Genomic DNA, 287,170 nt, shown 5'->3' with positions numbered 1-287,170 from the left:
GAGGTCCACGGACTACTTGAAGGCCGAACAATTCCCAGCCTCTCCAAGTTCAAGAACTCCTCTCGAGCCATGGCCAGCTTTTCAGGTGGGAGGCGCCGTGCCCAGGCAAAAACCGGCGGCCCCTCGGTCGGAATGAAATGCACCACTCCATGCTTCTCGGAAGGTGCATCGAACCGCTGAACGAGGAGCTGCGGGAAATCCGCTAGGACCGCATCGAACTGACCGGGGGCCGTGGTGATGGCCTGGATCGCTGAACTGGGTGGGGCGGCGCTTGGAGGGGCCGCAGGCCCCGTACTTCGGGGCCGTACGCCGGCCGAGGGCTGCAGGCCGCTACCGCGGATGTCCACGACCAACGAAAACGCCCATAGAACATCCGCACCCAAAATGGCCTGGCCCACATCCGCCACGATGAAATCCCAACGGTAGGTCCTGGACTCGAAGGAGAGGGACGTAGTCCTTTTACCGTAAGTGCGGATGGCGCTACCGTTCACTGCAATGAGGGGCGGCCCCTTCCCCCTCGCTTGAACTTCACAGCCGTTGGGAGGCACAATACTCACAACCGCTCCCGTATCCACTAGAAAAACGATCCCGGTACCTTGGTCCGTCGCGTAGAGGCGGCAATTACGGCCAATCGAAACTGCCTCTACATTCGATCAGCCCAGGCATTTCCCGGAAACGCACACGGGGCTCTGCAGCTTCGGGCTTCACCGCCCCACCGCCGATGGAAGAAACACCAGCCGCGCCTATTCTGCCGTGTTGCTTGTGCCCGCAACCAATAAACATGTTCCGCAGCTCCCTCTTGGCTGGCTGACTGCGAAATAGCGGCCGATCCGTCGCTCTCTCGGCCGCTCCACCGACTGCCGCTGGGCCTCGAGACACGATTAACCAAGTCGTCTCGGGTGTGCCGCTCCCTGACGAGCGCGTCGGCTTTCTCGGCGAACGCTACTGGATCTTCAAACGAGACGTCGGCCAACACTAGCCTGACGTCCCGGGGTAGCTTCTCCCGAAACGCCGCTTCAAAAACCATACACGGCTGATGGTCGCCCACCAAGGTCAGCATCTCAGTCATCAACTCCGACGGCAGCCGCTGCCCCAGCTCTGGTAAATGGAGTAGCTTCATAGGCCGCTGGTTCTGGCTCCAGCCGAAAGTCCTCAGTAGGAGCCTCTTGAGCCCCACGTACTGCTCCGTTTGGGGTGGACTGGTCAGATATTGACTGACCCGCGCAGCCACCTCCGCCTGCAGACAGCTCACCAGGTGGTGGAACTTCTCCTGGTCGCTCTCCACCTTCTTGATATGGAACTGTGATTCCGCCTGCACAAACCACAGGTGCGGCTGATGGGCCCAGAACGGCGGTAGGTGAACCTCACCCGCGCTCGCTCCCACCTGTGACATTCTGCGTGTTCGCTTCAGATTTTACGTTCGGGTCACCAATGTAGTGAGTCCAAAAACGAGCGTTATTATCAAAAGACTTTATTCTTTGTAAAAACCGTGACAAGGCGCAACGCACTTACTTTGGACACACACTACTTAACTACTAATATAATCTAATCTCATCTCCCCCGTTTGGCGCCAGACACAACTATACCTCGCGCTCCCGCACCACGTGACCTGTTAGCCCAACCGAGGGTTCGAGACCCCCCCGCTAATCCGTATGTCCCTACAAACTGTCAATTTATCCAGGAGTTGAACAAAAATAATTGTTTGCAAATATTTTATATACGAAGAAATTGCAGAGACTTGCGAACACTGCCCAGTCTAGCACACAGAATCTGCTTACTAAAATGCCGCTGAAATTTACCCATGACCTACATTTGGTTTTTAGAGTGGAGTGGTCTATCTTGCTCAAAGATAATAGAGTCTTTGATCTTTATTCACAAAATGCTGGAGTAACTCAGCAGGACCGACAAACACCAGACCTTTATCATCAGCACCATCACGGACCTCACCATTTCCGGCAATCTACCCTCCAATGCCTCCAAACATAGTTCCCCAGCCCCGCACGGCCCGATTCTACCTCCTACCTAAAATCCATAAACAGAACTGTCCCGGCAGACCCATTGACTCTGCCTGCTCATGTATTTTATTTTTTATTCGACGCGAGTCTTTGATCTTGCTCCTCTAGTAGTCTCGTCCCGAAACGTTACCCATTCCTTCTCTCCTGAGATGTTGCCTGTCCTGCTGAGTTACTCCAGCATTTTGTGAATAAATACCTTCGATTTGTACCAGCATCTGCAGTTATTTTCCTACTCGTCTAGTATCTTTGGTCAGAGACCCGGGTTCGAAACTGCTCACTGCTGCCCCCAGTGGCCGTCACTGCTCACTGCCGCCCCCCGGTGGCCGTCACTACTCACTGCTGCCCTCTGCCCCCCGTGGCCGTCACTACTCACTACCGCCCCCGGTGGCCGTCACTGCTCACTGCCGCCCCCGGTGGCCGTCACTGCTCACTGCCGCCCCCGGTGGCCGTCACTGCTCACTGCCGCCCCCCGGTGGCCGTCACTGCTCACTGCCGCCCCCGGTGACCGTCACTGCTCACTGCCGCCCCCCGCTGGCCGTCACTACTCACTGCTGCCCCCCCGTGGCCGTCACTACTCACTGCTGCCCCCGGTGGCCGTCACTGATCACTGCTGCCCCCCGGTGGCCGTCACTACTCACTGCTGCCCCCCGTGGCCGTCACTACTTTGTTTCTATGTTAATTGTATTTGTAAAGCGCTTTATGCATGTGTTAAGGCGCTATATAAAATAAATATATTATTATTATTATTATTACTACTCACTGCTGCCCTCTGGCGCCCGGAGGCCGTCACTACTCTCTGCTGCCCTCTGGCGCCCGGTGGCCGTCACTACTCTCTGCTGCCCTCTGGCGCCCGGAGGCCGTCACTACTCTCTGCTGCCCTCTGGCGCCCGGAGGCCGTCACTACTCTCTGCTGCCCTCTGGCGCCCGGAGGCCGCGGGGCGGCGGCGGGAGTGAGGGCGACGGAAGCCGCCATCGGGCCCCGGGCCGCACGGTAAGGCCCCGCCCCGACCCGGAGACCCCGCACCCGCCCCCGCCCCCGCCTGACCGCGGGGTTACCCCAGGGAGGGAGAGGGAGAGAGAGGGAGAGAGAGAGGGAGGGAGAGAGAGAGAGAGAGAGAGGGAGGGAGGGAGAGAGAGAGAGAGAGAGAGAGAGGGAGGGAGGGAGGGAGAGAGAGAGAGAGAGAGAGAGAGGGAGGGAGGGAGAGAGAGAGAGAGAGAGAGAGAGAGTGTGTGAGGAGAGAGAGAGAGGGAGAGAGGGAGAGTGTGTGAGGAGAGAGTGTGAGAGAGAGAGGAGAGAAAGAGGAGAGAAAGAGAGAGGGAAGAGAGAGTGTGAGAGGAGAGAGTGGGAGGAAGGGAGAGAGAGAAGGGAAGAGAGAGAGTGAGAGAGAGGAGAGGGAGGAGACAGAGAGAGGTAGAGTGCGTGAGAGAGAGGAGAGAAGGAGAGAGAGAGAGAGACAGAGGAGGGAGGGAGAGGAGAGAGAAGGGGAGAGAAAGAGTGAGAGAGAGAGAAGAGTGAGAGAGTGAGAGAGAGGATAGTTTTTTGCAGCAATACGTAGAGGTGCCTACCAGAGAAGGGGCAGTGTTGGACCTCCTGTTAGGAAATGAGACGGGTCAGGTGACGGAGGTATGTGTTGAGGAGCACTTTGGGTCTAGTGATCACAATGCCATTAGTTTTAATATCATTATGGAGAAGGTCAAATCTGGACCAAGGGTTGAGATTTTGGATTGGAGAAAGGCTAATTTTGAGGAGATGAGAAAGGATTTAAAAGGAGTGAAATGGGACTTTTTGTTTTATGAAAAGGATATAATAGAGAAATGGAGGATATTTAAAGGTGAAATTTTGAGAGTACAGAGTCTTTATGTCCCTGTTCGGTGGAAAGGAAAGAATAATAATTTGAAAGAGCCGTGGTTTTCCAGTGAAATTGGACACTTGGTTCGGAAAAAGAGGGAGATATACAATAAATATAAGCGGCAGGGAGTAAATGAGGTTCTTGAGGAATATAAAGAATGTAAAAGGAATCTTAAGAAGGAAATTAGAAAAGCGGAAAAAAGATATGAGGCTGCTTTGGCAAGTAATGTAAAAGTAAACCCCAAGGGGTTCTACAGATATGTCAATAGCAAAAGGATAGCGAGGGATAAAATTGGTCCATTAGAGAGTCAGAGTGGTCAGCTATGTGCTGAGCCAGAAGAAATGGGGGAGATATTAAACAATTTCTTTTCTTCAGTATTCACCGAGGAGAAGGATATTGAATTATGTGAGGTAAGCGAAACAAGTAGAGTAGTGATGGAAATTATGAGGATTAAAGAAGAGGAGGTACGGACACTTTTGAAAAATATAAAAGTGGATAAGTCTCCAGGTCCTGATAGGATATTCCCTAGGACATTGAGGGAAGTTAGTGCAGAAATAGCAGGGGCTATGACGGAAATATTTCAAACATCATTAGAAACGGGGATGGTGCCGGAAGATTGGCGCATTGCGCATGTTGTGCCTTTGTTTAAAAAAGGTTCTAAAAGTAAACCTAGCAATTATAGACCTGTTAGTTTGACGTCTGTGGTGGGAAAATTAATGGAAAAGATACTTAGGGACAATATATATAATTATATGGATAAACAAGGCCTGATTAGAAACAGTCAACATGGATTTGTGCCTGGAAGGTCATGTTTGACTAATCTTCTTGAATTTTTTGAAGAGGTTACCAGGGAAATTGATAAGGGCAAGGCTGTGGATGTTGTCTATATGGACTTCAGTAAGGCATTTGACAAGGTTCCACATGGAAGGTTGATTAAGAAGGTTAAATCGTTGGGTATTAATAGTGAGGTTGCAAGATGGATTCAACAATGGCTGAATGGGAGATACCAGAGGGTAATGGTTGACAACTGTATGTCAGGTTGGAGGCCAGTGTCTAGTGGAGTACCCCAAGGATCTGTGTTGGGTCCACTGTTGTTTGTCATTTACATTAATGATCTGGATGATGGTGTGGCAAATTGGATTAGTAAATATGCAGATGATACTAAGATAGGTGGAGTAGTTAATAATGAAGTAGAGTTTCAAAGTCTACAGAGAGACTTGGGCCTTTTGGAAGGGTGGGCTGAAAGATGGCAGATGGAGTTTAATGCTGATAAGTGTGAGGACATTTTGGTAGGACAAATCAAAATAGGACGTACAGGGTAAATGGTAGGGAATTGAGCAATGCAGTGGAACAGAGGGATCTGGGAATAACTGTGCATTGTTCCCTGAAGGTGGAATCTCACGTGGATAGGGTGGTGAAGAAAGCGTTTGGTATGCTTGCCTTTATAAATCAGAGCATCGAATATAGAAGTTGGGATGTAATGTTAAAATTGTACAGGGCATTGGTGAGGCCGAATCTGGAGTATGGTGTGCAGTTCTGGTCGCCAAATTATAGGAAGGATGTCGACAAAATGGAGAGGGTACAGAGGAGATTTACTAGAATGTTGCCTGGGTTTCAGCACTTAAGCTACAGAGAGAGGTTGAACAGGTTGGGTCTTTATTCTTTGGAGCGTAGAAGGTTGAGGGGGGACTTGATAGAGGTTTTTAAAATTTTAAGAGGGACGGACAGAGTTGACGTGGGTAGGCTTTTTCCCTTGAGAGTGGGGAAGATTCCAACAAGGGGCATAACTTTAGAATTGAGGGACAAAAGTTTAGGGGTAACATGAGGGGTAACTTCTTTACTCAGAGGGTGGTGGCTGTATGGAATGGGCTTCCGGTGGAAGTGGTGGAGGCAGGCTCGATTTTATTATTTAAGAGTAAATTGGATAGGTATATGGATGAGAGGGGATTGGAGGGTTATGGTCTGAGAGCAGGTAGATGAGACGAGGTCAGAGAGAGTGGTCGGCGTGGACTGGTAGGGCCGAACGGGCCTGTTTCCGTGCTGTAGTTGTTATATGGTTATATGAGGTGAGAGAGAAGAGAGACAGAGAGAGGAGAGAGGGCGAGAGAGGAGAGAGAGGAAAGAGAGAGGAGAGGAGAGAGCGAGAGAGAGGAGAGGAAAGAGATTGTGAGAGAGGGGAGAGAGAGAGGAGAGAGGGAGAGAGAGAAGATAGAGGGACAGAGAGCCCCTGCAGAGAGAGGGACCAGGGATGGATGGAGGGGGAGGGAGAGTGCACAGGGATAGGTAGAGAGATTACAGTCACAGAGAGCGAGAGAGAGAGGAATGGGATAGAGAGAGACCATGGGTAGAGAAAGAGAGAGACACCTGGGATAGAGAGTCTGAGATAAGGCAGGGTAGAGAGAGAGAGAAAGAGAGAGAGAGGCTGGGATAGAGAGAGTGACCAGGGATAGAGAGAGACCATGAATAGTGAGAGAGGGCATCATGTTGTGCACGGACATTGTTGTTTGAAGGACCTCTCCTTCTGCTGTACTGTTCAATGATCTTGTTCTTTGTTCATTCAAGCGCCTATCCAGATATCTGTTAAAACGTTATTGCTGTTCCTGCCTCCAGCACCTCCACTGACAGCTCTCTCCACATACCCACTACTCTTTGTATGAAGAATCTGCTCCTCAGATCCACTTTCAACCCACTCCCTCTCAACTTAAACTTCTCTCCTTTAGTTTCAGACACCCCCATCACCATGGGAAGCAAACGCTGACTCTGTCCTGTCTATGCCTCTCATAATTGAATGTGCCTCCATCGTGTGTCCTCCCAGCCTTCATCGCTCCAAGGGAAACGATCTCTCCTGCTAACTCAAGCCCTCTTGTATCTGGACTGTATCTTGGCCTTAGTTTATGTATTCCTTTCTCGTTGTGAACCTACGTTGTCTGTGTCCCACACTCCATCTCAACAACTCAACAACGACCCGGCACGTCACCCATTCCTTCTCTCCAGAGATGCTGCCTGACCCGCTGAGTTACTCCAGCAGTTTGTGTCTATCATGTACCTATCCAAATGTTGTTTAAATGTTGTTATAGCACCTGCCTCGACTACCTCCTCTGGCACTTTGTACCTTCGATGCATCCTGATAACATGCTTTCTACGTTAACCCCATTGACGGTGCCATTTACAGATGATTATCTGATTTCTTTTTCAGGAATGCCACGTGTATTTGACTAATTATCAGCACGATGGCTGCCACATTGCCCGATGGCCGTCCCTCTTCCCTTGTCATCCAGTCTAAGACTCATAAAGACACCGTCCTGACAAACTTGGAGGAGCAGAGGAGGCGCGACTTTCTGTGCGACATCACTCTGATTGCCGAGGACGTCCACTTCAAGGCCCACAAGGCGCTGCTGGCCGCCAGCAGCGAGTACTTCTCCCTGATGTTTGCCAGCGAGAGGCAGCGAGGAGAAGGCGTGTACGTGCTGGACGGGATGGGCGCGGACACCTTCGGCGCCGTGCTGGGGTTCATGTACACCGGGCGGCTGAGCGTGCCGGAGAGGTGCGTCCAGCACGTGGTGAGCACCGCCGAGGTCCTGAAGGTGACGGACTTGATCGAAGCCTACGCCGACTATCGGGACTCCCGGTCGCACGAGGCTCCCGACGGGGCCACGGTCACGGCGGCGGAGGATGAGCGGAGAGCGAAGCCGAAACGCAAGAGAGGGCGGCCTCGCAAGTGCGAGCAGGCGCTGGCGCTGGCGGGCAGGAGCGACGCGGGCCGGGAGACGGGGAACGGCGAGCCGGAGCTCGGAGTGGAGCCGGGCCGGCCCACGGAGGGAGCGGGCGGGGGAGCGAGGGGCGAGGGGGACGACGGCGGAGGGCGGCAGAGCGGCGGCGAGGGGGACGCCGGGCCGGCCGGACGCGGTGACGCCGAGGAGGAGCGGCGGCGGCCGCAGGGAGGTGCCGACGGCGTGACGGCCGGGCGCAGCCGCCATAGCAGCCGCAGGGTCCAGAGGCCCATGAAGCTGCTGGGCTACAAGCTGGGCACGGCCGAGGAGGAGGGCGGGGACAAAGCAAGGAGGCGCGGGAGCAAGAACAAGCGTCCAAACCCTGAGGCCAGGTGCCAAGACTGTGACAAAGTGTTTAAGAACCTCTACTTCCTCACCATACATCGAAGGACACACACAGGTGGGCAGCAACCATGCTGTTGTGTGCTTGGGCTGGCTCGGGAACTGCTGTGAGGCTGTGTCTTTTAGTTTAGTTTAGAGATAGAAACAGAGAAAATTTTAGATTTTGTTTTAGATTTAGAGATACAGCGCGGAAACAGACCCACCAGCGATCCCCGCACATTAACACTATCCTACACACACTAGGGACAATTTTTTACATTTACCCAGTCAATTAACCTACATACCTGTACGTCTTTGGAGTGTGGGAGGAAACCGAAGATCTCGGAGAAAACCCGCGCAGGTCACGGGGAGAACGTACAAATTCCGTACAGACGGCGCCCGTGGTCAGGATCGAACCTGAGTCTCCGGCGCCGCATTCGCTGCAAGGCAGCAACTCTACCGCTGCGCCACCGTGCCTCCCAAATAGGTGCAGGAGGAGGCCATTCGGCCCTTCGAGCCAGCACCGCCATTCATTGTGATCATGGCTGATCATCCACAATCAGTAACCCGTGCCTGCCTTCTCCCCATATCCCTTGGTCCCGCTAGCCCCTGGAGCTCTAAGATACAGCACAGAAATAGGCCCTTCGGCCACCAAGTCCGCACTAATCAGCGATTCCCGCACGCTAACACTATCCCACGCCCACTAGGGACAAAAGTTACATTTGTACCAAGCCAATTAATCCGTGGCACAGCGGTAGAGTTGCTGCCTCACAGCGCCAGAGACCCGGGTTCAATCCTGACTACGAGTGTTGTCTGTATGAAGTTTGTACGTTCTCCTTGTGACCGCGTGGGTTTTCTCCAGGTGCGCCGGTTTCCTCCAAAGACGGACAGGTTTGTAGGTTAATTGGCTTCGGTAAAATTGTCAATTGTCATTCGTGTGTAGGGTAGTGCTCGTGTACGGGGTGATCGCTGGCCGGTGCGGTCTTGAAGGGCCAGTTTCAAAACAGTATCTTTAAAGTCTAAAGTCTAAAAGATTGAATATATATGTGATCATTTTAACTCGGCATTAAGTTCGGCACAAACATTGGCCGAAGGGCCCATTCCTGTGCTATAATGTTCTATGTCGGAAAGAACTGCAGATGCTGTTTAAGCCGAAGATAGACACAAAGTGCTGGAGTAACTCAGCAGGGACAGGCAGCATCTTTGTGGAGAGAAGGAATGGGTGATGTTTCGGGTCGAGACCCTTCTTCAGACCTGAAGAAAGGTCTCGACCCAAAACATCAACCATTCTTTCTATCCAGAGATGCTGCCTGTCCCGCTGAGTTACTCCAGCACTTTGTGTCTATCTGCACTGTTCTATGTTCTACGCTATACTTAAAAAGAAACCCACTACCATCTATTTATTTACTATGTTGTACACTAACATACAGCCTCTGAGGAGATTGTTCATCACCTTTCAAATCAGTGGCATTTAATAGAGTCTGGATAGGCGTATGGATATGCAGGGAATTGAATAGGCTCACCTTAAACATAGAAACAGAAACATGGAAAATAGGTGCATGAGGAGGCCATTTGGCCCTTCGAGCCAGCACTGCCATTCATTGTGATCACGGGTCATCGTGATTACTGATGATCCACAATCAGTAACCTGTGATTCTCCCCATATCCCTTGATTCCGCTAGCCCCTAGAGCTCTATCTAACTCTCTTTTAAATTCAACCAGTGAATTGGCCTCCACTGCCTTCTGTGGCAGAGAATTCCACCAAATCACAACTCTCTGGGTGAAAAAGTTCCTTCTCACCTCAGTTTTAAATGGCCTACCCTTTATTCTTAGACTGTGGCCCCTAGTTCTGGACTTCCCCAACATTGGGCACATTTTTCCTGCATCTAGCTTGTCCAGTCCTTTCATAATTTTATACGTCTTGATAAGATCCCCTCTCATCCTTCTAAACTCCAGTGAATACAAGCCCAATCTTTCCTCATATGACAGTCCCTCCATCCCAAGGATTAACCTCGTGAACCTACTCTGCACTGCCTCAATAGCAAGGATGTCCTTCCTCAAATTAGGAGACTAAAACTGCACTCAATTCTCCATCAGAAACACGGGTTACTGATTGTGTCTCACCAGGGCCCTATACAACTGCAGAAGGACTTCTTTGCTCCTGTATTCAAATCCTCTCGTTATGAAGGCCAACATTCCATTAGCTTTCTTCACTGCCTGTTGTACCTGCACTCTTACTTTCAGTGACTGGTGTATAAGGACACCCAGGTCTCGCTGCACTTCCCCTTTACCTAGTCTGACACCATTGAGATAATAATCTGCCTCCTTGTTTTTGCCGCCAAAGTGGATAACCTCACATTTATCTACATTATACTGCATCTGCCAAGCATCTGCCCACTCACTCAACCTGTCCAAGTCACCGTGCAACCTCCTAACATCCTCTTCACAGTTCACACTGCCACCCAGCTTTGTGTTATCCGCAAACTTGCTAGTGTTACTTCTAATTCCATCATCCAAATCATTAATATATATTGTAAATAGTTGTGGGCCCAGTACCGAGCCTTAAACCTATACCTGTAGGAAAGAACTGCAGATGCTGGTTTAAATCGAAGGTTGACACATTTTGTGTCTACCTTCACCTTAAACCTATGTTTCTTAATTTCACTCTCATCTGGATAAAAGAATCATTTACCCTTTCTATTCCACTCATGATTTTATACACGTCTATTAAATGCAGGGAATTGAACAGATCGGGTAGATGCACAGAGTCTCTTGCCCAGAATGGGTGAATCGAGGACCAGAGGACACAGGTTTAAGGTGAAGGGGAAAAGATTTAATAGGAATTCTGAGGGGTAACATTTTCACACAGAGGGTGGTGAGTGTATGGAATGAGCTGCTGGAGGGGGTTGTTGAGGCTGGGACTATCCCAATGTTTAAGAAACATTTAGACAGGTACATGGATAGGACAGGTTTGGAGGGATATTGGCCAAACGCAGGCAGGTGGAACTGGTGTAGCTGGGACATGTTGGGCCGAAGGGGCTGTTTCCGCACTACGCTCTATGACACTCTGAATGACACCAGAAAGCAGGGAATATATGTGTACAATACTTCCACAACTAGGATTGAATGTTCGTTTTGACGTGGAGGCATTAATTCTCCAGTGTTTTGTCTTGTGGCAGGTGAACGGCCTTTCAAGTGTTTTGAATGCGGTAAGAGCTTTTCACAGAAGCACACGCTGCAGGTTCACGAGCGCATGCACACGGGGGTGCATCCTTATCAGTGCACGGTCTGTCAGAAGTCCTTGACCACCAAGCATTCTCTTCTGGAGCACATGAGCCTGCACACAGGTAAGTCCCAACACACCATGTCTGCTTTCGGTTTCACAATTTGAATCCTCGAAATTGGGAGGAGAAAAACCAGATGTGGGTTAAAATCGAAGGTCGACACAAAATGCTGGAGTAACTCAGCGGGTCAGGCAGCATCTCTGGAGAGAAGGAATGGGTGACGTTTCGGGTCGAGACCCTTCTTCAGACTGATGTCAGGGGAGGGGGCAGGACAAAGATAGAATGTGGTCGGAGACAGGAAGACGAGTGGGAGAACTGGGAAGGGGGAGGGGATGGAGAGGGAAAGCAGGGACTATCTGAAGTGTCGTAGACACGAAGACTAGAAAGACTGCTTTCCCTCTCTGCCGGAATGGCGGGACTGTCATATGTTGAAAGACTAGAGCGACTAGGCTTGTATACACTGGAATTTAGAAGGATGAGAGGAGATCTTATCGAAACGTATAAGATTATTAAGGGGTTGGACACGTTAGAGGCAGGAAACATGTTCCCAATGTTGGGGAGTCCAGAACCAGGGGCCACAGTTTAAGAATAAGGGGTAGGCCATTTAGAACGGAGATGAGGAAAAACTTTTTCAGTCAGAGAGTTGTGAATCTGTGGAATTCTTTGCCTCAGAAGGCAGTGGAGGCCAATTCTCTGAATGCATTCAAGAGAGAGCTAGATAGAGCTCTTCAGGATAGCGGAGTCAGTGGGTATGGGGAGAAGGCAGGAACGGGGTACTGATTGAGAATGATCAGCCATGATCACATTGAATGGCGGTGCTGGCTCGAAGGGCCGAATGGCCTCCTCCTGCACCTACTGTCTATTGCCAACTCAGGCAGCATTGTCAGGCAGCATCTCCGGAGAAAATGGAATAGGTGACATTTCTGGTCGAGACCCTTCTTCAGACTTCAGACCCGAAACGTCACCCATTCCCCCTCTGGTTCACCTCCTCCGCAACGGAGCCCTCCGTCCTCGTGTCATTCTGCCCCATCGTTCACAGTCAGAGAGCTGAGCCGCCGAGAAACAAGCGCTTCGGCCCATCTTGTCCATGCCAACCATGCTTCCCACATTGGGCCAGTCCCATTTCCCCATTGCCCACTAAACTGGCCAGCTCAGCGGCACAGAGATAGAGTTGCTGTCTTACACCGCCAGAGACCCAGGTTCGATGCTGACCTCGGGTGCTGTCTGTAGGGAGTTTGTAGATTCTGTGACTGCGTGGGTTTTCTCCGGGTGCTCTGGTTTCCTCCCACACTCCAAAGACGTACAGGTTTGGAGGTTAATTGGCTTCTGTAAATTGTCCCCACGTGTGTGGGTGATCGCTGGTCACGAGTGTGCAGGTGATCGCTGGTCGGCACGGAGATTAAAGGGTGATCTCATAGAGGTGTAAAAAACTATGAGGGGAATAGACAGGGTGAATGCACAGTCTTTTATCCAGAGGAAGGAATCGAGAACCAGAGGACACAGGTTTAAGGTGAGGGGGGGAAGGATTTAATAGGAACCTGAGGGGAAACTTTTTCACACAGAGGGTGGTGGGAGAATGGAACGAGCTGCCGGAGGAGATGGTTGGGGCAAGTGCAATAACAACATTTAAAAGACTCTTGGACAGGTACATGGTTTAGTTCAGTTTATTTTACTTTATTGTCACATGTACCGAGGTACAGTGAAAAGCGTTTAGTTTAGAGATACAGAGTGGAAACAGGCCCTTCGGCCCACCGGGTCCGCGCCGACCAGTGATCCCCGCACACTAACACTATCCTGGGGACAATTTTTACATTTTACCAAACCAATTAACCTACAAACCTGGACTTCTTTGGAGTGTGGGAGGAAACCGAAGATCTCGGAGAAAACCCACGCAGTTCACGGGGAGAAGGTACAAACTCCGTACAGACGGCACCTTTTGTTGCGTGCTATCCAGTCAGCGGAAAGTCTGAAGATGATTACAATCAAGCCGTGTACAGATACATGATAATGGGAATAACGTGAATAACGTGTTTAGTGCAAAATAAAGTCCAGTAAAGTCTAATCAAAGATAGTCCAAGGGTCTCCAATGAGGTGGATATTAGTTCAGGAAGGATATGGGCCAAATGCAGGCAGAAGAATCCGAGATCATGGAGTTTTTACTGTGAACACAAAATTAAATTTGAATGGGTCAGGCAGCATCTCGGGAGAGAAGGAATGGGTGACGTTTCGGGTTGAGATCCTTCATCAGACTGATGTCAGGGGAGGGGGCGGGACAATGATAGGATGTAGTCGGAGACAGTAAGACCAGTGGGAGAACTGGGAAGGGGGAGGGGATGGAGAGAGAAAGCAGGGACGGTCTGAAGTTAGAGAAGTCAATGTTCATACCGCTGGGGTGCAAACTACCCAAATGAAATATGAGGTGCTGTTCCTCCAATTTGCGCTGGGCCTCACTGACAATGGAGGAGGCCCAGGACAGAAAGGTCAGATTGGGAATGGGAGGGGGAGTTGAAGTGCTGAGCCACCGGGAGATCAGGTTGGTTAAGACGGACTGAGCGGAGGTGTTGAGCGAAACGATCGTTTCACTGAACACCTCCGCTCAGTCCGTCTTAACCAACCTGATCTTGTTGAGGAGTGAATGAAGAAGCAGGATGTAATGGCCTGACATCTCAGCGAGCATTAACAGGCAAGGGTTAGATAGTCCGGTCACTCAGGCACACTGCAAACACACAGTTGTCAGTGAATATTTAAACCTTTTGAAATTAGTTTTATTTATTGGAATATGTACAAAGGGTGGTGGGTGCAGATGGAGTCAGTGGAAGGGAGGTTGGTTTGTGTGATGGTCTGGGCTGCTGGCCTTGACGAGGCAGCGTGAGGTGTAGATGGAGTCAGTGGAAGGGAGGTTGGTTTGTGTGACGGTCTGGGCTGCTGGCCTTGCCGAGGCAGCGTGAGGTGTAGATGGAGCCAATGGAAGGGAGGTTGGTTTGTGCGATGGTCTGGGCTGCGTCCACAATCCTCTGCAATTTCTTGCGGTCGTGGATGGAGCTGTTCCCAAGCCGTGCTGGGATGCATCCTGATCAGATGCTTTCTACGGCAGGTGTGTAGACGTTGGTGAGGGTTGTTGGTGTGATGGAGCATTCTCCACGTGACTGGATGAGGCCAGCGTCAACCATAATGAGGGAGATCAACACCACGCGGGACAAAGCCGCCTGCTTGTGGCGTAGCCCACCACGACCACTCACTCACTCACACTGCCACCAAAGCACAGAAGGGTCCTGATCCAAAACATCACCTATCCACGTTCCCCAGAGAGGCTATCTCATCCCATTACTTACTCCCTCCCGTACACTTTGTGTCTCACAGTAACAACAGTTTTACTCATCTACACAATGCACTGCAGCAACTTGGTGGCAACTTGGCCACGGTGGTGCAGGGGTAGAGTTGCTGCCTCACAGCACCAGAGACCCGGGTTCCATCCCGACTACGGGTGCCGTCTGTACAGAGTTTGTACCTTCTCCCCGTGACCTGCGTGGGTTTTCTCCGGGATCTCCGGTTTCCTCCCACACTCCAAAGACGTACAGGTCTATAGGTTAATTGGCTTGGTATATGTGTAAATTGTCCCTAGTGCGTATAGGATAGTGTTAGTGTGCGGGGATCGCTGGTCGGTGCGGACTCGGTGGGCTGAAGGGCCTGTTTCCTCACTGTATCTCTCAACTAAACTGTACTAAAATCCAAATTTCCTTCATTTTAAGGAAAGAAGGCCTTTAACTGTGACCAGTGTGGAAGGCTGTTTACTCAGAAGAGGCAACTGAAGAGCCATTATCGGGTGCACACAGGTAGAGTGGATGCTGATTTATTTGAATTTTCTGCCTCACAAAATTCAGCAGCTGCGTTGGATTCTTAGAGTTTTAATCCAAGGTTCCGGAACTGTCTGCCGTCACAGGCCCACCTCCGATTTTCCGGCACCCTTTGTCTCCAGAGCCTTTCCGGATTATCCACGTTGCCGGACCAGCAGAGGTCACGGCCTCCGAGAGGAGTCCGACGTTACTGGAACGTTCCGCCGAGGGGCCGAGATACCGGCCCGCAAAGTCGGCCTCCAGAGTCGGCCATGGGAACAGATCTGCCAGCTCCGGCCGGGCTGCAGTTCCAGAGCCCCGGCAGCAGGGGGCAGATTCCACCCGCCGAGAGGCCGCGGAAGTCCCGATGAGGTGGAGATCGGCCGCCTCACCCGGCCCGGGCGTCACGTTTATGAGGGGACTTCCAAGGGGGATTTCATGTGCGCTCTCGTGATTTGGTCCGGATTAAAGGAGGTGCCGGACCCAACAGTTGCCGGGAAATCGGTAATGGACCTGTATTATAGTTTGGAAAGTCACAATAAGGCGGCACGGTGGCGCAGCGAATTCAGCGCCGGAGACTCAGGTTCGATCCTGACTACGGGCGCCGTCTGTACGGAGTTTGTACGTTCTCCCCGTGACCTGCGTGGGTTTTCTCCGAGATCTTCGGTTTCCTCCCACACTCAAAAGACGTGCAGGTTTGTAGGTTAATTGGCTGGGCAAATGTAAAAATTGTCCCGAGGATGTAGGATAGTGTTAATGTGCGGGGATCGCTGGGCGGCGCGGACCCGGTGGGCCGAAGGGCCTGTTTCCGCGCTGTATCTCTAAATCTAAATCTAAATCTAAAAAATAACAGCATCGTATAGAGTCCAAACTACACTGTCCCTATTTCCTATTGTGCTTTTGATATTCTCTGTGAGGTAATTATTTTGCTTGGATCCCAAGTAGTTCTCATCAACAACAGATTGTATTTACGCAACATGTTTAATGGCGGTGGCGGAGTTGATAGAATACTCTTCTCTGAGACCACTCCAGAGACCTGTACTGGAGTGGACAATTCTGTCCAACCTTGAAGGAGTGCTAGAAACAAAGAAATGCAGATGCAGATTTACAAAAAAGAACACAGAGTGCTGGAGTAACTCAGCGGGTCAGGCAGCATCTGGGGAGAACATGGATGGGTGACGTTTCACAGAGTGCTGGAGTAACTCAGCGGGTCAGGCAGCATCTGTGGAGAACATGGATACGTGACGTTTCGGGCCTGGAACCCTGGTATGACACAGCCAGGAAATTCCCGTTCAGATGAATGTGCTCGCAGGTCCTCTGAAGCAGATTCCCCATCTTACATGTTGCAGAGCTCTGCCAAGCTCAGTGACAGATTGTCCAGCAAGATAACATGTGATGAGCGTTTCATGGCACTGGGCCTGTACTCGCTGGAGCTTAGGTGGATGAGGGGGGGGACCTTATTGAAACATACCGAAAAGTGAAAGGCCTGGATAGAGTGGATGTGGAGAGGATGTTTCCACTAGTGGGAGAGTCTAGGACCAGAGGCCACAGCCTCAGAATTAAAGGACGTCACAATGGGAAGGAGATGAGGAGGAATTTCTTTGGTCAGAGGGTGGTGAATCTGTGGAATTCATTGCCACAGATGGCTGCGGAGGCCAAGTCAGTGGACATGATTGAATGGCGGAGTAGACTTGATGGGCCGAATGGCCTGAATCTGCTCCTATCACTTATGAACTTATGAAGATACTTGTCAGCAATCTTGGAAACTCCTGCATAAGTGTGCGTTGAAACACCAAATTGGCAGCAAGTACCAGGTAATATCACCGCAGGATTTGGCCAAAGAAAGTTACGGTGAAGCTGCTGGTGGAGCCGATGCCTCACAGTGATGCCAGAGCCCCGGGTTCCATCCTGACCTCGTGCTGTCTCAGTGGAGTTTGCCCGTTCTCTATGAGCTTTCCTCAGGGTGCTCCAGGTTCCTCCCACACCCTAAAGACATGAGGATTTGTAGGTCGATTGGCCTCTGTAAATTTTCCCTAGTGTTTACAGTGCATTCAGAAAGTATTCGGACCGCTTCACTTTTTCCACATTTTGTTACGTTACAGCCTTATTTTAAAATGGATTAAAAAAAAAAAATTTAAATCATCAATCTACACACAAGATCCCATAATAAAATGGCGAAAACAGGTGTTTAGAACTTTTTGCAAAGTAAATAAAAAGAAATAACTGAAATATCACATTTACATAAGTATTCAGACCCTTTTGCTGTGACACTCAAAATTGAGCTTATGTTCATCCTGTTTCCATTGATTATCCTTGAGATGTTTCTACAACTTGATTGGAGTCCACCAGTGGTAAATTAAATTGATTGGACATGATTTGGAAAAGCACACACCTGTCTATATAAGGTCCCACAGTTGACAGTGCATGTCAGAGCAAAAACCAAGCCATGAAGACAAAGGAATTGTCCGTAGACCTCCTTGACAGGATTGTGCCGAGACACAGATCTGGGGAAGGGTAGAAAACATTTTTTGCAGCATTGCAGGTCCCGAAGAGCACAGTGGCCTCCGTCATTATTAAATGGAAGAACTCTGGAACCACCAGGACTCTTCATAGAGCTGGCCGCCCGGCCAAACTGAGCAATCGGGGGAGAAGGGCCTTGGTCAGGGAGGTGACCAAGAACCCGATGGTCACTCTGGCAGAGCTCCAGAGTTCCTCTGTGAAGATGGGAGAACCTTCCAGAAGGACAACTATAACTGCAGCATTCCACCAATCAGGCCTTTATGGTAGAGTGGCCAGAGGAAAGCCACTCCTCAGTAAAAGGCTCATAACAGCCTGCTTGGAGTTTGCCAAAAGGCACCTAAAGGACTCTCAGACCATGAGAAACAAGATTCTCTGGTCTGATGAAACCAAGATTGAACTCTTTGGCCTGAATGCCAAGTGGCACCGCTCATCACCTGGCCTATACCATACCTACGGTGAAGCATGGAGGTGGCAGCATCATGCTGTGGGGATGTTTTTCAGCGGCAGGAACTGGGAGACTAGTCAGGATTGAGGGAAAGATGAACGGAGCAAAGTACAGAGAGATCCTTGATGAAAACTTGCTCCAGATCGTTCTGGACCTCAGACTGGGGCGGAGGTTCACGTTCCAACAGGACAACAACCCTCAGCACACAGCCAAGATAACGCAGGAGTGGCTTCGTGACAAGTCTGTGAATGTCCTTGAGTGTCCCAGCCGGAGCCTGGAATTGAACCCGATCGAACATCTCTGGAGGGACCTGAAAATAGCTGTGCATCGATGCTCCCCATCCAACCTGACAGAGCTTGAGAGGATCTGCAGAGAAGAATGGAAATGACCCAAATACAGGTATGCTAACTTGTAGCGTCATACCCAAGAACACTTGAGGCTGTAATCGCTGCCAAAGGTGCCTCAACAAAGTACTAAGAGTAAAAGGTCTGAATACTTATGTAAATGTGAAATTTCAGTTATTTCTTTTTGATTATTTTCCAAACATTTCTAAACACCTGTTTTCACTTTTTTATTATGGGTTATTGTGTGTAGGTTGATGATTAAAAAAATGAATTTAATCCATTTTAAAGTAAGGCTGTAACGTAACAAAATGTGGAAAAAGTGAAGGGGTCTGAATACTTTCTGAATGCACTGTAGTATAGTTTAGAGATACAGGGCGGAAACAGGCCCTTTCGTCCCACCGCATCAGTGCCGCCCAGCGATCCCCGCACACTAACACCATCCTATACACACTAGGGACAATTTTTTCATTTTACCAAGCCAATTAACCCACATACCTGCACGTCTTTGGAATGTGGGAGGAAACCGAAGATCTCGGAGAAAACCCACGCAGGTCACGGGGAGAACGTACAAACTCCGCACGGACAGCACCCATAGTCGGGATGGAACCCGGGTCTCCGGCGCTGCATTCGCTGTAAGGCAGCAACTCTACTGCTGCGCCACCGTGCATAGGGAGTGAATGGGGATAACAGAACTAAGTGTGAATGGGTGATAGATGGTCATGTTCATAACTGATAGGAGCAGAATTACACCATTCGGCCCATCAAGTCCACACCGCCATTCAATCGTGGCTGATCTATCTCTCCCTCCTAACCTCATTCTCCTGCCTTCTCCCCATAACCTCTGACACCCGTACAAGTGAAGAATCTATCTATCTCTGCCTTAAAAATACCCACTGACTTGGCCTCCACAGCCTTCTGTGGCAATGATTTCCACAGATTCACCACCCTCTGACTAAAGAAATTCCTCCTCATCTCCTTTCTAAAAGAACGTCCTTTAATTCTGAGGTTATGCCCTCTGGTCCTAGACTATCCCACTAGTGGAAACATCCTCTCCACATCCACTCTATCCAGGCTTTTCACTGTTCGCTGGAGCTGTTGCCTCGTGGTGCCAGCGCCCCGGGTTCGATCCTGACCTCGGGTGCTGTCCGTGTGGAGTTTGCCCGTTCTCCCCGTGACCCGTGTGGGTTTCCTCCGGGTGCTCCCATTTCCTCCATCATCCGAAAGGCACGAGGGTATGTACTGTAGGTTAATTGGCCTCTGTAAATTGCCCCTGGTGTGCAGGGAGTGGATGAGAAAGTGGGATGACAGAGAATTAAGTGTGAACGGCCGATGGATGGTCGCAGTGGACTTGGTGGGCCGAAGGGCCTGTTTCTGTGCTGTATCTTCCAATCAATCGAGTATTGCCAATAAAACCTAGTAAAATGCCGCCAGTACTGCATTCCTTGCTCCAATGTACACGGTGGGATTTACATTCATTGAACTGCTGCATGAATACTTGTTAAAATATAGTAGTGAAAATTGTTTTATTTAGACATGATGCTGGACAGAGCAGAATTATGCTTGCATGATACCTGAGGGGTAACTCTGTTACGCAAAGGCTGGTGGGTGTATGGAACAAGTTGTCGGAGGAGGAGGTAGTTGAGACAGATACAATCATAATGTTTAAGAGACATTTAGACAGGTACTAGACAACCCGTTGGGTCCCCGTTGTGGGGCCCGGGGGCGGGCAAGGGAGGAGAGGAAAGGGGAGAGGGAGCCACTTACCCCGGCCCCGGGAGGCCATCGCGGCGGCCAGCAGCAGGAGAGCGGCCGCATGGCGCTGCCCCACGCTCGTCCTCCTGGCGGCCATCTTCTTTGACCTCTCTGCCGTCGCACTGCACCATGGGAGGAAGGTCAGGCGCGGGGCACGCCGGGATGGGCGCCGGCCTTTCCATCATACATACAAGACGAGAGTTTTAGTTATATACGAGACCAAATGGACCCGTTGGGGCCAAACCTCTCCTGCATTGGTGCAGCATCCTCTCCTCCCCCGCACTCCCCCCTTCCCTCCTCCTCCCTCCCTCCTCCTCCCTCCCTCCTCCTCCCCCTCCCCATCCCCCCTCCCTCCTCCTCCCTCCCTCCCCCCTCCTCTCCCTCCCCTCTCTCCCCCCTACTCCATCCCCCTCAACCCCCCTTATCCTCTCTCCTGCCCTCCTCCCTCCCTCCCTAGGAGATAGATGTAAACTTTAAAATGTGAATAACTTTTAAGATATAACACTGATTTCAATGAAACTCCTTCCATTAGCACCAAAGGGACGACGGTGACTAAGGTGGGCCTAAAAATGTTGTGCTATCATGTACCGTTTTGGCTGTAGTTCAGGAACAAACAAACAAACAAACAAGAGTTTTAGTATAGAGATGTGCGGGGCAGGTCTTTTACACGGGAGGGCGGGTGGCTGCAATGGGCTGCTGGCAGTGGGGGTCCAACACATATATTATTGGCATTTAAAAGACTTTTGGATATCATAATCATCGGCGGTCACTGGAAGCGAGCCTGATTGTCCTCATAGATGGTGCCTGTGCGTGACTTTGTTTAACGTGGGGAGACTGGTGCACAGACAGCCACCACGCGGTCCTTGACAGATCTGGGACAGGATCCAGTGGCGTGGAGTCCAAGACGACCGGGGACCCTTTACCGCTGCAGCCTTCATCCATCCGCCTTCCCAGCCGTTGTGACGCTCCACTAAAGTCAGCCGTCACCCTCCGCCTGTTCCACCGTTGAGGTCTTGGTTGGATTGCTCTTTGTCAGGGACCTCCCCCTCGACCTTACCGCCATGGGTGACCCTACCAGGAGCGTAGCTCCAGACGGCATCGCTCTCAGGATCTCAGGACCACACAAGCTTGTCCACCACGACAAGGCGACAATCCACGGAGAAGAGTATGGATATGCAGGGAACGGAAGGATATGGGTTATGTGCAGGTAGCTACATGATGGTCTTGGCATTATGTTCAGCACAGGCATTGTGGACTGAAGGACGTGTTGTGCTATATTGTTCTATGTTCTGGACCAAAGAGTCCCAAGTCTTTAGTACAACCAAAGTAGTTCATAGTTTAGTTGGTGTTTACAGTGTTCAAGAGCCTGATGGTTGCTGTGAAGATGTTCTTGTGCCACAGTAGTTTGATTACATTATGGACTTTGGCTTTGCACTATTATTAGTACTATGGTTATTAATTTATTGTATTTTCTAACAATTTTTTTTATCTGTATGTATTGCGGTTATTATGTTATTGTTATGCTGCTGCAAGTAAGAATTTCATGGTTCTGCATTTGGTACATACAGCAATTGAATTGAACCCTTGATTATTTTAGTGTAACGCATTAGACTAAAGTTCATGAGTTCTAGGAGTAGAATTAGGCCATCCGACCCCTCAGGTCTACTCCATTCATCATGGCTGATCTATCTTTCCCTCTCAACCCCATTAGAAACATAGAAACATAGAAAATAGGTGCAGGAGTAGGCCATTCGGCCCTTCGAGCCTGCACCGCCATTCAGTATGATCATGGCTGATCATCCAACTCAGTATCCCGTACCTGCCTTCTCTCCATACCCCCTGATCCCTTTAGCCACAAGGGCCACATCTAACTCCCTCTTAAATATAGCCAATGAACTGGCCTCAACTACCTTCTGTGGCAGAGAATTCCACAGATTCACCACTCTCTGTGTGAAAAGAAACTTTCTCATCTCGGTCCTGAAAGACTTCCCCCTTCAGTCTGAAGAAGGGTCTCGACCCGAAACGTCACCCATTCCTTCTCTCCCGAGATGCTGCCTGACCTGCTGAGTTACTCCAGCATTTTGTGAATAAATCCCCTTATCCTTAAACTGTGACCCCTTGTTCTGGACTTCCCCAACATCGGGAACAATCTTCCTGCATCTAGCCTGTCCAACCCCTTAAGAATTTTGTAAGTTTCTATAAGATCCCCCCCTCAATCTTCTAAATTCCAGCGAGTACAAGCCGAGTCTATCCAGTCTTTCTTCATATGAAAGTCCTGCTATCCCCGGAATTAATCTGGTGAACCTTCTCTGCACTCCCTCTCCCCGTAACCTTTGACACCCTTTCCAATCAAGAATATTGTCTATCTCCGCTTTAAAAAATATTCATTGACTTGGCCTCCATGGCCATCTCTGGCCATCTAAATGTCTAATGTATCTAATACTGGAGACCCATCTCATTTTATGCCCAGTGTGTGTTCTTTTATTCATTCAAGGATTCCAAAGGTGATGCAGCATTTAATTGCCCATCTCTAATTACCCTTGGCTGTTGGAGTTTGTGGGTTGTTGCCTTTTCTAGTTAGTCGAGGTTGTGGGTTTGGAAAGTGCTGGCCAGGAACTCGTGCTGAGTTTAGTTTACATTAGAGATACAGCATGGAAACAGGCCCTTCGGCCCACCGAGTCCACACCAACCAGCGATCCCCGCACACTAACGCTAACTACACACGCCAGGGACAATTTACACTTATACCAAGCCAATTAGCCTACAGACCTGCACGTCTTTAGAGTGTGGGAGGAAACCGGAGATCCCGGAGAAAGCCCACGCAGGTCACGGGGAGAATGCACAAACTCCGTACAGACAGCACCCGTAGTCGGGATGGAACCCGGGTCTCTGGCGCTGTGACTATACCGCTGCTCCACCGTGCCGACCAAGTTGCTGCAGTGCATTGTGTAGATGAGTAAAACTGTTGTTACTGTGAGACACAAAGTGTACGGGAGGGAGTAAGTCATGGGATGAGATAGCCTCTCTGGGGAACGTGGATAGGTGATGTTTTGGATCAGGACCCTTCTGTGCTTTGGTGGCAGTGTGAGTGAGTGAGTGAGTGGTCGTGGTGGGCTACGCCACAAGCAGGCGGCTTTGTCCCGCATGGTGTTGATCTCCCTCATTATGGTTGACGCTGGCCTCATCCAGGCAAGTGGAGAATGCTCCATCACACCAACAACCCTCACCAACGTCTACACACCTGCCGTAGAAAGCATCTGATCAGGATGCATCCCAGCACGGCTTGGGAACAGCTCCATCCACGACCGCAGGAAATTGCAGAGGATTGTGGACGCAGCCCAGACCATCACACAAACCAACCTCCCTTCCACTGACTCCATCTACACCTCACGCTGCTTCGGCAAGGCCAGCAGCCCAGACCATCACACAAACCAACCTCCCTTCCACTGACTCCATCTACACCTCACGCTGCTTCGGCAAGGCCAGCAGCATAATCAAGGACCAGTCTCACCCCGCTTCTCCCCTCTCCCATCGGGCAAGAGGTACAGAAGTGTGAAAACGCACACCTCCAGATTCAGGGACAGTTTCTTCCCGGCTGTTATCAGGCAACTGAACCATCCTATTAATAACTAGAGAGCGGTCCTGAGCTACTATCTATCTATCTCATTGGAGACCTTCGGACTACCTTTAATCAGACTCTACTGGACTGTTATCTTGCACTAAATGTTATTCCCTTTATCGTTCATATATGGATGGTTCAATTGTAATCATGTACAGTCTTTCCACTGATTGGTTAGCATTCAACAAAAAGCTTTTCACTGTACCTCGCTCGGTACACGTGACAATAAACTGAATGTGAGATGTGTAGATGGTGGACAGGGTTTCGGGGCTCCTGAGGTGAGCTATCCACCAGAGGAATCCTGGCCTCTGACCTACTCGGACACGATGAAGGGGTTGTGAAGTTAGACCCTTCACCTGTATCAACCTATTGCACCTCCATTCCTTCCTCTAGCTTCACAGTTCGCAACCTTTCAATAATAGAGTCGTAGAGTCATAGATTGATACAGTGTGGAAACAGGCCCTTTGGCCCAACTCGCCCACACCGGCCAACAGTGTCCCAGCTACACTAGTCCCACTTGCCAGCGCATGGTCCATAACCCTCCAAACATGTCCTATCCATGTACCTGTCCAACTGTTTCTTAATCGATGGGATAGTCCCAGCCTGAACTACCTCCTCTGGCAGCTTGTTCCATACAACCACCATCCTCTGAGTGAAAAAAGTTATCCCTCAGATTCCTATTAAATCTTTTCCCCTTCACCTTGAACCTATGTCCTCTAGTCCTCAATTCCACTACTCTGGGTAAAAGACTCTGTGCATCTACCGATCTATTCCTCTCATGATTTTGTATACCTCTATAAGATCTCCCCTCATGCACCAGCGCTCCAAGGAATAGAGACCCAGCCTGCTCAACCTCTCCCTGTAGCTCACAACCTCTAGTCCTGGCAACATCCTCGTAAATCTTTTCTGAACCCTTTCAAGCTTTTGTCTCACACCTTCTGTCTTTTCATCCTTGGCCTCTGTCCATCATGTCAAAGCGCTAGAGACCCGGCTTTTTAAGAATTTCTGTATATGGACACCAATTTTTCTCAATTTTTCTCAACTTTTCTCATTCTCAAAATAAAAGACACAGATAAGGTAGGAACTGGAGATGATGGAATCTTAAGCAAAACGCAAGATGCTGGAGGAACTCAGCGGACCCTTCTTCAGGAGGGTCCCGACCCAAAACAATAGACAATAGACAATAGGTGCAGGAGTAGGCCATTCGGCCCTTCGAGCCAGCACCGCCATTCAATGTGATCATGGCTGATCATTCTCAATCAGTACCCCGTTCCTGCCTTCTCCCCATACCCCCTGACTCCGCTATCCTTAAGAGCTCTATCTAGCTCTCTCTTGAATGTATTCAGAGAATTGGCCTCCACTGCCCTCTGAGGCAGAGAATTCCACAGATTCACAACTCTCTGACTAAAAAAGTTTTTCCTCATCTCTATTCTAAATGGCCTACCCCTTATTCTTAAACTGTGGCCCCTGGTTCTGGACTCCCCCAACATTGGGAACATGTTTCCTGCCTCTAACATGTCCAACCCCTTAATAATCTTATACATTTCGATAAGATCCCCTCTCATCATTCTAAATTCCAGTGTATACAAACCTAGTCGCTCCAGTCTTTCAACATAGGACAGTCCCGCCATTCCGGGAATTAACCTAGTAAACCTACGCTGCACGCCCTCAATAGCAAGAATATCCTTCCTCAAATTTGGAGACCAAAACTGCACACAGTACTCCAGGTGCAGTCTCACTAGGGCCCTGTACAACTGCAGAAGGACCTCTTTGCTCCTATACTCAACTCCTCTTGTTATGAAGGCCAACATTCCATTGGCTTTCTTCACTGCCTGCTGTACCTGCATGCTTCCTTTCAGTGACTGATGCACTAAGACACCCAGATCACGTTGTACGTCCCCTTTTCCTAACTTGACACCATTCAAATAATAATCTGCCTTCCTATTCTTACCACCAAAGTGGATAACCTCACACTTATCCACATTAAACTGCATCTGCCATGCATCCGCCCACTCACACAACCTGTCCAAGTCACCCTGCAACCTCATAGCATCTTCCTCACAGTTCACACTGCCACCTAGCTTTGTATTATCGGCAAATTTGCTAAAAACGTCACCTATACCTTTTTTCCAGACCCGCTGAGTTACTCCAGCACTCTGTGAAACGTCACCTATCCACGTTTTCCAGAGATGCTGCCTGACCCGCTGAGTTACTCCAGCACTCTGTGAAACGTCACCTATCCACGTTTTCCAGAGATGTTGCCTGACCCGCTGAGTTACCCCAGCACTCTGTGTCCTTTGTTTTGTGTACAAGGCTACTCCAGTTCTCTTTCTTTCTAGCCACAAAGAGAGGGAAGTTGTTTTTAGCTAGACTAAGATGATTAAAAATAGACATATGATTTTACAGAAAGGATCTCTTTCAAAAAACATTAAATATTTTCTCGTGCTATGTTTTACCAGGTCAGTCCTTGCCTGAATGTGCACAATGTCATCGTAACTTCATGGATGCTGCACAGCTCAAGAAGCATGTGAGAACCCACACAGGTAGCGTGAGCTTTCAAACGCAATTTCATGGAAAGGACACCTCCATTGATTTTACCCACTGTCTTTACGTGCTCCATCTTACGCTACGGCGTGGATCTTAAATATAAACCAGACTCTCCACTGAAGAAATGGGAACCTGCCTGGGTCTCTTGACATGCGTAAACCACAAAGTGCTGGTGGAACTCAGTGGGTCAGGCAGCGTGAACAGAGAGTCGACGTTTCGGGTCGTGACCCTTCTGAAGGGTCAGGCAGCATCTCGGGAGAGAAGGAATGGGTGACGTTTCGGGTCGAGATCCTTCTTCGACCCGAAACGTCACCCATTCCTTCTCTCCCGAGATGCTGCCTGACCCGCTGAGTTACTCCAGCATTTTGTGCCTACCTTCGATTTTAACCAGCATCTACAGTTTTATTCCTGCACCCTTCTGTGAAGGGCCCGCTGGCTTATAGTCATAGAGTCACACGGGAGGAAACAGGCCCTTTGGCTCAACTTGCCACACCAACCAACATGCCCCATCTACACTAGTCCCACCTGCCTGCGTTTGGCCCATATCCCTCTACACCTGTCCCATTCATGTACCTGTATAGCTGTTTCTTAAACGTTGCGATAGCCCCTGCCTCAACTAGCTCCTCTGCCAGCTCGTTCCATACACCCACCGCCCTTTGTGTGAAAAAGGTACCGCTCAGATTCCGATTAAATCTTTAAATTCCTATTGAATCTTTTCCCCTTCACCTTAAAGTTCATCCAACTCTGTGTGTGTTGCTCAAGATTCCAGCATCTGCTGTTCCTTGTGGCTCCATGTGTCTTATTTTGAGAATGAGTAAAGTTGATATTGTGTGCTAACACTGTTGAGTAAAATTGGTATCCATATGCACAAATTATGAAAGATAATAGTTTGGTTTAGACATACAGCGCAGCAAGATGCCCTTCGGCCCACTGGGTCTGCACCAACCAGCGATCCCCACACATTAGCACTATCCTACACACACTAGGGACAATTTTTACATTTATAGCAAGCCAATTAACCTACAAACCAATATGTCTTTGGAATGGCAATTGATGTGCTTTATCAGTGTAAGAACAAGTGGGTTACACGTTTGTAAGTGGAAGAATATGGGGTTTATATAAAAAAACTATCTTAAAATGTTTCAAAACTCTTTTCACACAAAGGGCGGTGGGTATATGGAATGAGCTGCCAGAGGGGGTAGTTGAGGCAGTACTATAACAAAATTTAAAAGACATTTGGACAGATACATGGATAGGTAAGGTTTAGAGGGATATGGGCCAAATGCGGGAAGGTGGGACTAATGGAGATGGGGCAGGTTGGGCCGAAAGGGCTGTTTCCTCGCTGTATGGCTCTATATATGATTACAAACAAGCCGTACGTGTTAACAGACAAATCACAGTTGGTGATTATCAATATACCTCCGTTAAAATTCTCAAAGACTCTGACTGAAAAGTTCTTTACAGTGCTGCACATTAGTAACCTTGACGCCAATTTCATCCTTCACTGGAGAGCTCATATGGAAAGAAAAATATTCCCAATACTTCAAAGGTGAAACTGGGTGTCAAGGCTGAGCTGAGGGGCAATGATCAATAATTCATCATATGTTTAAGACCCAAGGTTAGTAGTTTAGTTTCGGGAAACGGCGCGGGAACAGGCCCTTCAGCCCACCGAGTCCGTGCCGAGCTCAACAATTCTGAGAAAGCGTCCGTCAGAAGCAACGATGTCATTAACTGAGCTTTTATTTTTTTTTTAGGTGAGAAACCATTTACATGTGAGATTTGTGGTAAATGTTTCACTGCTAAGAATACCCTGCAGACCCACATAAGAATCCACAGGTAAATGCCTCACCTTGCGGTCACTGCTTGTGTTCATTTCACTGTTTGTGTTCATTTCACTGTTGGCGATTGCAAACGATTAAAACGTAACCACACGTGTGTCTATACCATCAGGATGGTCATGTTCATAAGTGATAGCAACAGAATTAGGCCATTTGGCCCATCACGTGTACTCCGCCGTTCAATCATGGCTGATCCATCTCTCCCTCCTAACCCCATTCTCCTGCCTTCTCCCCATAACCCCTGACACCCGCACTAATCAAGAAAGGTGTATAAACATCTTGAGAGGCATAGATATGGTGGATTAAAGTCGTTACCCGAGGGTAGGAGAATCCAAAATCAGAGTTTTATTTATTACTAGACGACCCATTGGGTCCCGTTGTTACTAAAGGTTCTTTAGTAATTTGGCAGAAGAAAGGGGAGAGGGAGCCACTCACCCCGGCCCTGGGCGGCCATTGTGGCGGCCAGCAGTAGGAAAGCGGCCGCAAGGCGCTGCCCCATGTTCGTCCTGCTGGCGGCCATTTTGTTGGACCTCTCTGCCGCCGCACTGCACCATGGGAGGAAGGTCAGGCGCGGGGCACGCCAGGACGGGCGCCGGTCCTCCCGGCGCTGCTGCGCAGGCGTGATGCAGACGGACCCGGCAACCCTCCCGGTTGTGATGCCGTATTAGATCAAAATGGCGATCTCAAAATGGCGATCTCATGTATGACCCTTTGGGTTCCCATTGTGGTGCCGAACACAGAAGTATTAGATCAAAATGGCGATCTCATCTTGTATTTATTCACAAAATGCTGGAGTAACTCAGCAGGTCAGGCAGCAGCTCAGGAGAGAAGGAATGGGTGACGTTTCGGGTCGAGACCCTTCTTCAGACTGATCTCATCTTGTATATATGTATGTATGTTCCCGAAATACAGACAAAAAGGTACACGAGAGCACAACAATTTGAACAAAACTTGATACTGCACACCGCAGGCGAATGGTAAGTAAGGTGGGCCTAACATTGGTGCGCTATCGGGTACCGTTTTGGCTGTATTTCGGGAATGTACATACAAGCAAGATGAGAGTTTTAGTAATATAAAGATTGTCACGTGTACTGAGGTACAGTGAAAAGCTTTTTGTGGCGTGCTGTCCAGTCAGCAGAAAGACTCTACATGATTACAATCGAGCCGTCCACAGTGTCAGGGTACAGGGTAAAGGGGACAACATTCAGTGCAAGATAGAGTTCAGTAAAGTCCGATTAAAGATGTCCGAGGGTCTGCAATGAAGCAGACAGTGGCTCAGAATCACTCACTCACTACTCACATGTTGGTAGGATGATTCAGTTGTCTGATAACAGCTGGGATGAAACTGCCCTGAATCTGGAGGTGTGCGTTTTCACTTTTCTCATGTCATAAGTGATAGACAATAGACAATAGGTGCAGGAGTAGGCCATTCGGCCCTTCGAGCCAGCACCGCCATTCAATGTGATCATGGCTGATCATTCTCAATCAGTACCCCGTTCCTGCCTTCTCCCCATACCCCCTGACTCCGCTATCCTTAAGAGCTCTATCTAGCTCTCTCTTGAAAGCATTCAGAGAATTGGCCTCCACTGCCTTCTGAGGCAGAGAATTCCACAAATTTACAACTCTCTCGGACTGAAAAAGATTTTCCTCATCTCCGTTCTAGGTGCAGAATTAGGCCATTCGGCCCATCAAGTCTACTCCGTCATTCACTCCTGGCTGATCTATCTTTCCCGCTCAACCCCATTCTCCTGCCTTCTCCCCATAACCCCTGACACCCATTCTAATCACTTTCTGTACCTATTTCCTGATGGGAGAGGGGAGAAGAGGGAGAGACCGGGGTGAGACTGGTCCTTGATTAAGCTGCTGGCCTTGCCGAGGCAGAGTGAAGTGAAGATGGAGTCAATGGAAGGAATGAAGGTTGATTGGTGTGATGGGCTGGGTTGCATCCACAATTCTCTGCAATTTCTTGCGGTCTTGGATGAAGCTTTATATTTTAAAGATATGCTGGAGGTTAAAGTCTTTAACCTTAAAGTCTTTAACCTAGATTATTGAGTATAGAAGTAGGGAGGTCATGTCTCATTTCATGTTGGCGAGGCCACATTTAGAGTATTGTGTTCAGTTTCGGTCACCATGTTATAGAAAAGATGATGTCAAGCAGGAAAGGGTGCAGAGAAGATATATGAGGATGATGCCTGGACTTGAGGGCCTGAGTTATAGGGGGAGGTTGAGCAGGCTGGGAATCTCGGAGCGCAGGAGGATGAGGGGTGATCTTATAGTGTATGAAATCATGAGAGGAATAGATCGGGTAAACACACAATCGATTGTCCAGAATAGGGGAATCGAGAACCAGAGGGCATAGCTTTGAGGTGAGGGGGGAAAGATTTAATAGGAACCTGAAGGGCAACTTCTTTACCCAAGGGGTGATGGGTGTATGGAACGAACTGCTGGAGGAGGTAGTTGAGGCAGGTAGTATCGCAACGTTTAAGAAACATTCAGACAGGTACATGGATAGGACATGTTTAAGTGGGATACGGGCCAAACGCAAGCAGGTGGGATTAGTGCAGATGAGGCATGTTGGCAGGTGTGGGCAAGTTGGGCTGAAGTTGTGTGCTTTGTGACTCTGTGACCCTATGTATCTCAGCAGCCTCAGATTTCCAGCTGGGTTTCTCTGGGTTCCAGCACGATGTATTGTTGCTTCCCTCCCCACTGCTCTTGCTCGATTTACACCTCCTCTGGACTTTCACAACACTCTCCAAGTCAGCTTCACAGACATCCTTCAGTCTGAAGAAGGGTCCCGACCTGAAACGTCACCTGTCCATGTTCTCCAGAGATGCTGCCTGACCCGCTGAGTTACTCCAGCACTTTTTTTCTTTTCTTGGTCAACCAGCATCTGCAGTTCTTTGTTTCTTTGCTGTCATTCCGTATGTCCTGTCCAGCTTTCCCCCTTTGTAACTTAAAATATCCCTGTTTTCAACATTTTTCCAGTTCTGTAAAGTTATAGTCGTTCAGTGTGGAAACAGGCCCTTCGGCCCAACTTGCCCACACTGACCAACATGTCCCATCTACACTAGTCCCACCTGTCTGTGTTTGGCCCATATCCCTCTAAACCTAAACTATCTAAACAGCTAAATGCTTTTTAAACGTTGGGATAGTCCCTGCCTCAACTACCTCCTCCGGCAGCTCGTTCCATACACCCACCACCCTTTGTGTAAAAAAAGATACCCCTTGGTTTACTAGTAAATCTTTTCCCCCTCACCTTATGCTTTCCCCTTCAACTTAAATCAAGCTCATCAGGTTAGTTTAGTTTAGAGATACAGCACGAAAACAGGCCCCTCGGCGCACCGAGTCTGCACCGACCGGCGATCCCCGCTCATTAACTACTCTACCCTACACACACCAGGGACAATTTTACCTTTATACCAAGTCAATTAACCTACAAATCGGTACGTCTTTGGAGTGTGGGAGGAAACCGAAGATCGTGGAGAAAATCCGCGCAGGTCACGGGGAGAACGTACAAACTCCGTACAGACAGCGCCTAAAGTCAGGATGGAACCCGGGTCTCTGGCGCTGTGAGGCAGTAGATCACCACCTTGCCCCCCCCCCCCCCCCCCCCGAAACAATACAGGAACACAATATCTAGGCCAAAATTGTAACTTTTCTTTCTCTTCACAATTGTCACGTCACCTGCTGAATGTACACTGTTTTGATTTGAGATCCAGTGTGTGTTCATTGTTCCTAATTAAATGCCTAACCCTATCTGACGCCTAACCAGTGATATATATTTATTTTAGCATGTTCCTTTGACCACACTGCAAAGAATCCTGCATGTTTTTTCCCAACAGTGTTACCAGCTAGTCCTGCCAATTTCCAACTTGCCTGATGCCAAGTGGTTTATTAGAATGCATCTCTTTAAACTTCCCTGCGTTGAATTTCATCAGTTTTATGTCAACCCATTGCAAATTATAAAAGGACTGGACAGGCTAGATGCAGGAAAGATGTTCCCAATGTTGGGGAAGTCCAGAACCAGGGGCCACAGTCGTAAGAATAAAGGGGAAACCATTTAAAACTGAGATGAGAAAAGACTTTTTCACTCAGAGAGTTGCGAATTTGTGGAATTCTCTGCCACAGAGGGCAGTGGAGGCCAATTCACTCGATTAATTTAAAAGAGAGTTGGATAGAGCTTTAGGGGCTAGTGGAATCAAGGGATATGAGGAGAAGGCAGGCACAGGTTACTGATTGTGGATGATCAGCCATGATCACAATGAATGGTGGTGCTGGCTCGAAGGGCCAGATGGCTCCTCCTACACCTATTTTCTATGTTTCTGTGTAACAATCTGTATCCTAGAATCTGCCAGAGCTACTTCAATGCTTAATGGTATCGGCCCATCAAGTCTACTCCACCATTCTATCATGGCTAATCTATTTTTCCCTCTCAACCCATTCTCCTGCCTTCTGAAAGGAAGCATACATCTATCTCTGCCATACAAATATCCATTGACTTGACCTCCACAGCCACAATTCTGTTGCAATGAATTCCTCAGATTCACTTTTAATTATGCCAAGTGTGCACATGTGTAGATGATTAATTATATATCAAATGGAGCAACATTTCTCACACTGAGCAAAAAAACAACGTGCTGGTGGAGATACAAGGAGCTGCAGATGCTGGTATCTTGAGCAAATCACGAAGTGGTGGAGGAACTCAACGCATCAAGCACCATCTTTAGGTTCGATTAGATTAGCGATATAGCTAATTAGATTAGCGATATAGCGAAACAGGCCCTTTGGCCCACCGAGTTCAGTGTAGGTTTACTAGGTTAATTCCCGGAATGGCGGGACTGTCATATGTTGAAAGACTGGAGCGACTAGGCTTGTATACACTGGAATTTAGAAGGATGAGAGGAGATCTTATCGAAACGTATAAGATTATTAAGGGATTGGACACGTTAGACGCAGAAAACATGTTCCCAATGTTGGGGGAGTCCAGAACCAGCGGCCACAGTTTAAGAATAAGGGGTAGGCCATTTAGAACTGAGATGAGGAAAAACCTTTTCAGCCAGAGAGTTGTGAATCTGTGGAATTCTCTGCCTCAGAAGGCAGTGGAGGCCGATTCTCTGAATGCATTCAAGAGAGAGCTAGATAGAGCTCTTAAGGATAGCGGAGTCAGGGGGTATGGGGAGAAGGCAGCAACGGGGTACTGATTGAGAATGATCAGCCATGATCACATTGAATGGCGGTGCTGGCTCGAAGGGCCGAATGGCCTCCTCCTGCACCTATTGTCTATTGTCTTAACACCCACTGCAGAATGAAATAGTATAATTAACAGGGCAAGAATAGAAACATAGAAAATAGGTGCAGGAGTAGGCCATTCGGCCCTTCGAGCCTGCACCGCCATTCAATATGATCATGGCTGATCATCCAGCTCAGTAACCTGTACCTGCCTTCTCTCCATACCCCCTGATCCCTTTAGCCATAAGAATGATGCGCTGCAAGTTTTATTCTCGTGTGCAAACGTACAATCTTCCCTGTGATTGTAGGGGGGAGAAGCCGTTTTCCTGCACCGTCTGCGGAAAGTGCTTTGCCGATCCGAGCGCCAAACGCCGGCACGACGCCATGCACACTGGGCACAAGCCGTTCACCTGCCCGATGTGCAACCAGCGGTTCACCCGTGCCGACAACCTGCGGTCACACATGAAGATTCACGGCAAGGAGAGGCGGACGCACGGGCCCGTGAGCGGCGGCGGCCTTGGCGGCGCCACAGAGGAGGTGAAGACCATACTGCAGCTTCAGCAGTATCTCCCCGCGCCGGGGGAACAGCAGATACAACTGGTGGTGACCAACGACGTCCACAACATCGACTTCATGCCGCCCCACGGGGAGCGCATCAGCATCATATCAGCGGGAGACTCGCCCAGCCTGCCCGGGGACCAGGCCTCAGACCTGGCCCTCATCGCCCAGCCGGCCCAGCACATGCACAACCTCACCCTGGTGTCCCAGGCTGGCCAGACGGCAGTGGGCCTGGCGGACAGCCAGCCGGGCAGCGGACAGACGCAGCCGGTGCACGTCATCACCCTGACCAAGGAGGAGGTGCAGCGACTCCACCACCAGGCCCAGCAGCTGCACGACGTCGCACACGGGAGGCCGCAGCCTCTCGGCCTGGGGCAGGAGCAAGCCCACTTGGCCCCCCTGCCCCAGGAGCAAGCCCCGCGCCTCCAGCACCTCCGGCCCGCACCGGCACGCACCTCAGAGCCGCCCCGACAGAAAACGGCCGTCAACCAATGTTCGCAGCCAGCGCAGGGACAACACATTGCAGAGCACACCTTCCACCTGCAGGCCGGTACTGTCTCCTACCTCTACACTGCCAACCTGGTCTCACAGAACTAGGGAAACAACACTGGCAACTGTGTACCACTCTGTCCCTCACCTCTGCACCGCCAACCTGGTCTAGGGAAACGACACTGGGAACTGTGTACCACTCTGTCCCTCACCTCTGCACCGCCAACCTGGTCTAGGGAAACGACACTGGGAACTGTATACCACTCTGTCCCTCACCTCTGCACCGCCAACCTGGTCTAGGGAAACGACACTGGGAACTGTGTACCACTCTGTCCCTCACCTCTGCACCGCCAACCTGGTCTACGGAAACGACACTGGGAACTGTGTACCACTCTGTCCCTCACCTCTGCACCGCCAACCTGGTCTAGGGAAACGACACTGGGAACTGTGTACCACTCTGTCTCTCACCTATCTGTTGCCAACTTAGTCACACAGAACTAGGGAAACAATACTGGGGACTGTGTACCACTCTGTCTCTTACCTACCTGCCGCCAACTAAATCACACAGAACTAGGGAAACAATACTGGGAACTGTGTACCACTCTGTCTCTTACCTCTGCACCACCAACTTAGTCACACAGAACTAGGGAAACGACACTGTGAACTGTATACCACTCTGTCTCTTACCTACCTGCTACCAACTTAGTCACACAGAACTAGGGAAACAATACTGGGAACTGTGTACCACTCTGTCTCTTACCTCTGTACCACCAACTAAATCACACAGAACTAGGGAAACCACACTGCAATTTCAACTGTGTATCACACAGTCTCTCACCTATCTGCCACCAACTTAGTCACACAGAACTAGGGCATTCAGACTGCATTTGAACCAGTGTACCACTCTGTTTCTTACCTCTATGCTGCCAAGTTTAGTCTCACAAAGCTGGGGCAATCACACCGCATTTGAACTGTGTACCCCACGGGTCTCGACCCGAAACGTCACCCATACCTTCTCTCCAGTGGTGCTGTCTGACCCGCTGAGTTACTCCAGCATTTTGTGTCCACACTGTTTCTTACCTCTGTACCACCGACTAAACCACACAGAACTAGGGAAATCACACACACCGTGTACCACACTGTTTCTGATCGCTATGCTGCCAACTTAGTCTCCCAGAACCAGGGCAATCACACTGCATCTGATTCATTTACCAAAAGCAGAAACATTTCTGAACGACTATTTAAAATGGAAGTTAATGCAATTAATTTGATTTTGCTCAGATGCTTTAAGAGTCCCCAGTAAAGAGGATATATAAAACAGCCCCATCATTTGGTAATTTACTAAATACGTTTGTTAATATGTTCTAGATTTTTTCCTGCTTTGCTTTTACTTATTTGAATCTTTACAGGTGTTGCAAACCCTTTACAGTCGTAGAGCCACTGAAAGAGGCCCTTCGGCCCAACTCGCCCATGCCGTCCCACGATGCCCCATCCACGCGAGTCCCATTTGGCTCATATCCCTCTAAACCTCTCTTAATGGTGTCAAGTTAGGAAAAGGGGACGTACAACGAGATCTGGGTGTCCTAGTGCATCAGTCACTGAAAGGAAGCATGCAGATACAGCAGGCAGTGAAGAAAGCCAATGGAATGTTGGCCTTCATAACAAGAGAGTTGAGTATAGGAGCAAAGAGGTCCTTCTGCAGTTGTACAGGGCCCTAGTGAGACCGCACCTGGAGTACTGTGTGCAGTTTTGGTCTCCAAATTTGAGGAAGGATATTCTTGTTATTGAGGGCGTGCAGCGTAGGTTCACCAGGTTAATTCCCGGAATGGCTGGACTGTCCTATGTTGAAAGACTGGAGCGACTGGGCTTGTATACACAGGAATTTAGAAAGATGAGAGGGGATCTTATCGAAACATATAAGATTATTAAGGGGTTGGACACGTTAGAGGCAGGAAACATGTTCCCAATGTTGGGGGAGTCCAGAACCAGGGCCCACAGTTTAAGAATGAGGGGTAGGCCATTTAGAACGGAGATGAGGAAAACCTTTTTCAGTCAGAGAGTTGTAAATCTGTGGAATTCTCTACCTCAGAAGGCAGTGGAGGCCAATTCTCTGAATGCATTCAAGAGAGAGCTAGATAGAGCTCTTAAGGATAGCGAAGTCAGGGGGTATGGGGAGAAGGCAGGAACGGGGTACTGATTGGGAATGATCAGCCATGATCACATTGAATGGTGGTGCTGGCTCGAAGGGCCGAATGGCCTCCTCCTGCACCTATTGTCCAACCATGCACCTGTCCAAGTTTCTTTTAAATACTGTTGTAGTACCTGCTTCAGCTACCTCTGGCAGCTCGTTCCGTATACCCACCATCCTCTGAGTGAAAAGTTGTTATTAAATCTTGTCCCCCTCACCTTAAACATATGTCCCCTTTTTTCCTGGTTGCCCGATCCTTGGGTGCTGTCCGTGCGGAGTTTGTACGATCTCCCTGTGACCGCGTGGGTTTCCTCTGGTTTTCGGTTTCCTCCCACACTCTAAAGACATGCAGGTTTGTAGGTTAATTGGCCTCTAATAAAAATTGCAAATTGTCCCCAGTTTGTCGGGTAGTGTTAGTAAACAGGGTGATCGCTGGTCGGCGCGGACTCGGTGGGCCGACGAGCCTGTTTCAACTCTGTATCTTTAAAGTCTAACAAGTACACAAATTTCATATCGAACCATCATCAGTTAGCGCCGCACGTAACACTTCCTTTAGCAAGTCACTTTGTTAAAAGCAATCAGCCTTTCAGTTGATTTTTGTCAGGTCACCACAATGTAGGGTTGCCAACTCGGGACAAGGTGACGTCACCGCCCCGCGTCCCACGTGACCTCACCCAGCCAGCGGTCACGTGCTCCCGCTCCACCAATGGCGGCCGCCCGGGCCGGGAGGTGGGATGCTTGGCAACCTCCTTTAGGCGAACACACTCCGTTAGCCTAAGGGCCGCTGTAGGACGGGACAGTGTAGGCTAACGGAGTGTGTTCGGGGAGCGGGGCTAAGTGCAAAGCAACCTCCGTTAGGCCCGCGGGGCGAATACGGGACAAATCAATTTAGCCCAAAATACGGGATGTCCCGGCTAATACGGGACAGTTAGCAACCCTAAGACAATGATGTGGTAGAATATCAACTATACAGCCTGGTATAAATATTTTGAGTGTTCTATTGTGCCTTTTCTTAACCAGTCTACTTGAAACCTTTACAACAAGATCCTTGCTAACTTGATCGTCATCGCTGCTTTCCTTGGAATATTTTGAATTAAAATATCAAATACGTTCTTTTTCAAATACTAGAATTCTAATGTGTGCATGTTGAACAAACTTGTATTATATCTAACGGATTCGCATATCACATGTTGCAAAGTACCTTTGTAAATACCAGTTATGAGCCTAACTTCTCTTTCGGGAGATGACCATTTTAAAACAACTCACGATTAGGAAGAGTACAGACCCCACCACGGATGTTCCCGGCAACTGGTGAATCCTTTAAATCCGGCCAAAATTACGAGGAAGCACTTGAAATGCACCCCCGCCCCACCGGAAGTCCCCCCGAAAAAGTGGCGCCCGGGCCGGGTGAAGCGGCCGATCTCGACCTCATCGGGACTTCCGTGTCCGATCGACGGGTGGAATTTGCCCGCTAAGGCCGGGACTCTGGAACTCCGGCCCGGCCAAAGCCGTTCCCACAGCCAACCTCCAAGGCCGACTTTGCGGGCCGGTATCTCGGAGGCCTAGGCGGAACGTTCCGGTACCGTTGGACTCCTCTCAGAGGCCCTGACCTCTGTTGGCCCGGCAACACAGATAATCCTGAAAGGGTCTGGAACCAAAGGTGCCGGAAAATCAATGATGGACCTGTAATTGTGGACGATCAGCCAAATGGCCTCCTCCTGCACCTATTGTCTATGTTTATTTACTTTGTGTATCCCATAGCCCCTTCCTCTCTTTTTGTTTACTTTATGAGTTAAATAGGTCAGGTAATCAATGTTAAGAGTTTTTTTTAACGAAAAGCTTATATTTCACAAAGTAATGTTTGGCTTTTAAGTTGAAGAATACCATGGCAGCAGATGGACACAAAATGCTGGAGTAACTCAGCGGGACAGGCAACATCTCTGGAGAGAAGGAAAAAAGCTTTTCACTGTACCTCAGCACACGAGACCGTAATAAAACCTCAACCTAAACTCTCTTGACCAGAAAAATTAGTTTACAGCACTTACATATGCAGCAAGCTTTTTTTCCTTCTCTCTAGAGATGCTGCCTGTCCCGCCTAGTTACTCTAGCATTTTGTGTCTATCTCTGGTGTGTAAACAAGCAGCATTTTATTGCCTTATTTTCCTGGAGTTTAGGCAGCTGGAGGATGAAAATGAGCAAAGTCTGTTCTCTCCAAAGGCACAAATTATTTATTGATATACACAAACAGCTGGAGTAACTCAGCGGGACAGGCAACTTCTCTGGAGAAAAAGGAATAGGTGACGTTTCAGGTAGATACCCTCCTTCAGACCCGAAACGTCACCCATTCCTTCTCTCCCCAGATGCTGCCTGACCTGCTGAGTTACTCCAGCTTTTTGTGTCTATCATCAGTTTAAACCAGCAACTGCAGTTCCTTCCTACACAATACAATGGCAGCAAATTGTCAATGCTTGTCAGTTCTGAATGGCACATAACAAGAGTGTAAAATATATATTTGATATGAATACAAAGTTTGCAGATTATTTCATGTAATATTTACCACAATGGGCCGAAGGGCCTTTTTCTGCACTGCATCTCTAAAGTCTAATTGACCGTCCCACCCTCTAAGCTCTCCATTCCATTCTTACAGTTTATAGACAATAGACAATAGGTGCAGGAGGAGGCCATTCGGCCCTTCGAGTCAGCACCGTGATCATGCACCATTCACCGTGTTCATGGCTAATCATCCACAATCAGTACCCCGTTCCTGCCTTCCCCCATATCCCTTGACTCCGCTATCTTTAAGAGCTCTATCTAACTCTCTTGAAAGGCAGAGAATTCCACAGATTCACAACTCCCTGGGTGAAAAAGGTTTTCCTCATCTCCGATCTAAATGGAGAATGAGGAAAGTTTTTCCAATGTTGACCTATTGTTCCGAAGATGGTAAGATGTTCCCTCTGAAATGTCGTTGTTTTTATTTCTGAATCCTGCCTCCCCTCTACCAGTGTTACCGACTCCCTTGATCACAACCCACATGTTTCCCACACCTGTGTTCTTGCTCACCCCTTCTCTTCCAGAACAGAACATGGGTAGAGTTCCTCCGGTCCTCACCTTCCACTAGGGGTTGCCAACTTCCTCACTCCAAAATAAGGGACAAGGTGACGTCACCACACTCTGCCCCACGTGACCTCACCCAGCCAGTGGCCACGTGCTCCCGCTCCACCAATGGCGGCCGCCCGGGCCAGGAGGCGGGTTGCTAAGCAACCTCCGTTCGGCGGCCTCCGGGCCTACACTGTCCGGACCTACAGTGTCCGGGCCTATAGTGCCCGATCCTACAATGTCCGGACCTACAGTGTCCGGGCCTACAGTGTCCGGGCTTACAGTGTCCGGGCCTATAGTGCCCGGACCTACAATGTCTGGGCCTACAGTGTCCGGGCCAACAGTGTCCGGGCCTACACTGTCCGGGCCTACACTGTCCAGGCCTACACTGTCCGGGCCCCCCGGGCCTAATAAGGGACAAGGGCGGTCCCGTATGGGACAAACCAATTAAGCCCAAAGTACAGGATGTCCCGACTAATACGGGACGGTTGGCGACCCTACCTTCCACTCCACCAGCCTCCGGATTTAACTGATCATTCACCACAATCTCCATCACTTCCAATGAGATTCCACCACCATGTTCTCCTCCTTATCGTGTATGTTATGAGAGGCATAGAGAGGGTGAATGCACTGAGTACTCTTGCCTAGAGTAGGGGAAATCAGGAACCAGAGGACATAGGTTTAAAGGTGAGGGGGGAAAAGATTTAATAGGAATCAGAGGGGCAACTATTTTATACAAAGGGTGGTGGGTATACGGAACGAACTGCCGGAGGACGTGGTTGAGGCTGGGTCGAGCACAACGTTTAAGAAACATCTGGACATGTACGTGGATAGGATAGGTTTAAAGGGATATGGGCCAAATGCAGGCAGGTGGGCCTAGTGTAGATTGGGCACGTTGGTTGACATGGACAGGTTGGGCCTGTTTCCACGCTGTATCCAGGGACCCAAATAGTCCTGGCAAGAAACTCGTAAGTATTCTCTGCACGCTTTCAACCAAATGGACATCCTCCTACAGCAGGGCGACCAAGATTGAACACTCCAAATACAGCCTTGCCATCTCATACAACTGTAACATAACATCCTAACTTCTATTTTCTAAAAGTATGCATCTTTTATAGATTTGTAAGATCCTTTACATACCCAGTCTGAAGAAGGGTCTCTACCTACCCAGCACCTACCCATGTTCTCCAGAGATACTGCCTGACCCGCTGAGTTACTCCAGCACTCTGTGAAACGTCACCTATCCATGTTCTCCACAGATGCTGCCTGACCCGCTGAGTTACTCCAGCACTCTGAAACTTCACCTATCCATGTTCTCCAGAGGTGCTGCTTTGATTTGTTTGTTAGCTGTGATCTATCCGATCATAACTAATTTAATCTAGATTGAGATTTTGAAACTCCCCTGCAACATGAGACCTGTTTTAAAAGACCTGGTCATAGAAACATAGAAAATAGGTGCAGGATGAGGCCATTCGGCCCTTCGAGCCATCACCGCCATTCATTGTGATCATGGCTGATCATCCACAATCAGTAACCCGTACCCAACTTCTCCCCATATCCCTTGATTCCACTCACCCCCAGAGCTCTATCTAACTCTCTCTTAAATTCATCCAGTGATTTGGCCTCTACTGCCCTCTGTGGCAGAGAATTCCACAAATTCACAACTCTCTGGGTGGAAAAGTTCCTTCTCACCTCAGCTTTAAATGGCCGCCCCTTTATTCTAAGACTGTGGCCCCTGGTTCTGGATTCCCCCAACATTGGGAACATTTTTCCTGCATCTAGCTTCTCCAGTCCTTTTATAATTTTATATGTCTCTATAAGATCCCCTCTCATCCTTCTAAACTCCAGTGGATACAAGCCCAGTCTTTTCAATCTTTCCTCATATGACAGTCCCGCCATCCCAGGGACCAATCTCGTGAACCTATGCTGCACTGCCTCAATTACAAGGATATCCTTTCTCAAATTATGAGACCAAAACTGTACACAATACTCCAGATGTGGTCTTACCAGGCCCCGAAACAACTGCACAAGAACCTCTTTACTCCTATACTGAAATCCTCTTGTTATGAAGGCCAACATGCCATTAGCTTTCTTCACTGCCTGCTGTACCTGCACGCCAACGTTCAGTGACATAAGTGGTCATAAGTGATCGGATCAGAATTAAGCCATTCGGCCCAAGAAGTCTACGCCATTCAATCATAGCTGATCTATCCCTCCTAACCCTATTCTCCTGCCTTTTCCCCATATCCTCTGACACCCGTATTAATCAAGAATCTTTCTCTGCCTTAAAAATATCCATTGACTTGGCCTCCACAGCCTTCTGTGGCAATGAGTTCCTGAAACATTGGCCCTCCTGTAGGTAGTGTGAGTCTGGCTTGCCCTATTTTAGTGGCTGGGGTTGGGTTTAGTAGTAGGGTTGCCAACTGTCCCATATTGGCCAGGAGATCCTGTATTTTGGGCTAAATTTGTTTGTCCTGTACGAGACCGCCCTTGCCCCCTATTAGGCCCGGGGGGTGCTGTGGGCCCGGACATTGTAGACCCAGGGGCCGCTGTAGGCCCGGACACTAGGCCCGGGAGATGCTGTGGGCCCGGACACTGTAGACCCTGGGGCCGCTGTAGGCCCGGACAGTGTAGGCCCGGACAGTGTAGGCTAACGGAGTGTGTTCAGGGAGCAGGGCCGAATGTGTTCGCCTAACGGAGGTTGCGTAGCAACCCACCTCCCGGCCCGGGCGGCCGCCATTGGTGGAGCGGGAGCACGTGGCCACTGACTGGTTGAGATCACGTGAGGCGCGGGGCGGTGACGTCACCTTGTCCCTTATTTGGGAGTTAGAAAGTTGGCAACCCTACTGGGGAGTAACTGCAGAACCTTGACCTTCTCCATGGAAACTCCTTGTCTGTTTACAGTTTCGCCTTTCAGCATGGCTCCGTCCTTGCAGCTAGAAGTCATCGGCTGCCTCACCAATCCCGCCTCCTGCCAGGCAAAGTGTACAGGAGATTAAAACGTTTTGCTGCCTTGGTTAGAGGTTGTTTTAATCGAGGCATAAGTTATGAATACTGAGATCTCAGTATTTATGGCAGTGGCAGTGTTTATACTAAATCTAAAATCTACTGGACTAGTATTAACACTTGGATTAATGGGGTGGGTAAGTTTAGTTCATGAATGAAATAAATTCAGAGTGTAACGCTGATGACCATAAAAACCCATTAAATTCACTGAGGTAGGAAATCCGCCTTGCTACTGGGGGTGGCACGCCGGCGCAGCGGTAGAGTTGCTGCCTCCCAGCGCTGGAGACCCGGGTTCGATCCTGCCTCCGGGTGCTGTCTGTACGGAGTTTTACATTCTCACCTTGACTGCGTGGGTTTTCTTCGGGTCCTCCGGTTTCCTCCCACAGTCCAAAGACTTACAGGTTTGTAGGTTAATTGGCTTCTGTAAAAATTGTAAATTGGCCCTAGTGTGTGTGGGATAGTGGGTTAGAGTGCGGGGATCGCTGGTCGGCGCGGACTCGGTGGGCCAAAGGGTCTGTTTCCGCGCTGTACCCGCCAAAATGTCTTTAAACTTTAAACTTTAATCTCCTTTAAACTTTGCACCTCGCACCACTAACCCTAGATTGGTCGAACATGATCTTTCTCTCATAAATCCAAGATGAAGCTGCTTAATATTATTTATTTTCCAGCTGTGTCAGGATTACATCGTTTATTCCAAATTCCAGCATTAGCTCGGTTACTGAGGTCAGGCGAATGGGTCTGTTTTCCCTCTCTCTAAATTCTGAAATAGTTGTGTCACATTTCCTATCTCTCAGGACCCAGTCCAGAATATTCTTTTTTTTTTTAATCAAAAAACATTATTCAATTATTAAAAATAATATTTACGGTACAATAAAACAAAACTGAACCCGCCACCATAATACAAGGCAAACAAATATACTAAATGAATTACAATACAGCTGTGTTACAATCCCTATCCAGGATACATTCCACCGCCCTGCAGTGCCCAGCGGTCCTGGAAATCCCCCAGGATGCCCGTGGACAGCGCGTAGTCCCTCTCTAACACCACCCGGGCGCGGACGTAACCACAGAAAAGGGGCAGGCAGCCGTATGGCCAGCTTGGCCAGAATATTCTTTAGTGATGGCAAACTTCTCCCCAAATTTGCAGCGGTAAAAAAAAAAAATGTTGGAATTTAGAAGGATGAGAGGAGATCTTATCGAAACGTATAAGATTATTAAGGGGTTGGACACGTTAGAGGCAGGAAACATGTTCCCAATGTTGGGGGAGTCCAGAACAAGGGGCCACAGTTTAAGAATAAGGGGTAGGCCATTTAGAACTGAGATGAGGAAAAACTTTTTCAGTCAGAGAGTTGTGAATCAGTGGAATTCTCTGCCTCAGAAGGCAGTGGAGGCCAATTCTCTGAACGCATTCAAGAGAGAGCTAGATAGAGCTCTTAAGGATAGCGGAGTCAGGGGGTATGGGGAGAAGGCAGGAACGGGGTACTGATTGAGAATGATCAGCCATGATCACATTGAATGGCAGTGCTGGCTCGAAGGGCCGAATGGCCTCCTCCTGCACCTATTGTCTATTGTCTATCAAATATCATACCACAAAAAGATGCTAAGGTCATTGGTATGTACTCAACACATACTATACATAAGAGTTACACAGTTGAAGGGGGAGGCGAGAGGTACCTTTTCAGTTTAGTTCAGGGATACAGCGCAGAACTAGGCCTTTCGGCCCACTGAGTCCGCACCGACCAGCGATCCCCGCACATTAACACTATCCTACACACTAGGGCCAATTTACTATTTTACAGAAACCAATTTACCTACAAACCTTTTAGTTTAGTTTAATGTCACGTGTCACAGTGAAAAGCTTTTTGTTGCGTGCTAACCGGTTAGCGGTAGGACAATATAATTACAATCGAGCCATTCACAGTGTACAAATACAAAATAAGGGGATAACGTTTAGAACAAGGTAAAGCCAGTAAAGTCCGATCAAGGATAGTCTGAGGGTCACCCATGAGGTAGATAGTAGTTCAGCACTGCTCTCTGGTTGTGGTAGGATGGTTCAGTTGCCTGATAACAGCTGGGAAGAAACTGTCCCTGAATCTGGAGGTGTGCGTTTTCACACTTCTGTACCTCTTGCCCGATGGGAGAGGGGAGAAGAGGGAGTGGCCGGGGTGAGCCTGGTCCTTGATTATGCTGCTGGCCTTGCCGAGGCAGCGTGAGGTAGAAATGGTGTCAGTGGAAGGGAGGTTGGTGTGTGTGATGGTCAGGGCTGGGTCCACAATTTGCTGCAATTTCTTGCAGTCTTGGATGGAGCTGTTCCCAAACCAAACTGTGCACGTCTTTGGAGTGTGGGAGGAAACGGGAGCAGCTGGAGAAAACCCACGCAGGTCACGGGGAGAAAGTCCGAACTCCGTACAGAGAGCAGCCGAGGTCAGGATGGAACCCAGGTCTGTGGCGCTGTGAGGCAGCAACTCTACTGCCATGCCGGCCGTGCCGGTCTTGAAAGGAGGAAATTGATGCTGGAGGTGAATTAGCGGTGACATCACAAATGATTAATTGTGAATGTCTCTTGATGGTGACGTGATCGCTCTGAGTGGCTTCATCCGAGCTGAGGAGCTGCCTCCCTCTGCGAAATGCTGAGCCACCAGCCTGTGGACATCTATCTGCCCAAGTGTCTCCGCGCTGTTGGTGAACCGTCCCATGAAGCTGTGAACGGACTATAGCACAAGATGAATCCGTCTTTCAAGTTAGAGGTGGTGGGACGTCTGCAAGATACAAGGTTCCACACAGTCAGAGTGACTGCCCAGGTGATTTACACAGCACAGAAACAGGCCCCTCAGCCCAACACGTCCCACTTGCCCACGTTTGGCCCACATCCCTTTGAACCTTTCCTCTCCATGTACCTAGGGTTGCCTACTTCCTCACTCCCAAATAAGGGATAAGGTGACGTCACCGCCCCGCGCCCCACGTGACCTCACCCAGCCAGCGGCCATGTGCTCCCGGCTCCACAATGGCGGCCAACCGGGCCGGGAGGCGGGTTGATACACAACCTCCATTGGGCAGCGCCCGGACCTACACTGTCTGGGACTACAGCGGTCCCCGGGCTACAGTGTCGGCCTACAGTGTCCAGGCCTACAGTGTCAGGGCCTACAGTGTCCGGGCATACAGTGTCCAGGCCTACAGTGTCAGGGCCTACAGTGTCCGGGCATACAGTGTCCGGGCCTACAGTGACTGGGCCTACAGTGACCGGGCCTACAGTGTCCGGGCCTACAGTGTCCTGGCCTACAGTGTCCTGGCCTACAGTGACCAGGCCTACAGTGTCCGGGCCTACAGTGTCCGGGCCTACAGTGTCCGGGCATACAGTGTCCGGGCATACAGTGTCCGGGCCTACAGTGTCCGGGCCTACAGTGTCCGGGCCTACAGTGCCGACCGGGCCTAATATGGGACAAGGGCGGTCCCGTACGGGACAAACCACTTTAGCCCAAAATACAGGATGTCCCGGCTAATACGGGACAGCTGGCAACCTGACCTGGTGTCTCTTAAATGTTGTTGTGGAGATACAGCACGGAAACAGGCCCTTTGGCCCAACTTATCCAAACCAACCAAGATGCCCACTACAATCACTATGCCTCATCTACACTCGTCCTACCTGCCCGCATTTTCCCCATATTCCCCTAAACCTTTTCCATCCATGTACCTGACCAAGTGTCTTTTAAATGTTGTTGTAGTCCCTGCCTCAACTCCCTCCCCTGGCAGCTCATTCCGTACACCACTACTACGGTTGCCAACTTTCTAATTCCCAAATAAGGGACAAAAGGTGACGTCACCGCCCGCTTCCCACGTGACCTCACCCAGCCAGCGGCCATGTGCTCACGCTCCACCAATTACGGTCACCCGGGCCTGGAGGCGGGTTGCTATGCAACCTCCATTAGGCGAACACACTCGGCCCCGCTACCCGAACACACTCCCTTAGCCTACACTGTCCAGGCCGACAGTGGTGTCCGGGCCGACAGTGGTGTCCGGGCCTACAGTGGCCCCCGGGCCTACAGTGTCCGGGCCTACATGGTCCGGGCCTACAGCGGCCCCCAGGCCTACAGTGTCTGGGCCTACAGTGCCCCCCGGGCCTAATACGGGACAAGGGCAGTCCCATAAGGGACAAACCAATTTAGCCCAAAATACAGGATGTCCCTGCTAATACGGGACAGTTGGCAACCCTACCCACTACCTTCTGAGTGAAAAAGTTGCCCCTCAGGTTGTTATTAAATCTTGCCCCTCTCACCTACATTGCTTCCTTGCTTTGTTTAATTAACGTTCAACAACAATCCATAAATACTAAATGCATAGAGACCCGAAACGTCACCCATGCCTTCTCTCCGGAGATGCTGCCTGGTCCGCTGAGTTCCTCCAGCTTTCTGTGTCTATCTTCGGGCTAAAAGTTAAAAAGGAATTAAAATCGAAGTGCTTCTTTTCTCAAAGATCCTAAAGCTGGACTTTCCTTCTTCGATCACCGAGCTGGTGATACACCCACTGCTGGACTTTGCCTGGGACAATTACTTGGCTCAAAGGAAGAAGGTATTTGCACCATTTCATACAGTATGTCATTTAAAAGAAGCTTCACGTACCAGGTCAACATAGGATAGTGTGGACGTGGGAGAGTCTAGGACTAGAAGCCACAGCCTCAGAATTGAAGGACGTTCTTGTAGGAAGGAGATGAGGAGAAATTTCTTTAGTCAGAGGGTGGTGAATCTGTGGAACTCTTTGCCACAGAAGGCTGTGGAGGCCAAGTCAGTGGTTATTTTTAAGGCAGAGATAGATAGATTCTTGATTAGTACGGGTGTCAGGGGTTATGGGGAGAAGGCAGGAAAATGGGGTTGGGAGGGAGAGACAGATCAGCCATGATTGAATGGCGGAGTAGACTTGATGGGCCGAATGGCCTAATTCTACACCTATCACTTATGAGGTTTTAGTTTTATAGTTTTAGAGATACAGCGCGCAAACAGGCCCTTCGGCCCACCGGATCCGTGCCGACCAGCGATCCCCGGACATTAACACTATCCTACACCCACTCGGGACAATTTTTACATTAACCAAGCCAATTAACCCACAAACCTGCACGTCTTTGGAGTGTGGGAGGAAACCGAAGATCTCGGAGAAAACCCATGTGGGTCACGGGGAGAACGTACAAACTCCGTACAGACGGCGCCCGTGGTCGGGATCGAACCCGGGTGTCCGGCGCTGCATTCGCTGTGAGGCAGCAACTCTACCGCCGTGCCACCGTGCCGCCTTATGAAAGTTTGTTTCCGGCACCCTCGGTTCCAGAGCCTTGTCGGATTATCCATTTTGCCGGTCCAACAGAGGTCACGTAATAAACATTCAACAGTACAGGGCTGCACGGTGGCGCAGCGGTAGAGTTGCTGCCTTACAGCGCCAGAGACCCGGGTTCCATCCCGACTACGGGTGCTGTCTGTACGGAGTTTGTACGTTCTCCCCATGACCCGCGTGGGTTTTCTCCGAGATCTCCGGTTTCCTCCCACACTCCAAAGACGTGCAGGTTTGTAGGTTAATTGGCTTGGTATAAGGGTAAATTGTCCCTGGTGGGTGTAGTTATCATCATATCATATATATACAGCCGGAAACAGGCCTTTTCGGCCCACCAAGTCCGTGCCGCCCAGCGATCCCCGCACACTAACATATCCTAGTACACACACTAGGGACAATTTTTACATTCACCCAGTCAGTGTGGGAGGAAACCGAAGATCTCGGAGAAAACCCACGCAGGTCACGGGGAGAACGTACAAACTCCGTACAGACAGCACCCGTAGTCAGGATCCAACCAGAGTCACCGGCGCTGCATTCGCTGTAAAGCAGCAACTCTACCGCTGCGCTACCGTGCCGCCCTATAAGTTAGCGTTAGTGTGCGGGGATCACTGGTCGGTGCGGACTTGATGGGCCAAAAGACCTGTTTCCATGCTGTAGAACTAAACTAAACTAAACTCAACTAAAGTACACCTCTGACCCACTAATTATATCCCTCCCACTTCTCTAAAGCACACGTGGACTGCTAGAAACCTAAATAAAACAAACAAACAAAGGTCCCGAAGGATCGTCACTACATGCCATGCAGGGATTTCAAGACGCCCTCCTAATTTTGTAGGTGGAGCCTGTTGGTCAGCATTGGCAAGTTGGGCCGAAGGGCCAGTTTCCAGCTGTATCACTCTATGACTATGACACAATACAGGCCCTGGCTCTACCTGAGAAGCAGGGACTCTGTGGCTCTATGAGTTACAAAGGAGGGGAGCTTCTAGAGTTGGGGGCTTGCAAAGTTACTAGTTTTAGACAGCATAGTATCAAAGTGCACTACGGCTAATAGGTTCAGTACATCACACTGTGAAATAACCCTGCGACTGAAGGCAGAATCTAGGGCCAATTAGTGACTGCAAGCCTGAAACGGGAGCAGTTATTTTGAGTTACTCCAGCTTTTGGTGTCTACCTGCAGTCATTTCCTTCCCGTTTGTAGTCAGGATCGAGCCCGATTCTGTGGCGCTGTGAGGCAGCAGCTCTATCACTCCGGCATCGTTAGATTGATGTGGATCACGTGCTGTGCAAGGCAGAGGAGATTAGTTGTTCGTTGGCACGGACACTGTAGGCCGAAAGCTCTGTTGCTGCATTGTACTGTTCTATATTCTGTGTGTGTGTGTCTATGTGTATGTGTATGTGTGTGTATGTGTGTCTATGTGTATGTGTGTATGTGTGTGTGTGTGTTTGTGTATGTGTGTGTGTGTGTGTGTGTGTTTGTGTGTGTGTGTATGTGTATGTGTGTGTGTGTGTGTGTGTTTGTGTATGTGTGTGTGTGTGTGTGTGTGTTTGTGTGTGTGTGTGTGTGTGTGTGTGTGTGTGTTTGTGTGTGTGTGTGTGTGTGTGTTTGTGTATGTGTGTGTGTGTGTTTGTGTGTAAGTTGTGATTGTTTTTAGACACAAAAACCTAGAGTAACTCAGCGGGACAGGCAGCATCGCTGGATGAAGTCTGAAGTGTGGTCTCGACCTGAAACGTCAACCAATCCTTCTCTCCAGAGATGCTGCCTGTTAGGGGTGCCAACTATCTCACTCCCAAATAAGGGACAAGGTGATGTCACTGCCCCGCGCCCGATGTGACCTCTCCCAGCCAGCGGCCACGTGCTCCCGCTCCACCAAAGGCGGTCACCCGGGCTGGGAGGCGGGTTGCTATGCAACCTCCGTTAGGCGGCGCCCGGGCCTCCAGGCCTACACTGTCCATACCTACACTGTCCGGGCCTACACTGTCCGGACCTACAGTGGCCTCTGGGCCTACACTGTCCGAACTTACACCGTCCGGGTCTACACTGTCCATACCTACACTGTCTGGGCCTACACTGTCCGGACCTACAGTGGCCTCCGGGCCTACACTGTACGGAGCTACACTGTCAGGACCTACACTGTCCGGACCTACACTGTCCGGACCTACAGCGTCCAGGCCTACAACATCCGGGCCCACAGCGCCCCCCGGCCCTAATACGGGACAAGAGCGGTCCCGTACGGGACAAGCCAATTTAGCGCAAAATACGGGATGTCCTGGCTAATACGGAACAGTTGGCAACCCTACTTACTGCCTGTCCCGCTGAGTTACTCCAGCATTATGTATCTTATCTTCACCTGTAGTCCCTTCCTACGCACTGTGATTGATTTTGGCAGGTAGGAGATAGTGATATATGGGGTTTCAGCTCCTGCGTGATGTGCTTCCTCGATGGCCAGTTGCTGGGTGACGAGAAGGATTTCCTGGAGTGGGCCAAGATGGAGTTTGCTTACATTGACTACAGACCGCCAGCGCTGTATTATGCACTCACAGCCGACTTTTATTCAGCGTTCCTGAAGAACACTAAGGTGAGTCCCAACAACGTGCACTACTAAGGACTAACACAGCCACAGGCCTCTGTCCTTTATCAAATAAGATAGCTTCAGAATCAGCACAGAGGACCCTGAAAACATGGAGAAGAAGTAAGACTTTTACCTATTATTGGTGGTGTGCCTTTTCAAGCTTTTGAACCTTCTGCCACCAGGCCGGGGAAGTCAACTCACCTGCATTCCTGCCCCAATTCCCAGTCCGAGAAACTGAAGAAGGGTCTTGACCCAAAATGTCACCTATCCATGTTCTCCACAGATGCTGCCTGACCCGCTGAGTTACTCCAGCACTCTGTGAAACGTCACCTATCCATGTCCTCCAGAGATGCTGCCTGAACAATAGACAATAGACAATAGGTGCAGGAGGAGGCCATTCGGCCCTTCGAGCCAGCACCGCCATTCAATGTGATCATGGCTGATCATTCTCAATCAGTACCCCGTTCCTGCCTTCTCCCCATACCCCCTGACTCCGCTATCCCTAAGAGCTCTATCCAGCTCTCTCTTGAATGCATCCACTGAATTGACCTCAAGTGCCTTCTGAGGCAGAGAATTCCACAGATTCACAACTCTCTGACTGAAAAAGTTTTTCCTCATCTCAGTTCTAAATGGACTACCCATTATTCTTAAACGGAGTTATAAGTTCATGATGGGAGCAAAATCAGGCCATTCAGTCCATCAAATCTACTCTGCCATTCAATCATGGCTCATCTATCTCTCCCTCCTAACCCCATTCTCCTGCCTTCTCCCATATCCCCTGACACCCGTACTAATCAAGAATCTATCTCTGCCTTGAAAATATCCACTGACTGGACCTCCACAGCCTTCTGTGCCAAATAAATCCACAGATTCACCTACCTCTCTCTGACTGAGGAAACTGTATGTTTTTAATATTTAATGTTTTATGTCTATGTTTCCTTGCAGCACACATTTGTCTACATGTTGATTGCCATAAATGAACAGCCTGTCGGGAGATTGTTATTTGAGGTAAGGGATGTGGTGACAAGTTATTTTCTGCCCTCCTATCTTCAGAATTAGAGTGTGTTCAGTGTATAAAATCATGAGAGGAATAGATCGGGAGACGCATAATCTCTTGCCCAGAGTAGGGGAATCGAGGACCAGGTTTAAGATGGAGGGGAAAAGATTTATTAGGAATCTGAGGGGTAACTTTTTCACACAAAGGGCAGTGGGTGTATGGAACGAGCTGCCAGAGGAGGTGGTTGAGGCAGGGACTATCGCAATGTTTAAGAAACACTTAGACAGGTACATGGACAGGACAGGGGCATTTTGGTCAGCGTGGGCAAGTTAAGCCGAAGGGCCTGTTTCCACGCTGAATGACTCTTTGACTAATTAACAAGTGAATAATTGATCTTAAATGTAATGATAAATGTATGATTGATTGATTGAAAGATACAGCACAGAACCAAGGTCCTTCGGCCCACCGAGTCCAAGCCGGCCATCGACCACCCGCTCACAATAGTTCTGTGTTATCCCACTTTCCCATCCACTCCCTACACACAATTTACAGAGGCTGATTGACTGGCACACAGGGAGAACGGGCAAACTCCACACAGACAGCACCTGAGGTCAGGAACGGACACAGATCTCCAGCACAGTGGCACAGCGGTAGAGTTGCTGCCTCACTGCGTCACAGGTTGAGAGTCAGCTAATAAGGAATTATTAGTAATCTGTCTGAAGAAGGGTCTCGACCTGAAACATCACCAAGCCATGTTCTCCAGAGATGCTGCCTGACCCGCTGAGTTACTCCAGCACTCTGTGAAACGTCACCTATCCATGTTCTCCAGAGATGCTGCCTGACCCGCTGAGTTACTCCAGCATTTTGTGCCTGTCTCCGGTGTAAACCAGCATCTGCAGTTCCTTCTTACACAGGTTACTAATCAATGACGTTTCAAAGCTTTTTACAGATACGTGTCCGAAAACGTGTAAGAACTTTGAGACGTTGTGTACTGCAGAGACGGGGTCCACGTCTACAGACTCACAGCTGTGCTACAAAGGAACTATATTCCACAGACTGGTGAAGAATGGCTGGATTCAAGGAGGAGGTGAAACAGAAAAACTATTTATTTGAAGAAATGTCCTGAAGCAAAACGTCACCTATCCATGTTCTCCACAGATGCTGCCTGACCCGCTGAGTTACTCCAGCACTCTGTGAAACGTCATCTATCGATGTCTCCACAGATGCTGCCTGACCCGCTGAGTTACTGCAGCACTCTGTGAAACGTCACCTGTCCATGTTCTCCACAGATGCTGCCTGACCCGCTGAGTTACTGCAGCACTCTGTGAAACGTCACCAATCCATGTTTGGATGTTGAAAGACTGGAGCGATTAGGCTTGTATACGCTGGAATTTAGAAGGATGAGAGGGATTCATGAAACATATAGGATTATTAAGGGATTGGACAAGTTAGAGGCAGGAAAAATGTTCCCAATGTTGGGGGAGTCCAGAACCAGGGGCCACAGTTTAAGAAGAAGGGGTAGGCTATTTAGAACAGAGATGAGGAAGAACTTTTTCACTCAGGGAGTAGTGAATCTGTGGAATTCTCTGCCGCATTCTCTGGATGCTTTCAAGAGAGAGTTAGGGTTAGTGGAGTCAGGGGTTATGGGGAGAAGGCAGGAACGGGGTACTGATTGAGAATGACCAGCCATGATCACATTGAATGGTGGTGCTGGCTCGAAGGGCCGAATGGCCTCCTCCTGCACCTATTGTCTATTGTCACCTATCCATGTTCTCCACAGATGCTGCCTGACCCGCTGAGTTACTCCTGCACTCTGTGCCATTACATGAGAGTTTAGAGATACAGAGCGGAAACAGGTCCTTCGGCCCACCGAGTCCACGCCGACCAGCGATCACCCTGCACACTAACACTATCCTACACACACTGTGGACAATTTACGGAAGTCAATGAGTCTGCCGTGACCCTCGATCCCCCCAGCACACGACCACTATCCCACACACTACAGTCATAGAACAGTTGAAACATTCTTTTTTCTTGATATATACGATACGATACGATAGAACTTTATTTATCCCAGGAGGGAAATTGATCTGCCAACAGTCACAAAACACGTGTACCATGAAATTAAAGTGTCGAGTGGAAGGTGATTGTGGAAGAGCAAAGATTGGGGCGTGGGGTGGGAGGGGAGTCAGTCTCGGTCAAAGATACTGGAGGAACAAGATGGACCACTCCGTTGAAATCTCCTATACTGAAGTGTGGTACGCAAAGGAGCGTAACGTCCGCCATTTTAGTAGGCAAAACCCGCCGTTCGCTCTGCCTCTCGCAGTGTGATCAGTGTTGTGGGAGAACAGTGTGTGTGATGACACCATTAAAATGCAGAATATATCTCATCTATCAATTCACAGCTTTTTGTTATTTTTCTTTTAAAATGTTTCTGCGAGTTTCTGCCTACTAAAATGGCGCCGTGACGTACTACGGTTTTTAGGGTCGAGCGGTCTATCTTGCTCTGCTCTGTTTATCTTTGGTCTCAGTCTACCCCACGACAGAAAAGGGGGGAAACTCATACAGCTGTCTTTCTTTTGTGAAATCATAGATGTTCTGTCAAACCGAGGAGACGGTGGGAAGTCTATCTACGGAAAAACATTTAACGGTAAAAAAGATCGGAATGAGACGGTCACGAGGTAACGGGAAAGCCTGACCACCGTGTGCATGGCGTTACTATAATCGGTGAAGGTTGTGTCACCAAACCTGGAACTTGGCTTAGCAGGAGTCTAATGGCCCAAGGATGTATCCACTGGTGGGAGAGTCTAGGACCAGAGGGTACAGCCTCACAATTAAAGGACGCACCTTTAGAAAGGAGAAGGGGAGGAATTTCTTTAGTCAGAGGGCGGTGAATCTGTGGAATTAATTGCCACAGAAGGCTGTGGAGGCCAAGTCAGTGGATATTTTGAAGGCGGAGATAGATAGATTCCCGATTAGTACGGGTGTCAGGGGTTGTGGGGAGAAGGCAGGAGAATGGGGTTAGGAGGGAGAGATAGATCAGCCATGATTGAATGGCGGAGTAGACTTGATGGGCCGAATGGACTAATTCAGCTCCTATCACTTCAGGCCATGGCCTACCTGGACCAAACGTGTATGAATGTCCCCCTCTGGCCATTTCTCTTGCTCGGAGTCCTTGCCTCCCAGTGATCACCCCTTCCCCCATCTCCAACATTCCCCCTTCTCAAGGACTCCCCGGGCGGCCTTCTTCCCTCTCTGGACCTCTTTATTTCCAACTGCAAGCACATCATCAACCGTCCACTCCCCTTCCCCACCCCTATCTCCCCCACACTCCAAATTCCCCCCACAAACCACTCCCCCCACCCCCTCCAATCCCACCCCCTCCACCCCTCCACTCAACCCCTCCAATCCCAGCCCTTCCAATCCCACCCCTCCCCTCACCCTCTCCACTCAACCCCTCCCCTCCCCTCACCCCTCCCATCCCACCCCTCCACCCCTCCCTTCCACCCCTCCACTCAACCCCTCCAATCTCACCCCCTCCACCCCTCCCCTCATCCCCTCCAATCTCACCCCTTCTGTTTCACCTCCCAAACCCCTCAGTTACCCCCTCAAATCCCACCCCCCTCACCCCCTCCAATCCCACCCCCTCACCCCCTCCAATCCCACCCCCCTCACCCCATCCAATCCCACCCCTCGCCTCACCCCCCCAATCCCACCCCTCCACCCCTCCCCTCACCCCCTCCAATCACACCCCCCCACCCCAATCCCACCCCTCCACCCCTCCCCTCACCCCCTCCAATCCCACCCCCTCTACCCCTCCCCCTCCAATCCCACACCCCCACCCCTCCCCTCACCCCCTCCAATCCCACCTCCACCCCTCCCCTCACCCCCTCCAATCCCACCCCCCTCCACCCCTCCACACTGTAGGCCCGGACACTGTAGCCTGGGGGCCGCTGTAGTCCCGGACAGTGCAGGCCCGGGCGCCGTCTAACGGAGGTTGCATAGCAACCCGGACCGGGCGGCCGCCGATGGTGGAGCGGGAGCACGTGGCCACTGGCTGGGTGAGGTGACGTGGGGCGCGGGACGATGACGTCACCCTTTGTCCCTTATTTGGGAGTTAGAAGTTGGCAACCCTACGTGTAACAATAAAGAATCATTGATATGAAATGCTTGATATTCCTGGGCTCCAAAAGGAAAATAGTTGGATCGCTGCCAACAATAGCTAAAGTGGATGATGTACATTTTCTGTCACCAGATGAGAACTTTGCAATCTCACACTGCAAGAGAGGAGTCCTGGGAATGGCTAACATGGGGCCACACACCAATGGAAGTCAGTTCTACATCACCCTTCAGCCCGCACTTTGGATGAACACCAAATTTGTTTCATTTGGGTGAGTCTCTGTAATCCCATCTCAATACTGCTGGTTTCATGCAGAAAGTTGCTAAATGGTATAACTAAATTATATAATACAAAATGGACCTGTTGGGCCCAAACTTCTCCTGCATTGGTGCAGTACTTTCTCCTTCCCCTTCCCCCCACTCCCCCCGTCCCCTCCCCCCTTCTCCCCCCCTCCCTCCCTCCCTCTTCACCCTCCCTCGCCCCCTTCCCCTCCCCTCCCCCCCACTCCAACCCCCTCAACCCCCCTTATCTTTCCTCCTCCTTCCCTCCTCCCTTCCTCCCTCCCCCCCTCCTTAGATTTAGATTTAGAGATACAACGCAGAAACAGGCCCTTCGGCCCACCGGGTCCGCGCTGCCCAGCAATCCTCGCACATTAACACTAGGGACAATTTAAAAAAAAACATTTGCCCAGCCAATTAACCTACAAACCCGCACGTGTTTGGAGTGTGGGAGGAAACCGAAGATCTCGGAGAAAACCCACGCAGGTCACGGGGAGAACGTATAAACTCCGTACAGACAGCACCCGTAGTCAGGATTGAACCTGAGTCTCCGGCACTGCATTCGCTGTAAGGCAGCAACTCTACCGCTGCGCCACCGGGCCGCCCACCCCCCTCCCTCCCTAGGAGATAGATTTAAACTTTAAAATGTGAATAACTTAAAAAATATAACACTGATTTCAGTGAAACTTCTTCCATTAGCACCAAAGGGACGACGGTGAATAAGGTGGGCCTGAAATTGTCGCGCTGTCATGTACCGTTTTGGCTGTAGTTCAGGAACAAACAAACGAGCGTTTTAGTATATAGATGGAAGCATATAAAATGATGTGAGACATAGGTAGCCAGACGGAACCTTTTTCTAGGGGAATAAAGAACCAGAGGACATAGGTATAAGATGAGAGGGGAAAGATTTATCAGGAACCTGAGGGGGTAACCTTGTCACACAGAGGGTGATGGGTGCATGGAATAAACTGCCAGAGGAGGTAGTTGAGGCAGGTACGATAACAACATTTAACGGACATTTAGACAGGTACATGGATAGGAAAGGTTTAGAGGGATATGGGCAGGGTTGCCAACTGTCCCATATTAGCCGGGACTTCCCGTATATTGGGCTAAATTGGTTTGTCCCGTACGGGACCGCCCTTGTCCCGTGTTAGGCCCGGACACTGTAGGCCCGGACACTGTAGGCCCGGGGCTGCTGTAGGCCTGGACAGTGTAGGCCCGGATACTGTAGGCCCGGACACTGTAGGCCCGGATACTGTAGCCCGGGTGCCCCTGAAGGCCTGGTGGCCTGGACACCGCCTACCAGAAGTTGCGCAGCAACCCGCCTCCTGGCCCAGGCGGCTGCCATTAGTGGAGCGGGAGCACATGGCCTCTGGCTGGGTGAGGTCACGTGGGGCACGGGGCGGTGACGTCACCTCTTGTCCCTTATTTGGGAGTGAGAAAGTTGGCAACCCTAGATATGGGCCAAATGGACTACCTTAGATGATCGGCATGAACCATTTGGGCCGAAGGACCTGTTTCCGTGCTCCACGACTCAATTAAAGCAGAATTCAAATATTGCTTAAAATAATGTTTCCACTAGCGGGAAAGTTAAGGACCAGAGGCCACAGCGTCAGAATAACAGGATGTACCTTTACAAAGGAGATGAGGAGGAATTTCTTTAGTCAGGGGGTGGTGAATCTGTGGAATTCATTGCCACAGACGGCTGTGGATATTTCAATGTCAAGTCAGTGGATATATTTAAGGCAGAGATAGATAGATTCTTGATTAAAACGGGTGTCAGGGGTCACGGGGGAGAAGGCAGGAGAATGGGGTTGGGAGTGAGAGACAGATCAGCCATGATTGAATGGCGGGGTAGACTTGATGGGCCGAATGGCCTAATTCTGCTCCTACGACTAATGAATGCACTGTTAATCAGAGTTGATTTATTTTCCTTCAACGTGTATTCGTGCCTGACTTGACTTTTTGTTTTTTTTCCTTTTTCTTGGACAGACACGTGATAGCAGGCACAGAAGTTCTTAATCAAATGGAAGGGATACCAACATTTAACGAGAGACCGACACTGGAATGCAAGATTACCGATTGTGGCTACTATGTTCCATAAACATTAGTGCTTTGAATAAAGTAACATCCTGTTCACGCTTCCATCAGATGCCCTTGAGGTGAAACATTTCTTACACCATATAACCATTCAATCATTGTATTATAATACATTATAATTAGTATTATACTAGACTAAGTGGACCCGTTGGGCCCAAACCTCTCCTGCATTGGTGCAGCCCCCTCTCCTTCCCCCCTCCCACTCCCCTCTCCCCCCTCCCCCCCTTCCATCTCCCCCCTTCCCCCTCCCTCCCTCCTCCCCTCTCCCCTCCCCACTTCCCTCCCCCTCCACTCCATCCCCCTCAACCTCCCTCCTCCCCCTCCCTCCCTCCCTCCCTCCCCAGGAGATAGATTTGAACATTAAAATGTGAATAACTTTAAAAACATAACACCGATTTCAATGAAACTTCTTCCATTAGCACCAAAGGGACGACAGTGAGTAAGGTGGGGCCTAAAATTGTTGCGCTATCGTGTACCGTTTTGGCTCTAGTTCAGGAACAAACAAACAAACAAACGAGAATTTTAGTATTATAGATGCTAATGCCAAAGATATTGAGAATTGAAGATAGACACAAGCTGGAGTAACTCAGCGGGTCAGACAGCATCTCAGGAGAGAAGCTTCAAAGTCTCATTATCTGTAACTCTTTCTCACCTAGCACACAGCTAACAATGTCTTGTTTCCTTCATCGTCCTTACTTTTTTGCGTATCTTTCATTCAATTGTTCTACATCTCTTCAGTTTAGTTTCAGTTTAGAGATACAGCGCGGAAACAGGCCCTTCGGCCGACCGAGTCCACGCCGACCAGCGATCCCCGCACACTAACACTATCTTACACACACGAGGGACAATTTACACTTATACCAAGCCAGTTAACCTACAAACCTGCACGTCTTTGGAGTGTGGGAGGAAACCGGAGATCTCGGAGAAAACCCACGCAGGTCACGGGGAGAACGTACAAACTCCGCACAGACAGCGTCCATAGTCGGGATGGAACCCGGGTCTCTGGCGCTGTAACGCAGCAACTCCAGCACTGTGCCACTGTTCCTCGAGAGAGAGAGATATATATCTCTCCACATCACCGTCTATATCTCTCCTTTCCCTTGACTCTCAGTCTGAAGAAGGGACTCGACCCGAAACGTTACCTATTCCATTTCTCCATAGATGCTGCCTGTCCCGCTGAGTTACTCCAGCTTTTTGTGTCCATCTTCGGTGTAAACCAGCATCTGCAGTTCCTTCCATTGAGAATTGATACTGTTAACAAACAAAGGATATCTACTACAATCATAGACAGCAACTCCTCTTCTTACCCCTCCTCGGTTTGCTCATCTTCCATCACCGAGTCCCATGGTTTCCATGCTGCATCACTCTCTGACTTTTAATCCACCATGAGATTTTGGAGTGCAAGGCTCCCAGTGTAGTAAAAGGCTTGGATAGAGTGGATGTGGAGAGGATGTTTCCACTAGTGGGAGAGTCTAGGACTAGAGGTCAAAGCCTCAGAATAAAAGACTTCCTTTAGGAAGGAGATGAGGAGGAATTTCTTTAAGGGCCTGTCCCACTTAGGCGATTTTTTAGGCGACTGCCGGCGACTGTCAAAGTCGTAGCAGATCGCCAAAATTTTCTTTTACCCTAAGACAATGACCACAACAATGCCCCTGGCTAAGAAATTACACCATCTTCGGAAACATCACAAAATTCCCACGCTTATCAATGCTTCTCCGGCGTCCTGATTTTCGCTGAAATCACTGACAAGTCTGTAATTACTTGAGAGTTTTGAAATATAACATCTTGCCCGGGTTACTTGAAAACCAAGCTTCACGGTAAAAGGCATAAACTGGATTGACTTCCAGTTTACTAATAGCAGTAGTGGGGAAGAGAGTGGAAGTTTTATTGCCTCCATCACAGTGAGGGGGTGTTTGGAGTCACTGTGATGGACGTTTGTGTTGGGGTCATGTGTCTTGTGTTCTTTTTTTCTATGACTGCTATGTAGTTTCGGTCGGTACTTCGGTACCGAACGACAAATAAAGCTCTGTTATACCTGTTATACCTGTTATACCTGTTATACCTGTTATTAAGAAATTTAATTTTAAACGTGGTTAAATGGATTTTTGTGCGGAGTGTGGGCATTCTTTGAATATGTATGGGAGATGCATATCTGGTTTCTGGGTTGCATATCTGGGTTGGGAGCCCACTTTAAAAGTAATCGCGGATGGCCATAAACATCGCAAAATTCCCACGCTTACCTGACCGTCAAACTGTCGCCTCCAATCTACCTGTCAAATGTCATGACGGTAAATAAATTGGTTAAACACAAGTATTTTATGGTTTCTTCATAAAAGATATGAAGATACTCTTCATACTTAATTTAATATTACATGCTTCTAAATGCATCTGCGACAACCTAGCAAACCTGGGGACAGCATGCGACAGACAGCGCCCATAATAAGCAACGATACCTGGCCACAAGCCAGCTGTCGCAGAGAAATTTCTATCCGGAAAATTTCTCAGCGACGCGCCGAGATCCACTACGATTCTTTGAAGACTCCTCACGATCATGCCCGCGACACCCCGGCGAACTGTCGGCGACAGCCTAGTCACCGGCAGTCGCCTTAAAATCGCCTAAGTGGGACAGGCCCTTTAGTCAGATGATGGTGAATCTGTGGAATTAATTGCCACAGACGGCTGTGGAGGCCAAGTCAATAGGTATTTTTAAGGCAGAGATAGATTCTTGATTAGTACGGGTGTCAGGGGTTATGGGGAGAAGGCAGGGGAATAAGGGATAGGAGGGAGAGATAGATCAACCATGATTGAATGGCGGGGTAGACTTGATGGGCCGAATGGCCTAATTTTTCTCCTATCACTTATGAGTGTAAGTCTATTCTCTTCTTGGATGGAAGTCTGATTAGCCTTAATACAATACTTGAAGGCAAATTGACCATTATTTTCCAATATTTGTTTGATGCAATTAATGCTGATAACACAAGCAATTTTTGTCCACCTTTCAGATGTTGGTCAGAGAATCAGACAGCGTAGAAACAGGAACTTCGGCCCAACTTGCCCATGCCAAATAACATGCCCCATCTACACTAGTCCCACCTGCCTTCGTTTGATCCATAACCCACTAAACCTGACCTATCCATGAACCTGTCCAAATGTTTCCGAAACGTAGCAATAGTCTCTGCCTCAACTACCTCCTCTGGCAGCTCGTTCCATAGACCCACCACCCTTTGTGTGAAATAGGTGCCCCTCAGGTTGCCATTAAATCTTTCCCCTCTCACCTTAAAACTATGTCAATAGACAATAGAAAATAGGTGCAGGAGTAGGCCATTCGGCCCTTTGAGCCAGCACCACCATTCAATGTAATCATGGCTGATCATTCTCAATCAGTACCCCGTTCCTGCCTTCTCCCCATACCCCCTGGTTCTTGATTCCCCTACCCTGGGTAAAAGACTCATCCAGGCAAATGGAAGGTTTACATGACAGTCCTGATGGATGAAAACATTTGAGAAATCGGGCTGTTCACTTGGCACGGTGGCGCAGCGGTAGAGTTACTGCCTCACAGCGCCAGAGATCCAGGTTCGATCCCGTCTACGGGTGCTGTCTGTACGGAGTTTGTACGTTTTCCCCGTGACCTGCGTGGGTTTTCACCGAGATCTTCAGTTTCCTCCCACACTCCAAAGACGTACAGGTTGTGTAATGGCAGTTTCTATACATTCTCAAAGTCCAACTTTGATAGCCATTACTGTTCAGGGATGGAATGGACCGCACTCTGAGATAACAAAAACGAATCTTCCAAACGCTGTTTCTTGATTAATTGGTCTTTATTAAAGTAGCACAAATCAAAAGAGTAATTCGTAACTTTTCGTTCCTATAAAGTGTTTCTTCTTCAAACAATACAGTAAAGATCGTGTAGTCGTTACTGTGAGGTTGTGGTCGGCGTGGTTGTGGTTGTGTGGCTGACGTGGTTGTGGTCGGCTTGGTTGTGGTAAAAAACTGTATTCTCCCCATCCTCCGAGACTAAACTGACCGCCAATCTCTGTGGCCACGCTAGCCTCCTCAGATGTAGACACTCCCCATTACGTGTCAAATCACACCCACAAGCATGCAAAAAAGACAGAAACTAGAAATATTAAACATAGCCGTAATACAATGACAGTAACTAATTTAAGCATAAATGGCTCCTACAGGTTGGTAGGTTAACCGGCTTGGTATAAGTGTAAATTGTCCCTGGTGTGTGTCGTGTGCAAGGTGATCGCTGGTCGGCCTAGACTCAGTGGGCCGAAGGGCCTTGCTTCTAAACTAAAACAAAAAAAATGCAATCCATGACCTGTGATTCACGTTTATCATTCCCGGGGCATTGGCAGTAGAGGATTCAGGATGGAGAAATAATAATAAGATGATCACCTTGTAGGGAGTGTACTAGCCCTTCCCACAATAGTCAACACAAACCTTTTTTGTGCCTGTCCCGCTGAGTTACTCCAGCATTTTGTGTCACCCTGAGAGTTGTGAATCTGTGGAATTCTCTGCAGCAGAAGGCAGTAGTGGTCAATTCACTGGATGCATTCAAGAGAGAGTTAGATAGAGCTCTTAAGGATAGCGGAGTCAGTGGGTATGGGGAGAAGGCAGGAACGGGGTACTGATTGTGGAGGATCAGCCATGCATCTGTGTATCTGTGGAATTCTCTGCCTCAGAAGGCAGTGGTGGCCAATTCTCCGAATGCATTCAAGAGAGAGCTAGACAGAGCTCTTAAAGATAGCGGAGTCAGGGGGTATGGGGAGAAGGCAGGAACGGGGTACTGATTGAGAATGATCAGCCATGATCACATTGAATGGCGGTGCTGGCTCGAACGGCCGAATGACCTACTCCTGCACCTATAGTCTATTGTCTATGTCTATCATATTGAATGGCGGTGCTGGCTCGAAGGGCTGAATGGCCTCTTCCTGCACCTATTTTTTATGTATCTGTGTAAAACCTACGCAATCACAGGGAGAACATACAAACTCCGCGCAGACAGCACTCATAGTCATTTTCAAAGTTCGGTGTAAACCTGCATCTGCAGTTCCTTCCTACACCAAGAATTAGAAGAGGCTACGCAATGTAAACACAGTAGTTTTCCTTGCAATCACATTGGGACTTTATTTTCAATGGTTTACTGCAGTTTTTGTTTTGCATCGTAATTGAACTTTTTCAGCCAGAGAGTTGTGAATCTGTGGAATTCTCTGCCTCAGAAGGCAGTGGAGGCCAATTCTCTGAATGCATTCAAGAGAGAGCTAGATAGAGCTCTTAAGGTTAGCGGAGTCAGGGGGTATGGGGAGAAGGCAGGAACGGGGTACTGATTGAGAATGATCAGCCATGATCACATTGAATGGCGGTGCTGGCACGAAGAGCCGAATGGCCTACTCCTGCACCTATTGTCTATTGAAGGGTTAAATATGTCATGCATGTGGACAAAATCGTAAAGAATTCAGCAGGAAATTACCACCAGGTAATTTCGCAACGCATTGACGTTTTCAATCATTGCAATGTTTGCAACTTTTAATTAAAAAAAGACTTTGCAGCTTAAATAAAATTGTTTTGGAACTTGGGCTATAAGTGTAAGATAACAATATGTTGTGACGTCAGCGCGGCGCCGGTGAGACGTGAGCACTGACCTCCGCCCGACCCCATTGGCTGCAGCCGCTCAGCAACAGGCTCTCCATTGGCCGCTCATTAAAGCAGGCTCCCCATTGGCCGCTCAGCAACAGACATCCCATTGGCCGCTCAGCAACATGCATCCCATTGGCCGCTCAGCAACACAGGCACCTCATTGGCCGTTCAGTAACACAGGCATCCCATTGGCCGCTCAGCAACAGGCTCCCCATTGGCTGCTCAGTAACACAGGCATTCCATTGGCCGCTCAGCAACAGGCTCCCCATTGGCTGCTCAGTAACCCAGGCATCCCATTGGCCCGCTCAGCAACAGGCTCCCCATTGGCTGCTCAGTAAAACAGGCTCCCCATTGGCCGCTCAGCAACATGCATCCCATTGGCTGCCCAGTAACACAGGCATCCCATTGGCCGCTCAGTAACACAGGCATCCCATTGGCCGCAGCGTTCAGCAACAGGCTTCCCATTGGCCTCTCAGCATCAGGCATCCCATTGGCTTGCGAGTTACAGGCAGTCTATTGGCTTGATCTGGAGATGGGCCGATATCCTATTGGTTGGGGTTGCAGAGCGGCTGGGAGACCATTGGTTGGAGCTGCTGAGCAACAGGCATACGATTGGTTCTAGTGGGAAAAGGTCTCAACCCGAAACGTCCTCCACATACGCTGCCCATCCCACTGAGTCATTCCGGCATCTTGAGGCAAAGATAATAGAGCGGAGCAAGATGGACAACTCCGTCAAAATCACCCGTACTGAAGTGTAGTACGCAAAGGAGCCAGTTTAGTAGGCAAAACCCACCGATCGTTATGCCTCTCGCAGTGTAATCAGTGTTTTAGGGGAACAGTATGTGTGACGATACGATAAAAATGCAGAATATATCTCATTTATCAATTCACAGATTTTTGTTATTTTTTTGCCTACTAAAATGGCGTCGTGACGTACTACGGTTTTTAGGGTCGAGTGGTCTATCTTGCTCTGCTCTATTATCTTTGGTCTGAGGCATCCTGTTGGCTGGAGCTGCAGACGGGCTCGCATCCCACGGGCGCCTTCCCCCCCCCTCATGACGGCACTGCCCCCTCACTTCACGGCCCCTCCCCCCACACGCCCTGATCAAAGATCACCCTGGAGAAAGTACAACGCCCAGCAGCCCACTTTGTATGTCATGACTACAAGCGCAAATCAAGCGTGAATAATATGCTGACTTCTCTCGGATGGGATACCCTAGAGCTCCGCAGAATCAGGCTAGGACTAATTGCAATTTACAAGGAGATTCACAAAATCACGCCATCAAATCTTCCGTCATCCCAGAGCACCAACTGCCATGAAACGAGACAAAACACCGGTCCCTACATCATCAACTCGCTACATTTCAATAAACTTTGCTACCAATATTCCCTTTACCCAAGGACGATATGGGAATGGAATATGTTACCACCCAACACATGGGCTGCTCCTGATGGTAAGTCATTTAAAAAGGGGATTGAGCAACTTGATCTCTTCAACTTGGTCAAAAAGGCCCGCTTCAAAATTTAATCACTACTCTACTCACTCCGACCTGCGCGAGATAAACACTTATGAGGTGTTTGTGCAGTAATCAACCAGAACTCGAACCAGAACCAGAACCCCTCACCCCTCACGTCACTGGCCCCCTACTGATGTCACTGCCCCTCTCCTGACAGCAAACAGAACTTTGGGCCTTCCCCGGCGAAATTTATCCGGTTGTGACAAGCCAACAAAGGAGGTAGCGTACAAAACACTTGTCCGCCCACTATTGGAATATTGCCAGACAATATGGGACCCTCACCAGAAAATTAACAGCTCTGCCCAGGACAGGAAGGCCCTGCAGAGAGTAGTGCGTTCGGCTGAACACACCATGGGAACTACACTCGCCCCCCTACAGGACCTATACATCAGGTGGTGCAGATCAAGAGCAAGCAAGATTATAGGGGACCACCACAGCAACGGACTGTTCCAGCTTCTACGGTCAGGCAAACGCCTCCGCTGTCACGCTGTGAAAACAGAGAGGATGAGACGGAGTTTCTTCCCACAGGCTATCAGGACTGTTATATCTCCAGGGACTAATTTTTTTTTCTGTATTAATTTTAATTTTTATGCTGTAATTGTAATTTTTTTGCACAATCCGCAGGCATTGCCACTTTCATTTCACTGCACATCTTGTATGTGTATGTTGTAGGGACATAGGGATTGGCTAGGAGTTCGAACCCTCGGATTGGCTAACGATGTCACGAGGTGTGCCAGCGCGGGAGAGACAAGTTAGTCTAGTGTTGAACTCTGTCCAGTAAGGACGTATTCGTTGGTTGTCTACAGTTGTGAGTATTGCGTTTGTTACGGGGTTTTTGCCCATGCAAATAAACTCCGTCTTCAACACTCACCCGCTTCTGGACTCGCCACATTGGTGACCCCGACGTGATCGATGATCACAAGAAGATGTCTCAGGAGGGAGCGAACAGTGGGCAGCCCAACGCGACCGGCGTTCACCTGCCCCCGTTCTGGGCCCGAGGTGGCCGCGCGGGTGGGACGGTACTTGACCAGTCCCCGCCAAACTGAGAGGTACGAGGGGCTCAAGAGGCTCCTCCTGAGGGTTTGTGGCTTTAGCCAGAACCAGCGGGCTCTGAAGCTCCTACATCTACCGGAGCTGGGGGATCGACTACCGTCCGCCCTAATGACCGAGATGCTTACCTTGATCGGTGACCACTAGCCGTGCATGATGTTTGAAGCGGCATTCCGGGAGAAATTGCTCCGGGATGTCAGGTTAGTTTTGGCGTACATCTCCTTTGCAGACCCGGTGGCATTCGCGGAGAAGGCGGACGCCCTCGTAACGGAGGCCCCGACGGGAGACGAATAAACCGGGTTTCCAGGCCTAGGAGTGACCGGCCGCGCGGCAAAGATGGCGGCGCATCAGCCGCCATTTTACAGAAAACCCGCCAAGACGGAGCTGCAGCGCCCACGCAACAGAGCGGCACAGGCGCGGCTGGTGTTTCTTCCACCAGTGGTGGGGCGGGGAAGCCCGAAATTGCAGGGCCCCGTGCACCTTTTCGGGAAATGCCTCGGCCGATCGAACATAGAGGCAGTCTCGATCGGCCACAATCGCCGCCTCTACATCACGGATCGAGGTACCAGCACCGTGTTCCTGGTCGATACGGGAGCGGTCGTGAGCATCGTGCCTCCCTACGGCTGCGAAGTTCGAGCAGGTAGGAAAGGTCCGCCCCTCATTGCGGTCAACGGCAGTCCCATCCGCACCTACGCCAAGAGGGCCATGTCCCTGTCCTTCGGGCCCGCGACCTACCATTGGGAGTTCATCGTTGCCGACGTGGGCCAGGCCATCCTGGGCGCGGATTTCCTTTGGGCTTTTTCGCTGGTCGCAGACGTCTGTGGGAAGGGCCTGCAACCCTCGGCTAACAGCATGGAGCCTGCTACTCCTCCACCTGCCACCCTACCCTGCCCATCGATCCGGGCCGTCACCGCGGCCCCCGATCAGTTCGCTGCGGTCCTCGCCGATTTTGACTTGACATGACTTGATATCCTTGACAAGGTTCAGAGGCACGCAGCACTGTTTGTTTGTGATGACTACTGAAGCCAGGCAAGCGTCTCCGATATGTTAAATTGCCTTGGCTGGGAGTCGCTGGAGTCAAGACCCACCAAAGCCCACTTATGTACTGACTACAAAGAGACTCATGGCATTATCCCCAGTAACATATCTCACTTTATTCAATCCAATACCCAGAAAGTTACAAGACAGTCGTCAGGTCACTTCATTTGTACTAGAATTAGAGCAAACAAAAATAGTTACCTACGGTCACTGTATCCATGGACTAACCCAGAGTGGAACATCCTTCCCGACACCACCCGATGTGCACCAACCGTGTCACTCTTCAAGTCACAGCTCGGACATGGATCATCTCACCAAACTTGCCCACATAAAAATCTAAATAATCTTTTTGCAACCAGTATCCACGCGAGCGAAACCTGCACAAGATAGCCCAGCTGTTGGTGTTGTAGGATATCACCGCCCCTCCTCCTCCCTCCTGACCTCATGCCCCACCCCGACCCCACCTGACATCACCACCCCTCTCCTCACCCCTCCCGTCAACGCCCTTCCTCCCCCTCCTGACCTCATACCCCTCCGCCCAACCCCCCCCTCCTGATGTCACTGCCCCTCTCCCTCCTGATGTCATGCCCCTCCCCAACCCCTCCTGACCTCATGCCCCACCCCAACCCCTCCTGACATCACCACCCCTCCTAACGGCACCGCCCCTCCCCTCACCCCTCCCGTCAATGCCCTTCCTCCCCCTCCTGAACTCATGACCCTCCGCCCAACCCCCCACCCCTCCTCCCCCTCCTGACATCACTCCCCCACCTCCCCTCACCCCCCCTATCACCGCCCCTCCTCCCCCCCTGATGTCATGCCCCTTCCCCCAACCCCTCCTGATGTCATGCCCCTTCCCCAAACCCCTCCTGATGTCATGCCCCTTCCCCAAACCCCTCCTGATGTCATGCCCCTTCCCCAAACCCCTCCTGATGTCATGCCCCTCCCCCAACACCTCCTGATGTCATGCCCCTCCCCCAACCCCTCCTGATGTCATTGCCCCTCTCCCTCCTGATGTCATGCCCCTCCCCAACCCCCAAACCCCTCCTGATGTCACTGCCCCTCTCCCCTCCTGATGTCATGCCCTCCCCAAACCCTCTACCCCCCCGTCAGCACTCCTCCTCCCCTCCTGACGTCACTGCCCTATCTCCCGTCACCGCCCCTCCTTCCCCTCCTGACGTCACTGCTCCTTCCCCGTCACCGCCCCTCCTCCCCCTCCTGACGTCACCGCCGCTCTTCCCCCCATCACGATGTCACCGCTTCTCCTCCCCCTCCTGACGTCACCGCCGCTCCTCCTCCCCCTCCTGACGGCCCCGCCCCTCCCCCCATACGTCGGCGCCAGCCCGGCACCGCAGTCACGTGAGCGGCGGCGGCGGGAGCAGCGGACGGACGGAGCGGCGGCGATGCATTGGTCCGTGTGGTGCGGCGTCGCGCTGCTCTGTGGCGGCGTCTTCTGCGCTGGTGAGTCCCGGGGTCCCGCCCGGGCCCAACACCCCGCTCCCCGGGCCCAACACCCCCGCTCCAGGCCGCCGTTTAACTCCCGGCCCTTCATAGCGCTGAGGCCTTCACTCGCTGGTCGGACATTCCCTCCTCTCCTCACCTCGCCCCCGGGCTCCACCCCGCCGGCGCCAACATGGTGGGGAGGCCGGAGTGTTCACCGCGTCCTCTCCTCAATCTCCCCCAACTCCCCCACACACCCACCCTCTGTGCCCCCACCCGTCTCCCCTTTACCCCCCGTCTCCCCTTTACCCCCCCCATTAACCCTGACACCGACCCTCTCCTCATACCCCTCTTCACTCCTCCTCCCCTCATTCCACCTTTCACCATCTCACCTCTACCCCCAAACCCCTCTCCCTCCCCCGCCAACACCCTCCCTCCCCTCCCCCCAACACCCTCCCTCCCCTCCCCCCAACACCCTCCCTCCCCTCCCCCAACACCCTCCCTCCCCCCAACACCCTCCCTCCCCCCAACACCCTCCCCCCCAACACCCTCCCCCCCTCAACACCCTCCCCCCCCCTCCCCCCCAACACCCTCCCCCCCCCCCCCAACACCCTCCCTCCCCTCCCCCCCAACACCCTCCCTCCCCTCCCCCCCAACACCCTCCCTCCCCCTCCCCCCCAACACCCTCCCCCCCTCCCCCCCAACACCCTCCCCCCCTCCCCCCCAACACCCTCCCCCCTCCCCCCCAACACCCTCCCCCCCCCCCCCCAACACCCCCCCTCCCCCCCCCCCCAACACCCCCCCTCCCCTCCCCCCCAACCCCCCCTCCCCTCCCCCCAACACCCCCCCTCCCCTCCCCCCAACACCCCCCCCCCCTCCCCCCAACACCCCCCCCCCCCCTCCCCCCAACACCCCCCCCCCCTCCCCCCAACACCCCCCCTCCCCCCCCCCAACACCCCCCCTCCCCCCCCCCAACACCCCCCCCCCCCCCCCCAACACCCCCCCTCCCCTCCCCCCCAACACCCCCCCTCCCCTCCCCCCCCCAACACCCCCCCCCCCCCCCCCAACACCCCCCCCTCCCTTCCCCCACCCCCCCCCCTCCCTCCCCCTCCCCCCCCCCCTCCCTTCCCCCTCCCCCCCCCTCCCTTCCCCCTCCCCCCGCCTCCCTTCCCCCTCCCCCCCTTCCCCCACCTCCCCCCCCCCTCCCTTCCCCCTCCCCCCCTTCCCCCTCCCCCCCCATCCCCCTCCCCCCCCTCCCCCTCCCCCCCTTCCCCCTCCCCCCCCTTCCCCCTCCCCCCCCTTCCCCCTCCCCCCCTTCCCCCTCCCCCCCTTCCCCCTCCCCCCCTTCCCCCTCCCCCCCCTTCCCCCTCCCCCCCCTTCCCCCTCCCCCCCTTCCCCCTCCCCCCCTTCCCCTTCCCCCTCCCCTCCCTTCCCCCTCCCCTCCCTTCCCCCTCCCCCCCCCCTCCCCCTCCCCCCCCCCCCTCCCCTCCCCCCTCCCTTCCCCCTCCCTTCCCCCTCCCCCCCCTCCCTTCCCCCTCCCCCCCCCCTCCCTTCCCCCTCCCTTCCCCCTCCCCCCTCCCTTCCCCCTCCCCCCCCCTCCCTTCCCCCTCCCCCCCCTCCCTTCCCCCTCCCCCCCCCTCCCTTCCCCCTCCCTTCCCCCTCCCCCCCCCTCCCTTCCCCCTCCCCCCCCCCTCCCTTCCCCCTCCCCCCCCCCTCCCTTCCCCCTCCCCCCCCTCCCTTCCCCCTCCCCCCCTCCCTTCCCCCTCCCCCCCCTCCCTTCCCCCTCCCCCCCCTCCCTTCCCCCTCCCCCCCCCCTCCCTTCCCCCTCCCCCCCCCCTCCCTTCCCCCTCCCCCCCCCCTCCCTTCCCCCTCCCCCCCCCTCCCTTCCCCCTCCCCCCCCTCCCTTCCCCCTCCCCCCCCCCCCCTCCCTTCCCTCCCCCCCCCCTCCCTTCCCCCTCCCCCCCCTCCCTTCCCCCTCCCCCCCCCTCCCTTCCCCCTCCCCCCCCCTCCCTTCCCCCTCCCCTCCCTTCCCCCTCCCCTCCCTTCCCCCTCCCCTCCCTTCCCTTCCCCCTCCCCCCTCCCTTCCCCCTCCTTCCCCCTCCCCCCCCCTCCCTTCCCCCTCCCCCCCCCCTCCCCCCCCTCCCCCCCCCCCCCCTCCCTTCCCCCTCCCTTCCCCCTCCCCCCCTCCCTTCCCCCTCCCTTCCCCCCCCCCCCTCCCTTCCCCCCCCCCCCCCTCCCTTCCCCCTCCCCCCTCCCTTCCCCCTCCCCCCCCTCCCTTCCCCCTCCCCCCCCTCCCTTCCCCCTCCCCCCCCTCCCTTCCCCCTCCCCCCCCCTCCCTTCCCCCTCCCCCCCCCCTCCCTTCCCCCTCCCCCCCCTCCCTTCCCCCTCCCCCCCCTCCCTTCCCCCTCCCCCCCCCTCCCTTCCCCCTCCCCCCCCCTCCCTTCCCCCTCCCCCCCCCTCCCTTCCCCCTCCCCCCCCCTCCCTTCCCCCTCCCCCCCCCTCCCTTCCCCCTCCCTTCCCCCTCCCCCCCCCTCCCTTCCCCCTCCCCCCCCCTCCCTTCCCCCTCCCCCCCCCTCCCTTCCCCCTCCCCCCCCCCTCCCTTCCCCCTCCCCCCCCTCCCTTCCCCCTCCCCCCCCCTCCCTTCCCCCTCCCCCCCCCCCCCTTCCCCTTCCCCTTCCCCCCCCCTCCCTTCCCCCTTCCCCCCCCCTCCCTTCCCCCTCCCCCCCCCTCCCTTCCCCCTCCCCCCCCCTCCCTTCCCCCTCCCCCCCCTCCCTTCCCCCTCCCCCCCCCTCCCTTCCCCCTCCCCCCCTCCCTTCCCCCTCCCCCCCTCCCTTCCCCCTCCCCCCTCCCCTTCCCCTTCCCCCTCCCCCTCCCCTTCCCCTTCCCCCTCCCCCTCCCCCTTCCCCCCTCTCTCCCCCCCCCCCCCAACACCCTACCCCCCTCTCCCCCCCAACACCCTACCCCCCAACCTCCCCAAACACCCTACCCCCCAACCTCCCCAAACACCCTACCCCCCAACCTCCATCCGGCAACACCCTCCCCCCCCCAACCCCTGGCTTTACTTTACCTTACTCTCTCTACCCCGACTCTTCTCCACATCCTCCTCTGCTGCCCCTCTCCCAGTCTCTCTCTCCCCCCGTCCCCTTTCTCCATTCCCCGGCCTGCGAGTGAGTTGGGACCGGGGTTGTCGCGGTGTGTGTGAGAGGCGCAGCGTTGTGTAAACACTTCTTTTCTCGTCGTTCAGGAAGGTGATTGCGACAGTCACATTAAAAAAACGCCACCCTTTGTAAAGGACTTAGGGCGATCTGGAAGAGACACACAGCGCATCGTTTATATCGACTAACTTCTACCGGCGATTTATTATGAATTGAAACCTTGAATACTGTACTCGAGTAGCAAATTGGGGATGTGGCTTTGTTATACATTAGTTTGTTGGGTCAAAGTCCATTGCATAATACTGCAAAGGCTGCGTATCATGGCCAATTAGAACTGACAAGTGCCAGTCTAATGCAATGTTCACAATTTTAATCTTGGCGTATTATACAAGAATGCACAGATTTTCAAATTTTATTTTTGAAAATCCTGAAGGGGACATCACTGAGATTTTGAGTTAGTTCAAGATATTAATAGCGCATTAAAAAAAAATCAAAAGCTTTCAAGTCAAATAGAAAATGACTGTCTATGATGTGGCATTTTTAAACCTTGATTTTGATGCTTTGTATGGTTTAGGTCAGTGGAGCATGCTACCCAAGTGCATAAGGGTAGCTGGAGTCATAGAGTGATAACAGTGTGGAAACAGGCCCTTCGGCCCAATAATGTCCCAGCTGCCTGCGTTTGGCCCATATCCCTCTAAACCTATCCAATCCATGTACCTGTCAAAATATTTCTTAAACGTTTGCGATTGTACCTGCCTCAACTACCTCCTCTGGCCGCTTGCCCCATACACCACTGCCCCTTGTGTGATAAAGAATGATTTTATACACCTCTAGAAGACCACACCCCTAGAAGATCACCCTCTTACTCCTGTGATCCAAGAAATAGAGTCCTAGCCTGCTCAACCTCTCACTATAGCTCAGACCCTCTAGTCTTTTATTCACAAAATGCTGGGGTAACTCAGCGGGTCAGGCAGCATCTCAGGAGATGCTGTTCCTGCATCTGCAGTTATTTTCTTATAGCATCTCAGGAGAGAAGGAATGGGTGACGTTTCGGGTCGAGACCCTTCTTCAGACCTGAAACGTCATCTATTCCTTCTCTCCTGAGATGCTGCCTGACCTGCTGAGTTACATAGAAAATAGGTGCAGGAGTAGGCCATTCGGCCCTTCGAGCCTGCACCGCCATTCAATATGATCATGGCTGATCATCCAGCTCAGTAGCCTGTACCTGCCTTCTCTCCATACCCCCTGATCCCTTTAGCAATAAATACCTTCGATTTGTATGAGCATCTGCAGTTATTGTCTTATATAGACCCTCTAGTCTAGTCCTGGCAACATTCTTGTAAATCTTCTCTGTACCCTTTCCAGCTTTACAACATATTTTCTATAACATGGTGCCCAGAACTGAACACAATACTCTGAATGCAGCCTCATCAACATCTTATACTGCAACATGACCTCCCAACTTCTATACTCCATGCTCTGACTGATGAAGGCCAATGTGCCAAAAGCCCTTTTGACCACCCGATCTACCTACGGTGCCACTTTCAACAAACTATGTACCTGCATTTTGTATCTACCTGTATTCCGAGATCCCTCTGCTCCACAAGACTCCCCAGAGTCCTATCATTCACTGTGGAGGTCCTGCCCATGTTAGTCTTCCTAAAATGCAACACTTCACATTTCTCTGTATTAAATTCCATTGTTCTTTCTGCAGAAGTGGATGGGATTGATTAATATGGGTGTCAGGGGTTATGCGGAGAAGGCAGGAGAATGGAGTTCGGAAGGAGAGATAGATCAGCCATGATTGAATGGCAGCGTAGACTTGATGTGCCTAATTCTGCTCCTAACACTTATGACCTCTGACAGGTGTAGAGGGATATGGGCCAAATGTAGGCAGCTGGGACTAGTGTGGATGTGGCATGTTGGTCGGCATGGGCAAGTTGGGCTGAAGGGTCTGTTTCCACACTGTCTGACTGACCACAGGCTGGACACATTTCGTGAGAAAGTTATGGTTAAATGTCGGCAGGTGGAACTAGTGTAGATAGACAATAGGTGCAGGAGGAGGCCATTCGGCCCTTCGAGTCAGCACCGCCATTCAATGTGATCATGGCTGATCATTCTCAATCAGTACCCCGTTCCTGCCTTCTCCCCATACCCCCTGACTCTGCTATCCTTAAGAGTTCTATCTAGCTCTCTCTTGAATGCATTCAGAGAATTGGCCTCCACTGCCTTCTGAGGCAGAGAATTCCACAGATTCACAACTCTGACTGAAAAAGTTTTTCCTCATCTCAGTTCTAAATGGCCTACCCCTTATTCTTAAACTGTGGCCCCTTGTTCTGGACTCCCCCAACATTGGGAACATGTTTCCTGCCTCTAACGTGTCCAACCCCTTAATAATCTTATACGTTTTGATAAGATCTCCTCTCATCCTTCTAAATTCCAGTGTATACAAGCCTAGTCGCTCCAGTCTTTCAACATATGATAGTCCCGCCATTCTGGGAATTAACCTAGTAAACCTACGCTGCACGCCCTCAATAGCAAGAATATCCTTCCTCAAATTTGGAGACCAAAACTGCACACAGTACTCCAGGTGTGGTCTCACTAGGGCAGCATGATGGGGCAGCATGGTCAATTTGGGCTGAAAATTCAGTACATGGAAAACTTAATTTTTTTAAGATTTAGCTACTGAATTTATTTCTCTTTCACCACCGATCTGACTGCAATTCTGCTCCCGAGCTGAATGATTCTTTAAATTCAATTGTGTTAAACCTCCCACAGTTATCAATTTCTGGAAGTTGAGCACAAGTGTGTTATTCTGTGCAAAGCACATTTCAATAATGAGCTGCACAGTTCCAGATCCATTGAATATTTTAGCAGATATTGGCTCTGTTTTGAGATATGGTTATGTTGCTGTGGGGAAGTGCCCGAGTGCATGTTGTGTGTTCTCTTTGGATCCAGTTTCAGAGTTGAGTTGTTTCTGCACCAGCTTGTAACTTCCTTAAAAAACAAAAAAAATCTGAATGCCAGAAATCTAATGTTAAAAGGGAGCTATAATACTGAAATAGCAGGCTGGCCACATGTGAAGAGAGGAGCTAATGTTTCCCTTCGATCTTGCCTAAGTTCATATTTCTCATAATTGATCCTGTAGAGGGTAGCAGCAGCTTTTTGCCTGTTTCCCTATACAGGCCCCCTGCGGTCTGATCTTTAGGTTTCTGGAAACTTGCCTGTGCTGAATTTGCAAATCATGATCCAAAAATATGAACTAGAGTCTTGCAGCGTGGAAATTGGTCCAACTTGCCCACATTGACCAATTTGTCCCATCTACACCAGTTCCATCTGCCAGCATTTGGCTCATATCCCTCTTAACCTGTCCTATCCGTGCACCTGTCTAAATGTCTAGATGATCAGCCTTGATCACATTGAATGGCGGTGCTGGCTAGAAGGCCCGAATGGCCTACTGCTGCACCTATTTTCTATGTTTCTTAAACGTTGTGATTGTACCTGCTCCAACTATCTCCTCCGTCAGTTCGTTCCATACACCCACCCCCCCTTTGTGTGCAAAAGTTGCCCCTCGGGGTCCTATTAAATCTCTCTTTCCCCCCCTCACCTTAAACCTATGTCCACTGGTTCTCGATTCCCCTACTTTGGGCTTGAGACTGCATCTACTCGATCTATTCCTCTCATGATTCTGTACACGGCACAGAATATAATTCACTATTTGAATGTGTGTGTGTGGCGAAGAGTACAGAAATACAAAATTAATTTTATTTCAACTCGTGGCCTAACGTAGCAAAAAAAATCATAGTCCAATTATTTTCTTAGATTATGATTTCACTTCTCGTTCCCCCCACCCCCCTTCTGCTGTAACACAGGACTCACCTTTAATCAATTCGACCCGTCACGCCCATTAACTCCCCCTTTTGATTCCCGTGTCACTTACTTGCAAGGTAATTTCCGCAGGGTAGGTGCAGAGGCACTGGTGGCCTTGGAGAAAAAATGGAAAAGATGTTCAGATACTGAAAAGGCCCAAAACAGAACTTATTTAGAAAACACCAGAGGGAAGTGATTTCTAGGCAAGAGAGGAAGTGGATTATTTGAAAAACAGAAGACGTTTTGGCTATGTTTTTTTAAAAATGCTTCCTTGTAATAATATCACACTGGTGAAAATCACTTGCACTTGGTGCAGGGAACGGTTGGCTCAAGTTACATTTCAAGGGTCAAAGTAGTCATTAATGGAGTAATAGATTTTATGGTTCGAAGAGTGACGCTTGTTCAACAGTTCAACAGAGCTTTATTTGTCATTCGGTACCAAGGTACCGAACGAAACTACATAGCAGTCACACACAAAAAAGAACACAAGACACATGACCCCAACACAAACGTCCATCACAGTGACTCCAAACACCCCTCACTGTGATGGAGGCAACAAAACTTCCACTCTCTTCCCCACGCCCACGGACAGACAGCTCGTCCCCGCCCGACCCGCACAGTCCCCGCAAGGGGATGGAAGTCCTCGCGGCCGAGTCGCACCGGGCGCTGAAATGTCCTGCGGCCGAGCCGGGCGATGGAAGGCCCCGCGGCCGAGCCGTGCGCAGCTAAGTCCCGCGGCCGAGCCGCACCGGGCGATGTTAGGTCCCGCGGCCGAGCCGCACCAGCGATGAAAAGTCCCTCGGCCAAGCCGAGCCGGGCGATGTTAGGCCCCGCGGCCGAGCCGCACCGGGCACTGTTAAGTCCAGCGGCCGAGCCGCGCCGGGCGATGTTATGTCCAGCGGCCGAGCCGCACCAGCGATGTTAGGCCCCGCGGCCGAGCCGCACCGGGCACTGTTAAGTCCAGCGGCCGAGCCGCACCGGGCACTGTTAAGTCCAGCGGCCGAGCCGCGCCGGGCGATGTTAAGTCCAGCGGCCGAGCCGCACCGGGCGATGTTAGGTCCCGCGGCCGAGCCGCACCAGCGATGGAAGGCCCCGCGGCCGAGCCGCATCCCGCGCCGTGAGGAAGAGACCTGAAAGAGAAAGGTTTCCCCCGTCCCTCCACCCACACCACCACCCCCCCCACACATACACAACCAAAAAAAAAAAAAAAACCCATCCCAATACCGACACACAACAAAAAAAAAAGGAAAAAAGACGAACAGACTGCTAGCGAGCCGCAGCCGTTAGGTGCCGCCACTTGTTACTGTAACGAACACAGTGTTACTGCCTGTTCACTGTGCATGTTTGATATTAAATTACAGCATTTACCGAGCTTTGGGAGCAAAGAGATTGTACCGTGTAGAAAGGAACTGCAGATGCTGTTAGATAGACACATAATTCTGGAGTAACTCAGCGAGACAGGCAGCATCTCTGGAGATGATTTTACTCCAGCTTTCAGTCAGAAAAAGAATTTAGGAATTAAACAAATGTTGGAAATAATTAGTAGGATAAGTAGAATTAATGTTTTGGGTTGATTTCGTCAACTTGAAATGTTAACATGAGTCAGCTATTTAATTGCCTCACATACCAGGAAGGGAACAAGGAACAAGGAAATCCTTGCTGCAAGCTCATGGCACAATAAAGTAACACCACAAATAATTTATTGCATTATGTAGGAAGGAACTGCAGATACTGGTTTAAACCGAAGAGAGAGAGAGACAAAAAGCTGGAGTCACTCAGCGGGACAGGCAGCATCTCAGGAGAAAAGGAATAGGTGACGTCGCCTATTCTTTTTCTCCAGAGATATTGTCTGACCCGATAAGTTACTCCAGCTTTTTGTGTCTCTCTTAATTTATTGCATTGTTTATTTATATTTATCTGTTTTAGGTGGTAACCAGACGATGATGGTACTTAACCGGACAAATTGTTTAGTGCAACTTATAGAAAGTCCTTTGTAGTTTGATGTTGAGGTAGGGTTGTGGTTAAGGTTGTACCGTGTAGGTTGATGGTCCATGGGAAGAAGTTGTTCTTGTACTTGAATGTAAGTTGCTATGGATGCAGCCCGACTTGTTGAGTAATTGCAGTGTTTACTTTTTTTCACATTGCAGCATCTGCAGTATTTTGTTCTTGGAATCATATCATATCATATCATCATATCATATCATATATATACAGCCGGAAACAGGCCTTTTCGGCCCTCCAAGTCCGTGCCGCCCAGTGATCCCCGTACATTAACACTATCCTACACCCACTAGGGACAATTTTTACATTTACCCAGCCAATTAACCTACATACCTGAAAGCAGAACCAAGTTTTTAGCTTAGCTGAGAGACACAGTGTGGAAACGGGCCCTTCAGCCCGCCGAGCAGCGATCCCCACACACCAACACCATCCAAAGGTCAACTTTTTACGAAAGCCAATTAACCTCCAAACCTGTATGTCTTTGGAGTGTGGGAGGAAACCGGAGCACTCGGAGAAAACGCACGCAGGACATAGAAAATAGGTGCAGGAAGAGGCCATTTGGCCCTTAGAGCCAGCACCGCCATTCATTGTGATCATGGCTGATCATCTACAATCTGTAGTAACCTGTATCTGCCTTCTCCCCATATCCCTTGATTCCACTAACCCCAAGAGCTCGATCTAACTCTCTTTTAAATTCATCCAGTGAATTGGCCTCCACTGCCCTCTGTGGCAGAGAATTCCACAAATTCACAACTCTGGGTGAAAAAGTTTCTTCTCACCTCAGTTTTAAATGGCCCCTTTATTCATAGACTGTGTCCCCTGGTTCTGGTTACAAGGAGAACATACAAACTCCGTACAGGCAGCACCTAGATCGAACTCAGGTCTCTGGTGCTGAGAGGGAGTAACTACTGCTGCACCACCATGCTGCAAGTTGTTATTGCAATAATTTTAACTTTTAATTGTACTCAGCAGTTTCTCTATCACTAGTCTTGTTGCAAGGATGGCAGCTTTGCCATATGAGGAGAGAGAGTGTAGACCATCACTGATTCTCTTAAATTTAGAAGAATGAGAGGAGAAATCATAAAACTTAGTCATACAGAGGTTGACAGGCTGGATGTATGTTGTTCCTCCTGCCGCGTGCATCTAGACTGTTGAGTCTAGAACCAGGCATTGTGGATTGGAGAGGAAAACATTTAGGACTGAGATGTGGACAAATGTCTTTGCCTTGAAGCTGGTGAATCTGGATTTCTCTAGCCTAGAGAACTACACGCTTCTTTCAGAAACAGACATATTTCTGGAAGGGCAAATAGAGTCAATTAATGGATGTGGTGAAAGTGGAAGCTTATTGAATGATGGAGAAAGGTCAATAGTGTAGACACAACATGTGGGAGTAACTCAGCGGGTCAGGCAGCATCTCGGGAGAGAAGGAATGGGTGACGTTTCGGGTCGAAACCCTTTAGGCTGAAGAAGGGTCTCGACCCGAAACGTCACCCATTCCTTCTCTCTCGAGATGCTGCCTGACCCGCTGAGTTACTCCCACATGTTGTGTCTACCTTCGATTTAAACCAGCATCTGCAGTTCTTTCCTACACAAGGTCAATTGTGTACTCCTGTCCTTATTCCTCCTTACTTTTCTTACTCCTGTTCAGGAGCACTGGAGTATCCTTACTCCTGTTTGTATATATTACTGCAACCATGTATCATCCCAGAACAAAAGGGAATTTTCAATTATTTAATATGCTTTAAACTGGAACCTATATAATAGTATTCCAGACACGAGGGCCAATAGATGGGAGAGTTTCCAGTTTTGATGTGTAGCAGTCCTTGCCTCAGTGTAAGAGCGATCAGGGATTCAGTAACATGTCAATGGGAGAAGAGCAAACATGGACCCATCATTAGATTGTAAGCCTAGCATACTAAAGAACCCTTGGTTACCATGCCTTTGCCAATCATCACGTCCCACAATGCCTACCTCTGGATTTCCCAATGTATTTTTTTTTACTGCTACTTATTCTTTTGAAGTGTAGACATTAGCTACCATGTCCCCTATATTACACTCATTTTGAAAGATCTAGCAATACCTGGGTTCCATCCTGACTACCCGTTGTTAGATCTTACTACAGGTGCTGTCTGTGCGGAGTTTGTACGTTTTTCCCATGACTGCATGGGTTCTTTCCAAGATCTTCGGTTTCCTCCCACACTCCAAAGACGTACAGGTTTGTCGGTTATTTGGCTTGGTTTAAATGTAAATTGTCCCTCGTGTGTGTAGGATAGTGCTAATGTGCGGGGATGGCTGGTCGGTGTGGACTCGGTGGGCTGAAGGGCCTGTTTCGGCTCTGTATCTCTAAACTAATCTGAACAGTTGCTGTGATGATGGATTATATATGCGTTGATGCTGGCTAAAAAGTCATGGCACAAATAGCGCTGTGGGATCATTCGCATTAATTTTAGAGGGCAGACAAGCTCTTAAGGATAGCGGAGTCAGGGGGTATGGGGAGAAGGCAAGAACGGGGTACTGAATGAGAATGATCAGCCACGATCACATTGAATGGTGCTGCTGGCTCGAAGGGCCGAATGGCCTACTCCTGCACCTATATCTTTTTTAAAAATTACTCTATTTGAAATGGTATTTCTAATAAAATGAAGCGCTTCCTGCAATGAAGTATATTTTTGTAAAAATCATCCAAATCCTCTTTATACTGTCCCATATTCTTTTATACTCCCCTGCTCTGTAGCTTGTTTGGAGTTTTTAAGCATCTGAAAGTTTTCTTGTGGCCATCATCAGCAAGGAATTATATCAAGTGTATATATCTTCAGCTTTCATAATATACAGAGGCTCAAAGTCACGTATATTTATTCATGCGACAAAAATAAATTTATACCTGCTCATACAGATATCTAAGAATAGAGGTTGCAGCTGCCCGGCTATGTCATTTAAGCTTGGTTGTCACAAGGAAAGGCTAATTCCTATTATCGGGTAGGAGCAGCCATTTTGATTGTTAGAACCTCTCATATTAAACTAGGTTATCATCGCACTCTTCCTGAGTAGTTTGGAGACTTTTAAACCCGTATTTATGAAGCCCAACAAGCGGTTGGGAAAATTTTGACATTTATTTTTGGGGATTGTAGCCTGGCAGATGGCAGGAGTGTTACTGGGTGGTTATTTCTCTGTGTGTCGGTGATTGTAATTGTGACATTGTGTGTGATTATGCAATAGGGCAAAGGTAAAAGTGGTCTGAGGCCATTTTATTAGGCTGTGAAATGGCTTTAAAAAAGTCCTGAGGAAATACATTTGAGAGTAAATTAGTCTTGGAACATTGGTAAGTACGTAAGAGATTTGACGTTCAGGGTTGTTTGTGATATATATAAATGACTTGCAAGTAAATGTAGATGGGTTAGTTAGTAAGTTTGCAGACAAAACCAAGAATGCTGGAAAGATAAAGGGTGGCACGGGTCGGCAGCGCAGAACTGCTGCCTTATAGTGCCAGAGGTGTGGGTTTGATTCAGGCTACAGGTGCTGTCAGTACCGCATGGGTTGTCTCCGGGATTTCCAGATTCCTCCCACACTCCAAAGACGTACAAGATTATAGGTTAATTGGCTTGGTATAATTGTAAATTGTCCCCAGTTTGTGTAGGATAGTGTTAGTGTGCGAGGATCGCTGATTGGCATGGACTCGGGCCAGGAAGGTTATCAATGTACACAGCAGGATATAGATCAACTGCAGAAATGAGCGCGGGTGGATGGAGGTCTGCACTGTGGAGGTCTGAAGGAGAAATTTAATTGAGAGGCCCAGACAGAATAAACAAGAAAAACTATTTCTCATGGCAAATGAGTCAAACTAAGGGATAGATTTAACGGTTTAGGGGGAGATGCACCTGAAGGCAGTGAAGGCCAGGCATTTACTGCTGAAAAGGTGATTTGTAAGTTCTAGGAGCAGAACTAAGCCATTCGGCCTGTCAAGTCTACTCCACCGTTCAATCATGGCTGATCTATCTTTCCCTATTCTCTGCCTACTCCCCATAACCCCTGACACCTGTACTAATCAAGAATCTGTCAATCTCCGTCTTAAAAATATTAATTGACCTGGCCTCCACAGCCTTCTGTGGCAATGAATTCCACAGATTCACCACCCTCTGACTAAAGAAATTCCGCCTCATCTCCTTTCTAAAGGTACATCCTTTTAATCTGAGGTTATGGCCTCTGGTCCTAGATTCTCCCACTAGTGGAAACATCCTCTCCACATCCGCTCTATCCAAGCCTTTCAATATTTGCTAAGTTTCAATGAGGTCCCCCCCTCATTCTTCTAAACTCCAGCGAGTGCAGGCCCAGTGCCGCCAAACGCTCATCAGACATTAACCCACTCGTTCCTGGGATCGTTCTTGTAAACCTCCTCTGGATCCTCTCCAATGCCAGCACATCCTTTCTCAGATATTGGGCCCAAAACTACTCAGAATTGGGAAAGACGATCTCTCTCATCACTCTTGTGTGTAAGAGATAATTAGTAAAATGTGGATTTGAAGAGCCATTGCACGTGTAGTTAAAATCCACATTTTACTCATTATTTACAAGAGTGACGAGAGATCATCTTTGATCATCGTGTTCGATGTACTAGAGCATTTCCTGTGAACCGACGTCCCACTCCTCGCCCGGCCGTCATTGTGTCCTGGGGGCGCCTCCTGCAGCTGACCTGGAAGGCTCTGGAGTCGTTACCCCGGTTCACCCTCCTACTGGCCCTTGCTCCTCCTGGCCAATTTCTCCAGCTTCCTCTCGGTTGTGCCGTTAGCCGAGCCTTCAGGCGGGTTCCCGATCCCGTCGACCGAAGAATCTTCGTGGTTGGACAACAGCATGAATTTACAGTGTCCTCCATAATGTTTGGGACAAAGACCCATCATTTATTTATTTGCCTCTGTACTTCGCAATTTGAGATTTGTAATAGAAAACAATCGCATGTGGTTAAAGTGCACATTGTCAGATTTTAATAAAGGCCATTTTTATACATTTTGGTTTCGCCATGTGGAAATTGCCCCAAACATTATGGAGGGCACTTTAGGTACTCGTTATCTAAAGCTCAACAAAGTGAAGTATCAGGCCAGGTGAATGGGATCCTTTCGACAATGTAGGCAGATTCATGATGGATTTTTGGAAACTAGTTGTTTGCGTTGTTACCGCCAGGCAGACGATACAGGAGTATGGCTGCGCGTACCACCAGACTTAAGAACAGTTTCTACCATCAGGCCATCAGGCTTCTGAACTCATAAACACATTTCAAATCATATATGTTGATTATTTTTAATATTGTCTTTTTAACTATTTTTGATATTGTCTTTTTACCTTACTAATGTCATTTTTGATCTTATTTATCCTTGGAATATTACTGCTGAGGTGACCCTTTGTCTTGTCAAATACATTTCATTGTACCGTTGACCCTGTGCCAACCTGCATGTGGCAAATAAAATGTTAAAAATAAATTAAATAAAATAAATTATATCGATCGTGATTTTTTAAATGTTGCTCTGTCATGCTGGATATATTTCCATTGCACAGCACATCCAGGGATCCTGATGGAAGTTGCTGCCAGTAATATAATCCACGAGTGTGTTTTTAAAAAAAAATGCTGGGGTTTTTCTCCTCAATTATATTTAAAGCTGTTTTCTGCATTAATATTGCCGGTGAGTGTTTGACGACACTGGGCCTGTACTGGCTGGATTTTAGAAGAATGAGTGGGGGGACCTCATTGAATAATAACAAAATGCTTGGATAGTGTGGATATGGAGAGGATGTTTCCACCAGTGAGAGAGTCTAGGACTAGAGGTCGTAGCCTCAGAATTAAAGGACGTTCCTTTAGGAAGGTGATGAGGAATTTCTTTAGTCAGAGGGTGGTGAATCTGTGGAATTCTTTGCCACAGAAGGCTGTGGAGGCCGTCAATGGATATTTTTAAGGCTGAAATCGATGGATTCTTGATTAGTATGGTTGTGGGGAGAAGGCAGGAGAATGGGGTTAGGAGGGAGCGATAGATCAGCCATGAGTGAATGGCGGAGTAGACTTGATTGGCTGAATGGCCTAATTCTACACCTATCACTTATGACCATATTCATTTTTTTACTGACATGGTATTTTTAAAGCGCATATTGGCAGATTCTTGATTAGTACGGGTGTCGAGGGTTACGGGGAGATGGCAGGAGAATGGGGTTGAGAGGGAAAGATAGATCAGTTATGACTGAATGACGGAGTAGACACGATGGGGCGAATGGCCTAATTCTGTGCCTATGACATGAATGTTTGTGCAAAATGAAGGTTTGTCCTGTGGTTTGAGTAATTTTATGTCATATTTTCAGATAGTGTTACTGATTAAACTATCTTTTTGTTGTTTTTAATTATCTCCAGACGATTGCGGGGATTTTCATGACTGCTCCATCTGCCATGTCAAAAGCGCAGAAGCCAACTTCACTTGCCATTGGCAAAGCTGCATCGGTAAGGATTCACCATTTATTCCAGCTTGAGAACCACTGCTATGTTCTGTAGTCCTGCGAGACATTTAACTGATGAACTTGCATATCATGTGTTGCATTAGGAGTCTTTTGCCTTTGTAAATTGCTTGCCAGCAGATTTTGTGTTTGCATTAGTAGGCAATATCTTTGTATAGAAGTACAAAATTGCAAAAATTACAAGATTGGATATGGCCCTTGGCCCTTTGAGGATAAATGCTCTTAAAACTTTTTACCAGATAAAGTTGAGACGTTCTGAGATTTATTGAAATGATTTAATTGATATTACATTAAACATGGATTACCACTAGAATTTTAATATCTAAACTGTAGTTGATGCAGCCATAGAGCGCCAGAAAGGACATCCTTGCTATTGAGGGAGTGCAGTGTAGATTCACGCGGTTAATTCCTGGGATGGCGGCTCTGTCATTTGAGGAAAGATTGGAAAGACTGGGCTTGCATTCACTGGAATTTAGAAGGATGAGAGGGGATCTTGTAGAAACATATAATAAAATTATAAAAGGACTGGACAAGCTAGATGCAGGAAAAATGTTCCCAATGATGGGAGAGTCCAGAACCAGGGGACACAGTCTAAGAATCAAGGGGAGCCTGTTTAAAACTGACATGAGAAAAAAAAATCACCCAGAGAGTTGTGAATTTGTGGAATTCTCTGCCACAGAAGGCAGTGGAGGCCAATTCACTGGATGAATTTAAAAGAGAGTTCGATAGAACTCTAAGGGCTAGCGGAATCAAGGGATATGGGGAGAAGGCAGGCACGGGTTACTGATTGTGGATGATCAGCCATGATGACAATGAATGGCAGTGCTGGATCAAAGGGCCCAGTGGCCTCCTCCTGCACCTATTTTCTATGTTTGTAAAACTGGGTTCAGTCCTCAACTCTGGTACTGTCTGTTTGGAATTTGCACCTTCTTATGAGTGCTTGGGTTTCCGGGTGCTCCAATTTCTGGTTCTTCCCAGACCCAGATGTGTATCAGGCAACAGAACCATTCTATCAGCAACTAGAGAGCAGTCCTGAGCTACTATCTACTGCATTGGAGATTTAAATGCAATTCCTCTCATGATTTTGTATACAAGATCTCCTCTCATCCACCTGTGCTCCATGGAATAGAGACCCAGCCCACTCAACGTCTCCCTATAGCTAACACCCTCTAGCCCTGGCAACATCCTCGTAAATCTTTTCTAAACCCTTTCAAGCTTGACAATATCTTTCCTATAACATGGTGCCCAGAACTGAACACAATATTCTAAATGTGGACTCGCCAACGTCTTATACAACTGCAACATGACCTCCCAACTTCTATGCTCAATACTCTGACTGATGAAGGTCAAAGTGCCAAAAGCCTTTTTGACCACCATATCGACCTGCAATTCGACCTTCAAGGAACCATGCACCTGTACTCCTAGATCCCTCTGCTCTACAACACTACCCAGAGGCCTACCATTCAATATGTGGGTCCTGCCCTTGTTCGACGTCCCAAAATGCAACACCTCACACTTCTCTGTATTAAATTCCATCAACCATTCCTCCGCCCACCTGGCCAATCGATCCAGATCCTGCTGCAATCATTCACAACCATCTTCGCTGTCTGTAAAACCACTCACTTTTGTATCATTAGCAAACTTGCTAATCTTGCCCTGTATGTTCCCATCCAAATTATTGATGTGGATGACAAACAGTAACGAGCCCAGCACTGAACCCTGAGGCACACCACTAGTCACAGGCCTCCAGTCCAATAAGCAACCTCCCACCATCACCCTCTGCTTCCTTCCATGGAGCCAATTTGCTAATCTGTGGAATGTATGGACAAAAATATTTAGAAATGTTCAAAATGATTTTGAATGTTTTTTTGGGAATCTGAATAAAAGAGGGATGATATTTAAACATTAGTCTTTGTTCTATTTGTCGATGGAAATTGAGTATTTTCAAATTCTATTTATTTAATCCCCATTTCTCTTGCGTAGTAAAAATCAAATGTTTATCCTAGTATGGCCCTACTAGTGGTTTAGCATGAACATGACCTGTGTGAAGTAACCTTTGCTGTTTGGAATTTGCTGCAAAATGTAGCCTTAAAATTGTAGTTAATTAGTAAGGCCTGGTTGTGAAAGTTGTTGCATTTATGTTAAAATATCTGCTTATTTTAGCTGAGTTGTCTACACTCTGCATCTCATTTCCCCGTGTCGAACTAGTGCAGGCACATGTGCCAACTGTCCTCCATCTATGTCAGATAGTCTGTTTTTGTGGACTTGATTGGGGGATAGAAATGACAACATTTCTGACAATGATTTCCTTAAAATCAGGCATCTGAAAATAACGGTTTTAATTTAGATTTAGAGATACAACATGGAAACAGGCCCTTCGGCCCACCGAGTCCGCGCCTCCCAGCGATCCCCGCACATTAACACTATCCTACACACACTAGGGACAATTTTTACATTTTACCCAGTCAATTAACCTACATTCCTGTACGTCTTTGGAGTGTGGGAGGAAACCGAAGATCTCGGAGAAAACCCACGCAGGTCATGGGGAGAACATACAAACTCCTTTCAGACGGCGCCCGTAGTCAAGATCGAACCTGAGTCTCCGGCGCTGCATTCGCTGTAAGGCAGCAACTCTACCGCTGCGCCACCGTGCCGCCCTTTACAGGGGTGGACTCTTACAACTGAGTGACTTGATAGGTAGACACAACTGAGTCACTTGATAGGTAGACACCAAATGCTGGAGTAACTCAGCGAGTCAGGCAGCATCTCGGGAGAGAAGGAATGAGTGACGTTTCGGGTCGAGACCCTTCTTCAGACTTGGTCTGCAGTCTTTTTCCTACACATGAGTGACTTGTTAAGTCATTTCAATTAATAGTCCACCACATAGGGCCTAGTTTTGCACGTGGCCTGATGAATTAAGGACACAAGTTTTCTATCCCCGAAGGGGATTAGTGCTCTATTGGAATCAGATAGTTTCGTAATTGCCAATATTGATGACACATCCTCAATTATTCAATGAACTGATTTAGTTCTGGTCATTAACCTCCGAAACCACGGGAAATAGAGGAACAGACATCCAGGCAAATTGTAGAAAGAAATAAAAGCAGCAGGGTAGTTGCCATGGCTGACTTTCACTTCCCCAATATTAACAAGGGCTTGCTAAGTGCCAGGGACTTAGAACTGCAGAGCCAGAAACAAACCCTATGGCCCAACTCATCCATGCCGACCCATCTATGCTTGTCCCATTTACCTGTGTGTGGCCCACGTTCCGATAAACCGTTCCTATCTGTGTACCTGTCCAAATGTCTTTTATGGGGTTAGTTCGGGCAGGATTTGTTGGGTGCAACATGGAGGGTTTCTTGACATAATGTACAAATAATCCAACCAGGGATGGGGCCATAACGGACCCTGTTTTGTTAAATGAGCCTGGCTGGATTTTTGGAATTTCAGTGGGAGAACATTCGGGGAACAGTGATTACAACTACCTGAAAACGTATGGAGTTTAGTTTAGAGATACAGCGTGGAAAGTGGCCCTTCGGCCCACCGAGCCCATACCGACCCACGATCACCCCTACACTAGTTGCATCCAACTTTGGAAGGTGGAAGGAAACCAGAGCACCCGGAGGAAAACCCACACGGTCTTAGGGAGAATGTACAAATTGTGTACAGACAGCACCCGAGGTCAGGATCGAACTCTGTTCGATGGCTCTGTAAAGCAGCAGTTCTACTGCTGTGCCACTGTGCCGTTCCTACTGTGTTATGGATAAGATAAGGACTGGACCTGAGAGGAAATTCTAAATTGAGGAAAGGCTAATTACAGTGATATTATAGAGGAAGACTAGATTGGAAGCAGCTATTGGTCAAGCCCACATCTGACAAAGTTGTTTAATGTCCAGCTAGTCAGAATTCAGGACCAGCATGTTCCTGTTTGGAAGTAAGACGCAGAAGGTGAGGTTTAGTGTTCCTGGATGATGCTAGATGTTGCAATCTAGTCAAAAAGAAAAAGGTTTACGAATCTAAAATCAGACACAGCATCTGAGTTCCCATTTTCATTTATCAAGGATGAAAATGGAACCTTTTGCCCAACCCATCAGAGGGAATCTTAAGTATTTATTTAAAAAAATGCTGGAGTAACTCAGCAGGTCAGGCAGCATCTCAGGAGAGAAGGAATGGGTAATGTTTCAGGTTGAGACCCTTCTTCAGACTGATGTCAGGGGGGCGGGACAAAGGAAGGGTATAGGTGGAGACACCCTGAGAAGCATCCAGAGAATTTGCCTCCACTGCCTTCTGAGGCAGAGAATTCCACAAATTTACAACTCTCTTGACTGAAAACGTTTTTCCTCATCTCCGTTCTAAATGGCCTACCCCTTATTCTTAAACTGTGGCCCCTGGTTCTGGACTCCCCAAAGGCCTTGTTAGGCCTTGTATCAGTGGTAGGGAAATTATTGGAGAAAATTCTTCAGGATACAGTCCACTCGCATCTGGAAAAGCAGGGACTTCTTGGGGTGTTCTGCATGGATTTGTGTCGGGGAGGTCATGTCATCCAAACTTGAGTTATTTGAGGAGATGTTTGAAGGTAAGGAGGAAATGTTGCATACATGGAGTTTGGTAAAGCTTTTGACAAGAACTTTTTAAGATTAAGGCTATGCCCCTCATGATTTTTCACACCTCTAAAATTCACCTGCAATCACCTCTGCTCCAATTCGCTGCTTATAACGCAAATACTCTAGACCTGGTGAATCTTTTCCACACCCTTTCTTGCTTAATGTCCAGTTTTTCACAGATTACTCCCAAGTGTGCTCTCACCAATGTTTTGTACGGCTGTAAAATGGCGTCCAGTCTCAGTGACCTGATCGATGATGGTGATCGTGTCGAATGCCGCCTTCATCAGTTATCTGCGATTCTGGTTGCCACGTTACAGGCTGGATGTGGAGCATTTGGAAAGGGTGCAGAAGAGGTGCACCGGGATGCTGCCTAGAGGGGGATTAGAGGGGATTATCTGCAAGGAGACATTGGACGGGTCTGGATTGATTTCTCTGGAACGTTGACGGGCAGCTGATAAAAGGATAAATATTTATGTGGTAGAGGTAGGGCAAACCGTGTCTACCTCAGGGCTAAAATATCGCATACTAGATGACACAGCTTCACGGTCAGCTGGAGAAATTTTTAAAAAGAGATTTGCAAGTCAAATTGTTTGCACGAGAGTGGTGGGAGTCTGAACGCACTGCCATGCGAGGTGGAGGCAGATTTACGAGCAACCTTTAAGAGGCATGTAGACAGATACATGAACTGCCCGGGGAAGAAGGAATATGGACCATTTGGACAAAAATTCTATACATTTCGCCTTTTGCAATGCCATGCAGAATGAGCTTCCATGAAACTTGCTCCAGTTTGCAATGTCAAATGAATACAAATCAGAAGAGGTGAAGGACTGCACATGTTACTGCTTTTGCATGCGAACATTAGAAGCTTATTCCTTCAGAAATGGATTGGCTTGACCTGCCCGCACCTACTGTACCCCACCCCACTCCAACCATCAAGTTCCCTTTTATTTGTAAAAAGTATAACCTACCGCTTGCTTCCTAATAACTTGGCCACCTTGAATTACAAAGTACATAGCAACTCAGTGTATGGTCAACAAAAGCCATTGATTACAAAGTGTGAATCCAGAATTGAGCTCATCTAAGAATTACAATACAATACAATACAATATATCTTTATTGTCATTGTACCCAGGGGTACAACGAGATTGGGAATGCGCCTCCCATACGATGCAATAATTTATGTAATTAACATCAACCCCATGAAACGATACAATTGTAACAGTTTTTAGACAGGGTAAAGTGCAAGTTGATCTATGCGTTGTGGCCATCCGGCTCAGCAGGACCGGTTCATAGCAGCTATGGCCCTGGGGATGAAGCTGTTCCTGAGTCTGGAGGTGCGGGCGTAGAAGGCCTTGTATCGTCTGCCCGATGGAAGGAGTTCGAACAGACTGTTGCAGGGGTGTGAAGAGTCTTTGTGGATGCTGGTGGCTTTTCTGAGGCATCGTGTGTTGTAGATGCCCTCCAAGTCTGGTAGCTGTGTTCCGATGGCCCTCTGAGCTCTATGGACTACCCGCTGTAGAGGTTTCCTTTCTGCCTCCGTGCAGCTGAGGTACCACACAGGGATGCCATGCGTTAGGATGCTCTCTGTGGTGCAGCGGTAGAAGGTCGTCAGCAGCTGTTGGGGTAGACCAGACTTTTTCAGTGTTCTTAAGTAGAACAGTCTTTGTTGTGCCTTCTTGACCAGCGCAGCAGTGTTATTGGACCATGTTAGGTCCTCCGAAATGTGAGTGCCCAGAAACTTGAAGCTGGACACTCTCTCCACACTGTCCCCGTTGATAGAGATCGGGGCATATTCCGCGTTATGTGACCTACGGAAGTTGATGATCAGCTCCTTGGTCTTGGTGGTATTTAGGGACAGGTTGTTATCCGAGCACCAGTCCGCCAGGTTCTGCACCTCTGCTCTATAGTTTGTTTCATCCCCGTTGGTGATAAGCCCGATCACCGTTGTGTCGTCTGCAAACTTGACAATGGTGTTGGTGTCGAATGCAGGAACACAGTCGTGTGTGAAGAGGGAGTAGAGCATGGGGCTCAGAACACAGCCCTGTGATGTGCCGGTACTCAGGGTGATAGTGGAGGACAGGTGCGGGCCCATTCTCACTGCCTGCGGTCGTTCCAGCAGGAAGTCCAGGATCCAGTCACATAATGACGAGCTGAGGCCTAGCTGGTGGAGTTTGGTGATGAGCTTGGTGGGGATGACCGTTGAAGGCGGAGCTATAGTCTATGAATAGCATCCTCATGTACGTGCCCTGTCTCTCTAGGTGAGTCAGGACAGTGTGAAGAGCCAGAGAGATGGCGTCCTCTGTGGATCTATTTGCCCTGTATGCAAATTGATGTGAGTCCAGTGAGTCAGGGATGCTGGATTTGATGTGTGAGAGGACCAGCCTCTCACAGCACTTCATGACTATCGGCGTTAGGGCAACCGGGCGGTAGTCGTTCAGGTTGGAGATCTTTGCTTTTTTCGGCACCGGAACTATGATAGCCGACTTCAGGCACTTGGGGACCGTAGCTAGAGATAATGACAGGTTAAAGATCCTGGTGAATACCTCAGCCAGCTGTTCAGCACAGTCCTTCAGTACCCTTCCTTGAACTCCATCCGATCCTGCAGCCTTGCGTGGGTTGACCCTTTGCAGAGCGTGTTGTACCTCCTATGTGTTCAGTTAGGCACCTTTGTAGAAACACTGCATTTTACCTAGGGTTGCCAACTGTCCCATATTAGCCGGGACATCCCGTATTTTGGGCTAAGTTGGTTTGTCCTGTACGGGACCGCCCTTATCCCGTATTAGGCCCGGGGGACGCTGTGGGCCCGGACGCTGTAGGGAAAAAACTGCAGATGCTGGTTTAAATCGAAGGTAGACACAAAACGCTGGAGTAACTCAGCGGGACAGGCAGCATCTCGGAAGAGAAGGAATGGGCGACGTTTCAGGTTGAGACCCTTCTTCGGACTGAAGACTTAAAATAAAAACTAAAATGCTTTATTTCTGAGTGTTGTTTTGCACAAGCCAACCTTACCCTTCCCTCCCAACCCTCCCCCCAGTCCCACGACAGTCCCGACTGAGATTAAACGGCCCCTGTAACGCACGTCGCGGTTTGGGCACGGCGATCTGCGGGTTGCTCCGCATTCCGTCCCGGCTCAGTGACGCTTCCGGTCCGGGCTCCGGCTTCTCCTCTTCTCCTCCGCCTCTTGCTCCTAGGGGGGCCCTGACGAAGCCCCAGTCCACGCTGATGGGCTGCCCGGCCAGCTCCGACCCGTTCAAACCCTCCATGACCGCCTGTGCCTCCTTGTAGGTCTCGTACCCCACCAGAGCGTAGCCCTTGAGGTAGCCGGTGCCCCGGTGCAGGTTGAGGTGCAGGTTCTTGATCTCACCTTACTCGGCAAACCTGTCGTGGATGTCCTTCCTCCTCGGTGGCTTCCTCGTGGACCCCGGTCACAAACAGGATCCACCCCTCCACAGAGCGTTGAGGACGTGGCTCATCACCGTCTTGCTCCACAGAGTCGTCGTCTTCTCGCAGCCTGGATCGAGAGCCTTCCTCGGCGCTAAATCCTCGCTCCTTCCTCTTCTTCGCTTTCTCCTTCAGTTTGTGGATGCTTTTGTCACCCTCATCGCCCATGGAGAAGTCCTCGTCGCCCGCCTCATGGAGGTCCAGCAGAAGATGGTTGATGTTTCGGGTCAAGACCCTTCAGACTGAGGAAGGGTCTCGATCCGAAACGTCACCCATTCCTTCTCTCCCGAGATGCTGCCTGACCCTCTGAGTTACTCCAGCATTTTGTGTCTAGGTCCGGACACTGTAGGTCCGGAGGCCCGGGCGCCACCCAATGGAGGTTGCCTAGCAACCCGCCTCCCAGCCTGGGCGCCCGCCATTGGTGGAGCGAGAGCACGTGGCTGCTGGCTGGGTGAGGTGGCACGGGACGGTGACGTCACCTTGTCCCGTATTTGGGAGTGAGGAAGTTGGCAACCCTATTTTTACCCCATCACGGAATTTTAGAAAAGGAACAGTGCAGCACAGGAAGAGGCCCACCATGTCTGTGCCAACAATTATGCACATTTAAATTGCACAAGTTGTCTGCACACAACCGGGAAATATGCAAATACTTCACTCCCTCTAATTTGCATCACTCAACTTTGCAAATTGCTGCAACTTCCATGATCGAACTCTTCCTGCACCAAGACAGAAATTGCACTTCACCTGAATGGCGGCGCTGCCCTAGCAGCTGCGGCTCACCTGCGGTCCATTTGTCTTTGTGTTTTTGTTGTTTTTTTTGTCTTAATTGTAGTTGTGATGTCGTGTTTTTGTGTTTGTGTACTGTGTGTGTATGTGGGGGGGAGGGGGGGAACTGTAACATTGTAAATAGATGTCCCTTCCGAACGGAGACCCGACCTTTGTTTTCTGGGCCGTGTCTCCGTTCCTGCTGCGGCCTACCATCGGCCCAACTCCTGGAGGTGGCGGCCTCCAGGGCTCTGGTTCGCAGAGCCCGCGGATCGGACTTACCATCACCGGAGCCGGCCGTCTTCGGAGGCTGCGGGAGCGGCTGCGACTCGCCTTAGGCTCGGGCCGCGTGGATGCCGACATCGGGAGCTCCGGCAGCGGCAGCGGGTTCGCCCGCCCCGGATCGCGGGGCTTGGGGCGCGGACATTTCACCGTCCGGCGCGGCCTAAGATGGCCGCGGGATATTTCTCTGCTGGGCGGGGGCTTCAATGTCGGGAGCCACGACCGCCCCGACGTGCAACAACAGCGGCAGCAGCAGCGTGTTCGCCCGCCCCGGATCGGACTTATCATCAGCGGAGCCGGCCGTCTTCGGAGGCTGCGGGAGCGGCTGCGACGCGACGCGCCTTGGGCTTGGCCCGCTGTGGACCGTCCGGCGCGGCCTACAACCACAACAACCTGACTGCGGGCGAGGACAGCAGGAGAAGGGAAAGACATTGTGGCCTTCCATCACAGTGAGGAGAGGACTGGAGGAGACTCACTGTGATGGATGTTTCTTTGATGGATGTTTCTTTTTTTGTGTGTTTTTGGGGTTGGGTAATTTGAATGCCTATTTAATGCTTTTATTGTTGGACTGTGTTTTTGGGGGTTTTGGGGTTGTGTAATTTGAATGCATATTTAATGCTTTTATTGTTGGGCTGTGTTTTGGGGGTTTTTGGGGTTGTGTAATTTGAATGCCTATTTAATGCTTTTATTGTTGGACTGTGTTTTGGGGTTTTTTTGGGGTTGTGTAATTTTAATGCTTATTTAATGCTTTTATTGTTGGACTGTGGGTGACTGAATTTCGTCCAATATTGGATGACAAATAAAGCTATCTTGAATCTTGAATCTCTTGAATGGATCCCTGTCCAAGTGGGGAACAAAGTGATGTTTGTATTTTTAAAAAAAGAGTTAATAAGCAATAAGGAAATAATTTGTTTTAAAGAGGAAATAAGTATAACCTCACAGGAAGATAATAATGTGATTTCATCTATAAAATTATTTGGACTCCCAATTTTTCAATCGATTGTAATTAAATTATAGCTATCTGGAAACAAAATTATTAACTGGACTAAATTATAAAAATTATAAATAGACGTGTGAAGAACTTAATTGGTATTGATAGTTGAATTATGCGAGCTGTAGCAGGGCACCTGGTGTGTTGTGGCTCTGGGCAGCTGGTTACGTCCATTGATCCACAACATCTGCATTGGTAGTAACTACAGCTTGTAAAGCCTCTAGAGGCTACACTTTTGTCACTGATGCAGTGGGGCAGAGTAATATTGAGGCGGTCACTCCCTCGGGGTAAATACTGTAGTTGAAAGACTGGAGCGACTAGGCTTGTATACACTGGAATTTAGAAGGACGAGAGGGGATCTTATCGAAACATATAAGATTATTAAGGGATTGGACACGCTAGAGGCAGGTAACATGTTCCCAATGTTGGGGGAGTCCAGAACCAGCAGCCACAGTTTAAGAATAAGGGGTAGGCCATTTAGAACGGAGATGAGGAAAAACTTTTTCACTCGAGAGTTGTGAATCTGTGGAATTCTCTGCCTCAGAAGGCAGTGGAGGCCAGTTCTCTAGATGCTTTCAAGAGAGAGTTAGATAGAGCTCTTAAGGGTAGCAGAGTCGGGGGGTATGGGGAGAAGGCAGGAACGGGGTACTGATTGTGAATGATCAGCCATGATCACATTGAATGGTGGTGCTGGCTCGAAGGGCCGATTGGCCTACTCCTGCACCTATTGACTATTTAGACGTTAGAGGTATAGCACGGAAACAGGCCCTTTCGCCCACCGAGTCCACGCTGACCAGCAATCGCTGTACACTAACACTATCCTACACACGAGGGACAATTTACAATCTTTTAACAAAGCGAATTAACCTACAAACATGTACGTGTTTAGAGTGTGGGAGGAAAAGTTAATCTGCAAGTTGAGTCAGTAAAGAAAGCAAACTCAATGCTAGCGTTTATTTCAAGAGGGATTGTATTCAAAAACAGGGATGTAATGCTGAGGCTCTATAAGGCGCATGTAAGGCCACATTTGGAATATTGTGAGCAATTTTGGGCACCCTATCTGAGGAAGGATGTGCTGGCTCTGGAGAGGGTCCAGAGGAGGTTTACAAGAATGATCCCAGGAATGAGCAGGTTGACCTATGATGAGCGTTTATTGTCACTGGCCTGTACTCGGAGTTTAGAAGAATGAGGGGGGACCTCATTGAAACATACAGAATAGTGAAAGGCTTAGATAGAGTGGATGTGGGGATGATGTTTTCACTAGTGGGAGAGTCTAGGACTAGAGGTCATAGCCTCAGAATTAAAGGACGTTCTTTTAGGAAGTAAATGAGAAATTTATTTAGTCCGTGGGTGGCGAATCTGTGGAATTAATTGCTCCAGAAGTCTGCAGAGGCCATGTCAGTGGATATTTTTACGGCAGAGATAGCTAGATTGTTGATTAGCACTGGTGTCGGGTTATGGGGAGAACGCAGGTGAATGGGGTTAGGAGGGACAGATAGATCAGCCATGGTTGAATGTTGGAGTAAACTTGATGAGTTGAATGGTCTAATTCTACTCCTATCACTTATGACGTTATAAACCGGGAAAACCCACATGGTTTCGGGGAGAACGTGCAAACTCCGTACGGACAGCAACCGTAGTCAGGATGGAACCCGGGTCTCTACTGCTGCGCCACCGTGCTGCCCTGTAAGTGGTCAGTGACAGGATGGCGCGGGTAAAAGGCATGATATTTGAGGATTGATATCAGGGCGGCACGGTAGCGCAGCGGTAGAGTTGCTGCTTTACAGCGAATGCAGCGCCGGAGACTCAGGTTCGATCCTGACTACGGGTGCTGCACTGTAAGGAGTTTGTACGTTCTCCCCGTGACCTGCGTGGGTTTTCTCCGAGATCTTCGGTTTCCTCCCACACTCCAAAGACGTACAGGTATGTAGGTTAATTGGCTGGGTAAATGTAAAATGTAAAAATTGTCCCTAGTGGGTGTAGGATAGTGTTAATGTACGGGGATCGCTGGGCGGCATGGACTAGGAGGGCTGAAAAAGGCCTGTTTCCGGCTGTATATATATGATATGATATGATATGGAATCATTTGGAGGCCCCTTGCTTGAATCCAAACTGGTGTAATTTCTTGCAAACTATGTGGACAAAAAACAGACTGACTGCAACATTCTGAAATGGGAAGTCATTCGAGGTGGGAGTTAAAAGGAATTTAGTAGTGATAAGGAACCGGATACTGTGTTCTGCAGCTACAACCCTGAACATCCAAGATTGTATCGCTCGTTCAATATCGCCTTTTTGGAACTTGACAGGAATATGAAGAGAGCGAAATGAACCAATATGGTTGTATGTAAATAGCAATGTTATACAGTGCCCCCCATAATGTTTGGGACAAAGACCCATCATTTATTTATTTGCCTCTGTACCCCACAATTTGAGATTTGTAATAGAAAAAAATAATTTGTCAGATTTTATTAAAGGGCATTTTTTGTTAGATTGTGCACATTGTCAGATTTTATTAAAGGGTATTTTTATACATTTTGGTTTCACCATGTAGAAATGACAGCTGTGTTTATACATAGTTTCCCCCCCATGCTTCATCTGCTGAGTTCTTCAAGCAGTTTTGTTTGCTCTAGCTTCGACCATCTGCAGTCTCTTGTGTCTCTACATATTTCACTTTTAACCCGTGCCAAAAATATTCACATAACTCAGATTATAATCTCCCTAGGTTACATAACAATTCCCTTCCTAAGAACCGCCTATAACTACATACACATAATACAATTCTTTCATTTCATTGAATAATCAACCTTGCGTTACCCTAAATTAAGCTCATTAAATATTTACTGTATTTAGCGAGTAATGAATATGAATGGCAGGTGTGGTAGGTTGGTAGGAATGGTAGGTTTTGGTGGTGGGTGCATGGAACAAGCTGCCAAAGGAGGTAGTTGAGGCAAGGACTATCCCAACATTTTGGAAACATTTAGACAGGTACATGGATAGGACGGGTTTAGAGGGATATGGGCCAAGTGCAGGCAGGTGGGACTGGTATAGTTGGGACATGTTGGCCGGTGTGGGCAAGTTGGGCTGAAGGGCTTGTTTAGGCACTGTATCACTCTTTGACTCTATGATTGGACAGGCTAGATGCAGGAAAAACATTCCCGATGTTGGGGGAGTCCAGAACTAGGGGTCACAGTTTAAGAATAAGGGGTAGGCCATTTAGGACTGAGGGGGAAAAACATTTTCACCCAAAGAGTTGTGAATCTGGAATTCTCTGCCACAGAAGGCAGTGGTGGCCAATTCACTGGATGTTTTCAAGAGAGAGTTAGATTTAGCTCTTAGTGCTAACGGAATCAAGGGGTATGGGGTGAAGGCTGGAATGGGGTACTGATTTTGGATGATCAGCCATGGTCATATTGAATGGCGGTGCTGGCTCGAAGGGCCAAATGGCGTACTCCTGCACCTATTTTTTTCTATGCAGGGATCTCTGGTCGGCGTGGACTCAGGCTGCAGGGCCTGTTTTTGAGCTGTATGTCAAAACTAAACTAAAGGTAGTGCTCATTGTGCACATGCACATGGATAAGCAGAGAATTAAGGGACATGGCAGATGAGATTAAATCATCTTGGCATCATGTTTGGCTTAGACATTGAGCTGTGTAGGCATGTTCTCTGTTGTATTAGTCGATGTTCTTTGCATTGTCCTGCAGATACAGTTTTATTTATTTATTCGTGTTATCATTCAGCTGTTTGCCAATAGCGCGCAAATTTTAGTGCCACGTGGTTGGCCTCTGCAAGATCCTTTACAATGCTTGTGTCATGCAGTATGTCACAGCTCAGGAGATGTTCCATAGTCTGGAGGCCCCGTCCACACTCGCAGTCTGCCGCATCTTCAGTATATCCCCACTTCAGCATGTTCGATTTGCTCCTCCCCACGCCTGTCCACAGTCTGTTGAGACGGCGCCAGGTTATCCACGGTTGGTCGGAACCTGGTGGGAGTTTCTCAGAGGGATCGATTGCCATGTGGATGACTTCCGGAGATTTCTCTAGTCTCTCTTCCCAGAGTTTGAGCCTTCTGGACGATGCACTGCAGTCCAGGGGATGGACAGAAGAGAGGAAACTTCTGCCTGATTTCAAACGCTGAGGTAGCAAAGGGTGGTCATGTAGAGCATTTCGTCCTCTGATTGTCTGAGGCGTTAGCAGGAGTGTTCTCGTCGCGGTCCCTGTCAGATTCTACAAGTATCTGCGAATCCTGCTACCACACTGTATCCAACGCTGCAGATACAGTTGCCTTGGGGAGGAGAAGAAATTGGGATGGATGGGAATGATGGGAGTACAAGAGGCTCTAACACTACTTTAAATTATCGATGTTATGTAAATTCATTTTTCTACTGCATTTCAGGTGGTTCGAACGGATGTGTCGCAAATGTATCAACAAATTGCACAGCAGTGAATGAGACCATGTGCGCAGGTGAGTCAAAAAAATAATGCCTCAAGTAGTGCTGTTTTCTGAGTGCGATAACTGATGAAATTGTTTGAATTGTTTTTAAAAATTGAGGTAAAATAGACAATGATGCGATATTCAAATTAAACACAGTTGCAAATTATGCCTTTCTTTTGCCTAATAACAATTGAGATTTGTACCATGCTGATTTATTAATAGTTTTGAATCATTTGCCAGATTAGTAACCTGATTTAAAGTCTGGTTAAGATTAAAACTAAAGGTTCAGCAGTTAAAATTCTGAAGATGCTGTAATCTGATCATAGTTCGAGTGCAGTTTGATACTTGAATTTACTTTTTGTAAGAAACCAACGTTACACAACACATGCAATGAAGAATATGAAGCCTTGTGGCAATTGTTTTAAGTTTGAAGGCTGCATTCTTATGAGATAAGTGTGTGTGCATATAGTCAAGTTTATTTGTCACATACACATACACGATGTGCAGTGAAATGAAAGTGGCAATGCCTGCGGATTGTGCAAAAAAAAAAAAATTACAGTTACAGCATATAAATTAAAGTTAATACAGAGAAGACAAAATTTAGTCCCTGGAGTTATAAAAGTTAACAGTCCTGATGGCCTGTGGAAAGAAACTCCGTCTCATCCTCTCCGTTTTCACAGCGTGACAGCGGAGGCATTTGCCTGACCATAGCAGCTGGAACAGTCCGTTGCTGGGGTGGCAGGGGTCCCTCATAATCTTGCTTGCTCTGGATCTGCACCACCTGATGTATAGGTCCTGCAAGGGGGGCGAGTGTAGTTCCCATGGTGCGTTCTGCCGAACGCACTACACTCTGCAGGGCCTTCCTATCCTGGGCCGAGCTGTTCCCAAACCAGACTGTGATGTTGCCGGACAGGATGCTCTCTACAGCCCCAGAGTAGAAGCATTGAAGGATCCTCAGAGACACTCTGAATTTCCTCAGCTGTCTAAGGTGGTAAAGGCGCTGTTCGGCAATGTGCGTTGCCCATGTCAGATCCTCTGTGATGTGGACTCCCAGGTATTTAAAACTGCTCACCCTATCCACAGTAGACCCATTTATTTCCAGTGGCGTGTACGTCCTTGGATGTTGAGCCCTTCTAAAGTCCACAATCAGCTCCTTAGTTTTTTTGACATTCAAGAGGAGGCTATTGTCCTGACACCAGAGTGCCAGATCAGCCACCTCCTCCCGGTAGGCCTTCTCATCGTTGTCGGAGATCCGGCCCACCACCACAGTATCATCAGCAAACTTGATGATGGTGTTTGAGCTGAACCTGGCCACACAGTCATGTGTGTACAGGGAGTTCAGTAGGGGGCCAAGGACGCAACCCTGGGGGATCCTGTATTCAGGGTGAGGGGGCTAGATGTGTGTTCTCCCATCCTGACCACTTGGGGCCTGGATGTGAGAAAGTCCAGGACCCAGGCACACGGAGGGGTGCTAAGCCCCAGTTCCAGCAGCTTCTTGGCCAGTCTGGTGGGGACTATGGTATTGAAAGCTGAACTAAAGTCAATGAACAGCATCCTCACATAGCCCCCCTTCTGGCTGGCCAGATGAGAGAGCGGTGTGCAGAACCTGGGAGACCGCATCATCCGTGGACCTGTTCGGACGGTATGCGAACTGTAATGGGTCCATGTTGCGAGGAAGGAGGGCACAGATGTGCTTCTTGATTAGCATTTCATGACAACTGAGGTGAGGGCCACCGGTCGGTACCCGTACAATAATGGATCTTTTGAAGCATGCAGGGACCACGGACTTTGCCAAGGAGAGGTTAAATATTGTGGTGAGCACTGGAGCAAGCTGAGTAGCACAAGACAAGATAATTACCAAGTGCAGTGCTTTTCAAGGCAGAGATAGATAGATTCTTGATTAATAAGGGTATCGGAGGTTATAGAATTTAGAAGGATGAGAGGGGATCTTATTGAACCATAAAAGATTATTATGGGGTTGGACATTAACGTGTTCCCAATGTTGGGGGAGTCCAGAACCAGGGACCACAGTTTAAGAATAAGGGGTAGGCCATTTAGAACTGAGATGAGGAAAAACCTTTTCAGTCAGAGAGTTGTAAATCTGTGGAATTCTCTGCCTCAGAAGGCAGTGGAGGCCAATTCTCTGGATGCTTTCAAACGAGAATTAGATAGAGCTCTTAATGATAGTGGAGTCAGGGGTGTATGGGGAGAGGGCAGGAACGGGGTACTGATAGTGGATGATCAGCCATGATCACATTGAATGGTGGTGCTGGCTCGAATGGCCTATTCCTGCACCTATTGTCTATTGGGAGAAGGCAGGGGAATGGGGCTCACAAGAGCTCGGAGCAGAATCAGACCATTTGGCCCATCAAGTCTACCCCGCCATTCAATCATGGCTGATCTTTCTTTCCCTCTCATCTCCATTCTCCTGCATCTTCCCCCTAGGAGGGAAAGATAGATCAGCCATGATTGAATGGCTGAGTGGACAGTGGGCTGACTGGCCTAATCCTGCTCCTGTCACTGATGAACTTTCAGAGTCGCGTCCTACATAGTGAATTGGTTTATATTGTAACATATATGGATATATTGTTAAAAATAATTTTGTGTGCTATCCTGGCAAGCTATGCCACACATGAGGTGAAGCAGATGGGAAAATAGAGTGCAGAATATGGTGTTATAACCACAGGGAAAGAGTTGCAATAAGGTAAAATTGGATGATTTGGAATTCATTCCTAGCACATGAGACGTCTGATAACAACAGGGAAGAGGCTATCCTTGAATCTGTTGGTAGACACTTTGTAGCTTTTCTAACCACTGCCCGAAGGGATAGTGGAGAAGAGAGGATGATGGGTGTGAATGGTCTTGACAATGGTGGCTGCTTTCTTGAGGCAGCGTGAAGTATAGATTCAGTTGATTTTCGGGAGGTAAGGGGGATAGATTGGTTTGCACGATGAACTGGGCTGCTTTGCAACGGCCAAACGGAAAAAGACTAAAGGGCGGCACGGTGGCGCAGCGGTAGAGTTGCTGCCTTGCAGCGCCAGAAACCTGGGTTCCATCCCTTCTACGGGTGCTGTCTGTACGGAGTTTGTACGTTCTACCCATGACCTGCATGGGTTTTTTCCGGGATCTTCGGTTTCCTCCCACACTCCAAAGACGTACAGGTATGTAGGTAAATTGGCTTGGTCCCTAGTGTGTGTAGGATTGTGTTAATGTGCGGGGATCGCTGGTCGGTGTGGACTCGGCGGGCCAAAGGGCCTGTTTCCGCACTGTATCTCTAATCTAAACTAAACTAAAAGGTGCAAGATAGCATAGAGGTGTAAATTGTGAAGTCAGAGGAAGGAATATAGGTGGAAGGGGGGATTGGGTATGAGCTCAGGTGAGACATAGGGAGGGGGTGGGGGGGAAAGAAGGGCTGTTTGTTGCTTAGTTACTTAAAATTGGAGAATTCAATGTTAGAGCTTCACTTAATTTTCAAGCGTTCAATATTCAATTTGGGGGAAAAATGGTTATATGGTCTTAAATTGAATACTTTTTAATTTCTCTAAAGTTTCTCTGAAGTTTTGGGTGCAAAAGTGTTTCCACGGTGCTATGTATGGGAAAGTGTGGTTACTAATGTTGATGCAAAGATGTGATAAGGTGGCTATAAAGGGATATTGATGGGATAAGCGTGTAGACAAATATCTAATGAATGGGATATAGAGTCATAGAGTGATACAGTGTGGAAACAGGCCCTTTGGCCCAACTTGCCCACACCGGCCAACAATGTCCCAGCTACACTAATCCCACCTACCCCTGCATTTGGCCCATATCCTTCCAATCCAGCGTTTCGCAACCTTTGTACCCTTGCGGAACCCTTGAAATAATTTTCATGTCTCAGGGAACCCCTACAAAAAAATTATTATATATCTTTATTAATCTCTTTCTTTCTCTTTCATAAACTTAAAGTTCGTAAGGCAAACAACACATACAAACCTTTCATTGACAAATGAAATTGACAAAAACTAACAAAAACATACATGAACACAAACTTTTCATAAACTAACAAAAATAAACATAAAAATGACAAAAAATCATGTACATGTAATTAGCTTATTTATCACTATTTCTCTTGGAACCCCCAGCGACCTCTCGCGGAAGCCTAGGGTTCCTGGGACCCCCGGTTGAGAAACGCTGCTCCAATCTATCCATGTACCTTGTGATAGTCCCTGCCTCAACTACCTCCTCTGGCAGCTTGTTCCATACACCCACCACCCTTTGTGTGCAAAAGTTACCCCTCAGATTCCTATTAAATCATTCCCCCTTCACCTTAAGGGTTCTGGGCTCTGGTTCTCGATTCACCTACTCTGGGCAAGAGACTCTGCGCGTCTACCAGATCTATTCCTCTCACTATTGTACACCTCTATAATATGTTAAATTGCCCACTGTGATGGGAACGTTTTCTTTTAAAAATCCATATTGTGAGAGATGTCTCCAAATCTAATCCTGTTGACCTCTCGGGTTCTACTAGCATTTTCATTTATTCCCAGATACTAGTCTTTTGTTATGTGCCCGTATGGGTGAGATTGACAATCCTGTACCAGCCTCTTTGTGTCTTTTAATCGATCTTTGTAGCCTGCCTATTGCAGATTTATTTTCTCCGCCCTGCCCTTCTGAGTTTAATCTCTAACATTTCCTCATTCTAACGACAGGTAATTGACCTGAAATGTTAACACTTGTTCTCCTGTCACGGATGCTGCCTGGCCTAACTGTTTCTAGCATTTCCTATTCTTATTTCAGATTTCTAGAATCTGCACTTTTGCTTTCTCATTTTAGATCGAGGCACAATAAAGTACAATTGTTATACTTGATTTTCATCTCAAATTCTTTAAATGCATGCCTATCATTCCATTCTGCTTTGCAGCTGCAACAAAGGCAATGTTTTCAATTATTTTTCTCCACTCTGTCACTTCCGGTTTTGTTTGCTTCCTGACCTCCCTATCTCCAACCTGTTTAGTTGAGACTCGGTGGGCCGAAGGGCCTGTTTCTGTGCTGTATCTCTGACAAGATGGCGCTCAGCCAGGCGACTATGTGCTCGTCATAGAAGCTAGGATTTATGAAAGGCAAATCATGCCTGACGAATCTTATAGAATTTTTCGAGGATGTAACTAGTAGAGTGGATCAGTAGTAGAGAACCAGTCGATATGTTATATCTGGACTTTCAGAAGGCCTTCGACAAGGTCCCACATAGGAGATTGGGGTACAAACTTAAAGCACACGGTATTGGGGGTTCAGTGTTGAGGTGGATAGAGAATTGGTTGGCGGACAGGAAGCAAAGAGTAGGAATAAACGGGTCCTTTTCGGAATGGCAGGCAGTGACTAGTGGAGTACCGCAAGGCTCAGTGCTGGGACCCCAGTCATTTACAATATATATTAATGATTTGGACGAGGGAATTGAATGCAATATCTCTAAGTTTGCGGATGACACGAAGCTGGGTGGCAGTGTTAGCTGCGAGGAGGATGCTAGGAGGCTGCAGAGTGACTTGGATAGATTAGGAGAGTGGGCAAATGCATGGCAGATGCAATATAATGTGGATAAATGTGAGGTTATCCACTTTGGCGGCAAGAACAGGAAAGCAGAGTATTACCTGAATGTTGGCCAATTAGGAAAAGGGGAGATGCAACGTGACCTGGGTGTCATGGTGCACCAGTCATTGAAAGCAAGCGTGCAGGTGCAGCAGGCAGTGAAGAAAGCGAATGGTATGTTAGCATTCATAGCAAGAGGATTTGAGTATAGGAGCAGGGAGGTTCTGCTGCAGTTGTACAGGGCCTTGGTGAGACCGCACCTGGAGTATTGTGTACAGTTTTGGTCTCCTAATCTGAGGAAAGACATTCTAGCCTTAGAGGGAGTACAGAGAAGGTTCACCAGATTGATCCCTGGGATGGCAGGACTTTCATATGAAGAAAGACTGGATAGACTAGGCTTATACTCGCTGGAATTTAGAAGACTGAGGGGGGATCTTCTTGAAACATATAAAATTCTTAAGGGGTTGGAGAGGCTAGATGCGGGAAGATTGTTCCCGATGTTGGGGAAGTCCAGAACCAGGGGTCACAGCTTAAGGATAAGGGGGAAGTCTTTTAGGACCGAGATGAGAAAACATTTCTTCACACAGAGTGGTGAGTCTGTAGAATTCTCTGCCACAGAAGGTAGCCGAGGCCAGTTCATTGGCTATATTTAAGAGGGAGTTAGATGTGGCCCTTGTAGCTAAAGGGATCAGGGGGTATGGAGAGAAGGCAGGTACAGGTTACTGAGCTGGATGATCAGCCATGATCATATTGAATGGCGGTGCAGGCTCGAAGGGCCGAATGGCCTACTCCTGCACCTATTTTCTATGTTTCTAAGCAGATCGACAATCACATATTAATATCACTCCATGCTTTAGATTTTAGATTTAGAGATACAGCGCAGAAACAGGCCCTTCGGCCCACCGGGTCCGTGCCGCCCAGCGATCCACGCACATTAACACTATCCTAGGGACAATTTTTACATTTGTCCAGCCAATTAACCTACAAACCTGTACGTCTTTGGAGTGTGGGAGGAAACCGAAGATCTCGGAGAAAACCCATAGTCAGGATCGAACCTGAGTCTCCGGCGCATTATTCGTTGTAAGGCAGCAACTCTACCGCTGCGCCACCGTGCCATCTCTACTCCTACCTACACACTGTAAGTGGCTCGATTGGACAGAACACCTCAGGAGATCCTTCTTCCCTGTGGCTATCAAACTTTACAACTCCTCCCCCTTCTATCGTGGAGTAGATAATCTCCTCAACTAACCTCCCCAATCTTTGCCCACCCCCAATCCTTTCCACTCGTCACTTTAATTTCATGTTTCATGTATTTTGTGTTTTTATGACTGTTGTCAGATCAATTTCCCTCTTGGAATAAAGTTTTATGGTATCGTATTGTAATCATGTATAGTCTTTTCGCTGACTGGTTAGCACGCAACAAAAGCTTTTCATTGTACCTGACATGGCAATAAACTGAACTAAACTAAACTAAAAAGGTAAATCTTCACACATTCACATCTTTCTTTCTTATTTTCTGAATGATGTTGTTTAACAGCAGCTAGAGCTTTACATAAGGAAAGCAACTAAATATTCCCTGTCTGAAGAAGGGCCTCGACCCAAAACGTCACCCATTCCTTCTCTCCCGAGAAGCTGCCTTAAATATATTCCCTGTGTGCTTTTCCTGTCATGCTAACATGCTTTAAAAAAAATTGTATGTTGATCAAGATGCCATTTTTGCTCCTGTGAAACATTTTAATATGTTGAGGATACCATATAAATGCACAATTTTCTTGTAACTTCCATGCTTCATAAAACTATCTGTGAGTGAATTGAAAGTAGCTTGCGTTTTAGTTGGGAGTTCCATGTATTCTTTCGGGCATCTCTCAACATAACTTGGTTCAGTACAAACTACATAATCAAAATCCCTTCCGTTCCCCAAAGCTTCCTATTTGTCAGAGTTGAATTGCTTTTATAAAGTGCAATGGATGTTGTCTTGCCTCTTTATTTCCAGTTCTGCTGTATCCCAAATTAGACTTGCATTTGCTCCTCCTCTTGTTTTTTAATTATTCTCTCCCACTCTAGCATGCAACATTTAGTTTCGTTTAGTTTTTAATTAGTTTAGAGATACAGCGCCGAAACAGGCCCTTTTGGCCCACCGGGTCTGCGCCAACCAGCGATCCCCGCACATTAACACCATCCCACGCATACAAGGGACAATTTTTACATTTACCAAGCCAATTAACCTACTAACCTGTACATCTTTGGAGTGTGGGAGGAATCTGAAGATCTTGGAGAAAACCCACACGGGTCACGGGGGGAACGTTCAAACTCCGTACAGACAGTACCCGTAGTCGGGATCGAACCTGAGTCTCCGGCGCTGCATTCGCTGTGAGGCAGCAACTCTACCGCTGCGCCACCGCGACTGCCCGATCGTGAACTTTATTCTTATCCAGCCGAGATCTTGCACGGTAAACTCTTGTTTTAACAGACCTCTTTATAACCTGCCAAGCTACCCACAGCAGGCACCGTCTCCCTGCTTCTGAGCCCACCCCCCCCCCCCCCCCCCCAAGGTGCACCAGTGAGCCCTTCACCAACCGCATGGTCCCGTGACACAGCTGGTGTGGCGGCTCACGTTGTAGCCCCTGGGGGACAGTGCTTCTTTCAAGCCGCTGCCACCGATGGGATGTGCTCGTTCACTGTGGGGCACTCATTCACTGTCGGGCACCCTCCCTCCCCTGTCACCTGCTGCTGATGCTTGCCGGCGGTAGTGGCGTTGTCCGCTCCCCACTCGACCACAGCCGCACTCTGCCCCTCCCCCACCACCTCCACCTTGGAAGAGGCAGCCGGTGAGAGGGGCGGGAGTCCCATGGTGACCGAGACCATCTTGTCGTTGGGAGTGGCCTGAAAATTTTGCAGTCCCCGTGGGCAAAAAACGTGAGCCGCAATAGCCACCGTGTGAAGTGGTGGCGAGGGGCTCGCTGGTGAAGACCACCAGCATCGACGCCTAGCTGAGAGAGACAGAGCTGGAGTAACTCAGCAGACTGAGTTTCTACTGAACCATCCAACCACAACCAGAGAGCAGTGCTGAACTACTATCTACCTCTTTGGTGACCCTCGGACTATCCTTGATCGGACCTTGCTGGCTTTGCCTTGCATTAAACGTTATCCCCTTATTGTGTATCTGGGCATCGTAAATGGCTTGATTGTAATCATGTATTGTCATTCTGCTGACTGGATAGCACGCAACAAAAGCTTTTAACTGCACCTGGGGACAGGTGACAATAAACTAAACTAAAAGGTTTGCAGGAAAGAACTGCAGATGCTGGTTTAAATCGAAGGTAGACCCAAAATGCTGGAGTAACTAAGTGGGACAGGCAGCATCTCTGGAGAGAAGGAATGGGTGACGTTTCGGGTCGAGACCCTCTACATAAAGGTTTGTAGGTTGATTGGCTCCTGTAAAATTGTAAATTGTCCCCCGTGAGTGTAGCGTAGTGTTAGTGTACGGTGATCGCTGGTCGGTGCGGGCTCTGGGCCCTAGGGCCTGTTTCTGCGCTGTATCTCTAAACTAAAAAGGTATCCGACGTCTACCCTTTCAACTGTGTTACTCTTATGTACTGAACTGAAATAGTCTGAAGAAGGGTCCCGACGTCACGTATCCATGTCCTCCAGAGATGCTGCCTGACCCGCTGAGTTACTCCAGCACTCATCGAAACGCCACCTATCCATGTTCTCCAGAGATGCTGCCTGACCCGCTGAGTTACTCCAGCACTCTTTGAAACATCTCTATCCATGTTCTCCAGAGATGTTGCCTGACCCGCTGAGTTACTCCAGCACTCTGAAACATCACCTATCCATGTTCTCCAGAAATGCTGCCTGACCCGCTGTGCTTCTCCAAGACTATATGTCTCTTTTGTGTATTAACTATCAGTTGCAGTTTTGTTTCAACTACATACAATGTTAATACCTTGGATGCAGTGGACAATCGTCAATGACGGACACCATTCACCGTTATAATGAGGGTTTATTGTAATTTAAAAATATATCTTGAAGAAAACCTTTGGCGACAATACAAATGCAGGCATCGGGAGCAAGAAGCTATCAGCTGTGGAATTCAGTTGGTCTGGTAGAAACCATCTGGTGGAATACTGAATCAGAAATATGTTCACTTTTTATTAGCTGTAGATCCAATGCGTGTAAAACAATATAATATCGCTACAGGTTTGTCTTTGAAGTGAAATTTTGATTTAATATACGTTGATAGTATAAATTTAAATTCTGCAGGTTTATATACTGTGGTGTTGTATCCAAATTTACTTGGTACCAATTGAAATTTTAATGTACTTTTTGCTATTTTCTTTAGCCACTACACCGTCTGCACCTGTGCCAACCAATTCCACTTCAGGTAATGGGCAAATATGGAGCTTCTGTAGCACCACATTTGTTTTTTATGCTCTTAAGATCCATAAATACCATTGCTTAAAAGTTCTGCTTCAATGGGATTTGTACTGTGCTATCTGGGTGAACAATCTGCTGGTTGCTTTAAAAACCTTTCTTATTCTCGCCCTTTAGCCCCTGCACATACAACTGCAGTTTCAACCTCCACTTCACCCACCAATTCTACAAGCTCTACTTCAGGTAATGGGCGATCTCTTTGGGTTTCCGTGGAGAAAGAATCTTTTCAGTTTCTCTGCTTAACTAATATTCTTTAACTATGTAAAAGAGATGCCGACATGATTCATTGAAACTTACCAAACTGCGAGAGGCCTGGACAGAGTGGATGTGGAGAGGATGTTTCCACTAGTCTGGGACCAGAGGACACAGCCTCCGAATAAAAGGACGTACCTTTAGAAAGGAGATGAGGAGGAATTTCTTTAGCCAGAGGGTGGTGAATCTGTGGAATTCATTGCCACAGAAGGCTGTGGAGGCCAAGTCATTGGGTATTTTTAAAGCGGAGATTGACAGGTTCTTGACTAGTAAGGATGTCAAAAGGTTATTGGGAGAAGGCAGGAGAATGGGGTCGAGAAGGAAAGGGAGATCAGCCATGATTGATTTTAGATTTTTAGATTTAGAAATACTGCGCGGAAACAAGCCCTTCAGCCCACCGAGTCCGTGCAGCCCAGCGATCCCCGCACACTAACACTATCCTACACACACTAGGGACAATTTTTACATTTTACCCAGTCAATTAACCTACATACCTGTACGTCTTTGGAGTGTGGGAGGAAACCGAAGATCTTGGAGAAAACCCACGCAGGTCACGGGGAGAACGTACAAACTTCGTACAGACGGCGCCCGTAGTCAGGATCGAACTTGAGTCTCAGGCGCTGCATTCGCTGTAAGGCAGCAACTCTACCGCTGTGCCGTCATTGAATGGCGGAGTAGACTGGATGGGCTGAATGGCCTAATTTTGCTCCTATGACCTGTGGTCTTATGAATTGAGGAGCAAAGGGGGATAAAATGACCTGCGGTATAATCCAATTCCTAGAATTTCCCAGGATCTTAACGTAGCCAAGTTAATTGCCTTATTGACATGGGGGTTGGCGGGAGGGGAAGACCACCAACAGCACTTGGTATTCTCCCTGGCTGAGTTCACACATTGAAAGTCAGTATTGTAGTAATATGCCGGAGAAAACCGACATGTTGCATTGAACAAAATTGTTTCCCGAAATGGAGGTGGCATGGTGGCGCAGCGGTAGAGTTGCTGCCTCACAGCGCCAGAGAACCAAGTTACATCCTGACTACGGGTGCTTATTCACAAAATGCTGGAGTAACTCAGCAGGTCAGGCAGCATCTCAGGAGAGAAGGAATGGGTGACGTTTCAGTCTGACGAAGGGTTTCGACCCGAAACGTCACCCATTCCTTCTCTCCTGAGATGCTGCCTGACCTGCTGAGTTACTCCAGCATTTTGTGAATAAATACCTTCGATTTGTACCAGCATCTGCAGTTATTTTCTTATACAGACTACGGGTGCTGTCTTTACGGAGTTTGTACCTTCTCCCCGTGACCGCATGGATTTGCTCCGGTTTGCTCCCACACTCCAAAGACGTACAGGTTTGTTTGTTAATTGGATTTGGTGAATTGTCCCGAGTGTGTAGACTGTGCTCGTGTACAGGGTGATCAATGGTTGGTGTAGAATCGGTGGGCTGAAGGGCCTGTTTCTACATTGTATCTCTAAAGTATAATGTAAATTCTCAGCCAAGATGTAACAAATGGAACACTAACTTAGATTGTGATAGACCAAGCTGCAGATTCCTGCTTGCCAGAAAACCCACTGGAGATTTAAAGTGATAATGCCGTCGAGATAAACAGTCACACTGTTGTAAAGTTACACTGATGTCTGCATGTACCCAATATCTAGATCTTTCAATCCTCGGTTGAGGAACCCTTATTTTGAGAATAGACACAAAATGCTGGAGTAACTCAGCGGGAAACTCAGGCAGCATCTCTGGAGAGAAGCAATGGGACCATTAGTTATCTATAGGCCCCCAAACAGTAGCCTCGACATAGGGTGCAAGTTAAATCAGGAGATAAAATTGGCGTGTCAAAAATGTAATGCTACGGTGGTTGTGGGAGATTTCAACATGCAGGTAGACTGGGAAAATCAGGTTGGAAATGGACCCCACGAAAGAGAGTTTGTAGAGTGCCTTCGAGATGGATTCTTAGAACAGCTTGTACTGGAGCCTACCAGGGAGAAGGCAATTCTGGATTTAGTGTTGTGTAATGATCCTGATCTGATAAGGGGACTAGAGGTAAAAGAGCCATTAGGAGGCAGTGATCACAACATGATAAGTTTTACTCTGCAAATGGAAAGGCAGAAGGGAAAATCGGAAGTGTCGGTATTACAGTATAGCAAAGGGGATTACAGAGGCATGAGGCAGGAGCTGGCCAAAATTGACTGGAAGGCGGCCCTAGCAGGGAAGACGGTAGATCAGCAATGGCAGGTGTTCCTGGGAATAATGCAGAGGTTGAAGGATCAATTTATTCCAAAGAGGTGGAAAGACTCTAAGGGGAGTAAGAGACACCTGTGGCTGACAAGGGAAGTCAGGGACAGCATAAAAATTAAGGAGAGGAAGTATAACATAGCAAAGAAGAGTGGGAAGACAGAGGATTGGGACTCTTTTAAAGAGCAACAAAAGTTAACTAAAAAGGCAATACGGGGAGAAAAGATGAGGTACGAGGGTAAACTAGCCAATAATATAAAGGAGGATAGCAAAAGTTTTTTTAGGTACGTGAAGAGGAAAAAAATAGTCAAGGCAAATGTGGGTCCCTTGAAGACAGAAGCAGGGGAATTTATTATGGGGAACAAAGAAATGGCAGACGAGTTAAACCGTTACTTTGGATCTGTCTTCACTGAGGAAGATACACACAATCTCCCAAATGTTCTAGGGGCCGGAGAACCTAGGGTGATGGAGGAACTGAAGGAAATCCACATTAGGCAGGAAATGGTTTTGGGTAGACTGATGGGACTGAAGGCTGATAAATCCCCAGGGCCTGATGGTCTGCATCCCAGGGTACTTAAGGAGGTGGCTCTAGAAATAGTGGAAGCATTGGAGATCATTTTTCAATGTTCTATAGATTCAGGATCAGTTCCTGTGGATTGGAGGATAGCAAATGTTATCCCACTTTTTAAGAAAGGAGGGAGAGAGAAAACGGGTAATTATAGACCAGTTAGTCTGACATCAGTGGTGGGGAAGATGCTGGAGTCAATTATAAAAGACGAAATTGCTGAGCATTTGGATCGCAGTAACGGGATCATTCCGAGTCAGCATGGATTTACGAAGGGGAAATCATGCTTGACAAATCTACTGGAATTTTTTGAGGATGTAACTAGGAAAATTGACAGGGGAGAGTCAGTGGATGTGGTGTACCTCGACTTTCAGAAAGCCTTCGACAAGGACATAGGAGATTAGTGGGCAAAATTAGGGCACATGGTATTGGGGGTAGGGTACTGACATGGATAGAAAATTGGTTGACAGACAGAAAGCAAAGAGTGGGGATAAATGGGTCCCTTTCGGAATGGCAGGCAGTGACCAGTGGGGTACCGCAAGGTTCGGTGCTGGAACCCCAGCTATTTACGATATACATTAATGACTTGGATGAAGGGATTAAAAGTACCATTAGCAAATTTGCAGATGATACTAAGCTGGGGGGTAGTGTGAATTGTGAGGAAGATGCAATAAGGCTGCAGGGTGACTTGGACAGGTTGTGTGAGTGGGCGGATACATGGCAGATGCAGTTTAATGTAGATAAGTGTGAGGTTATTCACTTTGGAAGTAAGAATAGAAAGGCAGATTATTATCTGAATTGTGTCAAGTTAGGAGGAGGGGGAGTTCAACGAGATCTGGGTGTCCTAGTGCATCAGTCAATGAAAGGAAGCATGCCGGTACAGCAGGCAGTGAAGAAAGCCAATGGAATGTTGGCCTTCATAACAAGAGGAGTTGAGTATAGGAGCAAAGAGGTCCTTCTACAGTTGTACCGGGCCCTGGTGAGACCGCACCTGGAGTACTGTGTGCAGTTTTGGTCTCCAAATTTGAGGAAGGATATTCTTGCTATGGAGGGCGTGCAGCGTAGGTTCACTAGGTTAATTCCCGGAATGGCGGGACTGTCGTATGTTGAAAGGCTGGAGCGATTGGGCTTGTACACACTGGAATTTAGAAGGATGAGGGGGGATCTTATTGAAACATATAAGATAATTAGGGGATTGGACACATTAGAGGCAGGAAACATGTTCCCAATGTTGGGGGAGTCCAGAACAAGGGGCCACAGTTTAAGAATAAGGGGTAGGCCATTTAGAACGGAGATGAGGAAGAACTTTTTCAGTCAGAGAGTGGTGAAGGTGTGGAATTCTCTGCCTCAGAAGGCAGTGGAGGCCAGTTCGTTGGATGCTTTCAAGAGAGAGCTGGATAGAGCTCTTAAGGATAGCGGAGTGAGGGGGTTATGGGGAGAAGGCAGGAACGGGGTACTGATTGAGAGTGATCAGCCATGATCGCATTGAATGGCGGTGCTGGCTCGAAGGGCTGAATGGCCTACTCCTGCACCTATTGTCTATTGTCTATTGACCCTCCTTCAGACTGAGTCATGGGGGAGGGAAACTGGAGATATGGAAGGGTACAGAGAGAATGTAAGACATGAGGTAGACCGAAGAAGGGTCTTGACCCGAAACGTCACCCATTCCTTCTCTCCCAAGATGCTGCCTGACCCACTGAGTTACTCCAGCATTGTGTGATCCCTTCGATTTTAACCAGCATCTGCAGTTTTGTTCCTACACATGTAAGACATGAGCCATGGCGCAAACAAGCTTGGATTTACCCCAGAAACCTCCAGAGGCATTTTTGTATGTTTCATTGAGATTGCTACCTATTCTTAAATCCTGGATAGAATGAACCTCGTCTGTTGCTCAAGCCAATCTACAGTGTATCTGTGCATTGTAAATGGCTCGATTGTAATCGTGTGTTGTCTTTCCGCTGACTGGTTAGCACGCAACAAAAAGCTTTTCCCTGTACCTCGGTACACGTGACAATAAACTGAACTGCTCACCTCCCCCTCACCCCCCACCTCAAGAATCAATAATGGACACAAAGTGTGTAGAAAGGAACTGCAGATAGTGGTTTCAATGGCTGCTTGTTCATGTAGGAGACCAGACCTGTACGCACTGTTCCAGGCGCTGTCTGACAGCTTCTTGTAATTAAAGTAATACATTAACTTGGACTCAACCCTTCTTTCAGTCCACAGTCAGCACCCTCTGTATGAAAACTTGCCCCTCAGCCATCCTTTAAATTTCTCCCCTCTCACTTTAGACGTGCGCCCTCTAATTTTATAACGTGAATAATGTTCAATGCAAGATGAAGTCCAATCAAGGATAGAGGTTCTGAAAAAGAAGTAGATAGTAGGAAAAAAAACGGCAGATGCTGGTAAAATGGAAGATAGACACAATGCTGGAGCAACTCAGCGGGTCATGCAGCATCTCGGGAGAGAAGGAATGGGTGACGTTTCGGGTCGAGACCCTTCTTCAGTCTGAAGAAGGATCTCGGCCCGAAACGTCACCCATTCCTTCTCTCCCGAGATGCTGCCTGACCCGCTGAGTTGCTCCAACTTTGTGTGTCTACTCTAGGTAGATAGTAGTTCAGGACTGCTCTCTAGTTGGTGATAGAATAAACTCCACCATTGTATGACTACAATCTCCCGTTCCAGGAAACATTCCGGTGAATCTCCTTTGCTTCCACGTCCTTCCTGTAGTGTAGCAACCAGAAGTGTACGCAATACTGAAACATGATTGTAACCATTGTCTTGTCTCTGTGATGAGTCGCTAATGGTGAGACAAAGTCGTGCCCAGCAGACCACATTCTATGCAACTATGAAGCAAAACTGAGCCACGTTAATGTGTGTGGTTCATGCTGTGGCTTCCTGTACTGTTAAATATATTCTGCTTAATCTTTTGGAAGTAGATCAATAGTCAATAGTCAATAGTCGTTTATTTGTCACATACACATAAATGTGTAGTGAAATGAAACATTACCCGCAGTTGAAACACTAAGACCAATAAGAATAATCAATAAAAATGCAATAACAAATACAATCATACACTAACACCAAACAAAAGAAACATCCATCACAGTGAGTCTCCTCCAGTCCCTCCTCACTGTGATGGAAGGCCACAATGTCTTTTCTCTTCCCCTGCCGTCTTCTCCCGCGGTTAGGCTGTTGAACTTGCCACGTCGGGGCTCCCGACATTGGAGCGCCCGCTGGGCGGTGAAAGGTCCACGGCCTACTCCAGGCCACGCCAGACGGTGAAAGGTCTACGGCGGGCCGACCCAAGCCCCGCGATTCGGGGCGGGCGAACACGCTGCCTCTGCCACTGCCGGTGCTCCCGATGTCGGCCCCCACCCAGGGGCCTGCGGGCTTCCGACATCCACGCAGCCCGCGCCGGAGCCTCCGGAGACTTGTCGCAGCCGCTCCCGCAGCATCAGCCAGCGCCGCAGGTGGTGAGTCCGGGCTGTGGGCCCCAGGTGGTCCCAGGTGCATGGCCGGTGGTAGGTGGAGCCCGCCGGTCCCAGGTGCATGGCCGGTGGTAGGTGGAGCCCGCCGGTCCCAGGTGCATGGCCGGTGGTAGGTGGAGCCCGCCGGTCCCAGGTGCATGGCCGGTGGTAGGTGGAGCCCGCCGGTCCCAGGTGCATGGCCGGTGGTAGGTGGAGCCCGCCGGTCCCAGGTGCATGGCCGGTGGAGCCCGCCGGTCCCAGGTGCATGGCCGGTGGTAGGTGGAGCCCGCCGGTCCCAGGTGCATGGCCGGTGGTAGGTGGAGCCCGCCGGTCCCAGGTGCATGGCCGGTGGTAGGTGGAGCCCGCCGGTCCCAGGTGCATGGCCGGTGGTAGGTGGAGCCCGCCGGTCCCAGGTGCATGGCCGGTGGTAGGTGGAGCCCGCCGGTCCCAGGTGCATGGCCGGTGGAGCCCGCCGGTCCCAGGTGCATGGCCGGTGGTAGGTGGAGCCCGCCGGTCCCAGGTGCATGGCCGGTGGTAGGCCGCATTGGGAACGGAGACACGACACAGAAACAAAGTTCGTGTCTCCGTTCGGGAGAGAGAATTTTTTATAGTTCCCGTTCCCTCCCACCCCCTCCCCCACACATAACATACAAACACTACACCATATTAAAACTACAATTCATACAAATTCATACAAAAACAACAAAAAACACAAAAGACAGACGGACTGCAGGCAAGCCGCAGCTGCGACGGCAGCGCTGGCTCCCACCAGGGTGCTAGATGCAGAAAAAATGTTCCCAATGTTGGGGGAGTCCAGAACCAAGGACCACAGTCTTAAGAATAAAGGGGAGGCCATTTAAAACTGAGGTGAGAAGAAACCTTTTCACCCAGAGAGCTGTGAATTTGTGGCAATTCTCTGCCACGGAGGGCAGTGGAGGCCAATTCACTGGATGAATTTAAAAGAGAGCTCGATAGAGCCCTAGGGGCTAGCGGAATCAGGGGATATGGGGAGAAGGCAGGCATGGGTTATTGATTGGGGATGATCAGCCATGATCACAATGAAAGGCCAAATGGCCTCCTCCTGCACCTATTTTTAATGTTTCTATGTCCTTCTGTGAACTATGGACTAGGGACTTCTTGGCTCGAAGGGCCAAATGGCCTCCTGCACCTATTTTCTATGTTTCTATAAGTTGCTGATATTAGTATATCAAAGCAGTAATGTAAAGTTTGCATGGTTTTGATTCGGGATATATTCCATTAGCCAGATTTTTTAAGTGTTGCCACTAGCATGCTGTCTCTGTAAGCTGATGTCTGAGCTGTTCTGCACTGCCTTGTTACAATACGTGTGGTATTGTTCAAACTTGTGATTTTGACAAGCTGTATAATTTGTTTTCTTCTCTACCCTTCTGCCTGGCTTGTCTGCACATCCATCCATTCCTTCCGCAGGGATCACTGTAGTTACCACAAGTCTTACTACTATACCAGGTAAATGCAAAAGTAAACTTTGGAGCGTGTTATAGTAGTGAATTACAGTGGCCTCCGTGTAATTCATGCTAGGGTGACATGTTCGAGTTTGTGCATGTTAACACTCTGTCAAAACTATAGTGTAAGAGTTCATGTAAGAGACTATGATTTTATAATCAAAAAAACAAATTAAATGACAACTTCTCTGGTGCAATTGGGTTCCTAATAAATTTGCAATTTACTGTTCTCATGGACGATTAACTAGTATAAGTGATATTATTGCCTTCTATTTTCTTTCTTGCTGAGCAGCGCCCTTTTTCTTCCTATCATTAATATCTGCCCTCAGCTAGCAAGATCCTCTGCTCTCAAATGCTTTCAAAGTAAAATATTATTTGGCGGCATTAATGTAATACTTTGGTGGAATCTTATGCGACTGTATACTTTGAGGAAACACATTGGCCAAGGAGTCATACAGCAAGCAAAACCGTCTTGCTGACCAAGATGCCCCATCTAAGCTAATCCCATATCCCTCCAAACCTTTCCTATCCATGTACCTGTCCAGGTGTCTTTTAACCTGTGATTGTACCTGCTGTGATTGTACCTGCCTCAACTACTTCCTCTAGCAACTCGTTCCATGTAGACGCACGCAGCATGCAAACTGGCCCTTCGGTCCAACTTGCCCCGTCTACACTAGTCCCACCTGCCTGCATTTGGCCCAAATCCTTCGAAACCTGTCCTATCCATGTACCTGTCCAGGTGTCTTTTAAATGTTATTGTATCTGCCTCAACTATTTCCTTTGACAGCTCTTTCCACCGCCCACTGAGTGAACAGGGAGTAGCTGAAGATAGACACACAATGTTGGAGTAACTCAGCGGGTCAGGCAGCATCTCTGGAGGAAAGGAATAGGTGACGTATCGGGTCGAGGCTCTTCAGACTGGTCTCTTAAATGATTAACTGCTTCTGCAACATTGCTATTTAAAGCAAACTCCATTACTGAATGCATTCAGAAACTGGAAGCCACTAAGTATTTCTGCAAAATTATAGATTTTATGGATCCAAGGAATGAGTGGGTTAACATAGGTTGAGCGTTTGTAGGCACTGGGCCTGTACTGATTAGAGTTTAGAAGGATGAGGGGGAACCTCATTGAAACTTAACGAATAGTGAGAGGCCTGGATAGAGTGGATGTGGAGAGGATGTTTCCACTATTGGGAGAGTCTTGAACCAGAGGTCACAGTCTCAGAATTAAAGGATGTTCCTTTGGGAAGGAGATGAGGAGGAATTTCTTTAATCAGAGGGCGGTGAATCTGTGGAATTCATTGCCACAGAAGGCTGTGGAGGCCAAGTCAATGGATATTTGTACGGTAGAGATAGATAGATTCTTGATTAGTACGGGTGTCGGGTTATGGGGAGCAGGCAGGAGAACGGGGTTAGGAGGGAGAGATAGATCAGCCATGATTGAATGGTGGAGCAGACATGATGGGCCGAATGGCCTAATTCTCCTCCTATCATGGATAGGACAGGCTTGGAGGGATACGTGCCAAACGCAGGTAGGTGGGACTAGTGTAGCTGGGACAGCTGTAGTTGGCTGGTGTGGGGAAGTTGGTGGCGATGGTCTGTTTCCATGCTGTATCAGTCGATATCACTCATGACCTTTGCTGTAATGAATGTTTTGCTTTTGCTGCAGGTACAACGAACGGAACTACCACCACACCGCCCGCACCACATAAGAATTCAACGTTTGACGCTGCAAGCTTCATTGGGGGGATCGTCCTAGTGCTCGGACTGCAAGCTGTAATCTTTTTCGCTGTCAAGTTCTGCAAAAGCAAGGATAGGAATTACCACACGCTCTAAGCACGCCACTGTTGGACTGTGATGTCCCTGCTATTTGCTTATATCGATCGGTCTGCTGTGTAAGGATAATTTTTTTTGGGGGCGGGGGAGAAATGACACACCACTCTTTAGAATTAGCCATATCTTAATGAGTGTACATTGGTTAACTTTGATTTGATTCTTTGACTTGCTATTTGTTAAACAGGGATGTATCTAGAATATACCCACACTTCCATTATTATTGGGCACTTGGATATATTTGGGGGGGGGAGGAGGAAAAGTACCATGCCTTAAATAAATGTGGCCTTATTCCTACTAAATATTTGTTCTTTGAAAATGGGCCTTCTTGAAATCAAACATTCAAAATTCATGAAGTATATTCTGTTTAGATTTTTCAGTGTTAAAATGGTTGATTTGCGTTCTAGAGCTACCAACGGGGATAACAGCTTGGATATGTCGGTGTAAATGCTTTTATTTGACGGAGTAACGGTGTTTGGGTTTGTTTTTTTTTGCCCTTGTGTCCATCGGACTCGATTTATTAGCCTCGTGAACGTGGAAGTTCCAGATTAACTTTAATTTCGGACTGTTTGCACTAGATCTCGACTTAACTGACCACTTCAATTTACATCCTTCGAGTAAACGCGCTCCACTTTCAGCACGGTGTATGTGATCATTGTATGCCCTGCATGAACGGATTGACAATATGAAAAGTATGTTATTCATTTAATGTGATGTTCACTGGAGATTTAGCAACTTCTTGTAGCTTCAGTGACGACTTTGCCATTGCCCATGTGAAATACTGCATATTATGGTACTTTCAATAACCTCTGCTTTATGAATGGCATCTGCCTTTGATTTACCTGTTTTTGTATAAAGTGGTAGGAATGGGGAGATAAGACGGTTTGATTTTCAGTCTGGGCTGTTGTCGTTGATGTTGGTAGCTCTTGGAATATTTAATGTGAATAATTCAGTAGCGTAGCTTTAAATATGTTCTGGTTCACATGAAGATCGGAAGACAATCATTTTAGGTTAAATTTTAAGATCTTGAAATGTGGTATAATATTGCTGTTAATCCTGAGGTTAGTCATGTTTAATCTTCTAAATGATTTCAGTTGTGTGAAATGACTTCAGTTCTTGCTTTCAGGTTGGGACGGTTTGTTACTGTGTAAGGGATTGAATTAACTTCATTGTTACCCTGGAGCGATACTGCACTCGGGAGGTCAAAGTCTGATTTGAGTATCGGCAAACAGATTGCAGATATTTTCCTATTTGGTAACCGGTGGAGAATATTTTCTTTTGACTAGTGGAAGATGCTCTAGTCTAAGTGCAGCCTCTCAGCCATCACGCTCCAAAAACCCTCTGCTATTCATAACTTTGCAAAATAGCGCCAAAGGTTAGAAGGGTTGTTCAGCCCACGTGGTACACATTTTGAAGTCGGGTGGATTGTGACTAATCAGTTCCTTGGAGTTAAATTAGCAAAGCTTGACGGTCTGAAAATACACACTCCAGCTGCCACCCCTCCCGCGAGCTGGTGAAGTAATGGTCGACCATTATGGGTGACGTTGCATCTTTTAACAGAGCAGAGGTGCCGACCTGTTAGCTGCCATTAGCTTGACGTTGCAACATCCAGGCTAATGCCCCCTCCTAGTAAGTTGGTCCCATTGCTGCACTTGGAGTGTTTTTTTTGTTTGTTTGTGTGTTACTTGAGACCAAAGGGACTGTCCATTTTTTTCTTTTATGCAGCTTTGTACATCTTTTAACAACTCTTGTCGGGTTAAGTTATGAGCGCAGCCGACTTGAGTATACCGAGAGACTGGAGATTGCAATCGGCTATTGGGGGTCTGATCATCCATATTGTTTTTTCACCCGCTTTAATGTATGGCACTGAAAAGTTCACTGCACAGTACCCTGTAGATGTATCTGCAGATTATATCGCTGTCATCTGGATATGGGTGATCAGGATTTGCACTATATTGAGGCTTGAATTAGATTGGGGTTAAAGTGCCTTAAAGGATAACTTGCAAGCCATTGACTTTAAGTTTGGCCAAAAATATAATTGAAGGATTGGGGGGGGAGGACAAATGAAGAAAAAGTGTGATTTTATAAAGTGTTTTGGAAGTGCTTTGTTCAGACCCCTAAGCTCTTCACTTGCCAAAGTGTGACGTAACGTGTAGAACCCGGAGCATTGTTTTGGATGCCTGCTTTACCCTGATATCGTGGGGTGTATAAACACCTCACCATCTTAAGAACAGAATGCCTAACCATACCAACCAATAAATTTCATGTTTTAATTATGTGTTTCTGGTGTTATTTAACGCTTGGTGCCTTGCAAGTATCACTGCAATCAGTCTAGATTTTTTTTAGATTTAGAGATACAGCGAGGAAACAGGCCCTTCGGCCCACCGAGTCCGCGCCGCCCAGCCGTCCAGTCTAAACTGATTGGTCACGGTAGAGGCAGGAAACATGTTCCCGATGTTGGCGGAGTCCAGAACCAGGGGGTCACAGTTTAAGAATAAGGGGTAGGCCATTTAGAATGGAGATGAGGAAAAACTTTCACCCAGAGAATTGTGAATCTGTGGAATTCTCTGCCTCAGAAGGCAGTGGAGGCCAATTCCCTGGATGCTTTCAAGAGAGAGCTAGATAGAGCTCTTAAAGATGGCGGAGTCAAGGGGTATGGGAAAAGGGCAGGAACGGGGTGCTGATTGAGAATGATCAGCCATGATCACAGTGAAGGGCGGTGCTGGCTCGAGGGGCCTCCTCCTGCACCTATTGTTTATTGTCTATAAAATGTCCTGACCCGAAACATCACCCATCTTTTTTCTCCAGGGATGCTGGCTGGCCCGTCCGAGTTACTTCAGCACTTTGCATTTACAATTTATTGTTGCTGATTTATTATTTCACATATATCACAATACACTGGAAAGGCTTTGGTATCAAAGATAATTTTTTTAACTGGTTATCATATCATATCATATATATACAGCCGGAAACAGGCCTTTTCGGCCCTCCAAGTCCGTGCCGCCCAGTGATCCCCGTACATTAACACTATCCTACACCCACTAGGGACAATTTTTTTTTAACATTTACCCAGCCAATTAACCTACATACCTGTACGTCTTTGGAGTGTGGGAGGAAACCGAAGATCTCGGAGTAAACCCACGCAGGTCACGGGGAGAACGTACAAACTCCTTACAGTGCAGCACCCGTAGTCAGGATCGAACCTGAGTCTCCGGCGCTGCATTCGCTGTAAAGCAGCAACTCTACCGCTGCGCTACCGTGCTGACAAAGCTGATAACCCCCCCCCCCACTCCATGGGGAATAACCATGGATCAGTTCCAATGGTGAATTTCATCACAGAGACATTGTCTGAAATCTTGACTTCAAAAATTCAACATTCAAATAAAATGACACAGTGACCACTCTGCAGTGAATGGAGAAACAAGGAACTGCAGATGCTGATTTAACAAAAAAAAAAACAAAAAAAAAACTGCCAGAGTAACTCGGTTTGAAGAAGAGTCCTGACCCAAAACGTCACCTATCCATGTTCTCCAGAGATGCTGCCTGACCCGCTGAGTTACTCCAGCACTTGATTTCAAAAGTTAAAACATTCCATAAAAGTACTCAAAAGTGACCACTCTGCAGTGAATGGGAAAATGAAGAACTGCAGATGCTCGTTTACAAAAAAAAGGGCTACCGTAACTCTGTCTGATGAAGGGTCGTGGCCTACACATGTCCTTCGGAGGTATGAATATTGACTTCTCCCTTGCTTTCCCGCTCTCTCCATCCCTCCCCCAGCCTAGTTCTCCGACCAGTCTGACTGTCCTGAGTAAATTTTATCTTTGTGTGCTGCATTGCCAACTTCCCCGAGCTCACAAAGATGTAATCTACACTTTTGCTGATCTGCGTTCCCTTTGATGTCTCGTTCTCACACCTTATACCTTCCCATATCTCTGCGCTGACTCTCAGTCTGAAGAAAGGTCTCGACCCGAAACGACACCCATTCCTTCTCTCCAGAGATGCTGCCTGTCCCGCTGAGTTACTCCAGCATTTTGAGTCTACAGTGTAAACCAGCATCTGCAGTTCCTACACATCCTTCAGGGATGCTGTCTGTCCCACTGAGAACCTCCAGCACCTTATTGTTTTTTTTAAACTTTGCAGTGAATAATGTTTTTTTTCCCCCTCTTCCAGCTCCCCTGCTTTTATCTTTGATTGTCTATGCCGTTTTCCTGCCTTACATCCCTTGCAATTATTTCTGATTTAATCTGTAATCTTTCAGCTCCAGAATGAGACTGTGATGTCTTGCGTCCTCAGTGTCTGGCAATAATGCTTCCATCACCTTATTGTGAAGTCTGGTTGGGACCTGTTTGAACAGAAATAATTACACTGAGAACATGCAGAACATACCACATTATAACCATTTGCATGTTTCTCATGGCATACCACCCCACCTCCTCTTCCTTTCTGTCTATCCTTCTTGAATATCGAATACCCCTTTCTGTCATGGGCCTCCTCCAGTGCCATAGTGAGGCCCACCGGAAATTGGAGGAACAGCACCTCATATTTCGCCTGGGCAGTTTGCAGCCCAGTGGTATGAACATTGACTTCTCCAACTTTAGATAGTTCCTCTGTCCCTCTCTTCCCTTCCTCCCTCTATCTTCCTGTCTCCACCTATATCCTTCCTTTGTCCCGCCCCCCCTGACATCAGTCTGAAGAAGGGTCTCGACCCGAAACGTCACCCATTCCTTCTCTCCCGAGATGCTGCCTGACCCGCTGAGTTACTCCAGCATTTTGTGAATAAATACCTTCGATTTGTACCAGCATCTGCAGTTATTTTCTTATATTATATATTAGAATACCCCTGCATGTTTAGTTCCCAGCCTTGGTCACCCTGGAGCCATGTCTCCGTAATTCAATCTGTATCATATTCCTTAACTACCAACTGCGCATTCAATTCATCCACCTTATTACGAATGCTCCTCGCATTGAGGCACGGAGCTCTCAGGTTAGTTTTTCTTTTCTCCCTTCCACCTTTTGCTTCTGTCCTCCTTTTATGTCCCTCTGTCTCCTTGCATTGGGTCCCATCTCCCTGCCCTGTTAGTTTAAACGTGACCTCTCCTACACTTTCCAGTTAGCTGCACGCATACACTTCCACTGTTTAGTTTAAGCCCACCCGTGTAGCACTAGCAAACCTGCCTGCCCGGATGTCGATCCCCCTCCAATTAAGGTGTAAAGTGTCCCTTTTGTACAGGTCACCCATGCCCCAGAAGAGATCCCAGTGATCTAGAAATCTAAATCCCTGCCCCCTGCACCAATTCCTCAGCCACATATTCAGATCCCCTATCTCCCTGTTCCTGCCCTCAGCAGCACGAGGTACTGGAAGCAACCCAGAGATAACCACCCGAGAGGTCCTGCCTTTTCAGCCTCCTGCCTAGTTCTCAATACACACGTTGCAGAACCTCCTTCCTCTTCTTACGCACGTCGTTTGTGCCCACGTGCACAACTACTTCCGGCTGATCATCTTCCTTCACGAGGATGCTCTGAAGCCGCTCCGTGTCGTCTTGAACCCTGGCACCAGGGAGGCAACACACCATCCTCGAGTCTCGCCTGCCGCCACAGAATCTCCTGTCCGCACCTCGGACAATGGAGTCACCCGCTGCAACGGCTCTGCCCGACGTCAGTCTCGCCGGTCAAGCCTCGGCGCTAGGATTTGAGTTGCAGACCTGTCCGCCGCTCGGACTGGAAGCGTCGACTGCCGACAGTTCCCAAGAGGGTGTACCTGTTTTCAAGAGGTACTTCCACAGAGGTCTTCCACACTAGTTTCATCCCTTTCCTTTCCCTCTACCCGTCTCACCTCCTGCACTCTAGGAGTGACGACCTGACTCTAGCGAGGAAGCTTTCGCAGTCCCAGATGGACGTTTAGTTTACAGATACAGCGCGGAAACAGGCCCTTTCGGCCCCCTGGGTCCGCGCTGACCAGCGAACCCCGCACATTAACACTATCCTATATCCACTAGGGACAATTTTTACATTTACCAAGCCAATTAAGCTACAAACCAGCATGTCTTTGGAGTGGGAGGAAACCGAAGATCTGGGAAAAAACCCACGGGGAGAACGTACAAACTCCGCACAGACAGCGCCCACAGTCGGGATGGAACCCGGGTCTCCGGCGTGCATTCGCTGGAAGGCAGCAACTCTACCGCCGCGCCACCGTGACCGCCCGGGTAGAGGCGGAAAGGAAGGGGATGAAATGAGTGCATCCAGCTGCTGCTCCAGTTCCCGAACTCAGTCCTTAAGGAGCTGTGGCTGGATACAGTTCCCACAGGTGTCATAACAAGAGGAGTTGAGTATAGGAGCAAAGAGGTCCTTCTGCAGTTGTACAGGGCCCTAGTGAGACCGCACATGGAGTACTGTGTGCAGTTTTGGTCTCCAAATTTGAGTAAGGATATTCTTGCTATTGAGGGCGTGCAGCGTAGGTTTACTAGGTTAATTCCCGTAATGGCGGGACTGTCATATGTTGAAAGACTGGAGCGACTAGGCTTGTATACACTGGAATTTAGAAGGATGAGAGGAGATCTTATCGAAACGTATAAGATTATTAAGGGGTTGGACACGTTAGAGGCAGGAAACATGTTCCCAATGTTGGGGAAAGTCCAGAACAAGGGGCCACAGTTTAAGAATAAGGGGTAGGCCATTTAGAACTGAGATGAGGAAAAACGTTTTCAGTCAGAGAGTTGTGAATCTGTGGAATTCTCTGCCTCAGAAGGCAGTGGAGGCCAATTCTCTGAATGCATTCAAGAGAGAGCTAGATAGAGCTCTTAAGGATAGCGGAGTCAGGGGGTATGGGGAGAAGGCAGGAACGGGGTACTGATTGAGAATGATCAGCCATGATCACATCGAAGGGCCGAATGGCCTCCTCCTCCTGCACCTATTGTCGTGGTCAGTGACACCAGCAGTGCCCCGACCTCCCACATCCTGCAGCAACTGCACTGCAATAACACTCCTGCCAGCACAAGTTTAAATATTTAAATTAAATTAAACACACAACCGATTGCGGTGTAACCTCCTCGCCGAAGACTCGTGAGCCAACGCCTCGCACTTCACCTCGCCAAAGGCCGCTCCCCGAAACCTGGACTTAATTGTGTTTGATCAAGTCAACTGTCCACACAACTAATTAGGATGTCTCAGCCAATCCACCCACCCACTTGCTGGTCTGGCTGCTGCTCCTCTGTGACCTTCAAGGTAATTCTGTACAAACTCCGTACAGACAGCACCCGTAGTCAGGGTCGAACCCAGGGCTCCGGCGTTGAGGCAGCAACTCTACCGCTGCACCACCGTGACGCCCTGAACTGCTTGGGTTGCGAACGGTTCGGGGTGGCGCAGCGGTAGAGTTGCTGCCTCACAGCGCCGGAGACCCGGGTTCAATCCCGACTACGGGTGCTGTCTGTACGGAGTTTGTACGTTCTGCCAGTGACCTTGTGGGCTTTCTCTGGGACCTTCGGTTTCCTCCCACATTCCAAAGACGTACAGGTTTGTAGTTTAATTGGCTTTGGCATAATTGTAAATTGTCCCTAGTGCGTGTAGGATAGTGTTAGTGTGCGGGGATCGCTGGTCGGCGCGGACTCGGTGGGCCGAAGGACCAGTTTCCGCGCTGCATCTCAAAACTAAACTAGTTCACAGGAACTGTAATCATTTTGTAATATCAGTTTTCAAGTAAATCAGGGTGATATTTCGAAATGTACCTTATTAATTTCATTACCGCTGACTAGGGTTGCCAACTTCCTCACTCCCAAATAAGGGACAAGGTGACGTCACCGCCCCACGTCACCTCACCCAGCCAGCGGCCATGTGTTCCCGCTCCACCAATGGCGGCTGCCCGGGGCGGGTTGCTACGCAAACTCCGTTAGGCGGCGCCACGGCCTCTGGACTAAGGTGTCCGGGCCTACAGCGGCCCCCGGGCCTACGGTGTCCGGGCCTACAGCGCCGTCCGGGCCTAATATGGGACAAGGGCAGTCCCATAAGGGACAAACAAATTTAGCCCAAAATACGGGATGTCCCGGCTAATACGGGACAGTTGGCAACCCTACTGCTGACACAGTTCATCATAACAACCTCAATGATGACAGGCAGGTCAGACACAGACCTTGAATGCAGAATAAATATTGATTGCAAGGCTTTGATGACACGTCTGTTGCTCACCGTTTTCGGCCTCTGTATTCTCTTTCCTCCACTGCCGACGGTCCCACTGGCATCAGTGGTCTGTGGGTCAGTGGTTAAACAGCGTTGGAAGTGGTCTCTGGCGAACGTAAGTGACTGAGTTCGAAAGTGAGTCTGCCTTCCAGTACCTAGGTAAGGGATACATAAGTACCGACAAGTTTACATCCAAGGTCTCCTTTGAATTAAACCAAGGTGTCCATGCTGTTCACGGCCACACTCCCTGCACTTCTAACATGATGGCAATAAGTTAGAAGCGGCACGGAGACGCAGCGGTAGAGTTTCTGCCTCGCGGCGCCAGAGACCCGGGTTTGATCCCGACTACGGGCGCTGTCTGCACGGAGTTTGTACGTTCTCCCCGTGACCTGCGTGGGTTTTCTTTGGGATCTCCGGTTTCCTCCCACACTCCAAAGGCGTACGGGTTTGTAGGTTAATTGGCTTTGGTAAAATTGTCATTTGTCCCCAGTGTGTGTAGGATAGTGCTAGTGTACGGGGTGATCGCTGGTCGGCGCGGGCTGAAGGGCCTGTTTCCGCGGTACCTTTAGATATCTTTTAAAGTTTACAGACCGCGTGGGCTCCGGTTTCCTCTCACATCCCAAAGACATGCGGGTTTCACAAGTTCTAGGAATAGAATTAGGCCGTTCGGCCCATCGTGTCTACTCCGCCATTCAATCATGGCTGATCTCTGCCTCCTAATCCCATCCTCCCGCCTTCCCCGTAACCCTTGACACCCGTTCTGATCAAGAAATTGTCCATCTCTGCCTTAAAAATATCCACTGACTTGGCCTCCACAGCCCTCTGTGGCAATGAGTTCCACAGATTAACTACCCTCTGACTAAAGAAGTTCCTCCTCACCTCCTTTCTAAAAGAGCGCCCTTTAATTCTCAGGCTGTGACCTCTCATCTCCCACCACTCCATCTATGTCTTTCATTATTCTGCAAGTTTCAATGAGGTCCCCCTTCATCCTTCTAAACTCCAGCGAGTACAGGCCCAGTGCCGACAAACGCTCATATGTTAACCCACTCATTCCTGGGATCATTCTCGTAAACCTCCTCTGGACCCTCTCCAGAGCCAGCACATCCTTCCTCAGATATGGAACCCCAATTTGCTCTCAGTCCTCCAAATGTGGCCTGACCAGCTCCTTATAGAGCCTCAGCATTACATCCCTGTTTTTGTATTCCAGTCCTCTTGATATAAATGCTAGCATTGAACTTGCCTTGGTTTGTAGGTTAACCAACCTCTAGTGTAAAGAGTGGATGAGAAAGTGGGATATCAGCGCTGGTGTGAACAGGTGATCGATGGGCTGAAGGGCCTGTTTCCATTGCTGTATACACCGATCAGCCAAAACATTATGCCCACCTGCCTAATATGCTGTTGGTCCTCCGTGTGCAGCCCCATACGCAGCAGGGTGCGATGCACTGTGTATTGTGACACATTCCTCCCGTGACCACCATTAACATTTTCTGTGACTTGTGCCACAGTCGACCTTCTGTCGGTTCGGACCAGACGGGATAGCCTTCGTTGCCCTCGCGCATCGATGAGCCTTGGGCGCCCAACACCCTGTCTGTCGCCGGTTTGTGGTTTGTCCCTCCTCGGACCACTGTCGGTAGGTACTCACCACTGCTGACCGGGAGCACCCCACAAGCCTTGCCGTTTCAGAGATGCTCTGACCCAGTCGTCTGGCCATAACAATTTGGCCCTTGTCAAAGTCGCTCTGGTCTTTACTCCTGCCCATTTCTCCTGCATCCAGCACATCAACTTCAAGAACTGACTGTTCACTTGCTGCCTAATATATCCCACCCCTTGACAGGTGCCATTGTAACAAGATAACCAATGTTATTCACTTCGCCTGTCATAACGTTGAGGCTGATCGAAACTGAGGTGTCTAAACTGCACTAAAATTATCCACAAGCTTTCGTGATAAAGGCTTCAGAATAAAATGGGTGGAGAATTCTCATGCCTTTGCGAATGTTTTCAAGTCCAGATGCAGCCTCTCTGAGGCTGTGACCATCAGCCACAAACTGTTCAAAGCACTGCCTTTGTCTCAAGCAACAACACAGCCAAAGCTGAAGGTTTTTTGTTCTCGTCTCTTCAATCCTTTTTCAAGCCTAGTTATAAAATATTGAGTTCCTTCCCTGGCAAGGAAATGTCAGTCACTACATGTAATTTTTTTCTTAAAAGATTGAATATAAGAATCTTAGAAAAATATAGTTGTTCTTTTTTAAGAAAATAACTGCAGATGCTGGTACAAATCGAAGGTATTTCTTCACAAAATGCTGGAGTAACTCAGCAGGTCAGGCAGCATCTCAGGTGAGAAGGAATGGGCGACGTTTTGGGTCGAGACCCTTCTTCAGACTGATGTCCAACTATAGTTGGTCTTTTTTAAGCTCACTTTTGGTTTGGAGCCCATTTTCATTGACAAAAGTAGACTTGGATGGCATTTCTAAATGCAAGGTCTGAAAACTCGCCTCCTGTCTCCTGCATTCCAACTAATCATTACATTTATTTTGTCACCTTAATTCCACAGGCCACATCTGTTTTGTTTATTAATGAATAAATACTCGGCTAACGTAACGATTCCTGGTTCGTATTTGTGAAGCTGCCCCACATATGTGCAGAGTAAAAGACACAGAGTGCTGGAGTAACTCAGCGGGTCAGGCAGCATCTGTGGAGAACTCTCTGCCACAGAGGGGAGTGGAAACCAAATCATTGAATGGATTTAAGAGAGAGTTAGATAGTGCTCTAGGGGCTAGTGGAATCGAGGGATATGGGGAGAAGGCAGGCATGGCTTATTGAGTGGGGACGATCAGCCATGATCACAATGAATAGCGGTGCTGGCTCGAAGGGCCGAATGGCCTCCTCCTGCACCTATTTTCTATGTTTCTATGGTGCCTGACCCGCTGAGTTACTCCAGCACTCTGTGAAACATCACCTATCCGTGTTCTCCAGAGATGCTGCCTCCAGCACTCTGAGTCTTTTGTTAAAGATTCCATGTGTTTCTATAAACATTGTATGCAATTATCAACCAAATGGGTGCGTGTTGAGTAAATTTTTATATCAAACTAGACCAAGTAGACCTGTTGGGCCCAAACCTACCCCCCCCCCCCCCCCCCCCCCCTCCCTCGGAGATAGATTTAAACTTTAAATGTGAATAAATAAAAATATAACACCGATTTCAAGGAAACTTCTTCCATTAGCACCAAAGGGACGAAGAGTAAGGTGGGCCTAAAATTGTTGCGCTATCGTGTATTGTTTGGGCTGTAGTTCAGGAACAAACAGACAAACGAGAGTTTTAGTGTACAGATAAGATATGCTATCAGGACAGGTCAGGGTGCAGGTAAGGCTGGGTGCATGGAATGGCTCCGCTAGAGAGTCACACAGGAAATTGTGCAGGATATTAAGGTTGAAGGAGGTCCAGAGTCCAACGGATGCAGGGCTGGGTGTGTCAGAAGGAACTGCAGACGCTGGTTTAAGCTGAAGATAGACACAAAAAGCTGGAGTAACTTAGCGGGACAGGCAGCATCTCTGGAGAGAAGGAAATAGGTGACGTTTCGACCCGAATCGTCATCCATTCCTTCTCTCCAGAAACGCTGCCTGTCCCGCTGAGTGACTCCAGCTTTTTTGTCCAGTTACAGAGCTGGGGCTGGGTTACTGAGATAGGTTGCAGGTGAGTGTAGGGAATGTTTCAAATGATCACACTGGCAATACGTTCACTTACTGAGTGAAGTAATAAAAAGAACATATATATGTACTAGTGCAGACTAGGAGCAGAATTAGGCCATTCGGCCCATCAAGTCTACTCTGCCATTCAATCATGGCTGATCTATCTCTCCCTCCTAACCCCATTCTCCTGCCTTCTCCCCATAACCCCTGACACCCGTACTAATCAAGAATCTATCTATCTCTACCTTAAAAATATCCATTCCATTGGCCTCCACAGCCTTCTGTGGCAATGAATTCCACAGGTTCAACACCCTCTGACTACAGAAATTCCTCCTCTTCTCCTTCCTGTAGGAATGTCCTTTAATTCTGAGGCTGTGGCCTCTGGTCCTAGACTCTCCCACTAGTGGAAACATCCTCTCCACATCCACTCTATTCAGGCCGCTCACTATTCGGTAAGTAACGCTGTACCAAGGATCAGCTAATTCTCATTGGTAATTCTCTTTGTTTTTTAAAGCCACGAGTTGATTTAGTTTAGTTTACTGTCACGTGTACCGAGGTACAGTGAAAAGCTTTTGTTGCGTGCTAACCAGTCAACGGAAAGACGATATGTGATTACAATCGAGCCATTCACAGCGTTCAGTTGCAGGATAAAGGGAACAAAATGTATAGAGCAAGATAAAGTCCTGTAAAGTCTGATTAATGATAGTCCGAGGGTCTCCAATGAGGTAGTTCAGCACTGCTCTCTGGTTGTGGTAGAATGGTTCAGTTGCCTGATAACAGCTGGGAAGAAACTGTCCCTGAATCTGGAGGTGTGCGTTTTCACACTTCTGTACCTCTTGCCAGATGGGAGAGGGGAGAAGAGGGAGTGGCCGGGGTGAGACTGGTCCTTGATTATGCTGCTGGCCTTGCCGAGGCAGCGTGAGGTGTAGAAGGAGCCAATGGAAGGGAGGTCGGTTTGTGTGATGTTCTGGGCTGGGTCCACGATTCTCTGCAATTTCTTGCGGTCTTGGATGGAGCTGTTCCCAAACCAAGCTGTGATGCATCCTGACGAAATGCTTTCTACGGCGCATCTGTAGAAGTTGGTGAGAGTTGTTGGGGAAATGCTGAACTCCCTAAACCTTCTGAGGAAGTGGAGGCGTTGGTGTGGTTTCTTGGTGGTTGCTTCAATACAGGTGGTCCAGGATAGGTTGTTGGTGACATTGACTCCTGGGAATTTGAAGCTTCAACTGAGCCAGAAAGAACATCCAACATCTCCATGCCAGACGGCTCCTTCAGTGCCTTGAGATGTTTTACAATGTTTCATTCATTTAATTTGGTTTAGAGTTACAGCATAGAAACAGGCACTTCAGCCCACCGAGTCCACGCTGACCATCGACCACCTATTCACACTAGTTCTGTGTTATCCCACTTCCTCATCCACTCCCTGCACACTGGGGGACAATTTGCCGGAGCCAATGAACCCAATTAAGAATAAGGGGTCGGCCATTTAGAACGGAGATGAGGAAGAACTTTTTCACCCAGAGAGTTGTGAATCTGTGGAATTCTCTCCCTCAGAAGGCAGTGGAGGCCAATTCTCTGAATGCATTCAAGAGAGAGTTAGATAGAGCTCTTAAGGATAGCGGAGTCAGGGGGGTATGGGGAGAAGGCAGGAACGGGGTACTGATTGTGGATGATCAGCCATGATCACAGTGAATGGCGGCGCTGGCTCGAAGGGCCGAATGGCATCCTCCTACACCGATTGTCTACTGAAACTCACGCTGTGACAGGGGAAACGTGCAAACTCCACTCAGACGACTCCCGCGGTCAGGATGGAACCCGGGTCTCCGGTGCCGTGAGGCAGCGGCTCTACCCGCTGCACCACCGTGCTGGCTCAATGTTGAATGTAAGTCACCACCTTGGAGATTGTCTCTGGCACGGTGCCCATCACTTGCACAGAAACAAAATGCCTTTGTAACCGTCACGTGCGAGGACAAGGGAGAGGGTGGGCTTGCAAAGAAACGTATAAAGGTTAAAGACTGAATGGCCATTCCTCCTGAGGGAACACACTTAACTCCAGCATTCCAAGTAAGGATTTTAAACGTCATTACCTGGCAAAGTGCTTCTGAAACTGCTGGCACTCGACTGCAATGATGCTGATTTCTTCAAGGCACCGGGTGTAGTTTCTTGTAAAAGAAGAAACCAGTATTAATCCAATAAAAAAAACTGTCCCTAAACCTCTATTCCCTGCACTTAACATAGAAACATAGAAACATAGACATAGGTGCAGGTGGAGGCCATTTGGCCCTTCGAGCCAGCACCGCCATTCATTGTGATCATGGCTGATCATTCTCAATCAGTAACCCGTGCCTGCCTTCTCCCCATATCCCTTGATTCCACTAGCCCCTAGAGCTCTATCTAACTCTCTCTTAAATTCATCCAGTGAATTGGCATCCACTGCCCTTTGTGGCAGAGAATTCCACAAATTCACAACTCTCTGGGTGAAAAGGTTTTTTCTCACCTCAGGTTTAAATGGCCTCCCCTTTATTCTAAGACAGTGGCCCCTGGTTCTGGACTCGCCCAATATTGGGAACATTTGTCCTGCATCTAGCTTGTACAGTCCTTTTATAATTTTATACGTCTCTATACGATCCCCTCTCATCCTTCTAAACTCCAGTGAATACAAGCCCAGTCTTTCCAATCTTTCCTCATATGACATCTCCTTTAAACTTCCCCCCTCTGACCTTATAGCTATGCCCTCTATTGTGGGACATTTCCACGCTGGGGAAAAGGCTCCGACTGTCTACCCTATCTATGCCTCTACTCATTTTATAAACCTTTGTCAGGCCTCTCCTCAACCTCTGACGTTCCAGAGAAAACAATCCCAGTTTATCCAACCTCTCCCTGCAGCTGAACCTCTCCTGTGCACGCAGCCTCCTGGAGACCCGGACAGTGTAGGCCCAGACGGTGTCAGCCCTGCACAGTGTAGGCCCGGACAGTGTAGGCGCGGACAGTGTAGGCCCGGACACTGTAGGTCCCCGGACAGTCTAGGTCCATAGGCCCGGGCCCCGCCTCCCGGCCCGGGCAGCCGCCATTAGAGCGGGAGCACGTGGCCACTGGTTGGGTGAGGTCACGTGGGGCGCGGGGCGGTGACGTCACCTTGTCCCTTATTTGGGAGTGAGAAAGTTGGCAACCCCTAGCAGGATCTCTGAACTGAACTAAACAGTTTGTAAATAACGGAGTAGAGAGTTGCATTACCTGCATTGTTGCTGAGGGATAATGCAGCCTCAAAGTCATGCAGCTGGGTTTGCAATTCATCGACCCTCTGGAAAGCATCGAGCTTCAGGCTGCGCTCGTGTGACAGCTGGCAGCGGAGCTGAGGAGGACAGCAAACTGGTTACTCTGCACAGCAGGCCCGAGGAACGGCACAGTGGCGCAGCGGTAGAGTTGCTGCCTCACAGCACCAGAGACCCGGGTTCAATCCTGACTACGGGTGCCGTCTGTACGGAGTTTGTACGTTCTCCCCGTGACCTGCGTGGGTTTTCTCCGGGTGCTCCGGTTTCCTCCCACACTCCAAAGACGTGCAGGTATGGAGGTTAATTGGCTCGGTATAAATGTAAATTGTCCGGAATGTGTGTAGGATGAGCGGGGATCACTGGTGGGCTCGGGCTCGGGCCACAATTAAACTAAACATATTCACATAATGCTAAATTCCCCCGGCAGTCTGTGTTTTGCTACATATTTCAGCATCGTAAGGCATGAAAACAGGCCCTTTAGCCCACCGAGTCCACACCAACCAGCGATCACCCATTCATAGAGTCACAGAGTGGAAACAGACCCTTCGGCCCAACTCACTCACACCGGCCAACAATGTCCCAGCTACCCTAGTCCCACCTGCCTGCGTTTGGTCCATATCCCTCCAAACCTGTCCTATCCATGTACCTGCCCAACTGTTTCTTAAACAATGGGATAGTCCCAGCCTCAACTACCTCCTCTAGCAGCTTGTTCCATACACCCACCACCCTTTGTGTGAAAACGTTACCCCTCAGATTCCTATTAAATCTTTTCCCCTTCACCTTGAACCTATGTCCTCTGTAGGCCCGGACACTGTAGGCCCGGACACTCTAGGCCCGGACACTCTAGGCCCGGACACTCTAGGCCCGGACACTCTAGGCCCGGACACTCTAGGCCCGGGGGCAGTTGTAGACCCGGACAGTGTAGGCCTGGACACTGTAGGACCGGACACTGTAGGTCCAGACACTGTAGGCCCGGACAGTGTAGGCCCGGGGGCAACTGTAGGCCCGGACAGTGTAGGCTAACAGAGTGTGTTCGGAGAACGGGGCCGAGTGTGTTCGACTAACGGAGGTTGCGAAGCAACCCGCCACCCGGCCCGGGCGGCCGCCATTGGTGGAGTGGGAGCACGTGGGCCGCTGGCTGAGTGAGGTCAGGCGGGGCGCGGGGCGGTGAGGTCACTTTTAGTCCCTTATTTGTGGAGTGGGATAGTTGGCAACCCCTGTCTCTCAAGTGAAGAATCGTCCGTACCTGTTTGACCTCCTTGCTGATTTTGTTATACTGAGTCTGAGCGTGTTTGCAGGTGGCTTCCAGCTGGGCATTCAGCGTGTGGAGTGTGTGCTCGTTGAGCTGCACCTCCTGCAGGCACTGTTCCACGCTGGACGTTCTCACACGCTCCAGCTGCTGCTGGCTCTTCCACTCCTCTGCTGCACGATGCCGGTACTCCCTCAGTAGCTGCTTCTACCCTCAATGAAACCAGCACAACCACAAGGACGCTCGGTTAGTTCAAAGATACACACAAAGGTCTTTTAGCAGCCCACTGGAGCCCAATTTCATTGTTAAAAGTAGATTGGAGTTTAGGAGGAGGAGAGGGATCTTACAATACAATACAATACAATATCTTTATTGTCATTGAACAAGTACAACGAGATTAAGAATGCCACTTCCATATCGATGTTATAAAATAAATAAATCACGGCTAAAACAAAGACAACGAAGGGAGGGGGAAAAAAAGGAAAGAAGGTAAAGTTCATGCAGGGACAGTTGTGCGAGATATAGTTATATATATATATATACAGTTATAGAGACGTATAAAATTATAAAAAGGACTGGACAAGCTCGATGCAGGAAAAATGTTCCCAATGTTGGGGGAGTCCAGAACCAGGGGCCACAGTCTAAGAATAAAGGGGAGGCCATTTAAAACTGAGGTGAGAAGAAACTTTTTCACCCAGAGAGTTGTGAATCTGTGGAATTCTCTGCCACAGAAGGCAGTGGAGGCCAATTCACTGGATGGATTTAAAAGAGAGTTAGATAGAGCTCTAGGGGCTAGTGAAATCAAGGGATATGGGGAGAAGGCAGGCACGGGTTACTGATTGTGGATGATCAGCCATGATCACATTGAATGGCGGTGCTGCTCGAAGGGCTGAATGGCCTCCTCCTGCACCTATCGTCTATGTTTCTATTTCTAAATGCAAGGTCTGAACACTCGCCTCCTGTCTCCTGCATTCCGACTAATCATTACATTTATTTTGTCACCTTAATTCCACAGGCCACATCTGTTTTGTTTATTAATGAATAAATACTCGGCTGATGTAACGATTCCTGGTTCGTATTTGTGAAGCTGCCCCACATATGTGCAGAGTAAAAGACACAGCGTGCTGGAGTAACTCAGCGGGTCAGGCAGCATCTCTGGAGAACATGTATAGGTGACGTTTTGGCTCGAGACCCTTCTTAAGACTCTCAACCCAAAACGAACCATAGGCATGTTCTCCAGAGATGCTGCCTGACCCAATGCGTTCCTCCAGCACTTTGTGTTCTACGAAAGATTCCTGCATCTGCAGTTCCTTGTGGCTGTCGGGGCTGTCTTTAATCTGCTGCGTGGATTTTGAAATGAAACTCGGTGTATCAGATAATAAGAGTATCTGATTTCCCAGTTAGTTCAGTTTAGTTTAGTTTAAGTTTAAGTTTAGTTTAGAGATAGGGCGCAGAAGCCGACCCTTCGGCCCACCGAGTCCATGCCAACCACCGATCACCCCTTCACACTAGTTCTGTGTTATCTCACTTTCTCATCCACTCCCTACACACAGGGGGCAATTTACAGAGGCCAATTGACCTACAAAACCCACACGGTACTTTTGACGAGGGAGGAAACTGGAGCACGCGGGGGAAATCCACGCGGTCGCAGTGAGAACGTACAACTTCCACACAGGTAGCAACCGAGGTCAGCATCGAACCCGGTCTCTCTGGCACTGTGAACAAAAAGCTTTTCACTGTACCTCAGTGCACGTGACAATAAACTGAACTAAACTAAACTGGATGGTTGCAGTAAGTGACAAAGTACTGGAGGAACACAGAGGGTGGGGGGTGTACGGAACAAGCTGCCAGAGGAGGTAGTTGAGGAACGGGTGACGTTTCGGGTCGAGACCCTTCTTCAGACTGTAGTAGTGGTGCTCCCTGTTTGGGTGTTGGGCCCACACAGAGGTGGGGATGGAGTACCTCCTTGTCCAGTTCGTTCTTGATCCTGTCGTTCTCTGACTGGGACCTGGCCAGAGCTGTCCTCAGGGTCACCAGCTGCTGCTGCAGGCCGACCTTCTCCTCCTCCGCCAGCATCTTCACGTTCAGGTAGTCCTTCTTGGTCCGAATAACCTCCTGCGCACACAAAATGGCCGACAAAGCGTCAACTCCACTCATCACAGTCACAATCATACCTTATTAGCCAAGTATGTTTTGCAACATACGAGGAATTTCATTTGCCGTACAGTCATAACAATAAAAAGCAACAGGACACACAAGATACATTTTAACATGAAGATCCACCACAGTGACTCCTCCACATTCCCCACTGTGATGGAAGACGAAAAAAAGTTCAATATCTTCCCTTCTTTGTCCTCCAGCTGTCGGGGACTCTAACCTTCCGTTGCCGGGACGATATTGACTCCCGTAGCCGGCGGTGGGCCTTCCTCGTCTGGGCGATCAAGCTCCTACATCGGGGGGGGGGGGGGGGGATCTCAGCTCCCCCACGCTGGGTGATCTACCCCGGGTCGGGGCTTGTCGAACCTCGTGCGGCTTTTGGAGCTTCCCGACATCAGTCTCAACCCGAGACTGCGAGCTCCGCGATGTTAAAGTCCGCAGGCCGCGGTTGGAGCGTCGATCCCAGGCACGGGGTCGCACGCTCAGATGGTAAGTCCAAGCCCCGCGGTGGGGTTCAAAGTCAGTCTCGAGCAAGGCCGCCAGCTCCACGATGTTAGGCTGCAGAGCGACCGGAGATACCATCCGGAAAACAATCGCATCTCCGGCAAGGTAAGAGATTGAAAAAAAGTTTCCCCCGACTCCCCACCCCCCACATAAAACAAACTGGGGAACATTAACACAGACTTTTAAGACAGACAGAGAGAGAGTAAAAGAGAGAGGAAATTAAGGGAAGAGAGAGAGTGAGAAAGAAAGAGAGAGAGAGAGAGAGAGAGAGAGAATGAGAGAATGAGAGAGGGGGAGAGCTAGAGGGTGAAATTCATATGTTCAAAAGTGATAGGAGCAGAATGAGGCCATTCGGCCCACCGTTCACTCCGCCATTCAATCATGGCTGATCTATCTCTCCCTCCTCACCCCATTCTCCTGCCTTCTCCCCACAACCCCTGACACCCGCACTAATCAAGAATCTATCTATCTCTGCCTTAAAAATGTCCACTGACTTGGCCTCCACAGCCGTCTGAGACGAGTTCCACAGATTCACCACCCTCTGACTGTAGAAATTCCTCCTCATCTCCTTCCTAAAGGGACGTCCTTTAATTCTGAGGCTGCGACCTCTGGTCCTCGACTCTCCCACTAGTGGAAGGAGAGAAAGGGAGAGAATCTGAGAGGGGGAGGGGAAAAGAGGAGGGGGAGGGAAAGAGGGAGGGTGGAGTAGACTTGATGGGCTGAATGGCCTGATTCTGCTCCTATCACTTATGACCTCTTGTCCACTCTGCCTCACCTGCTCCAGGGCAGTGCTGGACCTGTGAAACTGCCCCTGTCTCGTAGTCAGTCTCCAGCAGGTGAGAGTCCTCAGCTTACACACCAATCCCTGCAGTTGGCTGTTCTCTTCCCGTAAGGACTGGAGTTGATCTTGCTGAGAAAAGAGAAAGAAAATAGAGGTTGAGGTTTATTTTGGAGATGCAACTTTTTCAGAGTAAGGGAATATCAGAGTCATAGAGTGATATAGTGTGGAAAAGGGGCCTTCAGCCCAACTTGTCCACACTGTCCGACAATGCCCCATCTGTTCCCATGGTTCCATTCACCTGGACTGACAAAGGCATGCCACAAGATTGACTGCTGTGTGCAGTTTTGGTCTCCATATTTGTGGAAGGACATTCTTGCTATTGAGGCAGTGCAGCGTAGGTTCACCAGGTTAATTCCCGGGATGGCGGGACTGTCATAAGTTGAAAGACTGGAGCGACTGGGCTTGTATTCACTGGAATTTAGAAGGATGAGAGGGGATCTTATCGAAACATATAAGATTATTAAGGGGTTGGACACGCTAGAGGCAGGAAACATGTTCCCAATGTTGGGGGAGTCCCGAACCAGGGGCCACAGTTTAAGAATAAGGGGTAGGCCAATTAGAACGGAGAAGAGGAAAAACATTTTCACCCAGAGAGTTGTGAATTTGTGGAATTCTCTGCCTCAGAAGGCAGTGGAGGCCAATTCTCTGAATGCATTCAAGAAAAGAGTAAGAGCTCTTAATGATAGCGGAGTCAAGGGGTATGGGGAGAGGGCAGGAACGGGGTACTGATTGTGGATGATCAGCCAAGATCACAGTGAATGGCGGTGCTGGCTCGAAGGCAGAGAATTCCACAGATTCACAACTCTGACTGAAAAAGTTTTTCCTCCTGCACCTATGGCCTCCTCCTGCACCTATTTTCTGTATTTCTATAAGAAAATAACTGCAGATGCTGGTACAAATCGAAGGTATTTATTCACAAAATGCTGGAGTAACTCAGCAGGTCAGGCAGCATCTCAGGAGAGAAGGAATGGGTGACGTTTCGGGTCGAGACCCTTCTGTGTTTCTATGGTTCTATGAAGGGCGGCGCTGGCTCGAAGGGCCGAAGGGCCTCCTCCTGCACCTGTTGCCTGTTGCAAAGATCAGAGAGTGAACACGCTCGCTTACCCGCTCCAGGTTCTCCTTCAAAGCATCGTCACTCTTTGTGGAGCCGACCTTCCTCTTGAGGGCGATGATGCTGTCCACCGCGTTTCTCCTCACCTCGCTGATCAGCTTGCAGGCCACTCTGTTCATGCTGACGTGGTACTCGTCCAGCTTTTGCTGTCGTGGTGACAAGACGTTGCGGTGAGAGCGGGTCGGGCGGCCTCTCCACGCCCCCGCGGCCCCTTCCCGACGTGCCGCGGCCCGGAGACGAGGAAGAAAACGGCCTCTGGAGGCAGTGGAGCCCAATTCTCTGAATACATTCAAGAGAGAGCTAGATAGAGCTCTTAAGGATAGCGGAGTCAGGGGGTATGGGGAGAAGGCAGGAACGGGGTACTGATTGAGAATGATCAGCCATGATCACATTGAATGGCGGTGCTGGCTCGAAGAGAGCTGTGAATCTGTGCGATTCTCTGCCACAGAGGGCAGTGGAGGCCGATTCGCTGGATGTTTTCAAGAGAGCGTTAGATTTAGCTCTTAGGGCTAAAGGAATCAACGGATATGGGGAGAAAGCAGGCACGGGTTAGACATAGAAACATAGAAAATAGGTGCAGGAGGAGGCCATTTGGCCCTTCGAGCCAGCACCGCCATTCATTGTGATCATGGCTGATCATCCACAATCAATAACCCGTGCCTGCCTTCTTCCCATATCCCTTGATTCCACTAGCCCCTAGAGCTCTATCTAACTCTCTCTTAAATCCATCCAGTGATTTGTCCTCCACTGCCCTCTGTGGCAGAGAATTCCACAAATTCACAACTCTGGGTGAAACAGTTTCTTCTCACCTCAGTTTTAAACGGCCTCCCCTTTATTCTAAGACTGTGGCCCCTGGTTCTGGACTCACCCACATTGGGAACATTTTTCCTGCATCTAGCCTGTCCAAGCTTGGGTTACTGATTGTGGATGTTCAGCCATGATCATATTGAATGGCGGTGCTGGCTCGAAGGGCCGAATGGTCCCCTCCTGCACCTATTGTCTATGTTTTTCTATGGAGGAAACTGGAAATCTCTGAGAAACACACAGATACACACAAAGTCACACAGTCACACACACACACACACACACACACACACACACACACAGTCTCTCACACACCGTCACAAACACACTCTCACACAGTCTCACACACACAGAGTCACAAGCACAGACAGCCACAAACACACTCTCTCACAGTCTCACACACACACAATCACACACACACACACAATCACACACACACACACACACACACAATCACACACACACACACAGTCACACACACACAGTCACACACACAGACACACACACAGTCACACTCACACACAGACACACTCACACAGTCACACACACAGTCACAGACATACACAGTCACACACACACAGTCAGACACACACACACACACACACACAGTCACACATACACACCGTCACACACACACACACATACCCACCCACACACACACAGTCACACACACACAGTCACACACACAGACACACACACAGTCACACACACAGTCACACACACACACACAGATGCTTTGCCGCTGCTACACAGTGACATACCTTCAATGCAAAGCTGGATGCAAACATGTTCCTGACCAGGGCATCGAACTCCTGCCTCACCTCCCTCCTCACCTCCGCCTTCAGCCTGGAGTTCTCCTCTTGGAGGTTGGCCAGCTTTGTGTGGAGGGCTGTGATCTCTATAATGATCTGATGATTGAAGTCGGCCAGCTGGGGAGGAAAGGGAACAAGACTAACACGGAAACCTGGCAGCCCTGATATTTCCCAGCACGTAATCCCATCGGGAGCAAGAATATCAGCGGTGAGACCGCGATCACTGTCCTTCCTGCTCCACACTCTGACCTTCAGCAGTATTCATTATAGAAGGGTCTCGACCCGAAACGTCACCCATTCCTTCTCTCCAGAGATGCTGCCTGACCTGCTGAGTTACTCTAGCATGTTGTATTCATCTTCTATTGAGTATAAAAGTTGGGAGGTCATGTTACAGTTGTATACTGTATACACTGGAATTTAGAAGGATGAGAGGAGATCTTATCGAAACATATAAGATTATTAAGGGGTTGGACACGTTAGAGGCAGGAAACATGTTCCCAATGTTGGGGGAGTCCAGAACAAGGGGCCACAGTTTAAGAATAAGGGGTAGGCCATTTAGAACTGAGATGAGGAAAAACTTTTTCAGTCAGAGAGTTGTGAATCTGTGGAATTCTCTGCCTCAGAAGGCAGTGGAGGCCAATTCTCTGAATGCATTCAAGAGAGAGCTAGATAGAGCTCTTAAGGATAGCGGAGTCAGGGGGTATGGGGAGAAGGCAGGAACGGGGTACTGATTGAGAATGATCAGCCATGATCACATTGAATGGCGGTGCTGGCTCGAAGGGCCGAATGGCCTCCTCCTGCACCTATTGTCTATTGTCTATAAGGCATTGGTGAGGCCCCATTTAAAACATTCTGGGCACCAAAGAGGAAAGATATCGTCAAACTGGAAAGGGTGCAGAGTTGATTTACGAGGATGTTGCCAGGACTAGAGGGTGTGAGCTACAGGGATAGGTTGAGCAGGCTGAGACGCTATTCCTTGGAGCGCAGGAGGATGAGGGGTGATCTTAGAGAGCTGTGTAAAATCATGAGCGAAATAGTTTGGATAAATGCACAGAGAAGGGGAATCAAGTAACAGAGGATATAGGTTTAAGGTAAGGGGTGAAAGATTCAACAGGAACCTGAGTGGCTGAAGGGCCTGTTTCCATGATGTATGGATCTATGACACTCTATCCCACCAGTGACTCCATCTACACTTCACGCTGCCTCGGGAAAGCAGCCAACATCATCAAAGGCTTGTCCCAACCCGGTCATTCCTTCTCCCAGCTCCCGTCCAGCAGAATGTACAGAAGCTTGAAAGCGCGCACCACCAGACTCAGGAACAGCTTCCTCCCCACTGTTATCAGGCTTCTGAATTGTCTTTCCATAAGCTAGGGTACTGTCCGATTCACCTCTGCCCCATTGTGGACATTGGACTTTGTCTCTGGAACTGATACACTAGGGTTGCCAACTTTCTCACTCCCAAATAAGGGACAAAAGGTGACCTCACCCAGCTATTGGCCATGTGCTCCCGCTCCACCAATGGCGGTCGCCCGGGCTGGGAGGCGGGTTTTACACAACCTCCGTTAGGCGGCACCTGCAGACCTACAGCGGCTCCCAAGCCTACAGTGTCGGTTCAGACCTACAGTGTCCGGGCCTACAGCGTCAGGGCCAACTTTGTCCGGGCGGGTTTACAGTGCCGGGCCTACAGCGTCCGGGCCTACAGCGTCTAGGCCAACATTGTCCGGGCGGGCCTACAGCGTCCGGGCCTACAGCGTCCGGGCCTACAGCACCCCCCGGGCCTAATACGGGACAAGGGCCGTCCCATACGGGACAAACCAATTTAGCCCAATATACGGGATATCCCAGCTAATACGGGACAGTTGGCAATCTTAGGTACGCTACAGATTATAAGGGGCATGGTTAAGGTGAATGCTCACAGTCTTTTTCCCAGGGGAGAGGATTCTAAAACCAGGAAATAGATGGTGGATTGGGAGTGGTAGTAGAGAGGATGAATGCACCAATGAGAGAGCCTAGGACTAGAGGCCGGAGCCTCAGAATAAAATAACGTACCTTTAGAAAGGAAATGAGGAAAAATGTATTTTGCCAGAGGGTGATGAATCTGTGGAACTCATTGCCACAGAAGGTTGTGGCGGCCAAGTCAATGGAGATTTTTAAGGCAATGATAGATAGATTCTTGATTAGGGCGGGTGTCCGGGGTTAAGAGGGGAAAAAGCAGGAGAATGGGGTGAGGAGGGAGAGATAGATCAGCCATGATTGAATGGCAGAGTCGACTTGATGGGCCGAATGGCCTAATTCTCCAGAGATGCTGCCTAACCTGGAGTTTAGAACGATGAGTGGGGATCTTTTCGGGATGTATAAAATTATAAAAGGACTGGACAAGCTAGATGCAGGAAAAATGTTCCCAATGTTTGGGGAGTCCAGAACTAGGGGCCTCAGTCTTACAATAAAGGGGAGGCCATTTAAAACTGAGGTGAGAAAAAACTTTTTCATCCAGAGAGTTGTGAATTTGTGGAATTCTCTGCCACAGAGGGCAGTGGAGGCCAAATCACTGGATGAATTTAAAAGAGTTAGATAGAGCTCTAGGGGCTAGCGGAATCACGGGATATGGGGAGAAGGCAGGCACGGGTTACTGATTGTGGATGGTCAGTCATGATGCACCTATTTTCTATGTTTCTATGTAACCCGTTGAGTTGCTCCAGATTTTTGTGACTGTCTTTGGTTCAAACCAGCATCTGCAGCTACATCCTACACATTAGTTTCAGTCTGAAGAAGGGTCTCGACCCGAAACGTCACCCATTCTTTCTCTCCAGAGATGCAGCCCGACCCGCTGAGTTACTCCAGCATTTTGTGTCTACCTTAGCTTCAGACACAATGGCTATGAAGGCAGTTATCGAGGTGCTGAGGTTACCTGGGATTCTGCTCCTGCAGATGATGCTTGAGATTGCTGCAGTCCCTTCAGCTCCTAAGAAATAAAACACACCGTGCAAAATATTACCAAATTAACTCCCCCAGGTTTAAAATTCCGTACGACACGATACGATAGAACTTTATTCATCCCCAGAGGGAAATTGGTCTAAATGGTGAAAGTGAAAGTGAACCGTGAAAGGCCTGGACAGGGTGGATGTGGAGAGGATGTTTCCACTAGTGGGAGAGTCTAGGACCAGAGGTCACAGCCTCAGAATTAAAGGACCTACCTTTGGAGAGGAGATGAGGAGGAATTTCTTCAGTCAGACGGTGGTGAATCTGTGGAATTCACTGCCACAGAAGGCTGTGGAGGCCAAGTCAGTGGATATTTTTAAGGCGGAGATAGATCGATTCTTGATCAGTACGGGTGTCAGGGGTTGTGGGGAGAAGGCAGGAGAATGGGGTTAGGAGGGAGAGATAGATCGGCCATGATTGAATGGTGGTGTAGACTCGATGGGCCGAGTGGCCTACTTCTGCGCCAGTGACATGAACTTTTGCCACAACCACTTTTTCTGGCAGGTGGTTCCATACACCCACCACCCTCTTGTGCGAAGACGTTGTTCCTCGGGTTCCTATTAAATATTTCCCCTCTCAACGTAAATCTGTGCCCTCTGCTTCTTGATTCCCCCATCAAATCCACGCCCAACACCGATCAGCTGCTATATTTAAGAGGGAGTTAGATGTGGCCCTTTTTGCTAAAGGGATCAGGGGTATGGAGAGAAGGCAGGTACAGGCTACTGAGCTGGATGATCAGCCATGATCATATTGAATGGCGGTGCAGGCTCGAAGGGCCGAATGGCCTACTCCTGCACCTATTTTCTATGTTTCTATGTTTCTAACACCAGTGTTATGTTATCCCACTTTCCCATCCACTTCCTGCACACTAGGGGCAATATACAGAGGCCAATTGCCACAGATGGCTGTGGAGACCAAGTCATTGGGTATTTTTAAGGTGAAGATTGGCAGATCCTTGATTAGACAATAGATGCAGGAGGAGGCCATTCGTTTCTGCCTTCTCCCCATACCCCCTGACTCCGCTATCCTTAAGAGCTCTATCCAGCTCTCTCTTGAATGCATTTAGATAATTGGCCTCCACTGCCTTCTGAGGCAGAGAATTCCACAGATTCGCAACTCTCTGACTTAGTACGGGTGATCAGGGGTATGGAGAGAAGGCAGGTACAGGCTATTCTCCCCCCCCTGACGTCAGTCTGAAGAAGGGTCTCGACCAGAAACGTCACCCGATCCTTCTCTCCCGAGATGCTGCCTGACCCGCTGAGTTACTCCAGCGTCTTGTGTCTACCTTCCATTTGGACCAGCATCTGCGGTTTTTACCCAAAATAAAGAGCCACTTGGCCACTGAATGATGTCCGTGGCTCCTTACCTGCTCCTTCTGGTAGAGTAGCTGATGCTCCCTGCGGAGAATGTTCTCGTAACACATGGAGTACGTCTCGAAGTTACTGCGTTCCCTTCCCATCACATCGCACGCCAGCCTCAGGAGGCAGTCACTCAAGTGATCTTTGCCGAACGTAATCTGGCAAAGATACCAAAAAACATTTGCAAGACGTTATAAGGACGAGACACACCCTGGTCACTCCCTCTTCCCCCCCCTCTCCCATCGGGCAAACCAACCAACCATCACACAAACCAACCTCCCTTCTACTGACTCCATCTACACCTCACGCTGCCTCGGCAAGGCCAGCAGCATAATCAAGGACCAGTCGCACCCTGGCCACTCCCTCTTCTCCCCTCTCCCATCAGGCAAAAGGTACAGAAGTGTGAAAACGCACACCTCCAGATTCAGGGACAGTTTCTTCCCAGCTGTTATAGAAACATAGAAACATTGAAAATAGGTGCAGGAGTAGGCCATTCCAATGAACTGGCCTCAACTACCTTCTGTGGCAGAGAATTCCACAGATTCATCATTCTCTGTGTGAAAAAAAACGTTCTCATCTCGGTCCTAAAAGACTTCCCCCTTATCCTTAAACTGTGACCCCCTTGTTCTGGACTTCCCCAACATCGGGAACAATCTTCCTGCATCTAGCCTGTCCAACCCCTTAAGAATTTTGTAGGTTTCTATAAGATCCCCCCTCAATCTTCTAAATTCCAGCGAGTACAAGCCGAGTCTATCCAGTCTTTCTTCATATGAAAGTCCTGCCATCCCAGGAATCAATCTGGTGAACCTTCTCTGTACTCCCTCTATGGCAAGAATGTCTTTCCTCAGATTAGGAGACCAAAACTGTACGCAAACTGTCGCGTACAGTTATCAGGCAACTGAACCATCCTACCACAACCAGAGAGCAGTGCTGAACTACTATCTACCTCTTTGGTGATTATCTTTGATCAGACTTTACTGGCTTTATCTTGCACTAAACGTTATTCCCTTATCTATCTATCTTTACACTGTAAATGGCTCGATTGTAATCGTGTGTTGTCTTTTCGCTGACTGGTCAGCACGCAACAAAAGCTTTTCACTGTACCTCAGCACACGTGACTATAAACTAAACTGAGCTGAATTGAACTAATAAGTATTCTGATCTCTGTTCATCTACAGCCATCAGCCAAAACATTATGACCTGATGAGCCAAAACATTATGCCCACCTGCCTAATTTGCTGTTGGTCCTCCGTGTGCAGCCCCATACGCAGCAGGGTGCGATGCACTGTGTATTGTGACACATTCCTCCCGTGACTACCATTAACATTTTCTGTGACTTGTGCCACAGTCGACCTTCTGTCGGTTCGGACCAGACGGGATAGCCTTCGTTGCCCTCGAGCATCGATGAGCCTTGGGCGCCCAACACCCTGTCTGTCGCCGGTTTGTGGTTTGTCCCTCCTCGGACCACTGTCGGTAGGTACTCACCACTGCTGACCGGGAGCACCCCACAAGCCTTGCCGTTTCAGAGATGCTCTGACCTAGTTGTCTGGCCATAACAATTTGGCCCTTGTCAAAGTCGATCAGGTCTTTACTCCTGCCCATTTCTTCTGCATCCAACACATCAACTTCAAGAACTGACTGTTCACTTGCTGCCTAATATATCCCACCCCTTGACAGGTGCCATTGTAAGATAACCAATGTTTGTTCACTTCGCCTGTCACTGGTGATGTTTTGGCTGATCGGTGTATATCGGTAACATTGTAAACATTGTTTTCCAGAATTGCTTTCCCCCAGTCCACTAAAAGAAAATATGATCCCAATTCTATCAACATTCTTCTGTTCTTTTGTTGGCAATAACTAAACTCCAGTCAATAGTTTTAGTTTAGTTTTAGAGATACAGCGCAGAAACAAGTCCTTCGGCCCACCGAGTCCGCGCCGACCAGCGATCCCCGCACACTAACACTATCCTACACACACTAGGGACAATTTACATGTGTGCCAAACCAATTATCCTGCAAACCTGCACGTCTTTGGAGTGTGGGAGGAAACTGAAAATCTCGGTGAAATCCCACGCAGGTCACGGGGAGAACGTGCAAACTCCGCACAGACGGCGCCCGTAGTCAGGATCGAACACGAACAATAGAACAGAGATACAGCGCGGAAACAGACCCTCCGGCCCACCAAATCCATACTGACCAGCGCTCACCCCGCACACTTGCACTATCCTACACACTAGGGACGATTTACAATGAACAGAAGCCCATCAACCTACAAACCTGCATGTCTTTGGAGTGTGGGAGGAAACCGGAGCACCCGGAGAAAACCCACACGGTCACGGGGAGAGGGTACAAACTCCGTACAGACAGCACCCGCGGTCAGGATGGAACCCGGGTCTCTGGCGCTGTGAGGCAGCAACTCTACCGCTGCGCCACCGTGCTGCCCTGAACTCTTGACTAATTCTTGACTCCAGAAACAAGCCTAGCAACTAGGGTTGCCAACTTCCTCACTCCCAAATAAGGGACAAAGGGTGACGTCACCGCCCCGCTCCCCACGTGATCTCACCCAGCCAGCGGCCATGTGCTCCCGCTCCACCAATGGCGGTTGCCCGGGTCGGGAGGCGGGTGGCTACGTAACCTCCATTAGGCGGCGCCCAGGCCTCCGGACCTACACTGTCCGGGCCTACACCGTCAGGGACTACAGCGGACCCGGGCTACAGTGTCTGGGCCTACAGTGAATGGACCTACAGTGTCCGGGCCTACAGTGTCCGGGCCTACATTGTCCGGGCCTACAGTGTCCGGGCCTACAGTGACCGGGCCGACAGTGACCGGGCCGACAGTGTCCGGGCCGACAGTGTCCGGGCCGACAGTGTCCGGGCCGACAGTGTCCGGGCCGACAGTGCATGGGTTTACAGTGTCCGGGCCTACAGTGTCCAGGCCTACAGCGCCGTCTGGGCCTAATACGGGACAAGGGTGGTCCCATACTAGCAACTGTGACCCATTACTAACAGGGCACAAAATAGACCATTATCTTGAGATTTTTACCATCTAGGAAGTTAGGTTAGTTTCTTACCTCATTCTCAGACTCGCACGAATGTTCCTTCAGCCTCTGAACAAATGTTTCCACGATCTGAGGCCTTGCGATGGGGAAGTTTTCCGTCATGACCGAATGTTTCCAATCGTCTGCAGGATAGAGGAAATGCAAGTGCAAGCTGCAGTCTTTACCCTTTTTAATCATTGTATTCATAGCAGGGGTGGCGCAGCGGTGGAGTTGCTGCCTCACAGCGCCAGAGACCCCGTGGGGCGGCACGGTGGCGCAGCGGTGGAGTTGCCGCCTTACAGCGAATGCAGCGCCGGAGACCCGGGTTCAATCTCCACTACGGGTGCTGTCTGTACGGAGTTTGTACGTTCTCCCCGTGACCTGCGAGAGTTGTGAATCTGTGGAATTCTCTGCCTCAGAAGTGCAGGCTAGTTCTCTGAATGCATTCAAGAGAGAGCTAGATAGAGCTCTTAAGGATAGCGGAGTCAGGGGGTATAGGGAGAAGGTAGGAACGGGTTACTGATTGTGGGTGATCAGCCATGATCACATTGAATGGCGGTGCTGGCTCGAAGGGCCGAATGGCCTCCTCCTGCACCTATTGTCTATTGTCATCCTTGGTGTAAAAAGTTACCCTTCAGATTCCTACTAAATATATCCTCCACCACCCCAAACCTGTGTCCTCTGGTCCTCGATTCCCCTACTCTGGGTAAAAGACTGAGCATCTACCCGATCTATTCCTCTCATGATTTTGTACACCTCTATAAGATCACCCCTCATCCTCCTGCGCTCCAAGGAATAGAGTCCCAACCTGCTGAACCTCTCCCTATAGCTCACACCCTCTAGTCCTGGCAACATCCTGGTAAATCTTCCCTGAACCCTCTCCAGCTTGACAACATCTTTCCTATAACATGGGGCCCAGAACTGAACACAATATTCTTAATGTGGCCTCACCAACGTCTTATACAACTGCAACATGACCTCCCGACATCTACACTCAACACTCTGACTGATGAAGGCCAATGTGCCAAAAGCCTTTTTGACCACCTTATCTACCTGTGATACCACTTTCAACGAACAATATACCTGCGCTCCTAGATCCCTTTGCAGCTTGACAACATAAGGTGCAAAGGAATAGGAGCAGAATTAGGGCATTCGGACATGCCATTAGCTTTCTTCACTGCCTGCTGTACCTGCATGCCAACGTTCAGTGACTGGTGTACAAGGACACCAAGGTCACTTCCCCTTTACCTAACCTGACACCATTGGCACCGGTACTAATCTAGAATCGTTCCCATAACATGGTGGCCAGAGATGAACACAACAGGTCGGATTCTTTACCCGTTGGCAGTGTGGCCTCTCCTCTGGCTCTCTCCGACACAACAAGAGTCAACTCCCTGGCGATCTTTTTCTGCAGTTCACGGATCATGTAACACTCCATACTCTCCAGGAGTTTGTGCAGCTGCAACATGCAATAAAGACATATGTTTCATTCAGTTATGTTCGTAAGTTCATAAGTGATGGGAGCAGAATTAGGCCATTCAGCCCATTTCAAGAGAGAGTTAGATTTAGCTCTTACGGGCTAAAGGAATCAAGGGATACGGGGAGAGAGCAGGAACGGGGTACTGATTGTGGATGATCAGTCATGATCATATTGAATAGGCTTGTATACACTGGAATTTAGAAGGATGAGAGGGTATCTTATTGAAACATAATATACGGGCGGCACGGTGGCGCAGCGGAAGAGTTGCTGCCTTACAGCGAATGCAGCGCCGGAGACTCAGGTTCGATCCCAACTACTGGCGCCGTCTGTACGGAGTTTGTACGTTCTCCCCGTGACCTGCGTGGGTTTTCTCCGAGATCTTCGGTTTCCTCCCACACTCCAAAGACGTACAGGTATGTAGGTTAATTGGCTGGGCAAATGTAAAAAAAATTGTCCCTAGTGTGTGTAGGATAGTGTTAGAGTGCGGGGATCGCTGGGCGGCGCGGACCCGGTGGGCCGAAGGGCCTGTTTCCGCGCTGTGTCTCTAAATCTAAATCTAAAATCTAAAAAATCGAAATCTATAAGATTATTAAGGGGTTGGACACGTTAGAGGCAGGAAACATGTTCCCAATGTTGGGGGAGTCCAGAACAAGGGGCCACAGTTTAAGAATAAGGGGTAGGCCATTTAGAACGGAGATGAGGAAAAACTTTTTCAGTCAGAGAGTTGTGAATCTGTGGAATTCTCTGCCTCAGAAGGCAGTGGAGGCCAATTCTCTGAATGCATTCAAGAGAGAGCTAGATAGAGCTCTTAAGGATAGCGGAGTCAGGGGGTATGGGGAGAGGGCAGGAACGGGGTACTGATTGAGAATGATCAGCCATGATCACATAGAATGGCGGTGCTGGCTCGAAGGGCCTCCTCCTGCACCTACTGCCTATTGTCTACTCTACTACTAACCTACTGACTCCCACAGGACTATCTGGACTCCACTTCTTCCCTCCCTGTCTCCTGCCCTTCCCTCCTGACCCAAAGTGACCGGTCCGTGTGGTAGTCCTTCATGCCCACACGCGCAACCCACCTGCCGACTCTTTGTTTCCATCTCTGACGTGCCCTCGGGTGGCAGCAGTGGCCGATTGTCCATCATCATCCTCTCGGTCTCGGCCTCCATGCCTGCGCGGCAGACCAGCGGCATCAGGGCCGGGTACAGGATTTCCACCCTGCAACGCGCAATCACGTCTTCAATTGCATTGATCTTCCGTCAGAGCCATCAGTAGCTCTTGACCTTCGCCATCAGCAAAGACTTTGGTGCCCACTGTTTAGTTTGCTCTCGTGGGCTGGGGCTGGGGTTGGGTTGTGATTTACTGGACAGTGCCCTCTGGTGATGATCTCCCCCTGGAGATTCCCTTTCACCGCGTACTGCCCCTTCAGTCTGGCCTGCGGTCCCATCTCCCTCGTCCAAATCTATTCGCCTTCACACCTGCCCTTCTGTAGATTCGTCAAAGTCAGTCAGGGTCCACCCGAGGTTGGGGTTTATGCTCGGTTCAGGCCACTGGGCTCTTGCGTCTGTAACTCTTCAATCCTTGCCCTCTCTGCCGTCTCTGCCCTCTTCCTGCGCCCAGTTAGGGCGAAGGTTAGGTTGTGATTTATTGGACAGTGGGATAAAATGGTTGGGGTGGGGATGGGGGTGGGGTTGGGGTATGGGGGTAGGGGTAGGGGTAGGGGTGGGGGTAGGGGTTGGGGTGGGGTGCGGGTTGGGGTGGGGGTGGGGTGGGGGTGGGGGTAGGGGTGGGGGTTGGGTATGGGTGGCGTGGGGGTGGGGGGTTGGGGGGTGGTGGTGCGGGGTGGGGGTTGGGTTGGGGTTGGGGTGGTGTGCGGGTTGAGGTGGGGGGTTGGGGTTGGGGGGTTGGGGGTTGGGGGTGGGGATGGGGGTTGGGGGTGGGGGTTGGGGGTTGGGGGTGGGGGTTGGGGGTGGGGGTGGGGGGTGGGGGTTGGGGGTGGGGGTTGGGGTGGGGGTTGGGGGTTGGGGGTGGGGGTTGGGGTTGGGGGTTGGGGGTGGGGGGTGGGGATGGGGGTAGGGGGTGGGGTTGGGGATGGGGGTGGGAGTGGGGGGTGGGGGGGATGGGGGTGGGGTTGGATTGGGTTTGGTTACATTTGGTTTAGTCTCGTCCTGGTTTAGATTAGTTTGTTGTCAGTACTAGTGTAGATGGAGTCACCACTATTATCACTGACCAGATAATTTCAACCATAGGGCCGGCACGGTGGTGCAGCGGTAGAGTTGCTGCCTCACAGCGCCAGAGACCCGGGTTCCATCCCGACTACGGGTGCTGTCTGTACAGAGTTTGTACCTTCTCCCTGTGACCCGCGTGGGTTTTCTCCGGGTTCTCCGGTTTCCTCCCATACTCCAAAGACGTGCAGGTTTGTAGGTTAATTGGCTTGGTTTAATTGTAAATTGTCCCTAGTGTGTGCAGGATAGTGTTAGTGTGCGGGGATCGCTGGTCGGCGTGGACTCGGTGGGCCGAAGGGCCTGTTTCCACGCTGTATCTCTGAACTACATTAAATCTGCAGGTTTGAATCTCACCTGTATAATTTGCAGAACTGTTTGTAGAGGGCAGCAGAGTTGATCTCTTCCACCCCGAGCTTCAGCCTGCCCCACTCCTCCTTCAACACCTCCAGCTGTTTCCACACTATCAGGAAGGACTTCAGCGCCTTGTACATCCCTATGGGCTCAGCTGCTTTTGAGGTGGTCGCGATGTTGTTGGTGGGTGACTGCACTCCATCTGTTTCTTCTTCAATGGCAGAGTCCTGGCGTAAACAGCGAGGATCAGAAATTGGAGCAGAATTAGGCCATTCGGCCCATCGAGTCTACTCTGTCATTCAATCATGGCTGATCTATCTCTCCCTCCAAACCCCATTCTCCTGCCTTCTCCCCACAACCCCTGACACCCGTACTAATCAAAAATCTATCTATCTCTGCCTTAACAATATCCACTGACTTGTGGCCTCCACAGCCGTCTGTGGCAATGAATTCCACAGATTCACCACCCTCTGACTAAAGACATTCCTCCTCATCTCCTTCCTCCTTTAATTCTAAGGCTATGACCTCTAGTCCTAGACTCGGCCACCTGTGGAAACATCCACCCCCTCCCCTGACATCAGTCTGAAGAAGGGTCTTGACCCGAAACGTCGCCCATTCCTTCTCTCCAGAGATGCTGCCTGACCTGCTGAGTTACTCCAGCATTTTGTGTCAGTCTTGGATGACGTCAGATCCTAACATTGTCATCCTGCTCGTTCTAACGCAGCGTCCACTGAGGGCAATTGCCGAATGCTTTTACCTCGTCCGTTTTGGCTTCCCGCGCATCCGCCTCGGCCCCATCCTTCCCGGGAAAGGGAGACGCGTCCGTCCCACTCTGCAACGCATCTTCCATCAGCAGAGACAACCCCAGAAGCTCGGCATTAGCCACGATCCGGTCACGGTCGTTCAGCCCGCTCAAACACATCTGCATCCCAGAGAGTGGCGAGCAACACCAGCAAACAAGCCGTTAGCTTAACAATCATAATCATACTTTATCAGTCAAGTACGTTCTGCAACGTTTACCATCGAAACGTATAAGATTATTGGAGATCTTATCGAAACGTATAAGATTATTAAGGGGTTGGACACGTTAGAGGCAGGAAACATGTTCTCAATGTTGGGGGAGTCCAGAACAAGGGGCCACAGTTTAAGAATAAGGGGTAGGCCATTTAGAACGGAGATGAGGAAAAACTTTTTCAGTCAGAGAGTTGTGAATCTGTGGAATTCTCTGCCTCAGAAGGCAGTGGAGGCCAATTCTCTGGATGCATTCAAGAGAGAGCTGGATAGAGCTCTTAAGGATAGCGGAGTCAGGGGGTATGGGGAGAAGGCATGAACGGGGTACTGATTGTGAATGATCAGCCATGATCATATTGAATGGCGGTGCTGGCTCGAAGGGCCGAATGGCCTCCTCCTGCACCTATTGTCTATTACAGTCGTACCAATTAAAAGCAACAGGACACCCAAAATACATTATAACATGAACATCCTTGTTATTGGCCAAGTATGTACACATACGAGGAATGTGCCTTGGTGCTCCGCTCACAAGTAACAACACGACATACGGTAAACAATTAAGAATAAAGCATAAAACACTAAGAATACAACGTTATAGTTTAAACACGTGAGTGAAATAAAATACCAGAGCAAAAAGAGACTACAGACTTTGGTTATTGATTAGAACTATCACTCGTGGAAAAAAAGCTGTTTTTATGTCCGGCTGTGGCTGCTTTGACAGTCCGGTCCAGAGGGAAGTGCTTCAAAGAGATTGTGGCCAGGGTGAGAGGGGTCAGAGATGATCTTGCCCGCTCGCTTCCTGGCCCTTGCAGTGTACAGTTCGTCAATGGGGGGAAGGTTGCAGCCAACAACCTTCTCAGCTGTGTGAACGATCCGTTGCAGCCTCCGGATGTCGTGCTTGGTGGCTGTGCCATGATGGACGGACTCAATGATGGCAGTAAAGCACTGGACCATCATTGCCTGTGGCAGATTGTGTTTCCTCAGCTGCCGCAGGAAGTACGTCCTCTGTTGGGCCTTTTTGAATGTGGAGTCGATGGTGGCCCCCCATTTAAGGTCCCTGGAGATGATGGTTCCAAGGAACTTGAATGACTCCACAGATGTGACTATGGTGTTGTTGATGGTGAGTGGGGGGAGGGGAGGGGGAGCTTCTCCTAAAGTCTACAATCAGTTCTATTGCCTTGAGAGCATTGAGCTCCAGGTTGTTGCGATGGCACCAGGACGCCAGCTGTGTCACTTCCCCTCTGTAGGCAGATTCCTCCCCATCCTGGATCAGTCCAATCAGGGTAGTGTCATCCGCAAACTTGGAAATGACACAACAATGGTATATGAACGGAAAGCACCTGCGAAGGTGCACTGGGTTGAAGAGGAGGTGACCCTACCTGTACACTGTACTCGATGCTCTGCAGGTTACTGATCATTCCTGGTACAAGCCCTTCCCTCGCTAGGAACGATCGCCAGGGAAACAGCATGAGAGCCTGGAACAGAAGATACCTTGGGATCAAGAATAGAACCTACGCTGCACTGGCTCAGTCTTTCAACACACGACAGTCCCGCCATTCCGGGAATTAACCTAGTGAACCTACGCTGCACGCCCTCCATAGCAAGAATATCCTTCCTCAAATTTGGAGACCAAAACTGCACACAGTACACCAGGTGCGGTCTCACCAGGGCCCGGTACAACTGTAGAAGGACCTCTTTGCTCCTATACTCAACTCCTCTTGTTATGAAGGCCAACATTCCATTGGCTTTCTTCACTGCCTGCTGTACCTGCATGCTTCCTTTCAGTGACTGATGCACTGGGACACCCAGATCTCGTTGTACGTCCCCTTTTCCTACCTTAGGTTCAAGAATAGAAGCAATCATAGAAACATAGAAAATAGGTGCAGGAGGAGGCCGTTCGGCCCGTCAAGCCAACACCGCCATTCATTGTGATCATGGCTGATCATCCACAATCAGTAACCTGTGCCTGCCTTCTCCCCATATCCCTTGTTTCCACTAGCCCCCAAGAGCTCTATCTAACTCTCTCTTAAATTCATCCAGTGAATTGGCCTCCACTGCCCTCTGTGGCAGAGAATTCCACAAATTCACAACTCTCTGAGTGAAAAAGTTCCTTCTCACCTCAGTTTTAAATGGCCTCCCTTTTATTCTTAGACTGTGTGGCCCCTGGTTCTGGACTCGCCCAACATTGGGAACATTTTTCCTACATCTAGCTTGTCCAGTCCTTTTACAATTTTATATGTCTCTATAAGATCCCCTCTCATCCTTCTACATTCCAGTGAATACAAGCCTAGTCTTTTCAATCTTTCCTCATATGACAGTCCCGCCATCCCAGGGATCAATCTCGTGAACCTACGCTGCACTGCCTCAATTACAAGGATGTCCTTCCTCCAATTAGGAGACCAAAGCTGTACACTATACTCCAGATGTGGTCTTACCAGGGCCCTATACAACTGCAGAAGAACCTCTTTACTCCTATACTGAAATCCTCTCGTTATGAAGGCCAACATGCCATTAGCTTTCTTCACTGCCTGCTGTACCTGCACGCTTACTTTCAGCGACTTGTGTACAAGGACACCCAGGTCTCGCTGCACTTCTCCATTACCTAACCTGACACCATTGAGATAATAATCTGCCTCCTAGTTTTTGCCTTTAAAATATCCATTGACTTGGCCTCCACAGCCGTCTGTGGCAAAGAATTCCACAGGTTCACCACCCTCTGACTAAAGAAATTCCTCCTCATCTCCTTCCTAAAGGAACATCCTTTAATTCTGAGGCTACGGCCTCTGGCCCTAGACTGTCCCACTGGTGGAAACATCCTCTCTACATCCACTCTATCCAGGCCTTTCTCTATTCGGTAAAACTTTTGTTCTATCCAGTCAAGTTAGGCAATACTATTTGAGGATAGGTGGCAAAATCTCTTCCATAATAACTCCCAACACTGGTACCAAAGCAATTTTAAAAGACACTAACTAGCCCGAGTGGACCCGTTGGGTCCAAGCCCCTCCTGATTGCCATTCCGCCACCTTCCGGTCCCGCCTCTTCAGCTCTCCTCACCCCCCCCCCCCTCATTGGCCGCCACTCCCGTAACTCGTGTGGGTCCCATCACCTCCCCCTCCTTCTGGTCCCGCCTCTTCTGCTCTCTTGACCCCTCCCCCCTCATTGGCTGCCACTCCCATCACTCGGGCGGGTCCTGCCCCCGGCGGCCATCTTGGGCACGGCAAGTGAAAAAGGCATTTATTAAAGTTGAAAACTTCATTTTTAAACTTTAAAAAGTGAATAACATTTAAAATATAACAACCATTTGAACTGCAGACCAATGGTGAGTAAGGTGGGCCTAAAACTGTTGCGTTATCATGTACCGCTTTGGCTGTATTTCGGGAACAAATCTATCCACAAACCCACAAACCAACAAATCAACAAACCCACAAATATACAAGATGAGAGTTTTAGTAATACATAGGTTAGGGCAGGTACATGGATAGGAAGGTTTAGAGGGATATGGGCCAAACGCAGGCAGGTGGGACTAGCTTAGAATTTAAACTTTACTTTCAAGAGACAGTGCGGAAACAGGCCCTTCGGCCCAACGAGTCCGGACCAACCAGTGACCACCCCATACACTGGCACGATCCTACACACACTAGGGACAATTTTCCAAGAAAACAGAAGCCAATTAACCTACAAACCTGCAGTGTGGGAGGAAACCGGAGCACCTGTAGGAAACCCACACAGTTCATGGGGGAGAAGGTACAAACTCCGTACAGACAGCACCGGTAGTCAGGATTGTACGCGGGTCTCCGGCACTGCGAGGCAGCAACTCTACCGCTGCGCCATAAGTGTGGTTGGGCAGGTTTGGCCAGCGTCCATCACTGACCTTGTGACTCCAGGCATCTAAAGGCTCAGGCAGGGGAAGTGAGGACGAGTAGAGGCTGCTGATCACAGAGCTACTCATGGGGGGCAGTGCTCCATACATGCCATCTGTCACTGCCTGGAACCCTGCCACGCTGCCAGTGGAAAGGAACACCTCCCTGTAGAAACATAGATACATAGAAACGTAGACAACAGGTGCAGGAGGAGGCCATTCGGCCCTTCAATAGACAATAGACAACAGGTGCAGGAGGAGGCCGTTCGGCCCTTCAATAGACAATAGACAACAGGTGCAGGAGGAGGCCATTCGGCCCTTCGAGCCAGCAAAGCCATTCATTGTGATCACGGCTGATCATCCACAATCAGTAACCCGTGCCTGCCTTCTCCCCATATCCCTTGATTCCGCTAGCCCCTAGAGCTCTGTCTAACTCTCTTTTAAATTCATCCAGTGAATTGGCCTCCACTGCCCTCTGTGGCAGAGAATTCCACAAATTCACAACTTCTCTGGTTAGAAAATGTTTTTTCCTCACCTCAATTTTAAATGGCCTCCCCTTTATTCTTGGACTGTGTGGCCCCTGGTTCTGGACTCCCCCAACATTGGGAACATTTTTCCTGCATCTAGCTTGTCCAGTCCTTTTATAATTTTACACGTTTCTATAAGATCCCCTCTCATCCTTCTAAACGCCAGTCAACGGAAAGACAATACATGATTACAATCGAGCTGTCCACAGTTTACAGACACAAGGTAAAGGGAATAAACGCTGCTGTTGGAGTAGAGATTTAAAAGAGTGGAGCTATTATGATGCGTGATTGCAGATACATTTCTGTGACCAGCACACAAAGAGTTGCCTGGGTTGGACGCCATCTTGGATCACTTGGACAGGTTGGAAGTCAGAGATTATGGGGCAAAGGCAGGAGAATGGAGTTGAGAGAGAGAGATAGATCAGCCACGATTGAATGGCAGAGTAGACTTGATGGGCCGAATGGCCTAATTCTGGTCCCAGAACATGAACTTTTGTGTGTTTCATATAGGTTTGCCAACTGTCCCGTATTAGCCAGGACATCTCATATTTTGGGCTAAATTGGTTTGTCCCGTATGGAACCACCCTTGTCTCGTATTAGGCCTGGGGGGGCGCTGTCGGCCCGGACACTGTAGGCCCGGACGCTGTAGGCCCGGACGCTGTAGGTGCGGACAGTGATGGCTCGAACAGTGATGGCCCAGACAGTGATGGCCCGGACGCTGTAGGCCCGGATGCCGTAGGCCCGGACGCCGTAGGCCCGGACGCCGTAGGCCTGGACGCCGTAGGCCCAGACGCTGTAGGCCCGGACGCTGTAGGCCCGGACAGTGTAGGCCCGAGTACCGCCTAACGGCCCGGGCGGCCACCATTGGTGGAGCAGGAGCACGTGGCCGCTGGCTGGGTGAGGTCACGAAGGGCGCGGGGCGGTGACGTCACCTTGTCCCTTATTTGGGAGTGAGGAAGTTGGCAACCCCTAGTTTCATAGCAGACCATCCCAGACAATGAAGACAATGAAGCTGTTACCTGATTAGGTGGCGAACGGCAGCATCAAACTGCAGGAACATCACGTCCCTCCTGAGGGACAGGAGCGTGGCGATGGCCGCTGGGTCGCGGGGGTTCTGTAGCTTATCCACCTGACCCTGAATCTCCTGTAGCTCCCAGCCTGCCCCGGGGGTGGGTCGGTGCAGCAAACAGAGACAAGATGTGAGAACCAACACACGGAAACATAGACAATAGGTGCAGGAGGAGGCCAGCACCGCCATTCAATGTGATCATGGCTGATCATTCTCAATCAGTACCCCGTTCCTGCCTTCTCCCCATACCCCCTGACTCCGCTATCCTTAAGAGCTCTATCTAGCTCTCTCTTGAAGGCATTCAGAGAATTGGCCTCCACTGCCTTCTGAGGCAGAGAATTCCACAGATTCACAACTCTCTGACTGAAAATGTTTTTCCTCATCTCAATTCTAAATGGCCTACCCCTTATTCTTAAACTGTGGCCCCTTGTTCTGGACTCCCCCAACATTGGGAACATGTTTCCTGCCTCTAACGTGTCCAACCCCTTAATAATCTTATATGTTTCGATAAGATCTCCTCTCATCCTTCTAAATTCCAGTGTATACAAGCCTAGTCGCTCCAGTCTTTCAACATACGACAGTCCCGCCATTCCGGGAATTAACCTAGTAAACCGACGCTGCACGCCCTCAATAGCAAGAATATCCTTCCTCAAATTTGGAGACCGAAACTGCACACAGTACTTCTTCTCCCCATATCCCTTAATTCCACTAGCCCCTAGAGCTCTATCCAACTCTCTCTTAAATCGGCCTCCACTGCCCTCTGTGGCACAGAATTCCACAAACTCACAACTCTCTGAGTGAAAAAGTTTCTTCTCACCTCAGTTTTAAATGGCCTCCCCTTTATCTGGCTGCCCATGAGCTGTGGAGATATTCACAAAATGCTGGAGTAACTCAGCAGGTCAGGCAGCATCTCGGGAGAGAAGGAATGGGTGACGTTTCGGGTCGAGACCCTTCTTCAGACTGATGTCGGGGGTGGGACAAAGGAAGGATATAGGTGGAGACAGGAAGATAGAGGGAGATCTGGGAAGGAGGAGGGGAAGGGAGGGACAGAGGAGCTATCTGAAGTTGGAGAAGTCAACGTTCATACCACCGGGCCGCAAACTGCCCAGGCGAAATATGAGGTGCTGCTCCTCCAATTTCCGGCGGGCCTCACTATGGCACTGGAGGAGGCCCATGACAGAGAGGTCAGACTGGGAATGGGAGGGGGAGTTGAAGTGCTGGGCCACCGGGAGATCAGTGGCGTTAATGCGGACCGAGCGCAGGTGTTCAGCGAAGCGATCGCCGAGCCTGCGCTTGGTTTCGCCGATATAGATGAGTTGACATCTAGAGCAGCGGATGCAATAGATGAGGTTGGAGGAGGTGCAGGTGAACCTCTGTCTCACCTGGAAAGAATGTTTGGGTCCTTTGATGGAGTTGAGGGGGGAGGTAAAGGGACAGGTGTTGCATCTCGTGCGGTTGCAAGGGAAAGTGCCCGGGGTTAGGGTGGTTTGGGTAGGAAGGGACGAGTGGACCAGGGAGTTGCGGAGGGAACGGTCTCTGCGGAATGCAGAGAGGGGAGGGGATGGGAAGATATGGCCAGTGGTGGGGTCCTGTTGTAGGTGACGGAAATGTTGGTGGATGATATGTTGGATCCGCTGGCTGGTGGGGTGGAAGGTGAGAACGAGGGGGATCCTGTCCTTGTTGCGAGTGGGGGGATGGGGAGCAAGAGCGGAGCTGCGGGATGTAGAAGAGACCCTAGTGAGAGCCTCATCTATAATGGAGGAGGGGAAGCCCCGTTTTCTGAAAAACGAGGACATCTCGGAAGCCCTAGTCTGAAACACCTCATCCCGGGCACAGATGCGGCGTAGACGGAGGAATTGGGAGTAGGGGATAGACTTTTTGCAGGGGACCGGGTGGGAAGAAGTGTAGTCCAGATAGCTGTGCGAGTCGGTGGGCTTGTAATAAATGTCCGTCACTAATTTTTCTCCTGTGATGGAGATGGTGAGGTCCAGAAACGGGAGGGAGATGTCAGAGATAGTCCAGGTATATTTAAGGGCAGGATGGAAATTGGAGGTGAAGTGTATAAAGTCAGTGAGTTCTGCATGGGTGCAAGAGGTAGCACCAATGCAGTCGTCGATGTAGCGGAGGTAGAGTTCGGGGATGGGGCCAGTGTACGTCTGGAACAGGGATTGTTCGACGTACCCGACAAAGAGGCAGGCGTAGCTAGGGCCCATGCGAGTGCCCATAGCTACGCCTCTGGTTTGGAGGAAGTGGGAGGAGTCAAAGGAGAAGTTGTTGAGGGTAAGAACCAGCTCTGCTAGGCGGAGGAGAGTGTTGGTCGATGGGGATTGGCTGGTTCTACGGTCGAGGAAGAAACGGAGGGCTTCGAGACCATCCTTGTGGGGGATGGAAGTGTAGAGTGACTGGACATCCATGGTGAAAATGAGGGAGTGGGGGCCTGGGAACCGGAAGTTATCCAGGAGATGGAGAGCGTGTGAGGTGTCTTGGACGTAGGTGGGGAGGGATTTGACCAGGGGGGATAGGATGGAGTCGAGGTAGGTAGAGATAAGTTCGGTGGGGCATGAGCAGGCAGAGACAATGGGTCTGCCGGGACAATTGTGTTTGTGGATTTTGGGTAGGAGGTAGAATCGGGCCGTGCGGGGCTGGGGAACTATGAGATTGGAGGCACTGAGGGGTAGTTCGCCGGAGTTGGTGAGGTCGGTGATGGTGCTGCTGATGAAGGTCTGGTGTTCATCGGTGGGGTCATGGTCCAGGGATAGGTAGGAAGAGGTGTCTGATAGTTGTCGTCTGGCCTCGGTGCGGTAGAGGTCAGCACGCCAGACTACCACAGCCCCTCCCTTGTCAGCGGGTTTAATTATTAAGTCCGGGTTGTTACGGAGTGAGTTGAGGGCTGCACGTTCAGGAGGGGAGAGGTTAGAGTTAGTCAGAGACCGTTCCCTCCGCAACTCCCTGGTCCACTCGTCCCTTCCTACCCAAACCACCCTAACCCCGGGCACTTTCCCTTGCAACCGCACGAGATGCAACACCTGTCCCTTTACCTCCCCCCTCAACTCCATCAAAGGACCCAAACATTCTTTCCAGGTGAGACAGAGGTTCACCTGCACCTCCTCCAACCTCATCTATTGCATCCGCTGCTCTAGATGTCAACTCATCTATATCGGCGAAACCAAGCGCAGGCTCGGCGATCGCTTCGCTGAACACCTGCGCTCGGTCCGCATTAACGCCACTGATCTCCCGGTGGCCCAGCACTTCAACTCCCCCTCCCATTCCCAGTCTGACCTCTCTGTCATGGGCCTCCTCCAGTGCCATAGTGAGGCCCGCCGGAAATTGGAGGAGCAGCACCTCATATTTCGCCTGGGCAGTTTGCGGCCCGGTGGTATGAACGTTGACTTCTCCAACTTCAGATAGCTCCTCTGTCCCTCCCTTCCCCTCCTCCTTCCCAGATCTCCCTCTATCTTCCTGTCTCCACCTATATCCTTCCTTTGTCCCACCCCCGACATCAGTCTGAAGAAGGGTCTCGACCCGAAACGTCACCCATTCCTTCTCTCCCGAGATGCTGCCTGACCTGCTGAGTTACTCCAGCATTTTGTGAATAAATCGATTTGTACCAGCATCTGCAGTTATTTTCTTATATAGCTGTGGAGATATCGTGGGCAGCCGCGGGCAGGAGGCCGAGGGCCCACCCGCCCGGGTGGGTGGCCCAGCCCGCTCTCCCCGTGACCCGCGTGGGTTTCCTCCGGGCGCTCCGGTTTCCTCCCACTTTCCACTGAGGTACAGGTTTGTAGGTTAATTGGCTTTTGCAAATTGCCCCTAGTGTGTAGAATAAAACTAGTGCTCAACTGATCAAACCTGTACGTCTTTGGAGCGTGGGAGGAAACCAGAGCACCCGGAGAAAACCCACGCAGGCACTGTGAGAACGTACACACTCAGTTTCAGTTTCGTTTATTGTCACGTGTACCGAGGTACAGTGAAAAGCTTTTGTTGCGTGCTGTCCCGTCAGAAGACAGACAATACACGATTACAATCGAGCCCATTCATAAGTTCATAAGTGATAAGCGCAGAATTAGGCCATTCGGCCCATCAAGTCTACTCTGCCATTCAATCATGGCTGATCTATCTCTCCCTCCAAACCCCATTCTCCTGCCTTCTCCCCATAACCTCTGACACCCGCACTAATCAAGAATCTATCTATCGCTGCCTTAGAAATATCCATTGACTTGGCCTCCACAGCCGTCTGTGGCAATGAGTTCCACAGATTCACCACCCTTTGAGGGGGGAGAGGGGGAGGGGAAAGGGGAGAGGGGAGAGAGGGAGAGGGGGAGAGGCGGATGGGGGGGAGGGAGAGGGGGAGGGGCGGATGGGGGGGAGGGAGAGGGGGAGAGGGGGAGGGGGGAGAGGGGGAGAGGGGGAGGGGCGGATGGGGGAGGGAGAGGGGAGAGGGGGAGAGTGGGGGAGAGTGGGGGAGAGTGGGGGAGGGGGAGAGGGGAGAGGGGGAGGAGGGGGAGGAGGGGAGAGGGGGGAGGGGGAGGAGGGGGAGAAGGGGAGAGGGGGAACTCACCAATGCCTTCCAGACCTCCCCAGTCGGCGGCCAGCGGCTGCATCTTCCGGGAGCCACCAGTGGGGGAGCCGCCGAGCTGCGCAAAGCAGCAGAGGTAGGAGACAATGTCGTGAAGAGCCGCGGCGATCTCCAGCGCCCGAGTCAAGGCGGAGCGACACACCTGCAGGGCAGCGGAGGGGAGCAAGGTGGAGATGGCATCACACTCTCCGACCCACACACACACACCATCTCCACCGCACAGACGGTCAGTGGGCAAACATTGCAGAGAAACGTGGAAACATAGACGATAGGTGCAGGAGGAGGCCATTCGGCCCTTCGAGCCACCACCGCCATTCACGGTGATCGTGGCTGATCGTCCATGATCAGTAACCCGTGCCCAAAGATACTAGAGGAGCAAGATGGACCACTCCATCGAAAACGCCTATACTGAAGTGTAGTACGCAAAGGAGCGTGACGTCCGCCATTTTAGTAGGCAAAACCCACCATTGGCTATGCCTCTCGCAGTGTGATCAGTGTTGTGGAGGAACAGTGTGTGTGATGATACCATTAAAATGCTGAATATATCTCATCGATCAATTCACAGATTTTTGTTATTTTTCTTTTTAAATGTTTCTGCAAGTTTCTGCCTACTAAAATGGCGCCGTGACGTACTACGGTTTTTAAGGTCAAGTGGTCTATCTTGTTCTGCTCTATTATCTTTGGTCCCGTGCCTGCCTTCTCCCCATATCCCCTGATTCCGCTAGCCCCTAGGGCTCTATCGAACTCTCTTTTAAATTCATCCAGTGAATTGGCCTCCACTGCCTTCTGTGGCAGAGAATTCCACAGATTCACAACTCTCTGGGGGAAAAAGTTTCTTCTCACCTCAGTTTCAAGTGGTCTCCCCTTTATTCTTGGCAGCGCAAAGCTCAGATTAGTTTAGTGACACAGCATGGGATCAAGGATCAAGGATTGCCAAAATGCCCCAAAACACAACAATGATATTCTTATAGACAGTAGACAATAGGTGCAGGAGGAGGCCATTCGGCCCTTCGAGCCAGCACCGCCATTCAATGTGATCATGGCTGATCATTCTCAATCAGTACCCCGTTCCTGCCTTCTCCCCATACCCCCGGACTCTTCTATCAAGAGCTCTATCTAGCTCTCTCTTGAATGCATTCAGAGAATTGTCCTCCACTGCCCTCTGCGGCAGAGAATTCCACAGATTCACAAGTCTCTGACTGAAAAAGGTTTTTTCTCATCTCCATTCTAAATGGCCGACCCCTTGTAAAAGGACAATAGATGTGTAAAGATAGTAACTCTGTAAAATACCATAAACAACAATGAAAAAAAGGGCAGGTTTTGGAGGGATGTGAGCCAAATGTGGGCAGGTGGGACTAGTGTGGATGGGACATTGTTGGCCGGTGTGGGCAAGTTGGGCCGAAGAGCCTGTTTCCACGCTGTATCACTATGACTCTAGGTACAGGATAAGCGTTCTGTACTCTATGATGGTACAAAGACAAGAGCGGAAAAGATGGAGATTTAAAACAATAGTTCAATGGTTCTTTTCTTGTCACGTGTACCAAAGGTACAGTGAAACACATTTTATAATGCAACTACTGCCTAATATTATATATATATCTCCATGTGTTAAATATATGTGTGTGTACATATATATATTTTATTTTATAATACGCCTACTGCCTAATATTATACGTATATATTATATATATTTAAAATAAATATGCACAACACACATATATATCTCCTTGTGTTAAAACTGGTAGGCACGGTGGCGCAGTGGTAGAGTTGCTGCCTTACAGCGCTTGCAGCGCCGGAGACCCGGGTTCGATCCCGACCACGGGCGCTGTCTGTACGGAGTTTGTACGTTCTCCCCGTGACCGCGTTGGCTTTCTCCAGGATCTTAAGTTTCCTCCCACACTCCAAAGACGTGCAGGTTTGTAAGTTAATTGGTTTGGGTTTTGTGTACTCGGTGTAACAGTGAATTGCCCCTAGTTTGTGAAGGGTAGCGTTGATGTGCGGGGATCGCTGTTCGGCGCGGTCGAAGGGCCTGTTTGCACGCTGTATCCCCCCATGACCCCGTGTGTTTCCTCCCACACTCCAAAGACGTACAGGTCTGTAGGTTGATTGGCTTGGTATAAATCGTCCCTCGCGCGTGTAGGGTCGTGCAAGTGTGCGGGGATTACTGGTCAGTGCGGACTCGATGGGTCGAAGGGCCTGTTTTCATGCTGTAGCTCTAATCTAAACTATAATAGACAATAGACGATAGGTGCCGGAGGAGGCCATTCGGCCCTTCGAGCCAGCACCGCCATTCAATGTGATCATGGCTGATCATTCTCAATCAGTACCCCGTTCCTGCCTTCTCCCCATACCCCCTGACTCCGCCATCCTTAAGAGCTCTATCTAGCTCTCTCTTGAATGCATTCAGAGAATTGGCCTCCACGGCCTTCTGAAGCAGAGAATTCCACAGATTCACAACTCTCTGACTGAAAACGTTTTTCCTCATCTCCGTTCTAAATGGCCTACCCCTTATTCTTAAACTGTGGCCCCTTGTTCTGGACTCCCCCAACATTGGGAACATGTTTCCTGCCTCTAACGTGTCCAACCCCTTAATAATCTTATACGTTTCGATAAGATCTCCTCTCATCCTTCTAAATTCCAGTGTATACAAGCCTAGTCGCTCCAGTCTTTTAACATATGACAGTCCCGCCATTCCGGGAATTAACCTAGTAAACCTACGCTGCATGCCCTCAATAGCAAGAAGGGGGAGAGGGGAGGGGAGGGGGTGGTGGGGGTGGAGAGGGTGCTGAACCAATGCAGGAGAAGTTTGGGCCCAACGGGTGCACTTGGTCTAGTACATATAGTCGGGGTCACCAATGTAGTGAGTCCACAACGAGCGTCTTTGTTCAAAGTCTTTATTCGAAGGTATTTGCAAACAGACTGCAGCTTTTGGACACACACTACATAACTAGGTATAATAATCTAATCTCATCTTTCCAGCTGGTCGCCAGACACAACTATATCCCGTGCTCCCGCATCTCGTGCATCGTTAGCCCAACCGAGGGTTCGAGACCCCCCCGCTAATCCGTATGTCCCTACAATATCTCCTTGTGTTAAAACTGGGTGGCACGGTGGCGCAGAAGCAGAGTTGCTGCCACACAGAGCTTGCATAATATATGCATAATATAAGATAAATAACATACTGCCACTTCTGCTCTTTGTCAAAAATGCATCATCACAAATCAAACAAGGTTGGTAAAGATTTGCAGCGTTGATTCGATACAAAAAAAAACCCCTAAAACAAACCTTTTCCTCCAGGGTCTTAAACATAACAAGTACTTCAGAGTGATGAGGAATGTACCAGAGATTCAGAAACGTTTCCCCATCTGGTGACAATAAATTACGTGGGCGCTGAAGAAGTTTCCTGAATTAAAAATAAACAGTCGTTAATGCTGGAGTCTTGAACCATTCGTTGTAACTTCGAGACTTAAGTGTTGGTATAATTCTCTGGAGTGCAGAAGGATGAGAGGGGATCTTACAGAGACCTATAAAATTATAAAAGGACTGGACAAAAGCTAGATGCTGGAAAAATGTTCCCAGTGTTGGGGGAGTCCAGAACCAGGGGCCACACAGTCTAAGAATAAAGGGGAGGCCATTTAAAACTGAGGTGAGAAAAAACATTTTGCAACCAGAGGGTTGTGAATTTGTAGAATTCTCTGCCACAGAGGGCAGTGGAGGCCAATTTACTGGATGAATTTAAAAGAGAGTTAGATAGAGCTCTAGGGGCTAGAGGAATCAAGGGGTATGGGGAGAAGGCAGGCACGGGTTACTGATTGTGGATGATCAGCCATTATCACAATGAATGATAGGCTCAAAGGGCCAAATGGCCTCCTCCTGCACCTATTTTCTATATAACACAACCTCAGTCCATAAACAATGTTGGGTTCAGGTTTACGTTTCTTATCAATACCTGTACTGAGGTAGAAACATAGAAACATAGAAAATAGGTGCAGGAAGGGTGACGTTTCGGGTCGAAACCCTTTTTCAGACTTTTGGTTTAGAGGGATATGGGCCAAACGCAGGCAGGTGGGACTGGTGTAGATGGGACATGTTGGTCAGCGTGGGCAAGTTGGGCCGATGCGATGTTTCCATGCTGTATGACTATGAGAATAACACTAGAAGAACTGGAAATGGTGATCGATGTTTAGTTTTAGCTTAGATTAATTTATTGCCACATATACCATGATACAGTGAAAAGCTATTTTATTGCCTGCTATCCATTTATATTGCAAGCCGCAGAGAAGATTAGTTTAGTTTAGAGTAGGGTAGCCAACTTCCTCACTCCCAAATACGGGACAAGGAGACGTTACCGCCCCTTGCCACCTCACCCAGCCAGCGGCCACGTGCTCCCGCTCCACCAATGGTGGCAATCCAGGCTGGGAGGTGGGTTGCTACGCAACCTCCGTTAGGCGGCGCACGGGCCTCCGGACCTACCCTGTCCGGGCCTACAGCGTCCGGGCCTACAGTGTCCGGGCCTACAGCGTCCGGGCCTACAGCGTCCGGGCCTACAGTGTCCGGGCCTGCAGCGTCCGGGCCTACAGCGTCCGGGCCTGCAGCGTCCGGGCCTACAGTGTCCGGGCCTACAGTGTCCGGGCCTACGGCGTCCGGGCCTACAGTGTCCAGGCCTACAGCGCCCCCCCCCTAATACGGGACAAGGGCGGTCCCGTAGGGGACAAACCAATTTAGCCCAAAATATAGGATGTCCCGGCTAATACGGGACAGCTGGCAACCCTAGTTTAGAGATACATTTGGCCCACCGAGTCCTCGCCGACCATCGATCAACCCATATACTGACACTCCCCTACACACCAGGGGATCATTTACAATTCATACCGAAGCCAATTAACCTACAAACCTGTATGTCTTTGGAGTGGTGGGGGGGATCCAGAGCACCAGGAGAAAACCCACATGGTCACGGGGAGAAGGTACAAACTCCGTACAGACAGCACCCGTGGTCAGGATTGAACCCGGGTCTTCGGCGCTGTGAGGCAGCAGAACTATCGCTGCGCCACCGTGCCGCTCTCTTTAAGATGGCTAAAAGAGTAGGGTGATTTATCGGATGGCATTAGATCCTTCTCTGAAAGAGTTCATAAGTTCATAAGTCATAGGAGCAGAATTAGACCATTCGGCCCATTAAGTCTACACCATTCTATCATGGCTGATCTATCGTTCCCTCTCAACCCCCTTCTCTCAGGGGGTTATGGGGAGAAGGCAGGAACGGGGTACTGATTGAGAATGATCAGCCATGATCACATTGAATGGCGGTGCTGGCTCGAAGGGCCGAATGGCCTCCTCCTGCACCTATTGTCTATTGTATCTTTAAACTAAACTAAGCTAAAAGCATGCAAATGGACCACAAACCTGGGATTGGAAATCAGACCCAACTCAGAGTCTCGATCTCCTTTCTTCTCTTGAGGTTGGCCTAACACAAAATAGGTTTGGCAGATGGTGGGAAAGTCCTGCAGTAGACCCAGCAGGCTGTTGTAGTAGGCGATGATCTGCCCACGCAGCGAACACTGGGACATACGCTCGCTGACTCTGCAAGAAGAAAATCAAAGCAACATCCATTTGGTCCTGTGTGGAAAGAAGCTTCAGATGCTGGTTTACAGGGTCAGGCAGCATCTCTGAAGAACATGGATAGGTGACGTTTCACAGAGTGCTGGAGTAACTCAGCGGGTCAGGCAGCATCTCTGAAGAACATGGATAGGTGACGTTTCACAGAGTGCTGGAGTAACTCAGCGGGTCAGGCAGCATCTCTGAAGAACATGGATAGGTGACGTTTCACAGAGTGCTGGAGTAACTCAGCGGGTCAGGCAGCATCTCTGGAGAACATGGATTGGTGACGTTTCGGGTTGGGACCCTTCTTCAGACTGATGTCAGGGGAGGGGCGGGACAAAGATAGGATGTTATCGGAGACAGGAAGACTAGTGGGAGAACTGGGAAGGGGGAGGGGAAAGAGAGGGACAGAGGAACTATCTGAAGTTAGAGTAGTCAATGTTCATACCGCTGGAGTGTAAGCTGCCCAAGTGAAATATGAGGCGCTGTTCCTCCAATTTGCGCTGGGCCTCACTCTGACAATGGAGGAGGCCCAGGACAGAAAGGTCAGACTGGGAGTGGGAGGGGGAGTTGAAGTGCTGAGCCACCGGGAGATCAGGTTGGTTAAGGCGGACTGAGCGAAGGTGTTGAGCGAAACGATCTCCGAGCCTGCATTTGGTCTCGCCGATGTAGAGAAGTTGACACCTGGAACAGCAGATACAGTAGATGAGGTTGGAGGAGGTGCAGGTGAACCTCTGCCTCACCTGGACAGACTGTTTGGGTCCTTGGATGGAGTTGAGGGGGGATGTAAAGGGACAGGTGTTGCATCTCCTGCGGTTGCAGGGGAAAGTACTTGGGGGGGGTGGGGGGGGGGGGGGGGAGGGTGGAGTAAGATATAAATGACTAGGACGTAAACATAGGCAGATTGGTTATTAAGTTTGCAGACGACACCAAGATTGCTGGGGCCACAGATTGTGAGGAAGGCGGTCAAAGTAAACATCGGGATTATAGATCAGTTACAGGGATGGGCGGAGAAATGGCAGATGGAGTTTAATACGCGTGGCGATACATGGGAATGTCAAAAGTAACAGGAAAATATACAATTCATGGCGTGACTCTTAACAGCATTGATGTATGAGGGGATGTTGGAGTCCGAGTCCTAACTCTCTGACCGTGCCAACGCAGGCAGGCAAAATGGCAAAGAAGGCACATGGTGTGCTGGCTTTCATACGTCGGATAACACTATCACGGTGGCGCAGCGGTAGAGTTGCTGCCTTGCAGCGAAAGCAGCGCCGGAGATCCGGGTTCCATCCCGATTATGGGCGCCGTCTGTACGGAGTTTGTACGTTCTCCCCGTGACCTGCGTGGGTTTTCTCCGAGATCTTCGGTTTCCTCCCACACTCCAAAGACGTGCAGGTTTGTGGGTTAATTGGCTGGGCAAATGTAAAAATTGTCCCTAGTGGGTGTAGGATAATGTTAATGTGCGGGGATCGCTGGGCGGCGCGGACCCGGTGGGCCGAAGGGCCTGTTTCCACGCTGTTTCTCTAAACTAAACTAAACTGAACTAAACTAAACTATCCAACACAACTAGGGACAATTTACAATTCCAAAAGTCAATTAATCTACGAACCTGCACGACTCGAGGCTGGGAAGAATCCCAAGCACCCGGAGAAAACCCACGCAGGTCACGGGGAGAACGTACAAACCCCGTGCAGACAGCGCCCGCAGTCAGGATGGAACCCGGGTCTCTGGCGCTGTGAGGCAGCAACTCTACCGCTGCACCACCATGCCACCTCTACTTCTACAGATGCACCATTCAAAGCACACTGTCAGATTGCATCACAGAGTTTGGGAACAGCTCTGCCCAAGGCCGCAAGAAACTGCAGAGAGTTGTGGATGTAACCCAGTCCATCGCACAGACCAGACTGCCCACCATCGACTCCATCTACACTTCACGCTGCCTCGGGAAAGCAGCCAACATCGTCATTGACGTGTCCCACCCCTAGGGTTGCCAACTATCTCACTCCCAAATAAGGGACAATGTGACGTCACTGCCCCGCACCCCACGTGACCTCACCCAGCCAGCGGCCACGTGCTCCCGCTCCACCAATGGCGGCCGCCCGGGCCGGGAGGTGGGTTGCTACGTAACCTCCGTTAGGCGGCCGGGCCTCCTGGTTTACACTGTCCGGGCCTACACTGTCCGGGCCTACACTGTCCGGGCCTACAGCGCCGTCTGGGCCTACAGTGCCGTCTGGGCCTACAGTGCCGTCTGGGCCTACAGTGCCGTCTGGGCCTACAGCGTCCGGGCCTACAGCGCCCCCCCGGGCCTAATACGAGACAAGGGTGGTCCCGTACGGGACAAATCAGTTTAGCCCAAAATACGGGATGTCCTGGCTAATACAGGACAGTTGGCAACCCCACCCTCCCCAGTCATTCCTCCTGCTCCCCACTGTCACTGTAACTGAGAAGAGGTTGCTTGGGAGACTGGAAGGTCTGAAGGTTGATGTGGCCACTGAGCTGCCCTTATACACGTACAACTAAAACAAGATATCCTCACCTGTGGCAGTAGTCACAAATTAATTCTCTTTTGATTTTCTCCATTTCCACCTGTAAAAACAAACGACCAATATGAACAACAGATGCTTCATTTAAGCAATGCATGAAGACCACCAAAATTACCGCAGATGAGTGAAAATTGAAAGAATGTTGCCAGGACTCGAGGGAGAGGTTGAGCAGGCTGGGTCTCTATTCCATGGAGCGCAGGAGGATGAGGGGCGATCTTATAGAGGTGTACAAAATCATGAGAGGAATAGATCGGGTAGATGCACAGAGTCTCTTGCACAGAGTAGGGGAATCGAGGACCAGAGGACATAGGTTTAAGGTGAAGGGGAAAAGAGTGTTTGACGTCACTGGGCCTGTACTCGCTGGAGTTTAGAAAGAAGAGGGGGGGACCTCATTGAAACGTACCGAATAGTGAAAGGCCTGGATAGAGTGGATGCGGAGAGGATGTTTCCACTAGTGGGAGACACTTGGACCAGAGGTCACAGCCTCAGAATTAAAGGACGTTCCTTTAGGAAGGAGATGAGGAGGAATTTCTTTAGTCAGAGGGTGGCGAATCTGTGGAATTCATTGCCACAGAAGGCTGTGGAGGTCAAGTCAATGGATATTTTTACGGCAGAGATAGACAGATTCTTGATTAGTGCGGGTGTCAGGGGGGAGAAGGCAGGAGAACGGGGTTAGGAGGGAGAGATAGATCAGCCATGATTAAATAGCGGAGACTAGCAGATGATACTAAGCAGATGATACTAAGATGAAATAGCAGATGATACTAAGCTGGGGGGTAGTGTGAATTGTGAGGAAGATGCAATAAGGCTGCAGGGTGACTTGGACAGGTTGTGTGAGTGGGCGGATAGATGGCAGATGCAGTTTAATGTAGATAAGTGTGAGGTTATTCACTTTGGAAGTAAGAATAGAAAGGCAGATTATTATCTGAATGGTGTCAAGTTAGGAGGAGGGGGAGTTCAACGAGATCTGGGTGTCCTAGTGCATCAGTCAATGAAAGGAAGCATGCAGGTACAGCAGGCAGTGAAGAAAGCCAATGGAATGTTGGCCTTCATAACAAGAGGAGTTGAGTATAGGAGCAAAGAGGTCCTTCTACAGTTGTACCGGGCCCTGGTGAGACCGCACCTGGAGTACTGTGTGCAGTTTTGGTCTCCAAATTTGAGGAAGGATATTCTTGCTATGGAGGGCGTGCAGCGTAGGTTCACTAGGTTAATTCCCGGAATGGCGGGACTGTCGTATGTTGAAAGGCTGGAGCGATTGGACTTGTATACACTGGAATTTAGAAGGATGAGGGGGGATCTTATTGAAACATATAAGATAATTAGGAGATTGGACACATTAGAGGCAGGAAACATGTTCCCAATGTTGGGGGAGTCCAGAACAAGGGGCCACAGTTTAAGAATAAGGGGTAGGCCATTTAGAACTGAGATGAGGAAGAACTTTTTCAGTCAGAGAGTGGTGAAGGTGTGGAATTCTCTGCCTCAGAAGGCAGTGGAGGCCAGTTCGTTGGATGCTTTCAAGAGAGAGCTGGATAGAGCTCTTAAGGATAGCGGAGTGAGGGGGTATGGGGAGAAGGCAGGAACGGGGTACTGATTGAGAGTGATCAGCCATGATCGCATTGAATGGCGGTGCTGGCTCGAAGGGCTGAATGGCCTACTCCTGCACCTATTGTCTATTGTCCATTGATATGCCAAATGGCCTAATTCTGCTCCTATCACTTATGACCTTATGATTTACCAGTAATCTGAGGGGTAACTTTTTCACACAAAGGGTGGTGGGTGTATGGAACAAGCTGCCAGAGGAGGAAGTTGAGGCAGTGACTATCGCAACAATTAAGAAACAGTTAGACAGGTACATGGATAGGACAAGGTTTGGAGGGATATGGACCAAACGCAGGCAGGTGGTACTGGTGTAGCTGGGACATGTTGACCGGTGTGGGCAAGTTGGGCCGAAGGGCCTGATTCCATGATGGATCACTCTAGGACTAAAAGCACCATTGAACTATTGAAGGTAGCAGAGCAGGGCACTGAGCACACAAATCTGAGGCCACCTGAAGATAGATACAAAATGCTGGAGTAACTCAGGGGGTCAGGCAGCATCTCTGTAGAGAAGGAATGGCTGACGTTTCGGGTCGAGACCCTTCTTCAGGTCTGAAGTCTGAAGAAGTTCCTTAGTCTGAAGAAGGGTCTCGACCCGAAACGTCACCCATTCCTTCTCTCCAGAGATTCTGTCTGACCTGCTGAGTTACTCCAGCATTTTGTGTCTCTTGCAATTGAACTGGATACTCTGGCAAGATAAAGCAGCAGGGCGTTTCTCTTCACAAGATGCTTGACTCTATATTTTTATGACATACTGACTGGAAACTCCCAGCCAGTAAACAACAGGTGATTCCCACAGCCTCCAGATCTCCATCTGTCATAGAGTCATGGTCATACGGCATTATGGTTGCCAACCTTCTGACTCCCAAATAAGGGACAAAAGGTGACGTCACCGCCCCCTCGCCCCAAGTGACCTCACCCAGCCAGTGGTCACGTGCTCCCGCTCCACCAATGGCAGCCTCCAGGCCTACAGTGTCCGGGCCTACAGTGGCCCCCGGGCCTACAGTGCAGGCCTACAGTGGCCCCCAGGCCTAATACGGGACAAGGGCGGTCCCGTACGGGACAAACCAATTTAGCCCAAAATATGGGATGTCCCGGCTAATACGGGGCAGTTGGCAATGCTATACAGCATGGAAGCAGGCCCTTCGGCCCAACTTGCCCACTTTAAAAGACATTTTAGACAGGTACATTTTAGACAGGTTTGGAGGGATATGGACCAAGCGCAGGCAGGTGGGACTCGTGTAGCTGGGGCATGTTGGCCGGTGTGGGCGAGTTGGGCTGAAGGGCCTGTTTCCACGCTGCGTGACACAACCTCAACAACATTAGGAAACATGTTGGATTTCCCCAATGGTTTCATGGTGACTGCGATTTCTTTTCTTTTTTTAAATAAATTATTCTTATTGAAAGGGAATTCAATTTAGATTTCCAGGAAGACTGGTGTAATAGAAACCCATGGTGGAGGGGCTACAGTTCAGCTACAACTCCAGGGGTGGCCACACGGTGGCGCAGCGGTAGAGTTGCTGCCTAACAGCACCAGAGACCCGGGCTCCATCCCGACTACGGGCGCTGCCTGTACGGAGTTTGTACGTTCTTCCGCGTGGGTTTTCTCCGGGTGCTCTGGTTTTCTCCCACATTTCAGAGACATGCAGGTTTGTAGGTTAATTGGCTTGGTGTAAATTGTCCCTAGTGTGCAGGATAGAAAACTGTCCACAGTGTGTATTAGGGTTGCCAACTTTCTCACTCCAAAATAAGGGGCAAAAGGTGACATCACTGCCCCGCGCACCATGTGACCTCACCCTCCGTTACCTAACCTCCGTTAGGTGGTGCCCGGGCCTCCGGGCCTACACTGATCGGGCCTACACTGATCGGGCCTACAGTGTCCGGGCCTACAGTGTCCGGGCCTACAGTGTCCGGGCCTACAGTGTCCGGGCCTACAGTGTCCGGGCCTACAGTGTCCGGGCCTACAGTGTCCGGGCCTACAGTGTCCGGGCCTACAGTGTCCGGGCCAACAGTGTCCGGGCCTACAGTGTCCGGGCCTACAGTGTCCGGGCCTAAAGCCCCCCCCCCCCGGGCCTAATACGGGACAAGGGCGGTCCCGTACGGGACAAACCAATTTAGCCCAACATATGGGATGTCCCGGCTAACACGGGATAGTTGGCAACCCTAGTGTGTATGGATGATCGCTGTTTGGTGCGGACTCGGAGGACTGAAGGGCCTGTTTCCACGCTGTATCTCCAACCTAAACTGAACCACCTTGCCCGTGGCTCTGTTCGGCTTGAACCCATGGCCATGACGGTGAATACTCACCGGGTTCTTCATGATGGAACCCGCGGCATTCTTCTTCTGCAGGAAGAGGTTGAGCATCAGGTCCCGAGGAGCCACCTTCTCCAACTGGATCGAGACAAATGCCTCTCGATGCCTGCAGAGACAGTGCGGGAAGGCTGAACCATCCCACCACAACCAGAGAGCAGTGCTCAACTACTATCTAAGGTATCACAAAATGTTGGAGTAACTCAGTGGGTCAGGCAGCATCTCGGGAGTGAAGGAATGGGTGATGTTTTGGGTCGAGACCCTTCCTTCAGGCCTGTTTCCCTGCTGCAAGAGTCTATGACACTGACTAGTGTGAACGGGGTGATCGCTGGTCGGCACCAACTCAGTGGGCTGAAGGGCCTGTTTCCACGCTGTAGAGTCATAGATTGATACAGTGCGGAAACAGGCCCTTCGGTCCAACTTGCCCGCACCGGCCAACAATGTCCCAGCTACCCTAGTCCCACCTGCCTGCGCTTGGTCCATATCCCTCCAAACCCTGTCCTATCCATGTACCCGTCCAACTGTTTCTTCAACGATGGGATTAGTCCCAGCCTCAACTACCTCCTCTGGCAGCTTGTTCCATACACCCACCACCCTCTGTGTGAAAAGGTTACCCCTCAGATTCCTACTAAATCTTTCCCCTTCACCTTGAACCTATGTCTGCTGGTCCTCGATTCCCCTACTCTGGGTAAAAGACTCTGTGCGTCTACCCGATCTATTCCTCTCATGATTTTGTACACCCCCATAAGATCTCCCCTCATCCTCCTGCGCTCCATGGAATAGAGTCCCAGCCTGCTCAACCTCTCCCTGTAGCTCACACCCTCTAGTCCCGGCAACATCCTCGTAGATCTTTTCTGAACCCTTTCAAGCTTGACAATATCTTTCCAATAACACGGTGCCCAGAGCTGAACACAATATTCGAGATGCGGTCTCACCAACGTCTTACACAACTGTGCCTTTGAACTTAGATTTAACTGGAACATTCCGGTCACACCTTTTTCTGGCGGTTGAACGTTGCCGTTGGTTTGCGAGGAGTGGTTCGGTGCCCAGCGTGGCGTGGGGCTGCTGGCTCTCGCTCTCTCTGGCAGTGCTGCCACCTCTTGTACCACTGGGGTGCTCTGGACCCCTGTAACCCAGCCCTCCGTCCTGAAGAACAGACCCAAACAAAAATACACGTCAACAAACCGAACCGCGAAAGGATTCACCATTCACAATCCAATTCACAATTCACAATCATACTTTATTTCAGCCAAGTATGTTTTGCAACGTACGAGGAACTGCATTTGCCGTACAGTCACAACAATAAAAAGCAACAGGACACACAAAATACATTTTAACATGAACATCCACCACAGTGACTCCTCCACATTCCTCACTGTGATGGAAGGTGAGAAAAAGTTCAATCTCTCCCTTCTTTGTCCTCTCGGGGGCCTCGAACCTTCCTTTGCCGGGACGATCTTGTCTCTCGGGCCTTCCTCGTCGGGGCGATCCAGCTCCTGCATCCGGAGAGGGGGGGGGGGGAATCTCAGCTCCCCCACGCCGGCCGATCTACCCCGGGTTGGGACCAGTCGAACCTCGTGCGGCTTTTGGAGCTTCCCGACATCAGTCTCAACCCGAGACTGCGAGCTCCTGGATGTTAAAATCCGCAGGCCGCGGTTGGAGCGTCGATCCCAGGCACCGGATCGCACGCTCAGATGGTACGTCCACGCCCCGCGGTGGGGCTCAAAGTCAGTCTCGAGCAAGGCCACCAGCTCCACGATGTAGGCCGCAGAGTGACCGGAGATACCATCCGCAAAACAATCGCACCTCCGGCAAGGTAAGAGATTGAAAAGGATCACGGCATTTTCCCAAACAGCCTGCCGCGGCCTTGTCCAACGAGCTAAGTGAATAGTGAAAGGCCTGATTGAATGTAGTAAACACTACAACCTCCACATACGCTCTGAACTACACGGACTATCACTGTTATTATTGCACTATTATTGGGGGTTTTTCTATAGAAATATAGAAAATAGGTGCAGGAGGAGGCCATTTGGCCCTTCGAGCCAGCACCGCCATTCATTGTGATCATGGCTGATCATCTACAATCAGTAACCTGGGCCCAACTTCTCCCCATATCCCTTGATTCCACTAGCCCCTAGAGCTCTATCTAACTCTCTTTTAAATCCATCCAGTGATTTGGCCTGCACTGCCCTCTGTGGCAGAGAATTCCACAAATTCACAACTCTCTGGGTGTAAAAGTTTATTCTCACCTCAGTTACTGATTGTGGATGATCAGCCATGATCACAATGAATGGCGGTGCTGGCTCGAAGGGCCAAATGGCCTCCACCTGCACCTATTTTCTATGTTTCTACGTTTGTATAAAGGTCCTATCCAAAGTATGCAGTGTAACTTCTTTGACAGGACCCATAGAAGCCAGTGCCGATGTAGGAGGTACTAGTGGCCACACGGTGGCGCAGCGGTAGAGTTGCTGCCTCACAGCACAAGAGACCCAGGTTCCATCCCGACCTCAGTTGCCGTCTGTACGGAGTTTGTACCTTCTCCCCGTGACCTGCGCGGGTTTTCTCCGGGTGCTCTGGTTTCCTCCCAGAGACGTAAAGGTTTATAGATGAATTGGCTTTGGTAAAATTATAAATTGTCCCTAGACTGTGCTAGTATACGGGGACCGCTGGGCGGCACGGACTCAGTGGGCCGAAGGGCCTGTTTTCATGCTGTATCTCTAAAGTTGAAAGTCTAAAAACTTCGTTAAAATGAGTGATCTGCAATAGTGGGTCCAGTCCTGGCAGGTTTAGTTTAGAGATACAGCGCAGAAACAGGCCCTTCGGCCCACCAGGTCCGCGCAGACCAGCGATCCCCGCACATTAACACTATCCTACACACACCAGGGACATCTTTTACATTTGCCAAGCCAATTAACCTACAAACCTGCACGTCTTTGGAGTGTGGGAGGAAACCTGGGATACTGGTGAAAACCCACGCAGGTCACGGGGAGAACGTACAAACTCCGTACAGACAGCACCCGTAGTCTGGATGGAACCCGAGTCTCCGGCCCTGCATTCGCTGTGAGGCGGCAACTCCACCGCTGCGCTGCCGTGACGCGCCGCCCTGGAACGGGCACAGTGGAAACCACCCGGCTGGTCACCAGGACCTGCCCTACCTTGGTCTCCATGGAGATTGCGGCCTTGTCCACGGAACACAACAGGGCCTGTTGCACGGCGACCATCAGCGCGTTCTTCTGCACTGTCTGGCAAGCCAGCGCCACCTGCAGGTTATCCAAGCCACGCCGCGCCATCAGCTGCAAGAAGCAGAGAAGGAACATTACAAGAATGTCACACCTCCACATTCAGGGACAGTTTCTTCCCAGCTGTTATCAGGCAACTGAACCATCCTATCACAACCATTCGAGAGCGGTCACTCTGACTGAAGAAATTCCTCCTCATCTCCCTTTGTAAAGGTGTGTTGTTTTAGATTTAGATTTAGAGATACAGCGCGGAAACAGGCCCATCTGCCCACCAGGTCCGCGCCGCCCAGCGATCCCCGCACACTAACATTATCCTACACACACTAGGGACAATTTTTACATTTGCCCAGCCAATTAACCTACATACCTGTACGTCTTTGGAGTGTGGGAGGAAACCGAAGATCTCAGAGAAACCCCACGCAGGTCACGGGAAGAACGTACAAACTCCGTACAGGCGCCCGTAGTCAGGATCCAACCCGAGTTTCCGGCGCTGCGTCTGCTGTAAGGCAGCAACTCTACCGCTGCGCCACCATGCCACCGTTTTGTTCTAAGGCCGGGCCCTCAGGTACGTTTAGGGTTGCCAACTGTCCCGTATTAGCCGGGACATCCCGTATTTTGGGCTAAATTAGTTTGTCGCTTACGGGACCGCCCTTGTCCCGTATTAGTAGGGTTGCCAACTTCCTCACTCCCAAATAAGGGACAAAGGGTGACGTCGCCGCCCTGCGCGCCACGTGACCTCACCCAGCCAGCGGCCGCGCGCTCCCGCTCCACCAATGGTGGCTGCTCGGGCCGGGAAGCAGCTTGCTACGCAACCTCCGTTCAGCGCCGCCCGGACCTCTGGACCTAGACTTTCCAGAGCTAAAATGTCAGAAACCTAGAGTGTCGGGACCTGAACTGTCTGGGCCTACTGCGTCGGGTCCTACGGTGTCGGGGCCTACGGCGTCGGGGCCTACGGCGTCGGGGCCTACTGCGTCGGGGCCTACAGCGTCGGGGCCTACAGCGTCGGGGCCTACCGCGTCGGGGCCTACAGCGTCGGGGCCTACAGCGTCGGGGCCTACAGCGTCGGGGCCTACTGCGTCGGGGACTACAGCGTCGGGGCCTACTGCGTCGGGGCCTATGGTGTCGGGTCCTACGGTGTCGGGGCCTACCGTGTCGGGACCTACCGTGTCGGGGCCCACTGTGTCGGGGCCTACTGTGTCGGGGGCTACTGTGTCGGGGCCTACAGTGTCGGGGCCTACTGTGTCGGGGCCTATAGTTTCGGGGCCTACTGTGTTGGGGCCTACTGCGCCCCCCGGGCCTAATACTGTATTGTGGCCGGAGGGCGCTGTAGGCCCCGATGCTCTAGGTCGCATCAGTTTAGGTCCCGTGACTAGGTACGTGCTACTCACCTGAAGAACCGCTTCCTTTGTGCGGAAACTGAACTTGCCGATATGGTTCTCATCAACCTCCTGAATTGCTAACGGCAGACTGGAGGGTGCGTATCTGTGGACAGATAAACAGCACCACTGCTTAGTTTAGTTTAGAGATACAGCGAGGAAACAGGCCCTCCGGCCCACAGAGATAGAAACATAGACAATAGGTGCAGGGGGAGGCCATTCGGCCCTTCGAGCCAGCACTGCCATTCATTGTGATCATGGCTGATCATCCACAATCAGTAACCCGTGCCTGCCTTCTCCCCATATCCCTTGATTCCGCTAGCCCCGAGAGCTCTGCCTAACTCTCTTTGAAATTCATCCAGTGAATTGGCCTCCACTGCCCTCTGTGGCAGAGAATTCCACAAATTCACAACTCTCTGGGTGATAACGTTTTTTCTCACTAACATTATCCGACACTGTGGACGATTTACAATGAAACCAAGTCAAGGAACCTACAAACCTGTGCATCTTTGGAGTGTGGGAGGAAAAGTTTAAAGGAGATGTACCGGGCTGGTGATGGGGCCAGGAACACGCTGCCAAGGGGGGGGGGGGGGGGGGGGGGGGGGGGGGGTTAGTGGAGGCAGATGTGATAGTAGTCCTAGACTCTCCCACTAGTGGAAACATCCTCTCCACATCCACTCTATCCAAGCCTTTGGTAAGTTTCAATGAGGTCAATTGTATAAGTCGTTGGTGTGACCGCATTTAGAATATTGTGTTCAGTTCTGGGCACCGTGTTTATAGGAAAGGTATTGTCAAGCTTGAAAGGGTTCAGAAAAGATTTACGAGCATGTTGCCAGGACTAGAGGGTGTGAGCTAAAGGGAGAGGTTGAGCAGGCTGGGTCTCTATTCCATGGAGCGCAGGAGGATGAGGGGAGATCTTACAGAGGTGTACAAAATCATGAAAGGAATAGATCGGGTAGATGCACAGAGTCTCTTGCCCAGAGTAGGTGAATCGAGGACCAAAGGACAAAGGTTCAAGGTGAAGGGGAAAAGATTTAATAGGAATCCGAGGGGTAACTTTTCCACACAGAGGGTGGTGGGTGTATGGAACAAGCTTCCAGAGGAGGTACTTGAGGCTGTGGGACTATCCCATCGTTTAAGAAACAGTTGGACAGGTACATGGATAGGACAGGTTTGGAGGGATATGGACCAAGCGCAGGCAGGTGGGACTAGGGTAGCTGGGACATTGTTGGCCGGTGTGGGCGAGTTGGGCCGAAGGGCTGTTTCCACACTATGTCACTCTATGACTCTAAAAGGTCCTACAATGCTGCCTGACCCACTGACTTCCTCCAGCACTTTGTGTGTTGCTCAAGGTTCCAGCAACTGCCGGTGTTTGTCTCACCGAGCGTTTGTCAGCACTGGGCCTGTACTCGCTGGAGTTTAGAAGAATGAGGGGGGACCTCATTGAAACTTACAGAATAATGAAAGGCTTGGAAAAAGTGGATGTGGAGAGGATGTTTCCACTGGTGGGAGAGTCTAGGACCAGAGGTCACAGCCTCAGAATGAAAGGATGTTTCTTTAGGATGGAGATGAGGGGGAATTTCTTTAGTCAGAGGGCAGTGAATCTGTGGGAACACTCTGCCACAGAAGGCTGTGGAGGCCAAGTCAGTGGATATTTTTTAAGACATAGAAACATAGAAACATAGACAATAGGTGCAGGAGGAGGCCATTTGACCCTTCAAGCCAGCACCGCCATTCATTGTGATCATGGCTGATCATCCACAATCAGTAACCTGTGCCTGCCTTCTCCTCATATCCCTAGATTCCAGTAGCCCCTAGAGCTCTATCTAAAGGGCCAGTCCCACTTTGGCGATTTTAAGGCGACTGCTGGCGACTAGAAATATAGAAAACAGGTGCAGGAGTAGGCCATTCGGCCCTTCAAGCCTGCACCGCCATTCAATATGATCATGGCTGATCATCCAACTCAGTATCCCGTACCTGCCTTCTCTCCATACCCCCTGATCCCTTTAGCCACAAGGGCCACATCTAACTCCCTCTTAAATATAGCCAATGAACTGGCCTCAACTACCTTCTGTGGCAGAGAATTCCACAGATTCACCACTCTCTGTGTGAAAAAAAACGTTCTCATCTCGGTCCTAAAAGACTTCCCCCTTATCCTTAAACTGTGACCCCTTGTTCTGGTCTTCCCCAACATCGGGAACAATCTTCCTGCATCTAGCCTGTCCAACCCCTTAAGAATTTTGAAGGTTTCTATAAGATCCCCCATCAATCTTCTAAATTCCAGCGAGTACAAGCTGAGTCTATCCAGTCTTTCTTCATATGAAAGTCCTGCCATCCCAGGAATCAATCTGGTGAACCTTCTCTGTACTCCCTCTATGGCAAGAATGTCTTTCCTCAGATTAGGAGACCAAAACTGTTGCCAAAACTGAGACTAGGCTGTCGCCGACAGTTCGCCGGGATGTCGCGGGCATGATCGTGAGGAGTCTTCAATGAATCGTAGCGGATCTCGGCACGTCGAGGAAACATTTTCCAGATAGAAATCTCTCGGCGACAGCTGGCTTGTCGCCAGGTATCGTTGCTTATTGCGGGCGCTGTCTGTCGCACGCTGTCCCCAGGTTTGCTAGGTTGTCGCAGATGCGTTTAGAAGCACGTAATATTAAATTGAGAAAAGGCATTTGAAGATACCAGAAGATAGTTTTGTTTAACCAATTTATTTACCGTCAGGAAACATTTGACAGGTAGATTGGAGGTGACAGTTTGACGGTCAGGTAAGCGTGGGAATTTTGCGATGTTTCCGAAGACGGTGTAATCTCTTAGTCAGGTGCTAGTTTCACAAAAAAGGTAACTGGTATCGACCTGACTCGGCATTGTCGTGGTCGTTGTCGGGGTCACTGTCGTGGTCACTGTCGTGGTCACTGTCGGGGTCACTGTTGGGGTCACTGTCGTGGTCACTGTCGTGGTCATTGTCGGGGTCACTGTCGTGGTCATTGTCATGGTCACTGTCGTGGTCATTGTCGTGGTCACTGTCGGGGTCACTGTCGTGGTCACTGTCGTGGTCATTGTCGTTGGGTAAAAGAAAATTTCGGCGATCTGCTACGACTTCGACAGTCGCCGGCAGTCGTCTTAAAAATCGCGTAACTGGGTCAGGCCCTTAACTCTCTCTTAAATCCATCCAGTGAATTGGCCTCCACTGCCCTCTGTGGCAGAGAATTCCACAAATTCACAACTGTCTGGGTGAAAACGTTTCTTCTCACCTCAGTTTTAAATGACCTCCCCTTTATTCTTAGACTGTGTGTCCCCTGGTTCTGGATTCCCCCAACATTGGGAAAAAATTTCCTGCATCTAGCTTGCCCAGTCCTTTCCCAATTTTATACATTTCTATAAGATCCCCTCTCATCCTTCTAAACTCCAGTGAACACAAGCCCGGTCTTTCCAATCTTTCCTCATACGTCAGTCCCACCATCCCGGGGATTAACCTGGTGAACCTACGCTGCACTGCCTCAATAGCAAGGACGTCAATGAAAGGAAGCATGCAGGTACAGCAGGCAGTGAAGAAAGCCAATGGAATGTTGGCCTTCGTAACAAGAGGAGTTGAGTATAGGAGCAAAGAGGTCCTTCTACAGTTGTACCGGGCCCTGGTGAGACCGCACCTGGAGTACTGTGTGCAGTTTTGGTCTCCAAATTTGAGGAAGGATATTCTTGCTATGGAGGGCGTGCAGCGTAGGTTCACTAGGTTAATTCCCGGAATGGCGGGACTGTCGTATGTTGAAAGGCTGGAGCGATTGGGCTTGTATACACTGGAATTTAGAAGGATGAGGGGGGATCTTATTGAAACATATAAGATAATTAGGGGATTGGACACATTAGAGGCAGATAACATGTTCCCAATGTTGGGGGAGTCCAGAACAAGGGGCCACAGTTTAAGAATAAGGGGTAGGCCATTTAGAACGGAGATGAGGAAGAACTTTTTCAGTCAGAGGGTGGTGAAGGTGTGGAATTCTCTGCCTCAGAAGGCAGTGGAGGCCAGTTCGTTGGATGCTTTCAAGAGAGAGCTGGATAGAGCTCTTAAGGATAGCGGAGTGAGGGGGTATGGGGAGAAGGCAGGAACGGGGTACTGATTGAGAGTGATCAGCCATGATCGCATTGAATGGCGGTGCTGGCTCGAAGGGCTGAATGGCCTCCTCCTGCACCTATTGTCTATTGTCTATTGTCCTTCCTCAAATTAGGAGACCAAAACTGCACACAGTACTCCAGATGTGATGTGGCAGATTCTTGATTGGTACGGGTGTCAGGGGTTACGGGGATAATAGACAATAGACAATAGGTGCAGGAGGAGGCCATTCGGCCCTTCGAGCCAGCACCGCCATTCAATGTGATCATGCCTGATCATTCTCAATCAGTACCCCGTTCCTGCCTTCTCCCCATACCCCCAGACTCCGCTAACCTTAAGAGCTCTGTTTAGCTCTCTCTTGAATGCATTGGATAAGGCAGGAGAATGGGGTCAGGAGGGAGAGATAGGTCGGCCATGATGGAATGGTGGAGTAGATTGGATGGGCCTAATGCTGTCAGCTGTGACCGTGTGACCGTTGTGCTGGCGCTGGGCGCGTGTTTGTGCGCTACCTGTCGACGCTGCTGTCGTCCTCCAGCGTGGTGATGAAGGCCGGCGGCGGCTGATCAGCCTTGTCCTTGTGTGAAGCAAACTCGAACTGCACGGGCCGCAGGTAGAGGTGGAACTCGTCGAAGCCCAACTTCGTCGCAACGGACTTGTACAACCTACAACACACACACACACAGCGGAGAGAGCAAGCAACTGCACGTGCTGGTTTATACCGACGATAGACCCATCAGCCAAAACATTATGACCACTGACAGGCGAAGTGAGTAACATTGATTATCTTGTTACAATGGCACCTGTCAAGGGGTGGGATATAATAATAATAATAATAATAATGCATTACATTTATATAGCGCTTTTCAAACACTCAAAGACGCTTTACAGGGATTACTAGAACATAGAGAAGAAAATAAATAGATAAATAAGTAAACAAACAGAGAAAGGAGACAGAAGGTGAGGTGACCTTCAGTGGTTGAAGGCAGTACTGAACAGGTGAGACTTCAGTGATGTTTTGAATGTGGTGAGTGTGGAGGAGTCTCTGACGGTTTGGGGTAGTGAGTTCCAGAGGGTGGGAGCAGCGATGGAGAAAGCCCTGTCCCCCCAGGATCTGAGTTTGGTCCGGATGGGGGGGGACAGGAGATTGGCAGCAGCAGAGCGGAGGGTGCAGGTGGGAGTGTGCCTGTGGAGGAGGTCAGTCAGGTAGGATGGGGCCAGGTTATGGAGGGCTTTGTAGGTCATGAGGAGGATTTTGTACTGGATTCTCTGGGGGATGGGGAGCCAGTGGAGCTTGTAAAGGACGGGGGTGATATGGTCACGGATCGGGGTGTGGGTGAGTAGACGGGCAGCGGAGTTTTGAATGTATTGAAGTTTACTGATGATTTTTGAGGGTGCGCCATAGAGGAGGCTGTTGCAGTAATCCAGACGGGAGGTGATGAAGGCGTGGATGAGGGTTTCTGCAACTGTGGAGGAGAGGGATGGACGGAGACGGGCGATGTTTTTGAGGTGGAAGAAGGCTGTCTTGGTGATGTGTTTGATGTGTTTGTCGAAGGAGAGGGTTTGATCAAGGATGATTCCAAGATTCCAGATGTGAGGGGAGGTGGATACTGGGAGACCATCAATATTGAGGATGAAGTTTTGGGTGGATTTGGTGAGCGTTTTTGGACCAATGATGATGATATATTAGGCAGCAAGTGAACAGTCAGTTCTTGAAGTTGATGTGCTGGAGAAATGGGCAGGAGTAAAGACCTGAGCGACTTTGACAAGGACCAAATTGTTATGGCCAGACGACTGGGTCAGAGCATCTCTGAAACGGCAAGGCTTGTGGGGTGCTCCCGGTCAGCAGTGGTGAGTACCGACCGACAGTGGTCCGAGGAGGGACAAACCACAAACCGGCGACAGACAGGGTGTTGGGCGCCCAAGGCTCATCGATGCGCGAGGGCAACGAAGGCTATCCCGTCTGGTCCGAACCGACAGAAGGTCGACTGTGGCACAAGTCACAGAAAATGTTAATGGTGGTCACGGGAGGAATGTGTCACAATACACAGTGCATCGCACCCTGCTGCGTATGGGGCTGCACACGGAGGACCAACAGCATATTAGGCAGGTGGGCATAATGTTTTGTCTCATCCGGTCATAATGTTTTGGCTGATCGGTGTAGACACAATGTGCTGAAGTAACCAGGGATGGTTTACACTTTACGGGGAGCCAATTAACCTACAACCCTTTATGTCTTTGGAGTTTAGTTTGAGTTCAGAGATACAGCGCGGAAACAGGCCCTTCGGCCCACAGAGTCCACGCCGACCAGCGATCCCCGCACACTAACACTACCCTGCACACACTAGGGACAGATTTTTACATTTATAACCAAGCCAGTTAACCTACAAACCTGCACGTCTTTGGAGTGTGGGGGGAAATCGAAGATCTCGAGAAAACCCACGCCGGTCACGGGGAGAACGTACAAACTCCACACAGACAGCACCCGTGGTCGGGATGGAACCCGGGTCTCTGGCGCCGTAAGGCAGCAGCTCTACCACAGCGCCACCGTGCCACCCCTAATTGGTCCTCTGTAAATTGCCCCCTAGTGTGTAGGGAATGGATGAGAAATTGGCATAACTTGGTGATGCTTCAGGTTGGGACCCTTCTTCAGACAATCGAGTCTCAGGAAGGGTCCCTCCTTGAAATATGTAGCTGGGGCATGTTGGTCGGTGTGGGCAAGTTGGGCTGCAGGACCTGTTTCCACTTGTAAACATGAAGTCACAAGGAACAGCTGGATTACTAAAAAAAGACACAAAGTGCTGGAGTAACTCAGCGGGTCAGGTAGCATCTCTGGAGAACATGGATAGGTGACGTTTCACAGAGTGCTGGAGTAACTCAGCGGGTCAGGCAGCATCTCTGGAGATCATGGATAGATGATGTTTCGGGTCAATAGACAATAGACAATAGGTGCAGGAGTAGGCCATTCAGCCCTTCGAGCCAGCACCGCCATTCAATGCGATCATGGCTGATCACTCTCAATCAGTACCCCGTTCCTGCCTTCTCCCCATACCCCCTCACTCCGCTATCCTTAAGAGCTCTATCCAGCTCTCTCTTGAAAGCATCCAACGAACTGGCCTCCACTGCCTTCTGAGGCAGAGAATTCCACACCTTCACCACCCTCTGACTGAAAAAGTTCTTCCTCATCTCCGTTCTAAATGGCCTACCCCTTATTCTTAAACTGTGGCCCCTTGTTCTGGACTCCCCCAACATTGGGAGCCTGACCTGCTGAGTTACTCCAGCATTTTGTGAATAAATCGATTGGGAACATGTTATCTGCCTCTAATGTGTCCAATCCCCTAATTATCTTATATGTTTCAATAAGATCCCCCCTCATCCTTCTAAATTCCAGTGTATACAAGCCCAATCGCTCCAGCCTTTCAACATACGACAGCCCCGCCATTCCGGGAATTAACCTTGTGAACCTACGCTGCACGCCCTCCATAGCAAGAATATCCTTCCTCAAATTTGGAGACCAAAACTGCACACAGTACTCCAGGTGCGGTCTCACCAGGGCCCGGTACAACTGTAGAAGGACCTCTTTGCTCCTATACTCAACTCCTCTTGTTACGAAGGCCAACATTCCATTGGCTTTCTTCACTGCCTCCTGTACCTGCATGCTTCCTTTCATTGACTGATGCACTAGGACACCCAGATCTCGTTGAACTCCCCCTCCTCCTAACTTGACACCATTCAGATAATAATCTGCCTTTCTATTCTTACTTCCAAAGTGAATAACCTCACGCTTATCTACATTAAACTGCATCTGCCATGTATCCGCCCACTCACACAACCTGTCCAAGTCACCCTGCAGCCTTATTGCATCTTCCTCACAATTCACACTACCCCCCAACTTAGTATCATCTGCAAATTTGCTAATGATCATCTGCAAATTTGCAGATGATACTAAGTTGGGGGGTAGTGTGAATTGTGAGTGTCAGAAGAAGGGTTCTGACACCTATCCATGTTCTCCAGAGATGCTGCCTGACCCGCTGAGTTACTCCAGCACTCTGTGAAACGTCACCTGTCCATGTTCTCCACAGATGCTGCCTGACCCGCTGAGTTACTCCAGCACTCTGTGTCTATCTTCAGTAAACACACAATGAATTGTGCTGCAAATTTCCCATCAACTGGAAACCCTCAACGCTGAGAATGGGAAATTTGCAGCACAATTCATTCCAAGACCGCAAGGAATTGCAGAGAATTGTGGACGCAGCCCAGACCATCGCACAAACCAACCTCCATTCCATTGACTCCATTTATACCTCACGCTGCCTCGGCAAGGCCAGCAGCATAATCAAGGATCAGTCTCTCCCCGGCCACTCCCTCTTCTCCCCTCTCCCATCAGGGAAAAGGTACAGAAGTGTGAAAACGCACACCTCCAGATTCAGGGACAGTTTCTTCCCAGCTGTTATCAGGCAACTGAACCATCCTACCACAACCAGAGAGCAGTGCTGAACTACTATCTACCTCTTTGGTGACCCTCAGACTATCTCTGATTAGACTTTACTTGCTTGACTTTACACTAAACGTTATTCCCTTATCATGTATCGGTACACTGTGGACGGCTTGATTGTAATCATTCCGCTGACTGGTTAGCACGCAACAGAAGCTTTTCACTGTACCTCGGTACACGTGACAATAAACTAAAGTGAAACATAGAAACATAGACAATAGGTGCAGGAGGAGGCCATTCGGCCCTTCGAGCCAGCACCACCATTCACCGTGATCATGGCTGATCATTCTCAATCAGTACCCCGTTCCTGCCTTCTCCCCATACCCCTGACTCCGCTATCCTTAAAATCTCTATCTAACTCTTCCTTGAAAGCATTCAGAGAATTGGCCTCCACTGCCTTCTGAGGCAGAGAATTCCACAGATTTACAACTCTCTGACTGAAAAGGTTTTTCCTCATCTCAGTTCTAAATGGCCGGCCCCTTATTCTTAAACTGTGGCCCCTGGTTCTGGACTCCCCCAACATTGGGAACATGTTTCCTGCCTCTAACGTGTCCAACCCCTTAATAATCTTATATGTTTCCATAAGATTCCTTCTCATCCTTCTAAATTCCAGTGTATACAAGCCTAGTCGCTCCAGTCTTTCATGGTCTAAAATGGCGTCGTGACGTACTACGGTTTTTAGGGCCGAGTGGTCTATCTTGCTCCTCTAGTATCTTCGGCACTGGCGGAGAGAGGCCGAGGCCAGCGTCACTCACTGAGCCAAGATGGCGGTGTGGGCGGTCGCCTCCAGCAAGCGATGGCGCAGCGTGACGATCTCCAGCAGACGGGAGAAGGCGTTCAGGGCGAAGGCTGGTCTCTCCTCCCCCGCTCTCCCCTCGCCCTCCGCCGCCGCCTCGATGAAGGACAGGCCGACATCCCTGACCAGGAGCGGATCCTCGATGTACACACCTGCAAACAACTGCAAGACCGACACGCAGCGATCAGAGGGCCCGGCCACAGCCACACTGGATACCAACAAACACCTTGGCCAAGTATACAGGGCCACCACTGATTGTCCCGGGTTTGATCCCAACTACGAGTGCTGTCTGTGCGGAGTTTGTACCTTCTCCCCGTGACCCGCGTGGGTTTTCTCCAGGATCTCCGGTTTCCTCCCACACTCCAAAGACGTACAGGTTTGCAGGTTAATTGGTTTGGTATCGTTGTAAATTGTGTGTATAGGTTAGTGTTAGCGTACGGCGACCGTCAGTCAACAGGAACTCGGTGGGCCGAAGGGCCTGTTTCCGCGCTGTGTCTCTAAAGTAAGCCAAGGCCGTGCCGACCAACGATCACTAGTTCTATCCTACACGCACCAGGGACAATTTACAATTTACAGAAGCCAATTAACCCACAAATCTGCACGTCCTTGGAGTGTGGGAGGAAACCGGAGTGCCCGGGGAAAACCCCACGGTCACGGGGAGAAGGTACAAACTCTGTACAGACAGCACCCGTAGTCGGGATCGAACCCGGGTCTCTGGCGCTGTGAGGCCGCAACACTACAACAGCACAACCTTGCCACCCAAAGTTTTAGCAAAAACCTCCTTCCCTTTAGACTCCAGCTTTCTTTATTTCTTCTCCCCTCTCCCATCGGGCAAGAGGTACAGAAGTGTGAAAACGCACACCTCCAGATTCAGGGGCAGTTTCTTCCCAGCTGTTATCAGGCAACTGAACCATCCTACCACAACCAGAGAGCAGTGCTGAACTACTATCTACCTCATTGGTGACCCTCGGACTACCCTTGATCGGACTTTACCTTGCACTAAACGTTATTCCCTTATCATGTATCTGTACACTGTGGACGGCTCGATTGTAATCCTGCCTTCTCCCCATAACCCCTGACACCCGTACTAATTAAGAATCTATCTATCTCTGCCTTAAAAATATCCACTGACTTGGCCTCCACAGCCTCCTGTGGCAAAGAATTCCACAGATTCACCACCCTCTGATTTCTTTCTTCCTAAAAGAATGTCCTTTAGTTCTGAGGCTGTGCCCTCTGGTCCTAGACTCTCCCACCAGTGGAAACATCCTCTCCACATCCACTCTATCCAAGCCTTTCACTATTCTGCACGCTTCAACGAAGTCCCCCCTCATTCTTCTAAACTCCAGCGAGTGCAGGCCCAGTGCTGACAAACGCTCATCATAGGTTAACCCGCTCATTCCTGGATGATAAGTTCATGAGTGATAGGAGCAGAATAAGGCCATTCAGCCCATCCAGTCGACCAGAGAGCAGTGCTGAACTACTATCTACCTCATTGGAGAACCCCGGACTATCTTTGATCGGACTTTACTGGCTTTACCTTGCACTAAACGTTATTCCCTTCATCATGTATCTGTACACTGTGGACGGCTCGATTGTAATCATGTATTGTCTTTCCGCTGACTGGTTAGCACGCAACAAAAAAGCTTTTCACTGTACCTCGGTACACGTGACAATGAACTGAACTAAAACTCCTTCTGCAGGCCCCGCTTCCTCTGTTCTACCTGGCCCTTCACATATCTTCATTTACATCGCAAACTTGGGCACAAAGCCAAGGCTTTGTTATCCAGGACATTAACATCGTTGCAAAAGCCAATCTTCTCCTTGATCCGTTTTCAAGAACGATCCCAGGAATGAGAGGGTTAACCTACGATGAGCGTTTGTCGGCACTGGGCCTGTACTCGCTGGAGTTTAGAAGGATGAGGGGGGACCTCATTGAAACGTACCGAATAGTGAAAGGCTTGGATAGAGTGGATGTTAAAGGACGTTCTATTAGGAAGGAGATGAGGAGGAATTTCCTCAGTCAGAGGGTGGAGCCTGGCGGTAGAGAGGGTCACAAGGTCATACAGTGCCCTCCATATTGTTTGGGACAAAGACCCATCATTTATTTATTTGCCTCTGTACTCCACAATTTGAGAATTGTAATAGAAAAAAAATCACAAGTGGTGCCCTGAAATGGGGGGGGGGGGACTATGTATAAACATAGCTGTAATTTCTACATGGTGAACCCGAAACGTATAAAAATGGCCTTTATTAAAATCTGACAATGTGCACTTTAACCACATGTGATTTTTTTCTATTACAAATCTCAAATTGTGGAGTGCAGAGGCAAATAAATAAATGATGGGTCTTTGTCCCAAACAATATGGAGGGCACTGTATGACCTTGTGACCCTCTCTACCGCCAGGCTCCGCGCGCGGTGTACGTACATCCTGCTGTACTTGGAGGCTGTAGGGCGAGTCGGGCGTGCCCATGGACGCCCACTTTGCGGTGGCCAGGCGGAGGAGCTGCGTCTCCAGGTCGATGCTGTCGTCCGCCGTCCGCGGCCTGTGCGCGTGACACAGCTCGCCGTACGCGTGCTCCAGTGCCTGGCGGACACGAGCGGCCAGCCCCAGCGAGGCGTGGAACTCCAGCAGGTAGACCTTCCTCAACGCCGGACTGCAACACAGAAACATAGAAAACAGGTGCAAGAGGAGGCCCTGAGGCCCTTCGAGCCAGCACCGCCATTCATTGTGATCATGGCTGATCGTCCACAATCAGTAACCCGTGCCTGCCTTCTCCCCATATCCCTTGATTCCACTAGCCCCTAGAGCTCTACCTAACTCTCTTTTAAATTCAACCAGTGAATTTTGTCCTCCACTGTATCTATCAGTTTAGTTTATTGTCACATGTACCGAGGTGCAGTGAAAAGATTTTGTACTTGGGACATATTGGCAATTTGAGTTCAAGATATCAAGATATCAAGATTTCAAGATATCAAGATTTCAAGATATCAAGATTTCAAGATATCAAGATTTCAAGATATCAAGATTTCAAGATATCCAAATATCAAGTTATCAAGATATCAAGATTTTAAGATTTCAAGATATCAAGATTTCAAGATATCCAAATATCAAGTTATCAAGATATCAAGATTTTAAGATTTCAAGATATCAAGATATCAAGATTTCAAGATTTTAAGATTTCAAGATTTCAAAATTTGGCAGAGAATTCCACAAATTCACAACTCTCTGGGTGAAAAAGTTTTTTCTCACCTCAGTTCTAAATGGCCTCCCCTTTATTCTTAGACTGTGTGGCCCCCGGTTCTGGACTCCCCCAACATTGGGAACATTTTTCCTGCATCTAGCTTGTCCAGTCCTTTTCTAATCTAATACGTTTCTATAAGATCCCCGCTCACCCTTCTAAACTGGACCATAGAACGAAAAACATAAGACACGGGGAGCAGATTTAGGCCGTTCGACCCATCGAGTTCACTCCGCCCCTTCACCACTACGATAACACCAACATTTATTTTAGTTTAGTTTTAGTCACATGTACCGAGGTGCAATGAAAAGCTATTGTTGCTTGCTAACCAGTCAACGGAAAGACAACATATGATTACAATCGAGCCGTCCACAGTGATTAGTGGAGATTTTGGAGAGAGTGTGGAACGATTGTAGATCGGTTTCTGTGGCTAGCACGCAAATGGCTGCCTGGGTTGGGCGCCATCTTGGAAGCAAATGTAATAGGAACCTGAGGTGTAACATTTTCATACAGAGGGTGGCGCGTTCATGCAAAGAGCTGTCGGAGATGGTACGGTGGCGCAGCGGTAGAGTTGCTGCCTCACAGCGAATGCAGCGCCGGAGACCCGGGTTCGATCCCGACTACGGGTGCTGTCGGTACGGAGTTTGTACTTTTTCCCCGTGACCTGCGTGGGTTTTCTCCCGAGATCTTCGGTTTACTCCAAAGACATTCAGGTTTGTAGGTTAATTGACTGGGTAAATGTAAACATTGTCCCTAGTGGGTGTAGGATAGTGTTAGTGTGCGGGGATCGCTGGTCGGCATGGACCCGGTGGGCTGAAGGACCTGTTCCCGCGCTGTATCTCTAAACTAAACTAAATTAAACTAAACAGCATTTAAAAGACACTTGGACAGGTACACGGACAGGAAGGGGTTGGAGGGATATGGGCCAAGCGCGGGCAGGTGGGACTGGTGTAGCTGGGCCATGTTGGCCGGTGTGGGCAGGTTGGGCTGAAGGACCTGTATCTCTCCATGGTAATCAATGAAACATGATAGTTCAGGAGTATGTTACCAACTTGCTTACCAACTGTTGTTAATGGCGACCGGTTGCCTGGCAATGATGTTGAGTGGTAAACCAAATTCAACACCACTCTCCATCAAAGCGCCGTCTCTCCAAATCCTCTGTACATATTCCCGCTGCTCCTCGATCTGCAAGTGTGGTCGAGGAACAACCTTTCAGCGTGGATACATTGCACAGAATTACCAAGCCTTTGCTTTAGTTTAGTTTAGAGACACAGCACAGATACAGGCCCTTCGGCCCATCGTGTTGGGCGCCCAACAGCGATCACCAGTTCCATGATAATATAGAAACATAGAAAATAGGTGCAGGAGGAGGCCACTTGGCCCTTCCAGCCAGCACCGCCATACATTGTGATCATGGCTGACCATCCACAATCAGTAACCCGTGTGGGCCTTCTCCCCATATGTTCCCAATGTTGGGGGAGTCCAGAACCAGGGGCCACAGTCTAAGAATAAAGGGGAGGCCATTTAAAACCGAGGTGAGAAGAAACTTTTTCACCCAGAGAGTTGTGAATTTGTGGAATTCTCTGCCACAGAGGGCAGTGGAGGCCAATTCACTGGATGAATTTAAAAGAGAGTTCGACAGAGCTCTAGGGGCTAGTGGAATCAAGGGATATGGGGAGAAGGCAGGCACGGGTTATTGATTGTGGATGATCAGCCGTGATCACAATGAATGGCGGCGTTGGCTCGAAGGGCCAAATGGCCTCCTCCTGCGCCTATTTTCTATGTTTCTATGTTTCTAAGACATACATGTTTGTAGGTTAATTGGTTTGGTGGGTATAGATAGGATAGTGTTAGTGTGCGGGGATTGCTGGTCGGCGCGGACCCGGTGGGCCGAAGGGCCTGTTTGGATCGAGCTGCAGGAGGAGGTAGTTGAGGCTGGGACTATCCCATCGTTTAAGAAACAGTTAGACACGTACATGGATATATAGGACAGGTTTGGAGGGATATGGACCAAACGCAGGCAGGTGGGACTAGTGTAGCTGGGACATGTTGGCCGGGGTGGGCAGGGTGGGCTGAGGGGCTTGTTTCCACGCTGTATCACTCTATGACTCTATGATTAGTGTAGCTGGGACATGGTGGCCGGTGTGGGCAGGTTGGGCCGAAGGGCCTGTTTCCACGCTGTATCACTCTAGTGTAGCTGGGACATGGTGTGGGCTGAGGGGCCTGTTTCCACACTGTATCACTCTATGACTCTAGTGTAGCTGGGACATGTTGGTCGGTGTGGGCAGGTTGGGCTGAGGGGCCTGTTTCCACACTGTATCACTCTATGACTCTAGTGTAGCTGGGACATGTTGGTCGGTGTGGGCAGGTTGGGCTGAGAGGCCTGTTTCCACACTGTATCACTCTATGACTCTAGTTTGGCTGGGACATGTTGGTCGGTGTGGGCAGGTTGGGCTGAGGGGCCTGTTTCCACACTGTATCACTCTATGACTCTAGTGTAGCTGGGACATGTTGGTCGGTGTGGGCAGGTTGGGCTGAGAGGCCTGTTTCCACACTGTATCACTCTATATCTCTTGTACGTACGTACCTGTCTGTTCAAAATGTCCGCTATGAGCTGCAGGTGAAGCTTGAGGCAGGTGCACTCGGCCTGGTACGTCCGGGCAAAGTAGTCGGCGTTGAGATTGAAGCGCGGCCGCTGATACATGATGTCAGTGATGACCTGCGCTAAGGCAACGCGCTCCTCCACGTCACACACATGCTGGTACGCTTCATAGTAACCGTCCACCAGCTGCGGACACGCCGTTCAGAGCGAGGGCCACAGTTACCGTCATCTCAGTTTAGTTTAGACAACAGACAATAGGTGCAGGAGGAGGCCATTCGGCCCTTCGAGCCAACACCACCGTTCACCGTGATCATGGCTGATCATCCATAACCAGTAACCCATTCAATAGACAATAGGTGCAGGAGGAGGCCATTCGGCCCTTCGAGCCAGCACCGCCATTCACCGTGATCATGGCTGATCATCCACAATCAGTACCCCGTTCCTGCCTTCTCCCCATACCCCCTGACTCCACGATCCTTAAGAGCTCTATCTAGCTCTCTCTTGAATGCATCCAGAGAATTGGCCTCCACTGCCTTCTGAGGCAGAGAATTCCACAGATTCACAACTCTCTGAGTGAAAAGGTTTTTCCTCATCTCCGTTCTAAATGGCCTACCCCTTATTCTTAAACTGTGGCCCCTGGTTCTGGACTCCCCCAACATCAGGAACATGTTGTATAAGAAAATAACTGCAGATGCTGGTACAAATCGATTTATTCACAAAATGCTGGAGTAACTCAGCAGGTCAGGCAGCATCTCGGGAGAGAAGGAATGGGTGACGTTTCGGGTCGAGACCCTTCTTCAGACTGATGTCGGGGGTGGGACAAAGGAAGGATATAGGTGGAGACAGGAAGATAGAGGGAGATCTGGGAAGGAGGAGGGGAAGGGAGGGACAGAGGAGCTATCTGAAGTTGGAGAAGTCGACGTTCATACCACCGGGCCGCAAACTGCCCAGGCGAAATATGAGGTGCTGCTCCTCCAATTTCCGGCGGGCCTCACTATGGCACTGGAGGAGGCCCATGACAGAGAGGTCAGACTGGGAATGGGAGGGGGAGTTGAAGTGCTGGGCCACCGGGAGATCAGTGGCGTTAATGCGGACCGAGCGCAGGTGTTCAGCGAAGCGATCGCCTCTAGTATGTCCAATCCCTTAATAATCTTAATAATCTTATATGTTTCAATAAGATCCCCTCTCATCCTTCTAAAGTTTAGTTTAGAGATACAGTGCGGAAACAGGCCCATCGGCCCACCAGGTCCGCGCCGCCCAGCGATCCCCGCACACTAACACTATCCCACACCACTAGGGACAAATTACATTTGTACCAAGCCAATTAACCTACAAACCTGTACGTCTTTGGAGTGTGGGAGGAAACTGACGATCTCGGAGAAAACCCACGCAGGTCACGGGGAGAACGTACAAACTCCGTACAGACAGCGCCCGTAGTCGGGATGGAACCCGGGTCTCCGGCACTGCATTCGCTGTAAGGCGGCAACTCTACCGCTGCGCCACCGTGACTGTCATACAATATATGAGGGGTGGTCTTATAGAGGTGTACAAAATCATGAGAGGAATAGATCGGGTAGATGCACAGAGTCTCTTGCCCAGAGTAGGGGAATCGAGGACCAGAGGACATAGGCTTAAGGTGAAGGGGGAAAGATTTAATAGGAATCTGAGGGGTAACGTTTTCACACAGAGGGTGGTGGGTGTATGGAACAAGCCCCCAGAAGAGGTAGTTGAGGCTGGGACTAGCCCATCGTTTAAGAAACAGTTGGACAGGTACATGGACAGGACAAGTGTAGAGGGATATGGACCAAACGCAGGCAGGTGGGACTAGTGTAGATGTGACCTGTTGGTTGGTATGGGCAAGTTGGGCTGAAGGGCCTGTCTCCAAGCTGTATCACTCTATACTCATTGATAGAACAGTGCTGGAGTAACTCAGCGGGTCAGGCAGCATCTCTGGAGAACATGGATAGGTGACGTTTCACAGAGTGCTGGAGTAACTCAGCGGGGTCAGGCAGGATCTGTGGAGAACATGGACAGGTGACATTGAGGGTCGGGAAGTGTTAGAAAATAACTGCAGATGCTGGTACAAATCGAAGGTATTTATTTCACAAAATGCTGGAGTAACTCAGCAGGTCAGGCAGCATCTCAGGAGAGAAGGAATGGGTGACGTTTCGGGTCGAGACCCTTCTTCAGACACTCCCATCTATCTCATTGGGTCCACTGACCGGATCACAGGCAAGAAAAGTTTACTGCACCTCAGTAAACAATAGACTAAACTCAACTCAACTAAACTAAACCAACTACAATAGTCCCACCTGCCGATGATTGACCCATATCCCTCTAAACCTTTGCTGTCCACGTACCGGTTTAAATATGACCACTGAGTCGTGTTATTAGGGGAATATCTGGGGCACGCACCACGAAGGATGGCCTACTAGTTCTTGTGTCATGTTGATAAGTGATAGGAGTAGAATTAGGCCATTCAGCCCATCGAGTCTACCCCGCCATTTGATCTACCCCACACCCTGTTATCATCTACTGATCCCATCTTTTCCACATTACTTTTTTAAAGTTGCTTTGATCTCACCCCCCCTCCCCCTCCCCCTCTCCCCCTCTCCCCCTCCCCCTCTCACCCTGAACGACAGGGGTGATTTTTACCTGCCGTTTGTGCTCCTGGAAAGCCGTTTCCCATCGCCACAGGTCGAGGAGAACGCCAAAGCGATCCACGGAGAGCTGAGCCCAGCCTCGCAGGTCAGCGTCGCCGCACGGTGGCGGCAGGGACCCCGTGGACGGGCGTCTCCCGCACATACGCCCACCTGCAAACGGAGACCAGCAGGGAGACGCTTCAGCTCACGGCCACAGAGACAGAGGGACAGAGACGGAGACACAGGGAGAGAGGGAGAGACAGACACAGGGAGAGACAGACACAGGGAGAGAGAGAGAGAGAGAGAGAGAGAGAGAGAGAGAGAGAGAGAGAGAGAGAGAGAGAGAGAGAGAGAGAGAGAGAGAGAGAGAGAGAGAGAGAGAGAGAGAGAGAGAGAGAGAGAGAGAGAGAGAGAGAGAGAGAGAGAGGGAGGGGGAGGGAGGGAGAGAGGGGGGGAGAGACAGGGAGAGACAGGGAGAGACAGAGAGAGAGAGAGAGACAGAGAGAGAGAGAGACAGAGAGAGAGAGACGGAGACCGGGAGACAGGGAGACACAGAGACACAGGGAGACACAGAGACACAGGGAGACACAGAGACAGAGGGAGACTGAGGGAGATTGGGATACACTGAGACAGGGAGACACTGAGACACAGAGACACAGGGACACAGGGACACAGAGACACAGGGACACAGAGACACAGAGACACAGGGACACAGAGACACAGAGACACAGGGACACAGAGACACAGAGACACAGAGACACAGAGACACAGGGACAGGGAGACACTGAGACACAGAGACACAGGGACACAGAGACACAGGGACAGGGAGACACAGAGACAGAGGGAGACTGAGGGAGAGTGGGATACACTGAGACAGGGAGACACTGAGACACAGAGACACAGAGACACAGAGACACAGAGACACAGAGACACAGAGACACAGAGACACAGAGACACAGGGACAGGGAGACACAGAGACAGAGGGAGACTGAGGGAGATTGGGATACACTGAGACAGGGAGACACTGAGACACAGAGACAGGGAGACACAGAGACACAGAGACACAGAGACACAGAGACACAGGGACACAGAGACACAGGGACAGGGAGACACTGAGACACAGGGACACAGAGACACAGAGACACAGAGACACAGAGACACAGAGACACAGGGACAGGGAGACACTGAGACACAGGGACACATGGACACAGAGACACAGAGACACAGGGACACAGGGACACAGAGACACAGGGACACAGAGACACAGGGACACAGGGACACAGAGACACAGGGACACAGAGACACAGGGACACAGGGACACAGAGACACAGGGACACAGAGACACAGGGACACGGGGACACGGGGACACGGAGACACTGAGACACGGAGACACGGAGACACGGAGACACGGAGACACGGAGACACGGAGACAGGGAGACAGGGAGACACGGAGACACGGAGACACTGAGACACGGAGACACGGAGACAGGGAGACACGGAGACACGGAGACAGGGAGACACAGAGACACAGAGACACACGGAGACACGGAGACACGGAGACACAGGGACACACAGGGACACAGGGACACAGGGACACAGAGACACAGAGACACAGGGACACAGGGACACAGGGACACAGAGACACAGAGACACAGAGACACAGAGACACAGAGACACAGAGACACTGAGACACTGAGACACGGAGACAGGGAGACACGGAGACACGGAGACACGGAGACACGGAGACACGGAGACACGGAGACACGGAGACACGGAGACACGGAGACACTGAGACACGGAGACACGGAGACAGGGAGACACGGAGACACGGAGACACGGAGACACGGAGACAGGGAGACACGGAGACACGGAGACACGGAGACACTGAGACACGGAGACAGGGAGACACGGAGACACGGAGACAGGGAGACACGGAGACACGGAGACACGGAGACACGGAGACACGGAGACACGGAGACACTGAGACACGGAGACACGGAGACAGGGAGACACGGAGACACGGAGACACGGAGACAGGGAGACACGGAGACACGGAGACACGGAGACACGGAGACACGGAGACACGGAGACACGGAGACACGGAGACACGGAGACACGGAGACACGGAGACAGGGAGACAGGGAGACACGGAGACACGGAGACACGGAGACACGGAGACACGGAGACACGGAGACACGGAGACACGGAGACACGGAGACACGGAGACAGGGAGACAGGGAGACACGGAGACACAGAGACACAGAGACACAGAGACACAGAGACACAGAGACACGGAGACAGGGAGACACAGAGACAAAGACATAGTCATAGTCACAGAGTCATGGAGACAGAGAGATATACAGCGTGGAAACAGGCCCATCAACCCAACTTGCCGCTCCGGCCAACATGTCCCAGCTACACTAGTCCCACCTGCCTGCGTTTGGCCCATATCCCTCTAACCCCATCCTATCCATGTACCTGACCAAGTGTTTGCTAAACGTTGCGATAGTCCCTGCCTCAACTCCCTCCTGTGCCAGCTCGTTCCGTACACCCACCCACCACCCTCTGTTGGAAAACGTTGCCCCTCAAATTCCTATTGAATCTTTCCCTTCTGACCTTGTCTTGATTCCGCTGCCCTGTGTAAGAGACTCTGTGCGTCTACCACCTGATTGCAGCCGGTGGAGTTGCTGCCTCACGGCGCTGGAGACCCGGGTACCACCCCGACCACGGGCGCTGTGTGTACGGAGTTTGAGCCTTCTCCCCGTGACCCGCATGGGGTTCCTCCTGGTGCACTGGTTTCCCCCCACACCCCCCACATCCCAAAGACGCGCAGGTTAATTGGCCTCTGTGAATCATTATACATTGCCCCCTAGTGTGCAGGGATTGGATGGGAACGTGGAGCAACGTAGAACCAGTGTGGGCAGGCGGTCGATGGTCGGCGTGGACTCCATGGGCCGAAGGGCCCGTTTCCTCCTTTCCACCTCACGTTTACGGGAACATAAGGTCATTCGGTCATAAGTGATAGGAGCAGAATCAGGCCATTCGGCCCATCGAGTCTACTCTCCCGTTCAATCACGGCTGATCTTTAGCTTTTAGTTTTAGAGATACAGCGCTGAAACAGGCCCTTTCGGCCCAATGGGTCGATCCCCAGCGATCTCCACATACCAACACTATCCTACACACACTACAGACAATTTTTACATTTACCCAGCCAATTAACCTACATACCTGCACATCTTTGGAGTGTGGGAGGAAACCGGAGATCTCGGAGAAAACCCACGCAGGTCACGGGGAGAACGTACAAACTCCGTACAGACAGCGCTCGTAGTTGGGATGGAACCCGAGTCTGCGGCGCTGGATTCGCTGTAAGGCAGCAACTCTACCGCTGCGCCACCGTGCCGCACTAACTCTCCCTCTCTCCGTCTCCCCCTCCTAACCCCGTTCTCACTGGAATTTAGAAGATTGAGGGGGGATCTTATAGAAACGTACAAAATTCTTAAGGGGTTGGACAGGCTAGATGCAGGAAGATTGTTCGATGTTGGGGAAGTCCAGAACAAGGGGGTCACAGTTTAAGGATAAGGGGGAAGTCTTTTAGGACCGAGATGAGAAAGTTTTTTTTCACACAGAGAGTGGTGAATCTGTGGAATTCTCTGCCACAGAAGGTAGTTGAGGCCAGTTCATTGGCTATATTTAAGAGGGAGTTAGATGTGGCCCTTGTGGCTAAAGGGATCAGGGGGGTATGGAGAGAAGGCAGGTACAGGATACTGAGTTGGATGATCAGCCATGATCATATTGAATGGCGGTGCGTACAGGCTCGAAGGGCCGAATGGCCTACTCCTGCACCTATTTTCTATGTTTCTGTGTTTCTATTCTCCTGCCTTCTCCCCATAACCCCTGACACCCGTACTAATCAAGAATCGACGTATCCACGCCTTTACAAATACCCACTGCCGCTGTAACGGCACGTAACGGCAGGAGATCACGTACGCCCTTACCTCGCCCAATGTACTCGGTTGCCAGCAGCAACAGTTGTGCCTCCAGCTCGTTAAAATCCTTTAAGGCCACGTCGTACATCACGTACGCCCCCTGCTGGTCCCGCGTGTGGATGTAACTGCCCTCGTTCACGTAGAAATCGTCGTGGTTCTCAACTTCGGAGAACTCCATAAATTGGGTGAGCTCCCTCTGCAAACAAGGCGACACGGAAGACCCTTTCTCAAACATTGCAGACTCGTTCCAACTGGGGCTGGGGCCCGTTACTGAGAATCTAGTTACTGAGAATCTACTGAGAATTTCTGCGCCTTATCTCTAAATCTAAAAAAAATCTATGCCATTAGTTGATATAGTTCATTCTTGCTATTGAGGGCGTGCAGCGTAGGTTTACTAGGTTAATTCCCGGAATGGCGGGACTGTCGTATGTTGAAAGACTGGAGCGACTAGGCTTGTATACACTGGAATTTAGAAGGGTGAGAGGAGATCTTATCGAAACGTATAAGATTATTAAGGGGTTGGACACGTTAGAGGCAGGAAACATGTTCCCAATGTTGGGGGAGTCCAGAACAAGGGGCCACAGTTTAAGAATAAGGTGCAGGCCATTTAGAACGGAGATGAGGAAAAACTTTTTCAGTCAGAGAGTTGTGAATCTGTGGAATTCTCTGCCTCAGAACGCAGTGGAGGCCAATTCTCTGAATACATTCAAGAGAGAGCTAGATAGAGTTCTTAAAGATAGCGGAGTCAGGGGTATGGGGAGAAGGCAGGAACGGGGGTACTGATTGAGAATGATCAGCCATGATCACATTGAATGGCGGTGCTGGCTCGAAGGGCCGAATGGCCTCCTCCTGCACCTATTGTCTATTGTCTATTGGAGATATTGATATTTTGTTGTGGTCTTAGCTAATATAAAATGAATGCTTATTTCCAGTAGGAAGCAGTAAGATGGATGCTTGTGGCAGAAATGTTATCATTGGGATGGAATGTGTTTGTCCTTTTATGAACGATAGGGAGTCGGCAGAGGAGTATTAGTCCCTTGTCTGACAGTGTGTGCCCTGTGTATTGAAACACTAGAGCAAGGCCGTGCAGCTGCGAGATTGCTCGTGCATAGAGATAAGTTTCTTTCTCAATAACAACTCCTTATATGGGTGCGTGTGAAAGTAGGAAAAGTTTTGAATCCACTCTAGGTAAACTGATGCGTTTCCCCGAAAGCATGTGACTTATATTAATGGTTTGGTCTCTGAGCATGTGACCTGTATTAATAGACAATAGACAATAGGTGCAGGAGGAGGCCATTCGGCCCTTCGAGCCAGCACCGCCATTCAATGTGATCATGGCTGATCATTCTCAATCAGCACACCGTTCCTGCCTTCTCCCCATACCCCCTGACTCCGCTATCCTTAAGAGCTCTATCCAGCTCTCTCTTGAGTGCATTCAGAGAATTGGCCTCCACTGCCTTCTGAGGCGGAGAATTCCACAGATTCACAACTCTCTGACTGAAAAGGTTTTTCCTCATCTCAGTTCTAAATGGCCTCCCCTTATTCTTAAACTGTGGCCCCTGGTTCTGGACTCCCCCAACATTGGGAACATGTTTCCTGCCTCTAACGTGTCCAACCCCTCAATAATCTTACATGTTTCGATAAGATATCCTCTCATCCTTCTATCGATAAGATCTCCTCTCATCCTTCTAATGATCTTGTTTTCTCTGTAACCATGGAAATTGTATTAGAATTGTAATTGGTCCTTAATTTTATCTGTTACACCCCTTTTTCCTTTCTGTATATAAAAAGTAAACAAAGTTGTTCTTCCCCTCTCCTGAGTTGAGATCTTTTCAGACACTAGTATTGTGTCTGGAGATCCTCACCGGGAAGAACCCCACTGTGGAATAAATCTGACGTACTCATCCAGTATACGTGTGTGATTATTCAGACTGAAGGTAAAGAACTTGATTTATCATTACCAGTTCACCCCATGTCCAGTCAGAAAGGCAGCAACTCTACCACCGTGCCACTGAGCCGCCCTTATTGAAATGCTTGAAATGAATGATCAGTTTTTGTTTAGGAAAATAACTGCAGGTGCTGGTACATAGAAACATAGAAACATAGAAAATAGGTGCAGGAGTAGGCCATTCGGCCCTTCGAGCCTGCACCGCCATTCAATATGATCATGGCTGATCATCCAACTCAGTATCCTGTACCTGCCTTCTCTCCATACCCCCTGATCCCTTTAGCCACAAGGGCCACATCTAACTCCCTCTTAAATATAGCCAATGAACTGGCCTCAACTACCTTCTGTGGCAGAGAATTCCACAGATTCACCACTCTCTGTGTGAAAAAAAACATTCTCATCTCGGTCCTAAAAGACTTCCCCCTTATCCTTAAACTGTGACCCCTTGTTCTGGACTTCCCCAACATCGGGAACAATCTTCCTGCATCTAGCCTGTCCAACCCCTTAAGAATTTTGTAAGTTTCAATAAAATCCCCCCTCAATCTTCTAAATTCCAGCGAGTACAAATCGAAGGTATGACAAAGTGCTGGAGTAACTCAGCGGGTCAGGCAGCATCTCAGGAGAGAAGGAACGGGAAGAAAGACTGGATAGACTCGGCTTGTACTCCTGGAATTTAGAAGACTGAGGGGGGATCTTATAGAAACGTATAAAATTCTTAAGGGGTTGGACAGGCTAGATGGCTGAAGGGATCAGGGGGTATGGAGAGAAGGCAGGTACGGGTTACTGAGCTGGATGATCAGCCATGATCATATTGAATAGCGGTGCAGGCTCGAAGGGCCGAATGGCCTACTCCTGCACCTATTTTCTATGTTTCTATGTGTGACGTTTTGGGTCGAGATCCTTCGTCAGTCTGAAGGTTTACTCCAGTGATACCTTGGATCAGTTTTCGTTTAGTTTAGGTTTGAGAGTTTCGGTGCAGGCTCGAAGGGCCGAATGGCCTACTCCTGCACCTATTTTCTACGTTTCTATGAGACGCAGTGCGGAAACAGGTCCTTCCGCCCACCAAGACCACACTGACTAGCGATCACCCGTGCACTAGTTCTATCCTACACACCAAGGACAATTTACAGAAGCCAATACACCTACAAACCTGGACGTCTTAAAGATCGTGGGAGGAAACCGGAGCACCCGGCGAAAACCCACGCGGTCACAGGGAGAACCTGTGACCGTTCGGCACGGTGGCGCGGCGGTAGAGTTGCAGCCTCACAGCGAATGCAGCGCCGGAGACCCGGATTCCACCCCGACTACGGGTGCTGTCTGTACGGAGTTTGTACGTTCTCCCCGTGACCTGCGTGGGGTTTTCTCCGAGATCTTCGGTTTCCTCCCACACTCCAAAGACGCGCAGGTTTTGCAGGTTAATTGACTGGGTAAATGTAAAAATTGTCCCTAGTGTGTGTAGGATAATGTTAATGTGCAGGGATCGCTGGTTGGCACAGACCCGGTGGGCCGAAGGGCCTGTTTCCGTGCTGTATCTCTAAAGTAAACAAAACTAAACTAAACCTACAAACTCCGTACAGACAGCACCCATGGTCAGGATGGAACCGCAGTTTGCGCTGCACCACACTACAAGTGTCTACTCTGTAATAGACAATAGACAATAGGTGCAGGAGGAGGCCATTCAGCCCTTCGAGCCAGCACCGCCATTCAATGTGATCATGGCTGATCATTCTCAATCAGTACCCCGTTCCTGCCTTCTCCCCATACCCCCTGACTCCGCTATCCTTAAGAGCTCTATCTAGCTCTCTCTTGAATGCATTCAGAGAATTGGCCTCCACTGCCTTCTGAGGCAGAGAATTCCACAGATTCACAACTCTCTGACTGAAAAAGTTTTTCCTCATCTCAGTCCTAAATGGCCTACCCCTTATTCTTAAACTGTGGCCCCTGGTTCTGGACTCCCCCAACATTGGGAACATGTTTCCTGCCTCTAACGTGTCCAACCCCTTAATAATCTTATACGTTTCGATAAGATCTCCTCTCATCCTTCTAAATTCCAGTGTATACAAGCCTAGTCGCTCCAGTCTTTCAACATAAGTAATGATTTGCAAGTAACCGTCTATAGAATAATCAAATCAGAATGCTCTCTCTCCTTTTAAGTTTTACATCCTGTGTTCAGATGGTTTCAAATCTTTCTTGTCCAAAGGTAATGAATGCAAAATATCTTTGAAGCTCGAAGCGTTGTAACTATTCTACGATTCTTACACGACAATCGTTGCAGTTTGCACACTGGGGTACGAGTGTGCTTATGTGCAGTAAGACATTACTGGATTGTATTTCAGTCAGAGGGCGGTGGGTATATGGAACCAGCTACCAGGGGAGAGGGACACAAAGTGCTGGAGTAACTCAGCGGGACATGCAGCATCTCTGGAGAGAAGGAATGGGTGAAGAGCTCTATCTAACTCTCTTTTAAGTCCATCCAGTGACTCGGCCTTCACTGCCCTCTGCGGCAGAGAATTCCACAGATTCACAACTCTCCGGGGGTGTAAACGTTTCTTTTCACCTCAGTGTTAAAATGGCCGCCCCCCGTTGTTCTCAGGCTGTTCTGAGCGGCCTAGTGGGCGATGCGGTGACGTACCTTGTAGTCTGCGGGCGTGTTGTGGACGTAGCCGTGTGAGCCGATGCCGTCCGTGGCCCCCGATCCGCCCCTGGCGGCAGCGATGTGGCGCGTATCTGCCGCGGTGCCCGCCAGCCGGCCCCGGCGCAGCGTCAGGCCGCACGTGTCGATGGTCAGGGTCCGCTCGATGGATCGGAGGTAGTTCAGCGTCCCCAGGCAGACTCTCTGCAAAAGATATCGTTCACTCTGAGCAACGGTGGCGCGGCGGCTGTAGGCCCGGACACTGTAGGCCCGGACACTGTAGGCCCGGACACTGTAGGCCCGGACACTGTAGGCCCGGAGGCCCATGTGCCGCATTACGGCGGTTGAGTATCAACTCACCTCCCGGCCCGGGCGGATCACAATGAATGGCGGTGCTGGCTCGAAGGGCCGAATGGCCTCCTCCTGCACCTATTGTCTATGTTTCTGTGTTTCTGACTCTGCGACTGAGAGGGGTGAGGATGGAGGGAGTGACATGAGGATGGAGAGAGGGGGAGTGAGGGCGGGGGGGGGGGGGAGGGAGGGAGGGAGGGCGGGGGGAGGGAAGGAGGGCGGGCAGGGGACAGAGCAAGCCATTACCTGTAGCTCCCGGATCCTCAGGTGCCGCAGGAAGAGGAGGGACAGGTAGGCTCCCCGTGTCAGCGCGGGGTCGTTCCCGCTCTCCTCCGCCCCCTCGTCCAGGCCCAGCCGCTGCATGATGGTGGCCAGGTCATAGCTGAACCGGAAGACAAACACAGGCCATGACACATAGCGTTGCCAACGTTCTCACTCCCAAATCAGGGACAAAAGGTGACGTCATCGCCCCGCGCTCCACGTGACCTCAACCAGCCAGCGGCCACGTGCTCCCGCTCCACCAATGGCTGCCGCCCGGGCCGGGAGGCAAGTTGATACGCAACCCCCCATTAGGCAGTGCCCAGGCCTCCGGGCCTACACTGTCCGGGCCTACACTGTCCGGGCCTACACTGTCCGGGCCTACACTGTCCGGGCCTACACTGTCCGGGCCTACACTGTCCGGGCCTACACTGACCGGGCCTACACTGTCCGGGCCTACACTGTCCAGGCCTACACTGTCCGAGCCTACACTGTCCGGGCCTACAGTGTCCGGGCCTACAGTGTCCGGGCCTACAGTGTCCGGGCCTACAGTGTCCGGGCCTAAAACGGCCCCTGGGCCTAATACGGGACAAGGGAGGTCCCGTACGGGACAAACCAATTTAGCCCAAAATACGGGATGTTCCGGCTAATGCGGGACAGTTGGCGACCCTAGTGACACAACACCAATCTCACCTCCAATGGCCGCTGCATACAATCAACGACAGAGTGCTGGAGTAACTCAGCGGGTCAGGCAGCATCTCTGGAGAATGTGGATAGGTGTCAGAACCCTTCTTCTGACCCCAGAAACATCATCTATCCATGTTCTCCAGAGATGCTGCCTGACCCGCTGAGTTACTCCAGCACTTTGTGTCTTTTTTTAGTAATCCAGCTGTTCATTGTGACTCCATGTTTACAAGTGGAAACAGGTCCTGCAGCCCAACTTGCCCACACCGACCAACATGCCCCAGCTACACTAGTCCCATCTGCCCGCATTTGGCCCGTATCCCTCCAAACCTGTCCTATCCATGTGCCTGCCTCTTAAACAAATGTCTCTTAAACATTAAGATGAACAACTACCTCTCCCGGCAGCTCGTTCCGTACACCAACCCCAGATATTTGGGGCAACTACCAAAGTTGATCCTCAGGCTGCTATTAAAATCTCCTTCACCCCCCCACCTGAAACCTATGTCCTCTGGTTGTCGATTACCATATTCTTGGTAAGAGACCTTGTCCATTTACCCAACCTCCCATTACCCGAGATTACCCAAGATCTCATGATCTTGTACACTTCTGTAAGATCACCCCTCGTCCTCCTGAGCTCCAAGGAATAGATTCCCAGCCTTTAGTTTAGAGATACAGAGATACAGTGCGGAAACAGGCCCTTCGGCCCACCGAGTCCGTGCCGATCGGCCCCGCACATTAACACTTTCCTGCACGCACTAGGGACAATTTTTCCATTGAACAAGCCAACTAACCTGCACCCCTCTGGAGTGTGGGAGGAAACCGAAGATCTTGGAGAAAACCCACGCAGGTCACGGGGAGGGGAAGGTTACAAACTCCGTACAGACAGCGCCCGTAGTCGGGATCGAACCCGGGTCTCTGGCGCTGCGAGGCAGCAACTCTACCGCTGCGCCACCATGGCAGCCTGCTCAACCTCTCCCTGTCGCTCACACCCTCCAGTCCTGGCAACATCCTCGTAAATCTCTGTCCCCTTTCCAGCTTGACGACATCTTTCATTTAGTTTTAGTTTAGTGAGTAGGAAGGAACTGCAAATGCTGGTTTAAACTGCAGATAAATACAAAACGTTGGAGTAACGCAGTCTGACGTGCTGAGTTCCTCCAGCTTTTGGTGTTTATCGTTAGTTTAGTTTAGTTTAGTTCAGAGATACAAGGTGGAAAGGGCCCTTCGGCCCATTGAGTCCATGTTGACCAGCGATCATCCCGTACACTAACACGACCCTGCACTCTAGGGACAAGTTTACAATCTTACCAAAGCCAATTAACCTAGAAAACCTGCACGTCTTTGGAGTGTGGGAGGAAACCGGAGCACCCCGGAGAAAACCCACGCGGGTCACAGGGAGATAAGTAGACAATAGACAATAGGTGCAGGAGGAGGCCATTCGGCCCTTCGAGCCAGCACCGCCATTCACCGTGATCATGGCTGATCATCCACAATCAGTACCCCGTTCCTGCCTTCTCCCCATACCCCCTGACTCCGCTATCATTAAGAGCTCTATCTAGCTCTCTCTTGAAAGCATCCAGAGAATTGGCCTCCACTGCCTTCTGAGGCAGAGAATTCCACAGATTCACAACTCTCTGACTGAAAATGTTTTTCCTCATCTCCGTTCTAAATGGCCTACCCCTTAATCTTAAACTGTGGCCCCTGGTTCTGGACTCCCCCAACATTGGGAACATGTTTCCTGCCTCTAGCGTGTCCAATCCCATAATAATCGTATATGTTTCAATAAGATCCCCTCTCATCCTTCTAAATTCCATTGTATCCAAGCCCAGTCGCTCCAGTCTTTCAACATACGACAGTCCCGCCATTCCGGGAATTAACTTAGTGAACCTACGCTGCACGCCCTCAAACGTACAAACTCCGTACAGACAGCACCCGTAGTCAGGATGGAACCAGGGTCTCTGTTAGGCAGCAACTCTACCGCTGGGCCACCGTGCCGAGCAACTTTCCCACAACATGGCGACCAAAACTGAACAAAATGATTAAAGTGATAGACAACAGACAATAGGTGCAGGAGGAGGCCATTCGGCCCTTCGAGCCAGCACCGCCATTCAATGTGATCATGGCTGATCAAAGAGAGTAAAATTGTTTTTGTTTTGGGGAACATTTCTTACCCCTCATCCTGGTCTTTCATTGTAGATGTTTTGGGCCTCTTGTTTAGACTGATACCGTCCCCTGTCCTGTCACTCCAATCTGCCGGTAAACCACTCTTTTGACGTCTTGGCTCCTGACGATTGAACAACATGTATCCGATTTTTGGTAAACAGCCAACAAACACCCCCCTCCTCCCCCTCGCCCCCCCCCCCCGCCCCCTTCCTGTGGCCTGACTGGATGTGAACATAATTCCCCCACAATTACCCCTCCCTCAACACCCCATCCCTAATCCCCCCACACCCCTCCCCCCATCCCCCCATCCCCACCCTCCTCTCCCCTCATCCCCCCAAACGCCACCACCCCCCATCCCTCAGCCCCATCCCCCACCCCTAACGCTCCCATCATCCCCATCCCCCCACCCCCACACACCCAAACCCCCATCCACCAATCCTGCCCCCCCAACCCTCACCCCCCATCCCTCACCCCCCATCCCTCACCCCCCATCCCTCACACCCCCGTCCCTCACCCCCCAAACCCTCACCCCCCAAACCCTCACCATCACCCCCCCATCCCCCACTCCCCACCCCTCCATTCCCCAACCCCACCCCCCGTCCCTCACCCCCCCATCCCTCATGCCCCCATCCCTCACCCCCGTCCCTCACCCCCCAAAACCCTCACTGCCCCATCCCCCACCCCCCCCCAAACCCTCACCCCCCCATCCCCCACCCCCAAAACCCTCACCCCCCCATCCCCCACCCCCCCCAAACCCTCATCCCCCCATCCATCACCCCTCCATCCCTCACCCCCCATCCCTCACCCCCCCATCCCTCACCCCCATCCCTCACCCCCCATCCCTCACCCCCCATCCATCACCCCCATCCCTCATCCCCCATCCCTCACACCCAACCCTTACCCCCCCAACCTTCACCCCCCCAACCCTCAACCCCCCAACCCTCACCCCCCACATCCCTCACCCCCCACATCCCTCACCCCCCACATCCCTCACCCCCCACATCCCTCACCCCCCACATCCCTCACCCCCCATCCCTCACCCCCCATCCCTCACCCCCCATCCCTCACCCCCCATCCCTCACCCCCATCCCTCATCCCCCATCCCTCACACCCAACCCTCAACCCCCCAACCCCTCACCCCCCCAACCCTCACCCCCCATCCCCCACCCCCCATCCCCCCATCCCCCACCCCCCATCCCCCACCCCCCCATCCCCCATCCCCCACCCCCCCATCCCCCATCCCCCACCCCCCCATCCCCCATCCCCCATTCCCCCATCCCCCATTCCCCCATCCCCCAATCCCCCATCCCCCACCCCCCACCCCCCCCACGGGTGGTCAGTTGTTGATGTGGCGTCGGTGGGTCGAAGGTTCCTTAAAAGTTAAACCTATATCTGTCCCACATACTCAGACGGTCGACACACAATGCTGGAGTAACTCAGCGGGACTGGCAGCTTCTCTGGAGAGAAGGAATGGGTGACGTTTCGGGTTGAGACTCTTTTCTAGGAGTCCTGTTGAGTTTCATTGTGGGTTGGGGGGGTGAAGGTTGGGGGGGTAAGGGTTGGGTGTGAGGGATGGGGGATGAGGGATGGGGGTGATGGATGGGGGGTGAGGGATGGGGGGTGAGGGATGGGGGTGAGGGATGGGGGGGTGAGGGATGGGGGGTGAGGGATGGAGGGGTGATGGATGGGGGGATGAGGGTTTGGGGGGGGTGGGGGATGGGGGGGTGAGGGTTTTGGGGGTGGGGGATGGGGGGGTGAGGGTTTGGGGGGGGTGGGGGATGGGGCAGTGAGGGTTTTGGGGGGTGAGGGACGGGGGTGAGGGATGGGGGCATGAGGGATGGGGGGGTGAGGGATGGGGGGGTGAGGGACGGGGGGTGGGGTTGGGGAATGGAGGGGTGGGGAGTGGGGGATGGGGGGGTGATGGTGAGGGTTTGGGGGGTGAGGGTTTGGGGGGTGAGGGACGGGGGTGTGAGGGATGGGGGGTGAGGGATGGGGGGTGAGGGATGGGGGGTGAGGGTTGGGGGGGCAGGATTGGTGGATGGGGGTTTGGGTGTGTGGGGGTGGGGGGATGGGGATGATGGGAGCGTTAGGGGTGGGGGATGGGGCTGAGGGATGGGGGGTGGTGGCGTTTGGGGGGATGAGGGGAGAGGAGGGTGGGGATGGGGGGATGGGGGGAGGGGTGTGGGGGGATTAGGGATGGGGTGTTGAGGGAGGGGTAATTGTGGGGGAATTATGTTCACATCCAGTCAGGCCACAGGAAGGGGGCGGGGGGGGGGGCGAGGGGGAGGAGGGGGGTGTTTGTTGGCTGTTTACCAAAAATCGGATACATGTTGTTCAATCGTCAGGAGCCAAGACGTCAAAAGAGTGGTTTACCGGCAGATTGGAGTGACAGGACAGGGGACGGTATCAGTCTAAACAAGAGGCCCAAAACATCTACAATGAAAGACCAGGATGAGGGGTAAGAAATGTTCCCCAAAACAAAAACAATTTTACTCTCTTTGATCAGCCATGATCACATTGAATGGCGGTGCTGGCTCGAAGGGCCGAATGGCCTCCTCCTGCACCTATTGTCTGTTGTCTATCACTTTAATCATTTTGTTCAGTTTTGGTCGCCATGTTGTGGGAAAGTTGCTCGGCACGGTGGCCCAGCGGTAGAGTTGCTGCCTAACAGAGACCCTGGTTCCATCCTGACTACGGGTGCTGTCTGTACGGAGTTTGTACGTTTGTGGCTCAGGCAACATCCTGAGAGAACAAATGTAGAACAAATGAATGAAAGATATGCAATAAAGTGTCGATGATGAAGGAACCAGCCCATTGGTGGATTTGGGCTAGGTGAGAACATTTTATACACACCTATTGTCTATTGTCTGAGTTACTCCAGCACTCTGTGAAACGTCACCTCTCCATGTTCTCCAGAGATGCTGCCTGACCCGCTGAGTTACTCCAGCACTCTGTTAAACGTCACCTATCCATGTTCTCCACAGATGCTGCCTGAGCCACTGACTCACAGTCTGAAGTAGGGTGTCGACCCAAAACGTCGCCCTTTCCTTCCCTCCAGAGATGCTGCCTGACCCGCTGAGTTACTCCAGCGTTTTGTGTCTACCTTTGGTGTAAACCAGCATCTGCAGTTCCTTGCCACACACACACACACTGTGAGAAGGCGGACTCGGTGGGAATGGGGAAGGAGCGGGGATGGGGTGAAGGGGATCACAGCGTGGCCTCACCGCCCGCTCTCACCTGATACAGCTTGGCGTTTCCATAGATCCGGTTCCAGATGTGACTGGGGTGTTGACCCGCCCGGCGGGAGGCTGCGGACATCGGCTCGTGGACAGCAGCAGCGTGCTGGCGAAGGGCCTCCATCACTCTGTCTGGGTCCGGTACCTGGGTCAGTCAGAGAGGCAGAGAGTGGTGCAGCACTGGCCCTGCCACCCAACATGCCCACCCTGACCAACGTGCCCCATCTACGCCCATCCCAGAGAGTGGTACAACACAGGCTCTGCCACCCAACATGCCCACCCTGACCAACGTGCCCCATCTACGCCCATCCCAGAAAGTGGTACAACACAGGCCCTGCCACCCAACATGCCCACCCTGACCAACGTGCCCCATCTACACTAACCCAGAGAGTGGTACTACACAGGCCCTACATACCCCACCCATCTACACTAACCCAGACAGTGGTACTACACAGGCCCTACATGCCCCACCCATCTACACTAACCCAGAGAGTGGTACAACACAGGCCCTGCCACCCAACACGCCCACCCTGACCAACGTGCCCCACCTACACTAACCCAGAGAATGGTACAACACAGGCCTTGCCCAACATGCCCACGCTGACCAACATGCCCCATCTACACTAACCCAGAGAGTGGTACAGCACAGGCCCTACATACCCCACCCAGCTACACTAACCCAGACAGTGGTACAACACAGGCCCTACATACCCCACCCAGCTACACTAACCCAGACAGTGGTACAACACAGGCCCTGCCACCCAACACGCCCACCCTGACCAACGTGCCCCATCTACACTAACCTAGAGAGTGGTACAGCACAGGCCCTACATGCCCCACCCATCTACACTAACCCAGAGAGAGGTACAACACAGGCCTTGCCCAACATGCCCACGCTGACCAACATGCCCCATCTATACCCATCCCAGAGAGTGTTACAGCACAGGCCCTACATGCCCCACCTACACTAACCCAGAGAGTGGTACAACACAGGCCCTACATGCCCCACCTACACTAACCCAGACAGCAGTACAACACAGGCCCTACCACCCAACACGCCCACACTGACCAACGTGCCCCATCTATATACTAAAACTCTCGTTTGTTTGTTTGTTTGTTTGTTCCTGAACTACAGCCAAAACGGTACACGATAGTGCAACATTTTTAGGCCCACCTTGCTCACCGTCGTCCCTTTGGTGCTAATGGAAGAAGTTTCATTGAAATCGGTGTTATATTTTTAAAGTTATTCACGCAACAAAAGCTTTTCACTATACCTCGCTCGGTACATGTGACAATAAACTAAACCGAACTGGACTGGGCTGGAATCAATGGGCGGGAAAGGCCTAACTCTGCTCCCCTGACATATGAGCTGATGAAGCGGCCTGCCTTGGAGTGGGATCTACCTGGAGGAAGTGTGCCTGCATCCTCAGGATCTCGTCCACATACTGATGCTGCTTCAGTCTGGTCATGATCTTCTGCTGCCAAGGATCTTGCTTCGGTTTGATCTGATCAACAAAAAACACAAGTGTTTGATGCACATAATAAAATGTACAGAACTGCAGATGTATAGACAATAGACAATAGGTGCAGGAGGAGGCCATTCAGCCCTTCGAGCCAGCACCGCCATTCAATGTGATCATGGCTGATCATTCTCAATCAGTACCCCCGTTCCTGCCTTCTCCCCATACCCCCTGACTCCACTATCCTTAAGAGCTCTATCTAGCTCTCTCTTGAATGCATTCAGAGAATTGGCCAACACTGCCTTCTGAGGCAGAGAATTCCACAGATTCACAACTCTCTGACTGAATTGTTTTTTCCTCATCTCAGTTCTAAATGGCCTACCCCTTATTCTTAAACTGTGGCCCCTTGTTCTGGACTCCCCCAACATTGGGAACATGTTTCCTGCCTCTAACGTGTCCAACCCCTTAATAATCTTATACGTTTCGATAAGATCTCCTCTCATCCTTCTAAATTCCAGTGTATACAAGCCTAGTCGCTCCAGTCTTTCACCATACGATAGTCCCGCCATTCCGGGAATTAACCTAGTAAACGTACGCTGCACGCCCTCAATAGCAAGAATATCCTTCCTCAAATTTGGAGACCAAAACTGCACACAGTACTCCAGGTGCGGTCTCTCTAGGGCCCTGTACAACTGCACACAGTACTCCAGGTGCGGTCTCTAGGGCCCTGTACAACTGCAGAAGGACCTCTTTGCTCCTATACTCCTGTAATACCGCCTCTCAGCGCCAGAGACCCGGGTTCCATCCTGACCACGGGCGCTGTCCGTACGGAGTTTGTACCTTCTACCCGTGACCTGCATGGGTTTTCTCCGGGTGCTCCGGTTTCCTCCCACACTCCAAAGACGTGCAGGTTTGTGGGTTAATTGGCTTTGGTAAAAATTGTAAATTGAATGAATAAGTTTATTGGCCAAGTATGTGCATATACAAGGAATGTGCCTCCGCTCACAAATGACAACTCAAACATACAGTTAACAATTCAGAATAAAGCATAACCACATCAAAACAATAAGGATACAACATTACGGCCTAAACATGTGGGTGAAAATAAACCAGAGCAAAAAAGAGACTACAGACTTTGTTTATTGAGTAGAACTACCACTCGTGGAAAAAAATTGTTCGTAGTGTGTGTAGGATAGTGCTGGGGTATAGGTGGATCGCCGGTTGGCGTGGACTTGGTGGGTTAAAGAGCCTGTCTCCACGCTGTATCTGTTAGTTCTGATCCACAGCACAGCCAGCATAATCGAGGACCTTTCCCACCCCAGTCATTCCCTCTTGTTCCTGCTCCCACCGGGCAGAAGCTTTAGGTTCAGGTTTATTGTTGTCAGATGTTATTGTCCCCTAATTTGAGGAAGGACGTCCTTGCTATTGAGGCAGTGCAGCGTAGGTTCTCAAGGTTAATCCCCGGAATGGCGGGACTGTCATGTGAGGAAAGATTGGAAAGACTGAGCTTGTATTCACTGGAGTTTAGAAGGAAGAGAGGGGATCTTACAGAGACGTATAAAATTATAAAAGGACTAGACAGGCTAGATGCAGGAAAAATGTTCCCAATGTTGTGACCCAGACAGTTGTGAATTTGTGGAAAACGCTGTAGGCCCAGACACTGTCAGCCCGGGCAGCGTAGGCCCGGACAGCGTAGGCCCGGACAGCGTAGGCCCGGACAGCGTAGGCCCGGACAGCGTAGGCCTGGACAGCGTAGGACCGGACAGCGTAGTACTGTAGGCCCGGGGGCTGCTGTAGGCCCGGACACTGTAGGCCTGGAGGCCTGGAGGCCCGGGTGCCGCCTAACGGAGGTTGCGTAGCAACTCACCTCCCAGCCCGGGCGGTCACCATTGGTGGAGTGGGAGCACGTGGCCGCTGGCTGGGTGAGGTCACGTGGGGCGGTGACGTCACCTTTTGTCCCTTATTTGGAAGTGAGAAAGTTGGCAACCCTCCCTCTGGCTCCTGTTTGCAGTACCTTTAAGAAGGGGATCCAATTAGCTTCTTTCTTCAGGGCCATATTTGGGCCTTTCATGTGACCCCACTCTGCCCCAGGCTCGAGCGTATCGTACGCGGGGAAGGTCTTCATGGATTCTTCCTCGCTGAAAATGCTTCTGAATTTCCGCATCACCTGAAATAGTAAAGATGTTGTCAAGCTGGAGTGGGTACAGAGATGATTTACCAGGACTAGAGGGTGTGAGCTATAGGGAGAGGTTGAGCAGGCTGGGTCTCTATTCCATGGAGCGCAGGAGGATGAGGGGAGATCTTATAGAGGTGTACAAAATCATGAGAGGAATAGATCGGGTAGATGCACAGAATCTTTTACCCAGAGTAGGGGAATCGAGGACCAGAGGACATAGGTTCAAGGTGAAGGGGGTAAAGGTTTAATAGGAATCTGAGGGGTGACATTTGCACGCAAAGGGAGGTTGGACAGATTTAGATCGCTTTCTCTTGAATATTGGAGGTTGTGGGGTATAAGGGGCGTGTAAAATGATGGGAGTGTAGGGACATAGGGATTGGCCAGGTAATAGAACCCTCGGATTGGATTACGGTCATGGGTTAAGGAAGCGCGGGGTATTTAAATGCTTGGCGCCAAACCAGATGAGAGATTAGATTATTAAGTAAAGTAGTGTTTGTCCAGGAAGAAGTTAGTCGCGTTTGTTACGGGTTTTGATACTAATAAAGGATTCCAATAAAACCACTCGTCTGGACTCACTACATTGGTGACCTCGAACGTAGGAAGAAAGCAGCAGCATGTCGCAGGCGGGAGCGAGCGCGGGCGAAGTCCATCTACCGCCGTTCTGGGCCCATCAGCCGCACCTGTGGTTTGTGCAGGCAGAATCACAGTTCCATCTCAAGAAGGTGGAGGAAGACCAGGAGAAGTACCATCATGTGGTGAGCTGTCTGCAGGCGGAGGTGGCTGCGCGGGTCAGCCGATACCTGACCAGCCCACCCCAAACGGAGCAGTACGTGGGGCTTAAGAGGCTCCTGCTGCGGACCTTCGGCTGGGCCCAGAGCCAGCGGGCTCTGAAGCTCCTCCATTTGCCAGACCTGGGGCAGCGGCTGCCGTCGGAGCTGATGTCCGAGATGCTGGCGTTGGCGGGCGACCATCAGCCATGTATGATGTTTGAGGCGGCCTTCCGGGAGAAGCTACCTGGGGACGTCAGGTTGGTGTTGGCGGACGTCCCTTTTGCAGAGCCGGTGGCGTTCGCCGAGAAGGCAGACACGCTGGTGAGGGAGCGCAACGCCCGAGATGGCTCCGTTAACCGGGTCTCGAGGCCCAGCGGCAGTCGGGAGTGCGGCCGGGAGAGCGATGCATCGGCCGCTATTGCGCAGCCGGCCCGCCAAGAGAGGGCGGCGGCGCCTGTTCATTGGCAGCGGGCTCGACCAACAGAGCCGGATAGGCGTCGCTGGTGCTCTTTCCATCGGCGGTGGGGCAGCGACGCCCGAAGCTGTAGATCCCCGTGTTCGTTTCCGGGAAACGCCGGGGCCGATCGACTGTAGAGGCAGTCTCGGTTGGCCGTAACCACCGCCTCTACGCTACGGATCAGACTACCGGGATCGTTTTCCTGGTGGATACGGGAGCGGTTGTAAGTATTGTGCCCCCCTATGACTGTGAAGTTCGAGTGGGGGAAAAGGGCCCGCCCCTAATTGCAGTGAATGGTAGCACCATCCGTACGTACGGTAAAAGGACCATGTCCTTGTCCTTCGAGTCCAGGACTTACCGTTGGGAATTCATCGTTGCGGATGTGGGCCAGGCCATATTGGGGGCAGATTTCCTATGGGCGTTTTCCTTGGTCGCAGACGTCCGAGGGAGGGGCCTACAACCCTTGGCTGATGTACGGCCTCGGGATACTGGGCCAGAGGCTTCTACAAGCGCCGCCCCACCCAGCCTAGTCATCCAGTCCATCACCACGGCTCCCGGTCAGTTCGATGCGGTCCTGGCCGACTTCCCGCAGCTTCTCGTCCAGCGTTTTGATTCACCTTCGGAGAAGCACGGGGTCGTCCATTTCATTCCAACCGAAGGGCCGCCGGTTTTTGCCCGGGCACGGCGCCTTCCACCCGACAAGCTGGCCAGGGCGCGAGAGGAGTTCCTAAACTTGGAGAGGTTGGGAATCATTCGGCCTTCAAGTAGTCCGTGGGCATCCCCTTTGCACATGGTTTCCAAAGCATCTGGGGGGTGGAGACCATGTGGTGACTTCCGTCGACTCAACGCGGCAACACGGCCGGACCGCTACCCGATTCCACACATTCAGGACTTTTCAGCTAGCCTGGAGGGGGCTAAAATATTTTCAAAAATTGATTTGGTGCGGGGATACCATCAGATCCCGGTCCACCCGCCGGATATTCCGAAAACAGCGACCATCACCCCGTTCGGACTGTTTGAGTGGTTGCGAATGCCTTTCGGCCTTAAAAATGCAGCTCAGGCATTCCAGCGTCTGATGGACCGGGTGGGTCGAGGGTTGCCGTTCGTCTTTATTTATTTAGACGATATATTGATTGCCAGCCGTTCGGACCAGGAGCACTTGGTCCACCTCCGCACCGTGTTCCAGAGGCTGCAAGACCATGGCCTGATTCTCCATCCGGACAAGTGCCAATTCGGCCTGTCCGCGGTGGATTTTTTGGGTCACCGGGTTACTCCGGCCGGTGCCACTCCCTTACCAGCTAAGGTGGACGCGGTCCGCTCTTTCCCCCGCCCGACTACCATCAAGGGCTTGCAGGAATTTGTGGGCATGGTCAATTTTTATCATCGGTTCGTGCCTGCAGCAGCTCGGGTTATGCGTCCCCTTTTTCAGTGTCTCGCAGGTAACCCCGCGGAGTTGGTATGGTCCGTAGCTGCGGAGACGGCTTTTGTTGCGGTCAAACAGGCCCTCGCCAATGCCACCATGCTGGTGCACCCGCGCTCCTCCGCCCCCACAGCTCTGACGGTGGACGCCTCAGACGTGGCAGTGGGTGGGGTTTTGGAGCAGCAGGTTGACGGTGAGTGGCAGCCTCTTGCGTTTTTCAGCAGGCAGCTCTCTCGGGCGGAGCTCAAGTACAGTGCGTTCGATAGGGAGCTCCTGGCCCTGTATTTAGCAGTCCGGCACTTCCGCTACTTTTTAGAAGGCCGTTCTTTCGTGGCCTACACGGATCACAAACCTTTGACATTCGCTTTTGCTAAGGTTTCTGATCCGTGGTCGGCTCGCCAGCAGCGGCACCTAACCCTCATTTCGGAGTTCACGACCGATGTCCGTCATATTGCGGGTAGGTTGAATGCCGTTGCTGATGCCCTGTCCCGGCCGGCCATTCCCTCCGTAGCCGTGGTTGGTGACCAGGTGGATTTCCAGGAGCTAGCGGAGGCTCAGCGCCTGGAAGGAACTGCCGCGGTGTACGCCTCCACAACCTCGGGACTGCGTTTAGAACAGGTGGCGTGTGGCCCCACAGGTATCAAGTTGTGGTGCGATGTTACTCTCCCACGTCCTCGCCCGGTGGTGCCGGCCGCTCTGCGGCGTAAGGTCTTTGAGGCAATTCATGGCCTGGCACATCCGTCCATCAGGGCGACTTCAGCCATGGTGGCCGACCGGTTTGTCTGGCATGGCCTGCGGAAGCAGGTGGCAGCCTGGGCACGCGCCTGCATTCCATGCCAGACCTCCAAAGTCCATCGTCATGTCCAGCCCCCGCACCAGACATTTGAGGTTCCCCCCGCCCGTTTTTTCCACATCCATGTGGATTTGGTGGGTCCATTGCCCTATTCTAGGGGTTACACTCATCTACTGACGGTGGTTGATCGGTTCACTCGTTGGCCGGAGGCGCTCCCGTTGTCGGACACCTCGGCGGCCTCCTGTGCACGGGCCCTGGCGTTGCATTGGGTGGCTCGTTTCGGGGTCCCGGCTATTATTACCACAGATCGGGGAGCCCAGTTCACCTCGTGTCTCTGGGCCGCGCTGGCGCAGCTGTATGGTGCTCGATTACAGCAGACCACCGCCTATCATCCCCAAGCCAACGGGATGGTTGAGCGTTTCCATCGGCAGCTGAAGGCGTCCCTCTGTGCTCGCCTGACTGGCTACGATTGGGCTGACCAGCTGCCTTGGGTCCTCCTCGGCATCCGTACGGCCCCGCGGGCGGAACTGGGCACATCTTCGGCCGAGCTCGTCTACGGTTCGCCCCTGCGGGTGCCGGGCGATATTCTCCCTTCCATTCCCGCCTTGCCGCCATCCGTCACGTCAGTCTTGGGCTCCCTCCGGGAACGGGTGGGTTCTCTGGCTCCAGTCCCCACCTCCAGTCACGGAAGCACAGCAGTTCACGTTCCTTCGGAATTGCGGAGCTGTGATTTCGTGTTTCTTCGGAAAGATTGCCACCGTCCCCCTCTGCAGCCGGTTTACCAGGGCCCGTTCCAGGTGCTCAAAAGAGGGACTGTAACCTTCACCTTGCAGGTAGGAAATCGTCAGGAGCTGGTTTCAGTGTCCCGTCTCAAGCCGGCCCATTTAGACCAGGAGCTCCCCGTGTCGGTGGCTCAGCCGCCGCGCCGGGGCCGGCCTGTGGCTGCTCGACTGGTCCCGTCAGCGGCGCCCAGTTTACCACCTTTTGGGCCTCCGCCGCCTATGGTTGGTCCCGGGCTGCCGTTGTTTATCAAGTGCCCCACGTCACCGGCACCCGCTGCTCCGGTGAACCTCCCATCGCCTCCAGCGGCGGCGTCCCCCCCGCCTCCTGTCACACTGGGGGTATCGGTTTCCCCTATCCGTACACGTTCTGGGCGGGAGGTTCGGCCGCCCGTGAGGTATGGTTTCGAGGGTTCTGGGGGGGGTCATGTAGGGACATAGGGATTGGCCAGGTAATAGAACCCTCGGATTGGATTACGGTCATGGGTTAAGGAAGCGCGGGGTATTTAAATGCTTGGCGCCAAACCAGATGAGAGATTAGATTATTAAGTAAAGTAGTGTTTGTCCAGGAAGAAGTTAGTCGCGTTTGTTACGGGTTTTGATACTAATAAAGGATTCCAATAAAACCACTCGTCTGGACTCACTACAGGAGGCTTAGATAGGGTAGACAGTCAGAACCTTTTTCTCAGGATGGAAAAATCAAATAATAGAGGGCATAACTTTATGGATGATCAGCCATGATCATATTGAATGGCGGTGCAGGCTCGAAGGGCCGAATGGCCTACACCTGCACCTATTGTCTATGTTTCTATGTTTAAAGTGAGAGAGTCAAGGTTTAAAGGAGACTAGACCAAGTGGACCCATTGGGCCCAAACCTCTCCTGCATTGGTGCAGCACCCTCTCCTCCCCCCCTCCCCCCCTCCCTCCCCCCCTCCCCCCCCCTTCCCCCTTCCCCCCTTCCCCCTCCCCCTCCCCCCACTTCCCCTCCCCCCCACTCCATCCCCCTCAACCCCCCCCTTATCCTCCACCCCCCCCCCCAGGAGATAGATTTAAACTTTAAAATGTGAATAACTTTTAAAATATAACACCGATTTCAATGAAACTTCTTCCATTCGCACCAAAGGGACGATGGTGAGTAAGGTGGGCCTAAAATTGTCACGCTGTCATGTACCGTTTTGGCTGTAGTTCAGGAACAAACAAACGAGAGTCTTAGTATATAGATGCGCGGGGCAAGTTTTTTTTACTGTCAAGAATGTTTAATTGTCATGTGCCCCGCAACGGAACAACGAAATCCTTGCTTGCAGCGCCACAACAGGTCTGTAAACGCAGCACCCAATAGTTCACATAATTACCAAACAAGTAAAATAACCCCCAATGAATAAAATGACCCCCAATATTCGTGTAAAACAAAACCAAAGTCCCCAGTGCAACCAAGACTGTTCGTAGTTCAAGGTTCGGTGGTGTTCCATAGACCTTTCTGTCATGGGCCTCCTCTAGTGCCATAGTGAGGCCCACCGGAAATTGGAGGAACAGCACCTCATATTTCGCCTGGGCAGCTTGCAGCCCAGCGGTATGAACATTGACTTCTCCAACTTTAGATAGTTCCTCTCTTCCCCTCCCCCTTCCAAGTTCCCCCACTGTCTTCCTGTCTCCACCTACATCCTTTCTTTGTCTCGCCCCCTCCCCTGACATCAGTCTGAAGAAGGGTCTCGACCCGAAAGGTCACCTATTCCTTCTCTCCAGAGATGCTGCCTGACCCGCTGAGTTACTCCAGCATTTTGCGATACCTCCGATTTGTACCAGCATCTGCAGTTATTTTCCTACACAAATAGCCCGATGGTCGTCCGAGTTGCCGAACCAGGCCGTGAAGCCACCGGTCAATCTGCCCTCTACTGTACGCCTGTAGATGTTCACGAGAGTGTCCGTTGGCATTTCGTGAGGAACTCAGTGGGCCAATCAAAAGTCTTTGAAGGGGATGGACAGGTGATGTTTCAGGTTGCGACTTTTAACCAGACCGCCTTCGGAGTCTGTAGAACAGACCTGAAACCCCATTCCTTCCTCGATGCTGCCTGACCCCCTGAGCTCCCCCAGTCCTCGAGATTCCAGCATCTGCAGTTTCTTGTGTCTCCATTTGGAATGTATACTTTGCCAAGCTGATCTGCACAAGGAGGCCCAAAACTGTGCTCAGTATTTTGCGATCTTAGTGTTAATATTTCCAAAGGATCTGTTCTGTCCAAACTCTCCCTGTGGTTAATACCCCTCAATCCAGGCATCATACTGGTAAAAGAGTGTTATGAAGGGTCTCGACCCAAAATGTCACCTATTCCTTTTCTCCAGAGATGCTGCCTGACTTCTATCAGAGCAGTGTAAGAAAATAACTGCAGATGCTGGTACAAATCGAAGGTATTTATTCACAAAATGCTGGAGTAACTCAGCGGGTCAGGCAGCATCTTGGGACAGAAGGAATGGGTGACGTTTCGGGTCGAGACCCTTCTTCAGACTGATGTCAGGGGGGCGGGACAAAGGAAGGATATAGGTGGAGATGGGGAGATAGAGGGAGATCTGGGAAGGGGGAGGGGAAGAGAGGGACAGAGGAACTATCTAAAGTTGAAAAAATCAATGTTCATACCACTGGGCTGCAAGCTGCCCAAGGCGAAATATGAGGTGCTGTTCCTCCAATTTGCGGTGGGCCTCACTATGGCACTGGAGGAGGCCCATGACAGAAAGGTCAGACTGGGAATGGGAGGGGGAGTTGAAGTGCTCAGCCACTGGGAGATCAGGTTGGTTAAGGCGGACTGAGCAAAGGTATCAGAGCAGTGCTGAACTACTATCTACAGTAGGTATCACAAAATGCTGGAGTAACTCAACGGGTCAGGCATAGACCTGCTGAGTTACTCCAGCATTTTGTGATCCTGAGATGCTGCCTGACCCGCTGAGTTACTCCAGCATTTTGTGATACCTTCGATTTGTACCAGCATCTGCAGTTATTTTCCTACTATCTACAGTACCTCATTGGTGACCCTCGGACTATCTTTGATCGGACTTTGCTGGCTTTACCTTGCACTAAACCAAGGAAGGGTTAGATTTAACTCTTAGGGCTAAGGGAATCAAGGGAGATGGGGAAAAGGCCGGGACGGGGTACTGATTTTAGATGTAGTAGCACCTCATATTTCGCTTGGGTAGTTTACACCCCAGCGGTATAAACGTTGACTTCTCCCACTTCAGGTGGTCCTTGCTTCCCCTCTCTCTCTATCCCCTCCCCCTTCCCAGTTCTCCCACCATTCTTCCTGTCTCCGACTACATCCTAACTTTGTCCCGCCCCCCCCCCCCCCACCCCCGACATCGGTCTGAAGAAGGGTCTCGACCTGAAACGTCACCCATTGCTCCTCTCCCGAGATGCTGCCTGACCCGCTGAGTTACTCCAGCATTTTGTGTCTACGTACTGATTGTGGATGATCAGCCTTGATCATATTGAATGGCGGTGCTGGCTCGAAGGGCCGAATGGCCCACTTCTGCACCTATTTTCTATGTAAACTTTATTCCCGTTATCATGTATCTACACACTGTAAAGAGCTCGATTGTAATCATGCATTGTCTTTCTGCTGACTGGTTCACTGTACCTCTGTACCTGTACATCTTATATGTTTCGATAAGATCCCCTCTCATCCTTCTAAACACACGGGAATTTAGAAGGATGAGAGGGGATCTTATCGAAACATATAAGATTATTAAGGGGTTGGACACGTTAGAGGCAGGAAACATGTTCCCAATGTTGGGGGAGTCCAGAACCAGGGCCCACAGTTTAAGAATAAGGGGTAGGCCATTTAGAACGGAGATGAGGAAAAACATATTCAGTCAGAGAGTTGTGAATCTGTGGAATTCTCTGCCTCAGAAGGCAGTGGAGGCCAATTCTCTGAATGCATTCAAGAGAGAGTTAGATAGAGCCTTTAAGGATAGCGGAGTCAGGGGGTATGGGGAGAAGGCAGGAACGGGGTACTGATGGAGAATGATCAGCCATGATCACATTGAATGGCGGTGCTGGCTCAAAGGGCCGAATGGCCTCCTCCTGCACCTATTGTCTATTGGTACACGTGACAATAAACTAAACTGAACTGACCCGCTGTGTTGCTCCAGCATTGTGTGTCTATCGTCCTGGTGCATCCTCCCCAAAGGCTCCACATCCTTCATGTAGTGGGGGAGACCAGAACTGCACGCAATACTCCAAACGCAGCCCGACCAAAGTCCCATAAAGCTGCTTCAATACTAATGTTGGAGTTGTCAATTTATCGAACATTTTTTGCAAAGATAACAGAGCAGAGCAAGATAGACCACTCGACCCCTAAAACCCGTAGTACGTCACGGCGCCATTTTAGTAGGCGGAAACTTGAAGAGACATTTAAAAAGAAAAATAACAACAATCTGTGAATTGATAGATGAGATATATACTTCATTTTAATGGTATCATCACACATACTGTTCCCCCACAACACTGATCACACTGCGAGAGGCAGAGCGAACGGCGGGATCTGCTTACTAAAATGGCGGACGTTACGCTCCTTTGCGTACCACACTTCAGTATAGACGGTTTCAACGGAGTGGTTCATCTTGCTCCTCCAGTATCTTTCATTTTTTATTTATTATGTTAACTATTGAGCACTGTATTTACAGACCTGTTGTGCTGCTGCAAGTAAGGATCACATCGGTTTATTGTCACGTGTACCGAGGGGCAGTGACAAGCTTTTGTTGCGTGCTAACCAGTCAGAGGAAAGACGATACATGATAACAATCGAGCCCGGACACTGTAGACTGGAGCGACTAGGCTTGTATACACTGGAATTTAGAAGGATGAGAGGGGATCTTATCGAAACGTATAAGATTATTAAGGGGTTGGACACGTTAGAGGCAGGAAACATGTTCCCAATGTTGGGGGAGTCCAGAACAAGGGGCCACAGTTTAAGAATAAGGGGTAGGCCATTTAGAACTGAGATGATGAAAAACTTTTTCAGTCAGAGAGTTGTAAATCTGTGGAATTCTCTGCCTCAGAAGGCAGCGGAGGCCAATTCTCTGAATGCATTCAAGAGAGAGCTGGATAGAGCTCTTAAGGATAGCGGAGTCAGGGGGTATGGGGAGAAGGCAGGAACGGGGTACTGATTGAGAATGATCAGCCATGATCACATTGAATGGCGGTGCTGGCTCGAAGGGCCGAATGGCCTCCTCCTGCACCTATTGTCTATTGTCTGTTGAAACCCGGGCACCGCCTAACGGAGGTTGCGTACAACCCGCCTCCCGGCCCGGGCGGCCGCCATTGGTGGAGCGGGAGCACGTGGCCGTTGGCTGGGTGAGGTCACGTGGGGCGCGGGGCGGTGACGTCACCTTTTGTCCCTTATTTGGGAGTGAGGAAGTTGGCAACCCCAGATACATATGATAATGGAACACTCTTGCCTCTTACCAGTGTGAACAGTTCCATCTCATTCGCTGTGGTCCTGATGTCATCCACATCGTACTCGATGTTGAAGTGGCCAACAAGGTACCGAAGCTGATGCCTGAACTCCTCCATTTTGAGTTTGTGCACAGGGAGACTAAGGTTCACTTCTGATTCAAAGGCGCCTGCCAAAAGATAGTTTACTTCAGTTTAGTTTATTGTCACGTGTACCGAGGTGCAGTGAAAAGCCTTTGTCGCGTGCCAACCAGTCAGCGGAAAGATTATGTGTAGGAAAGGAACTGCAGATGCTGGTTTAAACCGAAGATGGGCACAAAAAGATGGAGTAACTCAGCGGGACAGGCAGCATCTCTGGAGATACACAATTACAATCGAGCCGTCTACAATGTACAGATGCAAAACAAAGGGAATGATGTTTAGTGCAAGATAAAGTCCGAGTAAAGATATTCCAAGGGTGTCCAGTGAGGTAGGTGGTTGGTCAGAGACATTGAGGAAATGTACACTTGTCCAGGTTTTCAATATGTTGCAACACGATGAACAGAAGCGTGTAAAACACAGAGTGCTGGAGGAACTCAGCAGGTCAGGCAGCATCTGTGGAGAACACGGATAGGTGACGTTTCACAGAGTGCTGGAGTAACTCAGCGGGTCGGGCAGCATCTGTGGAGAACATGGATAGGTGACGTTTCACAGAGTGCTGGAGTAACTCAGCGGGTCAGGCAGCATCTCTGGAGAATGTGGGGAGAGTTGATAGAAGTGTATACATTTATGAGAGGCATTGATAGGGTAGACAGTCAGAACCTTTTACCCAGCGTGGAAATGGCTGACACTGGAAGACATAACTACAGGGTGAAAAGGGGGGAAATGTTTAATGGAGATGTGGTGGTGGTGTGGGATGCATTGCTTGGTGGAGGCAGATACCATCCTGTCACAGTTTAAGAATAAAGGGGAGGCCATTTAGAACTGAGATGAGGATAAACCTTTTCACCCAGAGAGTTGTGAATTTGTGGAATTCTCTGCCACAGAAGGCAGTGGATGCCAATTCACTGGATGTTTTCAAGTGAGAGTTAGATTTAGCTCTTTGGATTAACAGAATCAAGGGATACGGGGAGAAGGCAGGAACGGGCTAGTGATTGTGGATGATCAGCCACGATCATATTGAATGGCGGTGCTGGCTCGAAGGGCCAAATGGCCTCCTCCTGCACCTATTATTCTATGTTTCTATTTAAGAGGTATTTAGATAGGCACAAAGCCGTGTAGGGAATATAGGGATATGGATCATGTCCAGACAGATGAGATCACTTTCTTGTTCGGCATAGACACTGTGGGCCGAATGGCCTCTTCCTATACTGTACTGTTCTATGTTCTATGTAACATGGGTAGTCGATGTTTCAGGTCGGGACCCCTTCTTCAGACTAATGGGCGTGCAGCATAGGTTTACTAGGTTAATTCCCGGAACAGCGGGACTGTCATATGTTGAAAGACTGGAGCGGCTAGGCTTGTATACACTGGAATTTAGAAGGATGAGAGGAGATCTTATCGAAACGTATAGGATTATTAAGCGGTTGGACACGTTAGAGGCAGGAAACATGTTCCCAATGTTGGGGGAGTCCAGAACAAGGGGCCACAGTTTAAGAATAAGGGGTCGGCCATTTAGAACGGAGATGAGGAAAAACTTTTTCAGTCAGAGAGTTGTGAATCTGTGGAATTCTCTGCCTCAGAAGGCAGTGGAGGTCAATTCTCTGAATGCATTCAAGAGAGAGCTAGATAGAGCTCTTAAGGATAGCAGAGTCAGGGCGTATGGGGAGAAGGCAGGAACGGGGGTACTCATTGAGAATGATCAGCCATGATCACATTGAATGGCGGTGCTGGCTCGAAGGGCCGAATGGCCTCCTCCTGCACCTATTGTCTATTGTCCATTGTCTATAAAACTGGTAAAGAGGTGGGGGCAGGATTAAGCATGTTAAGTGATAGATGGATACAGGTGAGGGGGAGGGGGTTGGTGATTAGCAGATGGGTGGACAATGGCCTAAGATGAAAAGGAACCAAAATGGAGACAAGATCAGAGGGTGGTGAATCTGTGGAACTCATTGCCACAGAAGGCTGTGGAGGCCAAGTCAATGGATATTCTTAAAGCAGAGATAGATTCTTGATTAGTGCGGGCGTCAGGGGTTATGGGGAGAAGGCAGGAGAATGGGGTCAGGAGGGAGAGATAGATCAGCCATGATTGAATGGCGGAGTAGACTTGATGGACCGAATGGCCTAATTCTGCTCCTATCACTTATGAGCTGGTGAGACCACATCTGGAGTATTGTGTGCAGTTTTGGTCTCCTAGTTTGAGGAAGGACGTCCTTGCTATTGGGGCAGTGCAGCGTAGGTTCACCAGGTTAATCCCCGGGATGGCGGGACTGCCATGTGGGGAAAGATTGGAAAGACTGGGCTTGTATTCACTGGAGTTCAGAAGGATGAGAGGGGATCTTATAGAGACGTATAACATTATAAAAGGACTGGACAAGCTAGACGCAGGAAAAATGTTCCCAATGCTGGGGGAGTCCAGAACCAAGGGGCCACAGCCTAAGCGTGAAGGGGATGAAGCGGGACACTAGTGTCAAGCAAAGCCAATGACGCGGGACACGTGTCAAGCAAAGTTTTCTTTGTTCCTCAAGCACCAGACACGTCCCCAAACCCCCAACCAGCTCAACTCCTGCTGGAACTCCCCTACCAGCTGCCCCTCCTCCCCACTGCAAGTTCCGTGACCCCCCCCCCCCCCCACCCCCCTCGAGCCGAGGGCCCGCACCATGCATGGCTCACCACCAGGGAGCGCCACAGGGAGGCCATTTTAAAATATCCCACACTACGTTCCCAATGTTGGGGGAGTCCAGAACCAGGGGCCACAAACAGTCTGAGAATAAAGGGGAGGCCATTTAAAACTGAGGAGAAAAAAAAACCTTTTCACCCAGAGAGTTTTGTTAATTTATGGAATTCTCTGCCACAGAGGGCAGTGGAGGGCAAATCACTGGATGAATTTAAAAGAGAGCGAGATAGAGCTCTAGGGGCTAGCGGAGTCAGGGGGTATGGGGAGAAGGCAAGCATGGGTTACTGATTGTGGATGATCAGCCATGATCGCAATGAATGGCGGTGCTGGCTCGAAGGGCCAAATGGCCTCCTCCTGCGCCTATTTTCCATGTTTCTATGACCTTATGACCTAATGGGGACTAACGGAGACAAAAGACAATAGACAATAGGTGTAGGAGGAGGCCATTCGGCCCTTCGAGCCAGCACCACCATTCAATGTGATCATGGCTGGATCAAAAGAGTGTTGATAAAGGAGAGAAGATGTTATCTGTCCACCTCAGCCGAAGACTGGCACTCAGGCTGCTGGACCAACCTACAGCATCTCCAGGATACGAACCATTTTAACTCCCCCTCCCATTCCCACACTGACCTTTCTGTCCTGGGCCTCCTCCATTGTCAGAGTGAGGCCCAGCGGAAACTGGAGGAGCAGCACCTCATATTTCACTCGGGCAGCTTACACCCCAGCGGTTTAAACACTGGATTTTCTAATTTTAAGTAACTTCCACCTACACTCCCCTCCTCTCTCCCCCCCTTGCCCCCCTTCCTCCACCCTAGTCCTTTAACCAGTTCCTTAGTCCACCTAATTGAATCCCCTCCTGAGATCACACCTTCCCCAGCCAACAATGGACCCTCCATTCGGTCCGAAGAAGGGTCTCGACCCGAAACGTCACCCGTTCCCTCTCTGCGGAGACGGTGCCCGACCCGCTGAGTTACTCTGGCGTTTTGTGTCTGTCTTCCGCCTCGTCCTTACCTTCACAGCCCACGAGGGTGAAGTCCTTGTTGAGGGCAGAGACTGCGTGGGTTCCACTTGATGACAGGCGAGCAGAGGGTTTCCCTGACAGGAGGGATAAGAGTTCAGGTGATCATATCCCATCCACCACACCGCACAGAGTAGATTTACGAGGATGTTGCCAGGACTAGAGGGTGTGAGCTACAGGGAGAGGTTGAGCAGGCTGGGTCTCTATTCCATGGAGCGCAGGAGGATAAGGGGAGATCTTATAGAGGTGTACAAAATCATGAGAGGAATAGATGCACAGAGTCCCTTGCCCAGAGTTTGGGAATTGTAAATGTGTGGAATTCTCCGCCTCAGAAGGCAGTGGAGGCCAAGTCTCTAAATGCATTCAAGAGAGAGCTAGATAGAGCTCTTAAGGATAGCGGAGTCAGGGGGTATGGGGAGATGGCAGGAACGGGGTACTGATTGAGAATTATCAGCCATGATCACATTGAATGGCGGTGCTGGCTCGAAGGGCCGAATGGCCTACTCCTGCACCTATTGTATTGAGGACCAGAGGACATAGGTTTAAGGTGAGGGGGTGGGGGGGAGGAGGAGATTTAATAGGAAATCTGTGGAATTCATTGCCACAGACGGCTGTGGAGGCCAAGTCAATTGATATTTTAAAGGCGGAGATAGATAGATTCTTGATTAGTGCGGGTGTCAGGGGTTGTGGGGAGAAGGCAGGACAATGGGGTTGGGAGGGAGAGATAGATCAGCCATGATTGAATGGCGGAGTAGACTCGATGGGCCGAATGGCCTAATTCTGCTCCTATCGCTTATGAGCATGAACGTATGAAAGTGCGGGGCGCTGTTTTTCACGCAGAGGGCGGTGGGCGTGTGGAACGGGGGTTGTGGACGTTCGGCAGGTCCCCTACCCGCCGATCCAGAGGCGCTGGAGAGGGCGGTGCCTGGCCGCGTGGAGACACGGGCGGTGGGAGGGAGCGCGACCCCGCTGGTCCTCCCATCATCCTCCGCCAGCACGTCAGGCAGCTTCCCCACCGTCCCCTCGAGCAGGAGGCACATGGGCATGTACTGGAGCACCTGCAACACAAGGGCACGCACAGAGCACGGTGCACGGTCACAGAGAGAGAGAGACAGAGAGAGAGAGACGGAGAGAGGGAGACGGAGAGAGGGAGACGGAGAGAGAGAGACGGAGAGAGGGAGACGGAGAGAGAGAGACGGAGAGAGGGAGACGGAGAGAGGGAGACGGAGAGAGGGAGACGGAGAGAGAGAGACGGAGAGAGAGAGACGGAGAGAGGGAGACGGAGAGAGGGAGACGGAGAGAGGGAGACGGAGAGAGGGAGACGGAGAGAGAGAGACGGAGAGAGAGAGACGGAGAGAGACGGAGAGAGGGAGACAGAGAGAGAGAGACGGAGAGAGGGAGACAGAGAGAGGGAGACGGAGAGAGGGAGACGGAGAGAGACAGAGAGAGAGAGACGGAGAGAGGGAGACGGAGAGAGGGAGACGGAGAGAGAGAGACGGAGAGAGAGAGACGGAGAGAGAGAGACAGAGAGAGGGAGACGGAGAGAGGGAGACGGAGAGAGGGAGACGGAGAGAGGGAGACGGAGAGAGAGAGACGGAGAAAGAGAGACGGAGAGAGACAGAGAGAGAGAGACGGAGAGAGGGAGACGGAGAGAGGGAGACGGAGAGAGGGAGACGGAGAGAGGGAGACGGAGAGAGAGAGACGGAGAGAGAGAGACGGAGAGAGACAGAGAGAGAGAGACGGAGAGAGGGAGACGGAGAGAGGGAGACGGAGAGAGGGAGACGGAGAGAGGGAGACGGAGAGAGAGAGACGGAGAGAGACGGAGAGAGGGAGACGGAGAGAGAGAGACGGAGAGAGGGAGACGGAGAGAGAGAGACGGAGAGAGAGAGAGACGGAGAGAGAGAGACAGAGAGAGAGAGAGAGAGACGGAGATACGGAGACGGAGACGGAGAGAGAGGAGACAGAGAGACGGAGACAGAGAGATGGAGACAGAAACATACTGCCTCACCTGCAACACAAGGCCACACACACAGAGCACAATAGACAATAGACAATAGGTGCAGGAGGAGGCCATTTGGCCCTTCGAGCCAGCACCGCCATTCAATGTGATCATGGCTGATCACTCTCAATCAGTACCCCGTTCCTGCCTTCTCCCCATACCCCCTGACTCCGCTATCCTTAAGAGCTCTATCCAGCTCTCTCTTGAATGCATTCAGAGAATCGGCCTCCACTGCCTTCTGAGGCAGAGAATTCCACAGATTCACAACTCTCTGACTGAAAAAAGGTTTTCCTCATCTCCGTTCTAAATATGCCTACCCCTTATTCTTAAACTGTGGCCCCTTGTTCTGGACTCCCCCAACATTGGGAACATGTTTCCTGCCTCTAACGTGTCCAACCCCTTAATAATCTTATACGTTTCGATAAGATCTCCTCTAATCCTTCTAAAGAGAGCACCTGCAACACAAGGCCACACACACAGAGCACGATGCACAATCACAGAGAGAGAGAGAGAGAGAGAGAGAGAGAGAGAGAGAGAGAGAGAGAGGGAGAGAGAGAGAGAGGGAGAGAGAGAGAGAGAGAGAGAGAGAGAGAGAGAGAGAGAGAGAGAGAGAGAGAGAGAGAGAGAGAGAGACGGAGAGAGAGAGACGGAGAGAGAGAGACGGAGAGAGAGAGGCGGAGAGAGAGAGGCGGAGAGAGAGAGGCGGAGAGAGAGAGGCGGAGAGAGAGACGGAGGGAGAGAGACGGAGGGAGAGAGACGGAGGGAGAGAGACGGAGGGAGAGAGACGGAGGGAGAGGGATGGAGAGAGAGGGATGGAGAGACAGAGAGATGGAGAGAGAGAGACGGAGACGGGGCAGAGACAGAGACGGAGATGGAGATAGAGAAATGGAGACGGAGATGGAGAGAGACAGGGCGAGACGGAGAGAGAGAGGGAGAGAGAGAGAGAGAGAGGGAGCAGGAATCAGACAGAGTGATGGAGAGCTGAGTCGTGCCTCACCCTCAGGTAGTTGTGGATGGTTGTGACGGAGTGGAGGTGACACACCAGCCACTGCAGGTAGATAATGATGTCCTCCTGGGTCACGCATTTGCTGGGTGGGCCGGCGTCCATGAGATGGCATTCCCGTGCCCGCGCCAGCCTGCCCGCCCGCTGCACGGCATCATCGTGCTCCTTCATAACGCGGGACATTTGTTCCTGGGGAGGACAGGTGATGATTAAAATGTTCATTGGTGAAGCGTCCTTCACTAGACAATAGACAATTGTGATCATGGCTGATCATCCACAATCAGTAACCCGTGCCTGCCTTCTCCCCATACCCCTTGATTCCGCTAGCCCCTAGAGCTCTATCTAACCCTCTCTTAAATCCACCCAGTGATTTGGCCTCCACTGCCCTCCGTGGCAGAGAATTCCACAAATTCACAACTCTCTGGGTGAAAAAGTTCCTTCTCACCTCAGGTTTAAATGGCCTCCCCTTTATTCTAAGACTGTGTCCCCCGGTTCTGGACTCCCCCAATATTGGGAACGTTTTCCTGCATCTAGCTTGTCCAGTCCTTTTATAATTTTATACGTTTCTATAAGATCCCCTCTCATCCTTCTAAACTCCAGTGAATACAAGCCCAGTCTTTTCAAATTTTCCTCATATGACAGTCCCACCATCCCGGCTGAAGTAACTCATCGGGGGGGGGGGGGGGAGAGAAGGGTCTTGACTCGAAACGATCTACATTTTCCTTGAACCGCATCCCCTTTGATGTCCCATTTTAACACCTTATCCTTCCACATCTCTGCATCTCCCTCTTCACTGACTCTCAGTCTGAAGAAGGGTCTCGACCCAAATCGTGACCCATTCCTTCTCTCCAAGGATGCTCTCTGTCCCACTGAGTTACTCCAGCTTTTTGTGTCTAGAAGTTAAAAATCTTTGATTCCGCTAGCCCCTAGAGCTCTCTTTTAAATTCATCCAGTGAATTGGCCTCCACTGCCCTCTGTGGCAGAGAACTCCACAAATTCACAACTCTCTGGGTGAAAAAGTTTTGTTCTCATCTCACCCCTAACCCTAACCCATTATTCTTAGACTGTGGCCCCTGGTTCTGGACTCCCCCAACATGATCACATTGAATGGCGGTTCTGGCTCAAAGGGCCGAATCGCCTCCTCCTGCACCTATTTACTATGTTTCTAAATAGAGTGAATAGAAGGGAGGTCGGGTTGTGTGATGGACTGGGCTGCATCCACAATTGGCTGCAAATCCAAGACTTTAAAGTCGAAGTTATGTTTTGAGTAGGGTTGCCAACTATCTCACTCCCACATAAGGGACAAGGTGACGTCGCCGCCCCGCGCCCCACGTAACCTCACGCAGAGCCCGGGCCTCCAGACCTATACAGTCCGGACCTACACTGTCCGAGCCTACAGCGTCCGGGCCTACAGCATCCGGGCCTGCAACGTCCGTCTGGGCCTACAGGGGCCCGGCCTACAACGTCCGGGCCTACAACGTCCAGGCCTACAACGTCCGGGCCTACAACGTCCGGGCCTGCAACGTCCGTCCGGGCCTACAGCGTCCGGGCCTACAGGGGCGGGCCTACAACGTCCGGGCCTACAGTGTCCGGGCCTACAGGGGCCCGGCCTACAACGTCCCGGCCTACCATGTCCGGGCTTACCACGTCGGGGCCTACAACACCCCCTGAGCCTAATATGGGACAAGGGCGGTCCCGTATGGGACAAACCAACTTAGCCCAAAATACGGGATGTCTCGGCTAATACGGGACAGTTGGCAACCCTCCAGCAAATCCAAAACTCTAAAGTCGAGGTTATGTTTTGAGGCCTACCTTGTAGAGAGGATAAAGTTGCTCAATAACCTTTGTGTGCTGGCAAAACCTCTTCCAACGCAGCATGTGCAGATATTTGCATTGAGCTAACTGGTGAATCCGATCTGTGAAAAACTGCAGCGGATGAAACACACAAATGTTAATGAGTAGCATTAACGTCGGCCATTTTATCAAATAAAGTCTATGAGGGGAACAGATCGGGCAGATGCACACGGTCGCTTGCCCAGAGTAGGGGAATCGAGGACCAGAGGACACAGGTTTAAGGTGAGAGGGGGAAAGATTTAATAGGAAATCTGTGGAATTCTTTGCCACAGAAGGCTGTGGAGGCCAAGTCAGTGGATATTTTTAAGGCAGAGATAGATAAATTATTGATTAGTACGGGTGTCAGGGATTATGGGGAGAAGGCAGGAGAATGGGGTTAGGAGGGAGAGATAGATCAGCCATGATTGAATGGTGGAGTAGACTTGATGGGCCGAATGGCCTAATTCTGCTCCTATCACTTATGAACGTGAGCTTATGAAACTGAGGGGCAACTTTTCCCACACAAAGGGTGGTGGGTGTGTGGAACGAGCTGCCAGAGGAGGTAGCTGAGGCAGGGACGATCCCAACACTGATGGGCTGAATGACCTAATTCTGCTCCTATAACTTATGAACACGTGAAAATGACCTGGAATAAACAATTAACAGCACAGCGCAGCAAATGGGCCTTTCCGATCTTACTTACGGCACAGTGAAAGGCCTGGATAGAGTGGATGTTTCCACTAGTGGGAGAGTCTAGGACTAGAGGCCACAGCCTCAGAATAAAAGGACATTCCTTTAGGAAGGAGATGAGGGGGAATTTCTTTAGTCAGAGGGTGGTGACTCTGTGGTTTTCGTTGCCACACACGGCTGTGGAGGCCAAGTCAGTGGATATTTTTAAGGCAGAGATAGATAGATTTAATTTTTTTTTTTAGATTTAGAGATACAGCGCAGAAACAGGCCCTTCGGCCCATCGGGTCCGCGCCTCCCAGCGATCCCCGCAAACTAACACTATCCTACACCCACTAGGAACAATTTTTACATTTGCCCAGCCAATTAACCTACGTTCCTGTACGTCTTTGGAGTGTGGGAGGAAACCGAAGATCTCGGAGAAAACCCACGCAGGTCACGGGGAGAACGTACAAACTCCGTACAGACGGCGCCCGTAGTCAGGATCGAACCTGAGTCTCCGGCGCTGCATTCGCTGTAAGGCAGCAACTCTACCACTGCGCCACCGTGCCGCCCAATTAATGGATTCTTGATTAGTGCGGGTGTCAGGGGTTATGGGGAGAAGGCACGAGAATGGGGTTAGGAGGGAGAGATAGATCAGCCACGATTGAATGGCGGAGTAGACTCAATGGGCCGAATGGCCTAATTCTGCTCCTAGAACTTATGAATTTGTGAGCAAGGTCCATGCTGAACATAATGCCAAGTTAAACTAATCACCCCTGCTGGTCCGTGATCTATATTCCACCCCTTCCCCCCCAATCCATGCACGTCCACCTCTTAGGTGAAGTTTCAGGCCTTCTTCAGACCGTTCCTGTCTCGAAACGTCGCCTATCCATGTTCTCCACAGATGCTGCCTGACCCGCTGAGTTACTCCAGCACTCTGTGAAACGTCGCCTATCCATGTTCTCCACAGATGCTGCCTGTCCCGCTGAGTTACTCCAGCACTCTGTGAAACGTCACCTATCCATGTTCTCCACAGATGCTGCCTGACCCGCTGAGTTACTCCAGCACTCTGTGAAACGTCACCTATCCATGTTCTCCACAGATGCTGCCTGACCCGCTGAGTTACTCCAGCACTCTGTGAAACGTCACCTATCCATGTTCTCCACAGATGCTGCCTGACCCGCTGAGTTACTCCAGCACCCTGTGTCTTTCTTGGTAAACCAGCATCTGCAGTTCCTTGTTTCTGCCTCCTCTACACTAGCCCCACCTGCCCGTATTTGGCCCATATCCCCCTAAACGTTTACAATCCATATACCTGTCCAAATGTCTTTTAAATGTTGTTGTCGATACCAGCAGCAATCTCTGTGGTTCCAACCACAACAGGACCCTCCACACTCTCGCCCTCTGCCACTTACCTGTGAGTTTATAGAGTCAGAGAGTGATACAGCGTGGAAACAGGCCCCTCGGCCCAACTTGCCCACACTGGCCAACATGTCCCATCTACACTAGTCCCACTTGCCTGCGTTTCGCCTATGTCCCGTTAAACCTGTCCTATCTACGTACCATGTCTAAATTTTAGATTTTTTTAGAGTTTTAGATTTAGAGATACAGCGCAGAAACAGGCCCTTCGGCCCACCGGGTCCGCGCCGCCCAGCGATCCCCGTACATTAACACTATCCTACACCCACTAGGGACAATCTTTACATTTACCCAGTCAATTAACCTACGTACCTGTACGTCTTTGGAGTGTGGGAGGAAACCGAAGATCTCGGAGAAAACCCACACAGGTCACGGGGAGAACGTACAAACTCCATACGTTCTATCCAACAAAGGCGCCCTTAGTCAGGATCGAACCTGAGTCTCCGGCGCTGCATTCGCTGTAAGGCAGCAACTCTACCGCTGCACCACCGTGTTTCTTAAATGTCCCAGCCTCAACTACCTCCTCCGTCAGCTCGTTCCATACACCCACCATCCGGTTGTGTGAAAAAGTTACCCCTCAGGTTCCTATTAAATCTTTTCCCCCCTCATTTTAAACCTCTTGTCCTCGATTCCCCTACTCTGGGCAAGGGACTCTGTGCGTCTACCCGATCTATTCCTCTCATGGTTTTGTACACCTCTTTAAGATCACCCCTCATCCTCCTGCGCTCCATGGAATAGAGACCCAGCCTGTTCAACCTCTCCCTATAGCTCACACCCTCGAGTCCTGGCAACATCATCGTAAGTCCTCTTTGCAACCCTTTCCAGCTTGACAACATCTTTCTTATAACACGGTGCCCAGAACTGAACACAATATTCTAAATGCGGTCTCACCAACGTCTTGTACAAATGCAACATGACCCCCCCAACGTCTATACTCAATACTCTGACTGATGAATTTATTGTACATAATCTGTGTGTATGGAGTTTACAGGCCTGTAATGGTGCTGTAAGTAAACATTTCATTGTACTGATGCAAGTTCATATGACCCACTGGGACTCCTGAATTTTATTATTCCATTATTGTTCATTCAATTTATATTTGCACTACAATCTAGGCTTGTATTCACTGGAGTTTAGAAGGATGAGAGGGGATCTTACAGAGACGTATAAAAATTATAAAAGGACTGGACAAGCTAGATGCAGGAAAAATGTTCCCAATGTTGGGGGAGTCCAGAACCAGGGGCCCCAGTCTTAGAATAAAGGGGAGGCCATTTAAAACCGAGGTGAGAAGGAACTTTTTCACCCAGAGAGTTGTGAATTTGTGGAATTCTCTGCCACAGAGGGCAGTGGAGGCCGATTCACTGGATGGATTTAAAAGAGAGTTAGATAGAGCTCTCGGGGCTAGTGGAATCAAGGGGTATGGGGAGAAGGCAAGCACGGGTTACTGATTGTGGATGATCAGCCAGGATCACAATGAATGGCGGTGCTGGCTCGAAGGGCCAAATGGCTTCCTCCTGCACCTATTTGTTTCTATGTTTCTAATCTTCTAGCAGCTCGTTCCATACACCCACCACCCTTTGTGTGAGAAGGATACCCCTCGGGTTCCTATTAAATTCCCCCCCCCCCCCCCCCCTCATTTTAAACCCATGTCGATTCCCCTGCTCTGGGCAAGAGACTCTGTGCGTGTGCGTTTGAGGACATCTTGTTACCTGGTGAAGGAGTAGAGGTAAACTGTCGGTCGTGTATTCCGGTTTCAGGCAACTTTCCAGCTCCCTCTGCATGACATCTGCTTGGATTAGAAGTGGTTTGGCTTCAGCTACCTACCAAATAAAGAAAGAACAAAACAGTATAGACACAGAGTGCTGGAGTAACTCAGCGGGTCAATAGACAATAGACAATAGACAATAGACAATAGGTGCAGGAGGAGGCCATTCAGCCCTTCGAGCCAGCACCGCCATTCAATGCGATCATGGCTGATCACTCTCAATCAGTACCCCGTTCCTGCCTTCTCCCCATACCCCCTCACTCCGCTATCCTTAAGAGCTCTATCCAGCTCTCTCTTGAAAGCATCCAACGAACTGGCCTCCACTGCCTTCTGAGGCAGAGAATTCCACACCTTCACCACCCTCCGACTGAAAAAGTTCTTCCTCATCTCCGTTCTAAATGGCCTACCCCTTATTCTTAAACTGTGGCCCCTTGTTCTGGACTCCCCCAACATTGGGAACATGTTATCTGCCTCTAATGTGTCCAATCCCCTAATTATCTTATATGTTTCAATAAGATCCCCCCGCATCCTTCTAAATTCCAGTGTACACAAGCCCAATCGCTCCAGCCTTTCAACATACGACAGTCCCGCCATTCCGGGAATTAACCTAGTGAACCTACGCTGCACGCCCTCCATAGCAAGAATATCCTTCCTCAAATTTGGAGACCAAAACTGCACACAGTACTCCAGGTGCGGTCTCACCAGGGCCCGGTACAACTGTAGAAGGACCTCTTTGCTCCTATACTCAACTCCTCTTGTTACGAAGGCCAACATTCCATTGGCTTTCTTCACTGCCTGCTGTACCTGCATGCTTCCTTTCATTGACTGATGCACTAGGACACCCAGATCTCGTTGTACTCCCCCTCCTCCTAACTTGACACCATTCAGATAATAATCTGCCTTTCTATTCTTACTTCCAAAGTGAATAACCTCACACTTATCTACATTAAACTGCATCTGCCATGTATCCGCCCACTCACACAACCTGTCCAAGTCACCCTGCAGCCTTATTGCAACTTCCTCACAATTCACACTACCCCCCAACTTAGTATCATCTGCAAATTTGCTAATGGTACTTTTAATCCCTTCGTCTAAGTCATTAATGTATATCGTAAATAGCTGGGGTCCCAGTACCGAACCTTGCGGTACCCCACTGGTCACTGCCTGCCATTCCAAAAGGGACCCATTTATCCCCACTCTTTGTTTTCTGTCTGTCAACCAATTTTCTATCCATGTCAGTACCCTACCCCCAATACCATGTGCCCTAATTTTGCCCACTAATCTCCTATGTGGGACCTTGTCGAAGGCAGCATCTGTGGAGAACATGGATAGGTGACGATTCACAGAGTGCTGGAGTAACTCAGCGGGTCAGGCAGCATCTGTGGAGAACATGGATAGGTGACGTTTCACAGAGTGCTGGAGTAACTCAGCGGGTCAGGCAGCATCTGTGGAGAACATGGATAGGTGACGTTTCAAGGAGGGACGTTAGCGCGTTTGTATGGTTATATAAATCCTACTTGTGATAGATGGCTTCACTGACTCATATGTTTTGGTCTTGCCCACTTTTGGAAAAATATTGGAAAGAAATTTTTGATACTATTTCTGTAGTTTTAGGTATTGATTTACAACCTCATCCTATCACTGCAATATTTGGGCTACCAATGATAGATTCTATTCATCTGTCCCTTTCAGCCAGTCGGTTGATTGCTTTTACTACATTAATTGCCAGAAGATCTATTTTATTTAAATGGAAAGACTCTAATCCTCCCACCACACTCCATTGGTATTCTGAAACGATATCATGTTTAAATTTAGAAAAAATTAGGAGTGATATTGTTGAACCCTCGATTAAATTGGATAGGACTTGGGGAAGCTTGATTCAATATTTTCACACAATATAAGTTGTTCCCTCTCCAGCCGTTATAATAATTTTTTACCTTTATTTGGTGGAACAGATTTAACGACAAACAGGGGTCTAAACGGTTGACATTTTTGTTTTGCAGCCCAGATTCTGTTTTTTTGTTGTCTGTTTGCTTATTTTAGTTTAGGGGGGTAAAAATTTGTTTTTTCTTTCCTTTTTATCTTTTTTTTACAATATATATAAGTTCTCTTTTAACCTTTTATCTATAATTACATAGAGACTGGGAGGTCTATACCCTATATGTATTTTGAAACTGGATTTATATTAAGGCTACATTTGTTGTTAATGTAATCCTGATCCCTATGTATCAATATCACTGTTATGCTTATTATTTTTGAAATTTAATAAAAAGATTTGAAAAGAAAAAGAGGAGAACATGGATAGGTGACGTTTCACAGAGTGCTGGGGCAACTCAGCGGGTCAGGCAGCATCTGTGGAGAACATGGATAGGTGACGTTTCACAGAGTGCTGGAGTAACTCAGCGGGTCAGGCAGCATCTGTGGAGAACATGGATAGGTGACGTTTCAGGTCGAGACCCATCTTCAGTCAGTCTCGTCCCAAAACGTCACCCATTCCCTCTCTCAAGTGACGCTGCCTGACTCGCTGAGTTACTCCAGCATTTTGTGTCTATCATCGGTGTAAACCTGCATCTGCTGTTCCTTTCTACAAAGTGTAGCTATTTTCACAAACTAGTTCAGGATTTCTAATGGATGTCCAGATTCTGAAGGAAAATAACTGCAGATGCTGGTACAAATCGAAGGTATCACAAAATGCTGGAGTTACTCAGCGGGTCAGGCAGCGTCTGGGAGAGCGGGAATGGGTGACGTTTCGGGTCGAGACCCTTCTGTCCGGAGGGTCAGACAGAACCGGTGCGGCTCGGCCGCTGGACTTAACAGTGCCTGGTGCAGCTCGGCCGCGGGACTTTACATCGCTGGTGCGGCTCGGCCGCGGGACTTTACATCGCCCGGTGCAGCTCGGCCGCGGGACTTAGCTGCGCACGGCTTGGTCGCGGGGCCTTTCATCGCCCGGCTCGGCCGCGAGACGTTTCAGCGCCCGGTGCGATTCGGCCGCGGGGACTTCCATCCCCTTGCAGGGACTGTGCGGGTCGGTCGGGGATGAGCTGTCTGTCCGTGGGCGTGGGGAAGAGAGTGGAAGTTTTGTTGCCTCCATCACAGTGAGGGGGTGTTTGGAGTCACTGTGATGGACGTTTGTGTTGGGGCTATGTGTCTTGTGTTCTTTTTTTCTATGACTGCTATGTAGTTTCGTTCGGTACTTCGGTACCGAATGACAAATAAAGCTCTGTTATACTGTTATACCGTTAAGGGTCTCGAGATCAGTCTGAAGAAGTGTCTCGACCCGAAACATCACCCATTCCCTCTCTCGTAGATGCTGCCTGTCCCGCTGAGTTACTCCAGCGTTTTGTGATAACTCCAGATTCTGAACCTCTTCCAATTTGCAAATGGCAGCACACTTTCCACTCTGGAAATACAGTGGGGAAACAGGCCCTTCGGCCCACCGGGTCCATGCCGACCAGCGATCCCCGCACACTAGCACTATCCAACACAGATGGGGCAACTTGCAACTTCTACAGAGCCAATTAACCTACACGTCTTTGGAGTGTGGGAGGAAACCGGAGCACCCGGAGTAAACCCACGAGGTCACGGGGAGAACGTACAAACCATGTGCAGGCAGGATGGAACCCGGGTCTCTGGTGCTGTGAGACCGCACCTGGAGTACTGTGTGCAGTTTTGGTCTCCAAATGTGAGGAAGGATATTCTTGCTAATGAGGGCGTGCAGCGTAGGTTTACTAGGTTAATTCACGGAATGGCGGGACTGTCGTATGTTGAAAGACTGGAGCGGCTAGGCTTGTATACACTGGAATTTAGAAGGATAAGAGGAGATCTTATCGAAACGTATAAGATTATTAAGGGGTTGGACACATTAGAGGCAGGAAACATGTTCCCAATGTTGGGGGAGTCCAGAACCAGGGGCCACAGTTTAAGAATAAGGGGTAGGCCATTTAGAACGGAGATGAGGAAAAACATTTTCAGTCAGAGAGTTGTGAATCTGTGGAATTCTCTGCCTCAGAAGGCAGTGGAGGCCAATTCTCTGGATGCATTCAAGAGAGAGCTAGATAGAGATAGAGAGGATAGCAGAGTCAGGGGGTATGGGGAGAAGGCAGGAGCGGGGTACTGATTGAGAATGATCAGCCATGATCACATTGAATGGCGGTGCTGGCTCGAAGGGCCGAATGGCCTCCTCCTGCACCTATTGTCCATTGTCTAACTCTACCGCTGCGCCACCGTGTTGCCCAAAGTAAGATCAAAGACTTGGTGAGCATTCTTCCAAACGGCAGTCAGGCCTGGTGTTACTTCTCAGACTATCTCTAAAGTCTCCCCATACCTTACCTGCAACGCTCTCTTTAAGTGCAGTTCTCGCTCTTTTCTGAAGTGAGAAATATCCTTTGGTATGCCAACAGAACTGAAAAATATATAAAAATATCAATACAAAAAATCTGCAACAGTAATAGACAATAGACAATAGGTGCAGGAGGAGACCATTCAGCTCTTCGAGCCAGCACCGCCATTCAATGTGATCATGGCTGATCATTCTCAATCAGTACCCCGTTCCTGCCTTCTCCCCATACCCCCGGACTCCGCTCCTTGATACAACCATACACCATAGAGATTTTCCTTTACAATATCGAAATGAGGTCAGATTTTTTTTAATGATTGTCTTGCAGTAAACGTTATTCCTTTTATCCTGTGTTTGAAAATAACTGCAGATGCTGGTACAAATCGAAGGTATCGCAAAATGCTGGAGTAACTCAGCGGGTCAGGCAGCATCTCTGGAGAGAAGGAATGGGTGACGTTTCGGGTTGAGACCCTTTTCTGAAGAACGGTCTCGGCCCGAAACGTCACCCATTCCCTCTCTCCTAGATGCTGCCTGACCCGCTGAGTTACTCCAGCATTTTGTGATACTTTCCCTTTATCCTGTATCTGTTCACTGTGAATTGCTCGATTGTGATCAGTCTAAAGAAGGGTCTCGACCCGAAACGTCGCCCATTCCTTCCCTCCTGAGATGCTGCCTGACCTGCTGAGTTACTCCAGCATTTTGTGAATAAATACTTTCGATTTGTACCAGCATCTGCAGTTATTTTCTTATATATAGTACAGCCATTCTGCTGACTGGTTAGCAAACTAAATAGACTGGTTAAACTAAACTAATAAACCTTGAAGAAGGGTCTTGAAAGCACGGTGGCGCAGCGGTAGAGTTGCTGCCTTCCAGCGAATGCAGCGCCGGAGACCCGGGTTCCATCCCGACTACGGGTGCTATCTGTACGGAGTTTGTACGTTCTCCCCGTGACCTGCGTGGGGTTTTTCCGAGATCTTCGGTTTCCTCCCACACTCCAAAGACGTGCAGGTTTGTAGGTTAATTGGCTTGGTATAAATGTAAAAATTGTCCCTAGTGTGTGTAGGACAGTGTTAGTGTGCGGGGATCGCTGGGCGGCACGGACCTGGTGGGCCGAATGGCCTGTTTCCGCGCTGTATCTCTAAATCTAAAACTAAACAAAATGGCACCTATCTGTTCTTTCCACAAATGCTGCCTGACCTGCTGAGTTACTCCAGTACTTTTGTGTTTTGCTCAAGTCTCTGCAATTCCTTGTATTAACATAAATCATGTTTGGCTGTACTTTTATCCGATGTATAATCGACCATGACAGTCTAAATAGGTTTAGCTTTATTATTGTCACGTGTTCCAAGATGCAGGGGAAAGCGTAGTTTTGCATAGTAACCAAACAGATCAGATAATACTGTATATCAGTACATTTGTCACACTTAAATCCAATCGGTGCAGCGGTAGTGTTGCTGCCTTACAGCGAATGCAGCGCCGGAGACCCGGGTTCCATCCGGACTACGGGTACTGTCTGTACGGAGTTTGCACGTTTTCCCCGTGACCTGCGTGGGTTTTCTCTGAGATCTTCAGTTTCCTCCCACACTCAGGTTTGTCGTTTAATTGGCTTGGTAAATGTAAAAATTGTTCCTAGTGTGTGTAGGATAGTGTTAGTGAGCGGGGATCGCTGGTCGGCGTGGACCCGGTGGGCGAAGGGCCTGTTTCCGAGCTGTATCTCTAAATTAAAGGTAGATCGGAGGGGAAGATACAGAGTGCAGAATATAGTTCTCAGCATTGTAACGCATCAGTTCCACAAACAAAGTCCAATGTCCGCAGTGGGGTAGAGGTGAATGGGACAGTACCCCAGCTTATGGAAGGGCCGTTCAGAAGCCTGGTAACAGAGGGGAGGAAGCTGTTCGTGAGTCTGGCGGTGCGCGCTTTCAAACTTCTGTACCTTCTGCCGGACGGGAGCAGGGAGAAGAAGGAATGACCGGTTTAGTTTAGTTTAGTTCAGAGATACAGCGCGGAAACAGGCCCTTCGGCCCACCGGGTCCGCGCCGAACACCGATCCCAGCACATTAAAGTTAGGAAAAGGGGACGTACAACGAGATCTGGGTGTCCTAGTGCATCAGTCACTGAAAGGAAGCATGCAGGTACAGCAGGCAGTGAAGAAAGCCAATGGAATGTTGGCCTTCATAACAAGAGGAGTTGAGTATAGGAGCAAAGAGGTCCTTCTGCAGTTGTACAGGGCCCTAGTGAGACCGCACCTGGAGTACTGTGTGCAGTTTTGGTCTCCAAATTTGAGGAAGGATATTCTTGCTATTGAGGGCGTGCAGCATAGTTTACTAGGTTAATTCCCGGAATGGCGGGACTATCATATGTTGATAGACTGGAGCGGCTAGGCTTGTATACACTGGAATTTAGAAGAATGAGAGGGGATCTTATCGAAACATATAAGATTATTAAGGGGTTGGACACGTTAGAGGCAGGAAACATGTTCCCAATGTTGGGGGAGTCCAGAACCAGGGGCCACAGTTTAAGAATAAGGGGTAGGCCATTTAGAACGGAGATGAGGAAAAACTTTTTCAGTCAGAGAGTTGTAAATCTGTGGCATTCTCTGCCTCAGAAGGCAGTGGAGGCCAAGTCTCTGAATGCATTCAAGAGAGAGCTAGATAGAGCTCTTAAGGATAGCGGAGTCAGGGGGTATGGGGAGAAGGCAGGAACGGGGTACTGATTGTGAATGATCAGCCATGATCACATTGAATGGTGGTGCTGGCTCGAAGGGCCGAATGGCCTACTCCTGCACCTATTGTCTATTGTCTATTAACACTATCCTACACACACTAGGGACAATTTTTACATTTACCAAACCATTTAACCTATGTAAACCTGTACGTCTTTGGAGTGTGGGAGGAAACCGGAGATCTCGGAGAAAACCCACGCAGGTCACGGGGAGAACGTAAAAACTCCGCACAGACAGCACCTGCAGTCGGGATGGAACCCGGGTCTCCGGCGCTGCATTCGCAGTAAGGCAGCAACTCTACCGCTGCGCCGACTGGGGTGGGACAACATAACATTATGACGCTGTCAACGGGCCACTGCGATGTACGAGTAAAATATAAATATTACCTAAAGGGTCTGGTGGGTGAACCTTGCAGGATTCCATTTTCTTCGATCTCCTGCTTGAGTTCAGCCAAGCCTGTCGCCAGCTGTTTCTCCAACATCTGGACCTTTGGACTCTCAGAGAATGTGTACCTTTCCCCCATCGTTGACACCTGTTGATAGACGGAATAGAAACATAGAAAATAGGTGCAGGAGTAGGCCATTCGGCCCTTCGAGCCTGCACTGCCATTCAATATGATCATGGCTGATCATCCAGCTCAGTATCCCGTACCTGCCTTCTCTCCATACCCCCTGATCCCTTTAGCCACAAGGGCCACATCTAACTCCCTCTTAAATATAGCCAATGAACTGGCCTCAACTACCTTCTGTGGCAGAGAATGCCACAGATTCACCACTCTCTGTGTGAAAAAAAACGTTCTCATCTCGGTCCTAAAAGACTTCCCCCTTATCCTTAAACTGTGACCCCTGGTTCTGGACTTCCCCAACATCGGGAACAATCTTCCTGCATCTAGCCTGTCCAACCCCTTAAGAATTTTGTAAGTTTCTATAAGATCCCCCCTCAATCTTCTAAATTCCAGCGAGTACAAGCCGAGTCTATCCAGTCTTTCTTCATATGAAAGTCCTGCCATCCCAGGGATCAATCTGGTGAACCTTATCTGTACTCCCTCTATGGCAAGAATGTCTTTCCTCAGATTAGGAGACCAAAATGTAAACAAGGATTGGAATACATTATCTCTGAGGGAAAATACTGCAGGTCCACCACCGATTTACTGGCAACCTGTGGTTCAGCACATCCAGGCAAAACAATGGGAGTGCCCCCCCCCCCACCCCCCCCCCCCCCCCACCTCTGGAAGTCCCCCTGAAAATGTGGCACCTCAGCTGGTTGAGGCAGCCAATCTCAACCTCATCGGGACTTCCAGCGACACGACTTCTTTTTAGTTCAGAGATACAGAGCGGAAACAGGCCCTTTCGGCCCACCGGGTCCACACCGACCAGCGAACCCCGCACACTAACACTGTCCTACACCCACTAGGGACAATTTTTACATTTACACCAAGCCGATTAACCTACAAACCTGCACATCTTTGGAGTGTGGGAGGAAACCGAAGATCTCGGAGAAAACCCACGCAGGTCACGGGGAGAACGTACAAACTCCGTACAGACAGCGCCCGTAGTCGGGATGGAACCCGGGTCTCCGGCGCTGCATTCACTGTAAGGCAGCAACTCTACCGCTGCGCCACCCTGACCGCCCTTCACTGTATCTCAGTTCATAAATTCTATCAGCAGAATTAGGCCATTCGGCCCATCAAGTCTACTCCGCCATTCAATCATGCCTGCTCTATCTCTCTCCCTCCTAACCCCATTCTCCTGCCTTCTCCCCCGTAACCCCTGACACCTGTACTAATCAAGAATCTATCAATCTCAAAAATATCCACTGACTTGGCCTCCACAGCCTGCCTGTGGCCATGAATTCTGCAGATTCACCACCCTCTGGCTAAAGAAATCCCTCCTCGTGAGCAGAATGATGATGGTAGCGCAGCGGTAGAGTTGCTGCTTTACAGCGAATGCAGCGCTGGAGACTCAGGTTCGATCCTGACTACGGGTGCTGCACTGTAAGGAGTTTGTACGTTCTCCCCGTGACCTGCGTGGGTTTTCTCCGAGATCTTCGGTTTCCTCCCACACTCCAAAGACGTACAGGTATGTAGGTTAATTGGCTGGGTAAATGTAAAAAAAAAAATTGTCCCTAGTGGGTGTAGGATAGTGTTAATGTGCGGGGATCGCTGGGCGGCACGGACTTGGTGGGCCGAAAAAAGGCCTGTTTACGCGCTGTGTATATATGATATGATATGATATGATACACATGACAAAGATAAACCTTGACAAAACCAAAACAATAGACAATAGACAATAGGTGCAGGAGGAGGCCAATTGGCCCTTCGAGCCAGCACCGCCATTCAATGTGATCATGGCTGATCATTCTCAATCAGTACCCCGTTCCTGCCTTCTCCCCATACCCCCTGACACCACTATCCTTAAGAGCTCTATCTAGCTCTCTCTTGAATGCATTCAGAGAATTGGCCTCCACTGCCTTCTGAGACAGAGAATTCCACAGATTCACAACTCTCTGACTGAAAAGGTTTTTCCTCATCTCAGTTCTAAATGGCCTACCCCTTATTCTTAAACGGTGGCCCCTGGTTCTGGACTCCCCCAACATTGGGAACATGTTTCCTGCCTCTAACGTGTCCAACCCCTTAATAATCTTATATAAAGCATAAAACATTAAGAACACAACTTTATAGTTTAAACATGTGAAGAATGAAATAAAATACCAGAGCAAAAGGAGGCTGCAGACTTTGGTTATTGAGTAGAGCTGTCACTCGTGGATAAAAGCTGTTTTTATGTCTGGCTGTGGCTGCTTTGACAGTCCGGAGTCGCCTTCCAGAGGTAAGTGCTTCAAAGAGTTTGTGGCCAGGATGAGAGGGGTCAGAGATGATCTTGCCCGCTCGCTTCCTGGCCCTTGCAGTGTACGGTTCGTCAATGGGGGGAAGGTTGCAGCCAACGACCTTCTCGGCTGATCGAACGATTCGCTGCAGCCTCCGGATGTTCTCTGTTCTTTGGGCAGAGGTGGGCAGGGAACTCCATGCCCCAGTTGCAATCTGAGAATTGGACAACCAAGCGGGTAATGGTTGTCCACTAATTTTAACAGCTTCACATCAAAATCTTTTCCACACGCCCTCCCATTTGCTTGCCTTTGGTGCTGGCTCGAAGGGCCGAATGGCCTCCTCCTGCACCTATTGTCTATAGTCAATTATCTATCCTTAATCGTTTACTGTCTGTCGTGTTGTTACTTGCGAGCGGAGCACCAAGGCATATTCCTTGTATGTGTACATACTTGGTCAATAAACTTATTCAATTCAATTCAATTCAATTCAATAGAACATAGAACTGCACAGCACAGGAACAGGCCCTTCAGCCCACAATGTCTGTGCTGAACATGGTGCCAAGTTAAATGGATCTCCTCTGCCTGCACGTGACCCACGTCCCTCCATTCCCTGCCTGTCCACGTGCCTATCCAAAAGCCTCTCAACCAGAGACGCAAGGAACTGCAGATGCTGCTTTACATAATAATGGCTGGAGTAACTCAGCGGGTCAGGCAGCATCTCTGGAGAACATGGATAGGTGACGTTTCACAGAGTGCTGGAGTAACTCAGCGGGTCAGGCAGCATCTCTGGAGAACATGGATAGGTGACGTTTCGGGTTGGGACCTTTCAGTCTGAAGAAGGGTACCAACCTTTAACATCACCTCTCTCAGTTTACTAAAGATGCTGCCTGACCCGCTGAGTTACTCCAGCACTTTGTCTCTCTCTTAATTAGAGATTAGTTTGAGTTGGCATCGAGTTCGGCATGAACATTGGGGGCCGAATGGCCTGTTCCTGTGCTGTCCAGTTCTATGTTTATTGGTATCTGCCTCCACCACCACCCCTGGCAGCCCATTCTAAGCACCCACCACCCTCTGTGTAAAAAATACGTGCCCCAATCAGTGTGAAGAAGTGTCCCGACCCAAAACATCACCTATCCACGTTCTCCACAGATGCTGCCTGACCCACTGAGTTACTCCAGCACTCTGTGAAACGTCACCTATCCACGTTCTCCACAGATGCTGCCTGACCCACTGAGTTACTCCAGCACTCTGTGAAACGTCACCTATCCACGTTCTCCACAGATGCTGCCTGACCCGCTGAGTTACTCCAGCACTCTGTGTCCTTGTACATCTCCATTAGAACTTTCCTCCTCTCACCTTAAAAACAATGAAACCGACGGCCTTTCATTTAAGATTGTAGAAAAAAACATTGACATAGAAACGTAGAAAATAGGAGCAGGAGGAGGCCATTTGGCCCTTCGAGCCAGCACCGCCATTCATTGTGATCACGGCTGATCATCCACAATCAGTAACCCGTGCCTGCCTTCTCCCCATACCCCCTGATTCTACTAGCCCCTGTAAGGCTGTGTCTAATGCACTTTGGTCAACGTGGGTTGTGTTTAAATGTGCTATACAAATAAACTTGACTTAGACAATAGACAATAGGTGCAGGAGGAGGCCATTCGGCCCATTGAGCCAGCACCGCCATTCAATGTGATCATGGCTGATCATTCTCAATCAGATCATTCTCAATCAGATCATTCTCAAACAGATCATTCTCAATCAGATCATTCTCAATCAGACTTGACTTGACTGATAAGATTGGAAAGCAAAGCAGCCCCTTTGTTGAAACACCTCCTGGGGTGGGATTGGCAAGCAATGAATTGCAGAGTGAGGTTTTAAATCTTGTGAGCAAACAAGATTTAAGGGAGGTTTTCTGGGGACATGTGGAAGAAGGGGCCAAGGTTGGGTGAAGGAGAGCAGGGTGTTGGGGAGGGGGGCGAGGGGCCACACTAACACACACTCACAGTAGATAGACCAAGCGCTCACGTCTCACTCAGGCTGTGCGCTGCGAGTCCTCAATCACCAGCAGCAGCCGCTCAGATGCAACTCCTCAAAGGCACTTTTGCGTTGACTTCCTCCTGGTTTGTACCTATGGAAACGCGTGCAAGCCCGGGCAGGGCGAGCTGCTGCCACTAGAAGACCGACAGACTCACCTCAACGATCAAAGCGAAGTAAGCTCACAACAACAACAACAACAACAGCAGCAGCAGCAACACAAACAAGCCGGGACCGACAGAGACTGGTGGAGGTGCCAACATGTCCTTGAGATTGACCCTGCAACTGATGGCGTGGGACAGACCAACAAGGTCAACCCTTGGTCCTGGGGCTGGCCAGTCTAATGTCGTGTGACCAGAAAGCTCAAATACCTGACTGCATCCCATTGTCAAATTACAGAGACTTTAATTATGTATTTATCCACAAAATGCTGGAGTAACTCAGCAGGTCAGGCAGCATCTCAGGAGAAGGACAAACTGGACACTACACAACACTGAGCTCAACTTGCATCAAGGACTATTTTGCATTAGTTTAATTAGTGTGGGTTTAGTGGTTGTGCTGTCTGTCTGTCAGTAATGCCAATTGTCCAATTCCTACAGCATGCTCCTTGTACTTTGTAGTTCACTAGATCAGGTGGACCAGTCTGAAGAAGGGTCTCGACCCGAAACGTCACCCATTCCTTCTCTCCCCCGAGATGCTGCCTGACCTGCTGAGTTACTCCAGCATTTTGTGAATAAATACCTTCGATTTGTACCAGCATCTGCAGTGATTTTCTTACAGATCAAGTTGGCCCAAACCTCTCCTGCAATGGTGCAGCCCCCTCTCCTCCCCCCCCCACCCTTCCCCCCACTCCCCTTTCCCCCCTTCCCCCATCCCCTCTCACACTCCCCCCCACCTTCCCCATCCCCTCTCCCCACTCCCCCTCCCCCCCCCGCCATCCTCCTCCCTCCCTCCTCCCCACTCCCCACTCCCCTCCGTCCCCTTCCCCCTCTCCCTCCCCCCTCTCCCTCCCACCTTCCCCCTCCCCCCGCCATCCCCCCTCCCCCTCCCCCCGCCATCCCCCCTCCCCCTCCCCCCGCCATCCTCCTCCCTCTTCCCTCCCTCCCCACCGTCCCCTTCCCCCTCACCCCTCCTCCCTCACCCTTTCCCCCCTCCCTCACCCCTCCTCCCTTTCCCCCCTCCCCACCCCGCCTCCCAACCCCGCCTCCCATCTTCTCGCCCTCCCACCTCCCACCTCCCTACCACCTCACTCCTCCCCTCCCACCTTCCCCCTTCCTTCCCTCCCTCCCCTCTCCCCCATTCCCCCTCTCCCCCCCATTCCCCCTCTCCCCCCCCCATTTCCCCCTGCCCCCCCCACTCCCCTCCCCAATCCCCCATCCCCTCCCCACCGTCCCCTCCCATCATCCTCTCCCCTCCCCCTCCCTGGGCCAAAGGGTCTGTTTCCACGCTGCATCACTAAATTGAAAAAACCTGACCATCAGGCTCTTGAACACGACACGACACTGACCTCAACTACGAAGCATCTTTGGCTGCATCAAGGACTATTTTGCATTAGTTATTAATTTAGAATCAGAGTGATGCAGTGTGGAAACAGGCCCTTCAGCCCAACTTGCTCACACTGACTAACATGTCCCATCCACACTAGTCCCATCTGCCTGCATTTGGCCCATATCCCGTATTCTTAAACTGTGGCCCCTTGTTCTGGACTCCCCCAACATTGTGAACATGTTTCCTGCCTCTCACGTGTCCAGCCCCTTAATAATCGTATATGTTTCGATAAGATCCCCGCTCATCCTTCTAAATTCCAGTGTATACAAGCCTAGTCGCTCCAGTCTTTCAACATTCGACAGTCCCGCCATTCCGGGAATTGACCTAGTAAACCTACGCTGCACGCCCTCAATAGCAAGAACCCTTATTCTTAAACTGTGGCCCCTGGTTCTGGACTTCCCCCAACATTGGGAACATGAGGGGGAGGGGGGGGGGGGGGGGAGGAGAGGGTACGGCACCAATGCAGGAGAGGTTTGGGCCCCAACGGGTCCACTTGGTCGAGTAGTAGATAAAACAGAGAAGACACAAAGAAATGCAGTGGGCTCCTCAGAGAGCTTTTATTCGTGTGAATACACACAAGTAACACATGTACAAAACAGCCAGCAACCCAACACCAACACCAACAACAACACTGCAACAAGTGGGAATAAGAATGAGATTTTAATTTAATAAGAATAAGATTTAAAAACAAAAATTGCAAAGCATAAAACTCCATATAAATGAATGCAGCATGTAGGTATTTGAAGTAAAGTTTCAGTGCGTGCGGCGAGAATCTGGTTCAAAACAAAGCAAACGGCAAATGCCCAGGTGTGCAGGTCTTTCTCCCCCCTCCGTGGCAATTACCCAGAGTGCCCGGGAGGTCAGGGGTCCCATGCCAGGTCGCTCCTCTTCAAGGTGGTCTGCAGCTTCTGTGCATTCCTCAGGAGCTGCAGGCTCTCCTGGCCTTTCTTCCCCAGCCCAGCGGCGGTTCTCACCGAGGCCTGGGCAGATTTGGAAGGAGCCCCTGTCACGTCACCCGAGGCTCTCGGTGGTTTCCTCCCATCAGCGGGTCGCTTCCGCCTCCTTTTCGTTTTCAGGTTCAGCCGTTCCACCTTCGAAGAAAGACAATCGCCAAAGTTTTATTTATTTATTTTTTTTAAATCCCACGCGTTTGCCCTTCACTTAGTTCGGTGTTATTTTCACGCGCGCCGAGGCGCAGTGAGAAGCTTTTGCTTACGAGACTGTACATAATTAGTCTCCTAATCTGAGGAAAGACGTTCTTGCCTTAGAGGGAGTACAGAGAAGGTTCACCAGATTGATCCCTGGGATGGCGGGACTTTCATATGAAGAAAGACTGGATAGACTGGGTTTATACTCGCTGGAATTTAGAAGACTGAGGGGGGATCTTATAGAAACATATAAAATTCTTAAGGGGTTGGACAGGCTAGATGCGGGAAGATTGTTCCCGATGTTGGGGAAGTCCAGAACCAGGGGTCACAGCTTAAGGATAAGGGGGAAGTCTTTTAGGACCGAGATGAGAAAACATTTCTTCACACAGAGAGTGGTGAGTCTGTGGAATTCTCTGCCACAGAAGGTAGTTGAGGCCAGTTCATTGGCTATATTTAAGAGGGAGTTAGATGTGGCCCTTGTGGCTAAAGGGATCAGGGGGTATGGAGAGAAGGCAGGTACAGGTTACTGAGCTGGATGATCAGCCATGATCATATTGAATGGCGGTGCAGGCTCGAAGGGTCGAATGGCCTACTCCTGCACCTATTTTCTATGTTTCTATGTTTCTAAGATATAACACTGAATCAGCCCGATTAAAGATAGTTCAAATCGGTCTCCAATCAGGTAGTAATATGTGTAAATTCAAGAAAATGTTCAAAAATATTATATCTGAAAGACACAAAATATGTGATCAGCACTGAGAAATGATTGACATGACAGAAATGATGGTTCTTGACTATATTTGTGTTTCTTTCTATGTTTTGTTTATCTGCCTCTGACTTATGTAGTGTTATTTTAAAATCATATTTTGTTAAGTATTAAGGGTAGACACAATAAGCTTTGGCTTCCGCCTACACCTTTTTTTTTTGTTCAGTCAGAAAATATCGTGTGTGATTATATTGTTTTATTATTGATACAATGATTTTGTACTATTTAACTTTCACAACTGTATGGTCAATCTGTTGTATTGTATTGACTGGAAAATAAAGAAACAAACAAATAAAGAACGAAATAAATAAATAAATAAGTAACTAAATAAATAGAGGCCGTCCACAGTGGATAGATACAGGATACAACATTGGGCGTCACGGTGGCGCAGCGGTAGAGTTGCTGCCTTACAGCGAATGCAGCGCCGGAGACCCGGGTTCCATCCCGACCACGGGTGCCGTCTGTACCGGAGTTTGTACGTTCTCCCCGTGACCTGCGTGGGATTTCTCCGAGATCTTCGGTTTCCTCCCACACTCCAAAGACGTACAGGTTTGTAGACTAATTTGCTTGGTAAATGTAAAAATTGTCCCTAGTGTGTGTAGGATAGTGTTGGTGGGTGGGGATCGCTGGTCGGCGCGGACCCGGTGGGCCGAAGGGCCTGTTTCCGCGCTGTATCTCTAAACTAGACTAAAACAATCAGTGCAAGATATAACACTGAATCGGTCTGATTGGAGATAGTTCAAAGGTCTCCAATGAGGTAGATGGGAGGTCAATAGACAATAGGTGCAGGAGGAGGCCACTCGGCCCTTCGAGCCAGCACCACCATTCAATGTGATCATGGCTGATCACATTGATCAGGAGGTCACAAGATCAGGCTGATCACAAGGTCAGGACCACACCAGGTCAGGACCACACGAGGTCGGGACCACACCGGGTCAGGACCACACCAGGTCGGGACCATACCAGGTCGGGACCACACCAGGTCGGGACCACACCAGGTCGGGACCACACCAGGTCGGGACCACACCAGGTCGGGACCACACCGGGTCAGGACCACACTCAAGCTGATGAGAGGATGGTCCACTTGCCTGATGACAGCTGGGAAGTTGCTGGTCAGTGGGCCGAAGGGCCTGTTTCCACGCTGTATCTCTAAACTAAACTTTCAACCTCCAAACTGTACATAAGAGATGTAGATTTACGATGCGATAGAACTCTATTTATCCCAGGAGGGAAATTGATCTGGCCAGCCATTAAAAATATGAAATACATGAAATATGAAATTAAAGTGACAAGTGGAAAGGTTTGTGGTTTGGGGAGGGGGGGGGGGGAATGTGCAAAGATTGAGGTGAGGGGGTGGGGGGGGGGGGGGAGTCAATCTCAGTCTACCTGAGGGAAGGGGAGGAAGTGGAGGGTGAGAGCTATAGGGAGAGGTTGAGTAGGCTGGGTCTCTATTCCATTGAGCGCAGGAGGATGAGGGGAGATCTTATAGAGGTGTATAAAATCATGAGAGGAATAGATCGGGTAGATGCACAGAGTCTTTTACCCAGAGTAGGGGAATCGAGGACCAGAGAACATAGGTTCAAGGTGAAGGGGAAAAGATTTAATAGGAATCCGAGGGGTAACTTTTTCCACACAGAGGGTTGGTGGGTGTATGTAACAAGCTGCCAGAGGAGGTAGTTGAGGCTGGGACTATCCCATCGTTTAAGAAACAGTTGGACAGGTACATGGATAGGACAGGTTTGGAGGGATATGGACCAAGCGCAGGCAGGTGGGACTAGGGTAGCTGGGACATTGTTGGCCGGTGCGGGCGTGTTGGGCCGAAGGGCCTGTTTCCACACTGTGTGACTCTGTGACTCTGTAAAAAAAAAACCCTGAGATACTCACATGGTCCTGGTGTTTTTTGAGTTTGGAAATCTGGTCCCCTTTCTTCTCCATGCGCTTCACCAGACAGTCCAGCTCACGGTCCAAGTCTTCGCGGTCTTCTATGTTTGCGGTACCTTGTATCTGCTTCAGCAGGTCCTGGTGCTCACTGCAAATATAGAATTTGTCAGGCACTTGCTTGTACACCAGAGGTGACCTGGAGGGCAGAGCTTTAATGTTTTCGTTTAGAGACACAGCGCAGAAACGGGCCCTTTGGCCCACGGAGTCCACCCGATGGCCGCCCACTAGCACGACCCTGCACACTTATGGACGTTATAATCCTTAACGAAGCCAATTTACCTGCTCCTCTTTGGAGCGGGGCAGGAAACCGGAGCACCCGGAGGAAACCCACAAGGTCAAGGGCGCGGTGGCGCAGCGGTAGAGTTGCTGCCTTACAACGAATGCAGCGCCGGAGACTCAGGTTCGATCCTGACTACGGGCGCCGTCTGTACGGAGTTTGTACGTTCTCCCCGTGACCTGCGTGGGTTTTCTCCGAGATCTTCGGTTTCCTCCCACACTCCAAAGACGTGCAGGTTTGTAGGTTAATTGGCCGGGCAAATGTAAAAATTGTCCCCAGTGGGTGTAGGATAGTGTTAGTGTGCGGGGATCGCTGGGCGGCACGGACCCGGTGGGCCGAAGGGCCTGCTTCTGCGCTAAATCTAAATGGCCCTTAACGAAGCCAATTTACCTGCAAACCTGCTTGGAGCGGGGGAGGAAACCGGAGCACCCGGAGGAAACCCACAAGGTCAAGGGGAGATGGAACCCGGGTCTCCGGCGCTGTGAGGTGGCAACTCTGCCGCTGCGCCACCATAGGCAAGAAGGGGCAAGGTTTTTAATGGAGACGGGCAGGAAAGGGTTTTGGTGGAAAGGGCTTTGTTCAAGGAAGCATCTTAGGGCTTCACAATGGAGTATCGGGGGGGGTGGGGGGGGTGAAGGAGAGGGGGGAAATTGAACACACTTGACAAAACGAAGTGCCACAGATGCAAGCAGGAAGAGATGGAACTGTTCAGGTTTATCGTTGTTATTATTATTGTCACGTGTGCAGAGGCAGCACAGTGAAAAGACTTAGCGGGTCAGGCAGCATCTCGGGAGAGAAAGAATGGGTGACGATCCGGGTCGAGACCCTTCTTCAGACTGACAGGTATTTCTCCAAAGACGTACAGGTATGAAGGTTAATTGGCTGGGTAAATGTAAAAATTGTCCCTAGTGGGTGTAGGATAGTGTTAATGTGCGGGGATCGCTGGGCGGCACGGACTTGGTGGGCCGAAAGGGCCTGTTTCCGGCTGTATATATATGATATGATATGATATGTGACACCATTTAAGGATAAGGGGGAAGTCTTTTAGGACCGAGATGAGAAAGTTTTTTTTCACACAGAGAGTGGTGAATCTGTGGAATTCTCTGCCACAGAAGGTAGTTGAGGCCAGTTCATTGGCTATATTTAAGAGGGAGTTAGATGTGGCCCTTGTGGCTAAAGGGATCAGGGGGTATGGAGAGAAGGCAGGTACGGGATACTGAGCTGGATGATCAGCCATGATCATATTGAATGGCGGTGCAGGCTCGAAGGGCTGAATGGCCTACTCCTGCACCTATTTTCTATGTTCTATGTTTCTATGAAACGTCAACCATTCCTTCTCGCTGTAGATGCTGCCTGACCCGCTGAGTTACTCCAGCATTTTGTGTCTTCGATTTAAACCAGCATCTGCAGTTTTTTTCCCTGCAGTGAAAAGATTTGTTTTGCATGCTACATGATCAAATCAGAGAGTACCGTCCTCAAATACAATCTAACCTAACAGCATGAATAATGAATTCTCCAATCTTAGGTAACTAATCTACAAACAATACCTCCCCCATTTTTTTCATCTCCGCCCCCACCCCCCCGTCCCTGTCTCATGTGGACTTGCACATCCATTTATATCCCCTTCCCTCAACCCGAAACGTCACCTATCCATGTCCTCCAGAGATGCTGCCTGACCCGCTGAGTTACTACAGCACTCTGTGAAACGTCACCTATCCATGTTCTCCAGAGATGCTGCCTGACCCGCTGAGTTACTCCAGCACTCTGTGGCCTTTGGTCCAATGGCGACTGTTTCCCTCCCCAATCTTGTAGCTTAGTTTAGTCTGGAGATACAGCATGGAAACAAGCCCTTTGGCCCAATGAGACCGCGTTGACCAGTGATTCCCGAGCACTCATGCTACCCCAGGGACAATTTACACCAAAGCCAATTAACCTACAAACCTGTACGACCTTGGAGTGTGGTAGGAAACCGGAGCACCCGGAGAAAGCCCACAGGAAGAAGATACAAACTCTGTACAGACAGCACCCATAGTCAGGATCAAAGATACTAGAGGAACAAGATGGACCACTCCGTTGAAATCGCCTATACTGAAGTGTGGTACGCAAAGGAGCGTAACGTCCGCCATTTTAGTAAGCAAAACCCACCGTTCGCTCTGCCTCTCGCAGTGTAATCAGTGTTGTGGGGGAACAGCATGTGTGATGATACCATTAAAATGAAGAAGGGTCTCGACCCGAAACGTCACCCATTCCTTCTCTCCCGAGATGCTGCCTGACCCGCTGAGTTACTCCAGCATTTTGTGAATAAATACCTTCGATTTATACCAGCATCTGCAGTTATTTTCTTATATTAAAAAGCAGTATATATCTCATCTACCAATTCACAGATTGTTGTTATTTTTCTTTTTAAATGTTTCTGCGAATTTCTGCCTACTAAAATGGCGCCGTGACGTACTACGGTTTGTAGGGTCGAGTGGTCTATCTTGCTCCTCTAGTATCTCTGGTCAGGATTGAACCCCTGGGTCTCTGGCGCTGTGAGGCAGGAACGCTGCCGTGCCGCCTTTCCCATTGCGCCACCGTGCCGCCTTTCCCATTGCGCCACCGTGCCGCCTTTCCCATTGCGCCACCGTGCCGCCTTTCCCATTGCGCCACCGTGCCGCCTTTCCCATTGCGCCACCGTGCCGCCTTTCCCATTGTAACCGGGGCCACGCTGACCGGACCTGGGTTTCGTACTCACAAACTCATCTGACCCAGCTCATCCTGCAGCGCCACCAGGATCTCGCACAGCCCCTCGGTCAGTGAGGAGGGCGGGGGAGAGCAGGACCCATGCTTCACGCCCTGGACATTCACCCTGCCACTGCCGCCCGTCACCTCCCTCGGGTTCCTCGCGGCCCGCTGGTCGGCCGGTCTCCCGTCAGACGTCACCGCACTGCGGTGTTTCATCAGGTGGAGCACATTCTGGACATTTGCAGTGACAGAGTGGCTGGAACTAATGGACTTGAGCACAAAACAAAAACAAAACAAAACAGCATCAGGAACAAGTTACTTTAAAACATGCAGCTTTTTTAGTTCAGAGATTCGGCGCGGAAACAGGCCCTTCGGCCCATCGAGCCCACACCCACCAGCGATCCCCACACACATACACTATCCTACACACGATAGGGACATCTTACATTTATTACCAAGCCAGTTAACCTAGAAGGGTCTCGACCCGAAACGTCACCCATTCCTTCTCTCCTGAGATGCTGCCTGACCTGCTGAGTTACTCCAACGTTTTGTGAAATAAATACCTTCGATTTGTAACAGCAGTTATTTTCTTACAGATCAAGTTGGCCCAAACCTCTCCTGCAATGGTTCAGCCCCCTCTCCTCCTCCTCCCCTCACCTCCTTACACAACCTACAGACCTGTATGTCTTTAGAGTGTGGGAGGAAACCGGAGCACCCGGAGAAAACCCACGCGGTCACGGGGAGAAGGTACAAACTCCGTACAGACAGCGCCCGCAGTCAGGATGGAACCCGGGTCTCTGGCGCTGTGACAATAGACAATAGGTGCAGGAGGAGGCCATTCGGCCCTTCGAGCCAGCACCACCATTCACTGTGATCATGGCTGATCATTCTCAATCAGTACCCCGTTCCTGCCTTCTCCCCATACCCCCTGACTCCGCTATCTTTAAAGAGCTCTATCTAGCTCTCTCTTGAAAGCATCCAGAGAATTGGCCTCCACTGCCTTCTGAGGCAGAGAATTCCACAGATTCACAACTCTCTGACTGAAAAGGTTTTTCCTCATCTCCGTTCTGAGCAACTCTACCGCTGTGTCATGTTGCCGCCCTCTCTGAACAGGTTTTTCGTTTCTGTTATGTGGCCGAAAGCAGAACAGAGAGGTTGAGTTGCTGCCTCACAGCGCCAGAGAGCCTGGTTCAATCCTGACAGCGGGTGCTGTCTGTACGGAGTTTGTACGTTCTCCCCGTGACCTGCGTGGGTTTTCTCCGGGTGCTCCGGTTTCCTCCCACACTCCAAAGAGATATAGGTTTACAGGTTAATCGGCTTTGGTGAAATTGTAAGTTGTCCCTGGTGTGTAGAATAGTGCTAGTGTACGGGGTGGCCGGCACCGACTGTTTCCGCACTTTATCTATTTAGTTTAAAAGTAAAAATACTTCCTCCTGTGGGTGTAGCTACGAGATACAGCAAGCCCCCTGCCCCACCGAATCCACATGACCCCCTGTGCACACTAGTTCAGAGTTACCCCACTTTCCCCATCTACTCCTCAGGCACGATGGGGAAATATAGAGAGGGCCAATTAACCCGCGAGCCTTTGGGACGAGAGGAAAGGAGAAACCAGAGTAAGCCAGGGAGAACGTGCAAACTCTGCACAGACAGCTGCCAAGGTCGGGGTCTCCGGAGCTGTGAGGCAGTGGGTCTAACAGCCGGTGAATCTTCACAACATGGAGAGAACTTGGGCGGCACGGTGGCGCAGCGGTAGAGTTGCTGCCTCACAGCGCCGGAGACCCGGGTTCCATCCCGACTGCAGGTGCTGTCTGTACAGAGTCTCCCCGTGACCTGCGTGGGGTTTTTATTCTCCGAGATCTCCGGTTTCCTCCCACACTCCAAAGACGTGCAGGTTCATAGGTTAATTGGCTTGGTATAGATGTAAAAATTGTCCCTAGTGTGTGTAGGATAGTGTTAATGTGCGGGGATCGCTGGTCGGCGCGGACCCGGTGGGCCGAAGGGCCTGTTTCCGCGCTGTATCTCTAAACTAAACTAATGCAACACTCCATTAAACATTCCGCCAATTACACAGCAGATTGATGGATGCAAGGCTCAAGGCCATGAGCACGTGAGACGAGACAGATGTACAGGAGGTGATCTTTACCACGGCATCTACAACTCCATATGCCAAATGGGGTACAGACCAAATATACTAGATGTGCAAGATGGACCACTTCATTGAAATCGCCTATACTGAAGTGTAGCACGCAAAGGAGCGTAACGTCCGCCATTTTAGTAAGCAAAACCTGCCATTCGCTCTGCCTCTCTGTGTAATCAGAGTTTTGGGGGAACAGTATGTGTGATGATACGATAATATATCTCATCTATCAATTCACAGATTTTTGTTATTTTTCTTTTAAAATGTTTCTGCAAGTTTCTGCCTACTAAAATGGCGCCGTGAGGTACTACGGTTTTTAGGGTCGACTGGTCTATCTTGCTCCTCTAGTATCTTTGGCATCTGTGGTCTATCTTGCTCCTCTAGTACCTCTGCCTCTCAGCGCCGGAGACCCGGGTTCCATCCCGACCTCAGGTGCTGTCTGTGCGGAGTTTGCACATTCTTAGTTTCGTTTGGAGATACAGCGCCGACCAGCGATCCCCGCACATTAACACCATCCTACACCCACTAGGGACAATTTGTACATTTACCAAGTCAATTAACCTACAAACCTGCACGTCTTTGGAGTGTGGGAGGAAACCGAAGATCTCGGAGAAAACCCACGCAGGTCACGGGGGGAACGTACAAACTCCGTACAGACGGCACCCGTAGTGGGGATGGAACCCGAGTCTCCGGCGCTGCATTCGCTGTAAGGCAGCAACTCTGCCGCTGCGCCACCGTACGACCCACATTCTTCCCGTGACCCCGAGGCTGTCCTCCTACATCCTAAAGGCGAGTGGGTCGGTAGGTTACTTGGCCGTCTGGAGATTGCTCCCGGTGGGTGGGGAGTGGATGAGAAAGCGGGAGAACATAGAACTAGTGTGGACACATGGAACCACAGGTGTTGTTTTACAAAACAGATCCAAAGAGGGTGGAATCTATTCTGGAATAATCCTGTTTGCTATTTTGAGTAGGTGAACGAGTGCTCACAGCCTTCGTTCTGCCTTACAGCGAATGCAGCGCCGGAGACCCGGGTTCCATCCCGACTACGGGCGCTGTCTGTACGGAGTTTGCAAGACCTGCATGGGTTTTCTCCGAGATCTTCCCTTTCCCCCCACACTCCAAAGGCGTGCAGGTTTGTAGGTTAATTGGCTTGGTAAATGTAAAAACCGTCCCTAGCGTGTGTAGAATAGTGTTAGCGTGCGGGGATCGCTGGGCGGCGCGGACCCGGTGGGCCGAAAGGGCCTGTTTCCGCGCTGTATCTCTAAACTAAAACTGAAATCGAGGCGTGCGTGTGAAAGGCAGACATTCCCAATCATTCCCAGGATTATTCCCACATCTCCTCTGGACCTTCTCCAACACCAGCACATCCTTCCTTAGGCACGGTGCCCGATAAACTCACCTTGCCAGCCACAAATGGAAATTCTGCTTGCCCCGGGCGCAGACGAGGTGACTGAGAGTTTTCTCTCAGCCTCTCCTTCTGTAAAATAAAGAGATTTCTTGTGGAATAGAGTTCAAATGAATCGTCTGTAAAGGGCGTGTCCCACTTAGGCGACCGCCATAGTCGTAGCACAAGAAAATAACTGCAGATGCTGGTACAAATCGAAGGTATTTATTCACAAAATGCTGGAGTAACTCAGCGGGTCAGGCAGCGTCTCGGGAGAGAAGGAATGGGTGTCGTTTCGAGTCGAGACCCTTCTTCAGACTGTTGTCAGGGGGGCGGGACAAAGGAAGGGTATAGGTCAAGTCAAGTCAAGTCAAGTCAATTTATTTGTATAGCACATTTAAAAACAACCCACGTTGACCAAAGTGCTGCACATCTGACCAGGAAAAAAAAGAAACATACAGTGGCAGGAGCGAGAACTGGGAAGGAGGAGGGGAAGAGAGGGACAGACGAACTATCTAAAGTTGGAGAAGTCGATGTTCATACCACTGGGCTGCAAACTGCCCAGGCGAAATATGAGGTGCTGTTCCTCCAATTTGCGGTGGGCCTCACTATGGCACTGGCGGACGCCCATGACAGAAAGGTCAGACTGGGAGTGGGAGGGGGAGTTGAAGTGCTCGGCTACCTTCGCTCAGTCCGCCTTAACCAACCTGATCTCTGAGCACTTCAACACCCCCTCCCACTCCCAGAAACTTTTTCACCCAGAGAGTTGTGAATTTGTGGAATTCTCTGCCACAGAGGGCAGCGGAGGCCAATTCACTGGATGAATTTAAAAGAGAGTTAGATCGAGGTTAGCGGAATCATGGGATTATGGGGAGAAGGCAGGCACGGGTTACTGATTGTGGACGATCAGCCATGAACACAATGAATGGCGGTGCTGGCTCGAATGGCCAAATGGCCTCCTCCTGCACCTATTATCTATGTTGTAACATTTCCACATACAATGCCTTGCATGACAAGACATGTTGTAAGTGCACGACTTGGAATTCATGAATTATTAAATTGCAATGAACCATTTATAAAATATATACCCCACCTTCACAGCCCCTCTCCTTTTCTTCACTTTGGTTTTCTTTTTAGCAGAAGTAGATCTCATAAGAATTCTGTTTATTTCAAGTCCAGTTTGCAGCTATAAAAAGAAAGAGGCATTACAAGACAAAATAAATAATAATTATGCTTCCGAAAAAGAAACGCAATGTTAACCTGAGGAAAACACAGAGCGCTGGTGGAACTCAGCGGGTCAGGCAGCGTCTGCGGAGGGAATGGGTGGCGCGGTGGCGCAGCGGTAGAGTTGCTGCCTCAGAAGCGCCAGGGACCCGGGTTCCATCCCGACCACGGGCGCTGTCTGTACGGGGTTTCTCCCCGTGACCCGCGTGGGTTTTCTACGAGTGCTCTCATGCTCCAAAGAAGTGTGGATTTGTAGGTTAATTGGCTTTGGTAAAATTGGAAATTGTCCCTAGAAATGTTTTTTAAAAAATAGGTGCAGGAGTGGGCCATTCGGCCCTTCGAGGCAGCACCGCCATTCAATGCGATCATGGCTGATCATCCAGAATCCTGCTTTTTTCCCCCATATCCCTCGATTCCTTTAACCCTAAGAGTTAAATCTAACTCTCGCTTGAACACATCCAGTGAATTGGCCTCCACTGCCTTCTGTGGCGGAGAATTCCACTGGCAGAGAATTCCACACCCCAGCGTGTGTGGGATAGCGTTAGCGCGCAGGGATCACTGGTCAGCGTGGACTCGATGGGCCGAAGGGCCTGTTTCCGCGCTGCATCTCTTAAGTAAACCAAATGATGTTTCATGGTGGGACCCTGCTTCACTCTGATCAACCAGAAGCATTGCCTGTCTATTCCCTCTGGAGATGCTGCACGACCCAAAGTTACTCCAGCACTTTGTGCTTTGTTCTGGATTGCAGCATCTGCAGTTCCTGGTCTCCGCACTGATGCCTTGTTGTACAATGCTGTCAAATATAACATGTGGGCTAATTAATCGCAAAGAAAAGCCTTTCAGAAATTACCGTAGCAGTTATCATTTATGAAACTAAAAAAAAACCATTTGACAGAAAGCATTTTAATTCCATAATCCATAAGAAGGCAGTCGCAGATTTGGCACATATGATTATTCCTGTAGTAAGTGCTTCCATTTCTCACTATAGCGGCACAGTGGCGCAGCGGTAGAGTTGCTGCCTTACAGTGAATGCAACGCTGGAGACCCGGGTTCCATCCCGACTACGGGCGCTGTCTGTACGGAGTTTGTACGTTCTCCCCGTGACCTGCGTGGGTTTTCTCCGAGATCTTCGGTTTCCTCCCACACTCCAAAGACGTGCAGGTTTGTCGGTTAATTGGCTTGGTAAATGTAAAAATTGTCCCTGGTGGGTATCAGACAGTGTTAATGTGCGGGGATCGCTGGTCGGCGCGGACACGGTGGGCAGAAAGGTCCTGTTTCCACACTGTATTTCTGAACTGCCCTACACACACAGGGGACAATTCACAATTTTTGTCCACGCCAATTAACCCACAAACCTGCGCGTCTTTGGAGTGCGGGAGGAAACCGAAGATCTCAGAGATAACCCACGCGGGTCCCGGGGAGAACGTACAAACTCCGTACAGACGGCGCCCGTGGTCGGGATGGAAGCCGGGTCTCCGGCGCTGTGAGGCAGCAACTCTACTGCTGCGTCAACGTGCCGCCCAAGTTCTCTCCATGTTGTGAAGATTCACCGGCTGTTAGACCCACGTGCCCGCCATGCTCATGGGATTGTGGTAGCTTCGAAGGCTGGGACACGAGACACTGCACTCGACTGACCTGGGCCGCTTGGTCTTGGATCAGTTTACGCTGATGTTCCTCTTCCTGAAGTTTCTGCTGGAGGTCATTGATTTTACTCTAAAATTGAAAGACATTCATAAGTTCATAAGTCATAGCAGCAGAATTAGGCCATTCGGCCCATCGCGTCTACTCCGCCGTTCAATCACGGCTGATCCATCCCTCCCTCCCAACCCCTTTCTCCTGCCTTCTCCCCGTAACCCCGACACCCGCACTAATCAAAAATCCATTTTCTCTGCCTTAAAAATATCCAGCAATTTGGCCTGCACAGCCTTCTGTGCAGGCCACAGTTCAAGGCCACAGTTTAAGGCCCTGGCTCGAACGGCCGAATGGCCTATTCCTGCACCTATTGTCTATTGTCTAATTAACCTACAAACCTGAATGTCTTTGGAGTGTGGGAGGAATGGAGCACCCGGAGAAAACGCACGCGGGTCACAGGGAGAACTTACATACAGACAACACCCGCAGTCAGGATCGAACCCAGGTCTCTGTTGCTGTGCGCTAGAAGGCAGCAACTCTACCGCTGCACCACCACTACGCCACTGTGCTGCCACATGCCATTAGTTTAGAGATACAGCAGGGAAACAGGCCCTTTGGTCCACCAAGCCCTCGTAGGCCATCGATCAGCTGCTCACACTCGTTCCATGGCATTGCACTTTACCCTAAGAAAGCTAATGGCACGTTGGCCTTCATAACGAGAGGATTTGAGTAAAGAGGAGAAAGGAGGTCCTTCTGCAGTTGTATGGGGCTCAGGCGAGACCACACCTGGAGTATTGTGGGCAGTTTTGGTCTCTTAATTTGAGGAAGGACATCCTTGCTATTGAGGCAGTGCAGCGTAGGTTCATGAGGTTAATCCCCGGGGATGGCGGGACTGTCAGATGAGGAAAGATTGGAAAGACTGGGCTTGTATTCACTGGAGTTTAGAAGGATGAGATGGGATTTTATAGAGACATATAAAATTATGAAAGGACTGGACAAGCTAGATGCAGGAAAAATGTTCCCAATGTTGGGGGAAGTCCAGAACCAGGGGCCACACAGTCTAAGAATAAAGGGGAGGTCATTTAAAACTGAGGTGAGAAGAAACTTTTTCACCCAGAGAGTTGTGAATTTGTGGAATTCTCTGCCACAGAGAATTGGAGGCCAATTCAATGGATGAATTTAAAAAGAGAGTTAGATAGAGCTCGAGGGGCTAATGGAATCAAGGGATATAGGGAGATGGGAGGCTCGGGTTACTGATTGTGGATGATCAGCCATGATCACAATGAATGACAATAAACAATAGGTGCAGGAGGAGGCCATTCGAGCCAGCACCGCCATTCAGTGTGGTCATGGCTGATCATTCTCAATCAGTACCCTGTTCCTGCCTTCTCCCCATCCCCCTGACTCCGCTATCCTTAAGAGCTCTATCGAGCTCTCAATTGAATGCATTCAGTGAATTGGCCTCCACTGGCTTCTGAGGCAGAGAATTCCACAGATTCACAACTCTGACTGAAACAGTTTTTCCTCATCTCCGTTCTAAATGGCCTACCCCTTATTCTTAAACTGTGCCCCCTGGTTCTGGCCTCCCCCAACATTGGGAACATGTTTCCTGCCTCTAACGTGTCCAACCCCTTAATAATCTGATACGTTTCGGTGGTGCTGGCTCGAAGGGCCAAATTGCCTCCTCCTGCTTCCATGCGTGTTTCTATGCGTACACTGTGGACGGCTCGATTGTAATCATGTATCGTCTTTCCGCTGACTGGTTAGCACGCAACAAAAGCTTTTCACTGTACCCCGGCTCACGTGACAATAAACTAAACGAAACTGCAGCAATTTATGGCAACTTACTTCAGCTCTGCTTTGTGTGGCATTAACTTTTAAACACTCTTGCTCGAGGATTTCCAGTTTCTCAAGCTTGGCTTGGATTTCCGCATTGTCCCAGTGCCGATCCATCCGCAGCGAGGCCTGGCGGTGAACAACAACCATTTACTTCAACACACGTCAGGGAACAATGGATATCTATCAACCAAGAAGGGTCCCAACCCAAAACGTCACCCATCCTTTCTCTCCAGAGATTCCGATTATAGACAATAGACAATAGACGCAGGAAGAGACCATTCGGCTCTTCGAGCCAGCACCGCCATTCAATGTGATCATGGCTGTTCATTCTCAATCAGTACCCCGTTCCTGCCTTCTCCCCATACCCCCTGACTCCGCTATCCTTAAGAGCTCTATCTAGCTCTCTCTTGAATGCATTCAGAGAATTGGCCTCCACTGCCTTCTGAGGCAGAGAATTCCACAGATTCATAACTCTCTGACTGAAAAAGTTTTTCCTCATCTCAGTTCTAAATGGCCTACCCCTTATTCTTAAATAAGGGATTGACACGTTGAGTTACTCCAGCACTTTGTGTCCACCTTTGGCATAAACCAGCATCTGCAGTTCTTTGATTCTTCACTAGATTTAAATCTTGGTTTAGTTTAGAGATACAGCGCAGAAACAGGCCCTTTGGCCCACCGGGTCCGCACCGACCAGCGATCCACGCACACTAACACTATCCTACGCACACATTGGGGACAATTTACAAACTTTACTGGAACCAATTAGCCTGCAACCCCGCACGTCTTTGGAGTGTGGGAGGAAACCGGAGAAAGCCCACGCAGGTTACGGGGAGAACGTACAAACTCGGTACAGGCAGCACCCGTGGTCAGGATGGAACCCGGGTCTCTGGCACTGTGGGGCAGCAACTCTACCGCTGCGCCACCGTGCTGCCCCATCTGAAGCATTCCATCTAGACCATCAGTTCAGGTGGTTCTCCGTCTGAAATGATTGTTCCCTTTTTATAAAAGTGGAGAGGAAAGGTTCAGAGGGATATGCACCAGAAGCGGGCAAATGGGACTAGCTTGATGGGGCATCTTCATAAGTTATAAGCCATTCGGCCCATCGAGTCTACTCCGCCATTCAATCTTGGCTGATCTATCTTTCCCTCTCAACCCCATTCTCCTGCCTTCTCCCCATAACCCCTGACGCCCGTACTAAGCAAAGAATCTATCAATCTCCGCCTTACAAATTGTAGCGGCCAGCTTCTCGTGCATATCAATTATCTCCCAAGCTGCCACTCGCATAAACCGGGTCAGCGATAAGCGTAATGACTCGAACAAATAATAAACAGAGATCCTCCTTGATATTTAATAGTTGGTCTTCTTTATTTGAAGGTGCAATAAACATACCTCTTGTCATCGACTGGTTATTAATTGCTAGGTAAAATTCCATATCTTACCACAGGCTATGCGATCGATACGAATTGCCAGGTATAACTTCGACACAGTTTGTATTAATCTTCTAGTTAATAAAACTTACAGGCGATCACATCATGATATATCTTTTGGCGGAGCTTCTAGCTGACCCTCTTGTCAGCACCTCCCAGCTCACACACTCCGCCAGCACGTACCCAACTGCCCGTACTCTGGCTCCCCCCAGCCCCTACGTAAGCATTGCATTAACTCTATAGTGTCCAGACTACAGCAGAATACAAGGTAATGATATCAATAAGCAAAAATAACTAATAACTGCAGAATGGCTCCTACACAAATATCAATTGACTTGGCCCGAAGGCAAAGAGTGGCAGTTAAAGGCTTGTTTTCAGGTTGGCTGCCAGTGACTAGCGGAGTTCCGCAGGGGTCGGTGCTGGGGCCGCTGCTGTAGATTCATACTTTGGACGAGGGGATTGAAGGCTTAGTGGCCAAGTTTGAACGATGATGCTAAGACAGGTGGAGGGGCAGGCAGTGTGGAGGAAGCAGACGTACAGGTATGTAGGTTAATTGGCTGGGTAAATGTAAAAATTGTCCCTAGTGGGTGTAGGATAGTGTTAATGTATGGGGATCGCTGGGCGGCACGGACTTGGTGGGCCGAAAAGGCCTGTTTCCGGCTGTATATATATGATATGATATAATATGATATGATATGACTCTGCTGGAGGACTTGGACAGGTTGGGAGAGTGGGCAGAGAAGTGGCAGATGGAATTCAGTGTAGCAAAGTGTGGAGTGGTGCACTTTGGTAATAAGAATAAAGGCGATTACCACATCTCGATCGGCCCGGATGAGTTTGGCCAAAGGGCGTGTTTCTGTGCTGCAAGACTCTATTCATTAAGCAAAACCTGCTCAAGCTGGAGTAACGTAGTAGGCGTGCAGTTCTGGTCACCCCATTAGAGAAGGATGTCCTCTTCTTTGGGAGAGGGTGCAGAAAAGGTTTACCAGAACGCTGCCCAGATTACGAGGAGAGTTTAGGTTCAGGTTTATTATCATGACGTTGACCAAGGTACGTTGAAAAGCCTTGTTTTGCATGATATCCAATTAAATCTCATAATACTAGACATAAATGCAATTAAGTCAAACTAAGGAAACAAATTTTACATGGATGTTGCCAGGACTTGAGGGTGTGAGCTATAGGGAGAGGTTGAGTATGCTGGGTCTCTATTCCATGGAGTGCAGGAGGATAAGGGGAGATCTTATAGAGGTGTACAAAATCATGAGAGGAATAGATCGGGTAGACGCACAGAGTCTTTTACCGAGAGTAGGGGAATCGAGGACCAGAGGACATAGGTTCAAGGTGAAGGGGAAAAGATTTAATAGGAATCCGAGGGGTAACTTTTTTCACACAGAGGGTGGTGGGTGCGTGGAACAAGCTGCCAGAGGTAGTTGAGACTGGGACTATCCCATCGTTTAAGAAATATTTGGACAGGGACATGGATTGGACAGGCTTGGAGGGATATGGGCCAAGCGCAGGCAGGTGGACTAGGGTAGCTGGGACATTGTTGGCCAGTGTGGGCGAGTTGGGCCAAAGGGCCTGTTTCCACACGGTATCAATCAATGACTTTACGAATCTTAAGTGAAACTCGAGTATAACAGATAGAGCAAAGGGAATAATACTAAGTGCGGAATATAGGCATGAGCTACAAGGAGAGGGCGGACAAACCTGGATTGATTTCCCTGGGTGATTGGATGTTGGAGGGAGACCTGATAGAAATATGTAGAATTATGAGAGGCAGAGATAGATGGTCTGAACCTTTCCCCCCTGCCAGCCTGGAGATGGTCAAATACAAGAGGATGCAGCTTTAAGGTGAGAGGGACAAAGTTTAAAGGAGATAGACAATAGACAATAGGTGCAGGAGGAGGCCATTCGGCCCTTCGAGCCAGCACCGCCATTCAATGTGATCATGGCTGATCATTCCCAATCAGTACCCCGTTCCTGCCTTCTCCCCATACCCCATGACTCCGCTATCCTTAAGAGCTCTATCTAGCTCTCTCTTGAATGCATTCAGAGAATTGGCCTCCACTGCCTTCTGAGGCAGAGAATTCCACAGATTCACAACTCTCTGACTGAAAAAGTTTTTCCTCATCTCAGTTCTAAATGGCCTCCCCCTTAGTCTTAAACTGTGGCCCCTTGTTCTGGACTCCCCCAACATTGGGAACATGTTTCCTGCCTCTAACGTGTCCAACCCCTTAATAATCTTATACGTTTCCATAAGATCCCCTCTCATCCTTCTAAATTCCAGTGTATACAAGCCTAGTCGCTCCAGTCTTTCAACATATGACAGTCCCGCCATTCTGGGAATTAACCTAGTAAACCTACGCTGCACGCCCTCAATAGCAAGAATATCCTTCCTCAAATTTGGAGACCAAAACTGCACACAGTACTCCAGGTGCGGTGATGTTTGAAGGGGGCAAGTTTTGATTTTGAGCATTCAGGGGTCGGTGGGTGCCTGGAACAGGTTTTGTTGGCCGAGCGTTTATCCGGGTGTCACAGCACAGGTACTGTGCGTTTCACTCGGAATCTGCTTGGAAACCGCAAATATGGACCGCACGAAGTTTGACTGCACTGGCGATGAAGAGAACAAACAAACTTTTAATTTCAAAGCGTTTCCCCCATGGAGCTCCATCTTGTCTATTGGAACAAATGAACTGACCTTGGTCAATAACTATTGATGAAGCTTTGGAAAAGAAAAATGAGATAAACAGGGGCGGCTCGGTGGTAGATTTGCTGCCTCTCAGCGCCAGAGACTCGAACACGATCCTGACTACGGACGCTGTCTGTTCGCAGTTTGTACGTTCTCCCCGTGATCTGCGTGGATTGTCTCCGAGCTTTCGGTTTCCTCCCACGCTCCAAAAACATGCGGGTTTGTAGGTTAATTGGCTTTTGTAAATTGTTCCTAGTGTGTGTAGGATAACGCTGGGGTACGGGGTGAACACTGGTCAGCAGGGTTGCCAACTTTCTCATTCCCAAATAATGGACAAAAGGTGACGTCACCGCCCCACATGACCTCACCCAGCCAGCGGCCACGTGCTCCCGCTCCACCGATGGCAGCCAGCCGGGACGGGAGGCGGGTTGCTACTCAACCTCTGTCAGGCGGCGCACAGGCTTCCGGACCTACACTGTCCAGGCCTACAGTGGCACCCGGGCCTACACTATCCAGGCCTACAGCAGCCCCTGGACCTACACTGTCCAGGCCTACAGCGGCCCCCGGGCCTACACTGTCCTGGCCTACAGCCGCCCCCGGGCCTAATACAGGACAAGGGCAGTCCCAAACGGGACATACCAATTTAGCCCAATTTGCGGGATGTCCCGGCTAATACGGGACAATTAGCAACCCTACTGGTTAGCATGGACTGAAGGACTTGTTTCCACACTGTATTTCTAAACTAACATTTCCCCAAAGATGTAAAGATGTCTCCAGGGACACTGAAGGTCGCCCTGATCTCCCACATCTGGCAGGAGGTCCATTCCCCAAAATGCCGTTCTGACTGCACCAAGTCTGAAGAGTAAAGTTAAAAGACTTCACCTTTTTCCTGCCTGTTCCCTCTGCTCAGCCTTCTCGCCGAAGCCTCACCGCCCAAAGCCCAAGGCACTCGGAACGCAAACACCACCACCCTCACAATGGACAGCCACCTTCCAAACCATCACACCAGGTTCCAATAGACAGCTGGTGCAGGAGGAGGCCACTCAGCCCTTCGCACCAGCACCGCCATTCACCATGATCATGGCTGATCGTCCACAATCAGTACCCTGTTCCTGCCTTCTCCCCATGCCCCCTGACTCCGATACCATTAAGAGCTCTATCTAGCTCTCTCTTGAATGCATTCAGAGAATTGGCCTCCACTGCCTTCTGAGGCAGAGAATTCCACAGATTCACAACTCTCTGACTGTAAAAGTTCTTCCGTTCTAAATGGCCTATCCCTTATTCTTAAACTGTGGCCCCTGGATCTGGACTCCGCCAACATTGGGAACATGCTTCCTGCCTCTAGCGTGTTCCACGCACAATGCCTGTGGGCATCAGAAATAGGGCCTCTTTTATCAACAGGAGTCGATAGGAAATTTATTTAGGAGTATAAAACCATGAGGAATAGATCCAGTAGACACACACAGTCTCTTGCCACAAGCAGGGGAAATCGAGAACCATAGTACATAGGATTAAGGTGAATGGGTGAAAAGATTTAGTCAGAATCTGAGAATCAAAGGGTGGTGAGGTGTATGGAACGAGCTGCCGGTGGAGTTGGTTGAGGCAGGGACTATCCCAACGTTTAAGAAACAGTTAGACAGGTACATGGATTGGACAGGTTTGGAGGGATATGGGACTAGTGCAGATGGGATGTTTAGTTCAGCGATACAGTGCGGAAACAGGACCTTTCGGCCCACCGGGTCCGCGCCGCCAAGCGATCCCCGTACACTAACACTATCCCTATACCCACTAGGGACAATTTTTACATTTGCCAAGCCAATTAACCTACAAACCCGTACGTCTTTGGAATGTGGGAGGAAACCGAAGATCTCGGAGAAAACCCACGCAGGTCACGGGGAGAACGTACACAAACTCCGTACAGACAGCGCCCGTAGTCGGGATGGAACCCGGGTCTCCGGCGCTGCATTTGCTGTAAGGCGGCAACTCTACCGCTGCGCCACCGTGACGCCTACGTTGAACCGTGGGGGCAACTTGGGCCGAAGGGCTTGTTTCCACGCTGTAGTTGCTTGGGTCTTTGAAATTGGTATCACAGGTGGTCAAAAAGGCTTTCAGCACATTGGTCTTCAGCCAGAGTATTGAATATAGAAGTTGGGAGGTCATGTTACAGTTGGACAAGACATTGGTGAAGCCACATTTAGTGTATTGTGCTCAGTTTTTTGTCACCCTGTTATAAGTAAGATGTTGTTAAGCTATAAAAAGGTGCAGAGAAGATTTCATAAGTGATTGGAGCAGATTTATTCCATTCGGCCCATCGAGTCTACCCCACCATTCAATCACAGCAGGTCTATCTTCCCCTCCTATCTTCCCCTCCCATTCTCCTGCCTTCTCCCCATAACCCCCGACACCCGTACTAATCAAGAATCTATCTCTAAGGTAGATACAAAATGCTGGAGTAACTCAGCGGGTCAGGCAGCATCTCGGGAGAGAAGGAATGTCTTCAGTCTTCAGACCCAAAACGTCACCCACTCCTTCTCTGAAGTGCTCAGAGATCAGGTTGGTTAAGGTGGACTGAGCGAAGGTAGCCGAGCACATCAACTCCCCCTCCCACTCCCAGTCTGACCTTTCTGTCATGGGCCTCCTCCAGTGCCATAGTGAGGCCCACCGCAAATTGGAGGAACAGCACCTCATATTACAGCCCAGCGGTATGAACATTGACTTCTCCAACTTTAGATAGTTCCTCTGTCCCTCTCTTCCCCTCCCCCTTCCCAGTTCTCCCTCTATCTTCCTGTCTCCACCTATATCCTTCCTTTGTCCCGCCCCCCTGACAACAGTCTGCAGAAGGGTCTCGACTCGAAACGTCACCCATTCCTTCTCTCCAAAGATGCTGCCTGACCCACTGAGTTACTCCAGCATTTTGTGAATAAATACCTTCGATTTAAACCAGCATCTGCAGTTTTTTTTCCTTCCTATCTATCTGTCTCTGCCTTAAAAAGAGGATGCTGCCAGCACTTCAAGCCCGAGCTACAAGGAGGTGTCGAGCAAGCTACGACATTATTCCTCAGGGCAATAGACAATAGGTGCAGGAGGCGGCCATTCGGCCCTTCAAGCCAGCACCACCATTCAATGTGATCATGGCTGATTATTCTCAATCAGTACCACGTTCCTGCCTTCTCCCCATACCCCCTGACTCCGCTATCCTTAAGAGCTCTATCTAGCTCTCTCTTGAATGCATTCAGAGAATTGGCCTCCACTGTCTTCTGAGGCAGAGAATTCCACAGATTCACAACGCTCTGGGTGAAAAGGTTCTTCCTCATCTCTGATCTAAATGGCCTACCCCTTACTCTTAAACTGTGGCCCCTGGTTCTGGACTCCCCCAACATCGGGAACATGCTTCCTGCCTCTAGCGTGCTCCATGCACCATGCCTATGGGCACCAGAAATAGGGCACCTTCTTCATGCGTTTGAGGCAGCAGAAGTTATGATGCAATAGACAATAGACAATAGGTGCAGGAGTAGGCCATTCGGCCCTTCATAGAAACATAGAAACATAGAAAATAGGTGCAGGAGTAGGCCATTCGGCCCTTCGAGCCTGCACCGCCATTCAATATGATCATGGCTGATCATCCAGCTCAGTAGCCTGTACCTGCCTTCTCTCCATACCCCCTGATCCCTTTAGCAAAAAGGGCCACATCTAACTCCCTCTTAAATATAGTCAATCAACTGGCCTCAACTACCTTCTGTGGCAGAGAATTCCACAGACTCACCACTCTCTGTGTGAAGAAATGTTTTCTCATCTCGGTCCTAAAAGACTTCCCCCTTATCCTTAAGCTGTGACCCCTGGTTCTGGACTCCCCCAACATCGGGAACAATCTTCCTGCATCTAGCCTCTCCAACCCCTTAAGAATTTTATATGTTTCTATAAGATCCCCCCTCAGTCTTCTAAATTCCAGCGAGTACAAGCCCAGTCTATCCAGTCTTTCCTCATATGAAATTCCCGCCATCCCAGGGATCAATCTGGTGAACCTTCTCTGTACCCCCTCCAAGGCAAGAACGTCTTTCCTCAGGTTAAGAGACCAAAACTGCACACAATACTCCAGGTGCGGTCTCACCAAGGCCCTGTACAACTGCAGCAGAACCTCCCTGCTCCTAAACTCAAATCCTCTTGCTATGAATGCCAACATACCATTCGCTTTCTTCACTGCCTGCTGCACCTGCACGCTTGCTTTCAATGACTGGTGCACCATGACACCCAGGTCACGTTGCATCTCCCCTTCTCCCAATCGGTCACCATTCAGGTAATACTCTGCTTTCCTGTTCTTGCCGCCAAAGTGGATAACCTCACATTTATCCACATTATATTGCATCTGCCATGCATTTGCCCACTCGCCTAATCTATCCAAGTCACTCTGCAGCCTCCTAGCATCCTCCTCGCAGCTAACACTGCCACCTAGCTTCGTGTCATCCGCAAACTTAGAGATGTTGCATTCAATTCCCTCGTCCAAATCATTAATATACAATGTAAATAACTGGGGTCCCAGCACTGAGCCTTGCGGTACCCCACTAGTCACTGCCTGCCATTCCGAAAAGGACCCGTTTATTCCTACTCTTTGCTTCCTGTCCGCCAACCAATTTTCTATCCACCTCAACACTGAACCCTCAATACCGTGTGCTTTAAGTTTGTACACCAATCTCCTATGTGGGACCTTGTCGAAGGCCTTCTGAAAGTCCAGATATAACACATCGACTGGTTCTCCCTTATCCACTCTACTAGTTACATCCTCGAAAAATTCTATAAGATTCGTCAGACATGATTTGCCTTTGGTAAATCCATGCTGACTTTGTCTGATGATTTCACCACTTTCCAAATGTGATGCTATCACATCTTTAATAACTGACTCTAGCATTTTCCCCACTACCGATGTTAGGCTAACTGGTCTATAATTCCCCGTTTTCTCTCTCCCTCCCTTTTTAAAAAGTGGGGTTACATTAGCTACCCTCCAGTCCTCAGGAACTACTCCAGAATCTAAAGAGTTTTGAAAAATTATCACTAATGCATCCACTATTTCTGAGGCTACTTCCTTAAGCACTCTGGGATGCAGCCTATCTGGCCCTGGGGATTTATCTGCCTTTAATCCATTTAATTTACCTAACACCACTTCCCGACTAACCTGGATTTCCCTCAGTTCCTCAATCTCATTAGACCCCCGGTCCCCCGCTATTTTGGGCAGACGGTTTATGTCTTCCTTAGTGAAGACAGAACCAAAGTATTTGTTCAATTGGTCTGCCATCTCCTTGTTCCCTATGATCAATTCACCTGTTTCCGACTGCAAGGGACCTACATTTGTCTTAACTAATCTTTTTCTCTTGACATATCTATAAAAGCTTTTGCAGTTTTTATGTTCCTTGCCAGTTTTCCCTCATAGTCTATTTTCCCTTTCCTAATTAAGCCCTTTGTCCTCCTCTGCTGGACTCTGAATTTCTCCCAGTCCTCTGGTATGCTACTTTTTCTGGCTAATCTGTGTGCTTCATCTTTTGTTTTAATACTATCCTTGATTTCCCTTGTTAGCCACGGATGCACTACCTTTCCTGGTTTGTTCTTTTGCCAAACTGGGATGAACACTTGTTGTAGTTCATCCATGCGACCTTTAAATGCCTTCCATTGCATGTCCACCGTCAACCCTTTCAGCATCAATCGCCAGTCTATCTTGGACAATTCACGCCTTATACCCTCAAAGTTACCTTTCTTTAAGTTCAGAACACTTGTTTCTGTATTGACTTTGTCACTCTCCATCCTAATGAAGAACTCTACCATATTATGATCACTCTTGCCCAAGGGGCCTCGCACAACAAGACTGCTAACTAACCCTTCCTCATTACTCAATACCCAGTCTAGAATGGCCTGTTCTCTCGTTGGTTCCTCGACATGTTGGTTTAGAAAACCATCTCTCAAACATTCCAAGAAATCCTCTTCCTCAGCACCCCTGCCAGTTTGGTTCACCCAATCTATATGTAGATTGAAGTCACCCATTATAACTGCTGCACCTTTAGTGCATGCATTTCTAATTTCCTGCTTGATGCCATCCCCAACCTTCCTACTGCTGTTAGGTGGCCTGTACACAACTCCCACTAGCGTTTTCTGCCCCTTAGTGTTTTGTAGCTCTACCCATATCGATTCCACTTCCTCCAAGCTAATGTCCTTCCTTTCCACTGCTTTAATCTCCTCTCTAACCAGTAACGCTACCCCACCTCCTTTTCCTTTCTGTCTATCCGGCCTGAATATAGAATATCCCTGGATGTTGAGCTCCCAGCCTTGGTCACCCTGGAGCCATGTCTCCGTAATCCCAACTATATCATAATCATTAATAACTATCTCCACATTTAATTCATCCACCTTATTACGTATACTCCTTGCATTGAGACACAAAGCCTTCAGGCTTGTTTTTACAACTCTCTTACCCCTTATACAATTATGTTGAAAAGTGGCCCTTTTTGATTTTTGCCCTGGATTTGTCTGCCTGCCACTTTTACTTTTCACCTTGCTACCTGTTGCTTCTACCCTCATTTTACACCCCTCTGTCTCTCTGCTCCAGCTCCCATCCCCCTGCCACATTAGTTTAAATCCTCCCCGACAGCACTAGCAAACACTCCCCCTAGGACATTGGTTCCATTCCAGCTCAGGTGCAGACCGTCCTGTTTGTACTGGTCCCACCTCTCCCAGAACTGGTTCCAATGTCCTAAAAATTTGAATCCCTCCCCCTTGCACCATTTTTCAAGCCACGTATTCATCTGAAATATCCTCCTATTCCTACTCTGACTAGCACGTGGCACTGGTAGTAATCCAGAGATTATTACCTTTGAGGTCCTACTTTTTAGTTTATCTCCTAGCTCTCTAAATTCACCTTGTAGGACCTCATCCCGTTTTTTACCTAAATCGTTGGTGCCAACGTGCACCACCACAACTGGCTGCTCACCCTCCCCCTTCAGAATGTCCTGCAGCCGCTCAGAGATATCCCTGACCCTTGCACCAGGGAGGCAACATACCATCCTGGAGTCTCGTTTGCGGCCGCAGAAACGCCTATCTATTCCCCTTACAATTGAATCCCCTATCACTATAGCCCTTCCACTCTTTTTCCTCCCCTCTTTTGCCGCAGAGCCACCCACGGTGCCATGAACTTGGCTGCTGCTGCCTTCCCCTGATGAGGCATCTCCCCCAACAGTATCCAAAATGGCATATCTGTTTAGGAGGGAGATGACCGCAGGGGACTCCTGCACTACCTGCCTACTGCTACGCTGGGTAGTGGCCACCCGTTTCCTTTCTGTCCGCTTATCTTTTACCTGTGGTGTGGCCAACTCACTATACGTGCTATTCACGACCTTCTCAGCATCGTGGATGCTCCAGAATGAGTCCAACCGCAGCTCCAACCGTTCAATGCGGTTTGCCAGGAGCTGCAGCTGGACACACTTCCTGCACACGTAGTCATCAGGGACACCGACAATATCCCTGATCTCCCACATGTTGCAGGATGAGCATTCCACGGGGCCGATCTCATCTGACATGTCTTACCCCCAAATTAAATCAAACCCCTCTTAATCCTTTAAACTGTACCTTTACTAAAAAACACTGAACCCTGAACTCACTGAACCCTTAACTCACCGAACCCTGAACTCACTGAACCCTGAACTCACTGAACCCTTAACTCACTGAACCCTGAACTCACTGAACTCACTGAACCCTGAACTCACTGAACCCTTAACTCACTGAACCCTTAACTCACTGAACCCTTAACTCACCGAACCCTTAACTCACCGAACCCTGAACTCACCGAACCCTTAACTCACTGAACCCTTAACTCACTGAACCCTTAACTCACTGAACCCTTAACTCACTGAACACTTAACTCACTGAACCCTTAACTCACTGAACCCTGAACTCACTGAACCCTGAACTCACCGAACCCTGAACTAAAAGTACGAACAAAAAGCAGAAATACAACCCCGGGGTTACGCCCAATCAGCTGCTTCCTCTAGTCCGCTTCCACCAATCAGCGGCTTCCTCCAGACCACTTCTTTTAAAGTGTGTGGGAACGTTTTTATCTCCAACATCCTCCAAACGCTCCTGGGCCTCTGTGTGAACAAGCCCCGCGGTTTGAGCCAGCACCGCCATTCAATGTGATCATGGCTGATCATTCTCAATCAGTACCCCGTTCCTGCCTTCTCCCCATACCCCCCGACTCCGCTATCCTTAAGAGCTCTATCTAGCTCTCTCTTGAATGTATTCAGAGAATTGGCCTCCACTGCCTTCTGAGGCAGAGAATTCCACAGATTCACAACTCTCTGACTGAAAAAGTTTTTCCTCATCTCTGTTCTAAATGGCCTACCCCTTATTCTTAAACTGTGGCCCCTTGTTCTGGACTACCCCAACATTGGGAACATGTTTCCTGCCTCTAATGTGTCCAACCCCTTAATAATCTTATATGTTGTGATAAGATCCCCTCTCATCCTTCTAAATTCCAGTGTATACAAGCGTGGAGGAAGCACAGGAGGAAGGGGGGGGAGACCTGATAGTGTGCAAGTTCATGAGAGGAATAGATCGAATAGACATACTTTTGCCTAGAGCTCACAAGTTCTAGGAGTAGTATTAGGCCGTTCGGCCCATCGTGTCTACTCCGCCATTCAATCGTGGCTGATCTCTGCCTCCTAATCCCATTTTCCCGCCTTCTCCCCGTAACCCTTGACACCCGCTCTAGTCAAGAATTTGTCTATCTCTTCCTTAAAAATATCCACTGACTTGGCCTCCACAGCCCTCTGTGGCAATGAGTTCCACAGATTAACTACCCTCTGACTAAAGAAGTTCCTCTTCACCTCCTTTCTAAAAGAGCGCCCTTTAATTCTCAGGCTGTGCCCTCTGGTCCTAGACTCTCGCACCAGTGGAAACATCCTCTCCACATCCACTCTATCCAGGCCGCTCACTATTCTGTACGTTTCAATGAGGTCCCCCCTCAACCTTCTAAACACCAGCGAGTGCAGGCCCAGTGCCGTCAAACGATCACCGTATGTTAACCCACTCAATCCTGGGATCATTCTTGTAAACCTCCTCTGGACCCTCTCCAGAGCCAGCACATCCTTCCTCAGATATGGGGGCAAAATTTGTCCTTATAACTCCAAATGCGGCCTGACCAGCACCTTATAGAGCCTCAGCACTACATCCCTGTTTTTGTATTCCAGTCCTCTTGATACAAATAGAAACATAGAAAATAGGTGCAGGAGTAGGCCATTCGGCCCTTCGAGCCTGCACCGCCATTCAATATGATCATGGCTGATCATCCAGCTCAGTAGCCCGTACCTGCCTTCTCTCCATACCCCCTGATCCCTTTAGCAAAAAGGGCCACATCTAACTCCCTCTTAAATATAGCCAATGAACTGGCCTCAACTACCTTCTGTGGCAGAGAATTCCACAGACTCACCACTCTCTGTGTGAAGAAATGCTAGCATTGAACTTGCCTTCCTTATTACCGATTCGACTTGCAAAAATAACTCTTTGGGAGTCCTGCACCAGCACTCCCAGGTCCATTCGCACATCCAAGTTGTGGATTCTCTCTCCATTTAGAAAATAGTCTACGGTTTTATTCTTATTACCAAAATGCACGATTGTGCCAAACGCAGGCAGGTGGGACATAGTGTAGCTGGGTCATGTTGGCCGGTGTGGGCAAGTTGGGCTGAAGGGCCTGTTTCCACACTGCATCACTCTATGACTCTAGGAGGAGGAGTCCCAGTACCTGTTTTTCCAGTAAAATGTTCTTCTCGGTTTCGGCATGTTCCACCATCGTGCTCATGTACTCCAACTGTTTCTCCAGCAGTAGGCAGCGGCCTTCAACAGTCGTCAGCTGCACAGCAAGTTCTGGACAAAGAATGAAAACCAGGCTTAGGACAGCAAACCGGGCGGCCACGGTGGCGCAGCGGCAGAGTTGCTGCCTTAAAGCGAATGCAGCGCCGGAGACCCGGGTTCCATCCTGACTACGGGCGCTGTCTGTACGGAGTTTGTACGTTCTCCCCGTGACCTGCGGTGGGTTTTCTCCGAGATCTTCGGTTTCCTCCCACACTCCAAAGACATACAGGGTAAATTGGCTTGGTGTATGTGTAAATTGTCCCTAGTGTGTGTAGGATGGTGCTAATGTGAGGGGATCGCTGGTCGGCGTGGACTCGGTGGGCCTGTTTCCGCACTGCATCTCTAAACTAAACTAAGAACCAGTTATCAACAGGTAAAGTACAACGAGGTGACGTATGATGAGAAGGATGAGGGGGGATCTTATTGGAATATATAAGATAATTAGGGGATTGGACACATTAGTGGCAGGAAACATGTTCCCAATGTTGGGGGAGTCCAGAACAAGGGGCCACAGTTTAAGAATAAGGGGTAGGCCATTTAGAACGGAGATGAGGAAGAACTTTTTCAGTCAGAGGGTGGTGAAGGTGTGGAATTCTCTGCCTCAGAAGGCAGTGGAGGCCAGTTCGTTGGATGTTTTCAAGAGAGAGCTGGATAGAGCTCTTAAGGATAGCGGAGTGAGGGGGTTATGGGGAGAAGGCAGGAACAGGGTGCTGATTGAGAGTGATCAGCCATGATCGCATTGAATGGCGGTGCTGGCTCGAAGGGCTGAATGGCCTACTCCTGCACCTATTGTCTATTGTCATTTGACAGCACTGGGCCTGTACTTGCTGGAGTTTAGAAGGATGAGGGGGGGACCTCATTGAAACGTATTGAATAGCGAAAGGCCTGGATAGAGTGGATGTGGGGAGGATGTTTCTAATTTCATTAGTCAGAGGGTGGTGAATCTGTGGAATTCATTGCCACAGACGGCTGTGGAGACCAAGTTACTTTTATGGGGTAGATTGACAGATTAATTCAGCTCGTACGACTTAAGAAGTCTCCATTTTTCGGTAAATAACCAGAGACCTCGGTTCAAACCTGGCTCCGGGTGCTGTCTGGAGAGTTTGTGTGTTCTCCCCGTGACCACACGAGTTTTCTCCCACACATTATCCCACACTCCAAAGACGTTACAGTTTTGTAGGTCAATTGACAATAGACAATAGGTGCAGGAGGAGGCCATTCAGCCCTTTAAGCCAGCACCGCCATTCAACGTGATCATGGCTGATCATTCTCAATCTCTCCCCCTCCCCCCTCCTCACCTGTATCCATCTATCACTTAACATGCTTAATCCTGCCCCCACCTCTTTTCCAGTTTTATAGACAATAGACAATAGGTGCAGGAGTAGGCCATTCGGCCCTTCGAGCCAGCACCGCCATTCAATGTGATCATGGCTGATCATTCTCAATCAGTACCCCGTTCCTGCCTTCTCCCCATACCCCCTGACTCCGCTATCCTTAAGAGCTCTATCTAGCTCTCTCTTGAATGCATTCAGACTTGGCCTCCACTGCCTTCTGAGGCAGTGAATTCCACAGATTTACAACTCTCTTGACCGAAAAAGTTTTACCTCATCTCCTTTTTAAATGGCCTACCGATTGGCGTCGGTAACAAAAGCAAAAAGAATTGTAAATTGCCTAGTGTGTGGGAGGATAGTGCTAGTGTTTATAGGGTTGCCAACTGTCCCGTACTAGCCAGGACATCCCGTACTTTGGGCTAAGTTGGTTTGTCCCATACGGGACCGCGCTTGTCCCGTACCAGTAGGGTTGCCAACTTCCTCACTCCCGAATAAGGGACAAAGGGTGACGTCACCGCCCCGCGCCCCACGTGACCTCACCCAGCCAGCGGCCACGTGCTCCCGCTCCACCAATGGCGGCCGCAGTGACGTCACCTTGTCCCTTATTTGGGAGTGAGGAGGTTGGCAACCCTACCAGGTTATCGTTGGTGGGACTCGGTGGGCCGAAGGGCCTGTTTCCATGCTGTATCTATCTCTAAAGTTTAAAGTCTAAAGTCACCGTTAGATTTTCCAGGCTCCTTAGATATTCCAGGCACCTTCCTTTCTCGCTCCAAGGTATTTCTGTACCGAATGGCTTCAGATCCCACACTTTGCATTTTTTGCTCGGCCTTTTCCCGCTCCACCTCTAAAGAACGAATCTTCGTGTGAAGATTTTTTAAAGCAGAAACTATAGCTGGAAAAAGAAAAAAAAAATTACTTGTATTCCGAGAAAAACCACGGATTCCAAGGTAACAATGTTCCCGATGTTTGGGGGAGTCCAGATCCAGGGGCCACAGTCTAAGAATAAAGGGGAGGCCATTTAAACCCGAGATGAGAAGGAACTTTTTTCACCCATTGAGTTGTGAATTTGTGGAATTCTCTGCCACAGAGGGCAGTGGAGGCCAAATCTGCTATCTACAGAAGTTCTCTGACGACTCTGCCATCGTCGGCCTCATCATAGGCGACGATGACAGGGCGTACAGAGATCTGATCAAGGAGTTTAATTGGTTGTTTATTGAAGTAGTTGTACGAACAAGGAGATGAACATACCAGGCTGTACTTATTTTGCATACAAGTCGTAGCTGGCTGCTCTGTTCCCCCGTCTGCTCACAGCTTTGGTAAGAACTGTATACTCTCCCTCCCTGTATCTGACCAGTCCCAGTGCATATATGTATGTATGTGTGTATATGTATGTATATGTATATGTGTATGTATATGTATGTATATGTATGTATATGTATGTATATGCATGTATATGCATGTATATGCATGTATATGCATGTATATGTATATGCATATTATATATATACCATCCTGTACGTCAAACGGCCACCCCCAAGTAGCCAAAATAACACGGCAAGATACATCTAGACAAAATAACATAATATGCTGACAGCAGCCAGACCAAACACAAATGGTTCCTACAAACTCGTAGGATCCTTAGGTGGAATATTGCCCAGCGAGATCGTGATGTGCAGAGTTTGCAGATGATATGAAAATAGGTGGAGGGGCAGGCTGTGTAGAGAAAGCAGGGATTCTGTAGAATAGACAATAGGTGCAGGAGGAGGCCATTTGGCCCTTCGAGCCAGCACCACCATTCAATGTGATCATGGCTGGGGGACTTGGACAGGTTGGGAGGGTGGGCAGAGAAGTGGCAGATGGAATATAATGTTGCATGGTGTGGAGTTATGCATTTTGGTAGTAGGATTAAAGGCGTAGACTATTTTCTAAACGGGGAGAGAATCCAGAAATCGGAGGTGCAAAGGGACTTGGGGGTGCTGGTGCAGGATTCCCAAAAAGTTAATCTGCAAGTTGAATCGGTAGTAGAGAAAGCGAACTCAATGCTAGCATTTATTTCAAGAGGGCTAGAATGCAAAAACCGAGATGTAATGCTGAGGCTCCATAAGGCGCTGGTCAGGCCGCATTTGGAGTATCGTGAACAGTTTTGGGCCCCATATCTGAGGAAGGATGTGCTGGCTCTGGAGAGGGTCCAGAGGAGGTTTATAAGAATGATTCCAGGAATGAGTGGGTTAACATACGATGAGCGTTTGACAGCACTGGGCCTGTACTCGCTGGAGTTTAGAAGGATGAGGGGGGACCTCATTTACACTTACCGAATAGTGAAAGGCCTGGATAGAGTGGATGTTGAGAGGATGTTTCAACTAGTGGGAGAGTCTAGGACCAGACTCAGAATTAAAGGACGTTCTTTTAGGAAGGAGATGAGGAGGAATTTCTTTAGTCAGAGGGTGGTGAATCTGTGGAATTCATTGCCACAGGAGGCTGTGGAGGCCAAGTCAGTGGATGTTTTTAAGGCAGAGATGGATAGATTCTTGATTAGTATGGGTGTCAGGGGTTATGGGGAGAAGGCAGGAGAATGGGGTTAGGAGGATGAGATAAATGGGCCAAATGACCGCATTCTGCTCCTATCATTTTTGACCTTGTGACCTAAATTGCCCCTAGAGTGAAGGGAGTGGATGAGAGAGTGGGATAGCATGGAACTAGTGTAGATGGGTGATGGATTCAGTGGGCCGAAGGGCCCGTTTCCAAGCTGTATTTCTGAATGAAACCAAGTTATCAGTTTCCCCTCTGTTCACAAGTGTACCTTTGCTGTTGGTAGCAGGGGTCAATGCCTCAGCTTCGCCACGGTTTCTCGACCCACCGACGGGCATGTTACGAGACCCAGGCCTTTGCTTAACGTTGACGGGACTGAGCGGTATGTTCTCCAAGCTTGACAGAGCGTAGAGATTCCCAACAGAGCTACGTTTTGATGACGATTCCATAATCTGCAGACATATAACCATATAACAACTGCAGCACGGAAACAGGCCCGTTCGGCCCTACCAGTCCACGCCGACCACTCTCCCTGACCTAGTCTCATCTACCTGCACTCAGACCATAACCCTCTAATCCCCTCTTATCCATATACCTATCCAATTTACTCTTAAAGACAAGCTTAAGATAAAGGTAGACACAAAACGCTGGAGTATCTCAGCGGGACAGGCAGCATCTCTGGAGGGAAGGAATGGGTGATGTTTCCGGTTGAGACCCTTCTTCAGACTGAGGGGGAGCTATTGCAGATGTCAACTTCTCTACATCGGCGGCTTGGCGATCGTTTCGCTCAACACCATCGCTTAGTCCACCTTAACCAACCTGATCTCCCGGTGGCTCAGCACTTCAACTCCCCCTCCCAGTCTGACCTTTCTGTCCTGGGCCTCCTCCATTGTCATAGTGAGGCCCAGCGCAAATTGGAGGAACAGCAGCTCATATTTCGCTTGGGTAGTTTACACCCCAGCGGTATGAACATTGACTTCACTAACTTCAGGTAGTTCCTCTCTCCCTCTCAATAGACAATAGGTGCAGGAGGAGGCCATTCGGCCCTTCGAGCCAGCACCGCCATTCAATGTGATCATGGCTGATCATTCTCAATCAGTACCCCGTCCCTGCCTTCTCCCCGTACCCCTTGACTCCGCTATCCTTAAGAGCTCTATCTAGCTCTCTCTTGAATGCATTCAGAGAATTGGCCTCCACTGCCTTCTGAGGCAGAGAATTCCACAGATTCTCTCTCTCCCCTCCCCTTTCCAGTTCTTCCACTGTCTTCCTGTCTCCTACTACATCCTATCTCTGTCCCGGCCTTGAACTGTGGACAGTTTGACTGTATTGTTGCATGGTATTTTTTTCCACTGGAGAGCATGAAAACACTTTTCACTCGGTCCACACGAAAACAATCTATATAATAAAACTCCTGTTTATTTGTTTGTTTGTTCCTGAACTACAGCCAAAATGGTACACT

At 50.0% G+C, this 287,170-nt stretch overlaps 5 protein-coding genes and 1 pseudogene across 6 annotated transcripts in view; 3 read left to right on the top strand and 3 right to left on the bottom strand.

The window, feature by feature from the left end:
- The first annotated feature begins 2,940 nt into the window (after positions 1-2,940).
- On the top strand, positions 2,941-37,738 carry zbtb24 (zinc finger and BTB domain containing 24). Of its 2 annotated transcripts, none has more exons than XM_078399881.1 (7): positions 2,941-3,006; positions 7,062-8,035; positions 11,136-11,303; positions 14,990-15,073; positions 26,213-26,296; positions 28,055-28,136; positions 33,676-37,738. In XM_078399881.1, the coding sequence occupies exons 2-7, from the start codon at positions 7,096-7,098 to the stop codon at positions 34,520-34,522; spliced, it is 2,205 nt and encodes a 734-aa protein (XP_078256007.1). In that variant the 5' UTR covers positions 2,941-3,006; positions 7,062-7,095; the 3' UTR covers positions 34,523-37,738. The 2 variants fall into 2 exon arrangements, with proteins under 2 accessions (XP_078256007.1, XP_078256008.1); XM_078399882.1 differs by lacking the exon at positions 2,941-3,006 and adding an exon at positions 3,596-3,639.
- Positions 37,739-45,427: 7,689 nt separating this feature from the next.
- ppil6 (peptidylprolyl isomerase (cyclophilin)-like 6) lies at positions 45,428-58,284 on the top strand. The gene is made up of 8 exons (XM_078400260.1): positions 45,428-45,505; positions 47,175-47,270; positions 50,405-50,593; positions 51,533-51,595; positions 52,524-52,671; positions 54,178-54,234; positions 55,840-55,975; positions 57,975-58,284. The coding sequence occupies exons 1-8, from the start codon at positions 45,428-45,430 to the stop codon at positions 58,084-58,086; spliced, it is 879 nt and encodes a 292-aa protein (XP_078256386.1). The 3' UTR covers positions 58,087-58,284.
- A 10,380-nt stretch (positions 58,285-68,664) lies between these two features.
- Positions 68,665-120,901, top strand: cd164 (CD164 molecule, sialomucin). Its single transcript, XM_078399880.1, has 7 exons — positions 68,665-68,788; positions 84,179-84,265; positions 98,756-98,824; positions 108,699-108,740; positions 108,908-108,973; positions 116,761-116,799; positions 118,465-120,901. Exons 1-7 carry the CDS (start codon positions 68,731-68,733, stop codon positions 118,629-118,631), a joined length of 528 nt encoding a protein of 175 aa, XP_078256006.1. The 5' UTR covers positions 68,665-68,730; the 3' UTR covers positions 118,632-120,901.
- On the bottom strand, positions 92,014-94,536 carry LOC144593820 (RNA-binding protein 8A pseudogene; annotated as a pseudogene).
- A 1,955-nt stretch (positions 120,902-122,856) lies between the features above and the next one.
- On the bottom strand, positions 122,857-246,893 carry ccdc162 (coiled-coil domain containing 162). Its single transcript, XM_078400077.1, has 48 exons — positions 246,757-246,893; positions 243,642-243,714; positions 239,257-239,367; positions 235,439-235,552; positions 233,621-233,815; positions 231,517-231,682; positions 230,618-230,701; positions 226,804-226,961; positions 216,974-217,126; positions 214,903-215,004; positions 213,501-213,644; positions 210,272-210,384; positions 207,408-207,543; positions 206,811-207,014; positions 202,240-202,426; positions 198,258-198,415; positions 195,588-195,788; positions 194,061-194,185; positions 192,187-192,415; positions 189,720-189,922; positions 184,982-185,134; positions 180,374-180,467; positions 178,902-179,039; positions 176,741-176,892; positions 175,744-175,855; positions 171,834-171,883; positions 169,103-169,279; positions 166,988-167,105; positions 163,685-163,844; positions 159,077-159,215; positions 157,543-157,696; positions 155,051-155,146; positions 153,418-153,582; positions 152,664-152,887; positions 151,164-151,302; positions 149,946-150,066; positions 148,641-148,750; positions 145,580-145,729; positions 144,143-144,196; positions 141,184-141,351; positions 139,612-139,764; positions 138,442-138,576; positions 136,968-137,120; positions 135,003-135,212; positions 133,719-133,836; positions 132,572-132,646; positions 126,807-126,952; positions 122,857-122,970 (listed from the first exon to the last, which is right to left on the bottom strand). Exons 1-48 carry the CDS (start codon positions 246,891-246,893, stop codon positions 122,857-122,859), a joined length of 6,771 nt encoding a protein of 2,256 aa, XP_078256203.1.
- A 6,491-nt stretch (positions 246,894-253,384) lies between these two features.
- cep57l1 (centrosomal protein 57, like 1) overlaps positions 253,385-287,170 on the bottom strand; it is a 39,667-nt gene continuing 5,881 nt past the window's right edge. The window contains exons 2-11 of the mRNA XM_078400259.1: positions 285,983-286,163; positions 283,901-284,074; positions 281,742-281,863; positions 267,860-267,976; positions 266,015-266,092; positions 264,249-264,341; positions 263,171-263,248; positions 259,645-259,904; positions 256,577-256,721; positions 253,385-253,869 (exon numbers count right to left, since the gene is read on the bottom strand). Of these exons, the coding sequence (XP_078256385.1) occupies positions 253,639-253,869; positions 256,577-256,721; positions 259,645-259,904; positions 263,171-263,248; positions 264,249-264,341; positions 266,015-266,092; positions 267,860-267,976; positions 281,742-281,863; positions 283,901-284,074; positions 285,983-286,160 (1,476 nt within the window). The 5' untranslated portion in view covers positions 286,161-286,163 and the 3' untranslated portion in view covers positions 253,385-253,638. The remainder of the gene's footprint in view (positions 253,870-256,576; positions 256,722-259,644; positions 259,905-263,170; positions 263,249-264,248; positions 264,342-266,014; positions 266,093-267,859; positions 267,977-281,741; positions 281,864-283,900; positions 284,075-285,982; positions 286,164-287,170) is intronic.

Source organism: Rhinoraja longicauda, chromosome 5 (genome assembly GCF_053455715.1).
Source record: "Rhinoraja longicauda isolate Sanriku21f chromosome 5, sRhiLon1.1, whole genome shotgun sequence".
Taxonomy (NCBI): domain Eukaryota; kingdom Metazoa; phylum Chordata; class Chondrichthyes; order Rajiformes; family Arhynchobatidae; genus Rhinoraja; species Rhinoraja longicauda.
This window is presented reverse-complemented; position numbering and strand designations above follow the sequence as displayed.

Excerpts from the sequence above, each read along its gene's own strand:
- zbtb24 (XM_078399881.1), top strand. The coding sequence starts at position 7,096 with ATGGCTGCCACATTGCCCGATGGCCGTCCCTCTTCCCTTGTCATCCAG. Across the intron at positions 11,304-14,989 it reads GCACATGAGCCTGCACACAG|GAAAGAAGGCCTTTAACTGT; the intron begins GTAAGTCCCAAC and ends CTTCATTTTAAG. Across the intron at positions 26,297-28,054 it reads GCATGTGAGAACCCACACAG|GTGAGAAACCATTTACATGT; the intron begins GTAGCGTGAGCT and ends TTTTTTTTTTAG.
- ppil6 (XM_078400260.1), top strand. The coding sequence starts at position 45,428 with ATGAATCCGTCTTTCAAGTTAGAGGTGGTGGGACGTCTGCAAGATACA. Across the intron at positions 47,271-50,404 it reads ACTTGGCTCAAAGGAAGAAG|GTAGGAGATAGTGATATATG; the intron begins GTATTTGCACCA and ends TGATTTTGGCAG. Across the intron at positions 51,596-52,523 it reads TCGGGAGATTGTTATTTGAG|CTTTTTACAGATACGTGTCC; the intron begins GTAAGGGATGTG and ends GACGTTTCAAAG.
- cd164 (XM_078399880.1), top strand. The coding sequence starts at position 68,731 with ATGCATTGGTCCGTGTGGTGCGGCGTCGCGCTGCTCTGTGGCGGCGTC. Across the intron at positions 68,789-84,178 it reads TGGCGGCGTCTTCTGCGCTG|ACGATTGCGGGGATTTTCAT; the intron begins GTGAGTCCCGGG and ends AATTATCTCCAG. Across the intron at positions 108,974-116,760 it reads TTCTACAAGCTCTACTTCAG|GGATCACTGTAGTTACCACA; the intron begins GTAATGGGCGAT and ends TTCCTTCCGCAG.
- ccdc162 (XM_078400077.1), bottom strand. The coding sequence starts at position 246,893 with ATGGGGGAAAGGTACACATTCTCTGAGAGTCCAAAGGTCCAGATGTTG. Across the intron at positions 233,816-235,438 it reads AACTTTATCCTCTCTACAAG|GAACAAATGTCCCGCGTTAT; the intron begins GTAGGCCTCAAA and ends TGTCCTCCCCAG. Across the intron at positions 122,971-126,806 it reads GAATACAGAGGCCGAAAACG|GTCCCAACCAGACTTCACAA; the intron begins GTGAGCAACAGA and ends CTGTTCAAACAG.